General features: G+C 38.6%; 15 protein-coding genes and 2 pseudogenes across 31 annotated transcripts in view; 8 read left to right on the top strand and 9 right to left on the bottom strand.

The window, feature by feature from the left end:
- The window catches only part of LOC127645052 (protein ENL-like), a 13526-nt gene extending 5995 nt beyond the window's left edge, over positions 1-7531 (top strand). The window contains exons 6-12 of one of the 4 annotated variants that reach the window (XM_052128572.1): positions 1494-2102; positions 2609-2690; positions 2782-2890; positions 3645-3744; positions 5030-5095; positions 5200-5271; positions 5391-7531. In XM_052128572.1, coding sequence (XP_051984532.1) covers positions 1494-2102; positions 2609-2690; positions 2782-2890; positions 3645-3744; positions 5030-5095; positions 5200-5271; positions 5391-5519 — 1167 coding nt within the window. In that variant the 3' untranslated portion in view covers positions 5520-7531. Of the gene's footprint in view, positions 1-1493; positions 2103-2605; positions 2691-2781; positions 2891-3644; positions 3745-5029; positions 5105-5199; positions 5272-5390 lie in introns of all 4 variants that reach the window. The other 3 variants (XM_052128570.1, XM_052128571.1, XM_052128569.1) reach the window with 3 other exon arrangements.
- Positions 7532-11698: 4167 nt separating this feature from the next.
- On the top strand, positions 11699-52369 carry LOC127645199 (histone deacetylase complex subunit SAP130-like). 4 transcript variants are annotated; one of them, XM_052128736.1, is made up of 22 exons: positions 11722-11780; positions 29250-29345; positions 31296-31424; positions 31615-31877; positions 33474-33596; positions 41238-41358; positions 41441-41562; positions 41638-41759; positions 41864-42008; positions 42427-42517; positions 42981-43085; positions 43491-43632; positions 44980-45098; positions 45339-45611; positions 46212-46386; positions 47214-47318; positions 47445-47806; positions 48257-48478; positions 49189-49314; positions 49425-49528; positions 50455-50568; positions 51192-52369. In XM_052128736.1, exons 3-22 carry the CDS (start codon positions 31319-31321, stop codon positions 51348-51350), a joined length of 3099 nt encoding a protein of 1032 aa, XP_051984696.1. In that variant the 5' UTR covers positions 11722-11780; positions 29250-29345; positions 31296-31318; the 3' UTR covers positions 51351-52369. The 4 variants fall into 4 exon arrangements, with proteins under 4 accessions (XP_051984697.1, XP_051984696.1, XP_051984698.1 ...); XM_052128738.1 differs by having other exon boundaries at positions 11723-11780; positions 33519-33596; XM_052128737.1 differs by lacking the exon at positions 29250-29345 and having other exon boundaries at positions 11699-11780.
- A 1811-nt stretch (positions 52370-54180) lies between these two features.
- LOC127645694 (unconventional myosin-VIIb-like) lies at positions 54181-84372 on the top strand. The gene is made up of 47 exons (XM_052129369.1): positions 54181-54225; positions 54672-54773; positions 55572-55724; positions 57438-57622; positions 58853-58974; positions 59071-59213; positions 59470-59583; positions 59694-59847; positions 59981-60057; positions 60354-60473; positions 60597-60739; positions 61380-61590; positions 61683-61818; positions 61953-62122; positions 62213-62353; positions 62451-62609; positions 62894-62986; positions 63302-63396; positions 63493-63577; positions 63675-63893; positions 64375-64575; positions 64898-65152; positions 65445-65597; positions 65690-65770; positions 65899-66047; positions 66201-66327; positions 66506-66625; positions 66721-66894; positions 67535-67762; positions 69207-69374; positions 69488-69605; positions 69712-69838; positions 69984-70147; positions 71717-71898; positions 72110-72231; positions 72382-72515; positions 79620-79773; positions 79874-80029; positions 80743-80848; positions 80936-81049; positions 81158-81245; positions 81349-81455; positions 81577-81762; positions 83232-83348; positions 83603-83686; positions 83794-83913; positions 83993-84372. The coding sequence occupies exons 1-47, from the start codon at positions 54181-54183 to the stop codon at positions 84083-84085; spliced, it is 6495 nt and encodes a 2164-aa protein (XP_051985329.1). The 3' UTR covers positions 84086-84372.
- Positions 84373-93804: 9432 nt separating this feature from the next.
- Positions 93805-103628, bottom strand: LOC127645222 (angiomotin-like 2a). The gene is made up of 10 exons (XM_052128769.1): positions 103367-103628; positions 101853-102617; positions 101394-101568; positions 100361-100562; positions 97317-97612; positions 97011-97198; positions 96550-96651; positions 96258-96430; positions 95721-95858; positions 93805-95100 (listed from the first exon to the last, which is right to left on the bottom strand). The coding sequence occupies exons 2-10, from the start codon at positions 102575-102577 to the stop codon at positions 95015-95017; spliced, it is 2085 nt and encodes a 694-aa protein (XP_051984729.1). The 5' UTR covers positions 102578-102617; positions 103367-103628; the 3' UTR covers positions 93805-95014.
- A 12971-nt stretch (positions 103629-116599) lies between these two features.
- Positions 116600-124310, bottom strand: aire (autoimmune regulator). Its single transcript, XM_052129425.1, is given in 13 exon segments — positions 116600-116680; positions 116805-116888; positions 116972-117044; positions 118954-119076; positions 119405-119541; positions 119727-119787; positions 119941-120067; positions 120601-120816; positions 120962-121075; positions 122066-122131; positions 122223-122369; positions 122451-122625; positions 124164-124310. Coding segments are annotated over 13 exon segments (1551 nt in total).
- A 3022-nt stretch (positions 124311-127332) lies between these two features.
- Positions 127333-133958, bottom strand: LOC127645193 (ras-related protein Rab-6B-like). Its single transcript, XM_052128730.1, has 8 exons — positions 133760-133958; positions 131636-131694; positions 131463-131516; positions 131258-131363; positions 130977-131088; positions 130754-130847; positions 130472-130538; positions 127333-129633 (listed from the first exon to the last, which is right to left on the bottom strand). Exons 1-8 carry the CDS (start codon positions 133827-133829, stop codon positions 129569-129571), a joined length of 627 nt encoding a protein of 208 aa, XP_051984690.1. The 5' UTR covers positions 133830-133958; the 3' UTR covers positions 127333-129568.
- Positions 133959-136821: 2863 nt separating this feature from the next.
- Positions 136822-153165, bottom strand: espnlb (espin like b). Its single transcript, XM_052129315.1, has 10 exons — positions 152872-153165; positions 151248-151438; positions 146276-146462; positions 145368-145550; positions 145110-145224; positions 139634-139761; positions 139409-139541; positions 138848-138969; positions 138450-138623; positions 136822-138339 (listed from the first exon to the last, which is right to left on the bottom strand). Exons 1-10 carry the CDS (start codon positions 153163-153165, stop codon positions 136822-136824), a joined length of 3045 nt encoding a protein of 1014 aa, XP_051985275.1.
- A 724-nt stretch (positions 153166-153889) lies between these two features.
- Positions 153890-197665, bottom strand: kif1ab (kinesin family member 1Ab). 10 transcript variants are annotated; one of them, XM_052128528.1, is made up of 49 exons: positions 197386-197665; positions 193555-193730; positions 192125-192198; positions 191762-191941; positions 191598-191663; positions 191270-191448; positions 190953-191064; positions 190622-190699; positions 190442-190507; positions 190307-190324; positions 190143-190221; positions 189925-190003; positions 188516-188658; positions 188253-188291; positions 187452-187585; positions 187287-187366; positions 187117-187192; positions 186960-187039; positions 185933-186123; positions 185654-185834; positions 185449-185521; positions 185263-185356; positions 184666-184814; positions 184363-184541; positions 181311-181448; positions 179665-179952; positions 177404-177522; positions 176590-176675; positions 176275-176410; positions 175717-175891; positions 173579-173669; positions 173366-173484; positions 172456-172511; positions 172252-172360; positions 172058-172124; positions 171488-171572; positions 171217-171322; positions 169113-169136; positions 168871-168985; positions 163520-163653; positions 163207-163268; positions 162921-163066; positions 162609-162794; positions 162056-162127; positions 161614-161732; positions 160676-160789; positions 160206-160398; positions 159845-159963; positions 153890-156425 (listed from the first exon to the last, which is right to left on the bottom strand). In XM_052128528.1, exons 2-49 carry the CDS (start codon positions 193658-193660, stop codon positions 156383-156385), a joined length of 5358 nt encoding a protein of 1785 aa, XP_051984488.1. In that variant the 5' UTR covers positions 193661-193730; positions 197386-197665; the 3' UTR covers positions 153890-156382. The 10 variants fall into 10 exon arrangements, with proteins under 10 accessions (XP_051984488.1, XP_051984487.1, XP_051984490.1 ...); XM_052128527.1 differs by having other exon boundaries at positions 193555-193686; XM_052128530.1 differs by having other exon boundaries at positions 162083-162127; positions 193555-193686.
- Positions 197666-200995: 3330 nt separating this feature from the next.
- On the top strand, positions 200996-204748 carry agxtb (alanine--glyoxylate and serine--pyruvate aminotransferase b). The gene is made up of 11 exons (XM_052127813.1): positions 200996-201298; positions 201445-201637; positions 201726-201790; positions 202340-202440; positions 202835-202905; positions 203026-203110; positions 203218-203316; positions 203407-203476; positions 203820-203915; positions 204010-204138; positions 204227-204748. Exons 1-11 carry the CDS (start codon positions 201047-201049, stop codon positions 204332-204334), a joined length of 1269 nt encoding a protein of 422 aa, XP_051983773.1. The 5' UTR covers positions 200996-201046; the 3' UTR covers positions 204335-204748.
- Positions 204749-205028: 280 nt separating this feature from the next.
- On the bottom strand, positions 205029-214343 carry LOC127645693 (F-box only protein 15-like). The gene is given in 11 exon segments (XM_052129368.1): positions 205029-205180; positions 205183-205330; positions 210524-210645; positions 210759-210892; positions 210992-211074; positions 212185-212311; positions 213063-213260; positions 213418-213651; positions 213754-213858; positions 213963-214067; positions 214213-214343. Coding segments are annotated over 11 exon segments (1527 nt in total). The 3' UTR covers positions 205029-205040.
- Positions 214344-215919: 1576 nt separating this feature from the next.
- LOC127644583 (peroxynitrite isomerase THAP4-like) lies at positions 215920-217483 on the top strand (annotated as a pseudogene).
- Positions 217484-218061: 578 nt separating this feature from the next.
- LOC127645575 (bcl-2-related ovarian killer protein homolog B-like) lies at positions 218062-224560 on the bottom strand. Its single transcript, XM_052129237.1, has 4 exons — positions 223921-224560; positions 223420-223548; positions 219259-219422; positions 218062-218768 (listed from the first exon to the last, which is right to left on the bottom strand). The coding sequence occupies exons 1-4, from the start codon at positions 224117-224119 to the stop codon at positions 218649-218651; spliced, it is 612 nt and encodes a 203-aa protein (XP_051985197.1). The 5' UTR covers positions 224120-224560; the 3' UTR covers positions 218062-218648.
- A 2428-nt stretch (positions 224561-226988) lies between these two features.
- On the top strand, positions 226989-242399 carry LOC127645574 (serine/threonine-protein kinase 25-like). Its single transcript, XM_052129236.1, has 11 exons — positions 226989-227386; positions 227805-228035; positions 231449-231505; positions 231657-231765; positions 231907-232064; positions 232393-232578; positions 237480-237625; positions 237822-237924; positions 239229-239300; positions 241014-241150; positions 241635-242399. The coding sequence occupies exons 1-11, from the start codon at positions 227357-227359 to the stop codon at positions 241672-241674; spliced, it is 1269 nt and encodes a 422-aa protein (XP_051985196.1). The 5' UTR covers positions 226989-227356; the 3' UTR covers positions 241675-242399.
- Positions 242400-246390: 3991 nt separating this feature from the next.
- On the bottom strand, positions 246391-259046 carry LOC127645184 (septin-2). Of its 2 annotated transcripts, none has more exons than XM_052128721.1 (13): positions 258938-259046; positions 256463-256504; positions 255467-255581; positions 253926-254012; positions 253409-253532; positions 251348-251482; positions 251092-251209; positions 250909-251010; positions 250659-250804; positions 250355-250477; positions 248031-248091; positions 247859-247953; positions 246391-247337 (listed from the first exon to the last, which is right to left on the bottom strand). In XM_052128721.1, exons 2-12 carry the CDS (start codon positions 256484-256486, stop codon positions 247867-247869), a joined length of 1122 nt encoding a protein of 373 aa, XP_051984681.1. In that variant the 5' UTR covers positions 256487-256504; positions 258938-259046; the 3' UTR covers positions 246391-247337; positions 247859-247866. The 2 variants fall into 2 exon arrangements, with proteins under 2 accessions (XP_051984681.1, XP_051984682.1); XM_052128722.1 differs by having other exon boundaries at positions 250394-250477.
- Positions 259047-268126: 9080 nt separating this feature from the next.
- LOC127645496 (transcription factor Sox-14-like) lies at positions 268127-268971 on the top strand. Its single transcript, XM_052129136.1, has one exon. The coding sequence runs from the start codon at positions 268127-268129 to the stop codon at positions 268844-268846; it is 720 nt and encodes a 239-aa protein (XP_051985096.1). The 3' UTR covers positions 268847-268971.
- Positions 268972-273987: 5016 nt separating this feature from the next.
- Positions 273988-275937, top strand: LOC127645692 (claudin-18-like). The gene is made up of 4 exons (XM_052129367.1): positions 273988-274207; positions 275095-275259; positions 275476-275623; positions 275835-275937. Exons 1-4 carry the CDS (start codon positions 273988-273990, stop codon positions 275935-275937), a joined length of 636 nt encoding a protein of 211 aa, XP_051985327.1.
- A 3503-nt stretch (positions 275938-279440) lies between these two features.
- Positions 279441-282154, bottom strand: LOC127645691 (probable ATP-dependent DNA helicase HFM1; annotated as a pseudogene).
- Positions 282155-288358: the final 6204 nt, after the last annotated feature.

The raw sequence follows: 288358 nt of genomic DNA, 5'->3' as shown, positions 1-288358 counted from the left end.
GCCTTAAATTTTGTTGTTGTCATGATAGAGCATATATTTCACATTTAAAAGTATAACTACATATTTTCAATAATTTTTCTCTTTTCATAATTTTATATTTAATACATTAATCTCATAACTTAATTTATGCATTTGTAACTGCTGTGTAAATGCATTTATGCCTATTGTTTAGCAGCATTAAACAGTCTGTGTAAATACAGCTAAATGCCACTTCAGATGCGACTTCTGCAACACCTTACTGAAAGGCTTGATACTGCGACGTTCTTCAATTGAAAATACAGAATATAAGCAAAACTGCTATGTTTATGTTTGCCCAGATTGTTTATGAGCTGTAAATGGGTTGTGTATTTTAGCATCTGTGTCATCCTTTGAATTATGTAAGACTGAATGAAGACTCTACAGATGTCTCTTTGGTATGCAGCTAAACAGATCTGGAGACATGCCTGTGGCTTCATTGTGTCATTTAAATATTCAAGATGGATGAAGGCAATTAAATATCTTATTCTTTTAAATGAATCACTCCTTTTCAAATTTATTCAACATGAAGCAGGTTTCCCATGGTCATGATAAGTCTGGAATAGCATTTTCATTTTAAAATTGGGAATTAATTTCATGGAAATTAAAGTCATGACATTTTCTATTGTGAATACATTTAAGTAGATATGCTCTGTAATTTATGCTTATTATTTCAGTCTGTCTGTAACCACCTGTGGGACCCAAAACTAGCTAATAAGCATTTCCTATGTGGTACAAAAATGTGTCTTCTTCAGAGGCTCTGGGTGTTTTTTTGTTTGATTCTTTTTTGACACATTTGTATAATTGAATTCCAAGGATTGGTGCATGACATATTGAAATCTGCCCTGCAATCTCTTTAAAATGATTTAATAAATCCTTATTCAGAAATTACAAATGAATGGAAATTCATTGATATACAGTATAAAGGTGTGGAAACCAGATGAAACCTTTTCAGATGTATTGCAGTGGTGTGAGATATAAATAAAATAAAACAAAATCACATTAACATATACTGTTATTAAAAAGATGACTTTTCAAGGATGTTTTTGTATTAAATGGATGATTTATTGCTTTGATTGTTTTTTTTAGGGGGTAGGGGGCTAGAAATGTAGCCTAAAGCAGGGGTTTTTAACCTGGTGTCTTTGGGTTTATACATTACTCAAGCACAAGAAAGATACACTGTCAACTTAATAAAAAGTAATTATTTTCCATATAATATTTTAACAATTTTATTTTGGCTTAAGTGCAATATAAAAGCCAATTATTTAATTTTGCAAACAAAAACTCTTCACCATATCACGTTTACTAGTTTTAGCACACAGGGGGTCCCTTGCAAGAGCATCATCAAATTTAGATGTTCTTGGCACCAAAAACTTTAGAATTACAGAAACAAAGAAAGATCTTGAATGTTTTGTTGATAGAGGACTGTGCATTGTCAAAAATCATTCTTTTAAAAATCTACCAATATTTGTTTGTAGGAAGCCAGTAAAGATGGAGGAAGTGGAAACAGCAAAGTGCTCAAAGCCCATAAGGCAACCAAAGAGCATCGAGAGCGCACACGAAAGGACTCTGAGAGCAAGGCTACATCCAAAGAGAGCGACCGTGAGGGCAGCAAGTCCAACCGAGACCAAACTCAATCCTCTGTTTCAAAGAAAGCCCCAGAGGGCAGAGGAAAAGATGAGGGGAAAACTGTGCCCAAAGCAGCCTTCAAAGAGCCTAAACTAACAGTAAGAGAGTCCAAGATGGATGGGATGTCTCCAAAAGTTGGAGGAGCAGTAACGGGCGGAGGGAGTCAGATGGACACTAGAACCCCAAGCAAGCGGCCCGCATCCACCACCGACTCTCCGAAGCTAAGCACCAAGAAACAGAAGAGGGTGGGCTCAGAGGGTATGAAGGCGCCTGCCAGTGGGGTCTACAACAGTAATTCCCCCCGTATCACCTCAACAACACCCTCTAATTACCCAGAGAAAAAAACTTCTAAAGATAAAGGCCACTGGCCCAAGATGAAACCAGAGGCGCAAGAAGTGAAAAGGCAGCCAGACTCTGATGAGTCCAACTCTGAGGATGAAGCCTCTTCAAAATCTGAGGTATATGTAGACTGTAGTTCCATCAGCAAAGCATGGCTTTAATTTACAGTATTTGAGTGAATCTCACAAAACAGTGTAAACAGTAAAACTTCCAGGTACATTATGGTAATGACAATTTAATGGGAATATGTGCTTAAATATCTTGAAAATAATGCAAAAAGGCTTCATTGTCTTAATGCAAAATATTTCTTTTGGGATGAAATGTGACCTGGACTTGTTTTCATGAAATTACATAAATGTTTGTGGAATAATGCTGATTCACGCGCTATCAAAATTACTGTAGTTTCATCCATATACATTTATGTAAACAGTGTCAGTAATCATTTGGTGCATATTTGAAATTTTTTACTTAGAGAAATTTGCATGTATTTGATCAAAATACCATTTATTCAAATTACATGTATTACGGTGTCAAAATAAGAGTTCCCCAAGAAATTTAAAGCTCAAGGATGCTGTTTGTTTTTGAGTAATCAATATTTATATCTATATATCTATTTTTGAAGCAGTCGGCTCCATCCAGTCCATCTAGTTCCAGCTCCAGTTCCAGCTCTGACTCTGACTTTGAGCCCTCCCAGAAACAAGGCCAAGGTATTTGAGGAGTTTAAACATAAACTGAATTTTATGCTCAATAGTTTCTTGCATCAATCAATTTGGGGATTACTGTGATAACTGTATCCAGGGACGCTCCGTACTATGGTAGAGGATATGCACTCTGAAGGATCTGATGATGACAGCAGCTCAGAGGTTGAGATGCCCATGAAGACAACTCCAACCAATCAGGACTTTCGGTCTGTGCCATACACTTATAACTCAGTCCAATTTGATTTTGTTTGGGTGATGAAAATGTTTACTAAAATTCTTATTAGATTATATAAAAAAGGACAAATCTTTTGAGAATCGACACTATGTTGTTCAAGAGGTGATCTTTAGATGTTTGGTGATTTCATTGAAATGTTTACAGATTTGTTTGTCCTGTGTACATCATATGGCATCCTCAACTCTGTCTTCCTGGTTGCCTCATTTGATTTTACAAAGGAGAACATTTGCAATGAAACTCAAATGTTAGTGCAGACTGCAGACAAAAAATATTTTATCCATACTGTTTGTAAGTAATACTGTGCACATTAATACACAACATTATAGGGGTAGTTCACCCCCAAATACAAATTCTGTCATCATTCACCCTTGTGTTGTTCGAAACACATATGCCTTTTTTTTCTTCCATGAAACACAAAAGGGTAAATGTTAGGGACTGACAGTCACCTTTGACTTTCATTGCATCTCTTTTCATTCATTGTAAGTAAATGGTGACTAAGGCTGTCAGCCCCTGACATTCTGCTTAACATCTCTTTTTGTGTTCCACTGAAGAAAGAAAGCCATATGGGTTTGGAAAAACATGAGGGTGAGTAAATTAAAACAGAATTTTCATTTTTGGGTAGAATACATTTAATGTTACTCTTTTAATTTTCAAAACTCTTAAATTTTTTTTAGCATCACCACAGTTATTTAGAATCTTACATTTGACTTTTTTTCTGTTTTCAGATTAAGCATGGATAGTGAGAGTGATGGAAATGAGGAGTCTCGTCCTCCCAGCCAAGAAGCCCCTTCACCTCCACCCAAACTCAGCTCAGCAAACCTCAAGGTAAGTGACATGTGACTACAATGTCAAAATGTCAAACTGTTCAATTGAAACCTAGGCACCATGTCAGGGCTCTTCATCTACTTTCTTGTGTTGGCCAGATTATCCAGATGAAAACTTGCCGGGGGCCAATTTGTTTTTCAGTGTTCATCTTAGCTAGCACTTTCATCGCAAGTAATATGTTACTTAAAAAAACACCCTTAATACTGTGCATTTATTCATATGAATATAGTCATAGGGTATACTGTATATTGAATTATATTTGTCTGGCCATAAATTCCTTCATAAAATCTGGCTGAAAAACAAATATGGTCTGCTAAAAGCCCTCTCACTATAGCAACCCACAAATGAAAATAATGTACACTGTATATAACATCATGTTTACTTTAGAATGCATTTAAATTCAATACATTTAATTTATTAAATTAAATAAATAAATGATTAAAAAAAAATAGATATTCTTCAATTTCCTCTATAAAGTATCATATTATTCAGTGAGGAAAAAAAATGTCTTTATATTGTGAATTTGCACAGAATAGCCAGTGCAGGAGCCAGATATTTGTGCAGATAATCACTGGCAAAAGAAGTACAAGCTGTGTTGATTCTGTTGGTGATTGAGATGGCTGACTCACAGCTGTATAAAACCAAATATAATAAGGATATTTGCAGGTTCAGTTTCACGTTATCACTTTTTTTATGAGTCCTACAGACCCTGAACAGATGACGCACGCCAGTATGACACGTCAAGAATATTGAATAAAAGCAATCTTTTCAGTGCATTTTTTTAAATGTTCAGTTTTCATCATCGATTTCTCTTTTGTTGACTAAGATGACAACATTTCTGTCACAACCGCAGTGCTAATTTGTTTTCATATGTAGATTTGACCGCACTCCACACATCTAAGCAATTTATATAAATATGCAATCAAATGCTCACCTAAACGGTGCATTCCATGTTTAGCAAAGCAGTGTAACTAAACTATTGCCAGAAAAGCTTAAACATGCACTCCGGTCTGGACAACTGATAACGGCTGAATGCTGTTGCATGCACCATTGAGCCTTGTTAAACTTACCGCTGAATGCTGAGGCTCAAATCTACGAATACTGAGTTTTGCATAGAAAGTGCTCTGGTATATCAGATGGTGAGGCAATTTTATCAATAATCAGTTGGAGGGCCAGACAAAGATTGTTGGAGTACCGGATTTGGCCCGCCGGCCACCAGTTGACTAGCCCTGTACTATGTTTATTTTATTATACATCTTAAAGATCAGATTGTATCATTTGTCAGATGTTAGGGAAAAAGAGCCCAGACTCTTGCACCCGTGAGAAGATGCTGAAGAGGGGATACGACAAGGTAGGAAGGGTAAATAACTGAATCATTCTCATTAGTAGCAAACAAATTGATTTTATTGTACATCAAGCTGCAATAGAGGTTCTTAATGAATGATCTCATTCCAGGCTTATACAGAGGAGCTTGTTGACCTTCACCGCAGGCTGATGGCTCTGAGAGAGAGAAATATTTTACAGCAGGTATATACAAGAAAATATGTTTTCTGTGTTCATGTGTGGCTCATGACACCTAAGTTGTGACTGCTGTTGGTCACTCACTTTTTGATTGACATATACAGTTGTGTTTGTATGTCTTTTAGATCGTAAACCTTATAGAAAAGACTGGCCATTTCAATATCACCAATACAACCTTTGACTTTGACCTGTTTTCCTTGGATGAGTCAACAGTACGTAAACTTCAGAGCTACCTGGAAGCCACGTCTACGTGACACAAGGATAGGTCTTCGTCAGTCAGTGAGAGAAAGGCTTCCAAACTTACTGGGGGAAGAGGGAAATATATTGAAAGCAACATATAAATGCACAGGAAACAATACAAATAAAAACTTTATACTGTACTGAAAAAAGCAAACAAAAGGACCAGGGACATAAAGGGGCGGTATTCAGGGTTTATTGAATATAAAAACAGCACTGCTTATTGCACTAAACTTAAAGAAACAGACTGTTGGCACAATACTGTCCAAAATGAGAAAGATCTCGCCATTGGCACCATGGATGGGATACCTTATTACACGTAGGTACATTTGAAGACTGGTTTTGCACCGAAGCTATAACACCAGTGTAATGGATCCCTTGCTCGTGCCTGGAAGGGCCTTCTTATGCAATGTCTGAAGGACTGTCCCTTCACTAACCTGTTACTCCTCTGCTCCATGTATGTAAACCACTCAGCACAGTGTGGTTCAGTGGAAGAAGCCCAACAAGATCAAACGTCATTGGTATACTGTTTATATCCACATAGCCTTGTAGCCCCATGTGTTGGAATAAGTACATACTCTCAAGCTTTTGGTGATAGATGCTCCCACAGATCAGCTAATGGGGAAAAACTATATGCCTTTGTAGTGCCTTTTTTTAAATATCATGTTAATTATAGGGATGTCCCGATACCGATACAGGTATCGGAATAGGGACCGATTCCGCACTTGTGTACTTGTACTCATGTTCAAATAAATGCTCTGATACCAGAAACCGATACCGCCTGACGTATGAATGTCATTACATAAACATTCAGCACAAATTATAATCATGCTATGTCCTAGTGAGATTACTTAATCGCAATAGCTGCGATTTAATGATCTAAATATATCGTTTTCATGTGGTGCGTGCTTCAAATGTGAATGCTTGTGAATGTGCCGAGCCGTTGTTGTGCAAACATAAATACACAAAGTGCTTATCACTTCTAGAGCTCCTTAGCTCAGACATAGAAAATGGCATCATGAGCATTGCGCACACTGTTTGTAACAGATGACAGCAAGCAGAGGGCTAATTCACTTTGTAGCATGAGGCACATACAGACTACATATTTATTCAATTAAATAGCTGCCTTTCGCAGATTAATAATCACTTTGAGTCACCTAGTGACCAGCTTTTCTGATTTGAGAAGCTACCATCATAACAACACAAAAATACTTCAAAATAAAAGCTCAATTTAAAGGGGAAAAATATGACAGAAATAGATCACTACTGTATATTTATGTATTATTCACTGTAATACTACTACTCCTCCTCCTCCTACTACTACTACTACTAATAATAATAATAATAAATCAAAAGTAATTGTATTATATTTAATCTGTGATGCAGCACTTCATTTCACAAAAATAAATCCAATGTTGTATTTTGGATTGTGCTGTGAGGTTCTGTAGTAAAGCACTTAATTTAATAAAAATAATACAATATTATGTTGAAAATGAATTGTTATACTTTCATTTGATTACATTTTTAATTGATGAATTTATTTAAACACCATTTTGATGATAAAATTGAAATAAACTGTTGATATGAAATTCAGAAAAAAATGGTATCGGGACATCCCTAGTTAATCATAATTGTTAGTGAGTCTCTCGACTTAGAAATGCCTGAAATTGACATTCGAAGCCCTTTTCAACACCTGTCCAGAGAGAACAGATTACGAGAGATCCGTTTTGCATGTTTGATTTTAGAAAGGTCTTAATTCCCATTTGTTTCTTGATGGTCAGCAACAATTTGTTAAGCATTTAAGGTTCTAGTTTATTTAAGTAACTGCACTTTTTTTCTGGTCACTTCAGTGCTTCGTAATTATCTGATAACTATATTTATGATTATTTTCTCTCTCTTTTTTTACTTGCAAAAATTTACAGATTTTTGTCAATTTTTTAAATGCATCTATTGAAGTCATATTGATGATTCAGTCACTTGAGAGAATATGCACACATAATGAAGGGGGAAGTTTTTGTCTGTTTTCCAATGGTGCAATTGGGGGTAATTATTCTCTGTCAACCTGAAGTATTATATACAAGAGAAAAATGTATTTGTGTCAGATACATATTGTCTGATGGAATTGCTTTTAAAAAAGCATAACTGCTTGACATGTTATTCTTTATTGTCAGTTGCCAGTTTACCTTTTGATTCTAAGTAATGTATGGTTATAAATTAAACAATGTTTTCAGCTAAACATTTGTGGCAGGTAAATGTTATATCATGGGTAAATTGCATTGAACAGGATTTGTGTATCATAAACCCATATAATTAATAAGTCATTTCAAAAATCAGACATTGATGAGCATATAGCTGGCATAGCTGATAATTGACTATTGCAAATACTGAATATCATGCAGCGTGAAGCTCTTGAAATACACACTTCAAGTCTCTTTGCTGTCCTTGACTCTACCATTAGAAGTAGCATATCAATATTGAATGTTAAAAACAGAATGGCTAAATTTACAGTATTTATGTAATTAACATTTTACATTATAGACCATACAGTGTAGGTTTGTATACTAAGAAATTGTGTTACCATTAAAGCTAATTCACAATATAGTTTACATCAGTATGTGTGTATAGATGAGTGACCATGCCTTTTTACATTACCCTGCAGTATAGCCTGCAACCCCTAAAGCTGTGATATCAAGCAGAAGAGTTATGCAGTTGCAAACTTTGGGGTCATCACAAGTTGTTTAATATCAAACAATTTGCTTAGGTTGTTCATCACATCTATAAATGTGTAAATGCCTGAGTTACACATATTCAGGCACGGCTCATTAAAATCCGAGGGCTTTAATTTTGAAGTGTTGTGGACCTGTGTTATGGATCAACGGGATCATTTTTACTTGCATTTTCAGCTTATTCGTTTAATGTGAATTGGCAAGGAGCCAAAAAAATGCGTTCATAAACATCACGTCATAAAAACGTTTGGTATCATTATTAACCCACTTTGTATGATCGGTGTCTGTTCCAATTAATTTTACATCGTTTTTAACGATTTTAACATGGTTCCAAAGGGTAGCATCTGGTTGCCCACGTTAACGCGAGACATTGGTTTGAATGGAAACTGGCGATTACACTTGTCAGAGCAACACATCGCACGTGGAAGTCTTTAATTTGCAACACTAAAGCATCATATGCTTATATCTCAACAATAGGCCTATATTCTTAAATTGTATTTATAGGGAAAAAAACTATCTTGATAAAGTTGATAAAAAATATTGCTGTTTCACATAGAAGGTCTGTTGGTTTAGGGGTAGTGTGTTTGCTAATCATGCATACAGACCTGGGTACAATTCCCTGTGAATATCTATATTTTTATTTAAATTGTTATAATAGCATCTTTTACTTTTCAAAGGTTATGTGCATGTCGATGTCGTATGACTGCCCATGACACTGCCAAAAGATGATCTTTCATTACAGTGGGTAAGAATAAATGGTACAATGAGAAAGTTCTTCAGAAACATAATGATTTTCAAATTTGCCCTAATTGATCGGGATCTGAACCCGGGGTCGCTTTGGTTACTTTGTTTATTTTGTGTGATTTATCATTGGACCAATATCCCAACTATTTACGTATTCACTTTAATTTAATGGAGAAAGTTACTCAAACTATTAGTTCACCAGCATTATAATGAAATAAAAGCAACTGAAAGTGTATTATTGACACATAAGCATATGATGATTTATTGTTGCAGATTAAAGACTTCCGCATGCGATGTATTGCTCTGACAAGTGTAATCGCCAGTTCCCATTTAAATCAATGTTCCACGTGAACATGGGCAAGATGTTACCCTGTGAAACGTTTAAAGGACAGATCAGATATCGATGAGAGTAAAATACTCGGTTTAATAATTATACCAACATTTTATATAATGTGCAAAACGTCTTTGCTCCTTGGCAATTCACATTGAACGAATCTGATGAAAATGAAAGTAAAAATATTCACGCGCACATCCCCAGTTGATGCACCGCAAACGAGGTGAATCACACTGAAGCTGTAGGGAAGGAGTTTTTACCGAACATGTGGAAAGAGGCGATAATATTACCATTCAATAAACCAGGGAAATATCCTGCTAATCCGGGAAATTACAGGCCCATAGCGTTGACCTTATGTAAATTGATGGAAAAAATAATAATAAATAGAATAACATATATGTTCTAGAACAGAGAGGATTATTATGTAAGTTTCTGTTTGGATTTAGAAAAGGAAGATCCACAACTGACGCTCTTGTTCGAGTAAGGAAGTGGAAAAGGCTATGAAAATGAAAGAGTTAATGGCAATAGTCTATTTTGACATTGAAAAGGCATACGATTCCATGTAGAGGGAAGGGTTGCTCATTAAATTAAGTAATATGGGCATGGGAGGGAGATTAATTGGATACTAGACTTTTTATCAGACAGGAAAATTAAAGTCAAGGTTGGGGAGGAAGTGTCTAAGGGCATTGAAATCGATCACAGGGTAGTGTAATCAGTACAAGCTGTCAATGAGTAAATCCTGCTATATGATATTTACAAATAAGCAAAAGATTGATGTTGAGAAGCTGACACTATATGGGAAGCCAATGGAGAGGGTGTCTCAGTCTGAGTTTAAGTACTTAGGACTATGGCTAGATGATAAATTCACATGGAAAGCACATATTAAACATCTAAAATCAAAATGCAAGAAAGTAATACATTTACATTACATTTGGGGGGAGGATAAGCAGTCATTAATTGGTATATACAGATCTATTAAGAGATCAACAATTGAATATGGATGTATATAGTCTATGGAGTAGCAGCTAAGACAATACTACTAAATATAGACAGATTACAGTATAGAGCTCTACGGCTCTGTATTGGAGCCATAAAGTCAACCCCCATTAATGCTGTTCTAATAGAAGCAGGTGAAATACCATTGGAGTTAGAAGAGAAACAATATCACTTATATACTGGATTAGGTTAAAATGATATTGAGAGGAAAACCCCACAAAAATTACAATTCAGAACTGTTGGGGATATGACAAATTAAAGAGAAATTTTGATTTGGATGGACATTAAAAAGAAGAGCTATGGGTTGGAGTCTAGTACACTAGGACTTTCCCAATTAGTAATATTCCACCATGGCTTTATCCAGCAACAGAATATATGAGAAGAAAAAAGAATGTCAAATTAATGAAGTGGGTAAAAAAGAAAGTTTATATGTAAGAAATAAGTATTTAAAATACCTTAAAATTTACAAAGAAGGGTCAAAGTATAAGCAAGGGAGTGTAGGAATCGGTATTCCTGAGTTTTAAAATATCCATAGCTAAAAGACTTTCTGATTATTATCAGTGTACACAGCAGAATTAGTGGCAGTCATAATAGGGTTACAATGGATTGAAGAGGTTAAACCGCACAGGGTGGTAATATGCTCTGATTCAATCGCTGGTTTGGTAAGCATCCAATCGAGGAAAAGTTATAGAGAAGATCTTATCATAGAACTATTTAAAAATTTGTTTAGGATCCATAGAGATGTTATGGATGTGCAGTTTTTTTTGGGTGCCAGGTCATGTACACAAACGAGGTTGCTGAATTGCTTGCAGAAAAAGCCTTACAAAATAAAATTGCAATATCAATTACATTAGGAAAAGGAGAAGGAAAAGGCCTGATTAAGAATAAAAGTAGATTTGGCAGGAAAAGTGGGATGAAGATCTGAAAGGAAGGAGACATTATACAATTAAAAAATCAGTTACAATAAAGATCTATAAAGAAAAGAACAGAAGAGAGGAAATAATAATAACAAGACTCAGATTAGATCACTCAGGATTAAATAGTATGTTGGCTGTTCTAGGGAATAATAAGTGTGCTAACTGTGGAGATAAAGATAATGTAGATCATGTCATCATGCATTGTTCCATATATGAATCTGACAGATTGTAAGAAACTTACATGACAAAGAGAAACAGGACGGGCGTGGGATCTAAAAGAGGTATTGGGAACAGAAGGAGAGGAAGAAGGGTTAAGATAGATCAGGAAGGCACTTTTTTACCTTTTTAAAATTCACAAGATTGAATAATAGAATATAGAATAGGAGTTAAGTGACATGGTGATACACACTCTTGTACAGTAGGAGGCGGTATGCAACTTTAAAAGTTGTTTGCGAGCCACCAAAAACACTAAAAGAAAAAGAAGACCCACTGAAGCCAGAGTCCCGTTGATGCCGATGGTCGTTTTGCCAGGGATACGGAACGGATGGCGTCGTGATTACGGTAAATCTGCGATTTGCATCTGTAAATACAGGGGTGTTATTAAAATCACGTATTCAGTGCACACACTTTTCTTAATCTATATAATGGTCTTAATTCTGCGTCTGAGATTATGTCTTGTGTCATTGTGAGATCCTCAGTGGCTCAAGAGATCTTTAAATTACAAGCTACGGGTGCTGTTTTGGTGTCTAAAAACACGATATTTATTATATCAGATAGCGGCCATATGGTTAAATATAAATCCACTGCGGAAAACGGACTACAGGCGTGATTTTAGCGGATCAGCAGGGTGAGTATTAACCCTCTGAGACCCAGCGTAGCAGACTTGCAACGTTTGTTTAATGCTTTTTGTTTTTAATAAAAACGGTAAAACTACACAAAACATTGCATATTAAATGTCACAACTAGCTAGTCACAATTCTCCCCAAATAAAAATATGCTTGAAGTCAAGATTTGCCCCTTGGACTGCCATGCCAAAGTCACACAAAATGTACCCAAAAGAAAACCTGTTAAAACTTGTATAATCAGTAAATCTGATTGTAAGTGTTTTATAATCAGTGGTTTCCGTAAAACACTTGGAGGAAAAAAATTTATGTATCTTCAATGGCAATGCTTGTGTCGAAAGCTGCTAGCTATAGCGTCCCATTGCCTTGACAACCATTAAAGTATGTAAATCAACAGCGCTCAGAAATAAAAACCACTAGGGCAGATACAATGCATTCACTGTGCTCTGAGATGACATTGACATCATATATGGTTCAAAATGAAAGTTAGTTCGCCTTGGCAGACATGTTTAAATTAGATATCACTGTCGGGAGTGGGCATCGCTGCCACATATTGTGTTTAGCGGAATTATATTGTGGCTGATTATCTTATCATTAGCTGCTGGTTCATAATATAATGCATGCAAGCTATAGGAGGATCCTTGTTGACATCTTTGTACGCATGCGCGAGTGGTTGTGTGGCAACAAAACAAACAGTATGGCGGGCTGTAAAGACGCGACGAGCACTTTCAAGAGAGTTAGCGGGCGAAATCCACAATATATAAGCACTTTAACATCTGAAGACCGGAGGAGGTTTGGAGAGAAGCTCAAAATTTGTATTGGTGACAAAATCGATGTTATTCAAAGCCCATATGAGATCTGGGATGACAAAAAACGTTGGTCCGACTCGCCCGTGTTTTGGCCACCAATCTGCTGGGGAGACATTTATGGAGGAAACCCCTGGACCCTTCACTCATGAAAGATTAAAGGCTTTCAAAAGTCTGGAGGCCTATGATTATTTTGTTTCTCGAAAAGTTGGGCCGATCTTTTCTGCCAAACAGAAAGCAGTGATCGTGCTAAAAGCAGAGGTTCGACCTGGCCAAGCAGAGTCACAGCGTGATTCGCATCTCCCGTGGGTGATCGCCAAAGAGAACGGCGAAATAATCACTGCTCACTGCGACTGCAAAGCCGCAGCAGGGGTTCAATCTTCAGCTGGCTGGCAGGAGCCGCCACTGGCAGGTCACGTGACCTGCCAGTGGCTGGCTGGCAGCTGCCAGTCTGAGCCTGGCATGTCACGTGACCTGCCAGTGGCTGGCTGGCAGCTGCCAGTCTGAGCCTGGCATGTCACGTGACCTGTCAGTGGCTGGCTGGCAGCTGCCAGTCTGAGCCTGGCATGTCACGTGACCTGTCAGTGGCTGGCTAGTTGTCTGGCAGTCTGCCTTTGGCAAGTTTCAGAAACCATTGATTTTTGACAGTTTTTGTGTTTTGTGTTCCTCCCTTTCTAGCTCATTTATTATGCATCTGTTGATATGATTATGTTCTTTAGTATGATTGATGTTTTGGGGACTGTTATCCCAATATAACCAGTCAAATGGCCGTGATCAGACTGGCAGCTTACAGACGCTTGCTGGACGCTCATCCAGTCAGTCGCGGCTGATCAGCGAGTATAACGCGTTGCCTGACACTCTCGCTGCAAGGAAATAAATTGTTTTCTTATTATGAATATAATGTCATGCATCTATTCTTTTGTATAATTGATGTTTTGGGGACTGTAATACCAATATAACCAGTCAAATGGCCGTGATCAGACTGGCAGCTTACAGACGCTTGCTGGACGCTGTATCCATCTATTCACAGAGTAGGCCTAACAGTGAGTGAATCTTTCTCTATTGTTCCCTAATGGTTAAACACTTTCACTAATTATATAATTATATTCAATAACTATATTGTGAACTACATACATATATATATATTTTAATAATGAATTTAACTAAATATTTAGATAAACTTGTTTGTAACGTCACGTGTGTGCTGGGATCTGACTGTTTGAATCGCCTACCCACCCGACCCCACTAAACGGTGGTATCTTATGACGAAAGAAAGAATTGTAAGGTGTATGGCATGTTGCCACTTCAGTAAACGGGATTAAAAGAATTTAGCCTATAATTGACGTATGCTACGTAAACAATTGTAAACTATATCAGAATTTGACAGTTTCGAATAAACTACCCAGGGCAATAAAAATGGGATCTTACGAAGTGGGAGGTAGGCTAAGTTTCGTCTTAATTGTAGCCTTGTATGTTGCCACTTCAAAAATACTGATACTGTGCTAAGTGATTTTACCGTTAAAGTTGGCATTCTTTTATTGAATTATTAAAAAGCTTTCTTTTATTGAATTATTTTAAAGCATCGCTGTATTTTGTCCTGGTGTCAGAAAATGGTCAAAGCAACGACAAATAGTCATGTTAATGGGATTAATTCACGTTTTTATAGGCTACTCTGCATCTACATTATTACACAACTTTTTCACAAGGATTAAACACAACGTCACAACTAATGGCAGTATCCGCAAATTAGGTTTATATCCTTAGAATGAGAGGCAGGCAACAGTAACAGTAAGCAACCAGTCATGATCAGGGCCATTTGATTGCTTTAATTGGGATAAAATTCTCTAAAACATCAATCATACAAATAAATAAATGCATATTATGTTCATAATAAGAAAACAATTTATTTCCTTGCAGCGAGAGTGTCAGGCAACGCGTTATACTCGCTGATCAGCCGCGACTGACTGGATGAGCGTCCAGCAAGCGTCTGTAAACTACCAGTCTGATCACGGCCATTTGACTGGTTTAATTGGTATTACAGTCCCCAAAACATCAATCATACTAAAGAATAGATGCATGACATTATATTCATAATAAGAAAACAATTTATTTCCTTGCAGTGAGAGTGTCAGGCAACGCGTTATACTCGCTGATCAGCCGCGACTGACTGGATGAGCGTCCAGCAAGCGTCTGTAAGCTGCCAGTCTGATCACGGCCATTTGACTGGTTATATTGGGATAACAGTCCCCAAAACATCAATCATACTAAAGAACATAATCATATCAACAGATGCATAATAAATGAGCTAGAAAGGGAGGAACACAAAACACAAACACTGTAAAAAATCAATGGTTTCTGAAACTTGCCAAAGGCAGACTGCCAGACAACTAGCCAGCCACTGACAGGTCACGTGACATGCCAGGCTCAGACTGGCAGCTACCAGCCATCCACTGACAGGTCACGTGACCTGCCAGTGGCGGCTCCTGCCAGCCAGCTGAAGATTGAACCCCCACTCCAAAGCCGGGTAAGTCTTCATTGATCAGTGTTCTTATTTATTTATTGAAAATGTAGTGACTGTTGTACCAATTCAATTGTGTTCAGTGTGAGACTTTCAATGGCGTCTGTACTATGGTGAAAAATTGTATATCACAGCTTACACATTTCTCCTTCTTTCAAATCCAGTCTTGAAGAAACATGCAGTCATGTAGCAGCTTTAATGTTTAAAGTAGAAGCAGCTGTCAGGATAGGACTTACAAAAGCTGCATGTACTAGTGAGGCTTGCAGGTATCAAAGCACAGCTACAGAATGTAATTGCACACAACCATTTCTTTCGTTTTTCGCGATCCTTTTCGGAGGGAATTCGAAAAAACTTTTTATCAGGACCCCAACGAGCCATACAATCGACCACACAGCAAGAGTGAACCATCCTCTTCTCTAAATTCTTCTCCAAACGTGCAAAACAATCAAATTACAGGTATCTAGCGGTGTTTCCTGCCACACGATTCCCATGATGCAGCGCGACAAACATAAACAATGACGTCACAAAAGATCCGCCTATACACCTGCACAAGCTGGAAAATGGCATCTTATGCCAACGAAACGACTGGATTGGATTGTACATAATTTACGAGCATCACCTGATATCAGTGCAGCCTATGTGATTTCCCTTGCGTTTGTGAAAACGCTCTTTTGTTTAACCCTTAAACGCATTCCTCTGGCCTTTAGTGACCACCCCCTGTACCCCATCCAGTTTTTTTGAGTTGTGCCCACACCTAGGACCGGTGTTCAGGCTCGGTTGGTGTGTGGAGATGTAATGATCATAATTACACATTTTTAATAGATTAAATCATGTTTAAATGCTACTAAAACAAGGTAAAGAACAATTTTTCATGTACAAAACATTTATTGCTTCGAGTTTTTTTCTTCACATGATCGGTCGCTGAAAATGACCGCAAAAGGCTGCGCCTCCAGATTAGGACATAAGCCTACATTGATGCAGCATTTTGTGTTCACAAAATGCAAGGATTTTTGTGTGTTTGCTGGGATTCAAGGAAATCTGCTTGCCAATTTACAGTATTAATATTCAACTGATCAGAGGTGTGCAATTGTTTTGGTACAGGGGCCACATTAGGCGTTAAGTATCCTGGAAGAGTGAAGTTAAATCGTTTTACATAGTTGTGTCTTTTAAGAACAGAAGTACTAGTGCACTCAATGAATGATGCACAATTGTCTGAAGTGTACAGACTGATGGGACCATTCTGTGATCGCTTGAAGTTTTGCTGCTACTTTTATGTGTTAGTAAAACTGAATAAAGGCTGAATAAAAGTATTAATTGTTTATTTTACCATACTTCAATGCAGTGGTAATTTAGTATTCAATTTAACACACTACATCAGGCGTCTGTTTTAATAGTAAAATAACATATTCGGAAATTATAGATTTTAAAAGCTTATTTTAATGTTGGCCGCAAAGTGGACACATTTGTTTTATTCTCAGAACATTATCAACCCGTTTACAGGCTCATGTGTCATGACGTGGGTCTTGTCAATGGTTTGTTTGGCATTCAGCACATAACTGAATAAAAAAGGCTGCATGGCACTGATAAATTATTACTGCCAGAATAATATTCACATACAGGTGTGAGGGACTTCAGCATTTTACAAATAACACAAAAGAACAAACATTTTCCTCTCTCACTTGTTTCGCTTGCGTGTCCCCTCCGTGTGTGAAATTGAATGATGCTATTGGGATTTTACTAAAGTTCATCACTGAAAATGTTTTCTCGCAGACTTGACAATAGACATTACACGCAGCCTCACACGCATTGCACTATTGAGCGTTAAGTGTTGTTGTTTTTCGAATTTCCTATTTGTGCATGTCTAAATCTCTGATTGCGTCTATTATCTGGCAACCCTGAGCATATTAAATGCTTGTGGATGTGCGGTAGGTCCCAAAGCCAGATAAATAAAAGATCTAATAATAAACATTCATGATAAATCGACCCGCGGGCAGGAGTTTTTCCTGGTCTGCAATTGATGGTGGTCCAAGGCAGTGTTTCCCAACCACTGTGCCATGAAAGATTGACAGGTGTGCGTGGAAAATTATAAAATTCCACTAAATAAATCAGGGCTCCGGACGACTCGGTTACTAACGTAACCTCGGTTCCCTGAGAGGAGGGAACGAGTAATGCGTAAGTAGCTTACGCTATGGGAAAACTCCGTTTCTCGAGAAATATTGAAGTCTTGATGTAAAACGCATTGCAGCTGCACAGCAGACAGCAATGAGCGAGGCAGCTCGGTCATTGGCTGTGCTGCGGCAACTTGCTCGAACCAATGACGGGGCGACTCTGAACGCGCGACCAATGAGCGCGCGCTCAGAGCCCGCCAAGATTAGCGTGGCTAAGGCTATATATTAGGCGCGCCGTCATGAGAGTTCTTTAGGTTCAGTCGACTGAAGCGAACTGACCAAGCACTAGCACGGCAGCTTACGCAATACTCGTTCCCTCCTCTCACGCAATACTCGTTCCCTCCTCTCAGGGAACCGAGGTTACGTTAGTAACCGAGTCGTTCCCTATCGAGAGGTCTCTCCTATTGCGTAAGTAGCTTACGCTATGGGAATACCATGCAAAACGCCGTGCGTGCTGACTTCGCTCTATAAAGCCAGAGGCAGATGCCTGAGCCTTAAAGCAAAGTGATTATTCCACGAGCCGGCCAACGGCGAGCTACATAATGGGATAGTATAGAGTGCCTTCCAAGGTGGTCCATGGTGGGGTGCTCATAGTACAAACACAAGCACATATCTTATGTACTGAGTTTTTTATGTACTGATATGCATAAAAAATCCTCTAAGTCAGTCAGAGATGGACCTATAAGGGAGGAGATAATGCTCAGCATATACATACTCCAGTCCATTCTATAGTCAGGCTGATAGAATGTTGGAATGCAATGAGGGGACCTGTAGGTTATAAAACCTGATAAATGTCGAAGGTGAGGCCCAGCCTGCCGCTGCACAAATATCTTCAATGGGTATCCCACTCGACCACGCCCACGAGGAGGCCATGCTCCTCGTAGAGTGAGCTCTGACGCCTAAGGGGCATTGAAGGCCCTTGGCTTCATAAGCCAGCACTATAGCATCCACTATCCAGCGCAATATTCTTTGCTTTGAAACTGCGAGACCTTTAGTGCGGCCGCCAAAGCATACGAATAATTGTTCCGTCTGTCTGAACAGGGCAGAACGTTCCAAATATACTCTTAGCGCCCTGACCGGGCAGAGTAAATTAGCGTCGCTTTTGTCTGCTGGGGACGATAGCGCTGCCAGAGATATCACCTGTACTCTGAAGGGTGTGGAGAGCACTTTAGGAATATACCCGTGCTTTGGCCTAAGGACAACTCTGCAGTCGTTAGGTCCAAATTACAGGCAAGCAGCGCTTGATGACAGCGCGTGCAGGTCGCCCACTCTCTTGACTGAGGCGAGCGCCAGCAAGAGCGCAGTTTTGAGCGAGAGCTGTTTAAGGTGCACGGTTCGGAGAGGTTCGAACGGGGCACTCTTGATTGCGTCCAGGACCGTGGCCAGGTCCCAGATTGGCACCGAGAGGGGGCGAGGAGGGTTCATTCTCCTAGCGCCTCTTAGGAAACGAATGATTAGGTCGTTTTTCCCTAATGAACGTCCTTTATCAGGATTGTGTGACGCCGCTATGGCAGCCACATAGACTTTGAGCGTGGAGGGTGTGCGGCCCGCCTCCAGCAGCTCTTGCAAAAAAGGACACTTTGTATCTCGCACGTTTTGGGGTTCAAGCTCTTGGTATCACACCAGTCACTGAACACTTTCCACTTTTGGGCATACAAGCGCCTCGTAGAGGGCGCTCGCGCCTCAGTGATGGTTCTCAAAACTCCACTGGGGAGGTTCTCAGGAACCCGTTGAGGGGCCATGCATGGAGGGCCCACAGATCGGGGCGGGGATGAAGAATCATCCCATTGGCCTGCCTGAGGAGGTCTAGCCTCAACGGAATCGGCCATGGGGCAGATTGCATCATCTGCATCAGTTCTGGAAACCACGTCTGGTTTTTCCAGAGTGGGGCTACCAGGAGCACTGCACATTTCACTTCCCTGATCCGACTGATGACCTGAGGTAGCATCGCGATCGGGGGAAAAGCATACAAGGGGTGGCTCGGCCAGACTTGGGCGAAGCGTCCGTGCTCTTTGAGAAGAAAAGGGGGCAGTCGCATTTTCCCTGGAGGCGAAGAGGTCGACCTCTGCCTCGCCAAAGGTTTGCCATAACCACTGAACCGTCAGGGGTGGAGAGACCATTCTCCTGGGAGAACCTTGTCTCTGGACAGCATGTCCGCTCCCTGTTTCAGGGCGCCTGGCACATGCGCTGCTCTCAGCGAGCGCAGGTGGTGCTGTGACCATAAGATGAGCTCCCTGGCCATAGAGTGCAGGGAGCTCGACCTGAGTCCACCCTGGCGATTTATATATGAAACTACCGTCATGTTGTCCGTTCGGACCAGGACGTGTTCGTTTTTCAGGTACGGAAGCAGGGCTCTGAGAGCCAAGGCGACCGCTTTCATTTCCAGACAGTTTATATGTAGGCGCTTTCCGGGTTTGACCAAAAGCTGTCGTGATAATTTTTCTCCGCGTATTCATGCCTAGACTCACGCCGGTTTGATACCAGTTGACGGCTTTCCAGGGCGTCAGGGCTTTTATACAGCCGTGATTCGCTCTGATCAAAAAGTGGCCCGAGCGCCACATATGAGTGGGGACACGGCTCTTGAGCCAGCGCTGGAGAGGACGCATGTGCAACAATCCTAGCTGGAGTACAGCTGATGCCGAGGCCATGAGACCGAGCATTCTTTGAAATCGTTTGACGGGGGCGCGTGCGCCCGTTCTGAATGATGTTGCAAGGCGTCGAATAGAGAGCGCGCGCTCTGATAAGAGGAGCGCTGTCATCTGCACTGAGTCTAGCACTATTCCCAGAAAAGAGATATTCTGGCTGGGGGATAGCACGCTCTTTGCAAAATTGATTCTCAGACCCAGGCATTCTAGATGGCTGATAATCCAAGATTTGTGCGTCGTTAATTGACCCTCTGATTGTGCTATGATTAGCCAATCGTCGAGGTAATTCAGTATTCGCACTCCCCGCTGTCTCAGGGGGGAAAGTGCCGCGTTCATACATTTCGTAAATGTACGGGGGGCCAATGATTGGCCGAATGGTAGTACTGTGTACTGGTATGACTGTCCCTCGAAAGCGAATCTCAGAAAAGGCCTGTGATGAGGCGCTACCGTAATGTGAAAGTAAGCATCTTTCAAATCCACTGATAGAAACCAATCCCCGGGGCGAACTTGCGCGAGGATATGTTTGGTTGTTAACATTCTGAACGAGCGAATCATTAAAGCTTTGTTCAGATGTCTGAGATCTAGGATGGGGTGGAGGCCACCGTCCTTTTTCGGGACGAGAAAATAGCGGCTGTAAAAACCCGCCTCCGCTCATAGAGGGAGGACCAGATTCTATGCGCCCTTCTCTATCAGTTTGAGCACCTCGGTGCGTAGAACATGTGACACATCTTTCCTCACTTTCGTCTCGACCACCGCTGAAAAGCGGGGTGGTCTGCGAGCGAATTGAAGTGAGTATCCGTGTTTTATTATGTTCAAAACCCATTTCGGCATGTCAGAGATTTTTTCCCAGGCTTCTGCTCGCACAGATATGGGCTGAATGCTGGCTGGGGGCGTGTCGCAGTGACGTATGGGCCCCACCGGCAAATTGACTTGTGCTAACACTGAGTTTACAGCTCTCAGAGGCGCAGGTGCGCGCTGAGCAGCCGTGTTGAGTGCCGAGTGCAGGGGTGCGTGTGAGAGTACAGGCACGCACGCTATCTCCGAAATGCTTGCAGCATGAGTCGGAGAAATGCTTGAAACTGTATGGACAGAGTTTTCAGGTGGGGGTGCATACATTGTAATAGGCACGCGCGCCACATTCATAAAGCTTCCCGCTCTTAGCGGGGAGTCTCTTGTCTCGCGCATCACATCTGTGATGTTTGCAGCATGAGACAGAGAACTGTTTGAAACTGTATGGGCAGCGCTTATGGGTGGGGGTGCATATACTGTAGTAGGCACGCGCGCCACTTTCATAAAGTCTTCTGCTCGCGGCGGGGTTTTTTTGGCTATGCATACAGTGTTTGTGTGTAGGGGTGCATGCATGGCAGCAGGCACGCGCGCTACTTTTATAGTATTTCCCGCTTTTACTGGGGAAGTGTTTATAACTGTGGGAACAGTGCTTGTGTGTAGTGGTGCATACATGACAATAGGCACACGATCTACATTTATGGAGCGTCCAGCTGAGCTGGGGAAGTATTCGGCACTGTTTGGACAGTATTGATATGTGGGAATGCGCACTTTAGTGTGGACACGTGACCCCTTAGTGACACAGGCAGAAAATGTGATTTCTGTGTGTTGCCGTTAAAACGGCATTTGATTGCAGGTGAGCGAGTTCTGTGACTGGCCCATTGACTGCTGTACAGACATTTCCAGCCGCCTGTAAGGGGACTGGGTAATGTTTTACACGTTTTGGAGACGGGAGGCGCCGCCCTGGCTTGCTGCTGCTGCTGAGGCGGTCTCTGGCGGCTCTGTGACGAGCTGGAGCGCTTGGGCAGGAAGTGACGCATAGCCTGCGAATCCTTCCGAGCTTCAGTGAAGCGTTCAGTGAACTCTGAGTCCATGCTGGTGCCCGTGCTCGTGTCCGCTAATGTCGACGCCGCGTGGTCGAAGGCTGAGCCCGGCCAGTCGTCGGATGCAGCGTCAATGGAAAGGCTGTCATCCTTTTCACCGTCGTCCCCTGACGCGCCGAACGAGATGAGACCCACCGCTCTGTAGGAGGGGTGCTGGTCCGCCTGCGTTGAAATGGACTGGCGGCGGGGAGTTCTCGGGTAGTGGTGAAGCACGTGGGGACTGGCCCGGCGTGACGTCACTGAAGTCCACGTGCTCTGGCGAAGGCCGAGCCCGGCCAGTCGTCGGATGCAGCGTCAATGGAAAGGCTGTCATCCTTTTCACCGTCGTCCCCTGACGCGCCGAATGAGACGAGACCCACCGCTCTGTTGGAGGGGTGCTGGTCCGCCTGTGTTGAAATGGACTGGCAACCGAGCTGCCTCGCTCATTGCTGTCTGCTGTGCAGCTGCAATGCGTTTTACATAAAGACTTCAATATTTCTCGAGAAACGGAGTTTTCCCATAGCGTAAGCTACTTACGCAATAGGAGAGACCTCTCGATAGGGAACTGAGACTTATTTGTCAACCATTTTCCTTGTGCGATTTAAACTTTGCAAGAGGTTCATCCTTTACAGGAGTTACATGAGCAGCAACTGACATTATGCACTCAGCAAAATCTGTGGGCGAGGTAAATTTAGTTTGACGTTCGACATTCGTTGGTTTCGCAGATGTAAGGGACCGTCTGAAAACTCCACTCACTACGCTAAATCATAGGAGATGTTCACTCATTCATTCAATTTACGTGCAAGCTATACATGAAAAAACAAACTGTAAAATACATTTTCACATTCCGAATGTTCTTATAACTCCCCAGAGGACAGACAGTCAGACATACTACAGGTGATATTATAAGGCTGTGGTAACTTCCCAGAGGATATATGAACTTACTACAGGTAAAATTATTACAGTATCATACATTATATAAGTACAGTAATCAATTATTTTAGAAAAAAACCCCACTAAAATTCACCAAAATGATATTTTCTCATTCTAAAGGTTGTAGTAACTTCCTATAGGATAGACAAACTTATTACAGTATCATCAATTATATAAGTACAGTAATCAATTATTTTATATAAAAAAAATTACTAAATTCACCAAAATTATATTTCCTAATTTTAAAGACTGTAGGTTTTTTATTTTTATTTTAGTGATTAAGTAGTAAGTCCCTCTATCCTCTAAAATTGATTACTGTATTTATATAATTGATCATATTTTAATAATCTCACCTGTAGTATTTCTGTCTTTCCTCTGGGAAGTTATAAGATTTTTTATTTATTTTTTCATGTATAACTTGCACGAAGGGGGGAGGGGTGTTCACTGTCCTTCTAGAGAATGTTAAGCGAGATATCTAGAATGTTAAATATCTGGACCTGTCTGCGATTCAAAATCGTGCAATGTGAAATATGCTTTGACCGAATACAACTGTAGCGTTGACCTACAGCCAATGAGAGAGATCAAGAAACAGTCACTGGAAGTTTCAGTGGGAGGAGTCATGATGTACCTGCAACAGAACATCCACTAATATGGCTGCGCAATCAAGAAAGTTAGTGGAACATTGGCAGGTGTTCTAGTTTTTTTTCCATTTGATGTTTCCTCTGAACTGTACCACAACTGGGTGGAGAAAGAGAAGACTTGGAGAGAAATTGCCAATTCTCTTGGACAGTCAGATAAACATATAGGTTGATTTTTAAGAAAGTGGTACTTTTTCATATTGTAACCCATAAAATATATGGTTACACACAACTAAAATGGACAGAAAACTATCAACGATGGTACAGTGCATCCGGAAAGTATTCACAGTGTTTCACTTTTTCCACATTTTGTTATGTTACAGCCTTATTCCAAAATTGATTAAATGTATTATTTTCCTACAAATTCTACAAACAATACCCCATTATGACAACGTGAAAGAAGTTTGTTTGAAATCTTTGCAAATTTATTAAAAAAAAAAACACATGTACATAAGTATTCACAGCCTTTGCTCAATACTTTGCTGAAGCACCTTTGGCACCAATTATAGCCTCAAGTCTTATTGTGTATGATGCTACAAGCTTGTCACACATATTTTTGGGCAGTTTCTCCCATTCTTCTTTGCAGGACCTCTCAAGCTCCATCAGGTTGGATGGAGAGCGTTGGTGCACAGCCATTTTCAGATCTCTCCAGAGATGTTCAATCAGGATCATGTCTGGGCTCTGGCTGGGCCACTCTAGGACATTCACAGAGTTGTCCCGTTGCCACTCCGTTGTTATCTTGGCTGTGTGCTTAGGGTCATTGTCCTGTTGGAAGATGAACCTTCACCCCAGTCTGAGGTCCAGAGCGCTCTGGAGCAGGTTTTCATCAAAGATGTCACTGTACATTGCTACATTCATCTTTCCCTCAATCCTGACTAGTCTCCCAGTTCCTGCCACTGAAAAACATCCCCACAGCATGATGCTGCCACCACCATGCTTCACTGTAGGGATGGTATTGGCCAGGTGATGAGCGGTGCCTGGTTTCCTCCAGACATGATGCTTGCCATTCAGGCCAAAGGTTTCATCAGACCAGAGAATTTTGTTTCTCATGGTCTGAGAGTCCTTCAGGTGCCTTTTGGCAAACTCCAGGTGGGCTATCATGTGCCTTTTACTGAGGAGTGGCTTCCCTCTGGCCACTCTACCATAAAGGCCTGATTGGTGGAGTGCTGCAGAGATGGTTGTTCTTCTGGAAGTTTCTCCTCTCTCCACAGAGAAACGCTGGAGCTCTGTCAGAGTAACCATCTGGTTCTTGGTCACCTCCCTGACTAAGGCCCTTCTCCCCCGATCTCTCAGTTTGGCTGGGCGGTCCGCTCTAGGAAGAGTTCTGGTGGTTCCAAACTTCCATTTACGGATGATGGAGGCCACTGTGCTCATTGGGACCTTCAAACATTTTCTGTACCCTTTCCCAGATCTGTGCCTCGATACAATCCTGTCTCGGAGGTCTACAGACAATTCCTTGGACTTCATGGCTTGGTTTGTGCACTGACATGCTCCGTTAACTGTGGGACCTTATATAGACAGGTGTGTTTCTTTCCAAATCATGTCCAATCAACTGAATTTACCACCGGTGGACTCCAATCAAGTTGTAGAAACATCTCAAGTGGAAACAGGATGATCAGTGGAAACAGGATGCACCTGATCTCAATTTTAAGTGTCATGGCAAAGGCTGTGAATACTTATGTACATTTGATTTGATTTGTTTAATTTTTATTTTGAATAAATTTGCAAAGATTTCAAACAAACTTCTTTCACATTGCCATTATGGGGTATTGTTTGTAGAATTGTGAGGAACATAATGAATTTAATCAATTTTGGAATAAGGCTGTAACATAACAAAATGTGGAAAAAGTGAAGCGCTGTGAATACTTTCCAGATACAATGTACACAAACATTTTTTAGCCTATATTTAAGATTTATCCATTTCAATTGAATAAAAAAATTACATCTAATTTAATTGAATAGTCTTGAAGAAAATGTGATTAATAAAACTTGCATTTTGTAAGATTTATCCATTTTGATTCTGCTGATGGTTGACACAGTCAACTATCAGATCCTTCTCTCCACCCTCTCTGCTCTGGGCATCAGAGGAACTGTGCTGCACTGGTTGACCTCCTATCTCTCAGATAGGTCCTTCAAGGTAGCCTGGAGAGGTGAGGTCTCCAAGCCACATCAGTTACTTACTGGGGTACCTCAGGGATCAGTGCTTGGGCCACTTCTCTTCTCCATATACACAACATCACTGGGACCCGTCATTCAGTCACATGGTTTCTCTTACTACTGCTACGCTGACGACACACAACTCTACTTGTCTTTTCAGCCCAACAACACCACAGTGACTACTCGAATCACTGCCTGTCTGGCAGACATCTCGGCATGGATGAAGGAACACCACCTGCAACTCAACCCAGCCAAGACCAAACTCCTTGTGTTGGGTTCAACTACAGTATAGCCTTCCAAAACGGTCAGAAATCTAGGGGTAACCATCGATAACAAGCTAAATTTCACAGACCACATCTCAAAGACTGCAAGATCATGTAGATTTACACTCTACAATATCAGGAAAATAAGACCTTTCCTCTCTGAAAATGCCACACAACTACTTGTTCAGTCACTAGACTGGACTACTGTAACGCTCTCATTGCAGGCCTTCCTGCATGTGCAATTAGACCTCTGCAAATGATCCAGAATGCAGCAGCACGTCTGGTCTTTAATGAACCAAAGAGAGCGCATGTTACACCACTCTTTGTCTCTCTCCACTGGCTGCTGGTTGATGCACGTATTAAATTGAAGGCTCTGATGCTGGCATACAAAGTTACTGGGTCTGCTCCAGCATACCTAATATCATTTATGCAGATCTACACTCCTGCCAGAAGGCTGCGGTCAGCTAAGGAACGTTGCCTTGTTTTACCAACACAAAGAGGCACCAAAACACTTTCCCGGACTCAGTTTCATCATACCACGTTGGTGGAAGACCTTCCCAACTCCATCCATGAAGCTGACTCACTCTCTGTATTCAGAAAACGGAAAAACTTTTCCAAGAGCACTTAACCAGTCACTTAAAAAAAAAAAATAATAATTCTTGTTGCACTTAAATCTGTTTTGAATGCTATTCTGATGCTAGTAAAACTTTTGTAGTATTTCACTTTTTGTACAAATGTCTCCTTAAGATGATTCGCTTATGTTTTCCTCTTTTGTAAGTCGCTTTGGATAAAAGCGTCTGCCAAATGAATAAATGTAAATGTTATACATTGTATTTAGTTAAAGATTAGGCAATTCAATTAGATGGAAGTGATTTATTCAATTGAAATGGATAAATGTGTATGTGGGACGGTGGGATAGAAATGTGCCATGGGATTTGTTTAATTGTAAAAAGTGTGCTGTGGCAGAAAAAAGTTTGGGAAACCCTGCTCTAAGGTGCGTTTGAGGGTGCTTGGCATGTATGTAGACTACATCCTAATCATTGTCGTGGAGTTTTTGGTGAAGTGAAAGCAACCAGCAGCACAACTGAAATTAAAAAACATTTATAGAAGCATGAATATAGTTTATTTGAAAGAAAATACACTGCACTAAACTTAAATAAAACAAGCAAAAAATGTCCCACAGTGTTTGTGCCAGTTAAGAGGTTCTAAATAAGCTATTTCAAAGTAGAAAATAAACATCAGTTGCTGATATGAACAGTCGTTAACTTCTAAATTCTTACCTTTATACTGCTTTCTTTTTTTCTGCTTGTCGTCTTTGTGCTACTTCCTGGCTTTTGCACTTGATAATTTGGTTCTTTTGACAGTCATTTTGTCCAAATATGATAAGGATCCGATTATAATAAAATCGCGTAGCGCTAGTGTTCAAAATATTGGTAGAGTCATAGTCGTCACGAGAGGGCGCACTTTCGAAAAACAAAATAAATAAATAAATAATTAAATAAATAAAATGGCAAATGTGTTTGACATTATCAGAAAATGTACTTAATTTGCTACAAAAACAAAAAAAAAAGGATCTTGGTGTCTCAAAATTATTTACATTAGTTGACAAATTGTGCCCTATAACTATTGGCCTATATCACTATATCAATTTAAACCCCCTTGGGGCCTTTTATCTCAAGTGAAGGAGCCTTTCACCCCATGTGTGGAATAAAAGGCTCCCTCACCACCTTTTTTTAAAACTGATTTAAATCGAAACAACCTTCGGTTATTATTTATTTTCACACAAATGATGTTGCTCCATCAATATTCATACAAATGACTACTATATCATGTTGATATCCTGTGCAACAATGCTGAATAAAAAGTATTCCATATGTGTGTGCACATACATATTATACATGCTATTTGTTACTCAAGGTGACACTGTTGTATCAGTGATTTACTTGATTTACATTTTACATTGCTATTTGATGAAGAAGCAAAGTGGAAATAAATTATAGCAAGTACAACAAATGAACAGTATGCAGTGTTGGGGAGTAACGGAATACATGTAATCGGATTTATGTTTTTTGATTACAATTTAAATCATCGGTAATTAGAATACAGTTACGTTCAAAAAGTATTTTGATTACTTTGCATTTTATTGTCATTTGTTTCATTTAATATTTAGTCCTTTCATATGGAAAACATTTATCCTTATAAATTATGCGATCCAAAGTCCATTTGAAAAGTGGTGAAACACTTTCTTATGATGTGTTACATTCATACGAGCAGACAGAAAAATAGAAATAAGTCTTGTGTAAATTGTCAGCTTTACGCTAGGCTAAAATGCTATTTCTAGCTGTTTTACATGCATGTTACCAGGCACGATCATATTTTTAAGAAAATTCACGTTGGATCATAATTAATTGTTTTATAGTAAGACCTTTGATATTAGGGGAAAAAAATCTTATTTTTGATAATAATTTTTGTATTGTTTTCCTATACAAATATCTAAAAATCTTTAAAAACAAATTCAATTTGATTAATCGTTTTTTAGAAACAACACTGCATAAGATATTTAGGTTTTTCAGAGAATTTATTTTTAACATATGTATTTTGTCTTACTGTACTGTACTTTTTATAGTCAAAACAAGTGAAAAAATCTACCAGTGCTGAAGTAATAATCCAAAGTATTTAGAATAGGTTACTTACCTTGAGTAATCTAATGGAATACATTTTAAATTATATTTTACAGCATGTATTCTGTGGATTACATTTGTAATTAATTTCAAAAGTAACCCTCCCAATCCTGACAGTATGGTATGGCTATTTACATTTGGGTGTACTTCTGAAATGATGCATGTTGTGTGTTTATTTAGACTTAATAAGTGCCTGTATAGAATATACACCCACCAAGCAGTTCATTAGGAACACCTGTACACCTATCACGTCGGGGTCACCACTTTGTAAGCCCGTTTATCGGTCCAATGGAGGTCTCCAATAATACGGGTGAAGGTCTCTGCGCGTTACTGTCTTTCCTTGTACGCAACACAACATGATTAAATGAAATACATTTTCTCTTATGTATTACCTCGTTATTTCATCTGACTCCATAAATGAAAAAGGTTTTAATGATATCTGAGCATCATTAAAAGTGAGCGAATGTTTGATTATTCCTTTAACTCATTTAATTATATTTTATCCATTTAGATTAGGAAACTATGTTGCTTTGAGGTCCTCGCGTGTTTTTCTCTACACTGCGGGTCTCACGATCACAAGCGGCCAGTATTGGATCATCAAACAGAGGTAATTGCTATATACCTGAGATCGGTCACATTCACGTTCACGCAATCAAAGATACTTCAGTATAGCCCCCATGGAATTGCATACACTTGAATTTAACTTAAACGTTTTCTTCAGTAGAGGTCACGGCCATTATTACAGATGTAAGTTGACCAACATAACTTCTCTTGTAATAGCTTTGGATTGGCCATGCGTGGTTTCCCCACGCACACTTATATGGAGAAACATTAAATTAAAACAGAGGTTAGACACCCGAATTTAAATTGGTCAAGCAGCATTTGCTGTTCTAAACGGAAATTCCCTTTTTGTCTTTGCAAACCAAGTACACTTTCAATTGATGCCAAATATTAGTCGTCACTAATCTGACGCAGACTTGCGGTAACATACGAATCGTTTAATCTGTTTGGGAAACACAATGTCAGAGTCAGGATAAAATCAAATGTTGACAATTTATTGACCATAATCAATCCATCAATTCCAATTAGACAGTGATAAGTCAAAGTTAGACATTTTATCAAAACATAAGAAATTCGAATTGCAATCACCTGACATAAATTACACACAGTAAACTGTGTGGGATCGTCTGACTACAGAGAACCATGAACAATGTGTCACATCTCCTTAAATACCCAAACCATGAACAAAGGGAATTTTGGGAGTGGTTAGGTTTGGAAGTCCTGGGGACATACCTCATTAACATACAAGCAGGGATGGGGACAGACCTCCAGAATTATAAAGCATTTGGCAAAGACCTTATAACTTTGTTGTCATTAAGTTTTACAAACCTGGGAATAAGAGCACTATACCAGACGCACGGAGACATTTTAAATGATTCCAAACATGTTACACTAGTTACATTATTTGTATACATCAGATATAGACTTTTGTTACATACAGATCTTAGGTGATTCTGAGCTGAAGGGGAATGGGTGAGGGGGAGAGAGGAGAGAATGGGACAGATGTAGAAGGGCAACAATGAGGTGTTAATTTGCAGTCTTCGCTCAGTGGGGTGTGGTGCCTCAGGAAGTGTTGCTAATTGCTAGAAAGTTAATTTGTTGATTTTTCTCAAAAATCATACATTTGCTCTTTGTCTTTGAATGCAAACACATTGGCACCCTGCCTTACAACCTACTTATTCATGTGATTTATATAATCTGTCAGCTCGAACCATTCTGGCTATTCTCCATTGACCTCTCTCATCAACAAGCCGTTTCCGTCCACAAAACTGCTGCTCACTTAATGTTTTTTATTTTTGGCACCATTCTGAGTAAACTCAATGACTGTTGTGCATGAAAATCCCAGGCGACCTGCAGTTACAGAAATACTCAAAACAGCCCATCTGGCACCAACAATCATGCCACGGTTGAAATCACTGAGATCACATTTTTCCCCATTCTGATGGTTGATATAAACATTAACTGAAGGTTCTGAACCATATCTGCATGATTTCATGCATTGCACTGCTGCCACATGATTGGCTGATTACATAATCACATGAATAAGTATGTGTACTGGTGTTCCTAATAAAGTGCTCGTTGAGCATATAGCTTATGTGATATGTGTAGCTCAATATGTGTTTTACAGCAAGTTGTATCTCATAAAATTTCAGTGTAAGTAATGAATTCAGTTCTAGATTTGTCCTCATTTGTTGCATCATCTCTGATATAAAAAAATTAAAAATAAAACATCAAAATATTTTAGAATTTATTCTATTCCATTATTTTCTAATTGTCTTGAAAATGCTTTGAAAATTTGATACTATCTGGGCATTTTGTAGATCCATTTCTGATAGATATAAATGCCGGGTCTCTAAAGACCCTGGTTTGTAATGATGTTTGGTGAAATACCCATGCATTTACGGGTTAAATTAAATAAAAATGAATTGTCAATAATTGCATGCTGCCTTTTGTCCTGGCAGTTGTCATTCAGTTCTTCACCCTTTTGCTCTTTCAGGAAGAACGTGAGAGGTCCTGAAGATGAGTTCTCATCAATATCCACGTCCACGACTCCCATCTGGACTGGGACATGGACAAACACCAGGCCGTAACACTATAGGACTTCCAGGAAGTCAAAAGAACACTGGTAGGAGTCGTTGCCGTTTCATTAATGTATCACAGATTAAGGCAACTACAAGCTATTAGTTGTTGAAACATTTTTAATTTAGATGCTAGCTCTAGACTCTTGAGTCGTCAATTCATTTTCTAGTATTTACATATCATCGAACGCTTATCATAGAACATTATCCAGCGTGACTTCATAACTTTTCAAATAGGACATGAAGACTCTAATCATGCTCCACGTGACATGTTGTCCAGCGGAACTGTAGCGTTCAAAGATGACAAGCAGGAGACCGTAGTGGTACGACCCTACCCCCAACCCCACAGTCATCCCCTACCCTATGGAAAAGCCCTGACTCTGCCCCCTTCACTCCTTCAGCACCTCCCTGCCCAGCAAAGCACGCCTGTCTCTGTGTCGGCAGCACCGTCCCACATCCATCAGGGTCTTTCCCTAGCCTTCACTGAGGGTCATCTAAAGGTACATTTCATCTTTAGCTAGTGCCTTCAGTATTTTTGTATTTTGTTTGTTTTATTTTTTATCAACTTCTCAATTTTAGTATATATCACAAAGAGAAAAAACAAACAAACAAATATGAGGTCTTCCAAAGGAATCAGCAACCATGTGGTACAGGCAGACTGATACAATAGAGAGAAACATTTAAAGGAGTTCTAGTCAGTGTCAATTTCTTGTGTGTTGCAATCCCATTTCCTCCAGTATTTTTCTCCTTCTGTAACCGAAGGGAGAAAGTAATTTTTTCCATGGAGCAAATTTGATTAACGATACCATAAAAAAGTCCATATCGGTTTCTCTTGAGCCAACATTTAGTGACCACTTTTTTTACAAGCAACCAAAAAGATATTCAGGAGTTAATTGTAACATTTGCATATACCTTCCGGAGTAACCCCAAGAAACATATATAGTGGAAAACGACTCATCTACGTTGACGCCTAAGATCCTGGACATTAATTGTCCCACCATTACACAAAAAGGTTGGCTATGTGGACATAACCAAAAAATGTGGGCTGAGTCAACTTGAAACAAACCACACTCTCTCCAGAAAGGGTGCTGAATCCCAGTGAACTTAGATTTCTGCTTTGGCGTTATAAAAAATCTAATTAAACTCTTCTAACCAAAATCCTTCCAGGTCAGTGAGTGAGTAGTGGAACACAGAGTTTCCCAAGCATGGAACCATAATTCCTCTGGTATTTCCATCCTTATGTCTTTTTCCCATCACTGTTTAACATAGTCAATTGAATTTGTATTCATTGAGGAGATAGCATTGTATAATTTGCCTATTACCCCTTTGATATTTTCACCCATATATACACCTATACAAATCTGAGTCAGTTTTGAAAAAGTTTCAAACTTTTTTGGAACTTCTGATCTCAGTCCAGAAAAAATGGCGTACCTGTAGATACCTATAAAAATCCTGTCTATTGAGATCAAAATTCTGAAAAGGTTCTGAAAGCAATCCAGATCCCCATTTACTGTACTTTTACAAAGGGCAGTAATGCCATGTGAGGTCCAGGCCCTGTATCTGTGATCATGAAGAGCTGGAGCAAAGTGTGGATCATAAGCCAGAATCTACCCACAGTTTAACAGATTGACCCACACATTGATTCTGTAATTGATATATTTCCTTTGCCCAGTCTAAACAACCCAGAACCGACTTAATTTTGCTTCATAGATTGTACAACACCACAGTACTAGTGGTCTTAACTGTGTGGCTAAATATGAATCAATCAAGCACGGTAATGCCATGCCTCCCCTCACTCTCGGTAGATGCAGGGTTGAGTATCTTACTCGAGGTCTGCTGTTATTCCATATAAATCTGGAAATATTTTTGTCCCAATCTCTAAATTGTTTACAAGAGACCTCGACTGGCTGTGCAGTGCTAAGCTAGTGCCTTCAGTTTATACTGCTGAGCCCCTTCAGGGACCCACGTAAGGGAAAACCTGAAAATATCAGGGAGGTCAGTTGTCTTCCCTGTAAATTTGTTTGCAGAAGACAGATTTAGGCAAATGTACAAAGAGAAGTACAGATGTCCTTGCATCTCTCTTCTGTTTAATATAGTCTGCTCTAAAGACAACACCAGGCCATCTCACTTTCCCCCCAAAGGTGCCCGGTCATATCACTGCTACCTTGGAGACTACGCAGGCATCCGGTATACCTGTAGCAACCATCAGTGGTCAGCAGGTTGGTGGTAGTTTTTTTATGAGATAAATTTTAGTCAGGGCTGGGTGATATAGCAAAAAAAATCTCAATACTTGATACGTTTGATATAAAAGTATATCATGATATTTATATATTTCTTCTTAATTGGTGTAAAACCTTTTCAATCAGAGGAACCATAATTTCAACCAAATAGCCATTATTACCAAGTAGATTCAGATATTTAATGTAAGTACTAAACTACAGGAAAATCTAGTGAAAATAATCCAAATGAAATAAGTGAAAAATAATCAAGGTATGTTTTCCACACAGTTTTATACAAAAACAGTAAAAAAAAGTTCACAATATTCATAAATATACAACAATACATGGAATTAAAACTTTTTTATTTTTACCTCAAAACATTGTAATACATGTAATTTTTAACAAAACATTGTAATACATGTAAAATGCCATGTGAATGTGTCATGAAAAATACCACGTGGAGAATTTCATACATTTTCATTTGAGTATTGACATAAACAAATTCTTGTATCAGATTTTTGAATCAAACAGTTTGAGTGATTATTACACAACTCTCTGGAATACTTTATTCTGATTGGTCAGTGGTGCCATCTAGCTGTCTGATATTGCTCAGTATAAACCACACATCCACGTATCAGACCGCACATCCTGTGCGACTCCTCTTTACTCGCGATCACTACAAGTAAGCTGATTAAATAATTTCAACTAATTTATGTTTCATGTCCATTTAGTTATTTTATTTATTTGGCAAGTAGTCTTGTAATAAGCTGGAAATGAGCAATCTGAAAGTCTTTAATTAAAAAATAAACACCAACAGAACTCCGATGCAAACCGCTGGTGGAATTTAGCTCAAGCAATTTCTTTTCTTTCTTACATAATTTCAACCCAAATCAATATTTTATGTCCATTTATTTATTTATTTATTTATGTATTTATGTGGCAAGTAGTCTTGTAATAGGCTGGATAATGAGGAGTCAGGCATTCAGTTTCACAAAACAAACACAAACAGTCGCTGTTGAGCGAGTTCTTTCTTACGTAATTACATAATTTTAACGCAAATCTATATGTTATGTCCATATAGTTTGTATTTATTGAAGTTTAAATGAAAACATCTCTTTCTTAATGCTCATGAATTGTGAAACAAGAAGGGATGTGGAAACTAGTCTAATGATGCATTCTTTAGGTAAATTAGTGGCCAAATAAAAAGTGCATTAAAATCACTGCATTATTCACAATGTTGCTAGCAAAATTATTGTGAAGAGATCTTGAATAATTTATTTAGTTTCTGTTTTATTTTGCTCCTTAGTAACTGGTTATCAACTGCTTTTATTTCAGCAAACTTAACATTGAAATAATTGTATGAACATAAAAAGATTCAACAGCTAAGACATAAACTGAAAAAGTTTCACAGACAAGTGACTAACAGAAATGGAATAATGTGTCCCTGAACAAAAGTAACGGTCAGTATCTGGTGTGGCCACCAGCTGCATTAAGATGTTTCCCCACACTTCCACCAAGGCACTTGCAAGTTCCCAGACATTTCTGGGGGGAATGGCCCTAGCCCTCACCCTCCACCCACTGATCCAACAGGTCCCAGACGTGCTCAATCTGATTGAGATCCGGCTTGAGATCAGGGTGTCTTCCCTGTAACGCACAACATTGAGATTGCCTGCAATGACAACAAGCTCAGTCAGATGATGCTTTGACACAAGTCAAGTCAAGTCAATTTTATTTGTATAGCGCCTTTCACAACATATCAGTATTAACAGACGATAAAACTGTAATGTCTATAAAGTCGATTAATCATCATTGTGTAATTTAGATAAAATACGATTTTTAATAGTGTTTAAAAATAATTAAATGATAATTGTATTAATAACCCCACTGCCCCAGACCATGACAGACCCTCCATCTCCAAATCGATCCCACTCCAGAGTACAGGCCTTGGTGTAACGCTCATTCCTTCAAAGAAAAATGCGAGTCCGACCATCTCCTCTGGTGAGACAAAACCGCGACTCGTCAGTGAAGAACGACTCGGTTACTAACGTAACCTCGGTTCCCTGAGAGGAGGGAACGACTATTGCTTAAGTAGCTTACGCTATGGGAAAACTCAGTTTCTCGAGAAATATTGAAGTCTTTATGTAAAACGCATTGCAGCTGCACAGCAGACAGTGATGAGCGAGGCAGCTCGGTCATTGGCTGTGCTGCGGCAACTGCTCGAACCAGTGACGGGCGACTTAGAACGCTGCGACCAATGAGGGCGCTGGCCCGCGATTCGCAAGCCAGAGCCTGCTGAAATTAGCATATGAGGGCTATATAATGAGCGTCCCGTCACGCCAGTTCTTTTAGGTTCAATCGACTGAAGCTTAACTGACCAAGCACAGACACGGCAGCTTACGCAATAGTCGCTCCTCCTCTCAGGGAACCTAGGTTACGTTAGTAACCGAAGTCGCTCCCTATCGAGAGGTCTCTCCTATTGCGTAAGTAGCTTACGCTTATGGGAACACCATGTAAAATGCCGTGCGTGCTGACTTCGCCTATAAAGCCAGAGGCAGGTGCCTGAGCCTTAAAGCAAAGTGATATTCCACGAGCCGCCAGCGGCGAGCTATATAGTGGGGTATGACAGGGCTCTTGCCTTCAAGGTGGGGCGCTCCTTGTACAAACACAAGCACATATCTCATGTACTGAGCTTTTGTGTACTGGTACACATAATAAACCCTCTAAGTCGGTCAGAGACGGACCTTATAAGGGAGGAGATGATGCCCAGCATATACATACTCCAGTTCATTCCACAGTCAGACTGATAGAATGTTGGAATGCAGTGAGGGGACCTGTAGGTTATAAAACCTGATAAATGTCGGCGCAGGCCCAGCCTGCCACCGCACAAATATCTTCAATGGGTATCCCACTCGACCATGCCCACAAGGAGGCCATGCTCCTCGTAGAGTGAGCTCTGACACCTAAGGGGCATTGAAGGCCCTTGGCTCCATAAGCTAGCGCTATAGCATCCACTATCCAGCCGATATTCGTTGCTTTGAGACAGCTGAAACCCTTAGTTCGGCCGCCAAAGCATACGAATAATTGTTCCGCCTGTCTGAACAGGGCAGAACGTTCCAAATATACTCTTAGCGCCCTGACCGGCAGAGTAAATTTGCATCACCTTCGCCTGCTGAGGACGATAGGCTGCCAGAGATATCACCTGTGCTCTGAAGGGTGTAGAGAGCACCTTAGGAATATACCCGTGCTTTGGCCTAAGGACAACTCTGCAGTCGTTAGGTCCAAATTCCAGGCAAGCAGCGCTTGATGACAGCGCTGCAGGTCGCCCACTCTTTTAACTGAAGCGAAGTGCCAGCAAGAGCGTGGTTTTGAGCGAGAGCTGCTTGAGGTGCACGGTTCGGAGAGGTTCGAACAGGGCACCTTTGAGTGCGCCCAGGACCGTGGGCCAGGTCCCAGATCGGCACTGAAGGTGGGCGAGGAGGGTTCATCCTCCTAGCCTCTTAGGAAACGAACGATCAGATCGTTTTTTCCTAATGAATGTCCTTTATCAGGATTGTGTGACGCCGCTATGGCAGCCACATAGACTTTGAGCGTGGAGGGTGTGCGGCCCGCCTCCAGCAGCTCCTGCAAAAAGGCGAGTACACTTGGTATCTCGCGACGCTTTGGGGTTCAAGATCTTGGTATCACACCAGTCACTGAACACTTTCCACTTTTGGGCATACAAGCCCAGAGGGGGCTCGCTACTCAGTAATGGTTTTCAGAACTCCACTGGGGAGGTTCTCGGAACCCGCTGAGGGGCCATGCATGGAGGGCCCACAGATCGGGGCGGGGATGAAGAATCATCCCGCTGGCCTGTCCGAGGAGGTCTTGCCTCAGCGGAATAGGCCATGGGGCAGATTGCATCATCTGTACCAGCTCTGGAAACCACGTCTGGTTTTTCCAGAGTGGGGCTACCAGGAGCACTGCACATTTCACCTCCCTGATCCGACTGATGACCTGAGGCAGCATCGCGATCGGGGGAAAGCATACAAGGGGCAGCTCGGCCAAACTTGGGCGAGCGCGTCCGTGCTTTTTGAGAAGAAGAGAGGGCAGTGCGTGTTTTCCTTGGAGGTGAAGAGGTCGACCTCTGCCTCGCCAAAGGTTCGCCATAACCACTGAACCGTCAGAGGGTGGAGAGACCATTCTCCTGGGAGAACTTTGTCTCTGGATAGCATGTCCGCTCCTTGGTTCAGGACGCCTGGCACGTGCGCTGCCCTTAGCGAGCGCAGGTGGTGTTGTGACCATAGGATGAGCTCCTGGCCATAGAGTGCAGGAGCTCGACCTGAGTCCACCTTGGTGATTTATATACTAAACTACCGGCCATGTTGTCCTTTCGACCAGGACGTGTTCGTTTTGCAGGTACGGAAGCAGGGCTCTGTGAGCCAAGGCGACTGCTTTCATTTCCAGACAGTTTATGTGTAGGCGCTTTTCCGGTTTGACCAAAAGCCGAAACAGGCCTGCCCTCGTAAAGGGCCCCCCATCCTATTTTGGAGGCATCTGTCGTGATCATTTTCCTCCGCGTATTCACGCCCAGACTCACGCCGGTTTGATACCAGTTTATGGCTTTCCAGGGCGTCAGGGCTTTTATACAGCCGTGATTCGCTCTGATCAAAAAGTGGCCCGAGCGCCACGCGTGAGTGGGGACACGGCTCTTGAGCCAGCGCTGGAGAGGACGCATGTGCAACAATCCTAGCTGGAGTACAGCTGATGCCGAGGCCATGAGACTGAGCATTCTCTGAAATCGTTTGACGGGGGCGTGCTGCCCGTTCTGAACGATGTTGCAAGGCGTCGAATAGAGAGCGCGCGCTCTGATGAGAGGTGCGCTGTCATCTGCACTGAGTCTAGCACTATTCCCAGAAAATAAATATTCTGGCTGGGGGATAGCACGCTCTTTGCAAAATTTATTCTCAGACCCAGGCATTGTAAATGGCTGATAGTCCAAGATCTGTGTGTCATTAACTGAACCTCTGATTGTGCTATGATTAGCCAATCGTCGAGGTAATTCAGTATTCGCACTCCCCGCTGTCTCAGGGGAAAGTGCCTCGTCCATACATTTCGTGAATGTACGGGGGCCAGTGATAGGTCGAATGGTAGTACTGTGTACTGGTATGACTGTCCCTCAAAGCTTAATCTCAGAAAGGGCCTGTGGTGAGGCGCTATCGGGATGTGAAAGTAAGCGCCTTTCAAATCCACTGATAGAAACCAATCCCCGGGCTGAACTTGCGCGAGGATATGTTTGGTTGTTAACATTCTGAACGAGCAAATCATTAAAGCTTTGTTCAGATGTCTGAGATCCAGGATGGGGCGAAGGCCACCGTCCTTTTCCGGGACGAGAAAATAACGGCTGTAAAAACCTGCCTCGCTCAAAGAGGGAGGAACAGTTTCTATAGCGCCCTTCTCTATCAGTTTGAGCACCTCGGTGCGTAGAACATGTGACACATCTTTCCTCACTTTCGTCTCGACCACCGCTGAAAAGCGGGGTGTCTGCGAGCGAATTGAAGTATCCGTGTTTTATTATGTTCAAAACCCATTTCGGCATGTCAGGGATTTTTTCCCAGGCTTCTGCTCGCACAGATATGGGCTGAATGCCGGCTGGGGGCGTGTCGCAGTGACTGGGCCCCGCCGGCAAATCGCTTTGTGCTAACACAGAATCTACGGCTCTCAGAGGCGCAGGTGCGCGCTGAGCAGCCGTATTGAGTGCCGAGTGCAGAGGTGCGTGTGAGAGTACAGGCACATGCGCTATTTCCGAAATGCTCACAGCATGAGTCGGAGAGGTGCTTGAAACTGTATGAACAGTGTTTTGAAGTGGGGGTGCATTCATCATTATGGGCACGCCGCCACATTCATAAAGCTTTCCGCATTTAGCGGGAGTTTCTTAGCTCGCGCATTGCATCTGTGATGTTTGCGGCATAGCTGTTTGAAACTGTGTGGGTAGCTGTGTGTAGGGGTGCGTGCAATACGGCAGGCACACACGCTACACTTATAGCACTTCCCGCTTTTACTGGGGAAGTGTTTATAACTGTGGGAACAGTGCTTGTGTGTAGTGGTGCATACATGACAATAGGCACACAAACTACATTTTTGAGACATCTAGCCTGAGCTGGGGAGGTGTTTGGCACTGTTTGGACAGTATTGATATGTGGGAATGCGACTTTAGTGTGGACATGTGAACCCTTAGTGACACAGGCAGAAAATGACTCTTTTGGTGATTTCTGTGTGTCGCCGTGAAAACGGCGTTTGATTGCAGGTGAGCGAGTTTTATGACTGGCCCATTGACTGCTGTATAGACATTTCCAGCCGCCTGTAAGGGGACTGGGTAATGTTTTAAATGTTTGCAAGGGAGCGGTCCGGCATTTGCGAGAGGCGTACTCCCTCTCTTTCTTCCTGCTGCTAGGAAGACTTACGAGGCTCTGTGTTCAGGGTGATTCTGGGTCGAGGGCCTCGTTGCTCCTGCGGCTTTCTTCGGCCAGCGGAATGCGAGCGGCGTCGAGCATCCTTTTCAGGTCTGCTCTTCGGCTGGGAGACGGGCGGCTCTGCCCTGGCTCGCTGCTGCTGCTGGGGTGGTTTTTGAGATGGAGCGCTTAGGCAGGAAGTGATGCATAGCTTGCGAATCCTTCTGCGCCTCAGTGAAGCGCTCCGTGAAATCTCTCACCGTAGGTCCGAACAGGCCGCTCGGAGTGACAGGTGCGTCAAGGAAGGGTGCCTTATCCGCGTCCTTCATCTCCGTTAGCATTAGCCACAGGTGGCCCTCAAGGACGATCAAATTAGCCATGGCCCGGCCAATGGATTGGGCGGTGGCCTTTGTGGCTCGCAGAGCTACGTCCGTAGCACTGCGCAGGTCCTTAAAAGCGTCGGGTTCAGGTCCAGACTCGTCCACAGAGCGGAGAAGTTTGGCCTGAAACACTTGTAGAACCGCCATCGAATGCAGCGCTGACGCAGCTTGACCAGCGGCGGCGTATGCGTGACCGGTGAGAGCTGATGTGGTTCTGCACGGCTTCGATGGGTGAGAAGCTCTGGCCTTCCATCCAGCGGTGGAGGGTGGGCATAGATGGTTGGCCACAGTCTCCTCTAGGGGCGGAGTTGCCTCGTAGCCTCTTTCTCTCGCGCCGTCCACTGAGGAGAGCGAAGAAGAGAAAGAAGGCTTTAGGAGTCTAACAGAACGGACATTGCAATTTATTGCCCTGGCCACATCTGCAGTCCTCATGCCTCCATGTAGCATGCCTAAGGCATGTCCCCGCAGATGAGCAGGGACCCTGGGTATCTTTCTTTTGAGTCAGTAGAAAGGTCTCTTTAGTGTCCTAAGTTTTTATAACTGTGACCTTAATTGACTACCATCTGTAAGCTGTTGGTGTCTTAATGAATGTTCCACAGGTGCATGTTCATTAATTGATTATGGTTCATTGAACAAGCATGGAAAACCTTGTTTAAACACTTGACAATAAAGATCTGCAAAGTTATTTGGATTTTAACAAAATTATCTTTAATATACAGTGTCCTAAAAAAGGGACAGTTCTTTTTTTGCTGCGTTTATAAGCTGTTCTTATATCAGTAAGACTGTGAATCTTGGTTTGGTTTTAAAAAGGATGTTTTATGTGTCACAAAAAGGGTCAAACTGGTAACCTACATCATCTGACCAATGTTCAGATCATCCGCAGTGGAGCTCCTGCACTGCAGATTGGATCCTCTGCGACACCTCAGCATCCCTTCACCTCTCATTTACCCAGAGGTGAGTTTACCAGAGATCTCTGCCTGGTATGTTTTACAGTAATAGTGACAGCGCACTGAGTGGTTTTGTTATCTTGTCACAGGAGCTGCTGCTGCTGCTGTAATGTCAAGTTCCAAAGGAACTACAGTGCTGAGACCAGCAGCTGGTCTGAGCTCTGCCACAGGCCAGCCTTCTGTCCAGCACATTATTCACCAACCAATTCAGGTACAGCTTATCATATTTAAGGCACACAGCCTGATGAAATGCTTACTTAACTGATAGACATCTCATGTATTACAGTCCCGGCCCATAGTAACTACCTCTACAGCAGTGCTGCCTACAGTAGTGCCAGTGACTGCCACCAGACCTCAGTCTCCGGTTATCACCACAGTGGCTGCCCACTCTGGAGACATGTTACATGGGTAAGACAAATGCACTTTGGATCTACAAAAGCATATGCACTGATTTTATTTGAATTATCCTAAAGTAAGATAAAACTGTCTGATTTAATCTTTCTGGATTCTAGTCACACAGCACTGACAATCCACCCTTCCCAAGGGACACTAAGTATCCAAAGACCTCCACCCACATGGGACACACCCACACGGATCAACCTGCCCCCCCACCCAGCCATTGCTGCTCAGAAAGCCCTGCCTCACTCTGTTGCACAGGTTTAATTTTGATTATCTTAAAGCTGACGTTTTTTTATTTCGAAGCTGATAGCATCACCAAACGGAATTGCAAAAATAACCAATGTTTTTGATTAGATTCTCGAACCCCCCTACCCCAATGGTTGTACTAGCAGATAGTCCTGCTCAACACTCACACCATTAGTTGGCCAATTTTGCTGTGTTAGGCTGGACAAGCAATTCAAACAAACAAAGGAATGTATTGATAGCGCCACGGTGTTACAAATTTAGGTGAAATCAATATACAAATATAGTTGTGTCTGTATATTAATCTTGGATATGAGATAATTTTAAAGTGAAATACATTTTATGCTTCAGCTTTCTTTTGGAAATATTTTAAAATGTAAGTTTAAATGGCATGCAAGGAAAAAACTCCTTTTTTTGATTCTCACTCTTGTAGAAGCCCATTTTCAGCACTGTGACACCTGTTGCTGCAGCAACTGTTGCTCCAATTCAGGCTACTAACACGTCACCATCACCCACTACAACAGGTATGTATATGTGTATATATGTGTGTGTGTGTGTGTGTGTGTGTGTGTGTGTGATAGATAGTATATATATATATATATATATATATATATATATATATATATATATATATATATATATATATATATATTACACCTGTGATTCAGAATGCAGATTATGTTAATTCCCAGGGTGTTTTGCGATGCATCAATATAACAATGAAAACTCAGTTTTTACATTGTGTATGACGTTTACAATCAATTATAATTGTTAGAAGAATATCAAAATGTATTACCCATTCATTTCTCATCCAAAATACAGTTCTTTATGTTATAACTCTTATAAATGTCACCAGAATTGTAGATTAAAACCAAATTTTGACCAAATGTCCAATTTTATGATGCATTGCATCGTTTACTAAAGAATGTAATCAAATTGAAATTTTTGGGCAAATATTTACATGCCTTATTTGAAAATCCTTTTCAGGCTCCATGCCCCACACACAAGTATCCAGTAGCAACATTGTCACTATGACGGTGGCCTCCCACTCCTCCCATGCCACAGCAGTGACCACATCCACCATCCCTGTGGGTAAGGAAGGAGAAATGTAGTACTAATAACCAATCTCTTATTGACCAGATTTGTTAGACATTGCGACATTCAATGTAATGTGAAAAAAAAAAAATACAAATAATAATGTTTATTGGTCTACAAAATGATTTAGTCAATTTACCCATTTTGTTTTAAAGATTACTCATAATTACAACATAAGCAGATTTTAATTAGCAGGTGAATAACCTTCTGGACCTACTAAGCTACAGTATTTATTGGTTTTAAACTATAACATTTTACAAGCAAAATGTGGTCAATAAAATTCCAAAGGTTTGAATGTCTCAGACACAATGTTTAAATAAATGTATTTTTATGAGCAGATTTCCAGGAACACATTTTGCTTGTGAAATGTTAAAGAATGTCTGTTGCTCTTGTCTCTTTTAGCTAAAGTGGTCCCGCAGCCCATCACACACACATCACCACGCATACAGTCTGAATACCCTGGAGAGAGGGGCAACCTCATCCCTATTTCTGGTCATCGCTCCTCTCCCAACCCCATCTCCATGGAGAACCGCACTGACAACAGGTAAATATTAGACTATTGACCCTTTTCACAGGCTTTATACATTTCCGCCATAATTTAGCATTGCAAATGTAACAATCGTTTTATATTTAAACTTTTTTTTTAAACATGTAGAATAATTTTTTTACTCCACTGCATTTATGGGGTTTCAGTGACAGAGTTGACAGTAAATTTGGCTTTTCTCTCTCTTTTGTTTTACATCTTTTAGAAAGTTGTGGAAGCGTAATGGTGGATTTTCTGTTGTTTGATTCCACATTTCAAACCCAGAATTGTTAAAAGGACCTATTGATGAGAACAAGCTTTCTTTACATTCACCCAAAAATGAAACTCAATCCTTTACTCAACCTCATGCCATCCCAAATGTGTATTACATTCTTTCTTTTGCAGAACACAACCAAAGATTTTTAGAAGAATATCTCCTGTTTTTAGATTCATACAATGCAAGTGAATGGTGACCAAAATGTTTAAGCTCCAAAAAGGACATAAAGACAGCCAAAAAGTAATATTTAAGACTCAAGTGGTTTAATCCATGTCTTCAGAAGCGATATGATAAGTGTGAAATGATAAACAGGTCAATATTTAAGTACTTTATTTTTACTATAAATCTCCCATTTTTTGTTTTTTGCCGATTTGCATTTGTGCATATCGCCACCTGGGCAGGGAGGTTAATTTAAATGAAAAAAGGACTTCCATATTAATTTGTTTCTCACTACACCTATCATATCGCTTTTAAAGATATACAGTAGATTTAACCACATATTTTCAGAAGTGATATGATAGGTGTAGTGAGAAACAAAGTACTTTTTTAATATAAATATTCTTCCCTCCCGAGTATGTGGCAATATGCATGAATAATGCAAATTGCCAAGGAGAAAAGAAGAAGAATATGAAAGTGAATATGGAGGTTTATAGTAAAAAAGGGCTTAAATATTGATCTGTTTCTCACCCACACCTATCATATCGCTTCTGAAGACATGAATTTAACCACTGAAGTTGTGTGGATTATTTTAATGCTGACTTTATGTGCTTTTGGACATTCAAAGTTCTGGTCACCATTCACTTGTATGATCCTACAGAGCTGAGAAATTGTTCTTAAAATCTTTGTGTTCTGCAGAAGAAAGAAATTCATACACCTAGAATAGCATGAGGGTGAGTAAATGATGAAATAATTTTTGTTTTAGGTTGAACCATCCCTTTTAATGTGTTTTAAGTGTGTGCAGTAAATTGGCTATTTGTTATAATCCATCGGATCTTTTTAGATTACTTTGTAGATCAGGTGCGTGATTAAATTTGGGTAACTATTAGCCTTTTTGGCCTGCTGTTTATGTGATGTTTTATGGTCCTCCACAGACAATCTGTTCCAGTGCAGTTCCAGTATTTCCTGCCCACCTACCCATCAGCACCGTACCCTCTGACCCACACTTACACCCCCATCACCAGCTCTATGTCGTCAATACGCCCATATCCAGGTAATACTGGTGCTTAATCAATGTCAAATTAATTAATGTTAAATAAAGCTAAACAATTTTCCGGAACAGTGCAGTGCTTGATTTTGAGGTTTCTGTAGTTCTAGGTAACTGTTACAAGTGTGTGTTGTACAAATGTAAAATCAAATTTAAAAGCTATCTGCATAGCTCAGTGCAACTTTATTTACCAGTATATAATAATGGCTTTACATTGCACATTGTATGTTTGTTTTGTGGACACAGGAACACCTCAAGCCCCCAGTGCAGCCATGCCTGCCCAAACTGGTGTAGGAGTTGCATCTACAGTTCATCTGAATTCTATGCAGCTGATGACAGTGGACCGCATCGCCCAGATAAACACCCAAAATATCCAACCAGCTGCCATGGCAGCACAGGGCATCCAGCCCACACCCATCCCGGCACAGGGCCTGCATACGTCTGCCCAGATCACCACCCCGAGCATTCAGCCTATACCAGTCAACCAACAAAAACCCCAGACCGAGTCCAAGGCCTCAGGTGAGGAGCCTAAGATAAGCTCTTTATTTTACTTTAAGGTACACCTCTTCATGCCAAACATTCTCCTTAGAAGTCAATACACATTGTATTTATTGTACGTTTGCTGTGACATCCTTTTGACAACATTTTGTTGTCAGATGCCATTGTAATATCACTTGGTAATGGTAACATGTATTGGTACGAATATAAGTTGTTAATAAGTTTTCATTTCATATTTTTTTCTTACACTTGCTCTTTAAATGAGATGAAAGTGGTATCTCAGAATTATGTATTTGAGATTGTTTAATTATATGAACACTTATAATTCAAGTATTGTGTTAAAAATACATATACTGTATACAATTATAATATAATATAAAATTATATCGTTTTATCCCCAAAGAAATGAATAGTAGTTTTAAAATCAGTGTAGAGCATGTTTCTGTTTTCAATAATGCTTTTGCGTGATGTTGCATCCTTGCTAATTGGTGACAGTACAGCGTATGTCCAAGATGTCTGCTATATTGGACAGCGAATATTAACGAGTTCTCCTTTAACCTCAGTCTTTATTTAAAGTAAAAATGTATTTTTGATGAGTGCCTTTGTGTTCTTTTTGTACAGTTGTGCTGGCCGATGGTTCCACACTAGTGGCTAACACTATCAGCAACCCATTCAACAACAATCAGCCTGCCACCACTGTGACACAGACACACAATCAGAGTGCCAATTCTGGAGCCCCCTCACTTGTAACTTCCCCTCGACCTAGCATTCTGCGCAAGAAACCTGCCAATGAAGGGTAAACATGAAAAACCCTTTGGTTTCATGATCTTGGCTTTATTAGTTGACTGTCAGTGGTTGTCTAATTAAGAAATACACATTTTCACTCTGAAATCAAAAGCAAAAAACCATTAAAGGGATTGTTCTTTTAAATGCCATTCCATACCTGTATGGTATAAAGGTATGCCATGGAAGACTTTCTCCCATGAAACACAAATGGGTATGTTGGGCAGAATGTTAGAGACTGATGGTCTCAGTCACCATTCACTTTACTGCATCTTTTTTCCAAACAATGAAAATGAATGGAGGATTAGTGCCTAACATCTGCTTTCGTGTTCCATGGATAATTAATTACATTTTCCCTCCAACAAAATTCTCATCACTGTATAACTAAATCTTATAATCTGGGTGGAAATTCTTAATGAGCATAGATTTATTCTTGTATCACAAAAAGCATCATCATGTGTACTTACAATTGTACTTTAAAAATCCATGTTACTATTAATGTAATGTATCCTCTTTTTTTTTTTTTTTTTTTTTTTTTTTATTATTGCATCATAGAAGGCAACTATTGACAATTGGATTGGGGGTTGGGCTTTATTGTTGTTCAAAATAGAGTAATATTAATGGTCTTAAATATAAGCTTTTTTCTTTACGTAAAATAAAAAAAATATATTTTGATTTTGGGATAAAAAAATGACCCAGAACTTTCTTGACAGTTTTCATGAGATTCACTTGTAAACTTTTTTTTCTTCCGATAGTGTGCCATTATTTGAACAATTCTTATTACAAAAACGTGTTGACATTCACAAGACTGATTTAATGTGGCTTGTTGTTTTATTAAAGCGTGGCTGTTAGGAAGAACCTGATCCCAGGTCAGCTCAGTGAGTCTACAACCCCCAGAATTGATGGAGCCATCAGGAGTACATCAGCATCACCTCGCCCTGTAGGGTACGAAATAATCTGATATGACAAAATCAACAGGTTTAATTCAGCTATCCTAGAATGTGTAGGATCACTTTGGTCTTTAATTGCAGCTCAACTTTGTAAACACACAATCTCTAAATTCATTGGCAGAGTGAAGCCCAAACCTGACATTCTCATGAGTCTCGCTCCATCGGTTACTGCGGCAGTTGAATCTATTCCTATTCAGGGCGATGAACAGCAACCACAACACCTGGCGCCACCTCCCTCTCAGCTTGCCTCACAACCTCTCCTCTCCCTTTTGGCTTCAGCCACGCCTCCCTCTCAGCCCACCCCTGCTATCTCAGCCCTACCTGCTGCCATGGCAGTCACCTTGCCAGTGCCCTCTATGGCCAATGTAGTGGCCCCACCCACACAGCCAGCAGTCAGTACCACATCAGCATGTGGTATCAGCTGCACCCTCCCCGAGATGAATATTAAGCAAGAGGAGGAGCCTATCGATACTGCAAAACCAGGTAGGAACTTTGTGCAAACGTCAGTCGATAAATCACCCAGACCAACTTAGCTGATTAACATACGTGTTAGTGCCCCCTTGTGTCAGTTGGTGGAACTTACAGCCAAATCTGTTTATTTAGTTGAAAATAATTGTATCAGTTCACTGTGCACAATTTCCCTTTATATGTGTTTTTGAGTAAATAATACAAACATTTTATAAGCCACTGATCAATGTAAAACTGATATTGAAAAACCCGTTATTGGTGACCGCTATTTTAGACACTTTTGCTAATGCTATATTCTGTATAAATCAAACGTGAAAAAGATAAAAATTGCATAGAAAACCATTTCCATTTACAAAATCCCACTCGTTACATACTTATGAGATATGAATATAATGAGCCAAAAGTATCTAGTGGCTCATGCATTTTAACCGATTAATGCATCTATTTCACCTCATTCCCCATCAGTGGCATCAGGGCCCAACAGCGATGCACAGATGTTAGCAGTACATGCTAAAGACATCACCCTAGGAGCCTCGCCCAGGAAGAAGCCCCGGAAGCAGCAACACGTCATCTCCACTGAAGAGAGTGAGATGATGGAGACCAACAGCACAGATGAGGAGAAGTTCCCATCCAAACCCCTCAGCCAGCGTGCAATGAAACGCAAGTCCCCTCCCAAAGAATACATTGGTGGGTTCTGATTCAATACTGTTTAGCCGTTTATTTTTTTTATTCTATGTTTTTTCAGAATCTGAATATTATTTAAGAAGATACCGAAATGTTCTTGATTCTTAAGTCAGATAAGGTCACTAATAGGTCAGCCATTCTCAGAAATTGTTGAATGTATTAAGCTTTTTTGAAACCTTTGTTTTTGTTACTATTTAAAAAGTTGTAACAATTTACAACCAAATTAATTTGGAAGCTTATCCACTGACTTACTAATCATTACCTTTAACTGGTTTTACCCTTAACCTACATTTTATTTGTTTGGGAAAGTTAAAAACACTGCCCTCTGCCTGTGCAAGAAACTCTTTGCTCATTGTGTAATGGCAACAATTGAATGGATGCCAGGTGTAATAACAAAGCCTGTCCATGGCAATCATCTTGGCCTTGGTTCTGGGAATGACGAACAACTGTAGTTACTCTATAGGTAGCAATAGTGGGATTAACTATACAGTTTTAAGTTTCTCTCACAAGTTGTGTAATATGATTTGATATAAATAGATTTTATTGTCTCTATACAACAAAAGGAGTGTTGTAGGTTACACGCAATCTGCACAGCTAATCTCAGCAAACATTGAGTCATCAATCACATAGTTCATAAAATAGTAATGTAAGTAAGATACCCTGACCTCTAATGCCCGGTTTGAGCATCAGTTTATCTGTTCCCACTTGTGCAGATGAGGAGGGAGTTCGGTATGTTCCCATCCGAGTTCGACCTCCGATCACTCTGCTACGACACTACCGCAACCCCTGGAAGGCGGCGTACCACCACTTTCAGAGATACAGCGACATCCGTGTCAAGGGTCTGTATAGGCATATCAGACAGCATCTTATCATTTTCCATTTAGCAATAATACAATAATGTAGTCTGCTGTCAGTCATTCACTAAGACCTGCTTGTGTTATCCAATCAGAGGACAAGAAGGGCACCCTGCAGGATGTGGCTAATCAGAAGGGAGTGGTGTGCAGAGCCCAGGGCTGGAAAATTCACCTCTGTGCTGCTCAGCTCATGCAGCTGGTGAGACATCCTCTGTGTGAGGCCTTATTTGTCATCAAACATAGGGCTTGTTATTGATCCAGATTTCCCAAGCTCTCGATTTGATGTCAATTCAAATGGGTGTATTTTACTTATAATGTAAATTTTGCTTATATTTGAAAGAAATTCTCTTCCAGCTAATGTTTTTAATTTAAGGGGAACTTCTAACTAGGTACATTATGAAAATATAAATTTTACTAGTTATATTTTGTTCGTTTTTCATCATTATGGTCACATTTTAGCTTTTTAAAAATGAACAAACCCTTGTATTCCATCAATAAATATGATGTTATATTGCATATATATAATTCTATTACATGTTTTTGTTTACGTGCATAATTTGTACTATTTACAGGTATTTACATAGATTTGTTGAACACATCCTAAAAACTATACTATCTCTTTAAGAAAACCAGCTCTTTTTTAATGAGCGCATGTTAATGAGAGAGGACTGGATTGGCTATACATCATACATGCTATGCATGGTTAGAATTAAATGTAAAAATCAACAACTGACTGTAAAGAACAGAAAGTGTATTAAAAGAGACCTGATTCAATGACAAATGGTTTGCTTGGATATCGTCTTGGACACACGGAAGGAGTCAAACCCAACTTTTTCTCTCATCAAGTAGTGAAAGGATATCGCTGCTGAACTTCTTTCTTTCTGAGCATTTACCAGCCAATAGCTATTAATAGACATTTTTAGTCACAGCTGGAAATTTGGTTGCAAATGCAAGCGATTTCCTCTCACTGTAGTAGAGGGTTGCACATAGAGTAAAAGATCGTTTTAAGAATCTATATCAAGCTCGTTCAAATGAAGATCGTGATGCATCAGAAAATCTAGATTTCACCTAGTCCTAATCAAAGTTGATAATACAGAATGATTGCAATTTGTCTCCTATCCACAGACAAATCTGGAGCATGATGTACTCAGTCGCCTCACGAGTCTCCAAGAAGGCCTCATTCCGAAGAAGAAGGCCGGAGCTGATGATGATCTTCACCGCATAAATGAGCTCATACAGGTGGGATCCACTGATCACTTTCAACAACTGATTGCTTTCAGTGTCAGTTTGATCCAAATTGCACCCAAAAATGGCAAACACTTTCCAAAATCACAAGCTCCAATCAGGTTGCCTGACTTGGCAATGTAAGTTCTGGTAGTAAGGCTGGACAGGTTTTTACCAGTCTGCCAAGAAGCAAATCTGCTTCTGGAGATCTTCTTTCCGGCAGAGTTTAGCTCCAACTTTAATAAAACACCCCCAAACTATCCAATCAAGGCTATTGAGTTCACTTAAAATAATAGGTGTGTTCAAGCAGGTTGCTACCAAACTCTACAGGAAGATCAATTTCCAGGAGCTTCTTTTTATCTATTCCTGAGGCATCACCACAACATTATCCACTTTCAGGCAGCCGATGAGCAGTGAAAATCCCATTTCTTTAGTAGAATACATGTGCTAGCCATCAAACATCCATGAATCGGGAATTATGACAGAATTTAACTAATTCCCTTACAACTCATTACACTGGGGTCCTCTTGTGAAAATTCAATTTTCGAGGCCCAATTGCATATTGGGGATAAAATCAGTGTAAAATTCTGGTTGTGTAATCCAAGTTGTACTCATAACTCCACTTTTTCTTTGCACAGGGCAACATGCAGCGCTGCAAGCTGGTGATTGACCAGATCACAGAAGCACGTGATACCATGTTGAAGGTTCTGGATCACAAGGAGCATGTCATGAAGCTGCTCAACAAGAATAGCAGCACCAAGAAGCTTAATAAGCTGAAGCGTAAAGACAGGGCATGAGACGGACAGGCTGAGCCACACTGATCTGGTGTAAGGAGAGCTCAGCCTGCAGGGCATGACCACAAAATGTCACAAACCCAAGCCTCCTGCTCCATGATCTTAAGCATGCAGACACACCGCCCTGCCTCACTGCTTGACATCTACCTGGAGAGATTTGGTTTGAGTCTACATCTAATAGCAAGACTGCTTGAATGTCATGTAAACAGAAAACATCTTTAACTGGCAAGCCCCTTCTCTGCCAGCACTCATAGACGCTAGGGAACTACAGTGTTAAGTTATATGATTACTGCAATATAAATCTTTTCCTGTATCTTCTCTGAAATATTAATGTCTGAATGTATCACTTGCAATCCAGAAGTCTTAAAAGGATAGTTCACCCGAAAATGTAAATTCAGTCATTTACTCTTATTTTGTTCCAAACTGTTGAACACAAGCATAGACATTAAGGAAAATCTCAGAGCTACTCTTTTCCATACAGTGATAGTCGATGTAAACCAGGGACAGCCTTGGTCACTTCCATTTTATGGAAAACAGCATGAGGGTGAATATAATATGACTGAATTTTCATTTGCGGTGAACAATCCATTTAACTCTGTAACAAATAGTTTATTTTAGGAAGTTCCATTTCAAAGTGAATAACACCACTGAACCACAGATATCAGTAAAAGCAATGCACATTTTCAAGTCTAATAGAGTATATTCATCAGTTTTTCAATTGGGTGCCTTGAATGGTAACGTGGTATTGACAGTTGTCTGTACTGTATTAAGCACTCAATTGCAATATTCTGTAATGGGTGTTCATCATATAGCAAGGTTCCCACTTTGTATTGTAAGTGCTTAAAACAATAAGAATTGAGAAGCCATAATGATACCATCCGTGGTGTCCTAAGTGAACAAAAAACTAAGAAGTATTTTACCATACATGTATTGAGGGATATGTTAAAGGTGCTTTGGTAAAATGGAGTATTGTGCCTTTCTTTGTGCCTCATATATATATATATATATATATATATATATATATATATATATATATATATATATATATATATATATATACATGGGTTTGGAATGATGTAGGTGGAGGATTGGCTAAATGTTGCCTGACTGTCTGAATCGTATATGTTCTTTAATTCATTCTCATGTTACTGCCTGTAGATTTGTGAGGAATGGTTCATGTATTATCAGTCTGGCAGGTTTATAAGTGCTGCTCCTGCTCTGGTTTCTGGGTTGTTTTTTGGTCTGGGGGATTTCACATATGCATTAAGGTTCGAATCATGTTCAGATCTGATATTTCAATCAAAAACTGAGAATTTGAAGAAATTTGATTGTGCATATGCACACAGTTATGTATCTTAAGTTCAACCGAAGTATAAGCCCTCTTTTTGTTTTTCTTAAAGTACAATATTATTTTTCCAGTTGTGTTGCTTGAAGCAGTGTCATTTGTGGCAAAGATAAAGCATTGTATACTGTTTGATCACTCATTGATTTCATATGAATGACATTGTTGCACTCCGCTTCTGAATTAAAGAGAATTTGTACACGTATTTGTGAATATCTCCCCCTCTATTTTAAAGGTGAAGATTGTAGTTTCTGCATCGCTAGCACAACCAAAAAAAAAAGAGCGACTTATTGAACAGATTTCATAAACATCCCACTGCTTCTAATGGTTGGGGAAAACAGGAAGCCCCGCCCCTAGCTTATACAATTGGTTTAGCCTGATTTTTAGATATCTGCATTTTAAGCTGAAATGCATGACAGAATTTTAACTTTGAAAAAAAGCTTCTACACGTCACCTTTAAGTATTTTGTAGCTTTTCCATTGAAAAACTCAAAGCGTTATTACAAAAAATCTCTGGTGCTGCTTAGTGTGTTTTGCCCCTCTTGATGTTACAAGGGCTTTTTATTAGTAAAATGAAAGCAAAATTATGTCTGTCTGGATGGCTTGGCAGTTGGAATTTAATGCTTTAAAATGAGTAATGGTTATCAGTTTGTAGGGTGTGATGGTATCATTTGTTTTTTCTAGGCACTTAATAATTTATCACCCCTTTCTCAAGTAATTTATTGCTCTCTAGAGTTAGCGAATAAGTTAGTAGTTCTGCTAGATTACTGTCCTATCTCCATGGATACAGGAAACACTGAAATAACAATTTACCTTACCGATTCCACAAACATTAATTAGATTTAGTGGTAGCTGAAAAACGGAAGCTTTGTTTACACTGTTAAAGGAGCTTGCTCCTTTATGGTTTTCAGGGCTCAAAACAAGTCTACCCTTGATGAAAAAAAGTGCTATTGTGTTAACAACTGCTGTGTACCTTGAAATCTGCTGGCTGCTCTCATATGTAATTGATTTGCTACATTATTGCCACTTATGACAACCACTGTTTATATAAAACACCCAGCCAATAGAACATTGCGGTGCTGTATCTGTTAATTAATGCTGACTGATTGTATACACTGTATTTTCTGTTTTACTGCTTAATAGCCACTGACTCAAATATTCAAGCTGGCCTCTGGTATCATCTGCCTCTGACGTGAGAAGTCCAAAAGCCACATTTTGTTCAAAGTCAAAGTTAATGGGTAGGTGATTCCTTTGATAAGGCATACAGCATTTCAGATTTCACATATTTAGTTCCCTTGAGCTACCAAAATCTGCACACTCTTGGTTTTAAAGTCCTTGCCTAAGTAGTGTTTTCTTCCTTTGTTGCAATTCAGCCCATTGGAACTAAAGGTGACAAGTTCCCACACTAACAATGATGTCCCTTCAGAGTGGTTGTTGGTGATTGTGCAAGATATACTTGCACGACGGAGCAAAGTCTGGAGACCATAAAGAGATGAGCAAAAGGTATGCTTCCTTGTTCCCATCATACAAGTGCAAGGTATGCTTCCTTGTTCCCATCATACAAGTGGGTGGAAACCTTACGACTGGACACGCATGTTTTTTAATATCTTGGAACCAGCCAGGGTGGTGTTTTGTCCCCAGGTACAGGAAAGGATTCCTAGGATTAGGCTTATATTGCATGCATTTCATTTTAGATAGATGCTTCTGATCCCAAAGGGATTATCCAAATGGTGATGTTAAAAAAGGTGTGTATCCATTTTATTATTCTTTAAATTCATAAAACATTTATTCAAATTTCTTGTTATCTCTTGTTAACATTTATTTTGAAGCAATGCCTTTCTTAAACTGTTTTGTGAGTAAAATTTTAGGTAGCTTTGAATTGGTAGTGTGATGTGTTTGGTTTTTAAATATAAATGAATGAATGAATTACTTTAGTAATTTAGTAAAAATATAGAAATATAGTTAACGTGAATCTGAATCTAGGGAGATCACATTTGGATTGACTCCAGTATTGGGGTCCCAATTGGAGCTTGCGTGAAGATTTCTGAAAATGGACACTATTATCTGCTCGATGATGATGGGGAGGTAAAAAGATCTGACTCGCAGTTACTGTTTTTATGGTACTTGGTGTATGTTGTACACTTGAAATACACTTGTCTAATTATCTACAGTTATGGAATAATACCGTATGGTCTAAAATTCCTCTAGTGAAAATGGTTTGCATTTTTTTTTTATTTGATATAAATTGTATAATTGCAAATTATATATATATATATATATATATAATATCAGCATAACAAAATTGTGTAAAAATCTGAATTAAAAAAATGTACATGAAGTTCATTATGTCCCCCTTTTGCTTCAATGACAAAACATGATATTACACTTCATTACTTTTATTTATTTTGCGTTATTCAAAGAAAAAATAAAATAAAATAAAATATATACTGGTTTTAAAACCCAGATAGTTAATAATTGATCCCATTTCCCCACTCTGTGGTAATCTATTGCTGTCTAGAATTAAACAAAAGGTCTCTGTACTCCATGAAGACTAATTACATTTATCTTAAATAAATAACACCACTTTCCTTATTGCTTAGACTTAAGTTCTAAGTGGTAGCTGAAATACTGAATTTTTGTTAACACCATTAGCTACGTGTGCCATTTATGGTTTTAAGTGCTCAAACAAGTGTTAATATGCAATCAATCTTCCAGGAAATAGAAGTGCTTTTGTTTTGACAATAAAGTTCTGAATCTCAGATTTTCAAAGTGGACGTTTTCAACCCAACTGTATATACAGTAATAACTTACACATGCTTGTGTTTTTGTGTTGTAAAAATTCTACACTGCTAAATAATCTAATGCATTGGCATGGTTTCCCAGGACCACTGTGTCTCAGAGGGGGAGAGCGCCAGTCTTAGGCCAATGCACCCCACTTCAGTGGAGGGTGTGGATAACATGATTAGACTGGGGGACCTCAGTGAAGCCGGCTTGCTCAGAAATCTGCTGGTGCGCCACAGACAGGGCATTATCTATGTGAGCGACCTTATTTTACACTTTAACAAAAATTATTAGATCTGATTAATGTCTTTGTAGGAGTTCGGTGTATATACAGTGCATCCGGAAAGTATTCAAAGCGCTTCACTTTTTCCACATTTTGTTATGTTACAGCCTTATTCCAAAATGGATTGAATTCATTATTTTCCTCAAAATTCTACAAACAATAACCCATAATGACAATGTGAAAGAAGTTTGTTTGAAATCTTTTGCAAATTTATTAAAAATATAAAACCACATGTACATAAGTATTTACAGCCTTTGCCATGACACTAAAAATTGAGCTCAGCTGCATCCTGTTTCCTCTGAACATCCTTGAGATGTTTCTACAACTTGATTGGTGTCCACCTGTGGTAAATTCAGTTGATTGGACATGATTTGGAAAGGAACACACCTGTCTATATAATGTCCCACAGTTAACAGTGCATGTCAGAGCACAAACCAAGCCATGTAGTCCAAGGAATTGTCTGTAGACCTCCGAGACAGGATTGTATCGAGGCAAAGATCTGGGGAATGGTACAGAAAACTTTCTACAACATTGAAGGTCCCAATGAGTGCAGGGGCCTCCATCATCCATAAATAGAAGAAATTTGGAACCACCAGGACTCTTCCTAGAGCTGGCCGCCCGGCCAAACTGAGCGATCGGGGGTGAAATTAGGGAGGGTGACCTAGAACCCGATGGTCACTCTGACAGAGCTCCAGCATTTCTCTGTGGGGAGAGGAGAACCTTCCAGAAGAACAACCATCTCTGCAGCACTCCACCAATCAGGCCTGTATGCAGAGTGGCCAGACGGAAGCCACTCCTCAGTAATAGGCACATGATAGCCCGCCTGGAGTTTGCCAAAAAGCACCTGAAGGACTCAAAATTATCTGGTCTGATAAAACAAAGATTGAACTATTTGGCCTGAATGGCAAGCGTCATGTCTAGAGGAAACCAGGCACCGCTCATCACCTGACCAATACAATCCCTACCGTGAAACATGTTGGTGGCAGCATCATGTGGGGATGTTTTTCAGCGGCAGGAACTGGCAGACTAGTCAGGATCGAGGGAACGATGAATGCAGCAATGTACAGAGACATCCGTGATGAAAACCTGCTCCAGAGCACTCTGGACCTCAGACTGGGGCAAAGATTCATCTTCCAAAAGGACAAAGACCCTAAGCACACAGCCAAGATAACAAAGGAGTGGCTACGGGACAACTCTGTGAATGTCCTTGAGTGGCTTTGCCAGAGCCCAGACTTGAACCTTATAGAACATCTCTGGAGAGATCTGAAAATGGATGTGCACCAACGCTCTCCATCAACCTGATGGAGCTTGAGAGGTCCTGCAAAGAAGAAAGGCCAAGCTTGTTGAAACATACACAAAAAGTCTTGTGGCTGTAATTGGTGCCAAGAGTGCTATTTTTTATAAATTTGCAAAGATTTCAAACAAAGGTCTTTCACGTTGTCATTATAGGGTATTGTTTGTAGAATTTTGAGGAAAATAATGAATTTAATCCATTTTGAAATAAGGCTGTAACATATCAAAATGTGGAAAAAGTGAAGGGCTGTGAATACTTTCCGGATAGTGTGCGTGTGCGTGTGCGTGTGCGTGTGCGTGTGTGTGTGTGTGTGTGTGTATATAAGCTATGGTTATATGTTGGTTAAATATTTGTATAAATATATTGTGTTTTCCCTGTGTGTGCTGCTCAGACTTATATTGGCTCTGTACTGGTGGCAGTGAATCCGTATCAGATGTTGCCCATCTACACAGCAGACCAGGTTCACCTTTATCATGGGCGTAAACTGGGCGAGATGCCACCGCACATTTTTGCCATTGCTGACAGTTGTTACTTCAACATGTGCCGCAATAAGCGCAACCAGTGCTGCATTATTAGGTGCATAATTATTATTTTCTTCTGACTGAGTATTGATTTCTTCTGACTGAATATTTTAATGCTTTAATTAATTTAAATGAATATTCCTTGTTCAATACAAGTTCAGTTCAATCTACAGCATTTTTAGAATGTTGATTACCAAAAAAAATAAATGTTTTAATAATATTGAGACTTATAATGGAAGTGAATGGGGTCAATCCTTAAACTTTAAAGTACTTGCTGTTTCAAAGGTATAGGCACAAGACATAATATGCATGTTAACATGCTTTTAGTGTGATTGATCGCTTACTAACCTTTTCTGTGTTAAGTTATATCCAATTTTTACAACTTCTTGTAAAATGTTGTCATGATGATGTAATGCTGTTAATCTTAAAATGACAGTAAAAATATTTTAATCAACTTTACAGCTCAAATCAAACACATGTTGAAACAGAAGAATATAAGTGCTTTCATAAAATTATAAGCTTCACATTTCTGCCTGAAACCCTCCAAAACTTGGCCCCTTTCACTTCCATTGTAAGCCTCACTGATGTTTTATTTTATTTTTTTAAATCAAGGGATGATAAATTTTTTTTTTTTTTTTTTTTTTGTGGTAATCAACATTATGCTGCAAATACTGTCCATTGAGCTTAACTTGTATTGAACCTGGAATATTAATTTAAGTAAAGAGTGTTTTTATTTTCCTTTTCCTTTTTGACATGTTGGACTTATTCAGACTTATTCATTATAAGGGGGACTGGGGCTAGCTGTCGAATTAATTATATGAATGACATTGTTTTTTTCAATTTGAAGTTGGACAACATAATTAACAAAAATGATTCTAATATAAGACGGTTTTGAACAAGGTGTTTAAAGCCAACACACAAAACCACTGCTAGAGAAACATATTTGTGTAATTGGACTTTTGACTCTAAACCTTATACTTACTGAGATATAGCCCTTGTGACAACTGTAACAACTACTCCAATCTCCACTGCAGTGTATAAATATTAATTGACTAACCTTTTTGAATACTAGTGATGGTTGTGATGTGAAAGTTGTAGTTTTCATTGCAGATTTCATGAATCATCTGTTGATTTAATAACACTGCTGTTTCTGTGTCAATGAAACAACATTCATATTTACCAAGGGATTTAAATCAAATTGTTTTTCAAATGAGGCACAATAAAATCACAACCAAACTCAAGCTAATAATAATAAATAAATAATAAACGCATCGGTTTGTGCCAGTGGAGAATCAGGTGCAGGAAAGACAGAGAGCACTAAACTCATCCTGCAGTTCTTGGCCGCTGTGAGCGGACAACACTCCTGGATAGAGCAGCAGATTATACAGGCCAACCCTGTCCTGGAGGGTAACTATGTGTTTAGTTTTGATCATCAGATGTTATACACCAAGTATTTTTAGTCTGTTCCATGGAAAGCTGTCTCACTCATGTCTATCCACACAGCCTTTGGGAATGCCAAAACCATACGGAATGATAACTCCAGTCGCTTTGGGAAATATGTGGAGATCTTCTTTAATAAAGATGGTGTTATAGAGGGAGCTCACATGGAGCAGTACCTGCTGGAAAAGTCTCGTGTCTGTCATCAGGTGAGACTACACTTGACCAACTATATCACAAGAGTTCTTGATTGACAGGCTTTTTTCATGTGCTCCAATGATTGATTAGTCTAAAAAGTCTGAAAGTGCCTGTGAGTATATTTGTAAAGTGTGATAAATACTGTAATAAGTCTTAGTAGTAATATTTAGAGTAAAAATCAAATTGATTTTCAGACAACTATTAGCATCAAATAAACAAAAACTCAAGTGGTGCTAACCTTTTTATTATTTTTATTATTATTTCAAGGCACCTCATGAAAGGAACTATCACATTTTCTATTGCCTGTTATCTGGGATGCCAGAAGAACAAAAGAAAATTCTGTCTTTTGCTGATGCATCTCAGTTCAAGTATCTGACAGAGGTGAGCATTTCATTTTAGGCTTAGTCATTCAGAAATCAGATATATCAGACACTGATAATCATTGACTGTACATCAAGTACAATAACAGCCTCCCCTGATGGTTGTCTCAGGGTGATTGTTTGCATTGTGATGGTCGGGAAGATGCTGATGAGTTCCAACGGATCCGTGCTGCTCTAAAGATCCTCGCCTTCTCAGATAAGGACTGCTGGGAAATCTTCAAATTACTCGCTGCCATCCTGCACATGGGCAATACTGACTTTCAAGGTCTGTTACTATATTCTTGTCTACTGTAATGCCATAAACTATAGTTATTGTTGGTAATAGTTAATATAATAATACCATATTATGATAATACCATAAATAAAAGTGATTTGAATTGTTTTGATTCTTTTTTTAGGCACTATAATGAATAATATGGACAGTTGTAACGTCCTGTCATCTGATCATTTTTCCATCACCGCCAATTTGTTGGAGGTACAGACAAATTTCCCTTCAGAACTATATTTTGTTTGTTTATCTATTTTTTAGACTTACTGTTTTCACTTCTGAAAAAAAATAGATAAATTCCAGCCTGGTCAAGCTTGTTAGGCTGGTCTGTTGTGAAGGTTTTAGGGGGGGTCTGAGCACTTGACCTGCTAAACCAATAGTTAAGCACCAGCTTGGGCATGGAGACCATGTAGACTAGCTGGAAACCAGCTAAAACTGGCAAACCAGCCATTTTCTTAATGTAATCAGATATATGGCTGATGCTTTTTCATGTCACTTTGTAGGTGGATAAGGCCGATCTTGATAATAGTCTTACCCATCGCTCCTTTATGACAAACAGAGAGAAAGTCACTAAACCTCTCAGTTCAGAGCAGGCCACAGACTCCAGAGATGCTTTTGCCAAGGTACCCGACAAGATAGGATCAAGTATAAGCTAATATCACCATGTTTATATATTCAGCCTCCTTAATGCTCATTAACTTTATTGTAAATTGCAATTTTTTAATGTTTGTACAATTCCCTGTCAGGCCATGTATGGAAGGTTATTTTTGTGGGTATTTTCGAAAGTGAACAGCGCTATTCACAAGCCCCAGATAGATGATTCCTCTTACATACGCAAGTCCATTGGTCTGCTAGACATTTTTGGCTTTGAGAATTTCAATAAGAACAGGTGAGTGTATAGTATCTGATGACTAAACACATTTATTTTATTCTGTGTATATTTTTAAGTTAAAATACTTTTTCCTATCCCTGCTTAATATGCAAATAGAACTGTAAGTAAGTTGTAGCTTAATTTCCCCTGAAATATGAGTACACTGTGGCTCTATGGGGCTATCAAAATAATGCTCTGATAATATGAGCAGACATACCATCCTAACTTCATAACATTGATTTAAGTTTGTGGCAGGACTATCATTTTAAGTGACTAACTGCACATATGGGGAGAGTATGTTCTATTCAGAAGTTATCATCTCTATGCCCTATTCCCTTTGAAGACTTTACCGTCCATTGTGAGAGCTTTAGTTTAGTTTAGGGCTCAAAAATATGTGTAAATAAGTCATTTGAAGCTTACTTTTTAAGTCATTTCTAATGGAAATTACCTTTTGAAGCCACCTAACTGCATGACTATAATGATTGTTCTCCCTTCAAAGTGCCCTCCGAAGGCCTCATTTATGCCATTTGGAAGACAGTAAATCTTATATTTGAAATTCCTTTTGTTGACAGTAGTGGCACAGATATTACATACTAAGACTTTAAAAGAAAGATTTGTCCTTTAAAAATGTAATGATGAAATTTGTGTGGTGGTTTAGTTTTGAGCAGCTGTGCATTAATTATGCCAACGAGCAGCTGCAGCAGTTCTTTGTGAGGCACATCTTTAAACTGGAGCAGGACGAGTACAGTAAAGAAGGGATTTTGTGGAAGCGCATTGCCTTCGCTGACAACCAGAAAACCCTGGACCTGCTGGCTGTTAAACCTCTCAACATACTGGCTCTGATTGATGAGGAAAGCCACTTCCCTAAGGTTAGCTTAACATGGCAACATGTCTGGTGGTTTCTATGCTTCTGGACATTTTGCCTGTTTTACAAATCTGTGTTATTCTCCTTTCATTGCAGGGTACCGATGCAACTATGTTAAACAAAATGAACCAAGAACACAATGGGAACACCCTTTATATCCCATCCAAGAACAACCACAGCATGAATTTTGGGGTTCAGCACTTTGCTGGAGAGGTTTATTATGATTGCAAAGGTACAAATCCTTATTGAACACCTTAGTCATCATGATATGTATCGTGATGTGAATTGCCCCAACAGTTGTTTGAGAAATCACGTTAGTACTTCAGTCTGTGAATTTCCTGGACTAAAAGAGATTTAATTTGTCAGGTTTTCTGGAGAAGAACAGAGATGCCCTGAGCATGGACATCATGGATCTGATTCGGAAATCTTCTAACAAGTTGCTCAGACAGATCTTTGAGACTGAGCAGAATAAAAACAACACCAAGCCATCTAAAAAGATGAACCAAATCATCATAACACCAAAGAGCTCATTACGGGTATGAGACAGTTATACAGATATACTTACTTGTTGCGTTAAACAATGACAATTATTTTGCAATAAATAGTTTGTCTCTCATGTTGCGCAGCAAGTAAATGATTCAAGGAGGCAGATATCGACCCTGAGTGTTCAGTTCCGTCAATCTCTGGATACTCTGATGAAGTCTCTATCTCTCTGCCAGCCCTTTTTCGTACGCTGTTTCAAACCAAATGACAAAAAAATGTCCAAGGTATTAGCTTCAATCTCCTTTGTTACATATCCTATATTGTGTATCCATCAGAAAACTCTCTATGTCTTGTTTATTCTTCTTTATCTTTCTTTTTCAGGCTTTTGATAGGGAACTCTGCATGCAGCAACTTCGCTATTCTGGGATGATGGAGACCATTAGAATACGCAAGTTAGGATATCCCATCCGCCACAGCTTTAAAGAGTTTCTGCACCGCTATCGTGTGTTGCTGAAGACCGTAGACTGTGACCCAAACACTGTAGGGGACAATATGATTATTCACAGATGTGGTGATCCACAAAATACTTGAATTAGTCTATAAAGTGATAGACACCTTATTCAACTACAAATCAAGAACTAAGTAACCTTAATGTGTTGGCTCCAGGAACAAAATATGATGTTGATCCAGGCTAATGTCCTACTTGGATAAATCATGTTGTACATCTAAGAATTTGTATCTTCTATGTAATATAACTGCACATACATATGTTAAATGTATAAGTGCAATAATTACTACTATAATGAATGCTATGTGTTAATCAGGAATCTGCTGCCAAGTGCTGTGAAGCCATCTGCAGGGCTGTAATCAAAGACGAAGATGACTGGAAGATTGGCAAAACCAAGATCTTTTTAAGGGTACCTCAGGCATAATTTTCTTTAGTGTATTATAGTGTATCATCTGGTATGCCTCCTTTGGTTTGCTTTAGTGACAACAACAGAATTTGTGTAAAACGTGATGATTGAGCATAATTGTTTGCGTTTACATGGTCAATGTCTTAAAATATGTTTATTTGATTAATGACTTAAAAGTAGTGCAGAACATTAAATATTTCTTCTTAATTTGACATTATATTGTTTCTTTGTTTTTTCATGTTTGTTTGTTTGTTTGTTGTTTTCATTTATGTTGTGGTTTAAAGTATGCTCTTGTTTCCCTCTTTCTACCTCTGGCAGGATTTTCACGACTCCTTCCTAGAATTGGAGAGAGAGCAAGAGCTTTACAAAAAGGCACTTATCATTCAGAGAGTGATGCTCGCCCATAAAGACAGGTTCATTCCCCATTGTCTCTTTTCTTTGTCCAAGTCTTAAGTATGTAGTTGACTGGTAAAATGTTGTAAGCTAAGTCATCCTCCATTCACATACAGAGAGAGATTTGTGAAGAAGAAGAGGGCAGCTCTGGTTTTTCAGAAGTGTTGGCGTGGCCACAGAGACCGGACAGAGTTTTTGAAAGTGAGTTATGCAAAAAAATCATTGAATAGCAATAAAAGTTAGTTTGGCATCTTTGAAGATTGCCTTTTGATAATAATACATTTCTCACACTGTTTAGCTCAAGCAAGGATTTGCTCGGCTACAGGCGAAAGTGCGCAGTCGCCAACTTCATATGCAGTATAAAAGCAGATGTGCTGCAGCCATCACTCTGCAGACACAGACACGCGGGTATCTAGCAAGAAAAGACCTGAAATGTAAAAGAGATGCAGTGATACTATTGCAGGCACAGACCAGAGGACTGCTGGCCAGGAAAACTGTCACAAAAATGAAAATGGATGTGAGTTTATGGTGGAGTGGAGTAGTGCAGACACTATTCGGCTTTGTAGTAGGCCTAATTTTATGTGTTTTCATGTCTTATTTTCCCTGCTCAAAAATAAATAAATAAAGAAAATGAAACAAAAACCGATAAAGCCAGGCTTGGGTGGTTTGTAGGGCTAAGCTGGTGATATGCTGATCTAGCTGGTCTCCCAGTTGGTGTTTAGCTGGTTGGCCATGACCAGCTGCAAAGTGCCCAAATCCCCTCTAAAACCATCAAAGCAAACCAGCCTAATCAGCGTTGCCATGCTGCTCTAAACCTTTACTTTCAGTAGGGTTTTTTATTATTTAATTTGCTCAATGTTGTTTTGAAGAACTTGTTGATGTCCTGTGCTGTCCTTGTGATGCTTAATTTGACTACTGACATTTCCACTAGGCTTGTTATTGTTTTATATACTTCATTTTTATACTAGGTTAGCATTCATTCTCTTGTCCTGTTTCAGGCCTTCTTGACTGCCCAGGAAAAAGAGGCTCAGGAATTGGCTGCATTGGAGCTCCAGCAACGCCTAGAGGAAGTGCTCAGGCACAACGAGGAGGCTGCCAAATCTCAGATTGAGGATGATGACGAAATACTGGAGAATATCTTTGGCTTCCTACCCAGTGCCGTTGGAGGACAAGAGGGCCAGGCACCTGAGGGCTTTGAGGTAAGAATCATCATTATATCAGAAAATGGAAATCGGACACCTATTTGACGAGAACAAGCAGCATGCTACAGATAACGTCCAGATAAGATTAGTTGTTAATTGGGTCATTTGATATACTATACAACATTAAATTTTGTGTATTAGAGTCAATTGCATTAGTAGCCATAAAAGTATTCACAATACAAGAAATTAATAATGCATTTGCAACCAGTGAACATACTGTATGCAAGTCGTGTTCAAAGAGATGCTGCTTAAAGGCTACTACTGCTAGGATAATGCTAACTTGGTATGATTTGTTCCCAATATTCCTCTCCATGTGTAGGATCTTGAGACAGAACCAGTGAAATTGGAAGAGGTTGAACTGATAGAAAATCCTGTGAGGGAATCCATTTCAACCATTCCTGTGATACCATTTCAACTGGACACCAGCGAAGAGGATCAAAAGGAGGAGGAAACTGATGAGTTCAAATTCTCTATATTTGCATCTTTGAACTTCCAAGGATCTTCTAACCACTCACACATCGGACAGAGATTACGTCAACCCTTGCTATATCATGAGGATGAGGGAGATGCCCTTGTATGTGTTTTTTTTAACTTAAGTTAAATAATAAGTTCATAAGTTATTATGTAATACTTGGGGTGGGTCAGTTGCAATAAAATGTTACATTCTGCCTTAAGTTCCATGGAAGAAAAAAGTAATATGGGTTTAAAACAAAATTATGACAGAAATTTGTTTTTTGGATTAACAAAACCTTTTAATTTCTCTGTAATTTTTACATCTCTGTCTTGTTTCCATTGAATGTACTTCTTGACTGACAGTTATTTTTTTTTATTACCCATCTCTCCAATCTCTTTTTCCTCTTCTCCAGGCCTGTTTGACAGTGTGGTGGATAATACTAAGATTTATGGGAGATCTTCCGGAGCCGAAGCAAGAACGTATGTCTGCTATATCTGACCCCATCCAGAGGAACCTTGGTCAGAGACAAGCACGAAGACTCAGTAACCTTGTTGGATTAGATCAGGTAAACAACTGAGATGCCATTAGACACTTGCCTTCTTTCACTCTGCAGCTACCAGAAGCTCACCCTCTAACCTCATTGCCTTGTAATTGCAGAAAATTTTGAGAAAAAAAAATAAGCAACAGAAAGGAACTGGGACTAGGAGGAGAAAACACTCAACCATACCAGAAGAAGAGGTTAGATGAGATTTACAACTGCTCTAGAGTAAAACAACAGTCAATATTACTTGCCAAAACTCATAAAACTATTGTTAAGTTGTTCCAAAGATTTAGGTTCCTACTAACCATTCTGCTGAAATTTGCAGGCAGAAGAAGAACCAACACCTAAAATGCAGACTGTTGAGGAAGAAGAGGATGTGCTGTTTGGAGAAGGACCAACTTTTGATCGCCCAATGACACCCTTGGAGAAATTACACATTATTGTGGGATATGCCATTGTTCGACAAGATATAAGGTTAAGATCAATGATCTGTTGATGGGTTTGACCAAGGGTCATTTACATTCTTCACAATGTGTGATATATTGCATTACTCAAAGAGATGAATTTAGAATGTATTATTTTTTTTATTTATTTACTTATAAAATAATAAATTGTTTTGGTTTTCAGAGATGAAATCTACTGTCAGATCTGTAAGCAGTTAACTGACAATAGGAGCCAGAAAAGTATTAACAGAGGCTGGGTCCTTCTGTCCATCTGTCTGGGTATTTTTCCCCCTACTGAGAGACTCACTATGGTAAGACATATCTTAATGGGTTAGTTCCCTCAAAAGTTACATTTCTGCCATTATTTACACACTCTCGTATTTTAATATATATAATAATTATTAATATAATAATAATGCAATTAATCATGCCCCTTGTTAATGTGTTATGCTATGCTACACAATGCTCACCAAAAACGTTTTGTCACAGTATTTGCAGAGTTTTATACGGCACGGGCCAATTGAATATTCCTCCTACTGTGCAGAGAGATTGCGGAGGACTTTAACCAATGGAGAAAGAAATGAACCACCATGCTGGATTGAACTACAGGTAGGCAAATCCCTTTGATTGAAGTGATTGGGAATTCTTCCCTCTCCCTAAAAATTACCTAAACATGACCTGCCTTTCTTTCCTGAAACTGCAAGGCTGTGGAGACCAAGAACCCTGTGGCAGTGGCTGTGGGTCTGATGGATGGCAGAAGCATCAGCCTCTCTGTGGACTCAGCCAGTACTTCTGCAGAGGTGTGCAATACAATCATCCAGAAAATAAACCTGCAGGATACCTACGGCTTTTCACTATATGCTGCAATGAATGAGAAGGTTTGTAACTTGTAGTTCCTATAGGCTTCAATAAGGATCTTCACTTGTAAAAACATGAATGATACCTCATGCAAGCTTGTTGAGGAGAGGTGTTCTGATTCTTTTCTAATCAATTGGACTTAAAATGTGTGCATGGTGGACAATGACATGGATGAAAATTGCAATAGATTTCCAATGTAGGAGGGACCCAAGCCAGATAGAGAAATCACAAAATCACTGAGTCTTGGGGGACCACAATATCAGAATACCCTTGTAACCACCTACCAGCCACCCAGAACACACTAACAACCACTCAAAACACTATGTAGTAAAAGTCTAGTTTCTATTAAAATGCAATACATAGACATTATTTGAATGCCAACATTCATCAGTCAAATAACAAAGGACACTGCATTATTTTCTGTAAAGCTGCTTTGAACTGATGTGTGTTGTGAAAAGGGCTATGCAAATTTGAATGACTTTTATTTCTAAATAGCTGTTTTTATAAACATTTATAATCATTTATAATGTATATAACATTTATAATCAATGTGCTTGGAATCTGAAGCAACTTCAGGGGAGTGGTACCTCTAGTGTCGACACTTCAAAATAACTCTCACGAAATAAAATTTTTCCTCTTGTAACACTGGTCTGGCTGCAGATGTGGTCTCTTGGCAGTGGCAGTCAGCACGTTTTGGATGCTGTGTCTATGTGCGAGCAGGAAGAGAAGAGGCAGGGGAGAGAGGAACAGCATGCTCCTTGGCGCCTCTACTTCCGCAAAGAGATCTTCAGTCCATGGCATAACAGTTCAGATGACCTCATCAGCACAGACCTCATCTACAGACAGATCATCCATGGGCTCAAACATGGAGACTATCAATCTGATAAGGTCAGCCAGCCTCTCCTTGCGCTTGAACCTTTCACACATTTTATAAGTTATAGGCAGGGTGTCTGTCAAAAATTCAAAATTGTCAGTCAATATGGGTTTTTCAAAAGCAAATTGTTCAAAGTTTTCATTCCCCAAAATTAAAACTTGTCATCATTTACTTACTTTCTTCTCTCTAAGTACTTTCTTTTTGAATAAATTCTGACAGAATTTTCATTTTGGGGTGAAAAATCCCTTTAAATATTTACATTTGTTCCCCAATCTTCAACATTCGGTTACATTGTTGGTGAATACAGCTAGACCCATTAGAGACACCAGTATATACAATGAAGACCAGGAGTCAAAGTTGAATTTCAGTCAGTAGAGAGAGAGAGAGTTTTCTGAAGACAAAGTTCTCTACATTTCCAAAGTCAGAAGAAAGAAACAGAAAATGAGTTAAGGATCAAATCCTCGAACAAGCGTAGAAAACAGGAACAACAGTACTTATGCACTAGGTGTATGAAAATAAATTGACATCAACTCTACCCCCAATATTTATAATAGTGATCTACTGATATGTAGTTTTTCTATGGTTGATTATTAAATTATTATATTTGGTCCCCCCAATCCTGAATACAGTATGTGTATTTACTTGGCCATACTTGGGATTAGTTACAACACAATAATTCGAGAAATCTTATAAACATGTTGTTCTGTGCCACTATGTAAATTGCAAGATTCAGAGCTGCGTCATTGATTATCTTTCAACACAAGTAGTGAGCAAGTATCATAAAGGTTGCAAGTTCATCATAAATCTAAGAGGGCTCTTCTCCTTTCAGATTACAGTTGCGTTCAGTTACTTGGTTAAGTCACATGACTCAAAACTCCAAACAATCCCTGCAATGACATCATTAGACAGAACAACAGAGGGGCTATCATTCCCTCAAGGTTGAGTCAGGCCTCACTGTATCACAGGACTATGCCAGTTAGATCAAAACATGACGATCAATTCATTACATTTTTATTTCACCTCTAGTGGCAATTGTTATACTGTAGAACCAATCCATTTGATCTGTAAAATTCCACAGAGGATCTTGGAGGAATGAAAAAAAGAAATAGGAAGAGATTAACATAATGTTTTTTTGAGATAACGATAGCTCCAAAAATAACTATTGGCACAGATTAATCCATAAAATCGATATATCAGTCTACCTCTAGTACATTAGTGACCAAGAACTCAAACACAATGTAACTCTAAGTTTTATAAACTGATATTTGATCATAATATGAAAGCTAAATGAATAAGCACCGTTACTGCATTCCTGACATGGGCCAGACCCTCAGACACCCCTCACTGGTCAAATACATAAATGACCTGTAACATTTATGATTATAAACATAACCTGAATAAGTGTACTTGATTAAGGAGACCGTGATTACCTGTTGTTTACCTATATTCTTGATCTAGGAGGATGATTATGTGCAGCTTGCAGCCAAACATTACTATATACAGCATGGCTCCGACAACAGTTTGGAAACGGCACAGAAAATTGTTTATGAGTGTATGAACTTAAGTCTAATTGAGAACAAGTCTTTGGCGAAACTGGTACAACTGGTCAACTCGGCGCACACACAGGTATATTCAAATGCATTCATAAACAACAGTGTTTGTCATTAGATAAAAGTTGAAATCCCAATACTCAAAAACTTACTTGGAGAACAAAGCAGTAATATTGCATGATTTCTCAGGGTCCTTACATAAACACGACTATGCCTACTGACAATGTGAAGGCTGAGGTTGTCCAATATGCACGCAACAACTGGCCAATCTATTTCTCCAAGTTATTTGAGGCTTCCGTGATTTCAGGTAAAAAGCTCTTTTCCATGCGAAATGCTTTTGATTTAATTTTTCACTGTTGTATTGTATTTCAGTTATTTTAAGTTACTGTGAAGCTCTGAATTATTGTGTTCAGGTCTGCCATTGCCTCAAGACCAGTTTGTGGTAGTCGTGAACTGGAATGGGGTCTCCTTCCAGGATGGGAAAGAACCTGCATTTCTGCACCTTTCATACCCAGAAGTGTCAAAAATCGAAATGCATAGGTTAAAAATCCCATTTTCTGCAAAAACTATATGTAGATACACCTGAGTTTCCATGAAACATGACAGCTTGAGATAGTATTTCTGCAGAGTTAAACCATCTCACTTTTCCTTCTTGTTAATTTCCCTCATTTACTTTCTCCTACAGTGAGGACAAGTCTGTTGGAATTGTGAGTTTGACGACTCCAAGGGGGGAGTATGAGCTGAGGATTGTGAAGGCAAAGGAGTTGGTGGAGCTGGTCAACATGTTCCTCTCAGGGCTTAAGGAGAGATCTGTGTACGCTGTGGCAATGCAGGACCAAGGCAAACAAGGTGCTGCTTTCACAGTGATTATCAACTGACCAACAAACATACATTTTCCATCTAGTATTCTAATTTATATTAAATTTGTATGAATGGTCAATGGGGCCTTTTAAAGATGGTCGCACACCGAATGAGAAGTGTCACGGCACGTCACGGCTAGGACATGGCACAGGTATCAATCAAAGGGCACATTGATGCGGTTCAGGTGGCATACAGTACACACAAATGTCACCAAGGTTTTTCCCTTATTCAAGAATGAACAACGCTACAGTAAATAATCTATGTCCTTTGATAATGATTTGGGTCGAATTTAATGGAGTTGCTCTCTGTGGCTTGGCATATATTTGAGCTGCCTCCGGAGTGTAGCTGGGCGCTACTGACAGATGCTGAGCGGTGGCGCTGTGGATGCCTTCACTGAACATAGTTGTTTTGAATTTTAGAACACTGCATGTCATCTGCCAGACGTGTCTGATGTGTGACCCCCAAAAGATTTAAATGCCCCATAAAAACACATTTTAAGTCCATTTCTATTAGATTTGAGGCCGTCTACACCGATCAGCCACAACATTAAAACCACTTGTCTAATATTGTGTATGTTCTCCTTGTGCCACAAAAAGAGCACCAGCCCACGCTATTCTTCTCACAACAATAGTACAGAACGGTTATCTGAGTTACCATAGACTTTGTCATTTCGAACCAGTCTGGCCATTCTTTGTTGACCTCTCTTATCAACAAGGCATTTCCATCCACAGAACTGCCGCTCACTGGATGTTTTTTGTTTTTGGCACCATTCTGAGTAAATTATAGAGACCGTTGTGTGTGAAAATCCCAGAAGATCAGCAATTATAGAAATACTCAAACCAGCTCATCAGGCACCAACAATCATGCCACAGTCCAAATCACTGAGATACATTTTTTTCCCCATTCTGATTGTTGATGTAAATATTAACTGAATATCCTGACCCATATCTGGATGATTTTATGCACTGTACAGCTGCCACAAGATTGGCTGTTTAGATATGCCTTGTTGATGAGAGAGATCAACAGAGAATGGCCAGACTGGTTTGAACTGACAAAGGCTACGGTAACTCAGATAACCGTTCTGTACAATTGTGGTGAGAAGAATAACATCTCAGAATGCTATTCTGAGATCTGGGTTGGCACTGTTTGTTGGCACAAGGGGGACCTACACAATATTAGGCAAGTGGTTTTGATGTTGTGCCTGCTCTTTGTATATGCTAGTGTTCTAAAAATCAATCCATTTTCCAGTCTTTCTCTTCCTTGAAAACAGACTCAAAATAGTAATACAAAATAATCTTGCACTTATGGCTCTCCAATAAAATGTATAATGAGGATGTCCTTTCCCAGAATATCAAGTTCACGTAGTAGCACTGAAGGCTATTATCTTTTTCTTTTTTTTCTTTTTTAAATGGATGTTCAATTTGTCCAGCCCCAATTTTCTGTTTCAAAAGGAAATATATCAACACAGGAAAGAAAACTACACTCATCAAGCATCTTTGTTTAAAATGGTTGATGAACTGGTGTTCATTTATGGCTATTGCTTACTCTTTTCTGTAGAGGACCCCACATTCCTGAGCTTCAGAAAGCGTGATGTGCTGTATATGATTAAGGATGGAGAATATTCTCCTGAAGGAGGCTGGATCAAAGCAAGGAATGAGAGGACAGTTCAAACCGGTGCTGTTTCCTTAGATGCTATTCAGATTCTTCCAATCCTGACTAAGCCCACTGAAGAAACACTGGTAAACATATGACTCCCCTTATACTACAGTTAGTTCCAAGCTTCTAATCTGATTGGATGAGCAGCATTCTAAGAGTGCTGATGTAATGGCACTGGAATGCTTCACTCTTTGTATTACTCTGCTTGTTTTGTTTGCGGCATTCCAGACAGATTGTCAGTCTGTGCATTGCTCGATAAGTAATCTCTACGCCTGTGATGTCATGTACCTCTAGAATTTGCTTAATCTGAACCCAGCAAGGAGAAAGTCATTGATGCCGGTTTTACCGCAAAAGGAGGACTTCTCGGAGAGAGTAGCAATCATAACACTCAAGGAGTTCTCTTTTGATTATTTCAGGTAATATACATAAACTTTGAAATCCTCTCACCTGATGTAAATGATAACTGCTCCAAAAAGCAGCAACTTGTTCCAGATATTAGTCTCTTTGAGCCTGTCAGAACTTCTGAAATTATAATGTCATCTTGTACCAATTTTTATGGATTACAGGCCGTCAGGTAAAAGCAAAGGAGGGGCCAAAGAGAAACTGTGGGCCATCAGCAAAGAGCCTCTCAAACAGCCACTGCTCAAGGATCTCCAGGGCAACTCAGAGCTTTGCCACCTTGCTTGTGACTCCTTTACAGATATCCTTTTCACTAGCTTGCACATATGAGGAGGAAAAGGGAAACCGGAATAATTTGTTCTCGATTGCAACAAAAACATGTCATGGACTTTTTCCACTTAAAATCAAATCGAATAAAAAAAAAAAAATGTAATTGGGAGTTTTCCGGTTTTTAGTCCATGTGTGTTAGCTTTGAAGCAATCTAAATGCTAGTGTAATCTTTTTTTAATAATTTTCTCCCAATTTGGAATGCCCAATTCCCACTACTTAGTATGTCCTCGTGGTGGTGGGGTTACTCACCTCAATCCGGGTGGTGGAGGACAAGTCTCAGTTGCCTCTTCTTCTGAGACGGTCAATCGGCACATCTTATCACATGGCTCCTTGTGCATGACACCGTGGAGACTTCGCATGTGGAGGCTCATGCTACTCTCCGCGATCCACACACAACTTAACACTTGAGAGTGAGAACCACTAATCGCTTCCACGAGGAGGTTACCCCATGTGACTCTACCCTCCCTAGCAACCGGGCCAATTTGGTTTGTTAAGGAGACCAGGCAGGAGTCATTCAGCACACCCTGTATTCGAACTTGCGACTCCAGGGGTGGTGGTCAGCATCAATACTCACTGAGCTACCCAGGCCCCCAATGCTAGTGTAATCCTAAAGGGGTTGTGTCATGATAAGGACATTTCCATTGATCTTTTAACATATAGGAGTTCATTGTGCTATAAAACATACTGCAAGTTTCAGAAGTCAAAACTTCCTCCTCATTGGAAAAAGGGCATTCGTTGAAACCAAGCTACCAAAATGACTCGTTCTCTACTTTATCCAATTGTGATGTCATACTGTGGTAGATATTTGCATCTGACCGCCTCCACAACAACAAACCAGAGACTACATTACCTTATTACTTCTGTAGACTGTCCTGTAGCAGTGAGATAGTTAGAAGAGAGCAGTTCACTCAAGAACGGAGAGTCTATTTGTGACAAGTCTCTTGCCTTGTTGTGGAGGAGGAAGTAGGAGCCGGGCAAACAATCCTAAGTAAATCTTTTTAATAATAATTTTTAATACTTTTCAGTATCCTCACACACTGTTTCCTTTTCAGCATAACGCAACTGAATGCACACATCAAAACTGCTACGTGCGTCTCTCTCTCTCTCTCTCTCTCTCTCTCTCTCTCTCCCTCCCCCTCCCCTCCGGCAGTTTAGACTGCACTTTAGCTCTCACTGCAACACAAAACAGCTGTTAGAGGTGATTTCCCCACAGGTGTCAATCCTTACCATTTTTCCTCTCCCAGCCTGGCTCTCGACAGACGTTGCTCGGCCATGCCCACATTACCCCATCGCCTCAGGCCAGGGGGCTATCCAACAGATAGTACCGGAGGGTGAGGACTGCCCAAACACTCGTCCTCTATCGTGCTGTACCTAGTCTCCCTCAGTTAGAGTTTACGTTTAATGTACAGCATGGGGCACTCCTCCCCCTCCATCATCTGGGACACTACTTCCCCCAACTCCCTGTCTGATGCGTCCGTCTGCAAGATAAATGGGAGAGAGAAGTTAGGAGAGTGCAATAACGGCCCGCCGCAAAGTGCAGCTTTCACCTACGCGAACGTCTGCTGACATCCGTCCACTGGACCAATTGAATAATTATGCACAAACCTTCAATAATAGCCTGCCAGTCCCAGGAACTGAATCACCTCCTTTTTGGTCTTCAGTCGCAGGCAGGTTGCAATCGCTGTAGTTTTATAAATTTTGGGCTGCACCTTCCCGTGTCCCAAGTAGAAGCCCAGATACTGTATTCCACCTGCCCAATTGTGCACTGTGGCAGGGCGGAGGGCGGGGCCGGGTTGTGATTATACACACCCGGTCCCTTATCAGGCTAATTAAGCCTCTGAGAGGGATAAAAGCCGATGGCAGACGGTGGTGCGACGAGAGAGAGATCGTTTACGGACATGCCCATCGTGTGTGTGTGTGTGTGTTTGTCTTTTGTTTAAAGAGCAACATGCAGGTTGGACACCCCTATATAGCATAGTGTATGTTGATGATAAAACAACTAGATTTTCTGAACTGGAGTAATATATATTTAGCCATTAACGATATTTTGAGATAAATTGTGATAAAATAACTTCCGCGTCTATAAAGCACTAACCGGAAGTGACGATGGCTGAGGGAGTCTGGTCAAGCTCAAGCTCAGGTTACAATGGATGCGAATGAAGAAACCGAGTTCTCCGGTGTGGACGAACATGCCTATGATGGCCCACAGGCCTATAATTATGAGCCTCCTAGGCGAGATTGAAGCCAGGGGGAGATCAGGGGGAGGAACAATGGGCAGAGGAGAGAAGTAGAGTTGTGGTGTCAAGAAAACCAGTGGCGAATAGGGGAAGTGACTTGGTGAGTTAATGTAAGTTAGCACCGTGCCTAACGCTGGTTCATCTACTGTAGGGCTAGTACCTTGGTGTTATGCAATAAATCTGCTTTAGCAAACATACGTTCGACCTTGTTCTTGATTAAACATCCATTTAGATTGTCTTAATTTAAGCCAGCAACGTTTTGTCTTCTCATATTCTACACTGACAGTGATTATGCAGTCCATCCAAGCTGGTTAGCACTATCTACACATTGACCTAATGTTAGCTACATTGACTAATGACCATAGCTATAGCATTGTGCAAACTACTAAATTCATTTCAGAAGGCAGACAATTACGTTACGACAACCTGTCCTAAAGCTCAATCTCTCTCCCTCTCTCTGTATTATTATACTAAATAAATATTAAATATTTAATATTCTAAAAAATATATTATATAAAAATATTATACTATTATTATTACGAAATTACACAAATTAAGAGTTAAAATAATTAAAAGTAAGACTTACTCTGCTAAGTGCTCGTTTTCGTTGCACAGAATGTCTGCTAACGTTAGCACTTGGTCCTCCAGTCCCGCCCGTGCCAAAATCCGGTGTAAACTTTGACGGTGGACTTGATTCCATCGAGTGCACCGAGGGAACAGCATCAGTAATCAGCCTCACGTGGTCCTTACTCCGAAATCCCATCCGAGACTCCAACAAATCTCCAGGTCGATAATTCTCCGGAGTGAAATGTGCGCCACAAACGACCGAGTGTGTGGTAACAGACGCGGCAGTGAAGTCTGCTTTCTTCACCTGCACAAAATGCACCCAAGACCGAAAAGCCTTGTTTTTCCTAGAAGGAAAATGATGGACATGATGTCCTGACAGGCTGGAATTCGTGCAACCAGCACAAACACAATAATTTACCATTATGGCTTCTCTAAAACTCAATCTAAAACTTTCTGTCTCTCACTACTGCTCTAACTACATCAACACCCAACAATGAGAGAGCTGACCGCGAGCTCTTTTATTTGCCTCGCCCTACGTCATATGACGCGTTGCTATAGCGGGAAAGGCGTATTCCAGAGCCTAGCACATTTTCATCAAAATCTCTACATCAAATGAGATTTCATTAGTAATTTCTACATATGTGCTTTTAAAAGACCTCTGCAGACAATATAAAGTATTAATTCAGTTATAAATTCAACCTGCATGTTGCTCTTTAAGTTTATCATTAAAATATTATTTATACTGACAAGCCGGTTCTTGCCTCCTCCTTTCAAATGAACTACGTTACACTGGTGCCAAAACCGGAGGACGAGGAGCCTGGGGACGAGAAGCCCAGCTGCCTGGAAGCGGAAGACGGCCGCCGACCGCGAGGGGAGAAGGGTCTCCTAACCGACTGCCTGGAGCGGTCAGGGCCGCTGCCAGGTGCGGAGGAGTCCCCTACCAGCCGCTGAAACGCGGCGGGGTCTGAGACCACCGACCGCGAGCGGGGAGCACCGCTGACAGGGGCGGGGGAGACCCCTTCTGTTCCCCAAGAAAGCAGCAGGGCGTTCCGTCTGCCAGGGGCTGGAGGACTGCCTCCGATCTGCCCGGAGAGGCGCGGCTGTCATCCGTTAGTGGGTGGAAGAGTGGCCGAGGAACAAGCTATGGCATATTGGAGAACTGGCGAGTAAGTGTGATTGAAATTTTTTTTTCATCTCTCTCTCCTCTCTCTCTCTCACTGCTGCTCCGCGTTGGCCTTTTCCCTCTCGTTTAAATTTTACAGTGTTTTTTTGGGGGTACTACACTGTTACAGGAAGTACCCCCCATTTTTATTATTTCTGTTTCCCTCCCCTTGTCCCCTCCCTCAACCAGGTAGACGGAAAAAAACTAACGAAAACGTCACGAATTGGTGTAATCCGATATATGTGGAAAATGGCATCTTCTCACAAGACATGGATGAGGTGGTAAATCTGACGTGCTCCACCTCTATCCATTCGCTTCACCTCATAATCTATTTTCCCAACTCGCCATGTGACATCAAAGGGCTCTTGCCACTTGGTAAATAACTTCGAGCTCGATGTGGTGAGCAATACAAGGACTTTATCACCCAGTGTAAATTCCTATAGCCAAATACCCCTATTATAAAGCCGCCTTTGATCTTCTTGAGCCTGGAGCAAATTTTCCTGTGTTAATTGCCCCAGTGTGTGGAGTTTTGCTCTCAGGTTAAGAATATATTGAATTTCATTTTTGCTGTTTGAAGGACCCTCACCCCAATTATTAAAATCGGGAGAACCCTGTGGAGGTTTGTGGGACCTCTCATACTGCAAATAATAAGGGCTTGAGTGCAAGAAATTACGAATCATATTCTTCAGGGTCTAATTAAATTGTTCGACCAAGCCGTCCATTTGGTAAACACTGGTCCGAATCTATTTTAATTCCCAATAAATCATACAGTTTGCGTAGTTTACGTGGCATAAACGTAGTGTCCTGATCAGTGAGGATTTCTTTCGGAATCCCCACTCGGGAGATTTTTCAGCCTCCGAACTGCGCAGAAATGTTGTGCAGAAGCACTGCTTATGGATATCGCGAGCCGAGACTTCCCCTACCTTAAGTCCTCCTAACGTGGAGATGGCCCTGGCAGTGCCTCCCCAGCAAGCGAATCAAACACCACACACTGATACGTTTTGTTGCAGGACCCATCCACAAACATTCCCCTTATTAAAGTAGTAAATGCCGTAAAATGCTAGTAAAAGCATAACGCTATGCTTTTGTCCCAAAAATTGAATAATGACTGTCACTACACGGTAATTTTGAATATCTCTGTGCTCACACCTTACCTTCACCCCCCGGCTCGTATCCAAAGGCTCGGATTGAACCAAGCTTTGGTGAATGGAGGTTTGATTACAACCTGAATCCTCCAAGGCTTGGTATGTGCCCCCCTTAATACTCACAGATATCCGGTACACTCCTGCTCGATTGTGGGGGCGGCTAGTAGTGCTTTGGGATCCAGACCAATAATTCCCAGTTTCTGGGGAACAGGAACAGGACGAGGGGAAGGAGAGGGAGGAGATAGAGGCCCCCAAATATGCCGCCATATGGTCCTCAACCAGTTGGACTGCCTCATCCAGTGACACAGGGGATTGGCACTGGACCCACTCTGCCATTCCTTTCAGTAGCCGGGTGATGAAATCTTCCAGTACCACCAGATCAAGCACTTCCTCGGCACTGTGTTCTTCAGCCAGCAGTCACCTTCGACAGGTGTCATGGAGCTGTTGGGAAAATGCGAACGGGCGGCCGTGCTTGAGAGTCCACTAGTGGAAGTGTTACCGATGTTGTTCTGGGCTGTGGCCAACCCGTTGCAGGATGGCCTTCCTCAAGTCCTTGTACACCTGGAGGTTGGCCGCAGGAAGTTTTTGAGTTGGGTTTCCCCGGACAACAGTGGCAGTAGGCGGACCATCGACTGGGTGCTCGGCCACTTCCACACTTTGGCCGTTCGTTCAAAGTGCTTGATAAAAGCCTTCGGGTTTCAGCACCACTGTGACAATTGTCTTGCTCTTTTGTGAAGGAGAAAGCGGGAGCTGGGCAAACAATCCTAAGTAAATCTTTATTATTTTGTATACTTTTCAGTATCCTTGCATTTCAGCATAATGCAACTAAATGCACACATCAAAACTGCTGCATGCCTCTCTCTCCCCCTTCCGATGGTTTGGACTGCCCTTTTATCCCCCTCCAGTTCTCACTGCAACACAAAACAGCTGTTAGAGGTGATTTCCCACAGGTGTCAATCCTTACTGTACTTCCTCTTCCAGCCCCGCTCTCCACAGACATTGCTCGGCCACACCCATATTCACCACACTATTATAACAGTGGGCGTTTACTGTCAAGTCATAGCCCCTTTAAAAGTTGATGAATTGTATCTTTATCAGATTTAAAATGTGCAATCTCTCTCATCCAGGAAAACAGAGCAAAATATTGATGACCAATAAAATGCTCTCTAGAATGAGGCCACCTTTTACCATCCGCAACCTACTAGCAAGTAGCAAATTATGATTCATGGCTGGGATGGAACTGAAGTCTACTAGCTGTTTAAAAAAAAAACACTTTGATATGTCATGCCCAAACTAGTTTATATTTATTTATGGTGAGGCTGTTTGCACGAAGTGCAAATACAGATAGATAATCATAGTAGATCATAGTAATCACAAAATTAAACATGGTTACTTTAGTAACACAATATTACTGTATTAACACTGTGGTTAATCACATTAAAACTACGTTCTCCGCCAAAAACATGGTTACTGCTATATTTCCATAGTAAAACCATGGATAATTTTACCCGGATCAATCCTTTCTCTCATCTCCATGACTTTCACAGTGATCAAATCACTGCAAGGAAATCTTTATTGTAATAAGTTGTATTAAAGGAAATACTTAAAGTGGAGACAGGATACAGGATGGCAAAAAGTGGGACAAAAGGCAGAATTGAACCCAGGTTGTCCACATGAGAAAAGTACATCTACACTGTCGTTTCACCCCATACCGTTGCAGTGACTCTAGTGGTGCAGTTTGTTTTCAGTTTCAGTGTTTCCACCAGACTATTGGCATTGCAAATAGCCACGCTGTGTGGCGGGTGCTATTTACTCCTAGTGCAAAGGATAATTTCAGTATATATATTAACTGTGCTTGCCTAGCAATTTCATGGTGTTTTTAACACATAACTGGTGATACAGATGAAAAATATTGCACAAGTTTAACAGTTGATGCTCACCATTTTCTTTAACATAGTGTCTACCTATCCTTAAATATATGGGAGATTATCCAGTCAAGCATGTGCGTACACCTATAGAGCTAACAGACCATATATTTGGCCCAGCAACAGAGCACTTCCAACTAAGAGATGAGATCTACTGTCAAATAATGAAGCAGTTGACCAACAACAACAATGGGTTAGTCAGCTGGTTTTGACTCATTTTATAAATGTAGTTATGATATAATATTGTTTTATTTGTTTTATTATCTGTTTGCTTCCTTCTCTTTGTCTTTTAGGTTGAGTATGGAGAGGGGTTGGCAGCTGCTGTGGCTGTGCTGTGGTCTCTTCCCTCCAGGTCAATCGTTACTGAGGCATGTTCAGCATTTTCTGGAGTCCCGACCCAGAGAGCCACTGGCATCTGCGTGCCTGCAAAGAATGCAGGCTATGCTCAGGTAGGCCTGTAAATGCCAAGACAGTGTAACAGTTGAGCAAAAAGGGCAATTCCATGCCAATACAATAACAACAAAAAAGTTTGTTAAGACATAGGCCTACTTTGAATGTTTCCTGAAAGTTGGAAATGCCTACAAGTCTGATTGGTACTGAGGCTATAAGTAGTTTGAAACTTGTACAAGTTCAATAGCTTCAGCATTTTGGGTAGTTTGAAGAGATATTTGAAGGTTGAAAGCTACAGTATGTGGTTGCAAAGGTGTTCTGGGTGGTTGCTAAGATGGTTGACAGACAGACAGACAGACGTATAGATAGATAGAAAGAAAGAAAGAAAGAAAGAAAGAAAGAAAGAAAGAAAGAAAGAAGTTAAATCTAAAGGATATAATCAGTTATGGAAAAACTGTTAGGCTGATCAGTTAGAAAAGACGTAGCAACCCTAGTAAGAAGTCTGAAGCTCTATTTTGATTTTGATGGATGTTGCTTGAAAGCTCCATGACCAGATACATTGAGATATTTTTGTCTCGGTTTAGGGATTTTGAAAAATCCCTTACCCATATGTATACAATGAGAGTATATTAGCTTTGTAGGGCCAGCAAAATAATCCACAAAAGACTAATTTACTTAATATTTTATCTGCAGCTTTTTAACTAAACAATGTTGAAGTCGGTCTACAATATTGTGTTTATTATTTCACTTCGTTGCCCATTGTGTCTTACAGTATTGAGAGCCGGAAGTTACCTCCTCACCAGGTGGAAGTAGATGCCATTCAGAACAACAGCTCTCAGATTTTCCACAAGGTTCACTTTCCCAACGATTCAGCTGAAGTAAGAAGCAATATTTCAGCTATTTTAATCTTTAATTTTGTCATCCACATTAAGACCGCTCTCCTTTATGTCTTTTTTTAATTTCAGATATTTGAAGTGACCACCACCACAAGGATCAGAGATTTATGTCGCATGATTGCCAAAGATCTCCTCCTCTCCTCAGCAGATGGATACAGCCTATTTGTGAAAACACCCAACAAGGTTTCAGACATCAGCCATTTCAATCATTTTAATAATGTCTTTGGTGTTTCCTGACTGTTTTGTTTTAGGCCCAGGCTAATCTTTGAGTGTTCATTCTAAAACTTTCAGGTAGTAAGTATGAATTCTGAAGAGTACTTTTTTGACAACCTGAGGCAACTCACAGATGTTGTCAAAAAAGGAAAGAAAGTCAAAGAGGGTGAGCTTTGTAACACATAGTAAATACTTTAATAAAACCAAAAATGTCAGTAGGTGTATTGCACTCAAACTCTAACATAAACTCTTCATATCACTGAATACAGGTACTCCAACTATTGTGCCCTACCTGGCACTCTTCATGCGGAAGCTCTGGTTTAATGTAATCCCTGGGAAAGACCTAACTGCTGACATGACCTTTCACTTTCCCCAGGTCTGTGATCTGTGATCTGAATACCCTTAACTGTCATTCATTTGTGTCTTAGTCTTATAGATGTTTGTATAACTGTTCAAAGTTGTGCTTTGAAATTTTGCTCTCACTTTTGTTTTCCCAGGAGCTACCAAAGTATTTAAGGGGGTACCACATTGTCTCTAAAGATGACATGATCACCCTTGCGGGGCTGCTGTTCCGTACTCGGGTAGACTCGGATAAGTCTCAGTTTATCATGATCCCTAAGATGCTGAAAGATCTGGTACCTTCTGATCAGCATAGGATCATGTCTGCTGAGGACTGGAAAAAGGTAATTCTCAGGCCAAAGATATGGCTCAGAGTCATTTGATAATAACTAAACTTGTAACTGTGCACGTATTTACCCTTACCCCTAACCCTAAAGGCCAAAGTATATTTTGGTTTTGATATGAACACTAGCCTTTCAAACTATACATTTGACTGCTTTCAAAGGCAGTTGGCGCATGTGTGTTGCGACTATTATGAGATACTCTTCAGGAGTTAAGACCCATAAAGATGTCTTTATATTCCTTCAGACACGAGTTTCACAAATGCAGGAGGGTGAGGATACCCTTGACCTTCTCATACGGGCTCTTGGTGTGTACACCCACTGATGTTGTTTTTAGCTTCGTCTCCTGGTCTGTTTCTCAATATGCATTGTTTTGTGTTCTTACATTTTCGTGGACTCATTCTACATCATCATCCACTACTGAAGTTTGATTCCAATCCTCAACGCAAGCACAAAGGATGCAGGAAATTCCTGTCACACCTGAATATGTCCTCTATTTCGAGGATGCGTCGGATGGTGACTTGTGGGCAAGAACTCGGTACTACGGTGGCAGACATTTATCATTTTGTTTTGTATTTTTCCTCAAGAGTTTCCTGCTGTAAGCTCTGGAAAGCCTGATGGCTCTTGAGAGTCGTTAAACTTCGTAAAATGTTTTTGTGTTTTTTTGGGCATCATTTTAATATAGTAATAAACACATGAAGAAAACAAGTGTTTACAGACTTTATTCTTTTAAAGTGCCACTAGTCCTGCAAAACCTCACTGGTGTGATGACATTAATGCTGTCACTGGTGTGATAATGCCAGTATTTCTCTCTGCATTCAAATGTGCTGTGACGGTTAATAGTGCAACAGGAAGATCACAGCACATCTCAAAGCTCGCGATAGATTCATTCTGCATCCTCCTGTCCTTCCGGGTTCATTCTTTTATGGTAGCTTGGCAAGACTTGTTTTATAAGAACACAAGTCTGTTCTTAGCATTCTTATAATTGAGAAACACCCCCGATGCTTAGCAGAAAGTATAGTACATCTTCTTCAAGCGCTTCTTCGTGACAGCAAAGGCTCAATTATGAGTGCTGCCACCTTGTGGACTCCCTAATTAGTGCAAAAATATCCTGATGCATGTGCCTTCTGTGCATTCAGACTTAGAAAAATCAGGCCACAGTGCTCGAGCACTCTGCTGATGACAAAATTAGCATCACGTGCTTAGCGGTTGCACCTGATTAGGCTTAACATACCTTAACCCTTTTGCCCGCACAGAATCTGCCCACATAATTCTGTAGAAAGCTTCACAGATTGCCTCTCAGTAGAGTAGTGATCTCAACACAAATTAATTTTACCATATTTAAAGCCATTCCACAATTTCTTTGGATCCCCTAACTTTACCATTTTTTTTGCAAGACAACAGCTTTATGTGGACAGAAATCTGGTGATGAATAACAGAATTGTCATCAAATTTTTGTCTTTGGTTCATAGCACATCATAAATGCATACAACAAGCAGGCAGGTACAACAGTCGACGAAGCCAAACTCCAGTTCCTGAAGGTGATCTCACAATGGCCCACCTTTGGATGTGCTTTCTTTGAAGTAAAGGTAACCAGTTCCTATTACTTCCTTTAACTTAACTAGTAGACCATGGTGCTAGCAACACCAAAGTAGATTCCCAGGGAACACATACTTATAAATCTATACCTTGAATGCACTTGTAAGTCGCTTTGGATAAAGTTGTATAAAAGCATCTACCAATTAAATAAATGTGTTTAATTTAAATGTAACAAGGGTGATCTAAAAAGTAAACTTAATAAGTAAGGGGGTGTTTTTTTTTCTGACTGTTCTCTTGCTCACAGCAAACATCAGAGAAGCGTTACCCCAGTATTATTCTGATTTCTATCAGCAAGCAAGGAGTTAACCTCATCGACCCCAAAACAAAGGTAAAAAAAAACAATACAACATAATGAAACTATTCTTTTATCATTTCATTTTGTATATTAGGCATTTCTTAAGAAGTTGTAACAAGTTTTGGCTTGCTTGCCTGCAGGAAGTGCTTATCATGCTTCCATTCAGTAAGATCACTTCCTGGTCTAGTGGAAATACATATTTTCACATGTCCATTGGCAACCTAGTGCAGGGAAACACTCTACTCTGTGAAACCTCACTGGTAAGGGTAACACAAACACATACAAATGCAAAAACTAAAGCAGCTGCCATCTCTAACAGTAAATGTTTGTCTCTTGCAGGGTTTTAAAATTAGCGATCTCCTGTCCTCATACAAGGACATGTACCTGAATGAGAGGAAAATGGTACGCCCCAGAAATCAGTTGTTCACTTAAATGTGCCATATCAGCAGCCTGTCATGTAGCGTAAATATTTTTGGTTTATTTCAAGCATTGTTTTTACAGTCTTCTAGTATCTTTGGATAATAATTCTGATATGAATTTTGGCTGAGACTTTAATTTTGGTTAATAGTTTGAGCTTTGTACTGCATAACATAATTAAGAATGAATAATTAATACCTGTTTTTCAATAAAAGTTTGAAAGGCAACACTTTTTAACATAACAACCTCTTGCAGAGTTTCATCAATAAATCAATTATGTTTTTGCTCCTTTCAATTCTTCTATGCAACTTTGACATTTCAAATAACAAAATAAAAATGCTTTATATGCTAAATATTTTTCCTTCTCGCTGAATTTGCATTGAAATTTTACACTAGGTGGCAGTGTTTTCACATCTTTTTTCTAATCAACCTAATATATATTCTCCTTTCTACTGAAAAAAGCAACCATATTTTAACATAAATGTAAAAAGTAATCGATTTCAGTTGATTTTCAACGAAGGATTAAAAATCTAACAGTTTGTAAATCAGATATTGTATAATTAAATTTTATTGTAATATAACTTTATATAATAGAAAATATATTTTACATATATAATTGTATATTTCTAAATATAATTTCATAATTTATCCAAGTGAAAACATTTAATGTAGTAATTAGTGTGATTGCATCAAGAAACGGTTTATAATTTATAATACAGTAAATTTGTGCACATGGGATAAGATCAGACACTGGTTCTGGTTTGAAGCTAACAGATAATTCTTGTATAACAATATTAGTATTATGAGGTTAACTCAACCTTGATTTTTTTTTATTATAGTATTGTGAATTTTTTGTTTACACTGAATTGAAACATTTTAAGTTTGCTAAAATTTTTAAAGCATTTGTTGTTTTATTTACAAAATATATGACTTTGAGGTGGTCCTCGTGGCGGCACGCGCCCTGGGAGCCCCTCAATATCTCTGAAGCGTATGTTTTCTTGTACGCAATGAGTGAGATGAGCTCCGGCCCTCTGAAAGAGCAGGCGGCCTCATCTCGTGCAGCGGTTCTGACGCTAGGGATAATAATGATGGTGTCGTATCTCTCGCTGCATCAGGCCAGTGGTCAGTGTATGATGCTGCCTCCCCTCCACACAGGGCGGGCACGTGCCACTGATAGGGAGATGCTACGTATCCTTACAAGGGCAGTCGAAGAACTTCACTTTGAGTGGTGTCCCCCAGAGGAACCTGAACAGTCTCACCTCGATGAATGTTTCCTGCAGGCCGGACGCCATCAAACGGCAGCATACGGTAAATCTGCCCCATTCTTCCCCGAAGTTCATAACGAACTAGAAGAGAATGGCATGCTTGCGCAGTGACTCCATCCTCTTTAATGTGGATCACTGGGAAGAAAACGGTAATGCCCAATGACCACCTGTGGAGGAGGCGTTAATGACACACCTCTGGCAAGCGAGTAACTGGGTGTAGAAATTATGCCCCATACATCCTTCCAAACTGTGTTGACAAACTTCAACACTGGTGGGAAAAGCTTACTCAGCGGCAGGACAAGCTAAATCAGCACTCCACGCAACGGCAGTGCTCCAGGTATTTCAAGCCAAGCTCCTCAGGCAAATGAATGAGCACGGATTTGATCCAGAGGCATTCAAAGAGCTCCGCACCACAAAATTCACAGCTCAGGCCATCGGCAAGTCCATGGGCAATCTGGCAGTTCTGGATCGACATATATGGCTGACCCTCACAGAAATGAGTGATAAGGAAAAAGCCACTCTTTTGGATGCACCAGTGTCTCCAGCCGGCTTCTCTGTGAATAAGTTTGCTGAGCATTACGTCGCGATTCAGCAGCAGTCACAGGCTATGAGACACTTTATTCCCAAACTGAGTATATTACATCTGGTTTGCCATTGCTCTGCTTCGAGCCAGCGCACGACTAAAGCCCCATACCTGCTGCCTCACAGGCACCTGCATATCAGCACACACAGCAAAAGCGCTTCTGACGGACACAACCCTTTGAAGTGGAAAAGAGGCTCTGGGTCTGCTCAAAAAATAAAAAGAGAAAAATAAAAGGCTCGAATGGAGACACAAAACACTGTTCCCATCTCCCCACTACTGGTTGTCGGGAAAGGAATATTGTTGTTCACAATATTGCTTAAAATTACGTTTCTGTGACTTGCACTCAAATAAATGCAATAAAAAGTGCAAAAAGAATACAGCACCTGTTGCAAATGCATAAGTTGCTCACATATTCTCCAAAAAAGAGCCATTTTTCTCTTCAAAGCACAAACATTATGCGCAACCACTTCCATATAGTGAGCGTCAAGGCTGGACTGGTAATCTGGCATACCAGGCATATTCTGGAGAACTGAGCGGGCCGGTGGGTCGGCCTCAAAACGGCCCTTATGGGCCGCTATAAGCCAAAATGAGCTGCCGCGTTATGCAGAATGGACCGAAAAATGGCACTGCGATATGCAGAAAAGGACCTGAGACATTTAAATCGCACACTTATAATGTGCCCATAAAAGCTTTTCAGTCAGAAATAGTGAGCTGTCAGGTCCTGGGTCGCACAGACAACATGACATTTGTGGCAATTCATTCACCGGCACTTTTGAGACTGTCGTGTCACCTCCTACTATGGAGCGAGCACCATCTCCTCTTCCTGAGAGCAACATGTGTCCCAGGCCACCTGAATTATGGTGCGGACCTACTGTCATACCAAGGGGTGATACTGGGCAAATGGAGGCTTCATCCTCAAACTGTATTAAGGATTTGGGAAATATTCTTCAAAGCAGATATCAATCAATTTGTTTCAGTGGAGAATGCTCACTGTCCCCTCTGGTAATCGAAGTCCTAAGCCCCGCTGGGAGCGGACACAATGGCACTCAAATGGCCGGTGATAAGCAAATATGATTCACTCTGTCATATGCAAAGTCAGAGAGGAACCTGCATGTGTGGCCCATGAACAGGTGCACTAGACTTGCCAGAACTGGCATGTTCAGTCCATTTTACAGGCCAGAGCACAGTCCACGAGAAGCCTATACACGTTAAAATGGAAGGTGTTCACTGATTGGTCATTCTTACATTGGAAAGGCCCAGTAAACTGCCCCATATATAAAATTCTAATATTTCTTCGAACTATTAGAAACATGACTCACCACTTCACCACTTGTTTTTAGCTCAGCTGTTACAAAGATTCAATAGTCTGAACAAGTTCAGGCTGCATTGAGGGGACTGTTGCATTGTTTCATATTATTCCAGATTATTCTGCACCAGGTGAAGTTTCAGCAAATAAATGGTAAGTCTATGCTTTTTTTACATTTTGCTCTAGTGTAGACTACTAAGAGCCTGCTATGCCTTGTTAAAATCTGTGTATGTTTGCGTTTTAGGTACTGTTAAGAATGTTGCCTATATGCTAAAATAAAATACAGCTATACTAGGAGAAACAATTAGATAGAAAGCGGGTTCAGGTCAGGTTCAGGCTTAAAATCGGACGGTATCCTTTGGGCCAGGTTTAAATCCTGCTGGCGCCCATGGGTGGATCAGCAGTATAAATCTGAAATACTACAACACTCCACTGTTTGAGAGGAAATCCATTTTGTTCTTGTCATCCCTAGGGTCATAGCGGAATGTATCCATTCCGCTATGACCCTGAACCTAATTTTGTCTTACTGCTGTTAGCCCTACAATATTAAAAACATTCATGGATCACAATGTCATGGAGCCTCACTCACCCTGTGTGACATTAACAGTCTGGAGCTGAAGCTCTTTTTACTATTTAAACCATATGATTCTGTTGTTTGCTTTATTCAGAAACGTAATTCTTTACATCTCATAACAGCCTTTAAGCTGTGGAGCTCATTACTTTCTATTGTTGGCTAATTAATTACCTATGTCAGGGGCCTTCAACATTTTTTATGCCATGGACCCCTTGGTGGATAGAGAAACAGAGCCGGGACACCCTGTTACATGCTGTATTGTATTAAATAAAGTATTGATTAAGCCTGGCTTGGCCTACGATACCATGTGTGTAGTACCATATTAACATATTTACATACTTTGTTATGATGCTTACATTGCAAAGCCACTATAATAATAATAATAATTACTGATATACAGCTTCATATACGTTTTAACTTTACTTCTAATACATTTCAATGTGGAAGTGACATTGAAACATTTAGCTGAACTTTAGATTGAATTTAAATTTGATAAAAGTTGAATTAAGTTTGTTTGTTTAACACTAATCTTTTCCTAAAAAAATTGGTTTGGGATCAAACAATAACTGGTGGACCCCTGTTGAAGACCACTGACCTACAGTACATTTATTTATATAATGTGTATTGAATCCCTTTATTTCTCAATATCATCAAAAAGTTCAAATGCAGCTTCAAGTGTAGCTTTATCAGAAACTGTGTTGTGCTCCATTGTGTTCCCTAATACTGAATTGGGTCACACTACACCCAAGCCAATTTTATTGATCAGGAATGCACTAATGCATTCTTCTTAATAAAGAGCCCAACTGATTCAATGATGGCCAAGTACTGAAGCAATGGGAAAAAACAGCTCTGAAAAATGCAGCCATACGTGTGATTTGAATTTGTTAGGTAGTCATCCTAAACAGCCAAACAGACATGATGGTAAACAGACATGATGGTAAACAGACATGATGGGGTGTGTAGCTCTTTCAACACTGATTCAATATTTCACTTACACTGCTACAATCATAAGGTATGTTTTGGCTTGCAGTATAATTTTAAAATATGAAGTGAAGTTTGCTTTAATTTATTCCCCTTTTGCAGCCTGTTTCAAATCTATAATTCAGGGAGAGTCCAAGTATTAAAGGTTATTCCATCCATCCATCCAGCCATCAATCAATGATGGAAATGTGTGCAGCTTAGAAAATCAATCTACTCTGATTCTGAAAGCACAATACATCCTAACAGTATGTGCCAGAAAATAAACAGGTCACTTTTTATTGTTGGAGCCCGTTAATAAAATACAAATTTTAATAGATGGTTGTGAGTTAGGATTTTTTTAAGCTGCTCTAATTAATGTTTTGTTGCCTCTGTGATGAATTTTAAAAGTACTCTGATTTACCCACATTGTTTGGTTCATGGCTGGTCATCGGGGTGATCCAAAATTCAAACTATCCTAACTGGATAGTTGTGTAATATTTAATCTTGTTTGTCAACAAACACCAGTGGTGTTTATATATATATATATATATATATATATATATATATATATATATATATATATATATATATATATATATATATATATATAATCAATAGTTACGATTCAAAATTCTGATTGGATGAGCAACATTCGAAGGTGTTGTAAAATGACTATAAACTCACACTGTCACCACACATTCTACCGGCCTAATAATAATACGCCAAATTATGTTGTTACTTGGACACTTCAAATGCTTACAGTTATGATAATGTACTATATTACTTGGGCTTTGGCCAAACTAATATGTTTTTGGTTTTAAACTCTATTTCCTAACTCAATTACATGTGTAGTTATAATCACGCTCTGTAGCAGTTGTTCAGCAAACACTGAACAGTGGCAATAACATCTAATAATCGAAATCACAAAGTTTTTGAAATGATCACTTCCCAAAGGTTGACTATGGATGCAGAAGCTTGAAACATGTCACAGATCAAAGTAGTCAACGATGGAGGTTTTCTTAGTGTATAATATGATAGCCATGTGATTTGATGTCAAGCATCTGTAATTGTCACATCCATATATAATTATTATGGGCATTTGAAGTAAACAAAGAATATCATCATACCTAACATCCGCACAACGCAGAGGCCAGTTGTGGTCCAATTAAGGTGTATATATGCTGGTCGAAGTCATAATCATATTATCTGTTAGTCCAACTATGAAAAATTGGTCTGGTGCAATTTCAGTCAGACTAAAGCATTTACATGACATTTTAAAAAGTTCAAAGCACTGCTTTAGTCTGATTAAAATGTCATTTTTAAAGTGCATTTAAATGAACAATGTCTTTTGAAAGACTGTTTTAGGTGAAGGAAAGTGTTACTACAGTGTTGATGAGAGGCACAAACATAGCAAATATCAATGCATTATCAACAAAAATGTATTAAGAAATATAGGCTATTCTAAACAAGAACATGAAGCAGAGGCTTCTTGCTACGCAAGCCTGATTTAGTGCGCATTTGGATTCAAAAATGTGGTAGACTGTAATTCATAACACAGCACATTGCATTTCCAATGTTGCTGCAAGGGCTGATATAGCGGACATTAGTGTAAACTGTCTGCTTCTATGGTCTGATTTCTCTTTCAAGCTAATTACTGTCATGGCGGAGTAAATTATTTTAATGTTTAAAAATAATATTTTTGAATCAGTAAGTAAAAGTCAATATATATACTTTATAGCAACTCACCAGAATAATAATACAGTTGAATGGCACAGATCTTGAGGGTAAATATATCACCCCCCTTGTGTACTGAGCTTTTTTTAGTAAGGCAAGAATGCACGTTTTTTCATCCAGACCGTGCGTTGGAAAGTTATTGGCCAAATGCATGCATCTACATAAGTATACTTGAATAAAGTATGTTTCTCTTATTGTGGACTTGGTGAAAGAATTATTCATTACGATTATTGATAATAATAAATTAAACAGTTTCTTGAAAGTAGGTATTTTTACAACATTTATCATGTTGTTGCCTTTGTTTTATAACAGCAATAAGCCACTCGAGCTCCAGTTGGAATGTGCTCTATGACCCTTTACATGTTTCACAGCCCTCCATTTTCTTAATGTTGAGGAAGAAACCCAAGGTTAAAAAATGCCAAGTGCTTCTCAAAAGTCAAAAGAATGTTGGCAGCATGTCAAAGCTGTGTCTGTGTAGGAGGAAAAGGTCTGCATTTATAAATAAGATTGATTTGCAGATTTCCCATACAGGCTGTAAAAATGCTAAGCATTTTCATTCCAAACAAGAGGATTTTCTCTGCTTATATAAGTTTACCTGTTTGTGCTTGTTTATGTATTATCATCCAGTGCCTCAGTGCCATTATCCTTTTTGCTTGTTTGGGCCAAAAATGCTTTATAGCAAATATTGAAACCACATATTGTCAAAGTTAGGTCAAGGCTATGAACTCATGATGGAATGGTGTTCCTGCTCTTTGTTATCAGTTTAAAAGCCATCGCTGTTGTGATTTTTAAACTGTAAATTATGCATTCTGATACTGAATTTAATGACATGATAATCCTTCACATAAATATGTAGAAGTATGTCATCATATTTTTAAGGAGCAACCTTATAGTATACCATAATAATTCCAGCATGTCGGTCCTTACTAGCACAGTTCAGTGTTGAATCTGTCTGTTTCAGGAACTACAGTGTAGCAGAATTGCAATGTTTGCTTAAAGCAATAGAATAATGTACTGTATAATATTTGTACAAAAAGGGTAACTACATATAACAATAGCTGACACTCTGAACTGTCTGACAACAACAGTTTTGGAATAAGAATACTGTATGTTAGCTCCCAGGGTCAGAGCTTTCACAACTGCTAATAATTTTGGAAGAAATTTAGCAAAGTTTCCAATTAAGTATTTGACCTGTAATACATTTTCTTAATTCCCAATGATGTACTGATGTTTAAATACCCTGAAAATATCAACTTTCATAAATGTTAATTTTTCTAAGCGTAGCAAAAATTAAACGCTGGGCATTAGTGGGCAAATGTTTTCTAAATTCACACAATGGAGCCATTCATATATAAACTATTCCAAATTATTTTCATCAGTTTCATCTGTCTGTACTGTTTCATTGTTAGAAAAATTTGTGTTTCATGGTATTAATGCTATTTTAAATATACTACATTACACAGAGATTTATATTATTTTGATATTAATAATACAGTATATCAAATCTCAGCAAATAAAGCAAATATCATTAGTCTTTGTCAGTTTTAAATAGTGACATTTCTTAACTGTTCATGAATTTACCTTAACTGCTTAAAATTACACATTTTTCATGTACTTTTGTGATTAGTGGTCCATGTACTGTGTAAAAAAAAAAACATGGGGGTGAAATTTTGCAACCCTAAATGCCCAGCGGTGCAATTTCACAATGTTTTCCCAAAAGTCACCCCAAACAAAATATGCATAAAAATCCCCATTTTACAATCATTCGTTTCCTAACTTTTATTTTGTTTTAATTTTTTTTTCAATATCAATGTTGAGGTATCTGAGGATTAAAAGAAGATGTGTTTAAAATAACTTGGATCTTTTAAAAATAAACTCAGTTCTCTGCTAGTGGCTGGGATGTTTTGTGATTCAAGAGGAATGTTCTGGATAGCAACATGTTTTAAAATTCGCATGCTTGTTGACCATATGACGGCCATCTCTTACAAACTGTATTTACCATGCATGTTTGTGTGTGACAGTAATGCCTCTTATTATGAACTCCATTGTTCCCTATTCAGTGCCCTTCTGAGGCCTGAATTCCTGAGATGCCTTCCTCAGTCAGACTTTCTTACTTCTAGCTTACTATCTGTAAAATACCTACGTACACCAGTAGTAGAATAATACACCGATCTAGCAAGTTCTAGGATACTTTGCTTAGACAATTTCTTACTTCGATAATATTAATACTGCTCGGTTGTACCTTAATGAGTTTGTTATATCACTTATGTCATTTTAGCTTGTGGCTCCTGTATGTTAAAGCTGAAACATGAGCACTCTTTTAAACAGTCACATTCTAATGACAAAAGCTCATTTCTGTCATTTATCTTGTGATGGGACCTCACAGAGAGATCAGCCTGTTCAAAAACAGCTTGTTTACTCTATTAACTCATGAGTCCAACTAAACATGTACACCTAAATGAAGATTTCCTTTGGCTTATGTTGTTTTTAAAAACAGGAAAAAAATTGTAAAAGGTATTATTATATACCTAACATCAACCCAACCCCTTTTAGATACATTGTTTATGTACAATTATACATTTTAATTACCACTTATAATTGACCCATTAATTAAGCTTTTTACTTTTGAGGACCATCCATGTTGGTTTTAAGATATTTTAGCATATATGTAAGGACTTACTTATGCAGATATTTGGCCCTTATAGTTCGAAAAGTACACAAACATACACATCCTTAATGTTTTACTCCCCTTCAGTCTTGTTATATCGCATATTGGTTTACACTTGAGTTGCCTAGTTTTCACACAGTTGAGTGGCAACATGCCTTGCTACTAATTGAACAACAGACTGCTAGTAAGATCACCCACAAACTTCCTCATGTGAGTCTAAGATACCAATGATGACTGTCACAATGATTAGCTATTAAAAAATGCAAAAGCACAACTAATACAGATATCTTTCTCCCATAATTTGTAAGCATAGAGTGTGACATCAATACCATGTCAGAGACTTCATGTGACTACACTAATAGTATAATGTTTACCTTGATAGTGACAATAGAGGCTGGCTACTCTAAAGACGTTAGTCATTTTGTTATTAAGTCAGCTATAAGCAAGTTATCATTGTTCTCCCTCTCAAAAGCAAAATATTTGTCTCTGAATGCCTCAGGATATTTGAGTTGAAAATGCTGTGAAAGGTGAGCCTCAGGGCAATAGTGTGATGTTTTCTCTGGTGAAATATGAGAGCTGGAATGATCATCACTGGCATTCAATAATAAATACTCACCTTTCTCTGACTATGTGTGAGAGCGGAGCAGGAATAACACGATGAAGAATGTGTGAAATGGGATGAAAATTTACTCTCTAAAACCGACAGAAATTTCCCAATGGCTTGACATCAGACATGCATATTTACGCGTAGACTGTTTTATATATATATTAATAGCTTTATTGTAAATTCATGAAATGTTTCAGAACATTCACATATTTCATGGATTAAATAGGAGAGGTAAACCCTTGGCTGTGTGTTTTAAACACACAACTTTACTGAAATGCTCTTTGGCATCCAACCTCGGCATAATATTCCAACAACACAAAATAATGTTACACAATATATTAACAATTTACTTTGAAACAGAGTAAATGTAAACGACAGAATGCAGCTGTTCATAGCATGCTTTTGCTGACACCTTGACCAGCAAAGGTACCATTTAAGGGCATACACATTCAAAAATAAAATATATAATATAGTAACAAATACTCTCTGTGACAGAGTTCTTTTAGTATTCTATAAACCTGTAAAGTGTTTTTGACTCGCACATTAAATTGTCAGTATTTAGACTGCCATTCCTATAAATGCAATAAGGCCTCTCCTACTGTGTACAATGTAAAAGAATTACTTTGTTGAAGGGCGTTGCAGCCATAAATAGACAAACATGAGGAAAATGTTCCCATTTAGAACAATTAATAAAGGAGGGGTGGAAAAAGTACATACGAGAGCCTCAGCCCCAAGGAGAAAGTCAATGGATCTGGAATGTGGTGAAGTAACCACAGGTCTGCTGACAGGAGGGACAATGGATTAGTGAATTCTTTACAGAGGAAAGAGGTAAGCAATTGAACAGTCTTCTGTAGTCCACAAAATGTTGACAATTTGAAAGTATGTGCCCCCCTTCTGTGCAGGATTCTTATAAATGCTGAAAAGGTAGATACCAGCAGCAAAGTGATGTAGTCCGCTGCCTCAATACATGCCACACTGGAGCTGTACCTTTAAGAATGAACACTGACAAACTTTTAACTCAGATGGCACAAATGGTCCATTCAGTTATTTGTGCGAGGAGAGCTCAGCTCCCTCGTTAATTTGAGACTTCTGAGCAGGTTTTTTATTTAGCTGAATTCTTCACTCCAATAGATTAGTGATGTCATTTAGTCCCCATCTCTCTGAGATCTTCTTTTCTTACAGGTAAGATGCAGGTATTTTGCATGGCAGTTCATCTGGCATGCATTTTTCCAAGTGTTTGCTCTTCATCATATGAAGATCTCTACTGCTTCAGCCTCCACATCATCCAGACCCTTGAACATATCCACAGAGTGAGGTGGTAGCGACATGTTATCTGTAGAAAAACAATAACATAAAAAATGAGCCGGTTGTCACAGAATGAGAGAATGCAACAGAGTCAGGGAAGCCCCATTAGTGGTATCTAATGGTGACTGCTTTGCTTAATCAATGACCCATACAATGGCTAACAGCTAACAACACAATAAGACTAAACCAGAGTGCATCTGTAAAACAAACGCAGGTATGTAGCAAAGAGATGGTGTTAAGTAGATCAGAAATGTGGGGTCGGGGCAAAAATTTCACCAAAAGTGACAAAAAAAAAATGCAATACTGTTCTCAATATTCTATTCTAGGCCTAGGTAAAGAAAATAAATATCACATAAAATATGAGTTGATGCTGATTTCATTTTATTGGTAACAACCTAATTATTCTAACTGCTCAATTAGAGAATTTATTTTAAATTGATTGATTCAACTGAAGTTAGAAAAATGGTTAGAAAAATATGCTTTCCAAAAAAAATGAATCTGAAAATCAAATACAGGAGGCAAATATTGTACTTTCAAAATGTACCACATTCTGCTAAATTTAATATATTTCCAGGACTACTCTCCCAACTGTCTGAAAAGAAAACTACACAGTTGTTCATGTGTATGGCTCCATGTTTGTGTACTTACTGAAGCTAGGCTCTGTGCTGGAGACTTGATCTGTCACTTGTTTCTCTGAAAGAACTGGCTCAGACTGTCGAGAAGCAGCAACCAGAGCAAGTGTGGAACGTGACGTACCAGCCGTCTTGTCATCTGAATGACTCTTCCCTGGAAAAGACCAATGAGAGCTGGTTACTACAGCGTTTTTAACAGCGTATTCTACTCAGCTATATCATTATTGAATCCCAATGCTTTACAGACATCCATATTTATATTATTAGTAAAGCAAGTTAACATTCATACACTTCGTACAATTTGCCCTTGTACATCAGACAGGCTCAGACACTTGCTGCTTTTAAATCTAGTCTTAAAACCTATTATTATAGTTTGGCATTTGACACTATGTGACAGTTGTTTTATTGCTTTTGTTTAATTGTTTTTATTTTTTGTGTCATTGATCGTTTGTAGCAGTAATATAGGATTTAAGTGTACAGCACTTTGTCAAACACTTGCTGTTTTTAAAAGTGCTTTATAAATAAACTTTGACTTTGACTTTGATACACTGACCTATGCCCTGGCCAATGTATGTTGCAGTTGGATGTAAGGTGCTGATTGAGGGCACAGAAGTGGCTGGGCAGAGGAGTCCTGATTCACCCTTCTCCTGCTCCTGTTGCAGCCTCTTCTGTAGAATGTCAATCACTTTGTCCTTCTCAAAGATCTGGGCATATAGAGCATGGATCCTGAAAACATTGATTCAAAATGGTTATAAAAACAAAGTGTGCACAATAGCAGTGTGAGCAAACCAAATCTGAATTGAAATCTACTGATTAGTTAGATGGAATTTGGGTGGATCTCCTACCTGTTCTCTACCTCCTGGTTCCTATACTCAGATAATGGGAGCTCTTCGATGACAGTGATGTTGGAGGAATTGCAGGGTGAATGGTTAATGATGGTGGTGTCTCTGTGAAGTTTAGGGAGAAAAACTGATTATTAACTGGCTAAAGCAAGCTATACTCCATCTAAAACTATTTTAGACAGTATTTGGCTGTTTTATCATTATTATTCATACAGCTTTTATGACCTAATATTAATATGGAATATTTGTACTTTTAAAAATTAATTTATCACAGGTCCATTTCAATTGAACTAGTTAAAGCAAGTTATACAATAGGTTTAAAAAAAGAGATATATACTTTCCCTTATACATTCAAATAGATTTTTACTGAAATTCATGAAGTTAATCAAATGAAAGTCCATGGACATGATAAGTGTCAGCTAACTATATGTTCTGAATAGCTTGACACTGATTTAGTATTTTACCTCTGTGCTGCAGCGGTGGCAGCAGCATCCATGGCAAACTCTCTCATAGTCTTCTCCTCCAAGTATTTCTGCTCCCAGCGTGTCTTGTCAGCCTCCAGAGACAGCATGCGCTCTTCTTTCTCCCGCAGAAGCTCCTGCAGTGTGGACACACTCATATGGGATGCTCCACTGACTGGTTGAGGTTGTCTCTGTGGACAAGAAAAACAAAGTAGTTTTGAGATCGTTTGATATACTGCTGGTTTAAGTTGTTTTTCTCTTAAGACAAAGCATCCTTTTTGAGTAGTGTAGTTTGTGTTGTCTTTGTACCAGCTGATTTCTGAGACTACGCAGTTCCTTTTCAAGCCGCATCCGCAGGCACATTTCCAAACTTTCTCTCTTCTCACAAGCTGCTTGGAGTTGAGCCAAAGCCCCCTGTAGACGCTCAACCTTCTCCACATATGCACTCTTCCGTTGCAGCTCGATCCACAGCTGCTGGCTTCGTGTCTGTGTGGACTTCAACATGGTCTCCAGGACCTCACCCCTGTGCTCCTGCTTCTCTGCTTTGCTTTGCAGATGCTGCACCTCCTGCTCCAGCCGTGCACACTGCAGCTGCTGCTCTTCATCTGTCATAGAAAAAACAAGAGGGAATTAAGATTATGCTTGTAAATGAAACCTAAATGAGCAGGCCAGATGCTCAGAGAGCCAAAGAAACCCAGTTTGTGGTGCCTACTGGCCAAATAATGTCACGTCACTTAGTACGTAGAAAAGCTCAGTTTGTAATCGCACAACATTGTATTTTAAGCAGTACCACATGAGTGTTGTCAGATTGATACATACGTTACAGTAGATACTGTATAAGTTACACTGTGTTAAGTTCTTGTAGTAAAAAAACAATGCTGTTGTACTTAATATCAACACAGCTTTGATTTCAGCCTTGTGTCTGTGGCCAAATCACAGCCGTGCTGATATTTAGTTCAACAGCATTCTTGCTCATGTGATAAGTTATTTTGTTTATTTTTAGTCTGCCAATTAAAATAGTCAAAAAAACGTCAAACATAATTAAAAATTGATCGCTGAGCAAAGAAATCTGACAGCCTTGTCTGGACGGTCTGGAATTCCACAAACACAGTCAATCGCAGTGAAACCTTCCAGTGTTTTAATAAGAAATATCAGCACTTTTGGAACGTTGCTTGATGAATCATATTAGAGAACCGGGACTAACTGTTATGTAAAAATATATAATAAGGCATAATGTACAATTATAACACAGATGCATTTGTGAGGACGTGAGAAAGAGGCTGATGGAATGTTTATGCAGGTCTTCTCGAGTACTACTCCCCATTGACTTCCTGCTCATAACAAGAGGAATTCAATGGCAAAGTCCAGAGCGCCTCATTTACGCAAGCAGTTAAGGAATGCAGAAGGAAGGAGAAACAGCAGCCCACTCTCCATTTGACCCACATCTCAGAGCTCCACATTGTTCAGCCTGTTGAAAAACTCAAGATCGTCCACACCTCTATCCACTTTCAACTTATGGGCGGTGAAGCTGAGACGAATACTTCATTAATTGTCAATGGAGAGCAGATGACCAGTGACAATGCTTGGCAGTGGTTAAAAGTACACAGGCATTTTTCTTACAGTATATAGCTAAGGTCACATCTAAGTGTATTTCCCCTATGTTCATTTTGCAGTGGCGCAGCACCACTGCTGAATTATGAGTGCCGCTGTTGGGATTTCACATGGTTTATTTAATATTCTTGACTAACCCCAGTCAGCTGTGTGCTTTCTACACTGCGAAAGGGACCCCACCACACACACACAGGGGGTCGCAACGTTTCACTGAACAATCAGTTAGCGCTTTCCTCGTTAATATAAATGAGCCTTCCCCTGTCATCTGTATGCTTTGGAGCACATTTCGCCGCTTCAAAAGCAGAATGAAACAGCAATACACAGGTCAATTATCAAAACGGCTTAATCAGCACGAGTGCAGAGCAGGAGCGGTAATTCGTGAACTAGTCTACACCGAACAACAGATTTTAATTGCACCTGTGAACCAGTGAGATGCACGGTGGAGATCATGAAACCTGTTTGAATGCGGTAAAAATGGTCTGTTGCAAAACTCTTATCTTACCATGGATTTACAGCAGTAACACCAACTGTACTGTATTACCTATGGTAGTTGTGGCAGAAAAAACTTTCTAAATATATTTAGATTGCTGTGTTTTCATTACAAAAATCCCTTAGTTCTTTATATAGAAACCATAGTTACTAACCATGGTAGTGAGGAGCCATGCATGGTTTTACCTATGGTTACCATGAACAATTACAAATATAATTTTTTTCCTCTCCTTTTCTTCCCAATTTGGAATGCCCAATTGGTGGCATTCACCTTGTGGTGGCGTAGTGACTCGTCTCAATCCGGGTGGTGGAGGACGAATCTCAGATGCCTCCACGTCTGAGACAGTCAATCCACGAATCTTATCACGTGGATTGTTCTTACTGCAGAGACATAGCACATGTGGAGGCTTCACGCTATTCTCCGCGGCATCCAAGCACAACTCAACACGTGCCCCACCGAGAGTGAAAACGACATTTTAGCGACCACGAGGAGGTTGCCCCATGTGACTCTACCTTCCCTAGCAACTGGGTCAATATGGTTGCTTAGGAGACCTAGCTGGAGTCACTCAGCATGCCCTGGATTCGAACACATGACTCCAGGTAGTCAGCGTCTTTACTTGCTGAGCTACCCAGACCCCCTTACAAATATCACTGTTTAAACAATGGATACTATGGAAGAACTATGGAGCATTTTCATAATAATGGACCATAATTGTGTCAAATCTGTACTCTTGTAATATTCTCTGATTATAGGAAAATTAAAGTTGTTTTGTCTTCAGAAATTCCAAGACATGGCTGTAGTTTAATTAGTAGGAGCCTGATGAAAGGAATCTGTAAAGACCCAACTTATTCACACTGTCAGAATATTTCAATTTAGCCATATCAAATAAGACTCATTTTTCCCCACAGATGTTACTGTTGTTGATATCAGAATTTCCATCTGCATCCTAACCTCAAAATCAATGCCGTACTGTCAAATGTGCATTTCAATGCATGTAACATGTAATATTTTTTGCATAGATGCAATCAAATCAGGAGCAAATCAACCAGATTTTCAAAGGGCATTTTGAGGGCACAAATAACCCCTGATGTGTCCCAGGCTGTAATTGACTTTGACACCCCTGATTTAATCTATTCTTTGACCAACATGCTTTAATATGGGTCCGGCATTGCAACACAATCCAGAGCATGTGAAGGTTAACCTTGAGACAGTAATGAGGTTTACAGCCATATGGTTGTGTCTGTGAACTTACTCTGCAGAAGAAGCTTGACAATAACTTGCTGGTTCTGGTCAGCAGCTTCAACTTCCTTTGCCACTTGAATGTTTGAATGTTGCAGCCTCTTGATCTCATTCATCAGCTTGTTTCTCAGCGCTTGCTCCAGGGCTTCTCTTTTAGAACAGCCCTGCATCAGAGTGTCATAGGCCTCTGATATCCTCTGGATCTCTTGTTCCAGCTAGGAGAAGAATAAGAAAGAAATAATTTGTTACTAATATATAACTTCAGTGGTGTCATTCTAACAATGACTGTCTAAACTACTTATTCTAAGGACCTTCAAAAGGGACAATAAAATCATCCAAGAATGTTCCTGGTTATAAGGAGCAGAACAGAGAACAGATATGGTGTTAAGGAGGCAATATGGAAAGCCCGGGAAGATATTAACCATGACTCCATCTTCCCAGGCATGTTTACACAAGGAAGGCAGTGGCCTGATGGGTAAGCGCTCAAACCTGTGTAAATATCATTCTTTCAGAATGAGTGAGTGCTACGCTCCACTAATGTAATCCACTGGAAAAATGTAATTGCCTTTTGGAGCTGGGCCAAAGTGAAATAAAAAGATATGAAATAATCCTGCAAGTAATCCTGGTCTATTTTATTGGTTGCTTTATATCATATCACCTGAAGTCATTTGATGGGTGTCAACAAATATTTGATGAGATTCAGAGAAAAGCTGTGTGTGTGTGTGTGTGTGTGTGTGTGTGTGTGTGTGTGTTTTTGTGTGTGTGTGTGTGTGTGTGTGTGTGTGTGTGTGTGTGTGTGCTTACATTTAAACCTGCTGTAAACAATCTGTCTCCATTCATTACTGTAAACCCTAAATATACAATCTACATATGTGACTACAAAACAATACTGGATGTCCCATATCTCTAAGTGGAGAGATCTGGTGTCACAGTTGGGTCTAGATCAATACCTCCAAAGCACTGAAATGAGTCACTGTGACAGCTTAAAACTTCATTTATGTTTGTTTTTTCTCAAATAGTACATTCTGGTGTCAATGTGTTTATACCTTCTGAATTTTTAGGGATTTCTCAGAGTGTCCCTCCAGCTCTTGTCTCAATCTCTTATTTTCTTTCATGAGCATCTCCAGTTGAATGTGACTGCAAGCTGAAACCTCCCTGCCAGCAGGGGGTGATGTGGAGAGTACATGACAAACTTCTGGTGACTGTGCAGATGGCACATTTCTGAAGTGGTACAAGGTAAAAATCATTATTTTAGATTATAAACTGATTCACTTAAACCTTATAAGCATACTATCAATGTTTCATATAGTCTGATGACTAAGTGCATCAGTATGTCCCATTTAGGATTAACTAATAGACTGTTAGTTATAATGACACATCCTATAAAGTACATAAAAACTGCATTTACAAAATGAGTAAAAGGTTTAACTAAATCAGACTATAATAACGTGTGTAATGTGGTGCTGTGTTTTATTTGTAAAGGTAAATCTTCAAGGCTCCTTTACCTGTTGTGCTGGGAATGGAAAGGGGGTGGTGGTCTGTAGCATTGATCATACTCTGGTGTTTGTCTTAGCATGAATCCTTGTGGCTGTACAGGAAATGGGTACTCCATATGAGGACCCTGCTTATTGTACTCCAAGCCTTGCTGGCTATTTGCAAAGTACTGGTTTGCATGATATTCCTGTAACTGGGGGTAACTGTAGGAGGAGCCAATGGCAGAAGATTTGCCAGTGTTGCGCTCCAAAGATAGCTGCAGAAGCCGCTCACTGAGTGACCGTGCATGGCCTCGCTTTGCGTCCCAGCTTTCCTCTTCATCACAGGGCTTCTGATTGGTTACACTGTCCTGTAGTGAGCAGCCCCTTTGTGGCTGGCACCACTGGGAGGCCAGATACTGGGACTGTGCCTTGGCTTGTTCATAGGTGGGCAGCACCTCACTATGTTGGGGGTATGTTGTGTAATTCTCAGAGTGCTGGTAGTCCACCTGGTGCTCCTGACCCTGGGGCTCTTGACGGGCAGAGAGCTGAGGAGAATAGGGCTCCTCCTGGCTGAGGCTTTCAGATGAGGACTGCGAAGAACTAGCACCTCCAATGCCTCCTCCAACACATCTTCCTTGTCGCAGGGCCTGCTGCTGGATGGCGAGGAGTGTGTGGGCATCAGTGGGGTTTCCATAACGAAGCTGTTCTTGGATCAGTCTGTGCAGGACAGTGCCAGATGCTTCCTCACCTCTCATTTTATTTGATGAATACGAGTGTTTATTATTTGAACTGGACCTGCAGGACAACAGATGGATCACCAAAGGATTAGGATGTTTATATAAACAGTAAATAAAGATATTTGATATACATTTCACATGTTCACTGGTTCATATAGTCCTGGAGTGCATAAAGGTAAACGTATTTGGCATGATGTCTCTATAACAAAAGGGCTCGAGGGACTAGGCTTGAGCTCTGAGACCCCCTTTTAGAGCTCTATGCCACTTTTCCCAACTTAATGAAAACATTTTATATATTTTTATAAAATGAATAAAAATAAATACATACATGTATTTATAAATGAATATAAAACATTCTAAAGTTTTTTCAATGCTGTAATTTTTTTTTCCCATCAAGTAAAATGGCATAGGCACATATAGAGCATCTAGTAGAAATAAGGCACAAAAAAGCATGCTAATCTTGAACAACTAATATGAATAAAATAAAAGCTTCAATAATAAATAATACGAAATAATAAGAAACTAATAATAATAATAATAATAATATATAATCAATTAAAATATAATCAATCAAAATATAATAAGTAGACTAAATTCAACCAAAATGTGACATAGGCATAGATAGATAGATAGATAGATAGATAGATAGATAGATAGATAGATAGATAGATAGATAGATAGATAGATAGATAGATCTGCCTTACATTTAAAGTTTAATTTTCTAGTTTTCTTGAAAAAGCTAATATTATTCGCTCCTATTACCCATAACAATTCACGTCTCGAGAACAAATCTGACAACAATCTTACCAGTCAATAATTTCATTCCACACAGGTTCTGTCAGTGGCAATTATAATCCAATATCTTCTGGTTAAATAACGTGTGCGCGCGTTCAAGTCTCGTTGGGTTGTGAGCTGATCGGCGCTTGCTCTCATAAATAACTGAGCGCGCCTGGAATGATCGGGATGTGTGAACTCAGGGATCAAAAGAGAGAGAGAGAGAGAGAGAGAGAGAGAGAGAGAGAGAGAGAGAGAGAGAGAGAGAGAGAGAGACTGCAGCAGTTCGGCTTGCGTCCACCGGGTTTAACGTGAGTGATGGACACATTAATGTATCACTATAGAATCGCTGATCAGTGATGTCATGTTAATAGAGAAAATAACATGCGTCAGAAGGTGTGACCCAAGCTGAAAGGTATGCAGACGTGTTGACACAAGAAACATAATACAAATAACCCGAGTTAGAAGATCCACCTTTGTGTGTTTAAGAATATACAAGCTATCTTCTGTATCAATTACTTCAGTTTCTTTCACTTTTGGCACCCTTTATTCGATTTAATGGTTTCACAAATAAAAAACACATATGTGCAGATGAGGTGCAATATGACAACCCACAAATTACCTGTGACATCAAAATGTGAATAAAAAATGACAAAATATGAAAATCTAGATTTGCTATCGTTCTGGTCAACCATTTTAAGTTGCAATTTTTTCTCTCTCCATATTTCAATAGTCCAAAACAGGTTGTCAAAGGTAAACGAGGAGGAAACTCCCTGCAATAACCATAGCAGACAGGGTGGTAACCTTTCTCACTTGCCCTGTGGTTATATGAATCTTCAGGTTCCTCCAGACTAAAGCCATTATGAATGGGAAAAGGGTGGAATTCCACCAAGGGAGCTGGCCGGAATGTTTAATCAGTTCAGCTGAACTATATACATTGCGAGTTTCTATGAAGTACAGGGTAACTTGGAATAACAAGGAAAACTTCATTTGCCCCCGTGTTATGATATTAAGCAATCCAGCACTCGCATTCCCCTCTTGAATTGATTGATAGCAGGGTATTTCTGGCTAAGTTTCAGACAGTGACTCAATGGGAAACAGACGTGTGGTAGACATGTGACTACTTGATTGCAGGTGTGTATGAAGGAAGCCGTCACTGGCAAGTCTTTACAAATCTAAGAAAATCTGAACCTTCCTCACATCATACCTGGAAGCAAGTGTAAAACATAACTTCTATGTAACACCTCTCAATCAAAGTACTCTGTCTTTGATTGGGCCCAAACCAGAATATCTCTTTCACTCATAAACTGCCATGTGGGCCTTTTTTTTAGAGGAATCACAAGACATGAGCGCTGAGAAAGGATAACAACTGATTGGAGAAAATATGGACAGAATTAAACTCAGCTCAACAGGGATTAGTTGCGGTTATCTGGAATGTCCAAAGCAGGCACTTGGTATAGGGGACTAGAGAGGATGCTCTGTTCTCATCACAGTTATGCCTTTATTGGTTGCAAATGGCCTGGCATATTTTCATAGCGCATTTGTGGTTTAAGAGGTGATTGAAGAATGGCCTACTGAGACAAGACACAATGAACTAAGTTGTTTATGGACCTCCACTGCTCCAGGCCAATTTCTTTTTATATATAAAGAGCAAAACTGTATCAAAACAATCCTTAATATGAGCAAACATGTTACATTTCTTCAAAGAAAACTCCCTGCAACATTATTTTTTAGAATATGTTGTGAACACATTCTGTTTAAACACATTGACCAAATATAACACAAAGCATTCACAAAGATCAGCTTTACTTTGTGACAAAGCAAAGTGCTTAATTCATCTCAATCATAATTCACTGTACTCACACACTGGGAATTGAGACAAAGAAAAATGAAATATTGTCTGATCAGTGTTGGGAAGTAACTGAACCAAATTTTTCAGTAGCGTGACAGTAGCTCAGATGTTTTCACAGTGCTACATTTGTCACAGTGTATTGCAAATGCAGCAATGGTGGCGAGGGAGTATTCAAACTGCTTTCATATGTAGTGCTGGAAAATTAAAGCAGTGAATGGGTAAAAGAAATGCGCCATAATGCGTAACAAGTGATGAGGGACTGCTGTGCTAAGTTCATAAGGCAGAGGCTGGATTGTGATTGGATGAGATGCCTGATTTTAGTAAAAGTATGACTTATGCTTACTACGAGATCTCTGCCAGAACTATCGCATAGACTTGCAATTCAACTCCATTATATTAAATAGTGTTTTCTAGTGTTTTAACTTTATAGTCAGCATAAATGTATAAGTTTAATTTAATGTCATCCTTATTAAATATTGATTCTGTGATATTATTTAATTCTGCAATCAGAACTTCTGTTATTTATTTAAAGGTAGCAAGACTGTAGTTTAACTACTTTTAGTTACGAGTAGCTTGTGTGACCCCGCGTCCTTCTGCATGGACTATGTGTTTTGACTTCACATTACACTATGTATAATTTTATTTCAACTGACTGATCTCAGTTCAGGACACTCTGGGCTTCCATTAAAAATTTAAACATTTGACGCTCAAAGGCATGTGACAAAACAACATGGCGCCAATCACAGCAGAGTTTGTCTAACTACATCTGGTAAGAAGCCTAATTACTCGCTAGTTTCATCCGACATGCCATTTTAAAATTTGAGCGATCTATCCCGAAGCGGCACTCTGTTAAGCAAAATGTCCACTATTGTGTACTTTAGCACTATTTTTCCCTTTAGAAATCCAATATTTACTGTGCATTTCCACACTAGGAATCAATGGGTTCATCCAAAAGGCTTTATATGGAGTTGAATGAAAAAGAGGTGTATTTCGAATTGTTCTGAGATCAGTGCAGACAGAGAGCAAGTCATTCAATAAGTAGGGAGCAAGGGATCATCCTATAGCTTTCCTATGCAGCTAAGTGCATTCACTTTTAACATCCATCCAAAAGTTCAGTTTCAGGCTGCAGATGATGTTTGGACCATTCAACATGGTTGGCAGACATGGGACAATGGTAAGCAGTACATAGATACAGAATTTATTATATATCATTTTATTTTGACATGATTGGACGATGCTGGCCATTACTTGTAACTTATATTCTAATTTCTGATTGGTAAAATGCTTCAGGACTGGCTACCACTTGTTTGTTTGACAATGCAAAGAGAGAACTTTGAGATTTTGTTGCCGAAGTAGAAAAAAAAACATTGTAACAAAAAGTAATTATTACTATTTATTTGTCACTTTTTTTTGTTTTGTTGTTACGCTTCAGGTAGCAAAAGATGCATTAAAATGCTACTTTAGGAATGATTAGGTAAGGAGAGTGTGAACAGAGTTTCTTTTTCTGTGTCTATGGATGGGTGTTATAAAGAAATTAATAGACCCCTCTCCCTTCATGTCACCCATGCACTTCACTGGTTAAATGAGCTCTAAACCCACCACTATTGATGTTTATACAAGTCACAATTGCTATCAGTGCAGTGTACTCTAATATCCACCTGTTTTAAAAGATCCAGTGTTCCAAGATGATCCAAATACATGAGTAAAATTAGATATATTGTTAATTTTGCCCAAGATTTGTGTAAAAGAAATCACAATACCTTTAATGACAGTTTATTGTGGTTTTATGGTGGAATCATTTGTCATTTGAATGGCATCCTTTGTACTCACATACTTTAAAAATGTTCTTATGACTTGCTATCACTTCCAGCAAATACTTCTGAGTCATAAATGTGAAACAAGCAGCACAACACATGTTCAGACCTCAAACAGGTCAGTATTTTTATTTTTCTGGAAAATTATGAATTACTTCACAAAATCAAACAGGGATCAGATGGGGATTGCAAAAGCAAGGCTCATTAGATCATTATTGTTTGTAGTCAGTACATGGACATAAAAAGTGAGAGGTGATATGACATATTTACAGACGGAGTTGGTGCTGATCCGCTAAATATCTTCCCACTGGATCAGGAGAATGCAGCTTATTCATGTGAGTCACTACTTTAACCGGTCGTGTGTCCCTGAGCAAATAGCTGCCCCTGCTACTACTGATCCAGCACATAATGTAGCTCACTCTCAGTGGTTTTGCCCACCAAGGTGGTGGAGAAAAGAGAAATAGATATAAATGTACAGTCAGCTGTTAAGTCGACTAGTGAAAATGCTTCTGCATGCTATCTTTCTAATAGAATACAAAATGTTTTTACAAATTATATTACCGGCATATTAATTTGAGTGAAAGTTGTTATGAAAGATTTACATACATTTGAGAATCTCTTAATATTTGTTATGTCTCTCTCTTTTTTCAGTGACAGCATGCACTCGAGAGAGAGAGAGTGCATGAGAGAGAGAGAGATGTTTACAGGTGATTGTATTGGTCATAATAGTGTAAGAAACTTAATGAGCCATCTTGTTATCTTTACATAATGGCACTTCACTTGCATGCTGATAAGATAATAGCAAATAGTGTAGGCGTGTATGCCTCTCGTAAGAACAGAAACCAATTTAATAAAAGTCTTTCATAAAACTTTAGCAGTTAACTCCATAGTTTGTTTGTACTTAGACAAAGAACACAAGATACAAGAACACTAAAATGCACATCAGGTGCTTTATTTCTGAGTAACTATGCCATCTGAGTGAACTTAAAAGAGGGTTCTTGTCAAACTGAAAAAAAAGAGTCATTGTGTTGAAGCCTCACAAGATGGCTACTTTTACCACTGTGGGAAAATGTCCTTAAATACAAGTCATTTTAGCTGAAAATAACTCAAGTCAAGCCCTATATAATGATGTCTGGAATCATACCAACATGGACTGAAACAATCTGATCACCCACAACTAAAGTCATAAACTGAGTTTATAAACTTTCTGATTTCTTAAATTCTGAACATGACACTTAATCCAGTCTCATTGTATGAGTGTGTATTATATTGTATATGTGTGTCTGAATTGTTGCCAAAACATTTATTGAGAGTTTTGTTAGCAAAGGCTCTGTTTACATGTAGCCAGCGCAGCAGCGGCTCATTCTCTGTCTGTCCTGTTACACTTCATTAGAGGAGCAACACAAACTTAAGATATTGATGCAGGTTGATATTGACTTCAGTGTGCCATTATATAATAGAGGTTACTTGAAGATTTTTAGAAGAATATTTCAGATCTGTTGGTCCTTACAATGCAAGTAAATGGGGACCAGACTTTTGAAGCTCCAACAGCACAGGTAGTGTAAAAGTAATCCATACTCTAGTGGTTAAATCCATGTCATCAGAAGCGATATGATAAGGGTGGGTGAGAAACAGATACATATTTATGTCATTTTTACTATTAATCTCCATTTTAACTTTCATATTATACTTCTTCTTTACTTTTGGTGATTCACATTCTTTGTGCATATCGCCACCTATAGGGCAAGAAATTTTATTTATAGTAAAAAAGGACTTTTAAATATTTATCTGTTTCTCACGCACACCTATCATATCATTTCAGAAGACACTGATTAAATCACTGGAGTCATATGGATTACTTTTAAGCTGCCTTTATGTGCTTTTTGGAACTTGAATTCTGGTCACCATTCCCTTGAATTGTGAGGACATATAGAGCGGAGATATTATTCTAAAACTCTTTGTGTTCAGCTAAAGCAAGCCATACACATCTGTGATGACATGAGGGTGATTAAATGAGATAATGTTTTTTTGGGGGGGGGGGGTCCCTTTGATCTTCAAATATCAATGTGCTTTGATTTGACATACGGCCCTTCAAAGCCAATTTGTTATGTTTTTTAATTTTTTTTATTGTTCAGCTAAATGTGGGTTCTGTGTTTTCTCTGAATCTTGAGGCAAATTCATCCAGATTTTGGTAATTACTCAAACAAAAATATGTGCACACTTTAAAAATGTGGTTACATCTTAATAAACTATTTAAATTCCTTTCAGATATATTAACATGACTAAATCAATCCGACTACAAAAGGTTAGAAAAAGATCCTTAATGTAATAATTTCAGGTTACCACGTTTAACATTGTATTTACTGCATTTTGGCTTTGCATGGCAGCATAGCTCCCCTGAAAGGGAGCAAGAACATAGTTACATCCTCTGTACAACAATGCAAGCTGTTTAAAACATCGGTACAATCATAAACACATCAGTTCAAGAACAATACAAATGTTTATTGGAGGCTGGCACAAATATGTGTGATGGTATGCATTATGAGCCATAGTGTGGGAATTATGGGTGGAATGTGAAGGGTATGTCCAACAGCAGGAAATGCATGCAGCTCATCCGGCAAGGATGAGAAGGGTAATAAAACACAAACTTTGAAAAAGTATGTGAAGGATGATAAAAACATCTGTGCCTTTCAAAGATTATCACCAATCTCCACTCTCAAATCATTCTTTTGAAGTGAAGAAACAAAAAACAGGCCAAGACACTGACACTGAAAAAGGCCAAAAGTAAATAAGAAAATAAGGGTGCAACAATCTGTTGTTGTACTTTCAGTCGTCCAAGTAATAGCAATTAAAAACAGTCGAACATGGCACTACTCTGGGTTTATCTCAAACAAACTCAGAAATGACAAGTATGTAGTTCTGGATAATACAGTGTTTGTTTTTACATGATTATGATGCAATTCATCTGAAGGAATGCAAAATACTCGCCTCTTAACCTTTCATAGATCTATTCACATTCCTCTGCACAGAGTTGCGCATGATTTGTCAGAGATGAGATAGAAGCCAGCTCAAACTGGGATTATTGCTGTTCGTTGCAATTAATCTTCACTTTCTCAACAGACAGTTCTACCGTGGGTTTCAAACAAATGAAAAACAGTTGATCTACTTTACATTATTTAGAGAGCCATTACAGGAAATAGAGAAGCAGGAGCAGAGGTTCTATACTATTTTGGGGTAGCTTAGGTTTTTCCATGCAGTTATGCTTTGAATGTGCCAAAAATTGTCTTTCCAGCTGGAATGGATGTGCAGAACTGTGCAATGTGCTGTATTGTAGTAGTTCTGAATTGAATGGGCCTGGGTACGAGCCATACTAGGTGAATCAGAAGGTATTGAGCAATGTGCAGGAGTATTTAAAATGGTAACAGAGCTGTGATGAATTATATAGGTATTAATGTCAATACAATGTTTTCTTTGATAGTAATAATGGGCAGTGCTGGGGAGTTACTAACTGAATGTAGCAACGTAACAGTAGCTATTTTTCGATTAACACTTTAATAAGTGTTATATATATATATATATATATATATATATATATATATATATACATGACATTTTTTCGAATGCCGCCACCCTGCCCATCTCTTTGCACCACTCTTGAAATGAGGGTGCCTAAATGAGGGCTGTTGAAGTCTGCCGATCATAACGTTGGCTAGAACCCAATTTCTTTTATGTATTTATCCCCTATATTAATGACCGCCCCATCACCGCAAATACAGAGTCTGGGGCAAAATGGAATTTGAGTGCCCAATACATCACACATAAAACTCTGAACCCTCAACCAAAAATATTGAATTTTAACACACCACCAAAAAACATGGGTTGTGTCCCCATCTTCTGATTGGCATCGCCAGCAGTTGGGTGTATCTTTAAGACGAAGCCTATACAATTTAGAGGGGGTTCAATAGAATCAATGTAAAATCTTAAATTGCATAAGGCACACCCTTGCATCTCTAGATGTATACTTGACATTTTTTTTAATTCTAGCCCACACTCCTCCAATACCAATTTTATATCTTTCTCCCATAATCTCTTGAGAGAATTTGAAGCTCCGTCCCCCAGACTCTGAATTAGCAGGGAGTAATACACTGATGCCTCTTCGCCATTTCCAAAAGCAGTCATCACCACTCCCAGAGTATCTGCTGCTTTAGGGGGACGTATGTTACTCCCAAAAATAGTACAGAGCAGGTGGCACAGTTGTAAATACCTAAAGAATTGAGACCTAGCAATCCCAAAATGTTGAACCATATTTTCAAAGGATCTCAACACTCTACTCTCATATAGGTCACCAAGCATATTAACCTCCTTCACAATCCCCTCTGTCCAACAGAAAGGGAACTTATTAATACATAATTTTGTGTTCAGCCATATGCTTGAAGCAACAATTAAATAGATGTCTGAATTAAACACTCTGGACACTTTTGTCCATACCACATACAAATGTGAGATAACGGGGTGTAACTAAACCTCTCCGGTTAGTTTGATAGAAAGGCTTTGCAATGGTGAAAAAGGGGCAAGAACTTCCTGTTCAATACAAAACCAGGGAGGGGCTCTCTCAGGTGGAAGCGACCAATGAGCCAAATGTCAGACCAAATGCATAATAATAAAACAAAATCTTGGGTTGGCCTATCCCAGCTTTGTCAATCTGCCTATGTAATTTACTGAAGTGTAATCTGGGACGTTTACCATTCCAAATGAAGGATTTCGCTATGCTATCAAATTGCTTGAAATAACAAAAGGGGACATCAATAGGGAGAGGTAGCATGTAGTTGATTTTTGGAATACAATTCATTGTAATAACATTAACCTTCCCAATCATAGATAAATATAATGAACATTGCTCAAAAAACTTCTTAGTAAAGGGTCAAAATTAACTCAATTTACTGAATCAGACAAAGTTGCTGGGAATAAAATACCTAAATACTTAATGCCATGTTTGGGCCACTGGGAGGCGCCCGCCTGAAAAGCTGTTACTGGCAGTACGTTAATTTTGAAACTGAATTAATAATTCTATGGAGGCAATGCATAGATCTAGTGGGGTCGGTGACGAATAATAAAATATCATCTGTGTAATGCAAAAGCTTATGGGCCACACCTCCCACCATCACCCCTGGAAAATCTTCCTCCTTTCTTATAAGAAATAATGGTTCCAGGACAAGACAGAACAATAATGGGGATAGAGGGCAACCCTGCCAGGTGCCCCTATCCAGAGTAAAATAATCAGAAATGAATCAATTTGTTTGTACCGCCCCTATTGGTGTCTATATAGTAACTTAATCCATCCAATAAAAGTATTCCCGAACCCATACATTTCCAGAATCTTAAAAAGATAATCCCATTCTACCAAATGAAACGCCTTTTCGATGCCAATTGAGATGGCAGTGACCAGAGACTGATCATTCACCACTGGCCAGATGATATTGATGAAACGCTCAGAAGAGCTACGGCCCCGAATAAACTCCACCTGATCTATATGTATAAGAGATGTCATAGCCCAGCAATTTTCACAATCGTGTAGCTTTTCTAGTAACAAGCTACTTTTTAGTGTTTCGGAGAAGTGGTGTGGGATAATAAGACATTACATTGTGGTACAATTCAGGCTGTAAATTCCATAATAAAACTTTTTATTTTTCTACCATTGGAGTAATTCAAGCTTTAAGTAAATGTAACTTCTTGTTTTTATGAGCATGTCTGCAGGGGGCAGTCAGCATGCATCATCAAACTTCACAAACAGCCACAGACTTTCGGTCAACATGAGTTGAAGTCTAGATCATGTCATTTCCCAGTCCTATGCTCAGCTATTCTCCTTATCATTTCCTGTCTCCTTTCTAACTTTCCCTATCAATAAAGTGGCACAAGGCCAAAAACATAAAAAAAAAATAAATAATAATAATAATATATACATACATAGAAAGAGAAAGAAAGAAAATAAAATGAGTTGACTAAAGGGTCAGTAGGTCAACAGGCACAGGGCGATTTGGCCATTGCAGCCTAAATACTGTATATGAACTGCTTGTGCAAGTTGGTTTAGCAGTGAAAAAACGTGATGCTAGATTTATGGTGGCAGTGATGAGGAAAAATGAGCATCAGATGCTCCCCATCACTGCAGCCAGCAGCACTCCACTCTCATGGCCTTCTTAGGCCATATTCTCCTGTTGTGTGCCTGGAAGGGGCCTACTGATAAAAGGGCCAGATTGACCATAACTATGTGGAATTTGAGGTTCAGTACAATGAAAAACATGCTTTCACTATAGAGGAACAAACAAACAAAAAATGGTTACAAATTGCAATTAATAAAAATTATAATTTAATGGACAGTTATTCCAAAAATCATGCTGTTTAAACTAGAATTTTTAAAAAGGGGTAAGGGGTGGTCCCCTAAAAATAAATTAAAATTCTGTAATTATTTACTTACCCTCATGATTGGTCCCAAAACCATATGTCTTTCTTCCATGAAACATAAAAGGAGATTTTAGGCAGAATGTAAAAATTAATAGCATGAGTCACTATTCACTTTCATTTTTATGGAAACATGCAATGAAAGTGAGACTAACATTCTGCCTAACATCTTATTTTGAGTTCCATGGAGGAAGGAAATTCATACCTTATTGGAACAACATGAGGGTGAATATATAATGACAGAATTTGAATTTATGGGTTAGCTAACTCTTTAATCTAGAAAAGTGACATTGTTTGTCTGCTACATTTTAAGCTTTCATAATGTCTTTATCCTAGCAGTTAAATCTTACTCCACTCCTTCAGCAAAAATCTAAAGTGTCATAATGGTGGAGTGTGGAAAGAGGTTTACTGTAAATGTCCCAGAATCTTTTTAATTAACTTTTAAACTTTACTATAAACATTTGGATGAGTCTGAATCAAATAGAAAAAAAATCCAATTGCTTTTAATTAGACACTATCATTTCCAGATTTCTCAGAAATATAACATTTGCACTATTTTTTAACTCAAATGATCTTTGCCTTTCTTGTCAATGGCAAGGACGATAAGAAATACCATGAATTAACTTAATTTGTTGAAACATATCAGATCAAACTGGTTGTTCCCTGCTTTCAGGCAGAAGTTCACTACCAGTTTCAGACATTACAAAAAATGACATAAAGGATATAGTACATGGTTTTGCCAGATAAAAGCAAGACTGAATGCCTAAACCAGCACATCATAAACATGAACTGTCTTGGCATGCACGAGTGAAAACAGAACCAGCATTCTGTCTCATTGATACATGCTGCCTGCATTGCCAAATGTCTTTTCATATAAAAACATTTTCTTTCATGCATTACTGAGATTTAGGGTCCACCATAATACATTCTCCACTCTTATTTGTTGGGTCTTAAAGAACAGGTAGCCATAGCAACCCTGCAGCATTCCAAAAATGTCTGGTCCCTGGCCTGTCACAACACCATCTGCCCAAGAGTATTCCACATGCTATAAAAGACTGAGGTAAAAGAAAACATTAATAAATAGAGATTTTTAATAAATTCCTACCGCACTGTTCAATTCTCTGTTTTTTGTACAAAGCCTTGTCAAAGCAAACAAGAAGCTCTGCTCCATGTTGACATACGTTATGCTTTGACATTAGCAACATCATATTTCCAAGAGTCCCACATGGTTGTCATTAACATTCCAAGCGCTCTCTTTCTCTCTCTTTCCCTCCCCTCCCTCTCTTACTTTCTAGCTCACTTTTGTCTCTTGAGGAGGCCTAAGAGGAAAATTGACAATGTTGGCTCTGGACCATACATTCCATTGGATGTGTCAAAACCATTTGCTGAAGAGCACAGAAGGCCTGCATAAGGGCACTTGGTCTCTCTCTCTCTCACACACTCTCACACACACACACACACACACACACACACACACACACACACACACACACACACACACACACACACACACACACACACACACACACACACACACACACACACACACACACACACACACGTTGTGTTTCCATGTTTTATGGGGACTTTCCATAGACATAATGGTTTTTATACTGTACAAACTTTATATTCTATCCCCTAAACCTAACTCTACCCCTAAACCTAACCCTCACAGAAAACTTTCTGCATTTTTACATTTTCAAAAAACATAATTTAGTATGATTTATAAGCTGTTTTCCTCATGGGGACCGACAAAATGTCCCCACAAGGTCAAAAATGTCAGGTTTTACTATCCTTATGGGGATATTTGGTCCCCACAAAGTGATAAATACACGCTCACACACACACACATACACACACACACACACACACACACACACACACACACACAGCCAGCAGAGAGTGAGAGGTTACAAAGTTGAGGATCTTTAATAAGAATGGCAACATGTTTTACATGTTTGCCAGGCAGAAATCCAATAATCTAGGCGTGAACCATTGTCTTATATCTGAAAGTCATCACATGCATGTTGACATTACAGAACACATACATTTTTTTAAAAGAATATTCTGGGATAAATTCAAGATTAGCTCAATCAACAGCATGAATGAAAAATGTATATCGACCTGTCCCTCCTTTTCTTTAAATAAAGAAAAAAATTGAGTTACAGTGATGCACTACAATGAACGTGAATGGTGACAATCCGTAAACATTCAAATGCCACAAGATGTAAGCAATATGCATGTTAACATAATTCAAGTGTGATGAAATTGCATACTAATCTTTTCTCTGTAAACTTCCGATTTCAAGAATTCCCTAAAATGTATCAAAATGTACAACTTTGTGCCATGATGATAACTTTGTAAACGCTAAAAAGACCATAAAAACAAAGATTAAAACAACTTTACAGCTCAAATAATAACAGGAGAAGGAATGTGTGTTTTTTTTCATTAAAAGCTTCACATTTTTGCCTTTAAATCCTCCAAAGGTTGGCCCCATTCACTTCCGTTGTAAGTGCCTCACTGTAACCTCATTTAAAAAATAAAAAAAAGGACAAGTCAAAATAATTTTGTGGTAATCAACATAATGCCACAAATGCTGTTGATTTAAACTTAACTTGCATTGAAGCTGAAATATTTTATGAAAACCTTAAAGGGATAGTTCACCCAATAATTACATTTCTGTCATTTACTCACTTTCATCTCAGTCCAAACCAGTTTGACTTTCCTCTGTGGAAAACAAAAAGGTTATCTAATGTCCGAGATGCCCTTTTTCTTATAATAAAGGTAAATGGCTTTCCCTGGTTCCCGTCCACTTTTATTGTATGGAGCAGCTTGGACATTCTGCTAAACTTCTCATTTTGTGTTCCATGACAGGAATAAAAGATTGAAGGATGAAGGAGAGAGTAAATTATGACAATTTAAATTTTTGTTTGAACAATTCTTTTAACTTGAGAATGAATAAAATATCAAACAAGCACATTAATTTTCCTCAAAACACTGAAATTATGTTGCATTAAAAAAATCTTAGGGGGCTTGATTTGATCAGAGGAATAACACACAGATCAATGTGGACATGCAAAACACATAGGTCAGGACATACTGCCATCCTACTCAGCACAGATGAATGAATGATGGTGGACTGAATCACTGGAAGTAGCCTTGAGACTCAGAAAGAGGACGGGAGATGTTGTGGAAGGCCCACTGCAGGATCCCATCTATAGAGTTCTACATTAATCAGGAGAAATACACTGTTTGGCATCTCAACCAGGGCTGGTGGCATATAGAATTTTCATGGCTCATTTTGCCTCTATTTTATTTATTTGTATACTGTTGAGAAATATGACCTCACCTCTCCCATTATAGAGTCCATCTCATCTTGTTTAAGCAGCTGTTCTGAGGTGGCTGAGCTCTGATCAGTCATGAGTTGAGTCGCCTGTGGGAGTACAAGAAAGACATTTTAGAGCTTTAGGAAGTTCATAAGGGTGTCAGAGTGTTTGGTTTTTGAACATGTTGTACCTGAAGACTCCTAGATGATGTTTCACTTTCTGAGATCCAAGTCCTGGAGCAGTTCCTACATTTAGTCTTTCCGCTGACAAGATAATAAGAAGAGAGTGAAAGAACTTGTGATTAAAATTAGGAAGCACTGAAGAACTCACAGCTGTTCTTTAATAATATACTGTTCAATAACATCAAAAGATATAAACCAACAGAGTTCTAATGTAGTTTTGTAAGTGCCCCGTCACTGTCTTATTTGACACACTCTATTCAGGTCTGATAGGCAGACTGATAGTGAGCTGGTAGTAATCAGGTTTGTTAAATAAGGGAGACATTAAATACAGGTGAAACTCGAAAAATTAGAATATTGTCCAAAAAGTTCATTAATTTCAGTAATTCAACTTAAAAGGTGAAACTAATATATTATATAGACTCATTACAAGCAAGTAAGATATTTCAAGCCTTTATTTGATATAATTTTGATGATTATGGCTTACAGCTTATGAAAACCCCAAATTCAGAATCTCAGAAAATTAGAATATTGTGAAAAGGTTCAGTATTGTAGGCTCAAAGTGTCACGCTCTAATCATCTAAACACCTGCAAAGGGTTCCTGAGCCTTTAAATGGTCTCTCAGTCTGGTTCAGTTGAATTCACAATCATGGGGAAGACTGCTGACCTGACAGTTGTGCAGAAAACCATCACTGACACCCTCCACAAGGAGGGAAAGCCTCAAAAGGTAATTGCAAAAGAAGTTGGATGTTCTCAAAGTGCTGTATCAAAGCACATTAATAGAAAGTTAAGTGGAAGGGAAAAGTGTGGAAGAAAAAGGTGCACAAGCAGCAGGGATGACCGTAGCCTGGAGAGGATTGTCAGGAAAAGGCCATTCAAATGTGTGGGGAGCTTCACAAGGAGTGGACTGAGGCTGGAGTTACTGCATCAAGAGCCACCACACACAGACGGGTCCTGGACATGGGCTTCAAATGTCAAACGTCTTACCTGGGCTAAAGAAAAAAGAACTGGTCTGTTGCTCAGTGGTCCAAAGTCCTCTTTTCTGATGAGAGCAAATTTTGCATCTCATTTGGAAACCAAGGTCCCAGAGTCTGGAGGAAGAATGGAGAGGCACACAATCCAAGATGCTTGAAGTCCAGTGTGAAGTTTCCACAGTCTGTGTTGGTTTGGGGAGCCATGTCATCGGCTGGTGTTGGTCCACTGTGCTTTATTAAGTCCAGAGTCAACGCAGCCGTCTACCGGGACATTTTAGAGCACTTCATGCTTCCTTCAGCAGACAAACTTTATGGAGATGCTGACTTCATTTTCCAGCAGGACTTGGCACCTGCCCACACTGCCAAAAGTACCAAAACCTGGTTCAATGACCATGGTATTACTGTGCTTGATTGGCCAGCAAACTCGCTTGACCTGAACCCCATAGAGAATCTATGGGGCATTGCTAAGAGAAAGATGAGAGACATGAGACCAAACAACGCAGAAGAGCTGAAGGCCGCTATTGAAGCATCTTGGTCTTCCATAACACCTCAGCAGTGCCACAGGCTGATAGCATCCATGCCATGCCGCATTGAGGCAGTAATTAATGCAAAAGGGGCCCAAACCAAGTACTGAGTACATATGCATGATTATACTTTTCAGAGGGCCGACATTTCTGTATTTAAAATCCTTTTTTATTGATTTCATGTAATATTCTAATTTTCTGAGATTCTGAATTTGGGGTTTTCATAAGCTGTAAGCCATAATCATCAAAATTATATCAAATAAAGGCTTGAAATATCTTACTTTGCTTGTAATGAGTCTATATAATATATTAGTTTCACCTTTTAAGTTGAATTACTGAAATTAATGAACTTTTGCACGATATTCTAATTTTTCGAGTTTCACCTGTATGTGTAGTGCTGGAGTACACCAGGACCGGGATTGACAGCCACTGCCCTAACATCTTGATAGTTGATCATGTATCAGACATCTGCATGAGACATCTGAGAGGTCTTACTTTGAGAAATTGCAGTGGGTATGGTAGCTCTGTAGGCACTGAGGACAGGTGATCAGCTCTCCTCTGGTGAGGTGGCAAATTCCACAGGCCATCCTGATCCCAACCATATCCCCATCAGAGCCTCTAGTGTTAATTTCACCAGGAAACTGTGATGAAACGTAGAATTTGTCACGTAAAAGTCAGTTTGCAAACATGAAGTTATAGTAACATTCATTTGATTAGACTAGGTTGACTACTTTTATGGTGCTTCTTTCCCCCCCAAATTCTCCTTTTGTGTTGCATGAAAAAAACAAAAAAGAGCAAACAGGTTTGGAACAATATGAAGATGAGTAATTAATGACAGAAATGTCCTTTTTGGTTGAACTATTCATTCACTCCTTCACTAGACAGCCCTCTTCCTATTTGCTCACTCAGTCACTATGTTTCTCACTGAGTCACATGGGAGAGTTACTGTACCTGGAGGCCTGTGGGCTGAGTGCTTTTGCCTCCTGGGACAGTGGAGAGTGAAGTGGAGGACAGAGAGGAGAAGTAAGAGAAGTCCACAGCAGAGCTAGTGCTTGTCTCCATCAGAGGAGGGTGAACAGCTGGCTAAGAAAGTGCACAGACAGAAACAGAGAAGTTACTCCTGATATTTCACCATCACTGGTGTTAATGTTTTACGGATACATACAGCATGTGACAAATTGTAACGCTCATTTAATTATTAAATTTTTTGGGAAAATGTTGTTTCCAGAAGAATTAATGATCATGTTGCCATCTCCCATATTATTTACCTGCAAAGGGATATATGTCCTCTCTTTGGCTCTGCTGCATAGCTGACACCGCCATGTACCACTGAAAAACAAGCACATTTCTAATACAATGGAAAAAGACAGAATTTACAGAATTTCATATTTTAGATACTTTTCATGCTTGACTTAGACAAAGATTAATGAAGACACTGTCACAGGGTCAGAATCCTGTGTGTCACATGACTGCTCTGTGTACCTGGGTATGGAGGTGAGCGGCGGCACCAGGCAGCTAAGGTGGAAGGCGCGAGGACAGCCGTCACAGCAGATGAGCTCCCCACCATCTTTACATACTGCACATTCATCATCGTTATGCTCCACCTGAGCTCAGGTGGCAGCAACATGATAAATAATTGACCAACCAATGAGTATAAGAGTAAAGAGAGAGGTTTTTTAACTTCTTTGATGTCTTAATTTTCTTTTCATTAAATTGAATGTTAAAGGGTGAAACTCAAGGGTGAAAACATGTCCAGGTCATATTCGACCCAAAAATTAAAAGAAAAAATAATAAGAAATACAATTTTGCATTAGGAAAATTAAGCCTATTTTTAGGATGATATAAATATATACTGGTGGCCAAAAGTTTGGAATAATGTACAGATTTTGCTCTTTCGGAAGGAAATTGTTACTTTAATTCACCAAAGTGGCATTCAACTGATCACAAAGACCCCATTTCCAGCAGCCATCACTCCAACACCTTATCCTTGAGTAATCATCCTAAATTGCTCATTTGGTTCTAGAATATTACTTGTCATTATATCAAACACTGCTGAAAGCTATTGAAAACAATTAAAGGGATAGTTAACACAAAGAAACTAATCTTACAGGAGATCACAAATAAGCTTCATATTATTTAAACAAAATATATTTTATTAGTTCTGTATTGTTATTTTGGGTTGAAATATGACCTGGTTGACATACATCTGGTTACCTACATCCACAGCCCTGGTTCTGGGCTCCCCCAGCTGGTGACTATAGTTGCGTGCAGTCTGTGTCTTGTGTCCACCAGCTGTCTCATCAAGATTGCCAGAAGAATAAAACTCTCCTCCAACCTTGATGCATTTTTTGGCACCTCCTGTGGGAGAAAGCAGCTGAGACATCTGTGCTGCCAGAGTGAACAGCCAAGGCGTTTAAGCGTCTATCAAAACAGACTCTAAGAGCTGAAGCATTAGCAAAGTGAAAACTTTTGTCATAGCCTTTCAATATAGTGCTGAGCTCACCAGATTCAATGACTTGCTGGATTAGAATCCCCTCCACTGTCCCACAGCCAGTGGGATGCTCACTGGCGGACAAAGTCACAGCTCTCTGGACTGATGCAGACACAGCCTGGACACCTACAATTTGAGAGATAGCACATTTATTGATATGCAGCCTTTATTCCTTTTCTGAAATCGTTAGAATACAATACACACCTACTGATTCATTATTGTTGCTCTTTTCCACATTTTAGAATAATATTAAAGTCATCTCTAAAGCAGTGATGAAAACAATGTTAAAAATTGAAACATTTGATATTTGTTCTTTTTCTAAATAGATTACAGATCTGCACCCTGTTGGTATTCTCTCAACCAACTTTATAAGGTCTGGGATGCTGTTAAACAGTATTGTATGATGGGAACTTGTTGGCTTTTTTTTTATCTTTAGTTTTGTAAAGAAATGTAAACATAGGCACAATTATATGTTTCTACAAATCTACTTTCAAGCATTTAAGGATAACATTTTACAACAAGTTTCCATACGTTAAAATACGTAGGTATCATGAAGAGACAATTAACAATATATATTTGACTGCATTTTTTAATCTTTGTAATTGTTTGTTAATAAAAATAAAATTGTTCATTGTTAGTTCATGCTAGTTCATAGTGCATTATCTAATGTTAACAAATACAACTTTAGATTTAAAAAATGTATTAGTAAATTTTGATTAATACATTTTAAAAAAGTATTAATTGTTAGTTCATGTTAACTAATAATGTTGTTAACTAATGTTAACAAATGGAACCTTATTGTAAAGTGTTATCCATTTAAGCATATGCTTTTAGCTCAAAAAGCTTTTGGTTTCTAACCATTTTAAGGTTTTTGTACCTAAAATATATTCTGGCATTAAATGTAATCCCCAATCATTGACCTCGAGGTAAATGTTCCTATCATTTCAATGTTATTTTCATGATTTCTACAAGCTGTAAAACATACATTTTCTGAGGTGCCTTTGTGTTTTTGCCCTCTTTAAGGTCAATGTCATTAGAAAAAAATTAAGCTAAGTATGTCTGACTGATCGTGTACATAGTCATCAAATTACACATTTTACACACACAAGTTATTACCATTTCCCACCATGACCTGAGAAAGTGCTGTCCCTTCTGTTTTCCTCATAGACTTCCCTTTGCTTCCTGGAATAGTTGACCCATATAGATTTTAGACTGAGAATGTTTACACCATTTTGTAATGTAAATTGAATGCTATGTGTGCTGGTGACCATACCTGAGGTGGTGGGTAAAGCTCTTTTAGTGTATTGATGAGAGCGATGGGTCTGATGTCTCTCAGCCGCCCCTCTCTTCTTGCTTGGTTGACTGCGGACCTGCAGCTCATGCCTGGTGTTTCCAGTGTGTCGGACCACCTGCTTTAGTCCTGCCACATCACAGTACTATTAATTAGACTGTGATCATCCACCACCCAACCTTTGACTTTTACCTGAAATGTTTATTGTACCTTTGGGGAGGTTATTAAATAGGGTTTCCAGTTTGGGATAACTCTCTTTGTTGTACTCTTTACAGAGATTGCACCAAAAGGCCTGGAGGACAGCAGCGTCCTGATCCAGTAGCAATGTGAGGAGGGAGTAGACAGCTTTGTGGATGCCATCTTTTTTCTTTCGATCCAATGTTTCCTGTAGTTTGTATCAGTATTGGTTTGATGTTTTAATATTCAAGACATTATGACATGATGACAGCATTACTACCTCCGACATTGTAACAAACTTATACTGTGCTGCACTTCTGTTGATGCTGTCTCACATTTTGCACATCCTCATAATATTTGCATTACCTCAGCATCTGCCTCTAGGACACAATATCGAGACTTGCATTTTGCACAAACATGATGTGCAAAAAACAGGATGGCCTTGTTTATCTCATACCACACACACACCACAACTTCATGCATATTAATTATTTGTTGTACTTATGTATATTTCAATTCATTTTGGATTATTTGTCTACCCTTTGCATATTTCTAATGTCTTGTTAAATATTTAATTAACACTTAACAATAAGGTTCTATTCATTAACATTATTTAATGCATTAAGTGTCATGCACTAACAATGAATAATGTTTTATTACAGCATTTATTAATCTTGGTTAATGTTCATTTTGTTAATTGTAGTTCATAATGCATTTACTAATGTTAACATATGCAACTTTTAATGTAAAAAAATTATTTTATATAATATGTTGAAATTAAAAGTAAGAAAATAGTGTGGTAAAAGTATTGTTCATTGTTAATTCATGTTACCTAATGTAGTAAACTAATGTTAAAGGGATAGTTCACCCAAAATTTCAAATTCTCTCATCATTTACTCACCATCATGCCCTTCCAGATGTGTATGACTTTCTTTCATCTGCAGAACACAAATAAAGATTTCTCAGCACTTTTGGCCCATACAAAGCAAGTGAATGGGTACCAAAATTTTGAAGCTCCAAAAATGGCATAAAGCAGTATAAAAGTAATATCCATACAACTCCAGTAAATATTTTCAGAAGCAATATGATAAGTGTGGGTGAGAAACGGATCACTTTCACATTCTTCTTCTTGTGTTTTTGGTGATTCACATTCCTAATGCATATTGCCCCCTATTGGGCAGGGAGAAGAATTTCAAGCAAAAAAGTTCTTAAATATTGATCTTTTTTATCATATCAATTCCGAAAATATGGATTAAAACACTGGAGTAGTATGGATTACTTTTATGATGCCTTTATGTGCTTTTTGGAGCATCAACATTTTGGCACCCATTCACTTGCCTTGTATGGACCTACAGAGCTGAATTGTTTTTCTAAAAATCATAATTTTTGTTCTGCAGAAAAATATAAATCACATAAGTCATATAAATCTGGGATGAGGGTGAATAAATTATGAGAGAATTTTCATTTTTGGGTGAACTGTCCCTTTAACAAATGCAACCATATTTTTAAGTTACTGATATTTCTCATATACTGTATGCCACACATATCTCTTTAATTTGCAACTTTCTATTTACTTATGTTTATTTTTCTATGCCATATATTTTAATTTAATGCAACAACGTTCTAAAAAATTACAAAAACAAAAAACAAAAAATTATCTCTTTGTACAATACAAAATACAATACTACTTTGTATCAAAATGCAAAAAATAAGTTCATTTGTGCCTCTGTGTGACCTGTTGTTTACCTGTAAGATCTGTTCAGAGATGATGTCATGATCAGCCAGCCCATACAGTAAGGGGAAAGGGTCATGGACTGCCATGGCGATCTCAGTCCTACATGCTCGTAGCTGGGAGCGTAGGTCAGACTTGCCATAACCTTCAACCCTGGACATGCTTTCAGGAGCAGAGTTTTGCACAAGGAGAATTGAAGTTCTGCAGTACATATCACAACTATATTTATAAACATCTTTTGGCCCTGTTGTTCTGATTACAAAATATTTCTTAAAAATATTTATTTAAATTGAGTTATAAATAATAACTATGATAACCTTAAATAATATATTTAGTTTATCCTTAAACCTTTTGAGATAACATTACTTACTCTATAACTGTTTTGAAATAATGGTTTTCTGAGCATAAATGTGAAATATGCTAAATGTAAAGAAGTGTACTTACAATGAATGCTGGTGGTGGTGAGGAATAAAGAGATGCCTGCGACCTCCTATTTGGTTTCCTTTTATTTGGTTTGATGGCTGTCACTAATTAGCACTGCTTGTTGTGCCTGGTGAATAAATTGCCCTTGTGCTACATGGCCTCTATGGGGCCATTTAATCACAAGACCTTTAGTCCCGTGGCAAATGTTGACATGCAGTTCAAACAAAAATCAGTTGAAACACTAATTTCAAACACCTTGCACCTTGGATAAAAATACTTGCTTCTCATTTGTTTGCATCAAGGCTCATTTGTCAGGTATGGCTTGGAAAGTCCACAGTTGGGCAAAAAACGATTTCTCAACCATATGAGCAAACTACTTTTGGTCACCTGTCTCTCCTGAGGACTAAAGTTTCCACACCAAGGGGAAACCCAGTCTCTGCATCACTGTAGATGCTCTGCATGTGATTTAGTCATTAATGCAGCATTTGTAATGTTGTATGGGAAACATGTCTTTGAGATTTTCAAACAAGGCAATGCTATAATTGTTGTTGGTTTTAATGGACCATGCTGAATAGAAAATCTTTTATTTTCATTAAAACAATGATGGTGGATTTAATGTTTGTTTGTTTTTTGCAAGTGTTTTTTGTGTGTTTTTTTTTTTTCTTTTCATCTTGATTAAAAGGAACAGCTTTTATTTTGTTCACCCCAAAAATGAAAATTATGTCATCATTTATTCACCCTCATATTGTTCCAAACCCATATGATTTCTTTTATATATTGAACATAAAAAGACATTTTAACCAGAATGTCAGACTCACTCACCATTCACTTACATTGCACCCTTTTCCATATTATGAAAGTGAATGGAGACTGAGGCTGACATTCATCATGACATCTGTTTTGTTCCACAGAAAAAAGAAAGCCATACAGGTCAGTGCATATAGGATTTTTTTATTCTACCTTTCTCCTTTATCATGTGGTGTCCCTGAAGGGTCGATCTTAGGACCCTTACTATTTTGCCTTTAAATGCTACCCCTGAATTCAATTTTATGGATGTATAACATATCTTGATGACTATTATGCTGACGATTCTCAATGTAATTTTCCAGTGAGTTTACACAAGAAATGTCCATTTGACGATGCTCTGAATTGCCTCGAAGATACCAAACACTAGCTGACAATTGTTTTTACAATTAAATGACAGCAAAACTGAAACGTGGGTGAGTAAATGATGAGAGAATTTTCATTTTTGTGTGAATTATTTCTTTAAGTAGTGCATTGTCCTCCTTTTGAGATACAATGTTCAACATTGATTTAGTTCTTGTATTTTTAAGCTCAGAAATAGTTGTGTTCTCATTCTAATGCATGATGCACAATTTTCTGAAGTTTGTGACTGATGGAATATTCTGCCTGAAGTATTGCTCTACAAATGTTGATACTTTTCTATCAGGCATTAGAAAAATCTTGAAAAGGCTAAGCATAATTATAAAATATTTTATCTTTCCTGGTAATTTATTATACAAATTAACACAAGCTCTACATCAGGGGTCGGTATTATAAAAAAAAACTAACAATATTATTAAAAAACGTCACTGTTTTATTCTATTATATTAATACTTTTAAAGCTACTCAAGTTATTCAGCCAAAAGTAGTGAGTGGTTTTCTTGTTTCCTTGTTATTGTTGTTTGATTAATAGACTTTATATGTCATAGCCTGCTAGGCAGTGCTCAATTCGGTTGCATGTACACTTCTAGTCCAACATTTTGATGCAAATACGATTTTTGTCCCACTGTTTATGCTCACTGTAGACCAAACCGTCTGCGTTTACATTGGGCTTTGGCGGAGTTAACATTAGCTGCCTGTCAATCAAACAGCACGGAGCTACAGACGTCAGGAAATAAAAAGTCAATCTTTTATATTTTATCTAGATCAACCAACCAGTGGTGGTCTTGCTGTCCTGATTGATGTAATGTTCTAGATGTAGAACAGAGGCTAAGTATAGAAAATCACTCAAAAATGTATCATCGATATCGATCTATTTTTTATTTTTCAGATTAATATTACGATTGTTTTATCTCCCAGCCCTATTGAAAACATTGACTTAATCTCTCACATCAACACAATAATCTTACAGGCTACATTATAGACACAAAGAATCTAGGAAGCAGAAATATGAAATTTACCTCGATATGTTTCTTCAAATTAGAGGCAGGATTAATGCTGATATCTGGCTTGAGCAAGTTGAACTCACATGACACAGTCAAGTAATTGCACTTTTTCACTGTGAAAAGCCCTTTCAGGTGTTGAACTGTGCTTGAGGCATCCTCCACAGTTGGTGCCAGATCTACAGCTGCCATTCAAGTGTTTGATTTGATTTGACAGGAGTCACAAGTCTCTCTCTAGACAATCATGTTGATAGATACAAATAAAATCAGGAAGGTGAAGTTGCAACACAGACGGTGGAAGAAAAATGTACTCAAGTAAAAGTATAAAATGTTTAAACTACTTAAAAAAGTGCAACTGCTGGGAAAAACTACTTAATTACAGTAACGTGAGTATTTGTAATTCACTACTTTGCACAGCTGCATTCAGCAAAACAACTTAGCATTTTTTCTCCCACAGAAAAAGGAAAGTCATAGAGGTTTGGAAAAACACAAGGTAAATTAGTAAATGATGACAGAATTATCATGTTACAGGTGACCTATCCCATTAAGAGTGAATAAGAACAAATCTGCATTGTAACAGTAGACAGTGTGGTATTAAGACATGGATTTTATTGATTTCTTTTTTCAGACAGATGTCATGCTCATAAATGTCCTTACAGAGTGAATAATGAGCCAACAACAACACTCTACACAACCCTATGGCAACGATTTTTGACAGATTAAATCCCCTCATGCACTTTCAACAGCAATGTCCAGTTCTTACATACAGTCTTCCCATTTACATGACTGTTCTGCAATTGTTCTCAACCACTGTGAATTGGCTAGATGGTGTGAAATTAATACAAGATTTCACTAAAGGAATTGTTTAATCACAGAACATCATAAATCCATCAGTTGCCATCAGTCTATCACATGTGTATTCAGGTAGCCATACAATGAAAGTTTGCACTACGATGTCGCAATAACAGAAGGCACAACTAGTGTACAAAGTGAAAGATGACAAAACAGCAAAGAGGAAACAGAGGTTTGAGAAATGTGATTTGTGAAATGTAAAAGATGACACTCTGTGCCATGTCAATGCACAATCATCCTCCTCAACCTGGCCCCTTCAATTATCCTCTGCATACATCAAAGAAAAAATAAAGTCAACTCTAAGTACCAACAATTTAATCACAGTAATTCCTCATGTCCAACAAAAAAATTGCCATTTATGTTCGAATTAATAGAATTATTGGCACCAGAAGAAATCTGACTAAAATTAAATACATTATATTTGCCTACTATATCCTAAATTAATTCTACAATCTATATACAGTGAGTGGTGTTAATCAGTGCATTTATGTAAACAATTTAATCTATAAAACAAAACAAATAACGTTAAAGATTAAAGAAACATACTATTTTATACAGACTCGCAAACAACTCACAATCCTTTAACGTACTGTCACAATAATCTGAATGTTGTGAGTTGACAACAGGCACAACTTTGTGGTACATTCTCTCTCAGCGCTTTTTAAAAAATATCTTCACTTTGGAGCTGAAGACATTAGCTAGATACATGTTGTAAGATTCTGGTGAGACAAAATTTTCGAATTTCTATCTAAACATTCATTCGACATGTGCCGGAGAGTAAGAGAGCTTTACTACACAGGTATTTGGGATATGACAATCATTTGCAATCAAACCCACACATTTCCTTGTCAGAACCTCAGAACAAAGTGCATACATTTGAAATGAAAATCATTGTTTCCTAAGGCTCACCTCAAATCTACGTTCCACTACTCAACCAATACATTTTGTTCTAGTTGGCTGCAAAAGAACTCAAATAAAAACAACCTGCATATTCATGAAAAATATCCTTGTTCATTTTTATGCAGAGTAACATGAGTATTAGTAGGCCTTCATAAAAGTTCATCTTAAAATCTAATGATCCTAGTGGATCAGTAAAACTGTATAAGGCAAGAGCAAAAAGCCCAAATCATATGTACTATTTGACTACCAGTGTATGGCTACAGGAGAGAAATTAAAAGTGAAGCCCTTGTCATATTAAAAACAAAAAAACAAAACAACATTTGTACAGGTGAACATAAATCACGTCTAATGGATGGATGTTCACAATAATATAAATACTATATACAATACAGTACCACCTAGCGGATCTAAAGTGTATACATGAAGCGAGCAAAAACTTCCACTGGTTCTTTGCAACAGTGCCACGGCACTTTAAAGGTATGCCAGATAGTGCACACACCTCTTAGTGAGGCATGGTACTGGATTAGCATGTAGGATGTTTCCACAAACCCACACTAAGACTTTTCACAGGATCTTTCTGTTTTATCATTTTTTTTATTTTTTTTATTCTGAGTTCACGTTTTTTTCACTATTGATGTGTATGGACCAAAGACGTGACAGATTCTAAAAGTTGTCTTACTTGCATGCTGTAGATGATTAAGAAGGGCAGTTATTCTGACATTTATATTAACTGTTAAACTAATTTTTGTGAAGGCATCATTTAGTGCTTTTTATAATGTACAAAAATACAAAACATAACAAACGATAATCCATTCTCAAATTTTGTCCCAAGATGGTACACATGCCATTTCCTCTCTTATATGAATATGTTAGATAGTCACTTTTTTAAATAGCTATGATATTTTTTTGGCAATTGAACTGACAGTGTGATGTTTTTATCTGGCAACTGAGTATAGTTTTAGAACAATTCAGATAGATGTAAAAAGCCTAAATCCGATCATAGAGTTCAACCGGACGTGGACTCATCGGAAGCAACAGAACAAGCGTGTGGTGTAAATGGAGGTCCATACTGCATTCTACTAACAGGAACACCCGCTTTCAGTGGCCGGAGGTTCCGGTTGTTTGTCCAGTTTAATGTCGATCACTGGGAGGAATTGTGTGTTAAGGAAATCTACATTTTATAATGACTCTTAAAAAATGTATTACAGTTGAATTGCAGATTTCCAGATATCTGCAAATAACAGAGGCATTAAATAGGAGTAATTGCAGCTACTCAACAGTAAACATAAAATAGATGTGCCTTTGAGTGCACTTGACCTTCAAGTGGTGCTGATTCATCATTTACAGACTTTAATTATCTAAATATTTTAAGTTTTTCACAACCCACTTTACTTATGTAACCTAACATACAGTATGTCAGAGTGAAATTGTATATTACACAAGAACAAATGTAGGGTGGGTCTTGATATTATCCATTGGGAACTTATTGGATTTAGAAAATTGGCAGTTACAAAACATATTGTTCAGGTCTGCCACTGGGTTGGGGGTGAAAAATAAGAGGGCTTACTGAACAGGAAAGTTGCTTCAGAGGCAGAGAAATCTATTCCCCCTTTTTTAAATGAAATTATGATTTAAAATTATTTATTTTTAGATTAATTCATATTATTCTTTAGAATAATGTGCACCGAATCATGCACAATAAGACCAGATATTGAATTTAAAGGTGAAAAGTGTAATCAATGCACACTTAGTGTGACCAAACATAATTGCAAAAGTAATGAGGATATACTGTATGAATGTATACAAAGTTGCTTTGTCAGGCTCGTTGGGATTCTCAAACAAACAGCGCATAAACCTTTCGAGGAAATGGCTCACTTATAGTTGTCTCTGTATATTATGCTGAGATACTGTAAGAGAAAGAAGTTCACCATAAAATTACACATATCACTTTTAATTTTCAGGTACCATGCCCTAAAGGATACTGCCTTCTTTGTTGTTATCATCCAAGCTCTCCATTCCAGGCAAAGCAGCAGCCACTCGCCGAAACAACTGGTATGCGAAACAGAAAGCAAATTAAATCAGACAAAGAACATATTTTCAGTACGAACTGCCTAAAGCCTAAAGGGCACCAACTCCAGTGACTAAATCAAATCTATCTAAGAGCTTTTCATGTGTTATGTTACAGGGCATGAGATCTATTAGATTACTCCATTCGATAAGGGCCACTTGACATTGAACAAAAAATGTTGCGCTGTTTGACTCACCTGTTTAACGTTACTGCCATTCTTTGCACTTGTCTCAATGAACATCACATTCAACTCTTTGGCCCTCTGCTCCCCCTCCTCTATAGTGATTTGCCTAGAGCAAATGCCATCATTATGCATAATAAATGTAATAGAAATTCAGACAAATAAAATCGATAGAGGAAATAAATGACAAATGAAGAGTGCAGCACAAAAAGTTCTAAATGATATTTCAATGATTCACCTCTTTTCCTCTAGGTCTGTTTTATTGCCCACCAGCATGATAATGACATCACTTCCCCTCTCTGTTCTGACATCATCAATCCATTTGGAGGTTAGTTGGAATGAATTGACATCTAGGGGGAAAGAAGAACGAATGTCACACAGTCTGGACCACCGAGGAGGGATTTACATCTTTTACATGCCTTATCAAATCGCTGCAAGACACAAAAGGAGTTGCCACTACATATAGATTGACCTATTGATTTAAGTTATATACAGTGAGAGAGTGTGTGTGTAGCTCACTTGTGATATCATACACAACCACAGCCACTGTGGAGTCCCTTATGTAGCTCGGGATAAGACTCCTAAAGCGTTCCTGCCCCGCAGTATCCCATAGCTGTAACCTCACCTGCAGAACAAGACATAATATATTTTTTTTAAAATAATTATCCTACTGATCACGCTACCAGAAAGTGTTATGACTTATGAACTTGTCAAAGCTTCTTACAGTTCGGTCCTCCAGATACATGGTTTTTGATAAAAAGTCAATTCCAATAGTTGCCTGCAATGATAAAAAAAATGTAAGATGCAAGACAAAATGGCATATCTGAAAAATCAAGAACTCTTTGTAAACTATAAATACATAAAGTAAGTGTCTGCATTAGAGAAATGCTAGTATACCTGATAAGTGTTGTCAAAACTGTCATACATGAACCTTGTTATCAGCGATGTTTTTCCAACTGTTAAATCAACCAAAATAAGAGAAAAATCATTCAGACTGTGATTGAAATCTCGCAAAAACCACCAAACAACAAATCACACAATTTGAGGTGATTAATAGTAACTTGTGATATCATAACACTGCTGGTCACGTTCATTCTACGTATAGTCTTCAGTATATGTTTTCAGTATTTCAATTATGCTGTTTTTCTGCAATGCATATCAAAATATATTGAGTATTCAACTTAAAGCTGAAGTGTGTATTTTATACACCATTAACTTCACAAAACGAAATAATCACTGTTTTCAAGCAGATTTCACAAACTCCCCCATCTTCCATTGGTTGTCCAAACAAATAGTCCTGCCCAATACTCACACTATTGGTCAAGCCAATGCTGTAGTGTTGGGCTGGACAGGCCAACACAAGACTGTTTTGATGGCGCCTTTTAGGTGAAATCAACCTAAAAATTGTTCACTTATCATTGATTCTGCATTTAAGCACTTGGAATATGAAAATCATTTTAACACAAATCATCTTTAACTGCTGTTTTTCAAATTAATTATTGATCTTGAGGAATTACACAGGGAAGTTCTCTATTTGGGCTTCACTGTTGTTAAGAGTTCAAATGACATACAGTACATGCGACTTTAAAAATGGGGCAGTGCATGGAGCCATTGTGACAGCAGAATTCCTGAGTACACATTTCAGACCAGTCAGGTCTGGCCTGTTTGTCAGGTTGAGCCGAGATGCTAAAATCATCATACGACACAATGCTGATAGTTATCCTACAGCTCACAGAATGAGAGGGAATAATGGTTCTATCCGTCCATTCATCTGTTGATGTCTTTAAACAAGAACAACCAAATGTGATGATTTGATGAGCTTCAGGACCACGGACAGCAGAATACAAGTTGTCTTCTGACATTAACTTGCCATAAAATCCTGGAAAAACAAATTATTTTGCTAATATCTTTCAGCAGGGTTTCATTACACCAAGCATTATTCCATCCCTATGAAGATGTAGATGCAGAGAGCTGCCACTGCTTTAGTGCTGTATGTCATTTGGACCTACTTTCTTCTACGAATACTTGTAATTCAAACTTTCAGATCATCAATTAGTGTAGTTTTAAAGCTTTTTATACCATATAGTGGGCCCTCTGTCCTTATGGTGCCGCCTGACTGTTTGTCATGCATGTTCTCAATACAAGCAATGAATGATGAAGAGACCACAGCATCAAGATGTCTAAGTCATTTATTGCCAGAGATTGGATAAGCATACTGAAATCTAAAGATACCTCAAGAACACGTGAATTGACGTGCCAATGCTATTATTTTCAGTGTTTGGATGTCCAGTCATCAAATGTCACGCTCACAAATGCCCGTCTGATTACGTCTTCACAAACAACGACAGTGACACTGCTAACATCAAATCCAAAGATGTCCAAATGAGTAAACTACGATATCTATTCACATTATATACTGCAGGCTGGTCTTATAATTCATGATAGTTCATGAAATCATGCGAGAGGGTTTTATTTTTGCTCTGCTGAAGAATCCACAGACACTGCCAGCCTGGGTGTGTCTCCAGCAGACACACGGGAAATGCAAAGCCTCTGCACCTTTCTGTTTCATGGGAATGTTTTAAAGAGAAAACATGAAATGCACCTATATAAATGTATTTAGCTTTGATTAACTCATATATTGCACTGGTTTGGGCTATTTAGACTGCGCTAGATAAGTGCGATCAATAATATCGCATTGATCTGCCTCCAATAGAAAATGCAACTGACATTAATATATGTTCACAAAGTTTTTAAAATATCGATAGTACGAAGCGTAATATTTCCAGATAAACGTGTAAAGACGTTGCATAGCTACATTTTCATGACTAATCAAAAATTAAACATCTGCGATCGACTTGTATGACAGGAAATCGATGAGAGGCAACATCTTTTGAAATAACACCACGAACAAAAGAAAAAAAAAAACTGAAAAACACCATCAACATACTAATGTACTTCATGCATGTATTGAAAGGTTAATGGGTTCGTCCAAACCCAGTCGTGCCAAACGTAAAGACTCACCGCTTTGCTCCCCTAAAAAAACAAGTTTGAATTTCCGTAAAGGATTCCCAAAGTCACTTCCCATGGACATGGTTGCTTTTATTACACTGTTGAAATGGATTAATATGTACAGGTGGCACCAGTCTTGCGAGAATGCAGATGAACAATCTCCAGTCCCGAATCAATGGATATTGCAGTGCTGCTCGCTCCGCGATGTCAATCCTTCAGCCCAGTGCGCATGCGCAGTGCTGGCAATCCGCCCGTCTGATATCACTGTGTGTTTACGGAAACGCTGCTGGTAAACTCTACTCGCGCATTAAACCGCAGGCCTTGCATCCGTTCAGCATTGTTTTCCAGATACTATATGCATCTCAAAGTGCACACATGATATATCTAAATTATCAATATTATTTATAGTAGTATGTGTATTTATTCCTAACGCATACATTTAGCGGGGACTTCTCTTAGATTTTAAGTAGCCTAAATACATAATGTGAATAATCAAAATAATTGACAAGAAAAAAATGGTCTATATGTTTGCTGGGGCAAATCCAGTAGATTAAATTAAATTGTTATCAAATAAATGTATAGATAACAAAAAACAACATTCTCAAAACGTAAAACTCTAGTGTAGTTGGGTTATTTATATTATAGGCTACTCTACTATACTACACTATACTAAATGATACTCTCTGGACATGGGAATACACTACATATCTGTAGAGATGGCGTCAGTAGAAATCAAGAGGTCCCTAATTCTAAGAATTTGAATAATTATTAAAACAGTCTCTTTTCATCCATCCAATGAGTATGTACTGTAGCTAGTACAACGCAATAAGTACTATAAAGAATGGAAAAATAGCATGTATAGTTGCAATATAGTAAGTATGTGCCTTGAAGCATGTATTGAAATTATGTTTCAATACATTCAATATAACAAAACACTCCTTTTTTTTTAAATATATATATATATATATATATATATATATATATATATATATATATATATATATATATATATATATATATATTTAAAAAAAAGGAGTGTTTTGTTGGGAATGCAATAATTCACAACCTGTTGTTATAATAATAGGCTTTGATAGCATTTGTGCACAACTAAATATTTGTTATATAATAGAACTAATACAACAATATAGATTAAGTACTGTAAATTGCTTCTTTAGTTCAACATTGTTGTTACTTTGAAATCAAGCATAATGTTGTTTGCAGGCTGGAAGATTACCATTGGTTTTTGGTTGAATGTGACCACAAAATGAGCCATTTCATAGCTGGAGTGCACCATATTAAAGTATTTTAAAGTTGTGTTGAGGCTGCACATTTTTGCTCTGGAAAGGAAAGACATTTTTATAGATTTTTCACCTATCAATAAATATTGTTCAAAAGAGTGTAAACATCATTTTATACCATTTAGTCATTTAAATAATTTGTATATTGTTAGGAATTGTGTAAATATGTTTATTGCCAAGCAACAATGGAATGGATATAGCGAACATTGACGTCCATGATTGGAATGCTCTCGGAAGGCTATTTCCAGTCATGATAGTGCAGCTCCTATCTGCTTGAATGGGGAAAGATCAAAATCTCAAAAACAGTTAGTCAAGATTACGATCAAAGAACATGTTTCAAATAATTTTTACCTTTTTTAGTATTTACTAATAGATTAATATATTGTACTGGTTGTCAGATTATTGTGCAAGAAACAGGAATGAGTTAAAAAAGGAAACAGAAGTGTCTCAGTGAAAATAATTGTTTCCGCAACCCAATAAACCCAAGTCAAATAATGCTTTGCAAACAAATTAATTGTTTATTTATAAAAGAGAAAGGGCACACATCAACATTTGTGGAATACGCATGGCTGTAGGACATGTTTTGGACATGTTTTGATCACTATGTAATTGTGCAATTTAAAACATAATTTTGCGGGATTTGATACAACATTATAATGTACCAAACAACATGAAGTTCTATGTTTTATGCAGACTGAGATTAAAATGTACAGAAAGACTGATGCTAAGTGTAGAGCAGAGTAGGGCGGGGTCAGGCTGGAACAAAGCACGCCCGGTCCCCAATCAGCCTGATGGGGACACGCGAGGGATAAAGGCAGCTGGTGAGGACGTTTCTAGAGTGAGAGAATTACAGGCAACTGGAAAGGCTGCTCTGCGTGTTTATGTTTGCGTGTTTTTGGTTCAGTTTATCATTAAACTATTATTTACATTGCCAAGCCGGCTCTCACTGGAGGGATGCCTGTCGCGGAGTCCTAGACACTGCCGTACACCCAGGGGAGTGCCGTTGCCATCCGCCGGGGGACTGAGTATCCCGACTGCCTGGAAGCGCGGAACGGCCGCCATCCGCGAGGCGAGTGGGGACTGGACTCCCAAACCGCCTGGAGCGAAGGAGCCGCTGCCAGGGGCGGAGGAGTGCCCTGCCGTCCCCCAGAAACACGGAGGGGTTGAGAGGACCACCGTCCGTGAGGGGAGGAGGGAAGCGACTCCCCGACTACCTGGAGCAGTAGGGCCGCTGTCAGGTGTGGAGGAGTGTACCCACGGGTCGCCAGGAACGTGGAAGGGCGTTCTGTCCACTGGGGTTCGTTTTGACCCTGGTCTGCCCGGGCAGGAGCGGCTGCCATCTCCCTGAGAGGGTGGAGGAGTGATCGGGGACCTTTTGATGGTGCATCAGAGAACCGGTGAGTGAGAGAGGCGGGTGGGGGGGTGTACGTCATGCCGGGAGCTCCCCGGCCTGAGGGAACGCCAGGAGGAGTGTAGAGTGGAGGAAGGCGGGGCCCCAATCAGCCTGATGGGGGTGCGCAAGGGATAAAGGTTCGAGAGAGAGAGAGAATTACAGGCAGCTGGTCTGTGTGTTTATGTGTGTGTATTTTTGGTTCAGTTTATCATTAAACTATTATTTATATTGCCAAGCTGGTTCTTGCCTACTCCTTTCCCTTATACCCCTTTACACTAATATCAAAAGAACATATTTTTGCTAGTCTTACCCTTTTCTGTCTTCAAAGTTTCTTAGTATTGTGTTCATATCCAGTATCAAGCCCATCATAACCATCACAGCATTCAAAAATCAAACAACTCAGCTTCTTTCTCCTTCCAGAAGGTGAAACTACGATCAATATATTTACAAACTTCATCATTACTGAACAATGAGAAGTCATTGCTTCCATCTTTGCTTGGATGTACCCTATCCTCTGGTATGGGGTTCTCTATTTTAACCTTCGGCACGGCTTTAACCTCAGTATGGGAATCCTTCACAGAAATCCCATTTTCCCTTTTCCCAAAATATTCTATTTTGATGTCCTCAAAACCATCTCTCCACTCACGTCCTCCAGCCTCAATGTCCCGGAGGACAGCCCGGTGAAAGTCTCGGACCATCTCCCAGGCAAAGTTCCCGACATGGTCAAAAACCTCAAAGCATAACAGGTGCCTCATCTTGCGCTCCTCAGCAGAGAGGTCCTGCTCTAGAATGTGAAAATAGCCAAGCATGAAAAGGTCAAGGGTCAGGCTTTCGTAAGCCACAGGAGCACCGTCCACACGAGGCAGGAACTGCTCAGGTGAGTAAGTTACACGCTTCCTCTGTAGGCTGCGGATCTGACGTGAAGGGACCCCTGAGGCAATAAGTTTCCAGTTGCCAATCATTTTGTCTATTGCAGTCCTTTGCCTGTAGAGATGATACAGTGATCTGGTACCTGGCTTGGACACCGGAGCTGTAATTCCTTCACCTGTCAGATAGGTCTCTCCAGACCTCTGAGTGCCAAGCTCTTGTTTAATTTTGGCTCTCATTGATATTGCATATGCAGACCTTTTCCAGTGGCTCAAGAAGAGGACAACAATGCGCTCCTTTCGTAAGGAGTTGGTTTCTATCACTTTAGCAGCTTCATTGCCAGGTGCTTGTTTGCATTTGATGCCATTGTCATTAACATGATTTAAGTCAGTGCTTTGGATCATCTCCATGGACTGCTCCTTTTGATTTGGTGGAGAAGACTCCAGTTTTTGCTGCCTCGTGTCTGGATGCGGTGTGCTGTTTAATAGCCCAGAAAATGGGTAGATGTTACCCATCTGACTCTCAAAGTTTGACCTCAAATTTCTCACAGAAACTCCAGACTGCTGGATCTCCAGTACTACCATTTGTCTTCGTTCTCTGATGGAACTTTGCCTCTCTGGCTGATATGTGAAAACTGATAAAAGGTCTGTGTTTGGTATTTTGCAGTTGCCATCGTCGCCATTCGTTTCTGTGAGGTTTGACAGGAGCAGGGACATGCTCTTCACTATATTTGAGATACGATTGTACCACACGGGAAGAGGCAGAGATTCTTCCATGTTTGGGTGCTGGTGGCACTGGGTGTTGACAGTGTTATTAACAATGGGAGCGGGAAGGATGGCCTTGAGTTCGTCTGCCAGGCGGGCAAGTTCAAGTTCGTAGGCCTGACATTGTTTCTGAAGGGAGATGGTTTCAATCTGTCCCTCCAAGTAGACCAAGTCATCTTCAGTAAGCAACTCTCCAAAGGGGCCCAAGATTACATTGTGGACTTGGGAATACCTCCAACCATCCACCTCCATATTTTTACCAATATTGTCCTGTGTAAGATGGAACAATGATGTATTACACAAAGTATGTACTCAGATTAACATCTTATATTGGCTGACAGTGTAAATGGCATTTGGGAGGGGCTTGAGCAATAACTTACTTTTCTACTCTGGTCGTTCTCATCCTGCAGTCGAGCCTGGAGCTTGCGAACCATAACCTGCCTCTTCCATTCAGCAATGGGCCTCCCTTCCCCATCATGAGTTGGGATCAGAGAATCAATGTCAGCAAGGTTTGCTTCGAGAGCTGAAAGGGGAACAATTCCATTCTCTCCTTTCTGTAAACACATTCATACAAAATTAACCAGCGCTAATGTTACTTCTAATGCTATCACTATCGATCACTAGTTGTGTATAAACAGGTTCACTTAAAGTCAACTTGAAACAGCATTTGTTTTACTTTCGTAATGTGACAGTATTTCTGAGTGTCAATTGGGTCAATTTTGGTTTCAAGTTGACTTTAATGTTATGTCTTAATAAATTGTCTATACATATCATATACATTTACTGTTTGTCCAGTGAAGACCGCTGTGATTCCTGCTTGTCTCAGAGACCTCATGGACTTGTGAGCTAAAATTGCCTCCTCTTCTTCAAGGTGCTTCTTTATGTTGAATGAGGTTACGACTATACAACCAAAAAAAAACTTACAAATTGTTAATTGTAGACCTTTTTGGCAATAAAAGATCTAACAGGCATTTTTGTAATGGTAGCAGCTAGGGATTGGGAAAAATTATTGATGAACAGAAAAATGCTCCCCAAGTTGAGTCTGGTTCCTCTCAAGTTTTTTTTCTTTCCCTGCACTAACTAACATCTCATGGAATGTTTTGGATGGTGAGACGAAGAGAGAACATATTGCCACCCTAAAATTCTAAATGCACCCCCAAAGATTACATTGTTGTACTGGCCATGCATAACTTTCTGTAAAGCTGCTTTGAAAAAAAGGTTTATTATGAAAAGTGCTATTCAAATAAAAATGACTACACTTGAAAGAATGTAATAATCTTGCCGCACCCAAACATATGCAATGTTTTTGTAATTTCCTTATAGTGTCATGCAGCCACACCTGTAGAGGCCACTTGCATGTGTTGAATGGTTCCAGACCCAGCTCTCCTAGCCTGTAAGGAGACAGGTAATGCAGATGAGGCATCCAGGCATGGTGCAGAGACACGAGGCTGTGGAGGTACCTCGTTCACCGGCTGCTAGGAACACCAAAAAAAAAACAAAGCGAATGAGAATATGTGTGTCCTGTCGTGTTTTTTCATAAAATTAGTCTGTAATTAAAAATCACCTTGTTGTTTTCCATCCTGCGTTCACTTGACAGGTCCTTAATGTCCTGGTAAGGGTCAGTTGTGCTAAACAAGGTCCTTTCTTCCTCTATAAGAACAACATCTGGTGGAGGATAACCATCTGCAGACTCTTGCTGTAAAGCAATAAACAATATTTAAAGGTTATCTCAGAACATTGTGTTTTTCTGAATTTAAACAGTAACTTCCTCATAATGGTAAGTGGCTCCAAAACACAGGTCTTGAAACACAATGTACTATGTGATCTGTTAAAAGGCACAGACCCCAGGGAGAGGATAAAGTCATGAGAAAAGTGAAACACGAGCTCAAACTGTTCAGTATAGCAGACCTCCCACTTAGTTAACAAAGGAAAACTGCCTATAGAGTTCAGTCATCTGATAGGATGGGTCAAATGACCCATACCTGCAATTGCAGTGATTGACTTTTCTAATGGCTAGTTGTGAACTATTTTCATGCTTTCACAGCTCAGTGACATCTTTTTCCAGTTTTAATATCCCTAATAATGTGTACCAAAAAGCTCATCAGCAGAAAATTAAAATCTACACTTTAATGTTCAATTTATTATATGCATGTAAAGTATTCATATACCCATGTATTAGAAAGCCATAAGGACATAATTTAACTGTATAATAATTGTAGCAACATTTTTTATTGCAATTACTTGTGACACTAAATCATTTTTCCATAATTAGTAAATAAAGCTTCAAGGGCAAAACTGATGGTCTGTTGTCTTTGTAAGATTTGTTTTAAACTTTTTTCTTTACTTTGAAGAACCATTTTAATGCATTCTTTATATTTTCCCACTGTCAGCCTTATTTGATTATCTTGATATCTTGATTTTATCCAACAGTTTTATGATTAATGGGATCACCCAACAAAACTCCAAAAACATACAGTTCCTCAGGCAAAGAAACAATACATGCAATATTTTTTTTACTAACTATTTCAAATAGCTTTAATAACTATTTCAAAGATAATTTTCCAGGCAGGGTTTTTTTTTTCTTTTTTTTTTTCTTTTTTCTATTGTATTAATGCAGAAGAAATCCAACACATTTAGTAATGTACTTCACATCATATAACAAGCCATTGCTGTGTGGTAGAATTATCATAAAGAGGGAAGGAAAAAATTGCATTACTAAAACTCTTACCTTAAAACATTTTCAGATGTAATTTTGGTTTAGAATTAGAAAAATAAAAGAACAATGATGCCTATCTTTAAAAAGTCATCTGAAATAATTTACAATACAGGACACACCTTCACCAGTCAAGTCTTCACAAGTCTAACAGCTGAGTGTAATGGGAGCAGACCAGCACTCCTCTGACAATCACATCAGTGCTGTGGCCATCCAGTGGCCAAAAGCTTAAGGATCACTACACTATAAACAGTTCACTCAGACAGGAGGTCTTCATAGTAAAGTGTTAATAATTAAAGGGTGGGATTAGGTGAACAGTTCTTCCTTAGACGTGTGGATGTCTAAAAGATGTGTGTCTACCACACTCCTCAATACAAACATAAGTGGTTGATTCACGGAGACACTTACACTCTTACACAGAGTTTAAGGAGAATATGTTTTGTTTTGTTTTGTATTATATCCGACAAGTTCCCACTCCCAAGGTATCAAAACTATAGTCACTGACTACTGACTAACTGCTTGTTTAGCACAACATCAGCCCACATACTGTTGTGCACAACACATTTCTCGCCAGCTTTGTGATAGATTGACATGAGTAACTCTAAAACAGGAGTAAAATGCCCTCTGACAAACCAACTGACTGCATTTATGGGCCTCTGACACCTGAGATGGTGGATCTCATGATGCCTTGTCCCTGCGGCTCTAGATCTTGCACTTAGAAGGGCACGAGTGATAGCCGAGAGGTTCCTCCTGCGCCAACCAGAGAGTCCAAAGTGTCTTGAAAATCAGCCCACATCGTTTTGATAAGCCATCGCTATGCTATCAAAAGAAAGTTATGATGCTTGCATATTTCCACTTCATTTATGCACTAATTACGTATCTGATACTCTTTGGGATTTGAGTAAAAGACTAGGCTGAGCTGAAATATAAGTACTTCATTTAGTGAGTTATCTGGAGATTACTGGTGTTTCACATGTTATGACAACGTTAGAAGTCTCATCTCTAAGCTCTCCTTACTGGACCTGCACAGTGTTGCCTTTAGGTAACCAAGCATTTTCTTCTCTTTGCAATGATAAATGGTGCATCGTGTTGAGGCTGCACATTTTTGTTCTGGAAAACTGCCCTGAGCAAATATAGATTATTAGATTTATTTATAGATTTTTCACCAATCAAATTTGTTAAAGAGGGTAAACTTCATTTGATACCAGTTAATCATTTAAATAACTTTTTTAACATAGCATTTAAATAAACATTTAAATTGTGCAAATAAGATTGTTGTTTAGAAGCAACAATGAATGAAATAGCTCACCTGTGCAGTGACGTCACACATGCAGGTACAATAGAAAACATTGCACTTGTCATAGTTTATGTTTTTATTTTTATTTTATTTAGATAGTTCATAATTAAACTATCTACCTTTTTATTATTATTTTAAGTTAAATTTAGGTAAAAAATTAGCTTGAAGACAATTCAATTAGACTGTATCAAATAGCAAATAAAGTATATTACACAAATTTTATTGTAATAAAATTGTTTAACAGCATTATTCATTGTTGATTTCAACTATTCTGACATCCAAAAAAATGTTACTCATTAATTAAATATTTAATTGAAAAAAGAAAAAATATAATACCTGAAACTATTATATACAATTATAATTTTTCAAAATGTTTTTTATTCCTGGATTTATCCCATGCATGACAACAAGAAGAAACCTAGGAGTAACGAAAACCCTTGTGAACACTTTTATTCTCAGCACTTGTGGCTCAAATTATAATCAGATGATTAATGCCTCTGTTATTAAGGGATTAGGGTATCTGTTCTACCTTATGAATAGAGAGTTACTACTGGTAAAATCCTACCTTATACATCCAATAAATAATAGAGACCCTCTTCATTAGGGATGACTCAGTCCACCATGGTATGGTGTTTCATAAATGTACTTTAATATGTGTTCCTTGTCCACTATTATGTAGCATGACTCAGCCAACTTCTACGTCCTTGGCTCAAATATATTCAAGCTGTAGAAGTGATGGAGTTTTTGCCAGAAGGTGGCAGTGACAAGTTTCCATCACAAGATGGAGAATTAACAAAACGGAGACCATCAACTGTTCCTGCATCTAAATACGCATAGTTCCCTGCTACTCAGTATGCAAAAAGCAGAGCATCAAATGAATAAGATGTCTGAATACTCAGTATTCATGATACAGTAGGTGAACAATATCTGGATAACGTACTGTATCTGCTGAGATCCCTGCGATTGGCTCTTTTCAAGTGTAAGTGCTACCAACAAGTTTTTCCTCGTGGTTAAATTGTAATGTTTAACAACACTGTTCATTTTTAATGGCTGTTTTTAAGGAACACATGGGTCAAAGGACTATGCCAACATGAAGGATATAGTAGCTTATGTCCGGAAATGTATTTATACTAGACACATGCATATACCTACAAAACATGATTCAGCAATGGTCAAGAAATTCGTCGAAGTAAGCACATACTTTGAAAGTGCGGGTTTCGGATGCAGCCCTGGAGTCATCAGCATTCAATGGACCCTTTTCACATTTCCAGGTTTGAAATAAAGAATAACAGTTTAGCAGGCTTAACGTTTATAAGGGTAAAGAGTATACCACAGCAATTTTTATTTTTGCATTCCTATTTGCTCCTATAGCAAAAAAAAAAAAAAGCACTTTTCGTTTCAAAACCTAAAAAAAACCTAAAGGGAAAAAACAGAGAGACGTGGATTACGGAAGTCAGCATAGAGAAACAAAGCACAGTTACATTTTCAGCTGTATTTGAAACCAGATCGTAGTATTGTTGACTAGTTTATTATTATTATTATTATTATTATTATTATTAATGCCAGGGAAAGGTGGGAAAAAAAAAAATTACGGTGAAAAAAAAATTTTGTTTAAAAAAAAAAAAAAAAAAATCTCTCCAAATTTTTTTCTCTCTTCAAATTTTTTTTCTCTAGCTTCAAATCTTTTTTTCTATCTTCAAATAAATACATACGGTACCAACCTTGGCCACCAGGTGCCACTATGTAATTTCAACTTCAATTTAAAAGTACTTCATTGGCATGATTTACGTACAATATTGCCAAAGCATTAATACACAAAACAGATAATGACAAGACAAATAATAATAATAAAATAAGAAACTATCAGTAAACATGTAATCTTATGCTTTTAAGGTTTTCTCTGTTGCTGTATAGTTGAACAATATGTGTATTATTTATTTAAGGGTTTGCAAACCTTAATCAAGACAAAATCAGGTTACGTATGTTTGATATGGCATTCGTTGTGGTGTAAAAACTTGAGTTATTTTTTAGTTTGAAATTGTTGGTCTTTCTAAACACGTTTGCTCAGTGTTACATGGTGGAAGCGAAGGAATTTATCGAGGAAAACGGGAAACATGGGGAAATGATTATTATGTCTGTCCTTTTGAATTACATCTGGTAAAGTTAATATTAAATATAAATAATTTAATATAAAAATATAATATATTTAATATAAAAAAATTATAATATTAAAATATATTATTATAATTAAATTCCACCATGAAAGTCTGCAAATGACATCCCCGTTCAGTCACGAGGATTTAAGTTATAAATTATCTTTTCGTTTAGAAATTAGATTACTAATATTGTTACACGACAACGAATGCCATATCAAACATATGTAACCTGATTTTGTCTTGATTAAGGTTTGCAAACCCTTAAATAAATAATACACATATTGTTCAACTATACAGCAACAGAGAAAGCATTGAAAGCACCTGGTGGCACAAAGTTTTTTTGAAGAGATAAAAAACTACAAATGACTAATTACTTCTCTAAAAATTACAATCAGATTACTTAACTGATTACTTTATGGAAAAGTAATCCCATTACAAATTTCTAAATTTACTTCTAAAACAATATTCACTGATATTTTCTCCTAGTTCAATATTGCTGTCCCTTCAGCTGTGACAGAAACACAAACAGAGGTATATATGAACATATTTCATGTTTATTTCAAGTGTATTCTGCATGAATAATTATTGATTTAGAGTCACTTGACTTGATTTAAAGTCAGTATCTGTAATCTGATTACAAGACTTTAATTGTAATAAGTAGTTATATTACAGTAACTAATTACTTCATAATCAGATTACACCCAACACTGTTTAAAACACAGCTGACCATGTCATATGTAAACTAAGGAATTATCAGCTAAAAAATGTGGATTTGTATAAAAATTGAGGGAAATATGTTAATAAAAATCAGCTTGATGTTTGTTAAATTGTGCTGAAGAGACTACTAATTATCTTACATTAGTATCAGCAGCACGGAGGAAGTTGGCACAGTCATGATAGCCATTGTACTCTGCCAGGTCCACTGCTGTAAAACCATCCAAATCTCTCTCCACTGGACTGATTTGATTATTCAGCAGCACTCGGCAGCACTAAAGGAAGGAGAGATCAGACCTTTCAATCAAAGCCTCTTTGACTGCATTTCAAACACTACTTCAGCTGTACAATCCTCTGAGCATGAATGATAAGGATTTGTGTTTGAAGCATAAGGAACAGTAGCAGTTATGAGGGTTACCTCCAGTTCTCCATTCTCAGCTGCATCGTGCAGGGGGGTCCCACCCCAGTGGTCTTTCAAGACTTTTGCTCCCATTATTAAGAGACGCTCCACAATGCGATGATGGCCCTCGCTAGCGGAAAAGTGCAGTGCTGTGGCCCCATCCTTATCCTGACAGGACAGATCCAGATCTGTGAAGGAAGCCTAAAGATCCATATCAGAGACAGTGTTAGCTATAAGCACTAACACACCATTCTAACACCAATGACTATGTTTACATGCACAAGGAAATTCCAATATTTATCAGAATATGGTCATATTCCAGTTATGTAAACAGCATTTACCTGACTGCCATAACAAATATTCTGGTTTCTATGAATTTTCCAGCATTTGTTTGTATTAATCAGAATTTTGGGTCATGTAAACACCTTACTCAAAATATCCACCGTAACTTAACATTCATCTATATCTTATTGTTGGTGATATTAGATACAGACAGTTGTGAAAGTCAAGCAAATTCTTTGAGCAAGGAGATTCAATACATATTAAAAGAAACGTTATAGCCTACATTTTGCACTTTGTCACATACTTGTTTTAAAAACATGGGTTTACTGTATTTATTGATTCAATTACTGATCAAAATCAAGTGCAGCATAACAAACAGCAAGCGTTTGAATCTCTCCAGAATTTCCTCAAGAGAAAAGAAGAAAAATAAAATGCAAGTCTTACTTTATTCAGAATATAGAGAGTATGTATAATTTCCATTTACTCTATATAGGAATATTACAATAGCTGTGGATCATTTAAATGTCTTTTTTAGAATAAATACTTAACCAGAATATTGACCCACAGTGTTGAATCAACTGCATTGGCAGCAATATATTCAATATAACCTAAAAAACACAATAAATGGATCATGAGTAACTCACCAGCCAGACCACCAGGACATAGTGTCCCATGTGAGCAGCGGCATGTAGGACACTCATGCCATCCTTGGCCTGCAGGTTAACATTTGCTCCACAGTCCTTCACCAGATATTCAACCACATGTAGATGCCCCTCCTGACAAGCCAGATATAGTGGAGTGGCCCCAGTGCATGTCTGCCGGTCCACACACCTAAGCCAATAAAACATATTTTAAGACTTTAAACATATAATGACCTGTAAAGGAAAGCGTTAGTAACAACTCATTTTTGTCAATTATACTGAGGATACTACTGTAGGTCTCTTTTGTGGACGAGGGATTTTCAACCTTTCTTCTGCTTGTCCATTATGAGCTTACTCCTCTTGCTCACACTGTTGACATTCCATTTAAACAACTTGCCATAGACATACGGTACATGAAATATATAGACCATAGCTTCCTGTATTCAGTGTGACAATTGAGCCTGTTTCTGAGAGTACCTCATTCCAGTTTATGGTTCAATACACAGTTGTCATAAACTAACCTTAACTGTCAATAACTGTGTGAGCTTTACATGCTTTTGATGTGACTATGGAAAACATGGCTTGGCACTGTGGTTTGGCTTTAAATGTCAGATGTTTGGTTTGTAAGTGTCCTATACGTTTTACAGCTTTTAAACTGTCATTTGTAAGCACTTCAGTACATACAACACACTGGACGTGGTTCGTTATATAGCATAATGTACATGAATCCATATTTTATGTACTGTTTGTTATGCTGTTTGTTGTTTTGTCTCATCTTTTTCGCTTGAGCTTATGTCTAAAATGCTAGCCTAAAACACTAGCAGTGTTTAGCTACTGGGGTACCTCAGGGTTCAGTGCGTGGACCTCTCTTCTCCATTTTTATGCCATCACTGGAATGACACACAGATCTACTGCTCATTCCAGCCTTACGATCTTACAGTAGCTTGGAGACATTTCGGATTGAATGCGAGGCAGTTCATCACAGTTTCACCATTCAGCTAGACACAGCAACGATTCCAAGTGAAGTCAAATTTATTTGTATAGCACTTTTCAGTACAGGCGTTGTTTCAAAGCAGCTGTACAAGAAATTACGCTATAACAGAAAATGAATTAATATAATGCCAATATTAGTTATTTAGTTATTTATGATTAGAATTATTAGTGGTTAAAATTTGTAAACTAAATAAGAGTTGTGGGTCAATGGTTAAACAAAATGATTTTGTATGAACTATTATTTTTAGTATTAAAGTCCTTGAAGTCCTCCTGAATTAAATGAGGAAATACACACATAGATGTGTTATCCTTTGTTTTTGGCAGATGAAGGCTTATGTTAATGGTTAATTCATATTGCATGTAGTTAATTTTTGTCAGGAGAATGTTGACCCTCATCTGACCAAGTTGATATATGTATCATTCAGTGAGAAGCACCGCAGTCTGGCTTTGGTGAACTACATCCTGAGCCCATGCTTCAGACAGTGGCTCATGAAGAATACCATGTCTGTGAGTTTGCATCAATCATCCTCTGTCAAGTCCATCTTAGTAGACTGGACACTTAGTAGACTGGACACTGTGTCTGGCTGGCACATGCTGCAGTTGGTCATCATCACTCAGCGACACAGTGGGAGTCAGGTATCCGGCAGGACAAGAGATGGATCTGTCAGGCTCTGGTAACCTCAGGATATAATCCAGAGGTTTATAAAATTAGCATAGACGTCATTCACTTTAAACCAGGGTTAAAGAATAGGAGAAGTATTTTGGGTTCCGACAGACCTAACTAAAGCAGCACAACTATGAACTGAGGGATAAATTAGGTGTATGAGTGGCTAAATAGATGAGTCTTTAGCCTATACTTAACCTGAGAGAGTGTGTCTGAGTTCAGAACACTGCTAGGAAGACTATTCCATAGTTTAGGAGGCAAATATGAAAATGATCTCCCTCCTTTTGTGGATTTTATTATTCTCTGTATTGTTAGCAGTCCTGAGTTTGGGATCGTAGTGAGCGTGATAGATTATAGCGTGATAGAAGGCCACTTAAGTACTTTGGAGCTAGACCATTCAAATCTTTGCAAGCAATTAACCGAATTTTAAAATGAATACGAAACTTAATGTAATGCCGATAATATGATCATATTTCTTTGTTCTAGTGAGAGAAAAACAGCTGCTCCATTTTGAACCAACTGAAGTTTATTTATGAAACCTGCAGGACACCCACCTAGTAATGCATTACAATAATCCAGTCTTGAATGAATGAAATGGCATCAGAAACATATGTCGTAACTTAGCAATATTTCTGAGGTGGAAGAATGCATTTCTACAAATATTGGAAATTTGTTTTTCAAATTTTAGATTCCTGTAAAATATAACACCAAAATATTTTGCTGTAGATGTTGACATTACATTACATCCATCAAGAGTCAGATTATCTTTTAGCTTCTTATTTTTTTAGATTTTTTTGTTCCAATAATTAGTATCTCTGTTTTATCATAATTGAGTAGAAGTAAATTTCTAGCCATCCACTTTTGTCTAGTTTCGAAGAAATATAAAGTTTGGTATTGTCGGCGTAACAGTGAAAGCTAATTCCTGGGTCCTGATAATATCTCCCAGGGGGAGAATATATTGGGAGAAAAGAAGAGGCCCTAAAACTGATCCCTGTGGCACTCCATACTTAACTTTCATTTTGTTTCTCATTTACACAGACAAAGTGGTAGCAGTAAGAGAAATAGGACATAAACCAAGCTAATACCTACATGCCAACATAATTCTCAAGCCTGTCCCAGAGTATGTCATGATCTATGGTGTCGAAGTCAGCACTAAGATCTAAGAGCACTGGAAGAGAAATGCAGCCGCAATCAGATGATAAGAGCAAGTAATTTGTAACTCTGATAAGTGCAGTCTCTGTCTTATGATGGGGCCTAAATCCTGACTGAAATATATACTATTTCTCTGTAAAAATTAACATAGTTGGGAGGACACTCCCAAAAATCTTCAACATAAATGGGAGATTTGAAATCTGTCTATAATTAGCCAAATCTCCTGGATCAAGCTATGGTTTCTTGATAAGCGGTTTGAAAACTGCATGTTTAAATTCTTGGGACATACTCTAAGGTTAATGAGTAATGAGTAATATTAAGAAGAGTTTCTGAGTTTATAGGAAACACCTCTTTTAGGAGTTTAGTCAGTAAAGACTTATCAATTGATACATTTTATGTCATCGATACTGCAGTGCACCAGTTGATATTTTATCAGTGCACCAGTTGATACTGCTGCAACAGTGGCATGCTCGAAAGTAAACATTTTCCTAAGCATTTGCTTACCTTACAGGTATGTACAAATGTAATTTTCATGTTTTCCTAAGTAAACTTTTGCTTCCCTTGCAGGTGTGTACATATGTAATTGTTATTTTTTTTCTAACTAACCTTTTGCTTCCATTACAGGCATGTAAACAGTTATTTCTATTTTCACCACAGATGCTCTCAATTTCTAAAGTTCAATACCTTTATCGAAGTTCATCTACAACAATGGAAGCACAGCAGTGCTCCCAAAGGAGCTCCTTTACTCCTCCAGTTTGAGCTTTAATACTGATGCAGCAGTGCCCTCAATCTTTTGTTTCCTTTACAGGTGTGTACAAATTAATTTGTTATGTTATCCTAACTAACCTTCTGCTTCCCTTACAGGTGTGTACAAATGCAATTGTTATGTTTTCCTAACTAACATTTACAGGTGTGTGAACAGAGTTATTTCTATTTCCTCCACAGGAACTCTCAATTTCTAAGTTCAATATCTTTATCGACATGCATCTACAACAATGGAAGCAAAGCAGTGCTCCCACAGGACCTCCTTCACTATGCTCTCAAATACTCAACTCCACTGCCATAGCAGCACCTTAACTCTGCTCCCGCTGGAGGCCCATTTTACTCTACTGCCGCAGCAGTATTTTACCATGCTTCTGCTGAAGCCCTTAGTCTTCACTTTACGTCAGCCGCATGGAGTGCCTTCCCAAAAAGAACATGCTCATGTATGTGATTTTACAAAGTTTGAGTCCACTTGTGAAAATGTTTCTATTTTGCATTCTATTTTAATCATGTATTTTTCATTACAAATTATATTGTTATCATAACAGTTTGAGTGAAAATGGGCAAAACCTGGATGTTGAAATCTATGGTTACTGTAGTAAAACCAAGGTTATTTTTACTACGGTAAGGTTATGTTTAGGTTTAGGGTATGATTCCGTGTGTCTGTGGGACTCTATGGTGCCCATATACTGTATGATAGTATTTAAATAGTATCTGACACTATTTGACTCAGGGTGCAATTATTTGCAGCAGGGTTGGGGTGAAAAAAATATCTGCCACTGTTTGCACTTAGGTGTAAATAGCATATACCATTATTTCCACCAGGATGCAAAAAGCTTCTGCATTTTATATTTGGGAAAACCATTCCAATACAAGTCCATTAAAAATCTGTAAAAAAAAGAAATTTTGTGAAAGTTTTGTCATTTGAGTTTTTGTAATAGTTGTGACAAACTACATATTTACAGAGACTCAAAAGCCTAATTATATCTTGTGAAACAAGTAATTCTACAATATCCATTGCCTAAATTAACAAGCCAATTTTGTTTAAAGCACAATGCATTAATTTCAATGAGGTCTCATATACCTCTGTGGAGTATAGATCTTTTGCATCTTTAAGTAGAAGTTGGTGTCTGTGGTGAGGTAAAGCACTGGTGTGGACATGTGGCAGGTAAGAGGCTCCTCATGTATTATAGAGGACGGAGCCCAGATGGTGGGTTTGACATGTGTCAACTGAGCTTTCCCCAGCCTCCCTGATGAGCAGCTCCTAAGAAATGGCAACATAACTCTAGGCCCATTGTCTGTCCCTGTCTAAGCATGACTCATGCTTTAGCCCAAAACACAGCCGTATGGTGATTGAAAGTGTTTCAGGCAATCGGAGAAGGGGTAACTGTTTGTGGGTCTCACCGTGGGGAGATGGATATGAGCAGTTTGATGATGGTGAGATCTCCACTGGCTGCTGCATAATGGACAGGCAGAGCTCCACAGTCTGTCTCCACCTCAGTGATGCCTCCTTCAGACAGCAGCCACTGTACTGCCTCCACATGGCCAAACCTAGCAGCCAGGTGCAGGGCTGTTGCTCCCTCACCATCACGATCCTGCAAGCAGAAATAGAGGCATAAAATCAGCATCCATTACTTGGTCATAGGCATAGTAATGAATCACAATGACCTTTCAGTACAGTGACATTCCATTATGTTGTACTGTCATTGACATTAAAAAAAGCATAGCTTTCTTTAATCAGATTGATAATCCATCATCAATGACCTGTGTAACTGACAATAAAGGAAACTGACATAGCTCCCCATCCTCAAGAATATCAGCAATCCAGCTGTCAAATGTTATTTTCTCCACTATATATCATTAACATGGCAATTGTTCAATCAAAGTCCCTTTGAGGCCCTCTTAGTAACATTACATTTGTAATGGCATACTATTGTACAAGAACAGCTACTTGAATAGTTAAAGACTATTTGACAAGATTATGTTTTAGTGATGAATTTCAAATCAGCAATTTCTTCAGCCTGAGCAAATGAAAATTACATGACTGGCGAAAATTTTGCAAAATAACATTCTGTGGTTCATGACATGTATTTGCGGCAGTTTCAAGGTGAAATGTCCACTGTGTGGTGCTAAAAGTGAGAGCGTTCTCCAAATCGGATCTATTGAGTTTTAAATAAACAAAACTGACCTCCCTAGCCTAAACCTTAAACCTAATTTAACCAATAGTGTCATAAAAATTAAATGTGAGGGGGGAAACAGATGAGGTTTTGAATGTTAAATTTAAGGTTAATAATGTTTTTCATGGCGATGACACTATTGGCTCACGTATCAGCTCGAGTGAGCTGCCGCTCAATCAGTTGAGCTATTGCACAATTTGGTATGCTTGAAAAATCGTATAAATATTGTTGGGTGTACAATGCAAATTTTATAATTTAACACTTTACAAGTCATGCACTTTAGCTAGAGTGTTTTAATGTCAAAATAAATCATTGTGTGGGAAAAGCAAGAGTTTATGAACTGAAAATCTGTCGTTTAACTTATGGTTTGTTTGAAAGGGAATCAAATTCATTGCTGTTTAATACTTTCACTGGCTATCTGCGATCCATTCAATGAGCCATTTAAAAATACATTTGCAAAAATTGAGGTAGAGTAACATGATTATATGAGACCATGTTTTTTTACTTCTCTAGCTCAAATCACACCAACAACTCTAGTCCAAGCATGCATATTCTAGAGTCAACAAACTAAAGGTGGGACTTCCTTCCCTATAGCCACCATATTGAGAGTTACAAAGTCTCCCATTCATTTTTCTTTGAGTGATTCATCTCCTACCCCTTATAATGTATCTGGTTCAATGTATTGTCTAAGTGGCATATTGAACAAAGGTGCCTCAGTTTCTTCCTGGGAGGCAGCAGATGCCCTAACCCCACCCCCGCCCTAATCCTATCTATGTGGAGCCTGTAAGGCTGAGTAGTCGGCCAGAAGCAACGCATGCCACCTTCCACACATTGCGATCTAAGTTGCTTACCTCAATCCCACAAGTCCCCTGTTTCAACAGCCATTGCAGCTCTCGGACATTCCCAGTGGCAGCAGCATCATGGGCTGGAGTAGCTCCGTTCCTGGTGCGGGTGTGGCAGGAAAAGCAAGCTTCTTTCACCAGAAACTGCAGACAGTACAGTTGCCCACAGCGGGCAGCATGGTGGGTGGGTGAAGCTCCCTGGGCATCTGCGATGGTGGGACTGAGGCATCCAGAGACATGCAGGACCCTTAGGGCCTTCACATCCCCCTCACGAGCTGCTTGGATGGCTTTGTGGAGCACCATGCTATACCTCAGCCAGCCTGGAACAAAAGTGGCAGGGGTCTTTGGGCTGCACCCAACTATGTCTCTTTCTCGCTCCCTCTCTCCCTCTAAAATGATACCTGAGCTTGCTGACAGATGCCCATGGGAGAGATCGCTTGTGTGAAAGATGAAAGGGGTGGACAAGCGGTGAGCCAGAAATGTAATGAGAGCCTGCATGTGAAAAAAAAACATCTGCTTCTAGCTGATATGTTTTGCTTAAACCAGATACAGTACAACAACAAATTAACTAAAAGTTTGAAAGACTTAACTTGTTCAAGATAGCTTGAAGAGCTTGTTTAGCTGCACAGCCAGCTGGTCTCCCAGCCTGACCAGTTTACAAGTGCCCAAAATCCCTCTAAAAGAAGAATTCCATGGAACACAAATGGAGATGTTATGCCAAATGTTAGCCAGTCACCATTCACTTTCATTTTATGGAGAAAAAAAAATCCCTTGAAAGTGAATGGTGACTTGGGCTAATATGTTGCCTAACATCTCCTTTTGTGCTTCGTGGAACAATGTCTATACAGGTTTGAAAAAACATGAGTCGGAGTACATGCTGACAGAATTTTTGTTTTTAGTGGACTGATCTTTTAATAGGGAATTGGTCCTTCCATTGCTACTTTAACAGCATCCACTCTATCGATTATATTGATTTTGAATTGCTACTATCATAAAAAGAAAAGTCCAGACTTGAGCAATGTTGCGCATTTTTCACATTTATTTCACACCCGACAAAGTTTTAAGTGTCCACAGACATTAGAAGACACAGGTCCAACACTCAAATATCTTGAGCACTTGAGTACACTACAGTATAGTATTATACACAGTATTATAGTATAAAGTGGTTACAGCTGTGTGCTAGATCACAGTTGGGTTTATATACAGAGCAAATCAACAGAAATATAGAAGCCATTACAGTAGATACACTTAGTTCATATTGAGATCCATTTTTTTATTATTATTATTTGAAATATTAGGATGGATGAAGGATATTTATTCAAAATGATGCTTGAAAAGACATAATAACATAAGGGATCCATTGAGAGTGAGAGATAAAGACACATTATCAAGTTCAACTATAAACCCAAAAAATTAGATTTATCTGCAATTCATCTTGATGCATGTTGACAAAGTCCTCTTGAATGTCCAAAGCAGGGATGCAAACACATCATGCTCATAGTCAACTGTGATCCTTGATTCCGGTAAAATAATACAACTGAATCTGACGTAACTATTATTTTTATGTAAATGCTACTCATACTGTATGGAGATACATTTTATATATTTCATTTAAATGCAGAATAGATATGTACAGCATGCTATCATATACTGTACATAGCATTATCAAAAGCAGGAATGGATAAAAAAAAAAACTTGATCAGGGCACTGGGAGGTATAACTGTCAACATAATGTCCAGAATCCAAACATCTGTTTCTAACTAGCATTTCAGATCCATATCATTGAACTTGCTAAATCCATCAAGGCATTACCTACATGCATAGCTGCTTATGAAATAATTTTGAGAGGTATAGGCTAGTACTGCTATCTAAACAGGCAATGTTCAGAACTGATATTGCTGTTAAATTTGTGCTCTTTGGGTTGGCTGGCCCATGGCACAAAACATCAGGAGGAGGTCTAAGACAGCAACACATGGCATGAGCAACATACTAAATGGCTGACTGACCAATAGCATATAGAACAGATCTCTGAATTTACAGTATCAACAAACGATATAGTGGCCTCTGGAAATACCTCTTTAAGATGTAACTATCATTTAAATTTCCTCATAGGAAACACAGCTCTTCTATACTTTTACAGTCTCTTTACAGCCGCAAAGCAAAGGGTGGACCAAAAACAAGGAACATGGGTATGCGTAATATAACTGAAACATTTCACATAAAATGAACGAAAAACAAAAACACTTTAATTGAGCTACTGTATATAAAGGTTTCTCTTGAACAAATCTGATGTTGACAACTAAACTTTTGGTAAAATCATTGGACTTAACATACTTTTCGTTATATACCTGTACTGTAACAATAAAACTGGATTTCCTCTTCCAAGAAATCATCTCATTGCCACCTCTCAGGAGAAACACCAAGTACGGGGTACTCTCCAAATGTTCTTGAAAACAAATATTCTGTTTTGACATGTAAGGCTGGAACGACTGGAAGATAGAAGCTATAAAATAGGAACTACAGTTACGTAAGATACAGTTCTCTTGAACACAGACTTCCTGCACAATACAATGTGATAGATGCGGTATGCTGTAATCTAAATAAAATCTCTCTTATCTAAAAGTTAAACGTGCTGTATTTATGTTCAGTGCATCGATAACAGGAAATTTATCTTCACCTCTGTCCAATTTTTGTGTCATTCATCCAAGCAGACAAAAGCTATAAATACAGATACATCAAATGAGTTAAAATGTTCTGTAGCAGCAGAGCTTTTGTGCAAATTAACAAAACTAACCTTAATAATAAAAGCTTATTATCAAGGTGTAAAATACATTTTTGTAACACACTTCAAATAGTGGCCTCTTAATAAATCATGTTTATAAAACATACAATGCTTAATAAACAAGTAAACATAATTATGTAATGTAAAAAAAAAAGACATAACAGATGAAAAAACACAAATAAAAACTTGGTAGAGGGTTAGTACAACTTTTCCCATGTCTAAGCTCCATCCCAATTCTTTCTTCTGCAATCATCCAAAAGGTCAACTTAAAAAAAACCTTAAAAGCTCTGTATCCCTTCAAACAGCACAATGACCATGGCAGCGTTTTCAAAACCAAGAGGCATCTACTGAAGCCCAGATAAAAGCACTTGACATCTATTCTGCAGGAGCACATACACAGAGCATTGTGTCGCATTTACAAATGAACTAATGCTGTTACAGATATGAGTGGGGCCATGTCTAAAATGCCATTCTAGTTTTTAGCAATGTCAGCGAGGAATAATACAATTGCACATTTACATTTGTAACTGACTAAATGGGGCCTATCACACACACATAAACACACACTCTATGTGAAGCTAGGCCCACAGTCTATGGTTGGCATGTTGGTATAGAAAGACCAAGGATTGCTGGGGCAGGCAGGCAAGTTGCAGCTGTGATGAAGTGGGGATTGACCTAATTAAATCACAAGGTTCTGTTAGTTATCTGTTTATGTTTTGAGCTAAGAAAAAAAGTGTTTCACATCCTCATTTGACCTGATTTTCTTCTGGAAAGCTTAGACCTGTGGGGAAAGAGAGAGAGAGAGAGTAGGGATTAATCAATGTGAGCCCTATTTACTGACCATACAATGGGTGCAGCTCTGTTCTGACATAAGGTAAAATAAAAAGAAAACGCAATATATTAACAATAGTGAAATACACAGGATTTAACCATCAAAGGCTGTTCTTGTCACTAAGTAGAAGCTAACTAAATTAGGCAGATGCTAACATATGGTTGGGTTGCGTGACATGCACTTTGGTGTAAGTTACTCAAAAATAGTGATCCTCTACAAATTACTAATTACTTCTCTAAAATTGTAATCAGATCACTTTTATGATTATTTTATTCACTGTCAAATTTATCACATTATAATTACTTTACTAGTTACTTTCTAAAACATTTTTCTGCTCAACAAATTCTAAATAATGGCTTTATTCCCTCCTTGTTTAATGTCCCATAAGAAGTCATACACTTAGCACAACACATTTCTGTACACGCCCTTCAGCTGTCACAGAAATGAAAACAGATGTACATATGAGCATAATATTGTCTACATAAATATAAAAAAATATATGTGTAACCACAAGTAATGTACTTAAAGTTTACTACTTAATTGAAAGTCAGTACTTGTAATCTGATAACAAAAATGTAAAATGCAATGTGTTACACTACTTATTTTTACTACAGTCATTTGATTATAGTAACTAATTACTTTTTAATCAGATTAAACCCAACACTGGTGAAAAGCAACTTCATCTTCAAAACCATGAATAAAGACTTAGCAAGGTAAAAAAAAAAAAAAAACGTTCCAGGCTGCATTAAATATAGGTTTACTTGCAATGAGGATGAAAATAGTTTGGCCAACCATAATGTATTTTGTATGGTGAATTTAAATGTGCCCTTGAGAGGGATAAAAGCTGACTGGAGACAGCAGTGTGAAAGAGAGAGAGAATTACAGACAGCTGCTCTGTGTGTGGTTATGTTTGTGTGTTTTTGATTAAGTTTATCATTAAACATTATTTATATTGTTAAGCCAGTTCTCGTCTCCTCCTTTCCTTTTATCCCCTTTACACTGGTACTGAAATCCGGGAAGGAGGAGGGATGCGCCATAGTGGAGTTCTCGCTGCTACCATCCACCTCAAAGGAGCAACCGCAGCCACCTGGAAGTGGAGGAACAGCCGTCGACCTCGAGAGGAGGAGGGGCTCCTAACCAACCACCTGGTGTGGTCCACCAAAAACACAGCAGGGCATTCTGTCCACCAGTGGCCAGAGGACTGCCTCCGATCTGCCCGAAGAGGCGCGGCTGTCATCCATTAGAGGGTGGAGGAGTGGCCGAGAACCAAGTTACAGCATATCGGAGAACCGGCGAGTAAGTGTTTTCTTTTTCTCTCTCTCTCTCCTCTCTCTCCCACTGCCGCTCCGTGCTGGCCTTTCCCTCTCTTTAAAATGTTACTGTGATTTTTGGGCAGTACTTGAGTTCCCGCTGTTTGCAAATTATTATTGTTGTTTCCCTCCCCGATTCAGGAAGTCGGGGATTACCTGCCGGCAGATGGGGCCGGGGAAAGGGGTTGGGGGGGGGGGGGTGACCTGAGAGAACGAGGGAGGAATGTGGCAGGGTGGCGGGTGGGGCCACATTCCTGAGGGGAAGACGTGCGCTTTTTACCCCCCATCAGTGTCCTCGAGAGTGTGAGACCTGGACGCCCTTCCTCATTAGTCCTGTGGCAGGCGGATTCGCGGAGAAATTCGATGCCGGCCCAGTACGTGTGCTAATGCACTGTACTGGGGTAGGTGCTCCACAAGCGCCGGTTGTCTCTATGTAACCCTGTGTGATGTATCTTCCGTGAGACGATTTCCACGTTGGTAAACCCACGTCTTGCTTGGACAGAGTCCCCCTCTGCCACCAGTTGCCATGTTTGTAGAGCTCCATCTCCTCTAGGTAGGACCTACCAAGGAGACTTCTCCACATGCGACACTGCTAAGACCATGTGATATATTTGCACACAATTGCCTCCCCTTTGGGCAGGCTATGGTCTCCACGGTGTCTTCTCCTTAGGAGGTTACGTGATGGCCAGGTGCGTTGGCTACGAGGCACGCAATGGTTTGCTGGTCTCGCACCACCAGTCGAAGTAACACAGTTCAGCTAGTTGTGGCGTTTTGTATAGGGACCCCTAGTGTCACTCCATCGACACAATGTCGAGTGACAGAAAAGGAAGGTCTTGTTTACTTTCGTAACCTCCATTCCCTGATGGAGGGAACAAGATGATGTTGTATCCCTCCTGCCACAACACTGAACTAACCAATGAAATGGCTGGGACCCTGTCTCGGCTCCTCAGCACAAGACAATGAGAACATGCTTGTAATTATACTTTTAAAAGAATAGTTATTTAGGCAATTAGCAATAGGGATTTGACATTTTATATTATCCAGCTTTGAAATCAATAATAAGAGAATGTCTCTAGATCTGATATAGGGATGTACAATTTGTACCTCATAATTATTCATGAGAAGGTGTGGTCTTAACCTAAGACAAGTGCTTTTTTCTGAAGCATGAGTTGAAGTGCATTTGCATGATGCAAAAGCAAAAAGTTGCATTTGACCGACACTTTGAAATGTTTGTTTGCAATGTGTTTTTTTTACAGAAGGGTGTCTAGAATTATGGACAGGTAGAAGAGGGCCTGTATGAAATATATGAATATGTTTTTTTTGTGTGCATTCATTTAGAAACTAAATTTTAAACTAACTAAATATCCTGTGAATACTGTATTTGTGGATTATATTAAGCACTTTCAATGCAGTTTATCAATTTCGGTGGCTATATTGATGGCTACATATTACATAAAATACTTAAGATACAGACCACACGTGCCGCTCTTTTAAAATTTAGGGACATAAGTTGTAAGTAGCACAATAGTTTTTGCCTTTGTCTGATTGGTGATCAAGAATATAATCATGTAATCCATAAAATTGTAACTATAATCTGATTACACACATTATAAAATATAATGTTATCCAATTACAAATTCTAATTTTTCTCATCATCGGTTACTACCCAGAACTGGTTGGAAATCATGAGATTAACTGTGATTATTTTATTCTATTGACTGTATTGAGGCATAGTTTTTAACTGGGCTATATGGCACTTTTTTCCCTAAGATGCTTGGGAGCGATATTTATTGTAAAAAGCAGTATACTGTATACTGTAAATACATCTGAATTTAATTAAAATGCTAGACTCTTAGTATGTTAAAATATATAGCTGCTTTTATGTTTTAGGAAGGGGGTCCCTCACAAGGGGATCATCATATGTGGGATTCCTTGGCATCAAAAAGTTTGAAAGCCCCTGACCTAAAACAATTAATAAATCTAAAGGGAGACTGTGATGTTTTAAATTTTGCTAAATGAATTGAAATTCTGATTGAACTCTAGGGGCTGTATTTGTACCTGATGGTTCCAGCCAGCAGTGGGTTGAAAGCATACAGCCAGTCATGCATCTCTTTGTCATTGCTGGCTTGGAGGAGAATGTTGCGGTGCTCAGTACACACAGCAAATGTGTTAGAAGCCTAAAAACAAAACAACAACCAAACCAAACAAAATCAGGTAAGATCTGGTAAGTCTTATCACAAAGCAAGCCACCTATCATTAGCTAACAGAAGCTAATTACATCCCTGCTGACAAGACCACCTTAAACTAAATTAAGGTGGTTATCTGGCCTTCCAGCCAGGCTAAGATGATTTGGTTGGTCTGTTTTTGCAGAAGGGTTTACTCAACGTATAACTTATACGTAGTAAGAAGTGACTCTCACCCTCAACATGGTCTGCTGATCTTCACTGTAATCCACCTGGGCAGATGAGAGGTTGATGATGGCTCTCTCTACACAGTCTCTCTCACTGCGGTACAAGTAGACGTATGGCCGCCGCACCACAATATAACGTCTGACCCAGCCACTGGTGTGTGGCTCCAGAAAGTTGAGATAGCCTTTCTTTGACACAATCGGGCTGCAATCAAGGACAAAATTATAATAAATACTGTACTGTATTCTGTTAATTTAAAGGGCAAGTAATAACAGGATACAATTAATGTGTCATTATATTCTATAATTGCATTTAAATGTAGTGCAAATCATTCTATAAAGGGTGCACTGTGTAATCTTTTTTTATGATGTGTTCTACAATATGAGAGCACTCTTGAACTTTATTACTATAACAGTGTAAATGCAACATAATTTTCAGATACTGATGTAATTATAGAAATATCCTATTCTTAGGAGGTTACCTGACACGAATCTCTTGGATATTGGGGATGAAGGTGCAGCTCCTGGGTTTTCTCTCGACAGGGCTGAAGGGGTCGAGATCAGGGCTCGAGGCACCAGAGTTTGTCTCAGCACCTCTGTAAAAATTACACAGAACAAATACTTTATTTTAGAAATGATAGGGATAGTTCACCCACAAATTCTCATGATTTACTCACCCTCCTGGCATCCCAGATGTGTATGACTTTCTTTCTTCTGCAGAACATAAATTAAGATTTTTTAAAGAATATATCAGCTCTGTAGCTCCTCACAATGGAAGCTCCAAAATCCATATAAAGGGAGCGTAACAGTAATCCATAAGACTCTAGTGGTTAAATCCATGTGTTCAGACATGATATGATAGGTGTGGGTGAGAAACAGATCAATATTTACATAATTTTTATAATAAATTGTCCTCTCTTCCCAGTAGGGGGTGATATGCATTAAGACTGTAAATCACCAAAAACAGGAGACGAAGAATGGTAAAGTGAAACTGAAGTGAAGATTGACTAAGCAGGGAGGAGAATTTGTGATAAAAAAAGGACTTAAATATTGATCTGTTTCTCACCCACACCTATCATATCACTTCCGAAGACTTGGATTTAACCACTGTGAGTCATCTGGAGTACTTTTATGTTGTCCTTATGTGGATTTTGGAGCTTCAAAATGTTGGAACCCATTCACTTGCATTGAATGGAACTACAGAGCTGACATTTCTTCTAAAAATCTTCATATGAGTTCAGCAGAGGAAAGAAAGTCACACACATCTGGGATGGCACATGGGTGAACTATCCGTTTAAGTCTGATCTATGAGTTCGAAGACTGAGCATCAGTGCTACTCTGAAAGTAGACCAAAACTCAGAGGCTGCAGTGGTATGAGTAATACTGTGATTAAATTAGAGAATATTAAAAATACACTGACCTGAAGTCTGGATTGCCAAAGTGACCATCCACCAATGACGGGCAGGTGGAGGAGGGGGTCAGAGTGCTCAGAGCTGAGGAAGATCTGTCTCTTAAGAATGATGCAGACATCTCTGACAGCTAAAAAACATGAACACCAACAGATAAAAAAGCTGGCAACACTTTAAAAATGTCTCAAATTCCAGAAAATGCCATGCTTACCCTTAACGCATCTACTAGCCTACACTAATCATGCTGCTCTAGTCTAAGTGAGTGAATGAGAGAAGAATGTAAATCCTTCAATGCTTTGTAAATGGAATAGAAATAAGACATTACTGAGTGAATCTGAGCAGCGGAGAGAGATACAGAGGAAAAGAGAGGAGGAAAGAGAGAGTGATATCTGGTCTGCATGGGTGAGAGAATGAGGCAAGGTCTAGATGGACACTAGGGGGGTAAAGGCTCACCTTGCTCTCACTGAGACTGCTGCTCACCTGGCTGTACTGCCTGTTGAAGGTGTGCATGAGCAGTCGCACACACTGGAGAAAGAGGACCGAAATTTCAGATGCGAGAGTGGCAGGTCTCTTTAAATCTAATAGCAGTCTTTTAATTTAATAGAACACACACAACATGACTTTAAAATAGAATATTGCATCCTTAAGAAAGTCTTCAAACCAAATCCAAAATATTGTTTTGCTAATTTTTTGTATTTTTCTATTCAGTACCTCGGTCAAAAAAAATTATAAATTGTATTCCAATTGCAATTTCTGTTATAATTTGGAATAAAGGCTCCACGCCCCAGCCTCCTATTCCCGGCAGGATCTGACGGTTCAAATAGCATTCTCATCGGACCGCAATATGGGGCTTGTGCCATAAATGGCATGCTACTTTACATTAAGTCTTTCTGATAGAAATAATTTAAAAAACATTACATCCTTTTGTGTTCTTTTGCATAAGGCTTGGTATGAGTAGGCCATTATTCTGTCATTGTATGAATATGTAGCAGCAGGTGATAATTACCTTGGCAGCAAGCTCCCTCTGCCTATTGTTGGGGCTGTCCAGACCCAGGCTGGCTACTGGACTGATCAAGGGGCTTGAGGCTTTAGGTGAGTCCATGAGGTCTTTACCACAAAAAGTGTCCTGTTCCAGCAGCAAAGAAGCTTCTAGCTTCTCTCTCAGCAGAAGGTAATGCCTGGTCTTCTCCACCTGTAATAGAAACACACCTCACAGTCATTTACTTGTGAAAACAAAACTGTGAATAAGTGAATTTACAGACAAATTACAAGCCCAGTTACATTCAGAGCCTTTTGATTCATGGAGCATACACTGCACCTCTTGTAATAGGCTGAGTTTCTCCAGTTCCCATTGGTGGTCCAGGATGAGACTGTCACTGCGGGGCCTCCAGCCTGCAAGATTCTCCTCTCCACGTACGTATGCCACTGAGGTGTCCAGCACCCGTCTGCGCCTCCTCTGCATACCTGAACAGCACAACCGCCACCATTAAAGCAGCACAAGAAAAGGGATCATTTAGATTCAAACATGCAAATTCAATGTAAAAGCTGTTTTTACAGGACAAAACTACTGTGTACTATTTGTGTACACAGAAACAGATTCTTACCAGGACTTCCGATATCCGCCAGGTGGCAGAGGCTTAATTCATACACTCCTGTCACACGGTTACTAAGACACAAAAGTGAATCATACAAAATAAATTATTCAATTTGACAATATTGACTGAAATCTGATTTCCTTTCTGAGCAAAAGCTGAAAATTACGTGACCAACTTTGAAAAGTACAATTGCAGTGAAATTTTGTGAGAGAAACCATTTTCAGATGTCAAGTCTTGAGTGGTAAAGCTTTCAAATGGTTTGTTGGTTGTCAAGATTAATTCATAATTTGACTGTAAAAACAGGCCAGCACACTCTCCTCACCTCTCAGAGGGCCTGAAAGCACCAGTGCTAAAAAGGTTTCGAATAGAGCGTGATGCAGGAAGTTTGGCATCTCTGGAGTAGAACACCATGCAGAAGTCCTTAGTGATGACGGTGGGCTGAGTGCAGTTCTCCATCTAAAAACAATGGCAAAAAAGTTTTATCCCTAAAACTTTAAAGTCCCCCAAATGCACAAGTCAAGCATATGAAAGCTTAGATTCTGAGGTTTTCATAGAACACAATTACTTTTGCATTTGTATTACATATCATAGCAAAATAAGGCCTGAAATCATCCATGTCACCAATAAGCGCCACCAAGAGGTAATGGGGTAGAACTATTAATATGAATATAAATGTCTTTCACATAGCACTTAAATAGACAAGTCATACATGAAAGCACTAATTCTCAGGAATGCAATTATACAGTTTATTTTATAAGCGCACTAAAAGATGCAAGCGAGGGAAGTGAGCCGGTGTGCTGGTCAGACTGCATCAACTCCACTCTCTTCCTAACGAAACGGACAAACTACTTCTCCTAACCTGTACAAATAAGGACTTTGCTAACTCTGCTGCTCTAGCTGAGTGAAACCATTCCGGACAGTGCGTTACATCTACCAGGCTTTCAGCTGTTCAGAGCATATCGCAGAGTTAACAGGGACAATGAGAGGTGGTGGAACATACATTTACATGAAGAAGATGTCCTAATTTAGAAGCGCTCTTCCTCTGGGCCTGGGTAGCTCAGCGAGTTTTGACGCTGACTACCACCCCTGGAGTCGCAAGTTAAAATCCAGGGTGTGCTGAGTGACTCCAGCAAGGTCTCCAAGGAATCAACAACTGGCTGATGTCCTGAATGTGTTATACTGTAGATTTGAAAAGCCCAGTCTCGCACACCATACCTGCTCTTCACTTCACACCTTCGCTACTCGACCTGCACTTAAGGTCTGTGAAGAGGATGTGTGCCGGGTCTTCTGGAAACCAAAGAGAAGAAAAGCACAGGGCCCAGATGGTGTTTCACCCACTTGTCTAAAAGCCTCTGCTGACCAGCTGGCCCCCATCTTCACACAGATCTTCACTACATCACTGGAGCACTGTGAATTTCCCAGCTGTTTGAAACGCTCCACCATCATCCCTGTCCCAAAGAATCCATAGATTGCAGGACTTAATGACTACATACTTGTCACCCTGATGTCTGTGGTCATGAAGTAATTTGAGAGACTGGTGATGGCCCACCTGAAGGACATCACTGGACCCTTTCTGGATCCTCTCTCCATCTTGAGCTAACAGGTCGGTTGATGATGCAGTCAATATGGGAGTGCATTACGTACTGCAACATTTAGACAGACCAGGGACTTATGCAAGGATTCTATTTGTGAACTTCAGTTCAGCTTTCAACACATCATCCCTGCCCTGCTATGGAATAAATTAACCAAGCTCTCGGTTCCCACCTCTATCTGCCAGTGGATCACCAGCTCTCTGATAGACTGGCAGAAGTTAGTGAGACAGGGGAAATTCACTTCCAACACATGTACAATCAGCACTGGTGCCCCCCAGGAATGTGTGCTTTCCCCACTACTCTTCTCCCTGTAAACAAACAACTGCCCTGTCAAGAACCCCTCTGTCAAGCTCCTGAAGTTTGTAGACGAAACAACACGTCATCGGCCTCATCCAAGATGACGACTAGTTTTCTTACAGAAGGGAGGTTGAATGGCTAGCTCACTGGTGCAGTCTAAACAGATGCCCAAAACAGTGGATATGATAGTGAACTTTAGGAGAAACACCCTAGCATCGACCCAACTCACCATTCTAAACAGCACTGTGGCAGCAGTGGAGTCATTCAGGTTACTAGGCACTACCATCTCACAGGACCTGAAGTGGGAAACCCACATTGACTCCATTGCGAAAAAGGCCCAGCAGTGGTTGTACTTCCTTTGACAGCTGAGGAAGTTCAACCTGCCACAGGTGCTGCTGATCCAGTTCTACTCAGCAGTCATTGAGTCTGTCCTCTGCACTTCTATATCTATGTGGTTTGGTTCAGCTGCCAAGTCAGACATCAGAAGACTTCAAATGATAGTCCGGACTGCTTAACAAATTACTGGTTCTCACCTTCCCACCCTCCAAGAACTGTACACCTTCAGAGTGAGGAAAAGGGCAGGAAAAATTGCTTTGGACCCAATTCACCCAGCACACTACCTTTTTGAACTGTTACCCTCTATCAGGGCACTGAGCACCAGAACAGTCAGGCACAAAAACAGTTTCTTCCCTAAGAGCATTCACATTATAAACAGTAAAAACTGCCCCCAATACTCTCCATTGTGGCAATACAATCATGTGCATATTCAACTATTCATTCATATGTACACTCACCTAAAGGATTATTAGGAACACCATACTAATACTGTGTTTGACCCCCTTTCGCCTTCAGAACTGCCTTAATTCTATGTGGCATTGATTCAACAAGGTGCTGAAAGCATTCTTTAGAAATGTTGGCCCATATTGATAGGATAGCATCTTGCAGTTGATGGAGATTTGTGGGATGCACATCCAGGGCACGAAGCTCCCGTTCCACCACATCCCAAAGATGCTCTATTGGGTTGAGATCTGGTGACTGTGGGGGCCATTTTAGTACAGTGAACTCATTGTCATGTTCAAGAAACCAATTTGAAATGATTCGAGCTTTGTGACATGGTGCATTATCCTGATGGAAGTAGCCATCAGAGGATGGGTACATGGTGGCCATAAAGGGATGGACATGGTCAGAAACAATGCTCAGGTAGGCCGTGGCATTTAAACGATGCCCAATTGGCACTAAGGGGCCTAAAGTGTGCCAAGAAAACATCCCCCACACCATTACACCACCACCACCAGCCTGCACAGTGGTAACAAGGCATGATGGATCCATGTTCTCATTCTGTTTACGCCAAATTCTGACTCGACCATCTGAATGTCTCAACAGAAATCGAGACTCATCAGACCAGGCAACAGTTTTCCAGTCTTCAACTGTCCAATTTTGGTGAGCTCTTGCAAATTGTAGCCTCTTTTTCCTATTTGTAGTGGAGATGAGTGGTACCCGGTGGGGTCTTCTGCTGTTGTAGCCCATCCGCCTCAAGGTTGTGCGTGTTGTGGCTTCACAAATGCTTTGCTGCATCCCTCGGTTGTAACGAGTGGTTATTTCAGGCAAAGTTGCTCTTCTATCAGCTTGAATCAGTCGGCCCATTCTCCTCTGACCTCTAGCATCAACAAGGAATTTTCAACCCACAGGACTGCCGCATACTGGATGTTTTTCCCTTTTCACACCATTCTTTGTAAACCCTAGAAATGGTTGTGCGTGAAAATCCCAGTAACTGAGCAGATTGTGAAATACTCAGACCGGCCCGTCTGGCACCAACAACCATGCCACGCTCAAAATTGCTTAAATCACCTTTCTTTCCCATTCTGACATTCAGTTTGGAGTTCAGGAGATTGTCTTGACCAGGACCACACCCCTAAATGCATTGAAGCAACTGCCATGTGATTGGTTGATTAGATCATTGCATTAATGAGAAATTGAACAGGTGTTCCTAATAATCCTTTAGGTGAGTGTATATCACATTTATATTTATTTGACATATCCACCCACTTCTGAGCAATACTTTAAATAAACTTTCTCATAACAGTATATCTGTAATTAACATATTTGAACAACATTATTATTGCCCTACTGTAGTTTCCTCTATATATTTATCTGTTGTATCTTATTTTTATTCTTATTTCACTGTTTATGTATTTATGTTTATATGTATATTTCAAACGTTTATATGTTTATTTCATGTATTCTCTTTGCACTGGAAGCTTCTGTCACCTTGACAAATTCCTTGGGTGTGTAAGAATAATTGAGTAATAAAGCTCATTTTGATTCTGATTTTGATTCTGATATCTTATATCCAGAACAAAATATGCAGTCCAGCAGGAAAAACATGTTAAACTAATCATCCAAGAATTATGTTATTGACTATTGACTACTGATTACTGATATATCATTGCAAAGGGGGTGGTGCTTAAACTGAAAATGAGAATGAATATCTCTGGATGAGCACATATGTGTGGGCTAATACGTGTTAGAGCTTCGCCTACATTTCAGATCTGCATTTTGTGATGGAAGGTGATAGTGGAAAAAAAATACTAGTTCTTGCTGCCATCTAGTGGAATGAAATAAACATTTTGCAGGGAGATAGAGTTAACAGAACCAGATGCATAAAACTTTACGAAAAAAAAAAAATACATGAACAATATTATTTATGAATAATTGTATTATTTTTTGTGAAGGAGTTCAAGTACCTCGGGGTCTTGTTCACGAGTGAGGGGACAATGGAGCGGGAGGTTGGCCGGAGAATCGGGGCAGCAGGGGCGGTATTGCACTCGCTCTATCGCACCGTTGTCACGAAAAGAGAGCTGAGCCGAAAGGCAAAGCTCTCGATCTACCGGTCAATTTTCGTTCCTACCCTCACCTATGGTCATGAAGGTTGGGTCATGACCGAAAGAACTAGGTCGCGAGTACAAGCGGCCGAAATGGGCTTCCTCAGAAGGGTGGCGGGCTTCTCCCTTAGAGATAGGGTGAGGAGCTCAGTCATCCGTGAGGAGCTCGGAGTAGAGCCGCTGCTCCTTTGCGTTGAAAGGAGTCAGTTGAGGTGGTTTGGGCATCTGGTAAGGATGCCCCTGGCCGCCTCCCTAGGGAGGTGTTTCAGGCACGTCCAGCTGGGAGGAGGCCTCGGGAAGACCCAGGACTAGGTGGAGAGATTACATCTCCACACTGGCCTGGGAACGCCTCGGGGTCGCCCAGTCAGAGCTGGTTAATGTGGCTCGGGATAGGGAAGTTTGGGGCCCCCTGCTGGAGCAGCTGCCCCCGCGACCTGACTTCGGATAAGCGGTTGAAGATGGATGGATGGATGGATGGATGGATGTATTCTTTTTTTTTTTATCTGGGGGGGGGTTGTCAGAAAAATTACACTAATTGATTTTTTGGATTTGAAGTAGTTGTTGCGCTGAAACTAATCAAACTAATCAGGCTTCAGGTGCATAGAGCTCAAAAATCAAAAGAAATAAATTGTACACTGAATTGCAAAACAGATTAAAAGGGTCTAGCAAAAAGATATAACTTTATAAAATTTGCATCCTTAACAAAATGTGCAAAGTGAGTTGGTCTGGCTTTTAACTCACTTTGCACAATTTGTTTTAGGATGCAAATTTAATAAAGTAATTGCAAATAGTCCACAGTATGTGTGAATCCAAAAATGCACCAGACATTAAAGGCTTATAATGTCTTCCAAATTGCTCCTAAAAAGTCATGAACTAATAACTAGTACAGGAGTTGTCCTCACCTCAAGGTAAGCAGTGAGAGTGATGTAAATTTTCTCTCCATATGGAGTGACACGGTTCAGAAGGAGGGAGTTGTGCATGGAGCTATCCCATGCTGCCTCAAAGTGGTAAAATGTCCTGAAAAGACAACATATTTTAGATTTATTATAAAACAGTCTACGTTTCATCTTTATTTGTAGAAAACTGAAGATTTACCAAGTGGGTTATAATATCAAAACAAAATATACAGAGAAAGAAAAGATACCTATGGTCAAATCCCAGTGACACACTGACAGGAAACAATAAAGAGATTAGTTAATTAATTAGAATTTGTTAACAGGAAGGCTGCATTGAAAACCTTTTTGGCTAACTTTAATAAGAATTAATATTAATTTAACATAATTAGTAACGCTTTAGATTCACGAAAACTATTTTCAACATTCTCATCTCTTCTCTATCCTCCTCCATCTCATCCTACTACTTTTCTGACTGCTGATGACTTTGCCACATTTTATTCTGACAAAGTAATAAGCATCAGCAGTTTTCTACACCTAACACCCACAGCCACTCTCTTCCAACACCCCATCCCCTGTTCTCCTCTATCTTCCCTCTCTCTGAGATTGAGGTCTCCAAAGTGCTTCTTTCTAACTGTCCTACCACCTGTCCACTTGACCCTATCCCCTCACTTCTTATGCAAGCTGCCTCTCCATCAGTCTTACCCGCTCTCACACATATTAACAACACATCTCTCACAACAGGATACTTTCCCAATACATTAAAGCAGGCTTGAATAACCCCACTGCTCAAAAAACAAACACATAACCTGACAGTATTCGACAACTACAGACCGGTTTCTCTCCTACCCTTCCTGTCAAAAATTATTGAGAGGGATGTTTTCAACCAGTTGTCTTCTTTTCTCTCACAGAACAACCTACACAACAGATATCAGTCTGGCTTCAAAAACAGAGAATGCCCTCTTGTCTGTAGCTGAAACCCTTCTACTGGCAAGAGCTAACTCCCAATCATCCTCCTTGACTTGTCTGCTGCTTTCGACACAGTGAACTACAAGATTCTCCTGTCTACACTCTCTGACCTGGGCATCACAGGAACTGCATTTGGATAGGTTGAATAATATCTCATTGGCTGATCTTTCAAGGTCTCCTGGAGAGGAGAGGTGTCCAAGTCACACCAGATGACCACTGGTGTTCCTTAAGGATCACTGCTTGGACCCCTCCTCTTCTCGATATACACAACATCACTCAGACCGATCATTGAGGCACATGGATTTTCCTACCACCGCTACGCAGATGACATGCAGCTCTACCTGTCGTTCCAGCCTGATGACCCTACAATCGCAGCTCACATCTCTGCCTGTATCTCAGACATTTCGGCCTGAATGAATAAACACCACCTTCAACTCAACCTTGCTAAGACAGAACACCTTGTGATCCCAGCCAACCCATCTGTTGACAACAACCTCACTATTCATATTGGTCCAACTACACTAACACCAACCAGAACAGTCTGGAACCTGGGAGTGGTGATAGATGACCAGCTTAATTGTACTGCCCACATCTCATCAACCACCCGGGTCTTGCAGATTCACACTCTACAACATCAGGAAAATCAGACCTTTTCTGTATGAATATGCTGCACAGCTCCTGGTCCAAGCTCTGGTCATTTAAAGACCGGACTACTGTAATGCTTTGTTGGCTGGCCTCCCAGCTAACACAATTAAGCCACTGCAGATGGTCCAGAATGCAGCACCGTGTCTGGTCTTCAGTCAGCCAAAAAGAGCTCATGTCACCCCAATCTTGATTTCACTTCACTGACTATCTGTAGCTGTCCACATCAAACTCAATGCTTTGACTCTGGCCTTCAGGACAGCCAATGGAACTGCACCCTCTTACTGCAATTCAATTTTCAGATCTATGCTCCAACTCACTCTCTGCGATCTATAAATGAGCGGCACCTGGTGGTCCCATCACAAAGAGGCTCAAAATCTATTTCACAATCTTTCACTTTCTCTGTTCTACAATGGTGGAATGAACTTCCAACCTCCGTACGATTCTCTTTCTTCTCTTTCTAGCACTTATAATACTCCAGCCACCTTGAGAGCTTGGCAGTACAACACTGTAGATGTTCTTGAACTGTGTATGACAAATTGCTTGTTATGTTCCTCATTAGTAAGTCACATTGGAAAAAAGCATATGCTAAATGACTAAATGTAAATGTAATTATTTTGGCACAGGTGAAAAAGCACTAGTAATGGTTAATCATAAAATGTATATTGAGGAAAACCCATAAATTCTATTATTTTGAAGTACTGGAGGCTGTATATTTATTTAAATGTCAGTGGTGTACTGTACCTGTCATCATAAGATGGCCGTATGTATCCTGAAGAGAGGATGTTGAGGGACAGGATGTTGGGATCTATGATCGTCTCATCTGCCTCGGGTGTGTTACGGATGCGGCCTGAAAGCGAACAGCAGCAGTGCTGAGTCATCTAAACTCTGTCTGAACATTCACTATAACCATCAACATTTGTCCTCTATAAAGTCTATATTAGCTTGTAATATGATGAAAGCTGGAGATTCTGATTAACTACTTTTGTGAGAAAACACAATAACATTTACTAACCTATGACCAGCTCCTTGACGTCCTTCCACACAATGTCATTGCCAGTTTCATGGGCTATAGTGACCGTAATTCTCCTTTGGATGCCCTATAGAATATATGTCAATGGTGAAAATCACTAATTACCAGTTAAAATCTGAATAAAAAAGATAAAGATAATTACACTGTTATCATTTGTATGACCATTAAAGACCCCCAAAGAAATCGCTTGGTGGGTGCTGTTTTCTTTCCTGTGTTGAGGAAGTTTAGGTGGGGCACATTAAAGGGCTTGGTGCTTTTTTAAATCACAGCCATGAACTACTATTTGGTTATTTAAAGTGGATGGGGGGAGGGACACTGTCATTCTCGAGAGCATTTGATTGGACAAAATTCAGTGTAATGCAAATTGAGTCATCAATAGTGAAAGACTGTGAATTTTTAATACATAAATTGGCTAATAGTGAACTTTGTAAATGTTTAGGGATACCCTAGCATGTAGATGGACTAAAAACAAGAAAACATGGACCAAAGGCTACAAAACTGTCATTTTAATTTAACTGAGTTCATAGGGACAGTCAATTGATTCTGGTTTACCTGGTGTAATAGGAATGTACCATGGCAGGGCATTCCACCTCTGTGATCAACAACAGATGGGATGTAGCTAAGAAGGTACACAGACAGGTACAAGGGTTACATTACATATAAAAATCCCACCATACACACAGACTTCAGTGCATAACTTACTAGGCACTGAAATACTACAGGTCAAGAGTTCATGGGATACTCACTCCCCATTGGCCTCCAGTTCACAGATCTCAAAGAAAGCCATGAGGTCATATTTGCAGTGACAGGGGCCAGCGGTGGAGCGTGTCAGGGTGCTCAGTTTGGTGGCGGGCACTTGGGGGAGACAAAGGCAGAGTTCAGACACAGACCGACTTCTACAAAACGGAAGGCATCCAGCTCAGCAAATGAAAGAATAATGTGAGTTTTACCTGGCTTTGACAAGGGCATAACCCTAGGGAACTGCCGTCTTGTTGGACGTAATGAACTATAGGTAAAGTAGACATTGGTTAGACTGATAAAATAGGTGACTTGCACACTAAATATTCCAGCTACAGGAAAAGTATGTGAAACAGTTGTATTTCCCTGAAATTTAGAATAAATTGGGCATCAAATTTGATATGAGCTATGAACTATATCATAAAAATAGACAAACACAGTTTGCTTAAAGGGCTGTTTACCCAAAAATGAAAATTCTTTCATCATTTACTCACCCTCATACCATCCCAGATGTGCATGACTTTCTTTCTTCTACTGAACACACATTAAGATTTTTTGAAAATATCTCTGTAGGTCTAGTCAATGCATGTGAATTGTGGAAATAACTTTGAAGGTATATAAAGGCGTATAAAAGCATATAAAGGCAGCACAAATGAATCCATATGATTCCAGTGGTTTAATCTATATCTTCCAAATCGATATGATAGGTGTGGTCAAGAAACAGATCAACATTTAAGTTTTTTTTATATAAATTGTACTTCCTGCCCAGTAGGTGGTGAAATGCATGAAGAATGTGAATTGCCAAAAACTAAATAAGAATGTGAAAGTGAAAGTGAAAAAAAAAAAAAAAAAAGCACTCAAATATTGATCTGTTTCTCTCCCACCCCACTGAAATCGTATGGATTACTTTTATGCTGCCTTAAAATGCATTTTGGTTCTTCAAAGTTCTGGCCACAATTCACTTGATTTGAATGAACCTACAGAGCTGAATATTCTTCAACAAATCTTAATTTGTGTTCAGCAGGAAAAAGAAAGTCATACACATCTGGGATGGCATGAGGGTGAGTAAATGATGAGAGAATGAGTGCAGAGTGGAAAAAGTATTGGAAACATTTTCCTCACCTAATTAGGTCCTTACAGAGAGGAGCAAAGGGCTGTTTCTGGTAGTGCCCAAATACCTCAAAAACGATCGGCTGACTTTTGATGTATTCCACAAAAGACTTGGTGACCTCCACAGTTATCTAGAACAGAACCCAACCACACATAAAACATTTAGTTTGATTAATTAGTGACATCTCAAACATTTGTTGTAAATGCCACCAATGCTGTGCTTACATTTTGCACATGGTAGAATCCCAGAGGAGGGCCTCTGCCGGTGTTTTTCAAGGGCTCAGTGGAAAATGCCTCGTCATGCCTGTGGATGAAGCTGGACAAGGACATAGGACAGCTGAGACTACATCAGATGCTTTTAAGTGCTGATCTGAGATGTTTGCCTTTCAAACTCTTTTTTTGTGTGGATTTTCTCCCCTTTTTCTCCAATTTGGATTGCCCAATTCCCAAGGTGCTCTAAGTCCTCATGGTGGCATAGTGACTCACCTCAATCCGGGTGGTAGAGGACGAATCTCAGCTGTCTACGCATCTGAGACCGTCAACCCGCATCTTATCACGTGGCTTGTTGAGCGCGTTCCACACACAACTCACCACGCGCCCCACCGAGAGCGAACCACATTATAGAGATCACGAGGAGGTTACCCCATGTGAATCTACCCTCCCTAGCAACTGGGCCAATTTGGTTGCTTAGGTGACCCGGCTGGAGTCACTCAGCATGCCCTTGGATTCTAAATAGCGAAGGTCTTAGGTCTTAGCTTTTTGAAAGTCAGTAAAGTGTTTTTTTTACCAGACATCACTTTGTGGGCATTGTCATGCCTGAACAGAAAAAGGGCCCTTCCCAAGCTATTGCCACAAAGTTGCAAGCATAATTCTCTTGAATGTCATTGTTTAAGTTACATGGTAGACCCCTGGACTTTTGGGCCCCTAGATTCATTACCACCTTTCACCCCACTAGCTATGGCCAGAAAATATCAGTACAGTCTCCAACTAACTAACTAACTATCTATATATATACAGTACTTGTGAATCTATCTGGTGAATATATAAATCGTGATCACACTTTATATTAGGTGTCTTTACTATGTACTAACATTAAAATACATACAGTACAATGTATTTATTGTGTAACTCCATGATGTTCTGACAAATTCTCCCAAGATTCACATTTGCTGCTACTGAGTTTGAGGTACGGGTAGGTTTAGGAATATGATAAGGGTTGGGGTTAGGGTTAGTGTTTAGGTTAAGGGTTGGGGTAGTTGTAGGTTTAGGTTTATTGGTAAGGATAACAGTGTAACTAAAGATGTAATTAAATACAGATACATCGAATGTAGGTTGGATAAAATGGGGCTAAAGTCACACCTTAAGGAAAATTAGCTTTTTCTGGTCACAAAATTAATCAAAATTAGAAAATACATTTCTTTTTATTGAATATTGATAGAGCAACATATTTTGTGTGAAAAGAAATAACAACAGAAGGTTGTTTTGCATACAATTATTATTATTATTGTTATTGTTATTATTATTATTATTATTATTATTATTATTATTATTAAAAAGGTGGCTCCCTCACTTGAGGTAAAAGGCCCCCAGGGGTGTTAAAGTGATATAGCATAGATATCGGAGTAATAGTTATAGGGCACAATTAGTCAACTTGTGCAAATACTTTTGAGACAGCAAGATGCATTTTTGAGTAACAAATTAAGACACTGCTTATTCAAAATAACCACTTCAGAAAAGGGTACATCATTTCTAGATCAATTCAATCACATTTGATATTTCATAACATCCTAAGTATTCTATAAACAAATTAATCTCTGTTGTTATTAGATCAGTCAATGTGAGCCTTTAGCCCTGTTTTACCCTACAATGCAACAACACGTATGTACATAATAAGTACATTGTATCAAGTATTTAAGAACATAGTAGTTAAAGACACCTAATATAAAGTGTGTTCTAAAATGCTTAATTAGGTATATACTTAATATATGGCATTGTAACGGAACCAAGTTTCCACCATTTCAAAATAAGAGCCCCTTGTGCTTTTTGATCTTGTTTACAGTTAGAAGTCCCACATTCTGTAGCATCTATGTCTGTGACTGTCAGAGTAAGGAAATACAAAGAACATATTTTAACATTTCATAAACTTTTTTTATTTTTTATTATTATTTACAGAACACCACCTATCGGCAAAATCCACTATTGGTCGACCTCTATAAATGTGTCTTCACTGAGGGGGTATCCACATACTTTTGACCATGTTGATTGCAAAGATGGGCATCACAACTGATAAATCTGTAGTTCTGTATAGGAAACTATGCCAGAGATATCCTTAGATAAATGTTACATGGTATAAGTCTACTCACTTGAACTGGCAGAAGATGTCTGCATATTCAGCAGAGATGCTGGAGGCTTGAAGTACTGTGACCCTGAAGGTAAAGTTGCTGCCTATTTTCAGGTGCTGGAAAGATTTTTCCTGAGTCGCTTCAAGAGGACATTCCAGAATGCCCTTAAGAGGACTGTTAAGAATATCAGGAGATGCTATAGGGAGGAAGACAAAAGAAAACCAATAAGAATACAAATACCAGCTGACTCTTTTGTGTGTGTGTGTGTGTGTGTGTGTGTGTGTGTGTGTGTGTGCGTGCGTGCGTGTGTGTGTGTGTCCCTTACATCACTTTTTACACTTAATCCACAATTTTAATTATTGTTTACGATCTTTCATGTTTTGGCATGCATAATGTGGACTTTTTTGCATTTTAAGTTCAACACTTTCCCCATCACTTGCTTGTTTATGAATTAAATATTTTTGTGTTTAACACATTGTATTTCGTTATAAAATCCACAGAATTCTGAATATTTGTATTCAAATCAGACAATTTAAAATTTAAAAAAGTCTGAAGGTTCTATTTGGGCCAGGTCATTACCTGTACAAGTGTTGTTGTTGACCTCATCAGCACTGAGCCCCATTTCAGAGTTCTGTCCTTCTCCTTCTACGATGCGCAGCTCCTCTTGAGATGTGTTTGTGTGAGACATCCCACCAGTGCATGACTCTGTCTGGAACTGAACAGAGACAAAGTTATTTGTTCTTGTGGGTGTCTCACTTTCTGTGAAGACAATTAAACACCTAAAAATCTAAAGTTGGGCCCAACTCTACATATGAGATAATAATGAACTTTCATTAGCATGAACTTGACAGGTGAAAATAGCATCAGTTACAAAGAATGAGGGACACAACCAACCTTCTCAAATTGTTGATCTTCAAATGAAATCTTGGCGGTTCCTGATTGTCGTACACCTGAGCCATAATCAGGAGCCTCTTCATCAGCTGTGAGAAGAAATGAAAGCTTATTACATATTTATAGAACATGATATTTGAGCAAGTGCATTTAAAATGTAAGCAGTAAAGTTGATTGTGTCATCTATAATCTGCTGGAAAATTATCTTATCATTTACTCACCCTCATGCCATCCCAGTACTTTTTTTACTCTAAATCTCCACTTGAACTTTCACTTTCAGTCTGAAAAATTCTTCTAAAAATCTCAGTTTGTGTTCTGCTGTCTAACACATCTGGGATGGCATGAGGGTGTGTAAATTATAGAGAATTTTCATTTTTGGGAACAATCCCTTTAAGCTGGTGGCTGTGTTTTGGAACATACTCTACTAATGTAGCTGGTTTCTAGTTGATAAAAGTTGGTCATTAGCTGATTGACCAAGTAACATGTTCCCAAAAACCAGCTTGACCACCTTGGTAGCTGTTTTATTGCTGGTCCATGAGGGTTTACCAGCCTAGACCAGTCAATGACCAGCTTGGACCAGCTACTGACCAGCTAGATATCAGCGATCATGTTCCAAAACGGATATTCCAGCAGGGAATTATTAGATGTATAATGAAATGAAATTACAGGGAATTTACCAGTGGTGTATTACAAAACAATTGGTCTAAAGTCTGAGATATGAGCTCACTATTAAAAGAATGTTTAATTATGAGTGGCTTTATTAAGAATGTACAGTATGTGGGACAAACAGAGCATGACGTCATGAAGACGATCTTACCCGAGATGGCTTGTACTGCCACCCGGAGGAACCCCTTGACCTCTCCTTTCTCACTAACAATGGCCACACGGTGTACCAATGGCACAGGGTACAGCAGGTTACTTAGATACACAAATGCCCTATAGAGGAATAACAAGAGAATGGTGGGAAAAAAGAAGAGAGGGATTTGAGACAGTTGATAGGGTAGAGGATGAGGAGAAATAAAGAAGAAAAAAGAGGGTTAATATTCATGGAGAAAAAAAAAGTTTAAATGGGGAAAGAAATCAGTGGTGTCAGCGGTGAATATCAAATCAGTCACACTGCCACTAGACAACACAACATCGGACACACAAAAAAAGCAACCAAAAGAGAAGCTGCTCCAGTGAAAGCCAAACAATGCCCTGTTGTTCTGCTGTTCATCCGTGAATAAGAGACCCTATTCTCAAACAATTATAGAGGAAGTGGAAATAGTAGGGACTTTTACTAGGGTCTCTGTGGGGGTTGGTGAAGGGTTTCAAGATACATGCATAATGAGGAGAACTACACCACAACCTTTGATCAACTGATTGAACTATAGAAGGGTATTTGCAAAAGGTTACGTTTTGGCACACATCATGATTTTTATTGACGTTTCAGTAACCAATTAAAGGATTTATTTCATTCAGTTTATTTCAATGGCACAATTGTGTCTATGAAATACCTGAACAAGACAAGATGTCAAATGCAGTCAGGTTTGGTGACAGACTGACCTTCCTATTTTCTACATTTATGCATTTGGCAGATGCTTTTATCCATAAATACTTACAGCACATTTATGCTTTACATTTTCACTTCATGAGTATGTGCATTTTCTTGGAATGAAACCAATGAACTTGGCTTTATTAGTGCCATGCTCTACCAGTTGAGCAACAGGAACACTACATTGAAACAACTTCATTCAATTACTAGAGATCTGCCCTCTTGATCCCAATGTACTCTTCTGTCACCCCCTCAATGCTCAAAGAGGACTATGCTTGACAGGTGGGGGAAAGAGCATCAGGAGGTGTGGCCAGAGGGGAGGAGCTTACGACAAGATTGGTGAGGCGCAAATAAAGCATGCTCAGAAAAACAAAATATTTTGTGTGACAATAAATTCCAAATGTGGCTTTTTGGGCCAGATACAAACTGGAAAGCAAAAATTAAATACATGAATTTTACCCCATCAACCCCATTTCTTCAAAGAAAAATTAAAGTCAACACACGTCACAAATCTTGTATGTTGTATGTGCGCAGCGGAAGTGAGAGTGTGAGAGCCAATCCAAAAAAAACGAGATACAATTTGAACTATGGCATGCCTGATTGAGTCTGCTGTAGTCGAAACCAGCTCTTTCATCTTGAGCTCTGAAGCTTTTCAGAATATACAAATCAGCTGACTTTCAACATCAATCACAGAAATAACAGAATTATTTTCAGAAATGTAACACTGCCATGGCCATTCTATATCCTACAAAACAGTGCAGAAAACCATTTCGATTTTCAGACATTCAGAACACTGTCATATTGATTTTAATATGACTTTTTGGCTCTGCAACCTAGTGACCATAAAACATGTTCTGACACTTAAGCCACATTTAAAAATATATGAATGTCTTTGCATTATACAAAAAATATCAAACAAAGTGGCATTTAATTTGAATAAAAAACATATGGCTCTGAAAAGGGTTTAGAAAATAAATTGTTTATAGATGTCGCTTGGTTTGACATTTTGTATGTAATGCAATAAAATTCATACATTTTTAAGTGTGACTTAAGTGTCCAAAAGTGTCCAAATTAATTTTCGGGCATAAATACTGTATGTCTTTGTTTAATGGTCAGTATTCAATTGCCTTGCACAAAGCTAGCAATAGGCCCATGTGTGGAGAATTGCTTGCCTATTTCATAAGAAACCTGCTTTGGAGATCTGACACCATTGGTCTAAAGTGATTTTCACAGACAATTTCTTGATGAAAATGTTTCCTTTTTGGTAAATTTACCCTCATTCAGTTACTGAACACCTCAAAGCCTATGTCATTGAAATGTAATGTACTAGACAGAAAATGTCAAATGGGCAGCTGAGCCTGAACATGATGAGCAAAAAAAAAAAAAAAAAAAAAAAACTTGGACTTGACCGGTCTTTATCTCAGAAATAAAAAATATTAATTGTTCTGACAGATGACTGCAAAGTTCTCATGCCAGACCCTGTGTGTGTCTCAGTGTGAAAGAGCTAGTTTCCTCTGCCAGCATGCTCTTGAAACCTCACCAACCTTCCCACAAAACTGAACAGAGGCCAGCGGTCGTAAAAGGGGTCCTGGCCATCGCTGGCACCAGGGCAGTGCTCCTCCACACCATCCTCCTCTCTCTCAAGCTCTGAGTCCTCCATAAAGATCTCATCATCCAAGTCCTCCAACTCTTCATCATCCACCTCGACTTTCCCATAATGCCGCTCATCGGCAAGCTCGGTTATGTCAGAGTCGGGGTCGGGGTCGGAGAGGGTGGGGGAGAGGGTAAGGTCACTCATGCGCTTGCTCATGCACGTGTTCAGAATGGGAGTGCTGGTGTAGCCGGAGACACGGGAACTGGGTTAGTACAACACCAAAAACACACTCTTTCTTACACATGTGCACTCACTCGTTCACATGTGCATGGCATGGTGCATATCTCAGCAGAAACCCCGTCATGAGCCTCCCGAATTTTGTTCAGCAAATAATCTGGTGTGTTTGGTGAGGAGAGTGTTCAGGCTTATCTTTAGCGTTTGGAGTGTTTGTTTTCAATGGATCAATGATGCACAGAAGGAACAACAATAAATCAATGCAAAACTGCACTGAAATGTTGATCAGAGGCTGCACATTGCTCACCATTCCACTCAAAAGTGAAGGAGCCCTCATTAAAAGCACAATGCAAATCATAAGCAGTTCCCTGCTAAAAAACAAACAACCAAAAAAACATCTTAATCTGGATTTAGCTGGTTTAAAGAAATAGTTTCTCATCATTTATTCACCCTGATGCCTTTCCAGATGTGTATGACTTTCTTTCTTCAGTAAAACACAAATAAAGCTCTTTTAGAAGAATATCTCAGCTCTGTGTGCCCACAAAATGCAAGTGAACGGTGACCACAACCTTTAAGCTCCAAAAAGCACATGAAGGCAGCATAAAAGTAATCCATAAAACTCCAGTTGTTATATCCATGTCTTCTGAAGTGATCCAGTTGGTTTTGGTTGAGAACCGACCAAAGTGTTTTTCTTTTTCACTATAAATCTTGACATATGTTGTCTCTTTGGTGATCAAGTTTCCAAGCTCGATTACATTTCCTAGCACCATCTAGCACTCTGCACATATGTCAAGCACTAGGAAGTGTAATCGAGCTTGAAATCATGATTGGCCAAGAGACTGCCATTACAAAATAGACAGTGTCTGTTATCACCCAAAATCGATTGGATTGCTTCACGAGACATTGATTAAATCACTGGAGTCTTATGGATTAATTTTTTGATGCCTTTTTGTGCTTTCCGGTGCTTCAATGCTTTGTTCACCATTCACTAGCATTGTATGGACCTACAGAGCTTTGTTTGTTTGTGTTCTGCAGAAGAAAGAAAGTCATGCACATCTGTGATGGCATGAGTGTGAGTAAATGAAAAGAGAATTTTCCTTTTTGGGTGAATTATTCCCTTAAGTTGGTCTCCCAGCCTGACCAGCTGAAAAGTGCCCAAAACCACTTGAAGATCAGCCAGATGGCTGAGAGACTTGATTAGACCAACAAAACCGTTTGGGCTGGTTTGAGGTGTTTTATTTTTTCAGCAGAGTTTCTGGCCATGTTTGGTGGGAATACCAGCAACTACTCAACCAGTATCTCATGGCACTTCAGAGTTACATACCACACAAGCTTAACTTATTATGGGATTTTTTTACTCACCGGCCAACCAGACGAAACCAAGGAAAGCGGTCATAGAAGGGATCACCACCAGACATCATATGGTCACAATCTTCAATTGCAGAACTGGGCACCTCTGCTGCTCGGTCATACATTTCTCTCATCAGATCCAGTCGTTGTCTGCAGAAATAACAGTAACACATAAGAAAAATTAACACTGCATACAAGGTAATGTTTAGCTACAATATTCCATAGCTTCCATAGAATATTCCATCTTTTTATACAGTATGCTTTTTTCAAGCTTAAACTGAGGGGGAAAGAAAAGATAGAGCAGTTAAAATATGCATTTAAAGACATAAATAAATCATAATTAAAGTTGTGTGGCTTTTAGACCATGTCTATTAGCTTTGAAGCATTTTACTCTATAAGCTACTGTACTTGTAAATATTGACTAAATGAACTTTTAGCAGTTATATGCATTTAAAATCGACAGTCTGTCTCTTTAGGGAAAACAGACAAAACAAATTGATGACTCATCTTATGCTGTTTGGCGCATCCAATTAATTTGTCCAATCAAATATTCTCTAGAATGAGAATGTCCCTCCCCCTAATACGGGAGTTTGAGCAGGGCCCAGTTGAAAACTCGCAAGTCCAAGATCGGTCGAAAGCCACCGCCTTTCTTGGGTGTGAAGAAGTAAGGGCTGTCGAAACCCTTCTTCATCTCGGCTGGAGCGACAGGGTCTATCACGTCTTTGAGTAGAAGGGTCGCGATCGCCACATGCAGGGTGTTGGCGTTTTCACTGTGCACCAAGGTAAAGGTGCTTCACAGCAGGGCGGAGCAAGCAATGTGGCGTCGGGATGCAAAAACGTGTCCCGAGGCTCTGAAAAAAAAGACTCGAAACACTTACTTTGCTCCGCACACCCGGTAGGGGGCGGGTTAGTGACTGAGGAGGAGGTTCCATGTAGGCATCCTCTAGACTCGTCAGAACTGGCTGGCGGGGGGGCTACAGTCGTTGGTCCGGAGGTGGGGGGGTCCGCGTCTGGCGTGCCAGGACTGTTGAGTTGTGGCACCATGATGCTGTGAGAAGGGCATTTGCGGGCCAGGTGACCCAGAGAAAGAGGAAATTGCTCTTTTATTGAGAATGTGGACACCCTAACCCGAAGGGGGTGCAGCAAATATAAACTGAACTGAGGATTCTCCTCCAGGCCCTCCACTGGGGATGGAGTGGTCTGCTTACCAGCTCTGGAGCAAACGTCTCGATCTCTGGGTCGTCTGTCTCAGGAATATTTGGGAGCTTTCCGGGTCCTGGAGGATGTTCGAGAGACAGGGGTGTGCTCTTCCTGCGGGGCACTCGACGCTGGGGCTGAGAGCTGGGCCCAGGTTGAGGCGGAGCATCGCGTTTTCTGGAAGCCACAGGAGGATGCCCTCGGCGAGCAGACGGAGCACAGCCTGTGCTAGTGGCGAGGCGGGGCATGATGTGAGAAATGGCCTCCGTCTGTTTCTTCACCACTGAGAACTACTGGGTGAAGTCCTCGCCGAAGAGGCCGAACTGGGAGACGGGGGTGTTGAGGAAGTGTGCCTTGTCCATGTCCCGCATTTCGACCAGGTTCAGACACAGGTGTCTTTCCTGAACCATGAGGGTGGCCATTGCCTGGCCGAGTGTTTGCGCTGTGACCTTCGTGGCCCTGAGGGCGAGGGCGGTCGCTGAGCACAGTTCCTGCAACACGTCGGGGTCAGGACTACCCAAGTGCAGATCTTTGAGTACCTTGGCCTGGTGAACTTGCAGGAGGGCCATGGTATGCAAGACGGAAGCGGCCTGTCCAGCGTCGCTGTAGGCTTTGGTGGTCAGTGATGACGTCATCCCACAGGCCTTGGAGGGGAGCACCGGGCGTTCCCACCAGCTGGCGGCGTTCTCGGGACACATGTGGATCGCAACTGCTCTGTCCACATGGGGGACCGTCGAGTACCCGTGGGCCGCTCCACCGTCGAGGGTAGTGAGAGCGGCTGAGCGAGGGGGTCAGATGCGGGCAGGAAAAGGTGCCCTACATTGCCTCGTCAGGGGGGCGTGGCTGTGAGTGGTGCCCAGACCCCAGGAACCAATCATCCAGCTGGGAAGGCTGTGGGGAGGACTGAGGGTTCCAGTCCAGCCCCACACTGATGGCAGCCCGGGCAAGCATGCCAGCCATCTGGGCAACAGACTCAGACTGGGCGTGCCAACCCGAGGGGGGCAGCCCAATCGAGTCTTCCATGTCAGACGGTGGAACACTCTCCGATGCAGCGGTGTGCTCATCATCCAGCTCGGGGGGCTCAAGGGGATAAGCAGAATTGCCATGAGGCAAGCTGCTGTCACCCCGAGCCAGGGAGGAAGTCAACGAGCGTGTCAGGGGCGGGTAGTTCGTGGGGATCTACCTGGTGAAACCGAGCCTGCTGCCATACCCAAATCGCCTCCATCGCCAGCTGGGTCCTCCTCAATCCCGTGGGAAGAAGGAGCGACCCGGGGGGCGGCTGGCGTTCCTTTTTAAGAAGGAAAGCCATGACCGCAGCATTGCCATGGTAAGGTTCTCGCAGTGAGAACACGAACCATCCACAAACGCTGCCTCGGTGTGATCGCGGCCCAGACACACGAGGCAGCACCTGTGACCGTCAGGAGCGGAGAGAACTCGACCGCATCCAGGAACTACACAGGGGTGGAAGGGCATTTTTATAAAGACACGTCCTGAAAAGGACGTTCAAGGCCGCAGTGTAATGCTCTTTTAGAGAAATAAACTCTTTTAATGAAAATATTATTTTATTTTAAAAAAATATATTTTTCAGAGATGTGTGAGGCTCTCAAGAGAGACCCCTAGTGTCGCTTCTTCAACACAATGTCGAAATGAGTGACAGACGGGGAACAGTGATTTTTGCAATTCTGTTCAGTGGTGCTAGTGCCACAGAAATTACACATTTCAGCTTTATATAAAGGCGGTTGTCACCAAAGGTTTTCTTAACTAAAGTGGTTTCTTGCAACCAGCTGCACAGCCTTAACTAATCTAACTGGGCTAGAACCCCTCTTGTGGGCATTTTATGCATATTGTGTGTTTAAACTCACAGTACCTGAGTTTCTCTAAAGTCCAGTAGTGTGTGGCACCATTCTTCTGGTCCTGAACTTCAACTGCTACTATGGTGCGTGGGAACAGCCTTTTCTCTCTGTCTTTGGCTACGCTGGGGGGCAGTAGGTCAGGGGGCAGCGGTGAGTACAGTGTGTCTGTTAGCAATACAAACTGAAACTGAACCTATGGAGAAAAAAAGGAACAATTTATCATATTAAATGTTTAATAGTGTGATTGCAATGTATCTACAATACAAAAAAAAAGTTTTATACTGTCATTAGGCTGACCTAAAATAATTACAACATACCTTTTTCTTGAGCTCCACACTAATGGCATTAGCTTCCTTGAGGAAAATTGCATTTCCCCAGAGCAGGTCTCTGAGAGAGGTGAACTGGTAGAATCGCCATTTACGGAAAGCCCAGAGGGCCAGTTCTGTCTCTTGCTTTGTCCACGACACTAAAGAACCAAAAATATTAACCCATTTCAAAGTAATCTCTTGACATCTAAAACTTCAGATGAACACTTTCTTCATGATTGAAAATTGTACACAGATTGTTTGTGAACATTCAAAACATAAGAGGGATATTTACACCAAAATATGCATATTTCTTTATTTTGTGGAATACGAAAAGAGATCTTAGGTAGAATGTTTGCCTCAGTCACCATTCACTTTCATTGTATGGAAAAATTATGCAATGCAAGTTAATGGTTATCGAGGCTAACATTCTGCCAAACATCTCTTTGTTTTCCATGAAAGAAAGAAAGTACGATATGGTGAGTAAATTATGACAGCACATCAGTTTTTTTGGAGAACTTTTTTTTTAAATTTTGTGCTTACTTTATTATGTATTTGATATATGGGTCAGTGTATACTAATGTGGTCAAAAACTGTGTTACAACTCACCTTCCTCTTCTGGTTCCTCCTCTTCCTCCGTGATTTCTGGGTAATATCGTGAGTCAACCTGCTTCTGAAGAGCTTCCAGTTTACTCTCGTAGTCCTAATCAACATGAAATTTTATATTTGGTTTAATTGCCAGTTTCATCTTTTTTGAACCTCTGAAAGATAGATTGCAAAAAAATCCATGCTTACCAGTCTCTGCTGTTCCAGAAGGTTGCTTGCGTCTTCCCTTTCCTTACGGTACTGGTCCTCCAGTTCCTGTAATCTAAAAATGGCATAACCATCAGAGTAACACTGCAAAAACTAGCTCTATTCTTAGTAATCAGAGGCCTATTTGAGCATGTTGATATATATATTTTGGATGCTAAAAACTGCTAATATTGTACTGCAGTGCTACCTCTGCTCCATCTCTTGCTTCATATCAATGCCTTGTTTCTCCAGCAGTTCTCTCTGGGCAAAAGCCCAGTCCACAGGCTCCACAGGTGTTTCTGCACATGGTGTCCTTTCTCGTTCTTGCCGGGCTTGCTCTGGGTCATTAAATCGGAACACATGGCTCTTGCCCATAACGATACGGTTACCTAAGATGGACAACGGATAGAGTGAAAACATCATACAGAGTAGTTAATCAAATTGTGCTTTTGCTCAGCCACAGCTGTCCTAGAATTGAAAGACGTACCTGATCTGAGAATAGTGGGCTCTGTAACTCTCTTCCCATTAACGTAAGTCTCGGCTCCCTCACAGGGCTCTAGGACCACTGTTCCCTCTCCTGAGGCATTAGTGCTACTTGTGAAGATACAGTGTTCGTCTTCAATGAAATGACCACTTAGGACAATGTCCTGCCGACTGCTGGCATCCTCACGGCCAACCCTACAGAGGAAAATATGCGGCCCATATTTCAGGGAAAATAGCCTTTTCTCAGAAGTCCATTAAGCAAAAATACAAGCAAATCAAAAACATCAACTGATATTGAGAATCCATTATAACTATTATTCAGCATCCTAAATATCAAGCGTTACTTAAAGGTAAAAAGTGTACATTTTTCAAAGTTAAAATATGTTTTCTAGCTTAAATGTGCACTCAGTAATTTTTCCCACATTAAAATTTGTTTTAATTTTAACTAAAGAAATCAATAGTAATTTTGAAACAAATGTAAAATATCATGACCACTTAAATGAGATGAAGACACAGGTCACATCAATAACACTATTAAAGCTGTTTTATTCTACATGCAGAGAGTCCCCTCATGGGGGCAGCCATGTTTGGATCACATGACCATATGTTTGGAACATATGATCATATGTTGGAGCCAAATACTTCTTGCTTATCTATCTGTGAATAGTATGTATGCTAATGATGCTAATGGCATCAGTAACTGAAAACTATTGTTTGTGAATGATGCTACATATATGCCCCTAGGTGTAAGTATAAGAAAACACATTGAAAAACTATTGAGTCCCAACCCCTCCATTCATTTTTAAATGTAAATATTGTAGCTCTGTGATGCTATCAAACATTGCTTTGTATGTTTGAGCATCCTGACCAGTCCTATATAGCGACATTGGCTCAACCAATGGAGAGTGTTTAGGGCAGGATTAACCTATGGCAGACAGGGGGAGTATTCATTATTCTTGCAATTCCGGGTGTACTTGGTGCACAGAAATAACACACTTTACTTTTAAGTTGTGAATACACTAAATTCTTACTTGGTGATTCCGTCTTTAATGTAGTACAATAGGCACTCAGACATCAGTGGATCTTCATTCAGATTGACCAGGTGAGGTGTCTGAAATAAACCTTAATCATAAACAGAAGCATTTGACCTAATTGGCTTCCTTTAAGTACTCTTAAATATCTCCAAACCTTCTTAGGAGAAAAGACTCCAACTGTTCCTCCATCTTCCCTCATTGCCACACCCATTTCAGCCAAAAGTGCCTCCCTAATGGGAACAGAGCATGCTTAACAATATTTTTTGCTAAAAAAGTATAAAACTTAAACAATTTAAGATAAAAGCTCTCCCAGGGGTCTCCAACCTTTCCATCCTAATGGCCTCTGTGCGGCGAAGTTTCTCTTCCCAAGTTTCATTGAGTTCTGCAATTATCTTCTCAGTTTCCTAGTTGGACAAGAAGTCAGCATTAACAAGATCAGCAAAGGCCCTTATTAATTTATCAAACACATCCAATCATCATCCCTCTCACCTTCAGCCTCTCAATAGCTTCCTCACTTCCCGGACTGAACATGATTCGATCATGCAGGCTGCTGATGGAGCCAGCTCGGCTTGACAGGGCAGAGAGAGAAGGGGAGGGACTCATCCCTGTCATGGCATTGGTCACTGTGGAGAAATCACCTCTTTGATTGACAGCCTGGACCCTATTGATATTAGTCTTGAAATTGGACAAGTCTGACCAAGAATTGGGAACAACAGGTTGGAAAGTAAAAGGAGAAAGTTGTGGTGAGAGAAAAGGATAACCATGGAAACAGAGAAGAAGGGAAATGAGGAAGAGTAGAAAGTGTCAAAAATAAGGGTTAAAAGGCTAATTAAATTATAAAGCTGCAGGGTGGACTGCATAAACTGAGGACTTCAAATGCTGCTCAGTTAGTATTATCAATCAAGTCAACCAGGATATTAACCAGCCTCTTCTGCATGCCTCAAATTCTTTTGAGCATCTCAACCATGCTTGAGATAATGAGCATGGAGATGAATTGAACACTCAATGTAATACTGATCTGTAAATGCACAGACAGCATGGATGGCCAAGCCAGCTACAGATGACCATATGCGCCTGCTTCACTTAAACCCCAAGCAAAATGCTATAGCACCTTTGGACCATCAGAGCAATAGTAGTGCGAACAATAACTGTATTGTTCCTTAATTAGTTTCATTTAAACTGATTAGTGAAAACTATATGACATTTAAAAAGCAAAGAGACTTTGGTGGTCCAGAGATTCCTGCTTTGGCTATTGAAAGCTGCAAAGCATTAGGTTGACAAAATACACACATTTGAGAGCAGGTATCCCAGGACCTTGCGCCCGAAATGCTAAAAGAAACAGAGAGAAAAGACAAATCCTTAAGACACATTCCCAGAGCTGTGTCTGACTCTCAGGTTTCTGATAACACCGGTGTCATAAAATGTTTGTGGTACTCATAGGGTCATTCTCCTGAGAAGGTTTACATTATAGTGTAAATCAATAATTATACGGAGAGTCAAAAATATCTAGATTTTTACTTTGAAGCGTATTAGTGTAAGTGGTGGTGCCTCACTCTCAATGATGTCTCCAAGACCTTGAGCGTAGAGCAGATCCTTCAGACGTGCCACTTCGTCTTTCAGCTCACGCACCAGGCGGTTGTTGGGGTCTTCGTTGATGACGGCGTTGCATCGGATCTGCTTGGCACGATCAGCATACCTGTGGAAGGTGATATTGCAATTAAAACCATCAAAAGTAGTTTTTGAACATCCCAAATAAGACCTGTATCCACCAGTATTCAGACCTGCTAAAAAAGACTAACACTGTTGTTCACCAGCATAAGTTGGATTTAGGATGTTCGTGCCCAGCATGGGTTAACACTGTTGGTCACTAGCATAAGTTGGGTTTAGGATGTTTGTGCCCAGCATGTGATGCTGGTGTGCCGAAGTTCCCATCAGGCTTCTTCACTGGCTTAACCGGCAAGATTTCACTGGTCAATCAGCTCCACCAGAAAAGCCATCCTGGTCAACAAGCTTTATCAACACCCAAAACCAGCTTAAACCAGCATGGGAATGCATGCTGATCTAAGCTGGTCTTTTCTGCAGGGGAGTGCCATCATTTGCTCCTAAGGTTCCTTAAGTAAAAGAGCGCAACAGTGCCCGCTAGAGGTTGCATAGTCTACTAGACTACAACTAAAATAGTCTACGCGTGACGCTCTGCTAAACAACACAACACATCAACAACAATTGTAGACATTCTCTGTATCTGTATTGCACAAGTGCATAGCATTGTATCAACATGGATAATGTTGATAACATTCCATAGAATCCACAGATAAAGATGACACAAATTCAACTCGACTAATGGGCTCGACTAGTCGACTATTAAAAATCAGTAGTTGTGCAACCCCAAGTGCCCACCCACTTTTCAGCTGTCATAGTTCCAGAAGTGTTTTTCCCATTCATTTTATCCCAAAGTGATTTCATAAAAGTCTTAATAAAAGTGTTCTAAGCCATGAACCAGCTCTGAGGTGAATCACAATATTACTCTATACTGAAGCTTTGATTTGTAGCAAAAGAATTTAGAAAATTGGACAAACAGACCAAGGTACAAGACTGTGCACTCAACATTGTGAGGGAATGAACTAAAATCCCATTAAGCACTGTAATGATGTAATCCAATTAAAAACAATGGAAATATATAAAACTTTTGTTTTTAAGTTATTAATTCTAAGTATAGAAACAATATATTATAAGTATATTGCAAAATATTCATACATATAAATGTATAAGTAGTTTGAGAGTGTAAGGAGACAGATTCGCTTGTGTCATTCACAGTGCGTAATTGGAGTGGGTGGTCACTGCAGAGCTTGTTTTCTGCAATTCTGATGGTTCGATCTTTCACTTTAGAATTCACTGATGAAATTCCTCTATTAAACACTTTTTTAATCAAGTTAAAATATAAACATTATGTGGTGGTCCTTACCTGAGTGTGCTGAGTGTCTCATCATAGTTAATGTCAGCAGGGCTCAGAGCTGCTACCATGGCAGTACGAGAGTTTCCTCCTAATTAATTAAACAAAAGGTAATCTTCAGGAACTTAACACAGCAAAAATGACTCTAGACCCATTATGGCATGAATTAACATGTAGAGTTCAATGTTTATTGGAACAACAGTGTATGAAAGATGCACAATGGTTCATACCGAGGTTTTCCCTCAGCAGCCAGGTCAGAACTGAGTCTCTGTAAGGAATAAAGCTCTCCACTTTCTTCTTCTTTTTGTTCTGTATGGAAAATACAGCAGTGTCAGTTGTCATTCTATAGTTGTAGTGCTGACAATTAGCAGAGAAAGATTAAGATGATCCTCACCTTGTTTGGTGCAAAGTCCTACAACACAACAAAATAAATGTTTAAGTTTCAAATGTTTCCAACTTTTATATGTGAAAATTAATGTTTCCAGTCAATTGCTGTTAGTTAAGGTCATTATTTGCATATAGTTCTTACCATCTCAGCCAAAGCAGAGATAACTTTACCCAGTGTTGTTAAAGATTTGTTGATATTGGCTCCTTCCTATAGAAGGGGCAAGGGGGACAGAGTTTATCATGTCATTAGCCATTCATGAGAGCTGAGGGACAAATTGAAATGACAAACTGAAACTTAGTTATGCACTTAAAAAAGACCTACCTTCAGTCTAGTGCCTTTAGCTCCAGTAGAATCGGCCCTCTCACTTCCTGCCAAGTCGACTAGGCTGATTTTGCTGACCTGGTTCCAAATGGAAATGATGTCTCAGAACAGTAATGTACTCTAATGCTCATGCAAGCAAATTCATCCTCTGTCAAACTACCAGCATCCATCTAAAATGCTCTTACTACATACAATTCGTTCACCTACATTTGCATTCTAGTCTAGTCTGTTTCTGAAAAGGCACTAACAATTTCTCACACAGAGCAATGCAAGTGCTAAACACTGTTCCACACATGTAGGCCTACTCAGTAAGACAGAGAGGATGCTGTACCTTTTCAGAGGTGTTGTCTGTTTCACCATCATGTCGTTTCTGGGTGAAGATGATGTTGAAAACGGCATGAGAGCGGCTGCTGGTCTCATTCATATTTGTGGCCGCCACAGTCCTGAGGAAAGATAGTATGCTAAGCAAAATACAGCGGCAGAATTCAAGCTCATTTTCTTCATGTGTCAAAAAAAGTTGGTTGTTTTTTAATAGTTGTTATGGTTTTGATTCCAACCATCACAAGCTCTCAAAAGACATTTATGAAAATAAACTCCTCATAGAGCTTATTTTTTGACCATTTTGTCACTAGAGACAGTAGAAAGTACCTGGCTTTGTTGCCAGAGTCCATTAAGTCCTGGATGTCATTGTAGGAGGTTACGGCTAGTTTTGACAGGTCCTCCACATATGGCCCCATCAGGGGATGCTCTCGCACACGCAGGTTCCCTTTGTTCTTTGGGTTCAGCAGATCCCTAACACGTTCACAGTAAATCTCCATATAACTCACCTGAAATAATAATAAGAAAATAATAATAATAAATAAAAAAAACAGATTACTGTAAGTCTTCACTTGCTGTACTGTCTATGGTGTCCTTTAAATAAATTCACTTTAATATTTTTCTGAAGTGAAGCATTCATGAAGGTTGATGCTCTTACCTCAACTGAGTATGACATGCTATTGACATTATTGTCACTGATCTTGGTAAACAGGTCCTCACATAGCTGTTAGAGAGAGATAGAGCATAAGCAGTATGTCTCCACAAAATATCAGCTATATTATAGGGAGTAATAGTCTCACAGACAGTATCAGAGTACAATACCAATGGAATGATGCCCTCTTGGTCTTTCTCTTGTTTGCCCATCATGGTGTAAGACTTTCCTGCCCCAGTCTGGCCATAGGCAAATATACACACATTGTATCCCTCAAAAGCATGCAGAAGCATTTCCTCCCCAATGTCTTTATACACCTGCTTTTGGCATGCATAGTTAACATCTTCTGGCTGTTGAAGACAGAAAGACAGAGAGAGAGAGAGAGAGAGAGAGAGAGAGAGAGAGAGAGAGAGAGAGAGAGAGAGAGCAGAGAGAGAGAGAACATCTGTCTTGATCAAAATTGATAATAAACAAATAACAATGTTGAGATGCATAAAAGGCACATTCACTGGGTGATATACCAAGAACCTCACCGTTGTATGTGACCAATAAGAATAGTCAAAGTTGAAGCTCTTGTTTTCCTTTGGTTGTTTAGGGTTTATGATTGCTAGAAAGCAAAGAGAACATGTCTATAAGAATCATTAAGGAATATACCAAACAAATGTATGAAACTGTTTTTCTCCTTGAAAATTAATTTGGGCATTGAAGGATTGTATAGAACCCATGATTTCTCAAATGGCAAAAGATGGTACTACAAACCACAGAAACATCATGAAGAGGAACTTAACTATTGCTGCAAAAATATTTATCTTTGTATACTCACATTCGACAATAAATAAAGATTGGAATATCTTTACCCACATAATCCAGGGGTTTTCAATGTGTGTCACGCTGCCCTTGCTCTTAAGTATCGTTACTTTCATTCAAAATCGACGCAGTCAGTGAAAATACACATCTCAAAACGTAAGGAACATGAAGTTTGTGCAATTTCTTCACCTCTGCCTTCTTGTTCTTATATGGTAGCAAGTGTGTTCACTGCACTACACTTACGAAAACAAAGACATTCTCCTGCATGCGCCATATTCAAATGGTTAAAGGGAAAGATTTGCATGGGTCTGTTCCTCACACAAAGCTATCGAATGGCTTCAGATGACTTGAAATATAGCGTAAAAGTGATACAATTTGGACTACATTTACAGTGCCTATATGTGCTTTTATAACATGGCTCTATCACAAGACTAACACAATCCTGAATTTTGCCATCCCTTGGGTTCTGGGAATGAGGTCAAGAACCACTCTGCATCCTCTTACCAGCACAAAGCAGTGCAGTGTGTCTGACCTCACACTCTGCATCAGCTGACTCTGTTTTCCCACTCACAGTGAAGGGAGTACAACAGGGCAGTTTACAGTTTTGTGGAGCTGCTCTAGAAATGTGGGCTGCAAGATGTCAGGTGCTGACAACAGAACACCAAACAGTTTAAAGAGCCCATACTTGACAAGTGCAGTTTTCTTTATGTGTTGATGTATTTCCTATTAAACAAAAAGCTTTAGTGGGACATAAGGCTTGTCCCTTAAAAAAAGGCAATAGGTCTGGGGGGGACAATTTTATTCTAGCGTGCATTTGTTTGAACAAAAAATTGTGAAGTGCATGAGTCATTAATATTTTTGTTCCATTTTCCTGAAAGAGAAAGACCATTTTTAATGTCTATATCGGTTCAAATCTGTTACTAATAGTCATGGAATAACAACCAAACCTAGAGATGCACTTATATTCTCTCTCATTGAGGTGCTGATGAGAGACTGTAGGAATAAATATTTAATTATAATCATAAATTATTATTAGAGTACACTAATTGCACACTGGCAAGCATCTCTCACTCAAAACGATTTCACAAACTGAGGTAAAAGAGTTTAAATGATCAGTGAAAATAACCGAAAAGAGATATTTTGAAAGAGCACTCACTGGTTGTGTTGCCTGACATCTGGATGATACACTTGCTATCTTTTCCAATCTCTCGTGAATTGAAGGGACGAACCCTCACGGCTACTTTCACCGAGGCTCCTGCCATGGTGTCTGAGTGATACAGCACAGGATCTGATGAGACAAAACCCAGCCAGGAATCAGAGGCCACCTACCACCTATAGAAATAAACACTGGCATGTATGTTTTGGAATTTCAAATGAATGAGAAAAACAGCAGAGTTTAGATTTTTCCTTGAATGTATTTTGTACCACAAGCACAATTAAATTATCCATGGTCTGGCAAGAAGGGACAGCGGCACAGAATTGGAAGTACAGTACAGATATAAAAAGGCAACGAGCAAAACTCAAAAAAATTCTGTGATCCTAAAACCAACTCTTCTTTAGATAAATTTAGCTTGAAATGTGTTAAGGCCTACACTTTAGATTTAGCAGCTCAGCAATTCACTTAAAGAGATCATTAAGAAAAATCCCAATAAATCTGATCATGTGATTGAACTGGCTAAGGCATAGATAATCTAATTAATTAATGGGGCTCTCTGAGATCCAGACCATGACTCATCGGGACTTAATCCCATTCTATAGATTACCGTCCAGTGGATATGGCCATGTGAACTCATAACCTCTTTGTGTGAATAGTGTGTCAAACTAGCTGGATAGGAATTCAGACTACAGATTCATTAAAAGAATCAAGGAGCCTGTTCAAATTAGACTTCAATATAGGCAAAATTCAGATATATTAGGCAGACAAATCAAGGCAAGACAAATACAAAACAGTAATCTTAAGAAATCACTGAAACAAAACCAGGCAGAAGATCAATGGCCATGACCATCCCTGGTAAAAATGTATCAAGATGAATGACCATCCTGTTCCAGGCGGTTTTACACTTGTTAGTACTGGTTTAGTGTTGGTCTAACTGGTGGATCTGAATAGAACAAGATGTTCACCAGCAAAACATACTGATCACCCAGCAAGGTTTATCTGATGATGCTGGTTGACCATGCATTCTCACTGGTAAAGCAAGTTAAGAAGCCTGGCTGGGACCCCACCCATGGTGGGGACAAACAATAAAATCACAACATAGCCTGGTGACCAATAGTGCTCTTTTTTTTTTTTTTTAACAGGGATGACCATGAGAATTAATGTCAAAATTACACTGGCAAGACTTTACAAAGAGAAAATGAAATATAATTTATCATACAGGACAATATACTAGACAAACAGGATAGTTCTGAGTGTTTTCACTTCACTAGTTTTAGAGTTCAGTCGAGGGTTGCCTTTGGTGGTATGGAGACCTTGGAGTTTTGTATATTATTTTCTCTTGTGTAACCCACTTCCACTGCAGAAATTAAAATAAAAAATGAACAGAGTGTTTAGTGAATTTCATTGGGCTTGTCTGACAGCTGGAATAAATGGAGTTAGAAGTATAAGCCTATTGCAGATCAGTCAACGATACCACTCCTTTGTCGTAACAATAAGATATTTTGAATAGCCAATTAGATCTGCAAGATATAAGCTTAAGTTTTCAAAAACTGTGATCATCAATAAGAATAATGTAGCCTACTGTTCACTGGAGCCCATTTTGACGTGTATACAATATCTTTGGATAGTGTATCTTAGCACAGAATTATATGTGGACCATACACACTTTATGACAAAAACACGATGAAAGGAGTGATGCTCTAATGTGCTTCTGTGAACACGCTCCTCATAAAGCAAATTAATGCATAGATCATAGTAGGCCTACTCCTTTTCACTCAAAGCGTTCTGATAACAAATCGAGAACTAGAGATTATATTAGAAAATTGATGCAACCACAACATCGTCTTAAACCCAATCACTGTTTTTACTGTAATACACAGAAAAAGAAAAAAGAAATCTATATCACACACTGGAGCAAAGCAGTATAAAGAGCATGGTCTTTTTTTATATATATGAATGAATGAATGTTCTAGTTGAAATGACTCTCCTGCCACACTTAGAGCTGAATAAATAATGATTAATTGTAATATGGGCTACTAAACAATACTGTATATATGTGCGTGCGTGCGTGCGTGCGTGCATCCATGTGTGTACGTATGTATACTGTATATAAACTGTATATAGCATATTAAAAATGATGTTCGTGTCAGTGACGTCACATAGCCCATAATAAAACTGCCCTACTGTGGATCTAGTTAGGCCATTAATTTGAAAGGCTGTAAAAAAAAAAAAAAAAAATCTGCTTCCTCTGAATTGGATTTAAGCTATATGTAAAATATTGAATAGGCCTATAGCATGGTTTCGATTATAGTGTTAAATGGTGTTAAGAATTGTCCAAGTCCCCAGTCTGTTTACATACGAATTTCATATAGATATGAACTTATAATGGACAGTTATTAATAGTACAGTTAATGAAATACATTTTAAGCTACTTCAGGTTCCCAACATGATGGGGAAAACATGACATCTATGTAACCCAAAGCCAAAAATAATGAAAGTGTAAAAAGAAAATGAATGTCCATGACATGATTTAAAATGGGATAAGGATACATTTGGGCAAATTGAGTCTTGTTGGTAGACGGTTTTATAATTCAAATGAAAAATCATATATTAGTACGCATTACAGCGCATTGAGTAGCAGAATGTTGTTTACCACAGCCATGATAGCCTACTGTATTGTCTATACGGGAAATGGCTGCCCTGTCAGCCTCTACAATCATGAATCAGCTGTGATGGACGAGCATTTGCGTCACCTTAAGCCTACCCGTCAAAACAAACGCAATTGAGGCCATTTGAACTGTCACTATATCCGCGGATGACAAGCAGCTATCCTAAAGCATGGCTATCCTATATAAATATACAGTATATATATCTAGATAGATTTAGGACTACCACTGCGTACTATAGACGCTGAGATGCAGCAGTACTAGCAACCAATGCGCACAAGAAAGCGCCGCGACAAACTATTACACTACAATCAACGAAAGGTTCTACACTGCTGCATTATAAACGACATCGCTCGCTTATGTGCTGTAAATAACAGCATCGTTGATTACAATTGGGTGCGGTTAAGTTTTAGTCGCGTCGCTGCCAATGTACATGGGCTGTAGAGGAACACTGACTCGTCTGTTAGGCTATTATGGGAATATTTTCTCTGTATCATCCAGAGAATAGTACCCAAACAGCATGCAGCATTTCATATTGCATTTGTAATATTATGGGTAAAGTGTCTCCTGGTCTACACTGAGAAACATTAGTGTAGATATGCCCTCCCTATGTTCCATTAAATATATGCTATATTATATTCATAGACAATAATTGGTGCCATTTGTACCTTAATAATAATATATTTTGGACTGAGTGAATGTTCTGTTCTATATAAAAATGAATACTTCTGAATGGAAAATAAGGCCCACTTCATCACATGGCCTCACCCTGATAATGTAAACAGGCATATATGCATCATTCAGCACTGTAGCCATCCTTAGGACTGTAAGTACATGTAATTAAGACTGAAAAATAATACATTAAATGTCCATATAGCCTATATAAAATGATATTTATAATATATAAATGTCACAGCATAAGACTATTATTACTGTACACAAAGATGTCACGTCATCTTTTTTATGACAGTTTTTCTTTTAAAGTAATTTCTCTAAGATTTTTGTTGATTTTAGCTCACTGTTTTGTATTTCAAAAGCCTTGGTGCAGCTTGCCAGACTAGACAACAGCGGGATAGTGCACCACCCTCCCTGTTCTCACAACAGACATGAAATCCCCTGTTATAAAAACATAAATCAAACAAGCAGAAATCAAGCCCTCACCTACCTGATTCCTGATAACAATATCCTTTTGAGATTGTGGACAGCAGTGGGTTATTCCATCAAGCTTACTTCTTTTATCCGCAGTCCTCTGTTATTTGTTTTTGCTGTAGGCTCTCAGCCTCTCCCTAGTTCAGCAACATCAATGCAGGTGGAGCCTCCACTGGCAAGACCATCAGACTGAGGGAGTCTGGCTTTGCCTGGCCTGGTACGCAGTGGTGCGTCAGGGAGGGGGTGTGCAGGATGAGAGGAGGGAAGGGATAATGTGTTGAGAGAGGAAGGGAGAGTGTTTCTTCAGCCTAACACAAAATGGCTCTTATGGTGGAGCCAAGGATGCTGATCAGCCGTGAGATGCTGATGACATCACTGTGGGAGTTAGCAGCACTGATGCAGCACAAGGAGTGGGAGGGTGAGAGAGAGGAGGGGAGGGAGGAAAAGAGTCGTAAGAAGGGTGTCATAACAGCATCATCATAGAACATTGTGTAAAACATCCATGGTCATGGATTTCCTTGCATGTCTGTAATAATAAACCACAGTATTAAAAACACCAAGAGCTCAATTTCTGATCTAAGCTCAGTCAGTCGGCCCAGAAACTCATACATAACACGATAAGAAGGACTCGGTCATTAAGAACAAATGAGGCTTCCAGCTGTGCTTATGCAAGGACTAGAAACAACTTAGACAGCTGCACAAATATAGACTTAAACAGGGCCATTATGAGGAAATATTGTCCCAGGCCCAGCAACAAGGATGCCCCAGTAAGGTCCTCTATGTCAGGGGTTCAGACTGGGGTCCGGCGATTCAGGGTTGTCTGTGGGTAATTTTAGATAAATATATACTGTAAGTATTCATCACTCCTTCCTTGCAATATATATATATATGTATATATATATATATATATATATATATATATATATATATATATATATATATATATATATATATATATGCTCATAAAATGCGTATGAACATGTTTGTATTGTATTTTTCTAAAGTTTTTCATCGCCACTGTTCTTGGCTTGCTCATGGGTTGCTATTTCCTGTAACTGAACATAATTATTGCAAAAGGTGCCATACAAATAAAGTACATTTTAGTATTGGATAAAGAAATCTGTTTAAAAAAGGGTATGCTGTTAATTTAAAGAAAATATTTTTTAGATAACATTATAATATTTTTTGTTTTGTTTTGGCTTTAGTACAATGACAAATAAAAACCTTTTTTTTTTTTTTTTTTTGGAAACAACTTGTATTTATAATATCATATGTAATAAATAAATGGGTCGGAATATATGAAAATATGCCTTTATAGTTTAGAAAAGTGTCTCTGGCAAGAGGAAAATATTTAGGAACCCTCGAATTGAAAAGATTGAAAAAAAAACCTGAAATAACTTATTCATAGAGCCTGGGCATGGAGGTGTCTGGTCCACCCATTACAATGTTTAATCACATGTGCTGTTTAAGCACATTTAATTACATTGTTTTTATATTTTATATAGCATCTTAGAAATGTATTCAATGTCTATATTACTCTAAATTAACTGTATCTGTATTGGTCATTCTAAATATATATTGTAATCAAGTCAAATTAGTTAATGTAATAACTTCCATGGACTGCAATGGTCTTGGTAGAACAGCCCCACCTGCTGGACATCTGACATCATTCTGTCCACTTGAATGACTTAAGTGGATGTCGATTAGACATCTCCTGTCCTGACAAACAAATACTTTTGTGTAATTAGTTTTTAAATTGTAGTAGTGTAATAGGGTCAAGGCCAATTAAGTTATAATGACACATGATGTCTGTCTAGACCTCTCATTAGTCAATAATGTTACATCAAAGTGCATGTCCTCTTACACAAAAGCAAGGCAAGATTTAAGTTCCATCTGCAACCAGTTCTGTCCCGTCCTGTGCACAAGGTCCACTGTGTGTGTGAAGTGGGTGTTGAGCCCCTCCACAGTGCAAAGGGCACATGAGGGTAAACATTGTGCTTACACTTATTTACCGTTTAGACTAATTATTTACTGCAGTTTAAGTGGTAGAGGCTGGTGCTCTGGTCAAAGTCCCTGCTCTGACATAAGCATCTGCTTCCTCTGACACACAACTAGTGTGTTTTAGGAGAATCACTGTGTTCTGGTCAGGAACGTTTGTACAAAGTAGACATTTTATTACTAGGAACATGCATGACAATGGGAACAGCATGATCTTGCCATGTTCAAGACTTATTACGGTCATAGTCAAGTTTATTAAATCATCAATTAAACTTATTTAAAATGTCTTTAAATTCATAAAGTAGCAACCTAATCATGTTAATAAAAAAAACATTGCATAGAGCAATACATGTAGCTACAGCTAGACAGGTTTTGATTGTATTCTGCTGAGTCAGATGTCTAAATAGTGCATCTCAAGCAGTAATTCAGTTGAGCTTTAAAGTGGCTTTTAAGCCATTTTAAGCATTACTTAGATATTTGTTAAAAATATAAATAAATTAACCAGACAACGAAAAGATTATAAACTACCCTTTTGAACTCATCATCCACCATAATAACAAAAATAATCAAATTGAAGTCCTTTAAAAAACTAATAAATTAAATACATGTAAAAATCATCCTAAGATAGTGTATCAACATTAAAATGAGCTCCAGTGATTTTGTGTGTACATTAACATGCACAATAGATTCATGTGCAGTTCTGAGCGTGTGGGGAACATATGAAGCATGAGTTGAATGTACAAGTACGTCTATGTGTGTTTTGACTGACCAATCGGCTCTATTGAGAAGGTACACTCCTCCTTGGAGCTGGTAAACAAGTAGAGAATGAATGAATCAATAGAGCACATTGTAGAAAAAGAACGCATAACAAAACTCGGATGGATATTCATTTTTTTTATTTTTTATTTTTCTTTTATAAAACTGCAGTTTAGTTTTTAAGTACATAGTAAGTCATAGTGTTTTTCCTAGTTTTGAGCCTATCAAAACTGTGCATAAGATATGATGTCCTGAACTTTATATATAACATGGTTACTTTAAATTGATATTTATCCTAAAGGACTCTTCCAAACAAATAGATATTTGTTCAAAAGCAGGCAATATACACTAATACACTAATTCCATTTTTCTTTCTATCTGTAGTGAGCCAGATATAACTACAGGTTGTCAGCTTTTTCAAGCACTAACTGTATTAAACTTTAACAGTATTAGAATAATTTATCCCCATGCTGCAATCCATTTCAACCTCTAGTCTGCAACATATTCTTGTCTGGCAGCACATGGCATCTCAGCTCTGTGAAAAACGTTAAGATAAACACATGTCCCATGTGTAAGTGTGTTTTTGTGTTAGGTGAGAGGAAACAGAAATGATTGACTCTTAAGACTCAATCGACATAAGGACAAAAACATGCAGTCTTACATAATAACACTGAACAGATTATCCCTTCATCATTACAATCTCTGTCTATTTTGTTCTCTTGGTCATAACAGCCCTCCTATCTATCTGTAGACCGTTATACCTTGTTTGGAAGATGAAGGGCGGGGGCTTTTTTTTTGTGCCAAAAATGACGCATGTTGCTCTATGTTCCAGGGGTCGAAGACCCGTTTGTTTAAAATGTTGGACAAACGCAACGTTGTGTACACTTTCGCAGTCCCTCTGACGAACTGAAGCCTGAGGAAAGATGATTCCGAGGTCTGCTCTCTCCAGGTGCGCCCTCTTGGCGCACCAGTGGCCTTTGGAATGCGCGCTGTCCACCAAACACATCCACCGCGGGATGTCTTCAGTGACCATTCCTCCTCCAGCGTGCATGCTCCGGCCGCTCGAGGTCCCTTTCCGATACCTTTTTGGGCCAGGACCCTCTAATGTGCCGCCTCGTATTTTAGCGGCAGGAGGAAGACCTATAATAGGCCATATGCACACAGAAATGTTTGGGGTAAATTTTACGCTCCACTTTTACGCACACTAGCATTTTACAACCCTGATACATTGAAGTGTTGTTCTTAGCCTCTTTTATGTAACTTGGATACGTTAATGTAAGATTTTAACAGCAAATGTTCTTCTTTTTTTTTTTTTTGGTAGATTATGAATGATATCAAGAAGGGTATCCAGTACGCTTTTCAGACCAATAACAACATGACACTGGCCATGAGTGGTTCTGGCCACACCGCGATGGAGTGCGCAGTGTTCAACGTTGTGGAACCCGGTGAGAGTGTTCTCGTAGCCATCAATGGAGTTTGGGGAGAACGAGTCGCAGAAATTGCTGAACGGATGGGTACGGATCTAGTCTCAGTCCGTTATTATATAGAAATTCACCAACATCTATTGTACAGTGGATGACATATATTTTGTTTTTTCAACAGGTGCAAAGGTTCACACCTTGGTCAAAACACCTGGAGGACATTTTACAAATGAAGAAATTGAACAGGTAAAATCGTGCTTTGATGTGGCACTTACAAGACAGACTTCCATTGGAAATTGTCTGTAATAGCCTCCCCACATAGGAAGTAATATAAATACAAGGACATTACTGTTTTCTAATTACTTTTCAGTACAAAAACTAGTGTAGTGAATTACATTTCAAATTCTTGTAATCAGATTACAGTTACTGACTTTCAATTAATCACTTTTAGTTACTTTACATATCTAAAAAAATATATACTATATGTAGTCAATTTAAAACAGAATGATGTGCAAACAGGGAAAAAATATAGAAAAAAATTGTTGCTGTGAAGTGTTTTAGAAAGTAGCTTAAAAGTAATTAGCAATGTGATTGTGATTATTGTTTATATAAGTAATAAAAGTAATCAGTAAATTCAGTAATCTGATCAAATTTTTAGAGTAGTAATGAGGAATTTGTAGGGAATTCCTTTTTTTAAGTAACTTGCCCAACACTGCCTCCCCCATTGTAAATTATATGACTTTGTTAATAATAGAAAGGAAAATCCATACTCAATCAATGTCTATTATTCTACAGGCTCTGTCTAAACATAAGCCGGTTCTCTTCTTTCTCACACATGGAGAGTCGTCATCTGGTCTGGTGCACCCTGTTGACGGCATTGGCGATATGTGTCAGAAGTAAGAATATTCCGGAATCACTTTGTTTGTGAGGCTCAAGATTAGTGTGTGACTTGGACAAAAAAACAGCCTATGCTGAATGGCTGGTTTTAGATGGTCGGTTTAAAGGAGTTTTGAACTCAGTTTTTTAGATGGCCAGATTGATCGCAGATGGTAAAGCTAGTCTTAGTTGATCAGGCTGGTCTGGTTTCAGCTAGGAGGCAAGTCTGACCAGCTAAAAAGTGTTTAAAACACCTCTAAAACCAGCCAATTGAAGCGAAGGCTTTTTTTTTTTTTGGAGTGGGAAGGGGGTGTAAATCTACATTTATGAATGTTAATGTCTATAATGTCCATCACGTTTGTTAATGTGTGTAAGATATACATTACATAGTTTGAATTGGTTTCCTTTTTACAGATACAACTGTTTGTTCTTAGTGGATTCGGTGGCATCATTGGGAGCTGCACCACTTTTAATGGACCAACAAAGTGAGTGGAGGACAACTTAATGTAGATTAAATGTATCCAAGTGCATATTAAAATCTCTGTGTAAATGCCTGTGGCTTGGATTCAGTTACTTTACACAATTAATCCTGTTTTTCTTTGTAGATATTGATATCCTGTATACTGGGTCCCAGAAAGCCTTGAATGCACCTCCCGGGACAGCGCCACTTTCATTCAGTGAAAGAGCATGGTGAGGAGTGCATGAGTTTGTTTCACACAATATTATTCTAACACAAAGGGAATTTACCCTTTATATAGTCATATAACGTTATATATTTTCCCTCAAATGTGATATAGCCACAAGATGTTTAACAGGAAAACTAAGCCAGTATCCTACCTCCTTGACATGACACACTTGTCTAATTACTGGGGCAATGATGGCAAGCAAGATAGAATGTAAGTACTATATTACAAACACAAATTGATGCTCTTGCGAGATCTCAGTAAAAGATTGAGCTTGGATTTTCTAACTAAACTGTGTTCCAGATACCATCACACAGGACCTGTGTCTGGGTTCTTTTCCCTGAGAGAAAGTCTGTCCATTCTTGCAGAAACGGTAAAAATAGTGGCTAGATATGTAGATTTCGTCTTGTTTGACTCAAAGTAAACATTTACAGCATAGCCAGACATATTAATTCACTGTTACATGTTGGTTAACCTTTTAATCCTAAAGTCTTTAAATGATATGTGTGCCTACTGCTTTTTCCACAACTATGCATTTAGTTAAAACAAGAACTGTGTGGGTGCTTAAGATATATGAAATTATGTTAATGCATTTATCCGCTACTTTTCTAGGTTAATAATTGTTTATAATTATTAGATTTATGTATTGAATAAAGAATGAATTAACTGAGATATCCGATGTAATGGGGTTAATGACTCTATAATATTTGCTTAAGGGGCTTGAGAACTCATGGAGACATCATAAGGAAGTTGCCAAATATCTTTGGAAGGGCTTGGAAGACCTGGGCTTGAAGCTGTTTATCAAAGACAGGGTACAGTTATTATTGACTTCATGTGTTCTCTTTCAGGGTATACTGCTATTCTCAAAATAAATAAAGTGGTTAAATATTATTCTCCTTTCCAAAGGACTTGAGATTACCCTCGGTCACCACAATTGCCATCCCTGAGGGATATAACTGGAGGGAATTGCTAGCGTACATCATGAAGCATCACCAAATGGAGTTTACAGGAGGTTTGGGGCCCTCTGTTGGCATGGTAAGAAAAAGCTTGTCAACTAGCTTGTAGTTCATGACAATGCATTCAACTATGAGGCTGAATAATGATCCACTGAACTGATTTCTAGGTATTGCGGATCGGTCTTATGGGATACAACTGTAACAAGGCGAATGCTGCAATGGTTCTTGCAGCTCTTGAAGATGCTTTAAAGCACTGTCAAAAGACCAAAGCCTAAAGAGAGATAACACTGTAGAAGGCAATTATAGATGACTCATTAAAATAAATCTTTGTGTAAAGGCCTTCCACCATGATTCTAATGTTCAACAACAGAGGGCAAAAGACACAAGAAATGTAAAGGACCGGTTATTATGAACTGTATATGGTGCTTTAATCTAATGGTTGGTAAAATGTGAATTTGGAGTGAATTGTGTGAATTTTAAAATCACTTTTAAGCTTTTCCAGAAGAATTTGTAAAATGTTTTACAGAACAGTGTAAATCATGTCTCTATATCAGTCGAAACTAGTCAACACAGAACAGGCACATGTTGACACAAAAAGGGTTCCTCAGTGTCCTTTTTATATTTCAACAAGTATCACTCCAGTACTTGAATGACCCTCAAATAAACATAACTGAGAAATAAATCATTCATATAAATACAAAACTTGAGTTAACTATGGGAGTTTAATTACTGAGTAAACTACATGGTTTTATTGATGGCCATAACTCGACTTATTGACTAGCTTTGAATAACAAGATGCTTAATTAAATCAGTTAACAAAAACAACATCAAATTGGTAATAAATAGTGTTTTTTAGGACTTCATTTAACAATTCGTTTTACTGACAAAATTGTAGGACTTTGAACAATCTACATAAAGCCCCAAAAACTCAGCAGCAACTGTAGACCACATGGGGGGAGGGGTTGTCTACAGATGAGGTTTCTAAACCTCATCTGTATCTGTTGAACATTTTCCCCCAAAGTGCTTCTTCACTTTGGCTGTTGGGAACATAACGATTAGTTGCACCAAAAAGTATTGCTGAAGCTCCTCCATCCACTCGAAGACCATTTTGACCTTCCCTCCACATCCTCATAAAAGATGTAGAACTGTTCACCTTCGCAGTCCAAGGCCAACACTCTTTGGTATTTAATGGCCATCTTAACAGGAGAACTCACACACCAGAAGGGACGCTCTCCCTCATCCAGAACAGTCAGTGTCATCATACAGCAGCGCTAGGACGTAAGAAGTAAACACTGTTTCTTTTCCAGCCTATTCTCTCAATACAGACATGTAAATACACAAATCACCACATGTTAAACAAACAGGTTGTGGTTTGATATAAAGCACAAGTATCACATAAAGACATAAAGCACAAGTATCACATAAAGACTGCATCAGTGCAGTGCATAGAGGTGGCAGTCCAAAGAGTGAATCTATTCACTATACAGACAAAAGACACTTTCTTAACTGCATTTCTTCAAGAATGTACAAAAGTGACATTGCAGATTTTTGTATGAAAAAAAAAAAAGAGAAATTGAAATGTTTATTAAAAGGAATGTTCCGAGGTCAATACAAGTCAAGTTCAATCGACAGCATTTCTGGCAAAATGTTGATTACCCCAAAACATCTGGGTTACAGTGAGGCACTTACATTGGAAGTGAATGGGGAATGATTTTTGAACATTAAAATACTTACGTTTCAAAAGTATGATTCTAGTGTGATAAAATCACTTACTAACCTTATACAACAAATCCTAAACTGACTGAAAAAAAGTTGTAAAACTGGCAACACAGAAAAGGTTAGTAAGCAATTTTGTTTAAACACATAACCTTTGTGTCTATACTTCTGAAAAAGTAAGTATTTTAATGTTTAAAAATTGGCCCCCATTCACTTCCATTGTAAGTGCCTCACTGGAACCCAGACATTTTTTTAAAGAAAAGTCTGGGTTCCAGACTTCCAGACAAAAAAAAAGAGAAAATATTTTTTGTGGTAAATCAACATTATGCCATAAATGCTGTCCATTGAGCTTAACTTGTATTGAACACAGAAAATTTATATAAGGCATTTTGCTATATTGTATGTAGCCTAAGGTTTATTCAAGCTGTCAGACCACAAATAAACAAATTGCTACGAAAAAATGTAGGTTGAATTTAAATGAAAAACCATGTAAGTGACATTAGTGATTTGGTAGCATTATGAGCAGCCCCCGAAGACAAAGCTGGGCATTGTCGATGGACACAGAGCACCAGCAGCGGTGTACTTACATTAATTGATAACAATGTTTTAAAATGTTTAGAAGCTGCACGTCGTGGGGGAGTCACGTGACGTTATGTGAGGGTTGATCGCTTGAAGGCGAGCTCTGCTTAAACATTTATACAATTATACTATTAAGCAATAATAACAACCGGTGAGAACGTAATAGTTTTGTTTGTTAAACTGTGCTGGGAGTGCAGGATGTCGAAAAAAAAAATTAAATCGTCGGCCTGTGGGGACATTAAAAAGCACTTGTTCTCACACAGTGGATGCCTCGCAGAATCAAGATAGCAGGGATTCAGTCGAAAGTGACAGCAGCCAGCTTCATGACGTAGGTTGGGATCTCAAACATTTCTGCAGCACAAACGAAAATCACGACCAACATGGCCTCACGTCACCTTTTTTCTCTCCCTTTGTTTACGTTGGATTTCCGAGCGATGGACACCAGTTGGGACTGTTTTGCACAAGGTTGAAGTGCATTTTATTTTTCTGTGGGCTATTAAGGATGTTATGGTTACATCAATGTTGGATAGTGGTCTATAGAATTTAGCCTTGGGTACACCATTTTCTTTGCATGTCACTGTGTCACTTAAATATTGGTAAAATGTTTGTCTCCACATGGAAGGTTAATGGGCTGGGGCACACTATAAAAAGAAGGGAGGTTGTTTCTTTTCTTAAGCGTAAAAAATGTATATAGTGTTCCTTCAAGAAAAGCACCTTTCTTCACAGGAAGCTAAAACATTTGGCAGGGCATGGGATGGACACATTTTGTAGTGCTGGTTCGAGTAAGAGCAGGGGAGTTATCACATTGATATGTAAGCATTAATATTTAAATGTCTTAAACAGAAATATTATTTAGGAAGAATAATTTTTGTTTTGGCTGAAATGGATGGGCAAAATCTGCAGCTAGGATCCTTCATAATTTGGTTTTGAATGGAGACTTCAATCTTTTAATGGATCAGGTCCTTGACCACAATGACGTAAAGGTGTGTGGACTACTGGGGATGCGTAAAATATTGGTCTTACAGACATTTGGAGACTTCTGAATCCATCTGGGAACACCTTTTATTATCAGTTAATAAGATTTATTCTAGAATAATTCTTTTTTACATTCAAGTCACTTATTCCATCTACCACTGACTGCTCAATTGGGAACATTTTAGATTCAGATCATGCTTTGGTGTGTTTAGAGATGTTGCCACATATAGAGAAAAAAAATCATATAGATGACGCTTTAATACATCCCTTCTACAGGACCCAGCATTTAAAAATGTTCAAGATGGAAGTTAATGCTTAAGTACATAGAAACCAATAGGTCTTCTGTGTCCTCTGTGGGTGTGGAATGGCAGGCTCTTAAGGCAGTTCTTAGGGGGCGTATCATACAATATGCCTCATTCATTAAAAAGATCAAAGCACAGGAATTCATAGCATTGAAAGAGTACTTAAAGTTCTGAAACAGAGCTGAAGCGCAAAATATCACCCAATGGCCTTTGAGAGTTGACTTAGCTAATGTATAGATACAATACTATTTTGTCACAGAAGGTAGAGTTTTGGTTATTCAGCGCAAAACAGACATATTTTGTGTCAGGAGACAAGGCAGGGAGACTTCTTGCCGGATACATAAAAACGAGAGGGTTTTTTTCCACCATTACTTCAGTGAAGTGTTCTGGAGGCAATATATTTATTCTGCTACAGATATTAAAAAAGCCTTTAAAGAATTATATTTTGATCTTTACAGTTCCACATCCACATCTACCAATAAGGATATTAGAACTTCCTAAATTTACAAATGATCAAACATAATTTCTTTTCGTCAACCCGAGCATCTCATCACGTGGCATGTTGAGCGCATTACAGTGGAGACATAGCATGTGTGGAGGCTTTAAGCTATTCTCCGCTGCATCCACGCACAACTCACCACATGCCCCACCGAGAGGGAACCACATTATAGCAACCACAAGGTGGTTATCCCATGTGACTCTACCCTCCCTAGCAACTGGGCCAATTTGGTTGTTTAGGAGACCTGGCTGGAGTCACTCAGCACGCCCTGAATTCGAACTCTCGACTCCAGGGGTGGTAGTCAGCGTCTTTCCTTGCTGAGCTACCCAGGCCCTGATCAGTGTCATTCTTAAAAAAGATGTAAAAAGTTATGTAAAAGTTGAATGTAAAAGTAAAAGTCCAATTTCCCTGAATCCATTTAGATGTAAAAAATATTGTCTAAAATTCTGGCTAATCGATTAAGCAGAGTAATTACATCTATTACATATAGATGAAGTGGGGTTTATACGTGGTCATAGTTCTTCTGATAATTTGATGGTTTATAAATACTATGTGGTCAGTAGCGAATGATCAGACCCTGATCGCTGCCATTATTGTATATTTTCATTAATTATTCAGTTAGTCCATTTTGATAATTGAATTAACATGTATGCAATATGCAATGATCTAAAAATGTTAATGTGTAATCAATGTACTACAAATAACTGCATAATTAATGTCATTCAATATGTTAGATATTTAATAATTCATTTATTGATTTAATTATCATTTACTCAAGTTTAATAATCAAGGTGCAAATTAATGGAAAAAACCAGCTTGAGGGCGAATTACAGCCTCTTTTGTCAAATTTTGTTTGATCCAAAGGGAGATGTGTGTGGGGATACTAAAAGGATAATTTAATGTTTTAATAAGAGCAAAGCTGGTGTACAAAAAAAGGCAGATGATATAAGTGCGTTAATTAGTGCTAGAAATTACATGAAAAACATGTATGTGGACAGCCTTCATTTGTTAAACTTTATATGACTTTAAGGGCGGTGTTCGTGTGGATATTAAAAGGATTAAGGTCAGAGATAGGAACTGCCTGGGGTCCAAAAAAGGCAGATGATATATGTGCACTAATTAATGCTAGAAATTAGATGAAACATGTATGTGTGCAAACATACAACTCTCCATTTTTAGGAATGTGTAACCAACAACTGTAATAAGGGAAAACATATAATATACTAATCGAATTATTCCAGGAAGTAATGATATTAAGTCAATATAAAATATGTAACCATATGAAGTGATTACGGTGTGTTTTATACACAGAAAATGAAATAGTCATGCTTTTGCCATCATTGAAGCACGTTGAGCTCAAGGGTGACCAGCTAGAGGGGAGATGGCGAAAATGAAACTAGCGAGGCATAAGGCGATTTCATCGGAAATCGGACTTATGGGAACAGAAACTAGGGAAAGTGGTGATTCAGCGGTTAAGGCTCTGGGTTACTGACCGAAAGGTTGGGGGTTCAAGCCCCAGCACCGCCAAGATACCACTGTTGGGCCCTATCTGCTCCAAGGGCGCAGTTTCATGGCTGTAGTGTACAGAGCCAACAATAAAGTTGAATCTTATCTTATAAAAAAAATGCATGATTCTGAAGTGTCATTTTAGATGCTCCATGGACCACCTAGGCTTTGTTACTCTGTAATAAAAGTCTATTTTTTGTCACCTTCCAATAGCCCAAGTAAGGAATTAGGTATTTAGGCATTTCATTTCTAGAAAATTTGAGAGATTTAGTTAGAGTTGATTGTAACCCATTAATAAAAAGATTCTCGTGTTATGTGAAAAGGTCAGGTGGGCTTCACTGCATGCGTCTATGGCAGGGAAGGTCAATGTTATAAAAATTAATTGCATCCCCGAATTCAATTATCTACTACAGTCCCTCCATTCCCTCCATCTTGTTTTTAACAATTTGATACAATATGCAAGTCTTTTATTTGTTAAGTTGATTCAGTGTGTATTATTTGTTTTTTGTTCTTTATTCCATATTTCACATAAGAATCAATACAAATTTTAAAAGCAAAAGACCACCTTTAGCTTTTGATGTGAAACCCCCTTTAGGTCTTTGGACAAAAATAGAAAACTAGACGTGACCTTTTTTTGGGGAAAAACAATGTTTCATCAACTGAAAAAGTGACACCAAGGTACATAACAGTACAACCCAGTACTTCAACATTTTGGACCAGTTTTCACATTCAGACTCAATGACAAACAATCAGTGATACAATCCACATTTTTAAAAGACTATCCTATACAAAGCATACACCACCGACTAACCAGTCAGTTTAATGAATAAATAAAGTCTAAATAAAGTGGCTAGTCTGTCTATGGATTAGGAGTGAATCACATGTACCTCAGCAGCTCCCTCCAGTCCCATTGCTTGCCATGGAAGACTGACCTTCCCTACAGGTATGTGCTTTGACACATCAGTGGAATTAATGGCACTCACCAGCAAATATTCCCCTTGAGATGTCACTGGTAAACATAAAATTAAAAGCAAACTATTCAACTCCAAATAGGTTTTTTCCATTGTCTTCACAGCTGTTAGAAGATCAGGCTTTAAAAGGAGCTAAAATGTTGTAATTTACCTCTGCTGGTGAACAATCTGGGGAAATGGCCGCACATGATTTGCCGAACTGGATTGTGAAGAACAATGTGCAGAGTGTATCCATGGTGACCAGAGTCTGGGTCCACAGCATTGTCCTCAGTAGGTATGTAGGGACTATTGATGTGAAAGAAGATACTGTACATGTAAAGGGACTATGTGGAATGTTGCCAACTTCAGTGACAAAATAATTGACAATAATGACCATTCATATACCAAAATCTTGACCCAAGGAGACTTCTTTCAATCAGTTTGTGGAAGTGCAGGTTCACCATGATAAAGGCAATTTTCCAACTGCCCTGCAAACACCATTGATTAACATAAAACACAACATTTGTTCGCAGTCCACATAGACATAATGTTAAATAGTATTTACAAAAATGCTTATTCTATAGAAAGTGACTTGTATTGAAATTATTTAAAGGAGTGGTTCACCCAAAAATAAAAATTCTCTAATTTACTCCCCCTCATGCCATGGCATGACTTTCTTCTGCAGAATACAAATGAAGATTTTTAGAAAAATATTTCAGCTATGTAGGTCCATTCAGTGCAGGTGAATGGTAGCCAGAACTCTGAAGCTCCAAAAATTCAGCTCAATTTGTTTACAAGAGAATGCTGTACAGAAGGTTCATTGGTTTTGCTTTCATTTGAACATGCCAGCATACGTAACACGAGAGGCAACTTGAACTGATTCCGCTCATGGGCACGCATTGGAGAGCGAACCAAAGTGAGCAATTATAGGGAAAAGGGCCTAAATATTGATCGGTTTCTTACTTAAAGCAATAGTATCTCTTTAGAAGACATTCATTTAACCACTGGAGTCAAATTGATTACTTTTACTATGATTGTCTGTGCTTTTTGGAGCTTTAAAATGCTGATCGCCATTCACTTGCATTGTATGGACCTATAGAGCCGAGCTATTCTTCTAAATGTTTCTCTCCATGATTGGGTGAACTATCCCTTTAAGTCCTTTTTTTACTATAAAGGTCTACTTTCACCAGCCTCCCTAAGTGCTCTTTTCTCCAAAGAGACCTTCTTCCTTTGTTTTTTGCGATTTGTTTTCTTCATGCATATTGCCAACTAATGGGCAGCGAGGAGAATTTATCGGAAATCTACCTACTATCGGATTTCTTACCTACACCCATCATTAAATTTCAGAAGTCATAGAATAAACCAATGGAGTCATATGGATTACTTTTATGCTGCCTTTATGTGCTTTTTGGAGCCTTAAAGTTCTGGTCACCATCCATTTGCATTGCATGGACCTACAGAGCTGAAATCTTTTTCTAAAAATCTCTGTTTGCTTTCATTAGAATAAAGAAAGTCATACACATCTGGAATGGCATGAGGGTGAGTAAATAAGAGGATTTTCATTTTTGGGTGAACTATCCCTGCTTGTCTGAACATACCCGCCAGACTCCAACAGTGATGCATTTATCAAACTGCAACAACTTCACAAGTGAGTCAGATCCAAGAAATGACCATTGTACTGCCCTACTAAACTTTGTTTTGTGAATCAGAGAACGCCACCTTGGCCTAAAGACGAGACGCATCAATTAGGTGAGCATTTTTATTTTTAAAAGGAATTGTTCAATCAAACTGAAAAGTTCTGCCATTATTTACTCACCTTCTTAACACCTTCTTTATTCTTCTAGGGAACACAAAAGGTGAATTTTTGAGTAAATGTCCAATTGACTCTTTTCCATTTAATGACAGTAAATTAGAAATTAAGCCATATGATAGCTTATGTGAGGAACAGAATTTGTTATTGTTCAGTCTTAGCTCTCCTTAGTGCGTTCATGAGAGAAGTATCAATGTTACAAATGAATCGTTCTTTTGAGACGGTTGATCTAGCTCACTACCTGAATGATTCACACACGAATCTGACTCAATTATCACTTCCAGCATTTACTAGCAGTCTAGATTTGAAGATTATCAGTGAATAATGACATTGTTTCAGTCTGTTCCTAAAATAAAGCTATGGTATGTCTTCAGAAGCCTTGGAATATAGTGCATGAGTCATATCTACTCCTTTATTAATACTTTTATGGTGCTTTTGCATCCTTTATGAAGCTTGAAAGCCTCAGTCCACATTGCAAGTACAATTCTTTAAAAAGTTATTTAAAAAATATATATTTTTTTTAAACGTATTTTGTTTTCCCATGTTTTGTTTTCCCATTGATTTGTACTGCTTCAGGATGACATGAGGGTGAGTAAATGGTGGCAGAATTGTAATTTTTGTGAGAAATGTTCCTTTCAGCATTGAATTTTCAGCTTTGTTCTTTACCTGTCTCCTGTAGCATGCGGTGTTGGACACATTATTCCATGAAGCTGTAGTGAAGCAACACGGAACATGTGTAGCCAGATGCCATGGATCCAGCACACTGTAACGGATGAATCTTCAAAAAAGGTGTGTGTTTGCTCAAAGACAGTCGTGTGTCCATTGTTTTGGGTGAGTGTGATCTCCCACTGAATACGCAACCTACTGTCAAACACCAGTTGTTAAATTTTTACATTGTTATTATGGGTAATATAAGTCACAGGTAAAGCAGGTAATGAGCATGCCATAAGTATAACTTGACCTTAAAGATCTGCCATTCTGTCTGACGTTCAATGAGAACATGCAAGTTGGAATGTCTTACCTGAGAACTTGCTCTGTTAAAACTGGCATGCCTGTGTGGGGGTTCATGTGTCTTAGCTCCTTTTTCCACATGGTGTCCCTGTAGCCAGCCATCTCCTTGAGCAGCAGCTTCTTAAAATATCCCCCAGGTTTCCCTTGCACACTTGCAGTGGTCAGGGCTTCGGTCACCATACTTGCTCGGGGCCTCCACTTTTTCTTCTCAATCTCACCGGCATAAAATGCATACCAGAGAGCACTGGACGGATAATATAAGACCTTAATATATATAGTATTCTATATATAATTAGTATTCTTCATTCTATTTTACATACAGTTGTCCTTTATTTTATGCACTCACTTGTTGTTAGCCAGATCATGAAACCGCTTGTTGACAAAGCTGACGTTAAAGAGGGAGGAAGCATCCAAAAAAGAAAGTATCTTCTGGATGATCTCAGAGGGCAATCTATGTAAAATGGAATGACAATAATCAGATATGTCTATTATTTATAAGTTGAGTGAGACCACAATAGCATACAATGAAATAAATGTTTAAATGTTAAAACTTGCCTTTCCAAATAATTGTGACTGGTCTGATTATGCTGTCTAAGCACAAGAGGTTTGCGTGGTTTTGGAGACTGCAAAAGCGTCTGTACGGTGGCGTCCTCTTTCCGCCTGTGCCAGATGGAAAAATAAACGTCCAGTCTTAATTATGTGAAATATATCAAGTGTACCAGTAGTTTTAAGCGAATAAGTAGCCCAAAGCAACATCCTTTAACGTCTTTGCCACACAAGGTTTGAGAATGCCTAGACTGCTTACCCTCTTCCACCTTCAAACTTTGTAATTTCTTCTTCTGTGACTTCATCCTGAAATGTTCCACTTGTTTTTAGTTGGTCGTTCTTGTCGCGGCCTTGCACCAAACTCTGGGGAAACTCAACACGGGCAGCCATGATGACTTCAGTTAAGTCTCGAACAGTCCTCTTTATCGGTAACCCGACTGCATATAGTCTAACAAGACGGTAATTTTCAAGAGACCAACATGTTGATTATCAGCAAATAATATTTTTTTAATTTATTTATCAGAATTTGATACAATTTGTATCAGGAATATGGTGCTTCTCAAATATACGACACTCGTCTGAGTTATCTTTGTGTGCGTCGAAAATAGGTATGACTTACCTGGTCTGAAATACAAGTCCGTTTATTTACCGCTTAATTAAAAGTCATGTTCTCCTAGTAAAACAAATAAATAAATAAATACACAATTTCTTTGGGTTATTAATTTTTCTAGACAAATATTTATCAATCGGGTCTATTCACTCATAAAATAATTAATTGTTTCAATCGTCTGCCTATATTTAGTGTATTTATGGTGAATATGAGCAAAGTTGGACACAAAGCAAAAATTAAGATAGTATTTCCCCCAGTATTTCGTCTATCTTTGATGTAGAGGTCCACTGATCATGGATTTTCCCGATACTGATGATGGTTGAGAAGGCCGATATAACCTATTAATATTAATAAAGTATTTAATTACTGTAATTGGTACAAACACGAGGCCACAAGGGTCAAAAATGTATAAAATACCAGGTGCCGTTTTTAAACTCACCAAAATTCCCAAAGATTACCAGAAAAAAATTCACTTTGGTGTGTATATAGCGCGTGACTTTTAACTATAAACACTGAAACACACCGGGAACTCTTATTTTGCAATGTATCTACTCCTAGTAGGCCTATTTACCCAATTAAGCCTTTATTGTATGCCCTCTCTTCAGTTTAGAACAGTTTATATATTTCATCAAAATAACTAAATATGCACTGAAGTTAGGATAAAAATATGGATGAATCAATGATGAAGGATACAGCAAATGCCAACGTTATTGTTTTTATTTCACCTGTAGAGCTGTTATACTGTTGAATTAAGCTGTAAAAGTTACATGTTGGTTTACCTCTGTTTTTTGTACCAAATCCCAGATTTTTTAAAACAATACTGTTGGACAATTGTATTGTCAAAGTGGGACGCTTAATATTTGTCACTCTTTAAAGAGAATGTTAACCCAAAAAGGAAGATTCTCTCATCATTTACTCACCCTCTTGCCATCCCAGATGCAGGGCCTCTAGTGTGGTGAAAGATGGGAACGATTCTAGGGTCTCACAGGTCCAAGGGGGCCCCACAACACATTTTAAACTCTATTTTGTTTAATAGGAAAGGGGCCTTGACCAATATACAGACCCTGCCCAGATGTGTATGACTTTCTTCTGCAGAACACAAACTAAATATATTATATTTATTAATTAATTAATATTATTGATATTATATACATACACTATAGTGAATAATTATTGTCTCAAATCTAAAGATTTCACGTCAAATTGGTTGTTAGTCTCTGATTACTATCTCCCAGAATCATGACGTAAATACGCACTGTGATGGCAAGATGTAGTTCAGCTACAGCACATCCTAAATACGATTACTATAATTTACACTGCTAATAAATTCCTGGTTATCTGAAAATATCAAGCGGAATGTCATGCCCATTTAACCAGTCTGGTAGGATCAAATTAAAATTCGTAGACACTTGATTTTCTTTTTCTAATGCCTTGTGTATTGTCTGTCATCCATTCATTAATAAGCACAACAAACGTCAAAGGTATTATTAACAGTCGTTCAATAAAATGCTCGGTGACAGTGGCTGCACCAAAAGGTAACCGCTTGCATATTTAATCATTGTGGTTTACGGTGTGGCAGTGGTTTGCGTGTGTCCTCAGCGGAGCTGAACCCCGCAGTCCTGCTGGACTGACTTCTGGGAACCTGGCAGTCTGATGAACCAGGAGTGGGCTCTTTCTCCTCCATCGCACCTTTTCGTTACTCTTTGCATTGGGACATGTGGGACAGCCCGTGATCAATTTTATGTAAGGAAAAAATATGCATTGCACTTTTTTTGTAGGGGGTAGGCTATTATTGATATTGTTCACTCTGACCCACACTCTGAAAGCCAGGCTTTGCCATTTGAATAAGTAGGAATGGCAGTTAACATTTAGTTACTTTTAATACAGGTTAAATGCATTCCAAAAAGCAAAAAGCCTCTTCACGGAGAATGTGGATTTATTAGGCTTCAGCCAGGTACCAACATTGTGGCCTTCATCTTCGGACAAAACTAAACGGTATTACATTTATGTTGAGTCAGGTACGTTAATCAAAATATTGCAATATATAGTGTATTGTCTATCAAAACCAAATGTCACTTCCTGGTCTGGTGGAGATTGAGAAGCGGGAAATCACTGGACATCAAGCCGACTCTGCAAAGCACTGTTCTTGGCTAGAACATCTTTTACCAAGGAGTCAGCAGGTTTCAAAAAGTATACAGAGTTGTACTTATGCTTTATCGGCAACAGTGAAACAATGATAAACTCTAATATAGCACATTTCATACATACCTGTGCATTTTGTGATAATTAGCATTCCACCAAATAACATACCTTGCATATCTTGCACAGAAAAATATTAACACTTGAACAGTTCTTAACCGGTGAACATACCAGATAATATTAAATAAAAATATGACCAAAACTGTAGGGACAACATGGCACTGTCATAGGATTCCTCCAGTAAAAATGCTAACTCCCAAGTCTAATGTGGAAGAACTTGACTGGTCTGGACAAAACTCTTGACCTGAACCCTATTGGAACACCTTTGTGGTGAATCGGAATACTGCAAGACATGCCGAATCGGCCAACATCAGTACCTGGTGCTGTTCTGAATGGAATCAGCCATTGTTTGTTTCAATATCTAGTGGAAAGCCGTACCAAAAGAGCGGATGCTGGTATAGCTACAAAGGGAGGGGCAACTCTCCTAATGCCCATGGTTTTGAAATGCACATATGGATGTGGTGTTGGGGTGTCCAAATACTTTTGGCTATGTAGTATAGGCTTAAAAATGTATGTTTCACTACTAATTTCTATTTTGATCAGATCTCAAGGCACTGGATAGCTGAAGCCAGATGGAAGGCTGGAACAGACTGTCTCTATAGTGTTGGAAGGACAGCCTCTGATGCAGCATTTGCACATCACCTACAGCAGGACTGATTGACCAGCTGAAATGTGGGAGGAAATTGTGATACCATAAATCACTTGTACTAATGTACGTCTTGTTTTATGCACAATTCTTATGGTTCATATATAGCAACCTGCTGGTGATGGGAATGCTATAGGCAATATACTGTGCGTTAATAGGAATGTTAACATTGCAACTTTGCTAATACTGTTACATTATATAGAGGGGTCTGGTGTAATGTAGAACAACTAAATCAGAGTATGAAAGCCTTTTTGCATATTACATTATTTAAATGTTATTAATGGAGAAATCTGTCTCTGAAGAAACTGGTGAAAAAAAATTGTTTTAATACAAAATTGTAAGTAAATGTTTAAAACACTAACCAATATTACTAAAAGGTGTTACTGGTCATTGCTATTCATGTCAACATATGAACCTCATTGTAAAGTGTTACCAGTTAACCTCTAAAATATGTGATCAGTGAATAAATTATTTCCAGTAATAGTTACTTCAATACAACAAAGTTTTGAATGTCTGTAAATTGTAATTAGAAGGGAATATGGGGTGATTAATTCACAAAGAAATTGAATAGCACTGACAGAAAGCTTCCTGGTTATTTATTTATTTTTTTTCATCTTTTCTATACCCTCTCAGTTAAATTATTTTCAGTTGCTCTATATGGTTAAAATCTTTATTTCAAGATGTATAGCTGGTGACAACTCAGGTGGTATACATACCACTCAAACTGTATAATAAAGCAAAGTGACATTCCAAACATCATTTTAGCGATTTTGTAGAAATATAAATCTGACAATTGATTGTCAGAGTCAAACATTACAATATTTCACTCATCACAATCATTCAGTTAAAAATCTCAGAAGAATGCATCAGCATAAAATGGACTCCATTACTTTCAGAGTCAAACTGAGGAGGAAAGACATTGTTGCTCCAACAATGAATATAGCACTTTTCTCTTTCAGTGCCATCTGTTCCCAGAATTTCGGGTCATAGTATTTGTTGGAGCATAGTATTATAATAAAGGTTCAATGAGATTAAAGTGCAAATGAACCTGGATAACGTGCTATGAACTTTGTGAGGGACTGTTTGCTCCCCAGGACTCCACAAACAGTACAGTCAGTCATTCAAGTAGTTCTGGGAGGGAAGGATTCAGTTCTCAGTCATCACAATTACTTGCACAAGGCTACTTCATCAGGTAGATGTACATGGTCTTAAAGAAATGCCTCCACGTTAATACAGCTGTTGACAACCAATGATCATGTGCACTAGAGTCCATGTTCACCACACATTTTGAAATGTCCCCCTGGAAAGAGAGTTTTAAAGGAATAAGCTGTTATTTGACATGTTTATACCACTTTAACATGAATTTTAATAGTTGTTTTACCAAAACCAAAATTGTATGTCTGTCTATGTAATAAGCTCTTGAAAGAATCCTCAAAACTACAGGATAAAGAAAACAATTAGTTTAACTATTCAGCCTGTGATGTTAATACATTTGAATATTATTCTGTTGGGCATATGCAGTTCATTGTAATAAAAATAAACTTTGTGTTTGATTTTTTGAAAAGTTGTTACTTTCATATGATAAAGCGTTTTGGTATGGGTCAAATTTGATGGCCAATGAAAATATGTGTCCTAAAGCAAAACAAGTTGAGATTTCCTGCATAAATGCGCCTTAATGCTGTGTAGCCACAGAACAAATGGACAACAATGAAGTATTTCACCATATGGCCTCTAGAGGTCAGGAGTACGCTTGGTTCATAGAGAAGGAATTACAGAGAATGGTCACTTACCCATCCTCCTCTATTTTTTAGCCATGGCACCAGGCTCCTATGCACAAACTCTCCCAGACTATCCACGATGGTATGCACCATGACTGGATGGCCCTGGCGCACACAGTCCACAGCCAGGCCAGCAGCTACGGCGAAGATGGCCACCACTTTCCCCCATGTGATCCCTTAAAAGTAAGTCAGACTCAGCAGATCTAAAACCCTACTGAGCCATTCCTTTTGAGCACCTCAAACTCGCTTCTTCTCACATAAGTCACTTTTTAAATGTGAAAGGCACATGCAATAGCCAAAACAGTGAACAAAAGATTGCTAATAAGACAGAATTCTGTACTGCTGCCTAAAACGGACTATTACCGATTTAGGAAACTCTTTAAAGTGTTAGTTCAACCAAATTTTATGGATTTGGGAGGTTAAAACCCATTAACTTGCACTGTATGGACCTAGAGAGCTGAAATATTCTTCTAAAAATCTTCATTTGTGCTCTGCAGAAGAAAGAATGTCGTACACATCTGGGATGTCAGGAGAGTGAGTAAATCATAAGAGAATTTTCATTTTTGGGTTAACCATCCCTTTGAGGGTTGTGCCTTTTGCTCATTAAAGGGAACCATATCTCAAAAGAATTGAAACCATTGCTTTATGATCTTTTAATCAATATTTGTGTTCACAGATATTTTGAAATGCACCTGCAATGCAAGATTAAAGTACAGTTTAACACTATTAATAGCTGCATGCGTTTACTTTTAACCCTACAGCAAATTAAGTATTTTAGAATAACCTTCTCTGAAAACAGAAGGCCTTTCCAATGAGGAACATTCCAAGGATAAAACAGTGCATGCAACTGCTAATCCAGATCTGAGACAGTTTAGATTAATTTCCTCGAAACCCTCTTCTAATACAGCTGAAGTCAGTTGTTTACATACACTTAGGATGAAGTCATTAAAATAAATTTTTTTACTCCACAGATTTCATATTAGCAAACTATACTTTTAGTCGTTTAGGACATCTATTTAGTAATTTTTTCCAAAAATGGTTTACAGATGGATTGTATCACTTTTAATTGACTAGATCACAATTCATGTGGGTCAGAAGATAACTTTGCCTTTAAGAGTAATGGGCTAATTAGCCAGTTAGATTCAGATACGAGGTGTATTGAATTGGAAGAGTACCTGTGGATGTAGTGTCTGGCCTACCTTCAAACTCAGTGCCTCTTTGCTTGACATCATGGAAAAATCCAAAGTAATCAGCCAAGACCTCAGAAAAAAATTGTGGACCTCCACAATATTTTCCAGACAATTTTCTTCAAACTTTTGCACTTATCTGACACAGGTTCACTGAGATGTAAAGAGCCAATAAGGGAAAATCCATCGTCAATTGATCAGCACATTAAATTCCCCTGCTGGACAATTGCTTTGCACTGATCAATTGTTACGTTCCACAGCTGTTCGAGTCCATTTTAATGTACAGTGATCTGTCACAGGGAAATTGAAAATGTTGAAATGGCTGTCATATTCCCACACTGTCCGCTTTTTCTAGCGAAAAGGATTGAGGTCATTGTTTATCAACGGGAACAAGCAGCCATCATACCGCTCAGGAAGGAGACACATTTCGTCTCAAAGGACCTTGTGAAGATGCTGGAGGAAACAGGTAGGCAAGTATCTATATCCAAAGTAAAACGAGTCCAATATCAACATAACCTGAAAGGATGCTCAGCAAGGAAGAAGCCACTGCTCCAAAACCACCATAAAAAAAGGCAGACTACAGTTTGCAAGTGCACATGGGGACAAATGGAGAAATGTCCTTTGGTCTAATTAAACCAAAATTAAACTGTTTGGCCATAATGACCATCGTTATGTTTTGAGAGAAAAAGGTGAGGCTTACAAGCCGAAGAACACCATCCCAACCATAAAGCATGGTGGTGGCAGCATCATATTGTGGGGGAGCTTTGCTGCAGGAGGGACTGGAGCATTTCACAAAATAGATGGCATCATGAGGAAATAAAATTATGTTGATATAGTTGAAGCAACATCTCAAGACATCAGCCAGGAAGTTAAAGCCTGGTCACAAATGGGTCTTCCAAATGGACAATTACCCCAAGCATACCTCCAAATTTGTGGCAAAATGGCGTAAGGACAACAAAGTCAAGGTATTGGAGTGTCCATCACAAAGCCCTGACCTCAATCTGATCTCAATCAGAACTGAAAAAGTGTGTGAGCAAGGAGGACTACAAACCTGACTCAGTTACGCCAGTTCTGTCTGGAGGAATGATCCATAATTCCAGCAACTTATTGTGAGAAGCTTGTGGAAGGCTACCCGAAAAGTTTGACAGATGTTAAACAATTTAACGGCAATGCTTTCAAATACTAACAAAGTGTATGTGAACAACTGTCCCACTAGGAATGTGATGAAAGTAATAAAAGATGAAATAAATATCTCTCTCTATTTTTATTCTGGCATTTCACATACTTATAATAAAGTAGCGATCCTAACTGATATAAGACAGGGAATATTTTCTATGAATAAATCTCAGAAATAGTGAAAAACTGAGTTTAAATGTATTTGGCTAAGGTGTATGTAAACTTCTGACTTATATTTTAAGTACAGCAGCAGCTCTGCTGTGGCTATGATATAACAGGTAGGCTAACCCCATTAAGTCTCAGTCATAACACTCTGTCAGGCTTCACTGATGAGGAGCCAAGCATCATGGACTATGCCAACTTTTTACATTTCTATATCTTCAATGTTCAGTTATTATCCCTGTCTGACTAGTTTACTAAAGAGGATAAAAAGGGTTGAAAGGTTGTGAGAATATCATCGGGTAGCGGAATGATGTTGTCATGGTTCTAGACTAAATTACAAGCCCCATGTACTTCAATAGCTGCAGATAAAATATGTTACCAAATATGTACAAAAAGTGGAGAATGCAAGTATATCCTTTTTAGGGTTTTTCCATGGAAAAAAAAAAAAAAGCTAATTATGAACACAAAAAAAAAATTAAATCTTGTCTCTAAACTATGAGAGAATCTGACCTCTATACTCCAATAAGTAATAGCCAATCATTTTTGGGTGAAGGACATATTATTGTCTTTACAAGTAAAGGCAATTTTACCCAAATTGAATGATTTTAAATTACTGTACATGTATAAATCAATGAAATGAATGTCCAGAACAGAAACTGACATAAATATCCAAACCCTGCGTAGACATCATTGCTTCATTTACATTCTGAAGATATCCCACAGTCCCAAAATTTGTTCCATTTATAGTAAGCCTATTTATGATGCCCTGTAGTACAATGCTGCAGTAGACCCCATTATTATTCCCAAACAACCTTAATTCCCAACCGGGCAAGGAATTAGTAGAAATGTAATTTAACTCTTAGATTGCCTTAAATGCAAGCCTGTTCTTTAACAGATGAATCCTATTAACTGTACCCAGTTGCAAGAAACCCTTTTAGTTAAGAAATTCCTTTTCTTTTTCTTTTTTTTTTACTTGAAGGGATAGTTCACCCAAAAATGAAAATTACCTCATTACCCTCATGCCATCCCAGATTTATATGACTTTCTTTCTTCTGCTGAACACAAACAAGAAATTTTAGAAGAATATCTCAGCTCTGTAGGTCCATTCAATGCAAATGAATGGTGACCAGAACTTTGAAACTCCAAAAATCCCAAAGGAAACATAAGTAATCCATAATACTCCAGTGGTTAAATCCAGGTCTAAAGAAGTGATATGATGGGTGTGGGGGGGAAAAAAAACAGATCAATGTCCTTTTTTACTATAAATCTCCACTTTCACTTCCACATACTACTTCTTTTGTTTTTTGGCAATTCACATTCTTCATGCATATTGCCACCTACTGGTCGTGGAGATTTATTGTAAAAAAAAAAAAAAAAAAAGACTTATTTTGTCATGAAATATTGATCCGTTTCTCACCCACACCTACTTGCATTGTATGAACCAACAGAGCTGAAATATTCAAATATCAAATCTTTGTGTTCTGCAGAAGAAAGTAAGTCAAACACATCTGGAATTGCACGAGGGTGTGAAAATTATGAGATAATTTTCATTTTTGGGGGAACTATTACTTTAAGGGGTTTGCCACTAAGGGGCTCAGACGAACACTGTCTATGTAACACCTGTTGCATTTTCTTCCTGCTCAATTACCCATGGAGAGGATCTCTGTTGCTACCGACAGAAATGCTTCCGACACCACTGCCTCCACTGCTACACCAATGTTCAGCTGCTTCGCAATATTACGATATACACAGGGCCGCATGCACTCCAGCTCATCACCTGTAAAACATAAAGCCTGTAAGACTGCTTAAACACACATACACACACACACACACACACACACACACACAACTTGGATCTGACAGTATCACATTAGGGTATTTATGAAGCGGAAAGCTTTAACCCCTTATAAGAAAAAGAAAAATTAACGAAAGAAAAAGAAACACTACCGTTACGACCCAATAATTTGTAGTGATAAATGTTGTGATCTGAACACTTGACTTCTTTAATCACTGATGTTCTGAAATGCTATTATATGTCTAGAATGACTTCTTAAACTATACAACGAAAACAACAGAGGCTACTGATGTCATCACCACTGTTTTAGAGCACTTATCAATGAATTCACATTCACAGGTCTGGTTCTCTTACCCAATTTAAGAAGCACCGTAGATATATCTACAAGAGCTCCATGTGTCGCGGGGAGATCAGGTTCAACTTTTGACCAGATGAATCCTTCCCTTATAATCCTGGAGTGAATGAAGTCTCTGCAAAGCTGCTTTGACTGGGAGACGAGCTCTTTTTCCGCGGCGATCGCTGAGGAACAACGAAACATGTTGATATCCCGCATGGTGCACGATCAATAATTACATAAGTAGCCTACTGCTACAACATCAATCTACATAGCCTCGACAATAAATACAAAGTGCGTTGTCCACGACAGTATCCAAACAATTTTCTTCAAACCTTTGCGCCTGTCTGACAGGTTCACTGAGATGTAAAGAGCCAATCAAGGAAACCCCATCGTCAATTGATCAGCCCACATTAAATTCCCCTCCGGGCCAATTGCTTTGCACTGATCGATCGTTACGTTCCGCCGCTGCTCGAGTCCATTTTAATTTACAGTGATGTGTCATATCATCCCTTCCATTAGTCCTTTTCACAGAGAAATTGAATATGTTGAAATGGCTGTCATAATTCCCACACCGTCCGCTTGCTCTAGCGAAAAGGATTGAGGTCGCTGTTTAACTGTCCCCGAATCATTGGAAGCGATTTTTCTCGCTACCTGGAACACTTAGGTAACCAAGTCCGAAGTGAACGGCTTAGTCCAAATATAAACACTGCCCAATGCTTCCTTTAGTAGCACAGATCACCATGAACCTATGAGTCTATATGTGTTGTTTTTTGTCAATAAAACTATATTTCATATTAAATAAATTGAAAAATATAAGCTCAATCAAATCAATTCATTCAGTTCATTCAAATCCATGAATCAAATTTACACAATAGGCTATAACAGTAGGACCTAATTGTAATTTCCTAAAAACACTGATAAGAGTGGAGGCTTTTGATAAAACAGCACCAAGCATAAATGCATTTTTGATTAGGCTGCATATAAAACTATGATTTCTTTTTTTGTTTTTTTTTTAATGATCCTTCCCTAAGGATCAGTTAGAAGTTAATTCATGCCTTGCTCTAGTGGATTACCAGGTAAGTTATTATCTGTCTATGTTTAGCGAACTAATCCTCTCATTACAAGCCAACACAACAGTTTAAATGTCTGTGTTTGAGTCAAGCCTCTACATCACCCCATGCATGCAGCACAAATCTTTTTGTGATAATCTTATTTATATGATAGTAGCAGGGGTATTTTGGATGACCAGAAAAAGTTTAAAAGGTGAGATTTCATATGCAAGTCAGACTGTCTTATTGGATAATTGTAAAAAAGTAGTAACCTTTAATTGTTACCTCCAGGAGCTTGATCTAACCTTGATGTAGTCAGGTTGATTCAGTGACGGTAAATAATACTTTTGACTTGAATCAAAGGAGTTAATTTATTTATGAAGCACATTTTTTAGATTCTCATTTTTTGATCAGTTGGACACTGATTCTAAATGGGATGCCACATTCATTAACTGCAACCATTGTAGAGGAATTCTTGGACACTGATTCTAAATCGGATGCCACGTTCATTAACTGCAACCATTGTAGAGGAATTCTAAGTAAAATATGTGGAGGTGGGTGGCTGATTGGGATAGGTGCATCCAGAATAGTATGTCCATGAAATCCAATTTATGCCTTTGCCCCAGTTTTATTTTCTTAAAAGTGCAAGAAAAGCTTGGAATCATTATTGATGCCATAGTTGACCATGGTGCTGAGGATACTGGCCATAAAAGGCAGTACAAATCACTGGGGATTTTCTACAGAATTCATTGCATGCCTTTCCCATCATTGTCTGTCACTAAAAGAAATGTAAAAACGACCTCACCAAAACAGTAACCAAAACAAAGCTGGCACATATAGCCTATGTATAAGCCTTTTTGCATGGAAATTTTGAACACAAACCACACATTTTCAAATGCTACGATTTTCTGATTTGTGTGCACTGTATTTTCTACAATGTTTTTTTTTTTTTTTTTCTAGTTTAAATGTCAACTGCATAACAATCACCTTTCTGAAAAAGTGAACACCTACTTTGTTACACCAAAGGGTTAAATCTTCAATAATATCTACCTTAGATCAGAAGATCACAATTTGAAAGAAATATAAAAGGAAAAACAATAGGATAATATACTATTTTTATTTAATGGTACAGCAGTGAGGTCTCTGGGATCCTTTAGCTTCCTGAATATTTAATTTTTCCAGAAATTATACACATGTGGCAATATTTGCAACATTCATAAGCTTATTGGGGTTATTTTTATGTGTGCCATTGATTTGTTTGAAATACTTTAATTGAATCAAGTAATTGAATTAAACAATCTAGAGCCATCTTACGCTACAAAGGATTTGTATTCTTTGTGTATATTGCCACCTACTGGTCTTGGAGATTTATAGTAGAAAAGGACTTAATTATTGATCTGTTTCTCACCCACACCTATCATATCATTTCTGAAGACATGGATTTAACCACTGGAGTCTTATGGATTACATTTATGCTGCCTTTATTTTGTTTTTGAAGTTTCAAACTTCTGGTCACCTTTCACTTGCATTATGTGGACCTACAAAGCGGAGATATTCTTCTAAAAAATCTTCGTTTGTGTTCACCAGAAGAAAGAAAGACATACAAATCTGGGATGGCATGAGGTTGTGTAAATGATGAGAGAATTTAAATTTTGGGGTAAACTATCTCTTTAAAGATAAAGATATGACTTTCTATAAAGCTTATTCCAGAGGGCTTTAAGATATAAGACATTAGGCTACTTTATAAGTTTCAGTAAAGATGCTTTGAAAGGATGTGTATTGTGAAAAGCACTATAAAATATAAAACAATTACCTGACTGGTTACTGTTTCATGAGGTGGTGGTTTATGTGTTTGTTTTTAGTATTACATTTGGAACAAATCTGAATTTTATATAAAAAACGAATATAAAACGAATGACCAGATAGAAGACAAGTTAATTTTACCCATCTGCTAGCTAGTTAATTTCTTACCTTTCTAAACCGCCAATAACAAGTGGAACTCCACCTCCCACAATTCCGCATTCGTTGAATCAAAACACGCGCATGCTCCTCTGCACCTATTATTTTGTTCTCCTGGAAGCAATAAATGAAGAACCGCCCGAACGTGCTCTGGTCAATGATAAATATTTACACGCTGAAATATATTTGCTCGTAAGCAAGCGTTTTCATACATGGAGTTACACGACACCTAGTTCTTATTCTGGCCAGGCTGCGGGGTTTGCCATCAAGGGTCTGGAGGCCAAAAACACGGCTGACCGACAGGACATGCAGAGGTGTTTTTCTATGTAAAAGCTAGCGAGCTGAGCTGGGAACCGGAGGAGCAAAACGCTGAAGAGTTTTCCAGCACCCCTCCTTTGGCAGAAAAGGCTACAGCTGCTCTCATCCACGCCGACAAGCCGTTAGGATGGCGCACCTCCGCGACATGCAGAATCAGGTAAATCCGAAGCCCAGCTGAGTCTGTTCATTCAAGATACAGGGGAATTAATCTCATTATCATTCATTGACAGGAAGGTGTAGTGCCAGCCTGTCATGTCATGCTTGTCACTTCTTTATTTGTAATAATTTAGCTGTAAACCCAGGTACTGCTATTGTTGTCTAACGGTACATTATGTTTGGGAAATTGTTTTAATGTAGATCCTCAAAGCTTGACATTTTCTTCTCAACTTCTTTTCTTCACTTTTATGTCATGTCTGTCATTTTAATTGCAATTTTACATATGCTTAAACTTGTGCAGACATGCATGCAAGAGCATTCCACTGTATCTAACGTAGGATATTGTCATTTTTAATCTAAACCTGTGATTGACAGTGTATCCTACATGACAGCTGCACTGTCTCTTACATACTCACTAGAATTCCCGGCTTGACCCGGAGCAGTATTTCACAAAGCAGGAGCGCATTGGGAAAGGGTCTTTTGGTGAGGTCTACAAGGGCATCAACAATCGTACCAAAGAGGTGGTGGCCATCAAGATCATTGACCTGGAGGAGGCAGAAGATGAGATCGAGGACATTCAGCAGGAGATCACGGTGCTCAGCCAGTGTGACAGCCCTTATGTCACCAAATACTATGGCTCATTTCTGAAGGTAAACTCTCCCATTGGTATAGATCTTGGGCGTGTACAAAATACTAAGATTGCTTTTACATCATACGTTTACTTTACATCATCTTTTAAAGGAAGTTCGCCCAAAAATGAAAATTATTTCATCATTTACTCACCCTCTTTCTTTCACCTCACTTTCTTTTTTCTTTTTAACACAAATTAATATTTTTATTTAATCAATAAATCGATCAACCAAATTATTGGCCAAGTACGATACACTTAAAAGGATTTTTTCTTGGTACATTGTTCCACAACATAAATACATAAAGTTTCCAGTATACAATGCAACCATTGTCCAGTACACAATAAAGATGCAGTGCTGTGATAAAGAACAGATTTTTGCATATTTTTAATTCTGAATTGTTTTTGATCTTCAAACGAGATGTAAAATAAAACAAAGGTAACCTGAGTAAACACAAAATACAGTTTTCAAATATACACTGGCAGCCAAAAGTTTGGACTAATGTACAGATTTTGCTGTTTCGGAAGAAAATGTGTACTTTTTTTATTTCTTTCTCCCCAATATGGAATGCCCAATTCCCAATGCGCTCAAAGTCCTCATGGTGGTGTAGTGACTCTCCTCAATCCGGATGGTGGAGGAGGAATCTCAGTTGCCTCTGCGTCTTTGACCATCAATCGGCGTATCTTATCATGTGGCTGGTTGAGCGTGTTACCGCGGAGACGTAGTGCGTGTGGAGACTCATACTATTCTCTGTGGCATCCACGCACAACTCCCCACTGATGTAAAAATCAGCACCATCACTATTTGGAAAAAAGGCATTTTTGATTCAATCTAGACGGGCCCCATTTCCAGCAGCCATCACTCAAACACCTTATCCTTTTGTAATCATGCTAAATTGCTAATTTGGTTCTAGAAAATCACTTGCCATTATATCAAGCACAGCTGAAAGCTATTTGGATCGTTAAATGAAGCTTAACGTTGTCTTTGTTTTTGAGTTGCCACAGTATGCAAAAGACTGGCATGTATTAAGGTAAATATTAGGTCAAAAAATGGCTAAAAATAAACCGCTTTCTCTAGAAACTCGTCACTCAATCATTGTTTTGAGGAATGAAGGAATACAATGCTTGAAATTGCCAAAAAACTGAAGATTTCACACAAAGGTGTACACTACAGTCTTCAAAGCCAAAGGACAACTGGCTCTAACAAGGACCGAATGAGACGTGGAAGGCCAGATGTACAACTAAACAAGAGGATAAGTACATCAGAATCTCTAGTTTGAGAAATAGACTTCACACATGTCCTCAGCTGACAGCTTCAATGAATTCTACCCTCTCAACACAAGTTTCATGTACAACAGTAAAGAGAAGACAGAGGGGTGTAGGCCTTATGGGGAGAATTGAAAAGAAAAAGCCAATTTTGAAACAGAAAAACAAAAAGTAAAGCATAGAGTGGGCAAAGAATCTCCGGCATTGGAAAAGAGTGTTATGGATCTTAACCCCATTTGAGCTTTTGTGGGATCATCTAGACTGTAAAGTGTGTGAGAAGTGCCCAACAAAACAGCCAAATCTATGTGCAAGTGCTACAGGAAGTGTGGGGTGAAATGTCACCTGAGTATCTGGACAAACTGACAGCTAGAGGATCTGCAAAGCTGTCATTGCTGCATGTGGAGGGCTGTTTTGATGAGAACTATTTGAAGTAGTTTAAGAAGTTCTGAACATTTGTTTTTCAAATTGTAATAGTAATTTTTCTTTCCATAAGAGCAAAATCTGTACATTATTCCAAACTTTTGGCCACCTATATATATATATATATATATATATATATATATATATATATATATATAATAAATTTTTTTGAAGCAAAATAGTAACTCTTATATCACCCATGTGAAAAATAAACTTCCCCCTTAAACTTAATAGCTGGTTGTGCCACCTTTAGCAGCAACAACTGCAACCAAACCCTTCAGATAATTGGAGATCAGTCTTTCAGAATGCTGTGGTGAAATTTTGGCCCACTCTTCTTTGCAGAACTGCAAAGTTTTGCCAACTTCATGCTGCTGAAAAAGTTCTATTTAGGTGTTTATTTGAATGAACAGGACTGGCAGTAATCAGCCCTGGGTGTGTCTAGTCCAGCTGAACCCCATTATAAGTGCAGTTTCATAGATTTGGGGATTTAGTAACTAAGGGGGCAAATTATTTTCACACAGGCCCTGTTGGTATTGGATAACTTTTTTGCTTCAATAAATTACATTATCATTTAAAAACTGTATTTTGTATTTACTCAGATTGCCTTTGTTTTATGTTAGATTTGGTTTGAATTTTTGAACAATGTAGTATGAGATACACATACAAACAGAAGAAATCAGGATGGGGGCAAATGCTTTTTCACAGCACTGTACAATACAATGCAAGGCAGTGTAAAATGGAACAGTGCACATTCAAGGTGTGCTGGGGAAAAGTGCAATTTAAATGTATTGGATCAAAATTTAATAAATCAAGTGATAATAAATAGGAGTTGAAAATATGTCCAGTGTGTAGTGTCTGTTGTCCTACTTTTGTGTCTGGTAGTTTGTTTTTATGATTCAGCCCACTTCCTGGATCTTGACTCCTACTAATCCTGAAGTAGAATATGAACATATTTTCGAAACATATCTCAGTTCTGTTGGTCCATTCAATGCAAGTTTAACACAAATTAAGATTTTTATTTAATCAATAAATCGATCAACCAATTTATTGGCCTATAACTTTTTAGCTCTAAAAAGCTCAAAACGGCAGCATAAAAGTTATCCATAAGACTCCAGTGGTTTAATTCAGGTCTTCAGAAGCGATATTATAAGTGTAGTTGAGAAACAGATCAATATTTAAGTCCTTTTTTACTATAAATGTCCCCTTTCACTTCCACATTCTTCTTTTTTGGTTTTTGGTGATTCACATTCTTCATGCATATCACCACCTAGTGGGCAGGCAGGAGAATTTATAGTAAAAAGGACTAAAATACTGATCTGTTTTGTCACCTACACCTATAAAATAATTTGTATTACTTTTATGCTGCCTTTTTATAATTTATTGGAACTTCAAAGTTCTGGCCACCATTGAATGGGCCAACAGAGCTGAGATATTCTTCTTAAAATCTTTGTGTGTAGCATATGTTCATTTTTGGGTGAACTATCCGTTTAAGCATGACATGCCCATTAGATATCAGTCAGAAACTTGTGCGTACACTCAATCTTCAAGACAAACAACTCAGCAAAAAAGTTTATCCAAAGTCACTTCAATCACAATGTGCATTTCCTGGAAATCAAACCAGGCATTGCTAATGGCATGTACTTAAGTATTTATTATTAAAATATGAAAATATTTAACATTTTCATGTCATTTGTTTTATTATTTTTATGATTCACATAGAAATTATGTTATTTTTGTCATCGTCTGAAGGGAACAAAGCTGTGGATCATCATGGAGTATTTAGGAGGCGGCTCTGCTTTAGATCTTGTAAGTACAACAACAGTGGCTCCCCAATTACTTTCATGATAATAATTTCATGTGTTATCTTAAAAACTACAAGCTTTAGACTTGTATCTTGATCTTGACATGGTGAAAACAGAAATTAAATTTGTCTCTTATTTTCCTCCCCACTTCTCAGCTGAAACCAGGGCCACTAGAGGAGACATACATTGCCACAATACTGCGGGAGATTCTGAAGGGACTGGAATACTTGCATTCAGAGAGGAAGATTCACCGCGATATCAAAGGTGTGATAACATGCACGTCTGCCTACTCAATCAGGCTAGCTTGGAATATGTTCATATTTAATCACTTGGTTTCTGTTTGTCAAAATGTATTTGAGAAATCTGAGGGCTGTGCTGATGATTCATGCTTTTTTCTTGTGGCAGCTGCCAACGTGCTGTTGTCTGAGCAGGGGGATGTGAAGCTAGCAGACTTTGGTGTGGCGGGACAGCTCACAGACACCCAGATCAAGAGAAACACTTTTGTGGGAACTCCTTTCTGGATGGCTCCAGAGGTCATCAAACAGTCTGCTTATGACTTTAAGGTGCGGAAATTCTGCAGAGACAGGACTGGCGGTCTTAGCATGCAAGAGAACAATCTGGTTATTTACGATTTCCATGCACTGGCAAAATATTAATGTGCAAAGGTGCTTGCAGAGCTTTGAAAACACACGTTCAGCACTCTGGCGGAAATGCTTCGGTGGTAAAACTTTTCCAAAGTCTTTTTTTAAAGTGGTGAGCATGGAGTTTTTATTTTAGCATTGTAGCAGCTAATTATATTATTTCCCCAGACATTTATATTATGTCATGATGGAATCATTAATCACCTATCGAGATGAAACTTAAACTTTTTGGTTTTCTTCTTGACTGCAGGCAGACATTTGGTCCTTGGGAATCACAGCTATCGAACTAGCAAAGGGGGAACCCCCAAACTCAGACCTCCACCCAATGCGAGTGCTGTTTCTCATTCCCAAGAACTCTCCCCCGACACTGGAAGGGTCCTACAGCAAACCCTTCAAAGAGTTTGTGGAGGCCTGTCTCAATAAAGATCCTCGCTTTGTGAGTATTTGGCATTGGGTTATATAACAGAATTTTCCATGTAAGCCCAACAAATAAAAGACTGGGAAATTTCTATAGTGAATATAAATTGTTCTAGTTATGCTTTCCTGTAAAATATTTAATCAGCTAAATATTGTTTTTATAGCCTGTGTAGAGGAAAACTTATGCCCTGTTCAGTGTTCACACATACAACAAAATTGTTTAATGCCGCTAGTCCCTTTAAAGTACCTCTGCGTATCTGAAATTGTGTACTGTAACTGTATGGACTGTATTTGATTGACATGATTCTTGACCGGTAAAACAGTACGTTCTTTAGGTATACATGCAAGTAGTATGAAAAGATTACAGACAGTATTCATCCGGGGACATGGGTAATGACCCTTGAACCAAATAAATTATATATAAACAACAAGCTTGAATAATAATCTACTCTGGTTTTGTTAAACAAGCAACAAAACAACTTTTTTGTTATTTACAAAAATCAGCCATAACATTAAAACCACCTGCCTAATATTGTGTAGGTCCCCCTCGTGCCACCAAAACAGCAAGAACCCATGTCTCAGAATAGATAATAATCTTCTCACCACAACTGTACAGAGTTGTTATCTGAGTTACCGTAGACTTTGTCAGTTCAAACTAATCTGGCCATTCTCTGTTGACCTCTCTCATCAACAAGGCACTTCCGTCCACAGAACTGCCGCTCACTGGATGTTTTTTGTTTTTGGCATCATTTAGGCTTAATTCTAGACTGTTGTGGGTGAAAAAAGGAGCTCAGCAGTTACAGAAATACTCAAACCAGCAAGTCTGGCACCAAAAATCATCCATGCGATTATGTAATCAGCCAATCATGTGGCTGCAGTGCATAAAATCTTGCAGATACAGGTCAGGAGCTTCAGTTAAATTTCACATCAACCATCAGAATGGGGAAAAATGATCTCAGTGATTTGGACTGTGGCATGATTGTTGGTGCCAGATGAGCTGGTTTGAGTATTTCTATAACTGCTGATCTCTTGGGATTTTAACAAACAACAGTCTCTAGAATTTACACAGAATGGTGCCAAAAACTAAAAAAACATCAGTGAGCGGCAGTTCTGTGGACGGAAATGCCTTGTTGAGAGAGGTCAACAGAGAATGGCCAGACTTGTTCGAACTGACAAAGTCTACGGTAACTCCAAGTCATTTAGGATATCTACTTTGTGCATGACACAAGTAATTTTTCAAACAATTGTTTACAGAGAGATTTTTTTCACTTTTCATTGACTATATGTGGAGTGGTGGTGGCGTAGTGGCTAAAACACAGGGCTGTTATTCAGAAGGTCGCTGGTTCGAACCCAACAGCCACCACCATTGTGCCCTTGAGCAAGGCACTTAACTCCAGGTTGTTCCGGGGGATTGTCCCTGTAATAAGTGCACTGTAAGTCGCTTTGGATAAAAGCGTCTGCCAAATGCATAAATGTAAATGTAAATATCACTGTTCCAATGGGTCAGAAGTTTGCATACACCAAATTAAATGTGCCTTTAAGCAGCTTCGAAAATTCCAGAAAATTATGTTAATCCTTTAGGCAATTAGCCAATTAGCTTCTGATAGGCTGATTGTAGTCAGTTGGAGGTGTACCTGTGGATGTATTTTAAGGCCTACCTTCAAACCCTGTGCCTCTGCTCGACATCATAGGAAAATCAAAAGAAATGAGACAAGACCTCATACAAAAATTGTGGACCTCCACAAGTCTGGTTCATCCTTGGGACCAATTTCCAAATGCTTGAATGTACCACGTGCATCTGTAAGAACAATATTACGCAATTATAAACACCATGGGACCATGCAGCCATCATTCCGCTCAGGAAAGTGTCGCATTCTGTCTCCTAGAGATGAACGTAATTTGGTGCGAAAAGTGCAAATCAATTCCAGAACAACAGCAAAGGACCTTGTGAGGATGCGGGAGGAAACAGGTAGACAATTATCTATATCCACAGTAAAACTAGTCCTATATTGACATAAACTGAAAAGCTGCTCAGCAAGGAAGAAGCCACTGCTCCAAAACCACTATACAAAAGCCAGACTACAGTTTACAAGTGCGCATAGGGATAAAGATCTTACATTTTGGAGAAATATCCTCTGGTCTGATTAAACAAAAATGTTACTGTTTGGCAAAAATGACCATCGTTATGTTTGGAGAAGAAAGTGTGAGGCATGCAAGCCGAAGAACACCATCCCAACCGTGACGCATGGGGGTGCTTTTCTGCAGGAGGGACTGGTGCACTTCACAAAATAGATGGCATCATGAAGTAAATGATGTGAACATTTTGAAACGACATCAGCCAGGAAGTTAAAGCTATGTCACAAATGGGTCTTCCAAATGGACAATAACCCCAAGCATACCTCCAAAGTTGTGGCAAAATGGCTCTAGGACATTGGAGTGGCCATCACAGACTTCAATCCGATAGAAAATTTGCAGGCAAACCAGAAAAAGCGTGTGCAAGCATATTACACCAGTTCTGTTTGGAGGAATGGGCAGAAATTCCAGCAACTTATTGTGAGAAAGTGGAAGGCTACCCAAAACATTTGACAGAAGTTAAACAATTTAACTGCAAATACTAACAAAGTGTATGTAAACTTCTGTCCCATTGGTAATGTGATGAAAGAAATAAAAGCTGAAATTAATATCTCTCTCTATTATTATTCTGACATTTCGCATTCTTAAAATAAAGTAGTGATCCTAACTGACCTAAGACTGGGAATGTTTTCTACGATTAAATGTTAGGAATTGTAAAAAACTGAGTTTAAATGTATTTGGCTAAGGTGTATGTAAACTTCTGACTTCAGCTGTATATCACATACAGTAAAAGCAAGCTGTCCAAATCATGGTTCAGCATCTTTCTTTTCAATCCAGCGTTTTGAACATGACTCATTAGCTCCCAAGGTATTATGGGATTGTCAAGTATCCAGTCGATCCACACTTCAGAATCCCGCAGGAAATAGCAGGTCATCTGGGTATTTCTTGCTTAATGTTTTATGAAAACTGCCTATTCCTGACATACTGTTTTTGGCATACTATAAAGGAAGGAGGTATGGATATTCGGACACAGCGTATGTCGCTAGTGGCCATTCATACTGCTGTCGCTCTAAATTTATATGTGGACCGTACATCTGGCCATTTAGTTTTTTGAAAATCTGATCACCGATGAGACCTTGTTGGTAAAACAAAGATATAATTCTAATTTTGCAAGGAATTATTGACACTAAAAATGTATGTGAGAGTGTTTTATATACTGTAAATTGCTGCAGCGGTGCTCAATGCATCATATCAATAACAAGATGAATGTTCTATCAATGTAGCTATCAAACTCCCTCAGACTTCTTTTCCACGTCTAATTTTTTTTATTTCTGTATATCCATGCACATTCCTGGAAATTCAAGAAAAATTGGTCAAGCACAAAATTGCAAAACATTAATCTTTTAATGGTCTCTAAAACATATCATTGGTCAGAAAATTTGCAATAATTAAGCAAATGCACACGTGGTGCACTTCTCGTTAACTTTTGCTTCAGTGAACTGTTTGGGGGAATAGCTGGAAACAGGGAAATTCACTTATATAGTCTTCATTTATGCAAAGGACAAATCATGATAAAGATCAAAATAACACGTCTGGGTGTACAAATGTTTCCAAAACTATCTTCTGGTATATTTTTCTTTTTTTCTTAAATGATTAGTCATTAGTTGTTGATCTGATGCACCCCATTAAAGGCCTGATAACAAGCTCAGAAATGAGTGATTGAGCAATCTACAATATGCAGTGTTGTGAGTCCCAAGATAAAGGAGTGAGAAAATCTGCAATTTTAGGAACACTGTTTAGTATCTCCTCTGAAGGATGGGTGGCTTTTTTACAGTATAGTGTTCCCATCATTATACTAGGGCATTCAGATCCACACAGAACGCTGGGTGAGCACCTTCTGCTGGCTTCCCTAATACCTCTTCTAGCAGCAACCTTAGTTTTCCCTTATTTGGTCTCCCATCCAGGTACTGACCAGGCTCAACCCTGCTTGGCTTTAGTGAGCAACCGTTCTTGAGCTACAGGGTGATATGGCTGCTGGCCGTATGAATGCATCTCCATGAAGAATGGAGGAAGAGGTGTCATGGTGTGGGGAGCCTTTTCTGCTGCTTCACTGTGAAAAGTCAATTAATGCTTTGGAGTACAGGAGAAAATGGCAGAAAGGCTTGCTTCCCACAATTGAAAAGTTGTTTTCTAAAGCGGAATGATCAGATGTTATTTTTCTAAAGACAATGCCCCTGCCCACACCGCAAAGACCACCAAGAAGTGGCTCGAGAACAAGTCCATCAGGATCATGTTTTGGCCTGGTCAGAGTTCAGATTTGAATGGGAAACTTTTTTTAACTATTCATCAACATGAGTGAAACAACATTGACTCTTATTTCTGTAAAAACATGTCTGCAGGTTTACCCACAAGGCTTTAACATTTAAAGAAACCAAAGCTGTCTCTCATGTCGCCGGAAGTCACCAGCTCTCATTGAAAATGAATGAAATCATGTCGCTCAGAGTTGCATGTGTGAACTGAGTTTGAAAGGAGTTATTTTCGATTTGTGAGTGATGGAATCATTAAAGTCATTTATTTTCAATTAATTGGATGAACTGGTTCATAAATTGTTCTAAGTGATTCATTAACAAATCAGTCTTAATCGAAACTTATCTTTATCCATTAATCACAAATAATAAAAAATAAAAAAAAACATGGAACATTCATGGAAAATTATTGGTAAAAAAGAAAAAACGTGTGAGAACCCTAACTAATACATTTAAATCATGCAGACATCTCTAGCTGTTTAAAAGCCTAATTAAAAGAATTTAGTATATTGACCAAGACTTCACTGGTCTGTTTGTACAGCGGCCCACCGCCAAGGAGTTACTGAAGCACAAATTCATCACACGCTACACCAAGAAAACGTCCTATCTGACAGAGCTCATTGACCGATACCGTCGCTGGAAGTCTGAGGGCCACGGGGACGAGTCTAGCTCAGATGATTCTGACATGTACGTCAGCCATCCATTATGATGTACATGCAATCAATAATTCTTGCCCTCTCATTCATAATGATATATTATTAATTTCTGTCTTCTCTCATTACTTGGAGCACCATCCTTTTAAGTGGATTACTGATGAGTTGATCCTGATTATTTCAATTTTTTAAATGAGGCATATTCTCCATTTCTCCACATACATTAACAGGGATGGAGACAGTGATGACCGAGACCAGTGTCCCATATGGACGTTCCCCACTGTCCGGCACAGCTCTATGAATAAGCTCCAGAAGGGCTACACAAACACAGAGGTGAGCACTCGATCAACATGTTTGAAGTTTTTGTTTTAGCAAAATGGCAAGTACTGGTGTAATCTTATTACTGCAGTTGCTTTAAGCCATAAAGACCTGACAAATTTTTTGATTTAGAAAGATTTAGAGTTGAAGTTTGAGTCGTAGCCTTGTGGGCAGTGTTCGGTTGCATCATTGGTGACCTGAGTTCGAGTACCGGCTTGAAGTTCTTTCCCTTTTTATATATATATATATATATATATATCTCCATTACTGTTTTAGGCAGTTGTGAAAAATTTTGCTTAGTGAGGATGTCTTCAAAATAATGCTGTAAATAGTTTTCATTTATCAATTAACAACATACAAAGTCCAGTAAACATACAAACGCTAAATCAATATTTGATGTGGTCACCTTTGACTTTAAAACAGCACCAATTCTCCTAGGTACACCTGGACACAGTTTTTATTGGTTGATGGCAGATAGGATATTACAAGCTTCTTGGAGAATTCGCCACAGTTCTTCTATCTTTTAGGCTGTCTCAATTGCTTCTGTCTCTTTATATAATCCCAGAGTGCCCTGTTCTTGGATGGTCTGGTTTGAGTATTTCTATAACTGCTGATCTCCTGGGATTTTCACGCACAACAGTCTCTACAATTTACTCAGAATGGTGCCAAAAACAAAAAACATCCAGTGAGCGGCAGTTCTGCAGACAGAAATGCCTTGTTGATGAAAGAAGTCAACAGAGACTAGCCAGATTGGTTTGAACTGACAAAGTCTACGATAAATCAGATAACCGCTCTGTACAATTGTGGTGAGAAGAATAGCATGTATGTATATATTTATTATTATTTTATTTGTAAATATAGTATTGCCATTTAGGTTTCAAACCCAACTTTGTGTCATGTTGTGAAGCATGACATGATTTGTGACATTGCAGAGAATCGTGTTTGCAAATGTACATGGATGCAAATACGGAGAGCATTTTCACATGGATTGCCACATTTCTAAGGTTGCAAACTGTGCTGTGTATGTATCATTTCCATTGCTTGAACATTTGTAAATTCATCCTCAAGTAAGTGGTGGCAATGTTGCTGCCTTGAAAACTGTGCATGTCTCAAAACGTGATCACCAGAAATGGGTTTATGTGATGTTATGTGATGGCCATTTACGTTATGGCTTTTTATTTGAGGTAAAACTGAATGTTTTGGTGAGAAAAGGTAAATGGCATGAGGTGGGCCACAGGTTAAGAACCACTGTTGTAGATTAAAAGAAAAAACATATGGGTCTCTTAGTGTTTATTATTATTATTATTTTTACCTTACAGGTAGCTGAGATGGTAAAGAGACAGCCTAAGTCACAATGTCTGTCAGCGCTGGTCTCTCCTATCTTCAGAGAGGTAACACACAATCTCTGACTCTCAGGAGCGCCATAATAGGGGGATGGGGTGGGGGTTGTTTAGGATAATTCTAAGGGCCCTAACCATACATAAGCAGAACCCCCAACTCTTTACCTGTATGATTTTGGGATAAATGGCCACTTTGCACAATGCAGGTAAGCAGCAATGAAGACTGCCCTTAGTTGTTATTAAAAGATCTAGTTTGTGGGCTCCCATTGGAGATGTTCAGTAGTTTATCGCAAAAGCGCTTTTAATTTTAAGTGCGAAATTTGCTTCCCATTTGCACGTTGCGCGGTTCGACGGGCTTCTGTGGACACGCCATACATCATGCTTGAATGATTGTGCGACGCAGCCAAACAGCGTGACACAGATTAATTGGAATGATTCTCACAGGTTTTGTATTCTGAGAATTTTCAACTTTTAAGCACTATGGTGAGTGTCCAAACATCTTATAAGGATGGACAGCTCCAGCATTCTAAACAGCATAAGGAAAACAAATTTTACAAAGGAAGAAAATGGAAAACTTGGTCCATAATTTGTTGAGATCCCGACTTTAAAGCCCTTGATTTAACTTTTTTAATTTGTACATTTGTAACACCGTATCCTAAACACATTTAGAATCTATAGCTAAAATTGCCATTATTATAATACAAAGGGAGCCGACTTCTCCTTCCTATTATATAGTTTAAATATGAATCTACAGTATAACATTTCTGTCAAAATGCAGGCTACTACAGTTGTTATTACTGTAAAGGCACACATTATGTTCTTTTTTATGCTCTCTGATTGTTGGGGGGGGGGGGGGTCTGGTTATGTTTACCATTAGATATGACTTGAAGGTGCTATTACAAGATTGACCGCAAGAATTTGAAATGGGTACTGCAGTCCAAATTCAAAATATTAGAGAGTTGTCTACCCCGCCCCAGACTCGAAGCACACGCAGGTTGCCAGAATGAGGCCACGCAACAGGAAAATTAGCCAACTCGGCATCCGTTTTAGAGGATTCGTGGGCTTTAAGCTGTCAGCATCTTCCAAAGGCATCTCCAATATTTATCCTTGTTTCACTACGCCTCTGGTCATGGTGGTTTTTAGATGGATGGCGAGGCTTTTTATGTCTGGTGGAATCTGTTGTCTCTGATCCAGTTTGTTTGCTTGTTTCCATGGCTGTAGCATGCAGTGATGTTTGCCTGCGAACTTGTTCAAATCTGGCAACCTGGCAGTGTTAAATTACTATTGGTGAGTGGGCAGTATCTGGAATGGAAACTTCAAAGTAGAATATACTGACTGTAGCACTGTTATTGGAGAAGCCAGTATTTCAGCTTAGCGTGTTTCCTAATTCTCTAATGACATATTATGGTCATTTTATGATTTAGTACAGTAAAAATATTACAAAGCAATTTTAAGTAAAGACTTAAAACATACTTGACTTGTATGACTTTAAAACATTTTTTTTTTTAAAAAGCTCCGGGTTGCGATATGATAGGGGGCCAAAGCATAAAATTGTCAGGGGGCCCAAAAAACCTAATAGTGCCCCTGATGACTCTCACCTCCAATGCATACAATCAAACACCCTAATTAGAGTTTTCAGTGTTAAACGCAGCACTCTCTTTTAATCTTTATGCTTGTGAACATGGCAGCAACAGATAAGCCGACAATGAAGTGTAATAAACGATGTGTTATATGGAGTTAAGCGTAAATCTGTCTGCTCTCCAGATGAAAGAGAAGAGGAGGGCATGCGGAGGCGGAATGGGTGCCATAGAGGAGCTGGAAAACGCCTTTAACCTGGCAGAGGAATCCTGCCCGGGCATCTCTGACCTCTTGGTCACACACATGATGGAGAGAGTTTGCAGGTGAGCAGACCCTTATAAATAAAGTACTGTGGAGGTAACGTGGTACAGTGATTGTATCAGATGGTACTAAATGATCACAAAATTCATGTAGTATCGTATTTACGTAGTGCTACCATGGTACCATGTCCAAACAAATTTTTTGTTAATGGAGCCCTCACTTGTAATAGAAATGAACTGAATTAAAATACACTTTGACTAGAATGTAATAAACTCTAAATACTGTATAATACATCTAAAAAAGTATAAATATACATGTTATTATAAATACTTTATGAACAGCAGCCTAAAGAACAAAGCAGAGGAAATTCACAACACTTCACCACACCCGTTGATGTTAAATTAAATGATTGTTTAATGACTGATGCCTGAAGTATAAAGGTGTTCAAAACATTTTATTGATTTAAATGTGATGTTTTCTACTGTAATTAATGTGCCACCATGGAACAATTTTTGGAACCATTTACACTCTCTTCTCTTGTGCCAGGTTTGCTCTGAATGGCAACACCACACCATCATCCCGGTGAAGCCCCGCCCCTGCTGTTGCCCCCCCCTCCTCCTCCTCCTCCTTTTTTAATTAGTTATGATTCAATATTTTTTACAATTTTCTTTATAGAATGGAAAGTATTTAAGAGAGAGAAAAATAAACCTATGTGATTGAGTGAACTGTTTACCTGTTAGATCAAAATGTCCTATTATAAAATGTATGGAAACATTGTGTTGTGGGGTTTACTGGTGTGTGTGTGTATATATGTTTTTAGATTTTTTTTATTTTTTTTTTAACAAAAGAAAATGTAAAATTTGATTAAAAATCATGGTCAAGGACAGCTTCTTAAACAAATGTAAAATTATATTTCATATTCTAAAAACATTGTGCATCGTGGTTTGCCCATCCTGGCTAATCTGCTCTGCAAAGAATCTGCCTTATTTTCTGGGAAAAATATCTATACATTTATTAAAATTAAAATTTACCTGTGAAGCGAAACCTGGATAATATATTTAAGGGAAGATTCACCCAAAAATACACCTGAGATGGCATTAGGGTGAGTAAATGAGAGAATTTTTGGATGAATCAGTACTCTTAAAACCTGTTTTCAGAAAATGTAGTGTGTATGTACACTTGAAGTCAGAAGTTTACACACACTTAGGTTGAAATCATTAAAACACATTTTTTTAACCACTCCACAGATTTAATATTAGCAAACCATAGATCTAATTTGTGCATGAGTTATTTTTCCAATTGTTTATCATAATTCCACACACTAACTGTGCCTTAAAGCAGCTTGAAAATTCCAGAAAATGATGTCAAGCCTAATTTAGCTTCTGATTGGATTCAATTGGAGGTGAATGGTGGATGTAGAAGGCCTACCTTCAAACTCAGTTCTTCTTTGCTTGACATCATGGGAAAATCAAAAGAAATCAGCCAAGACCTCAGAAAAAAAAAAATTTGTGGACCTCCACAAGTCTGGTTCAACCTTGGGACCAATGTCCAAATGCCTGAAGGTACCACGTGCATCTGTACGAACAATAGCACGCAAGTATAAACACCATGGGACCACGCAGCCATCATTCCGCTCAAGAAGGAGATGCATTTGGTCTCCTAGAGATGAACGTAATTTGGTGTGATAAGTGCAAATGAATCCCAGAACAACAGCAAAGGGCTTTGTGAAGATGCTGGAGGAACAGGTAGACAATATCTATAGTATCTAAAACAAATCCTATATCAATATTACCTGAAAAGCTGCTCCAAAATCACCACAAAAAAAGCCAGACTACAGTTTACAAGTGCACATGGAGACAAAGATCTTTTTGGAGAAATGTCCTCTGGTCTGATGACACTAAAATTGAACTCTTTGGCCTTAACGACCATCGTTATGTTTGGAGAGAAAAAGGTGAGGCTTGCAAGCTGAAGAACAACATCCCAACCATGAAGCATGGTGGTGGCAGCATCATGTTGTGGGGGTGCTTTGCTGCAGGAGGAACTGGTGCACTTCACAAAATAGATGGTATCATGAGGAAGGAAAATTATGTGGATATATTGAAGCAACATCTCAAGACATCCGCCAGGAAGTTAAAGCCCAGTCACAAATGGCTCTTCCAAATGGACAATGACCCCAAGCATACCTCCAAAGTTGTGCAAAATGGTTAAAGGACAACAAAGTCAAGTTATTGGAGTGTCCATCACAAAGCCCTGACCTCAATCCGATAGAAAATGTGCGAGCAAGGAGGTCTACAAACCTGACTCAGTTACGCCAGTTCTGCCTGGAGGAATGATCCAAAATTCCAGCAACTTATTGTGAGAAGCTTGTGGAAGGCTACCCAAATGTTTGACCCAAGTTAAACAATGTAACGGCAATGCTTTCAAATACTAACAAAGTGTATGTTAACTTCTGTCCCACTGGGAATGTGATGAAAGAAATGTAAAAAGGCAGGGAAAACTGCTAAAAATACATAGATTTGCCCCTTGAAGGTCTCTGCATTGTTCTGTCTTTTCTGAGCACTGAAGTAAAGCAATTATTGTTAATAATTTGCACTTTACGAATTCATCCCGTTATTAATTTTATCTGACTTTTATATTAATCTGACTCCAATTTTAAGTTGACCTCTAATTTAGATTAAGGCTCTAATTACTTACTGATCATTCTTTTATTTTAATATTTTAAGTTATTGATTACTCTGTATCCTCTTCTGTTCTAGTGAGATTCAAACTGATAGTCTTTAAGTGGCTTCCTCCTACATTAAAGCTTCAGTCATGATATAAATGATTCTTAAAATGGTATTCTCCTGCTCGGTTCTTCCAGAGCGGTTTCTCCTATTTTAAAGACCCAGTATTGATATAAATGATTTCAGAGGAATACAGAATAAATAAAAAAGTAACAATTTATTTTCCAGGTAGGATTTAAAACATAAGTTTCAGAAACAAGTCAAAGAACATACCTGGTAGCAGTTGAGAAAAGTACATGTAATTGCAAAGCATGGGAAATCTGAATGCAGATACCTATTATTACAGTTACACACATCGAGGTGTGGGATCATCTGACTACAGAGAACCCTGAGCTCTGGGCCAGCTTTCCTTAAATATCCAGAGAGAATACACATTGTGTACCAAATGGTATTATCACACAATGAGAATTTGGAGGTGAATGGGTTCTTGACGTCCTGGTGTTAAACTTTCAAGGAAGGGGATAGACCTCCATAATTATTCAGTATTTGGCAAAGATCTTATAACTTTGGTGTCATTAAGTTTTACAAACCTGGGGACAAAACACTATACCATACACACTTGAGACATTTTAAATGATACCAAACATGTTACACCTACCAAACATGTTACACTAGTTACATTATTTGTATACATCAGATATTGTCTTTTGTTACATACAGATTTTAGGTGAGGTTGAGGGGATTCTGAGCTGAAGGGGAATGGATGAGGAGGAGAGGGGAGAGAATGGGACAGATGTGGAAGGACAACAATGAGGTGTTAATTTGCAATCTTCGCTCAGTGGGGTGTGGTGCCTTAGGAAGAGTTGTTGATTTTCTCAAAGATCATACATTTGCTCTTTGCCTTTGAATGCAAACACATTGGCACCCAGCCTTATAAATAATTCTTTCTATTATTATTCTGACAGTTCACATTCTTAAAATAATGATCCTAAGACTGGGAATGTTTTCTGCAATTTAATGTCAAGAATTGTGAAAAACTGAGTTGAAATGTTTTTGGCTAAGGTGTATGTAAACCTCTGATTTCAACTGTATGAATTTTGTCTTGATTCATGGGCCAATATATTTATTTTTTCACTTATTGCTGAGAAACCTCACTAAATGCATTGCTTCATTTCTTATTTGTAACAATCTGTGTAGTTGTGTGCCTACTGCTACCAAATTTCAGCTTTTCAATCATATCCCTGGCCTGATTTCTGTTGACATCTGTCATGATGGTGTATAAGAATGCTGTCAATCACAACTTCAATGAGCCCTTTTCATACTAGCGCCATCTTTGCTTGTTAATGGGGAAGACAACGAGGCTTAAAATACAAATTTACGCTAGAGTGAATAATGTCTCTTTGAAGTTGTGCTCATGTCACAAACTCCTCAGACAGGAAGAACTCAGTGGGCTCAAGCATGTTAAGCCATGTACAGCCAACATGTCAAGACACTTAACTCATTCACATTGCATAGTACCTGCTACGCTTTTGACTTAAGATATTTTTAGATATGTAAATTAATTTGGATCCAGAGTAATGTGAGAAAATGCATTTCCTTAAATTGTTTGAAAGGATTTTTATTCTTGGGTCGATTTCCTCCACGTGCGAAGACCTCTAGTGGCAATGTTTGTGGTTATAAAAACTGGCAACCACTTTGATAAGTCCTAAAAAGGAATACATCACCATTTCTAAAACTGTTTCAATATAAAACTTTATTAAAAGAAGATAAACTATTATTGTCTAGCAAAGTTTTCAGGTGAAACCTTAAAACTGGAATGTTGATAAACATTTACAGGAACAGCTGTGGTGTATTGCAGTCTTGAAGTGATATTGGCCTTTGTGTAACAGATAAAATCCCACATTTCAGATATTCCTTCATTTAAACATTTTCATCAAAAATTATTTATGAAACAGAAATAAATCTGCTTCAAGCACATGAGTGAGCTAAAATAAAGAATTGTAACCACAGAACCTGGAAGGACCTCTTTCCAGGTTCCGTGGTTACAATTTTTATTCTGGGTATGCGTCAAGGTCAATGAGCACGACATATATTCAGTACATATTTCAATGTATGCAACAGAAAACCACCACACAGCACTCAGACCCAAACAAAGTATGATAATAAATACATTACAGTATCACTAAAATTAGGATTTAATGTACTTCAGTGAACAGCCTGTTCTCCTTCATTTGACAGTAGACAAAATGGATCATGGGTAACAGTATGTCTGTTTTTGCTTTCTAAAGGCCATTCAACAGAATTGCACATGTATTTAAAGACATCTTCATGCAGGGAAGAGAGAAGCACTTCAGAAAACTCCTAAACGGGAGAGCAGCAATCTCTCTAGCAACACTTAAAAAAACATGATATAATAACTGCTACCATGACACTCAAATTGAGCTGCTTTTCAGTGTTTTTTTTAGCTAGATGGAATAATATAAAAGACCGTCCTTTCCCAGCAGCATTTGGCTTTTGTAACAGAAAATGTAAATTGCTCTGTGTGGTCCACTGAGTTAAAGGGATAGCTAACACCCCCAAAAAAAATTTTTTTTCATTATGTACTGACCCTTATGCCATCCCAGATGTGTATGACTTTCTTCAGCAGAACACAAATTAAGATTTTGCAATTTTGGCCCATACAATGTATGCCAAAAATGAATGCCAAAATTTTTAAGCTCCAAAAAAAATCCCACAAGTCAACATAAAATTAATCCATACGACTTTGATGGTTAAATCAATGTCTTCTGAAGCAATATGATAGGTGTGTTTCCATTTTTACTATAAATTCACCCTGCCTGATCAGTCAATCTCCACTTTAACCTTCACTTTCTTCCTGTGTTTTTGGTGATTCACATTCTTCATGCATACGCCCCTTACTGCGCAAAGAGAAGAATTTCTAAAGAACAAAATGGATTTAAATATTAATCTGATTCTCACCCACACATCATATTACACATGGATTAAAAAATTGGAATAATATGGATTACTTTTATGCTGCTTATATGTACTTTTTGGAATGTCAATATTTTGGAACCCATTCACTTTATGGACCTACAGAGCTGAGATATTATTCTAAAAATCTTAATGTGTGTTCTGCAGAAGAAAGAGATTCATACACGTCTGGAATGGCACAAGGATGAGTAAATGATAAGCAAATTTTCATTTTTGGGTGAACTATCCCTTTAACTTCAGCTGATGGGTGTTCTTCATTTTGGTTACTGGCATCACAATGTATTGGGAAACATAAATGGAAATTAGAAACAGCATCTAATTTTATATATATATATATATATATATATATATATATATAAAACATTAATACTGCTTACAAAAAACATTAATTCATATAAGAGTGAAAGAAACTAAGAAAATGGCAAGCATGGTGAGTTAAGGACGCGTCTCTACTCCTCCTCAAAATTTAGCATCACTTCCTCTTTTACCGTTCTGTTTCTGACTGGTCCACGGCCAAATAACAGGTCAGCATCTAAAAGAAACACACATATAAGCCCCCTAGTGCCTCAAATATATCTTTTAACACAGAATATATAATGTCATTATATTACGGCTACAATGAAAAGTAGGCATTACCAATAAGAATAAAAAAGGTTTAAAAGTCTTTATGTTTAGGGCAGCTGCAATGCTAGCAAGACAGAACTGCACTAATATTCCTCAAACATTCTGGTTAGGGTCTGGTCTATATCACAAACAAGAAGATTAAACTTCTGCTATTAATTCAGACACAAGAGCATCAGTGAGGTTGGGTAAATTCCATACGTTTTCAAAGGGGTTCAGCTCTTGAGTTCTTCCAAACCATGTCTTGAAGGACCTCACTTCGTGCATAGGGACTTGGTCATGCTAGGATAGAAGTCGTGCCTCATTCTGCTTAAAAGTTTTGTCTAAGGAAAGTGCATGCTTAATGCTTACTTCTATGCACCTGTTAGTATAAGGGAGTGACCACAAGCTTTTGGCCATGTAGTGTACTTAATAAGCCTTAAAGTCTCTTACCATGTTCCTCACTGGTGTGGGCCATCTCCATCGCCATCTCCATGCTTCTGCATCTGTGCCTGCATCTTAGCAATCATCTCTTGCATCCGCCTCAGCTGATACATACAAACACAGTCACACACTGATGTTCACACATGCGTCAATTATGTTATTAGTGTATGAGAGATTGTACCTCAGCCTCCTTCTCCAGCAAGATCATGTCTTTGTCCATTTCCTCTGGCTCTGGAGCCTTCCTGCACAAGAGCAGGTGAGGAGGTGTAAAACGCCTCATCCACAGCTTTACTATATTAATACTACATTAACAGTTAACTTAAAGGTACACCAAGTCATTTTTTTGTGAATGCTGCGCTGGCCAATGTAGTCTTCTTGGACTTATACCAAAGACTCTAAGCCAAGTCAGTCCACTCGGTGGTCATCTTGGGAACGCTCCCTGTCAGCTATTTTCTATAAATTGTAAAACCTGCATAAAAGGTCCATTCCCATCTACCTGAATAGGAAAGACTGAAATCTTCAAAACGGTTGGTCAAGATTACAATCAAAAAAATTTTTTCAAATCAGCAGTAAAATGTGACTGCAAATGCGCATCATGCTCGCTCTCAAGTTGTCTGAATCTAAAAGGTGATTGGCTCTTTAACCTTTAAGGTGGGACTTCCTTTTCTACATCCGCCATACTGGCCGATCCAATTTCTCCCATTCATTCTAATACAAGCGTACTATCTCAGTCTAGATACAGTTGTCTCTGCTTATATCCTGACACCTAGAGGCGAGGATGCAGCATCACACAAAAGCTGTCCATGATTAATTTATTCCAAAATAAGTAGTATTTGACTGCTCATGTGATCTCAACATGATTGCATCTATGAGCCAGCCCAGATCCACTTAGAATAAAAATGCTTTTTTGAGGCTGCTGACGTGACTGGGGTCTTCATCTCATGTGGGAGTACATGATTTTAAAAAATTTCAAAAGTATTATCCTGTTCATTAATTATAATTAATGAGTGCACCTTTAATAGTAATTTATTTTACACACAGCTATCTGCTTTAGATTACTCAAAACTCTTTCTCCTCTTATGCCAAAACAAAAATTTGACAGACTTACATTCAGTAAATTCATATCAGAAGCAAAATTATAGAAAGAGGCACTGTAGATTAGAAACACAATAGAAGAGGGTTTTGCGATGCACAGTTTAAACAAGGCAAGAGTGACAAACCTGAGTAATTAGTTCAAGTTTATGCTGAGCAGATTAGAAAGTTGGAGACGACAACAATACAGAGAGACAGAGGCTGCATGCATTGAGAGGTGCGGAAACAGTGCCAGTATCAGGTTGACATATAGGTGGAGCTGTGACTGAGCTCCCAGCAGTACCTCCCCCTCCTATCCTCTAATGAACAACATAGATCTGACCGCAAGCTGCAGATCTACGAGAATCAGATTTAAAAGGCCTGAGTCAAGACTGTAGAATGAACAAATCAGCTACGTCACAATATACAGTATGTCTCATACACAAACAGTATATATGCACGCATTTGTACAAAAAAAACCTGTGTACAAACTAAAACATCACATACAAAGAAAATGCCTTATAAACAGAATATGAGCTGAAATGTTTTTACGCATGTTATTATTGTTATAAATTTAAATTCTAACCTTATTCCAGAATAACAAATATGATGGCTCGATCTAGTTTAGGCCTATATTAAAAAGGTGTTTATTATGTTTTTAAAGGTTTTAAGAATTACACACTCAGCTTTCCTCGAAGATCTAGCTGTATGAGTTTTCAGGTTAGAGTGTGTCTCTAGGAAGCACAAAGTTAGGTTTGAAGAAAGTGACAAAATACTGTGGAATGCCTTATGTGGATATGGTTTGGGCATGTATTACTCTAATAATAGCAGGCATACTCTACCTCATTTAGAGTAATCCAGATTCAATAACAATAGAACAAGGATAAGCACACATTTGTGCATACAGACCTGTTGTGAATCAGTAATCAATATTTCAGTTCTGTTGGTCCTCACAATACAAGTGAATGGTGACAAGAACTTTGAAGGCCCAAAAGGCAGTATAAAAGTAATCCATAAGACTCCAGTTAAAACAATATCTTCAGAAGCTATATGATAGCTGTGGGTGAGAAACAGATCAATGTTTAAGTCCTTTCTTACACTCACTTTCACTTCCACATTCTAAAAGCGTCTGCCAAATGCATAAATGTAAATGTAAATGTAAATGCAAGACTAACTGGGGCAAATCAATGCTTCTCCATTCCTTTTGTGATTGATATTGAATTTCTTTTTATGTGTCTCTTTGGTAAAAATAAGAATTGACTATGTATAGATGTGCTATTTCCACAAATTTCCCAATTGACATTTTGCCACGTCTCTAGATCACGACAACGCAGATAGCTTTGGGATGTTTAAATAATCTATGAGTACACCCAAAATACTTTTTTCTGGAGGTTGGGGGAGGAGGTGGAGAAAGACAGGCAAAGCAGTACGTACGCAGGCGACAGAGGCAGAATGTAACCATGGGAGGACAACCTGCCGCCCCGTTTGAGGCGTTCTGAGCGGAAGTTCTCATAATGAAGGTCCTGAGTCACCTCCTGCAGGTCCTGCATATGGGTGCTGCATGGTGAAAACAGGACACATAATACTTTGACAACATCATAGATAGGACTGTATAAAGTGAGGACCTAATACAGCCACAGGATAATAAAATAAATCCCCAATTGGAAATATATCCCCAATCCTCAATTATTTCCTTACAGAAAAATTCAGCTTTTCCGTATGGCAGAGTCAAACTCACATTAGCATGGTGCGAAGTTTCAGGAAGTCGTTGTGTTCAGGGTTTTCCACCTCCACCACACCCCACGGGTACAAACGCCCTCTCACCTTCTTCCCTTTAGCCTCAATCTGCTGGTTGGATCCCACCACTGCAAATGGTATGCTGGCCTAAAACACAAAAACAATGAGAATATATTACAGAATTTGGCCTTGCTTGGGTGACTAATCTTGATGAGTGCTGATCATTTTAAAAGAATATGGTAAGACAGTACCTTGAGAATCCTGGTCTGCTCTTTGAAATCTTCATCCTCATCTGACTCAGCATCAGGGAGGTGATAGATTTTAATGCCATGCTCATCGATTTCATCCAAAATCTAGAGCCACAGAAAGAGATTTGATAAAACAGCAATCATTCAATGTCAGGCTGTTTTTGGAAAGAGAAGTGAATGCAATACCCTGCGCTTGAGTCTCTCTCTCTCCCTCAAGGTCAGTGTATCTGCTTTAGCAATAACAGGAACAACATTCACTTTATTGTGAATGGCCTTCATGAACTGGACATCAAGAGGCTTCAGCCTACAAAATTGGAGCATGAGTTCTGAAACTTTAAATCATGACTTAGAACGTCAGGGACATCCAAAGTGATACAACTGTGGAGTGCAACATCCATGATCTATAAAAATTGTCCCAGATGAGTGGACCACAACAACTCACCCATGACCCAGAGGGGAAATGAAATAGAAGCAGCAGTGCACCCGGTTGTCCACGATGTGCCTGCGGTTCAGTCCGCTCTCATCATGCAGGTACCGCTCAAACTGGTCATCAATGTATGAGATAATGGTGTTGAAACTGGCCAATGAAAGAAAAGAGAGAAACTCTTAGGGCTTTTTCACACCTACCATTTGTTTTGGAACCTTGGCCTTTTTCTCCCTTGGTTCGATTCATTTAGGCATATATGAACTCTGCAAGTGCACCGCGCCGAAACAATCGGTTCGATACCACCTAGACGAGATGGTCTTAGTCCGATGGCAAAGAATCTCTGGAGCGGTTTGCTTGTGGTGAGAAATGCAATCCGACCCAATGGACCAACCATTAACCCTATAATAACCATGAACATACCTGTTGGATCTGTGAAGAAATCTGTATGTCAGCTCATCACTGTATGTAATTCATCATCAAAAAGCAAATATACAGTAGCCTTTTGGGGAATATATTAGATATAGTTGTATGTTAAAAAAAGGGAGTTGTTTAATAATTCCTGTGGTAATTTTAGCACAATCATTCCTGGATAGCTGCAGAACAGACACAGGTAGGGTGGTATCAGCAACATTATGACAGAAATAAATGTGGCTCTTTCTGTGTGTGTGTGTGTGTTTGTTTGCGGGGGCGAGACGGAGAGAGAGAGCTCTGTGATCATGCAAATTTGCACTTTTCAATACAGAAACAATTAGAAACCATAAATGCAAATTTTACAGTTCATATCCAATTCCATTTTCAAAATATTTGTACCACTTGACACAATTTTACAGGTATATAATTTTAACCAGTATATCGATGTATGAGCTAAATACTGGAACAGCACATAAACATTATGACCAATGAGGAGACAGCTTGCTCACATGTGACTAACACAGTTTTGGCCTGTTTTGAAATAATCCCCCGGTGAAAGCAAACTGAACCATTAATAAACTGCAGCATTGTTAAACTGAAACCGTTTTGGAACAAATCAAGCAAGCTACAGGTCTGAAAATGTCCTTAAACTTCTTTGAAGATTCTAGTCCTTTACAGTCTAAAAACTTCGGACATCAGTAATGTTTTCTAGTTCATTGATGTTTACTCCGAATCATCCTAGACTGTTAGATGTCAAAAGTTTGGACACACATGCTCATTCTTTATTGTTACTTTTTTCACATTTAAAGATAATAGTAGTCATAAACACAATGACAACACAAATGGAAGTATTCATTCATTCAAGTATTCATATATATAATTATATAATTTTATTAATACAAAAACTTCTCAACTTAGCTTATTCAAAAGTAGTTTGCCTCGAAAACAGCTTCGTAGTCAGTGCATTTTGTCTACCAACTTCATGAGGTGCCACCAGCGATACTCTGATGTCTGTTTTGGCAGCTGTTTTTCTTTACTAACCGATCCAACTCATCAATTTAAAAAACAAAACGTTTTTACATTTAAATTTAGTAAAGAAATGTATATATTTATATTTGTCTACAAAACAAATTCTTCACATTTAAGCATCAGATAAAAAAAATGAAGAAATGAAAAACGCATTAGCCATCCATCAGTGAAATGTCTGAAATGATTATAAAACATGCTGGAAATGTTTTCAGCTAAATGTAGTCAGTTATAAGAGTTTTGTGACCAAATACATTTCTTTTTTTCAGACATTAGCACTTTAATATCCTGCCTTTTCTTTTTTCCTTCTAAAGCGGGTCAGGGAGCGTTCAGGAAGAGGTCACACATGTTTCCTGTCTCTCCACTTCCAAAAAAATTCCTACATATAGTTACAGCCCACACTTCTCCTCCTCTTTCATTTCACAAGATCAAATCTTTCTCTTTATTCAGAATTTTCTTTTTTATGAAAAGCTCCCTTAAAATAATAATATCAAACCAGTAAGACTCACAGTAAACAACTGAAGATTCATAATATTCAACTCTCAGAGCATTCATAACAGAATAAATGATCACATTGACTTAAATGCATGCAACCTGAGCCTGAATTAATATTCTCACGGCCATCAAAGCAAAGCTCACCAGTCCTGGCTGTTGATGGCATCTCCATATCCAGGCGTGTCGACAACAGTAAGACGAAGTTTCACTCCACGCTCCTCAATCTCCACAGTAGAGGCCTCGATCTGCACGGTGCGCTCAATTTTCTCTGAATAACAAGAACACATGTAAAATACTTGTCTAAAAACCTTCTGAGCAGCAAAAATGTGCATAATCCCCTCATAATTACCAGGCCACTACTTATGCACATTCTGTCCTTGTTTACTCACCCTTATATTGTTTTAAATCTGTCAGACATTCTGTCTTCCAAGGAACACAAAAGGAGATGTTAGGCAGAATGTTAGCCTCAGTCACCATTTACTTTCATTGCATATTTTTCTCCTTACAATGAAAGTGAATGGTGACTGGGGATAACATTTGCTTTCCACAGAGGCAATAAAGTCACATGGGTTTGTAACAATATGAGGGTCAGTAAATGATGCCTAAATTTCAATTTTTAGGTGAACTACGACTTTAATTAGTTCTGCATTGAATTTCTCACCTGCAGCACCAGGAATAACTCTCTCAGGGTAGAGATCAGTGAGGAACAAGCTGTTGATCAGAGTGGACTTCCCCAAACCTGACTCGCCTGAAAATAGCACAAGTTCCAGTAAGAACACATAGTCAAATAAATCCCAAAAACACTTAACTGAAATAGACACGCATATTCCGCATGCTATATTCTTTTGATTTTACTTTGAAAAGTACAACCATTGCTCTTTGTGCACAAAAGAATAAAATATTCTAACCAGTGGGCTGATACTAAACCAGTGTTTTGTGCAATCTAACTCATTCTCTAACCAGTGTCATTGCTCCCTGCCTTGAGAGATAGAGATATATATATATATATATACACACATACACACACACACTGATCAGCCACAACATTAAAACCTCCATCCTAATATTGTGTAGGTCCCCCTCGTGCCGCCAAAATAGTGTAGCATTCTGAGATGTTATTCTTCTCAACCCAACTGTACAGAGCGATTATCTGAGTTATCGTAGACTTTGTCAGTTCGAACCAGTCTGGCCATTCTCTGTTGACCTCTCATCAACAAGGCACTTCCGCCCATAGAACTGCCACACACTAGATGTTTTTTTTTATTTTTGGCACCATTCAGAGTAAATACTAGAGACTGTTGTGTGTGTTGTGCTATTCTGAGATGCGGATTGGTGCTGTTTTGGCAGCATGAGGGGGACCTACACAATATTAGGCAGGTGGTTTTAATGTTGTGGCTGATCGGTGTGTGTGTGTATATATATATATATATATATATAAAATATATATATATATTTTTTTTTTCAGTTCTCAGTCAAGACATCTTCCATCATGTGCAGAGCTAAAACTACACAGCCATTGAAAGGACTCACAGATGAAGTTCTGCATTCCTCTGTGATTTATTTTAAGGCTATTGGATGTACAATGGGGTCTGCAGAGCCGGCAGCTACCAACCCCCCTTCCCCATAGCAGATCTCATGTGTCAACAGCTGTAAACACACACAGAGCAGAGGGGAGAGTCCCCAATCTCCTAAAAAAAAAATTGTTTCATTGCTCTGAGCTGCCAAAGACTCTTGTTCCCACATACTTCCTAAGTAGAACTACTCAAAAAAATAAAAGTGAGAGAGAAAGTATCCTCCCATTAAAATGTAATGTTATCCCTCTCATTGTGAAGCTTCTCCCACGGACATTTCCGGAATGTGGCATTTTCCTGTATGTTCAACTCCTACAGAGTACACTGCACGTTTTATGAACACTCCAGTCTCAAGCTCTGGTTTCACATGATTATGTTATACTCTTTTAATAATATATACTAAAATAATAAATGTATTAATACTCTTACAATATGTAACAGAAACAGCACATCTAATGTAGAAATCATAACAACACAAGGTTGCCATGGTACACATTATGCAAAGTATTTCTAACATGTAGCTGAGAAGACGTGTTTTTTCAAATCATCATAGTGTTTCTTGGTAATGATTCTAAGCTTCTTTCCATGCAAATAAAATTAAAGACCATTTCACAATCCAAGAGATACTTACCCACCACCATGAGAGTGAACTCAAAGCCCTTTTTTACTGATTTCCGGTGCACCTGATTTGGTAAATTTGCAAATCCCACATAGCCAGGAGTCTCTGGGTTTGTAAACTGTCCCTGCTGTTCACGGGAGTACAGAACAAAACAAAACAAAAAATCACTGAACAAGATCATTTAAGACTAAAAACATTGATTAAAACTTGATGTTTCACTCTCAAATACAAACTGCTTGAAGAAACACAGAATCACCTTTAAACATGAATCTCTCTTTAACAGAACTAGAGTATTGTGCAGTCTGTGACTGATGTGTATAATTGATCCAAGATTAGTCTGTTCTTAACAAATCTTTATAAACAAATATATGACACTCTCCTTGTCTTCCTTTAACAAAGGTTCGGCATGTTTCAATTAAGAATCCACAGATATAATCAGATTTTATTTGGTGTTTTTTAACTTCTCTTCCCTACACATCAGTCTAAACTTGTTCGGCTGACTTTGTACTAGGGCTGCACGCTTATGACAAAAATCGCTATTGTTGAATATTTCTCTTGATATTTCAATCATGATTATGAATTTAGATAAATACGAATGAATGTTACATATCACTTTTCTGACATGACACTCAACTCGCTTCACATAGTGAACGGTGTAGATGGAATTCCTTTTTTGTGGGGTGCAAATTACAATGCAAGTTACACCTCCAAAAACAAGCTTAAACTTTGTTCCTTAATTGTTATATTGCTATACTATAAAGGGAGCATTTTAGTTGTTATAATGCCAGTTTTATTTGTAAATACTAAATTTGAAATCAACAGGAGATCAAAATGTAATGCTGTACTTGACACTTTTCACGATTAGTGTGATTGCAGCAGCCGTAATTGTAATCTCGATTAATTTTTCGATGAATTGTGCAGCCCTACTCTTTACGTCACATCAATGGGATGTACCAAATAAAACTAAAACCCTGAGCAGCATCCACCGACCAGTTCTCATTTCTTTACCTTCAGTTTCTCTGCTTGAGACATTTTGAACTCGAACTAAACCTGCAAAAATGATGAAAACAAAACAAGCAATTATTTTTTTTATGTAGCTTAGTTACAATAAGTAAATTACATGTACCACATTACATACAGTACTGTGCAAAAATGCTTCACAAAAACATTTGTCTTAAGATGGCCATTTATATTTTCAGCTTTAGTGTCAATAGAAAATATACATTTTAGACTCCCAAACTTTTCTTTTGCAAATAAAATAGAATAGAAGAACAGGGAGCCCTGCAACAGATGGCATGGCCTCCACAGAGCCCCCCACTGAACAGCATGTCAGTCTGGTATTACATGAAGAAACAGAAGCAACTGAGATATACTGAAACTGAAATATATGAATAGGAACATATAGAAGAATAGGAACAAAGGAAGAAGCTTGGAACAACCTATCTGGCAACAACCAATAAAAACTGTGTCCGGGTGCAAGTAGGAGAATTGGTGCTGTTTTAGAGGCTTTTGCACAGTACGGTTTGTAATAAAATTACCCTCTTGATGTTGCAAAACCGGTTACATTGAGTTGAGTGCACAGTTCAGCTGTAGTTAAAGTGAAAGGTTTCAGAGCTCTACTGGAACAGGAAGTTCATGTCTGTGAGCATCAGTCTCAACACAAACCAACATCAGCCATTTGACATCAACCGACATGAATACTAAAACCTAGCATAAGTACTTAAAGTCTTTAAGTGGGCTGGGCAGCTTTTTAAAACATTTATTATGCCTGTATGTGCATTTGAACGTAAACAATGGAGTGGTGGTGGCGCACATAACTGGTAATCAGAAGGTTGCTGGTTCGATCCCCACAGCCACCACCATTGTGTACTTGAGCAAGGCACTTAACTCCAGGTTGCTCTGGAGGAATTGTCCCTGTAATAAGTGCACTGTAAGTCGCTTTGGATAAAAGCGTCTGCCAAATGCGTAAATGCAAACTAAAATCGGTCTTTGCAGCAATCTTTATTTAATGAGGGTTGGAGAATCCAAAAATGTAAGCAGCTGACTTACTGTCTAATCAGTTAATGGTTTAACCGACAGCGGTTTGGAATGGATGGAACTATTAAATAAAAATTCAAAAATGAAAATGATCTCTTTACCATAGACTATTTAGCAGAGATGGCAACTTCCATTTAAATGAATGGGAGAAATTGGAATGCCCAATCAACGAGTGCCCAACGGTCAACAGGTGTAGAAAAGAAGTCCCACCAACCACCTTTTAGATACAGACATTCCTGCCAATCAACTCTATAACACACATGTGCATTAGCTATATAATATTTTTAGCTTAATCTGGGGTAAAGAAGCTAAATGTGTAATACCAACGTTGTCCGATTTTACTGCTGATTTGAAATATGTTCATTCATATGACTCCAGTGGTTAAATCCATATCTTCCGAAACTATATGATAGGTATGGGTGAGAAACAGATCAATATTTAAATCCTTTTTTATTATCAATCTCCACTTTCACATTGTTCTTTTGTTTTTGGCGATTCGCATTCTTCATGCATATCACCACCTACTGGGCAGGAAGGAGAATTTATAGTAAATAGGACTTAAATACACACCTATTATATTGTTCTAAAGATATAGATTAACCAGTGGATTTGTATTGATAACTTTATGCTGCATTTATGTGCTTTTTGGAAATTCAAGATTCTGGTCACCATTCACTTGGACCTACTAGAGTTACTCTTCTAAAAATCTTCATTTGTGTTCCGCAGAAGAAAGTCACGCACATCTGAGATGGCTTGACGGACGGCAAGTAAATGATGAGAGAATTTTCACTTTTGGGTAAACTATCCCTTTAAGGACACTGGTCTCAAAACAATTTAAAAAGCACCTTATTTTCATCCTAAATCCGTATACCGCTTATAAAGGCAGCCAAAGTCTGTTTTCAAACCTAGTGAGCTGCCTATATAGACAGCATTTTACAGTAGGTTCAGAACAAGCACAAAAACTCACTAGGTCTTGAGACGCAGAAAAAGTAATGAAACAAAAGTTTGATGAGGAAATGCTCTCCGCACAATGACAAGAACTACAGGACAGACAGAAGCATATCAAACAATGTAATAAAATGTGCGGTCACTGAAATGTTCAGGAACTGAGGTCAGGCAATACAGCTATATAATATTTAAAATAATAATTATAATAAATAATATTATTATTATATAGATCCAATTATATTATATTTATACATAAATAACCCCCTTAATAATAAGTTATTAAGTGATAAAAACATATGAATTATACTGGTTTATTACTATAAATGAATGTATAATTCAGGCAAATTGTCTTTAGTGCACTAAAATGACACACCTCTGTTAACAGAGTTACTTCATTGAGGTTACAGCTGAGAGACGCGATAATCATGAAAGAGCAAGAAATCACGCATCTTACGTTTTAAGACACAAACATTAATTGTATAAATTGAGTATTTGTACCTTTTAGTCTCTGTAAACCTTGAGTTCAGCACAGCAGTGAGTTTGATTAGACGAACAACCCAAATTCCTGAGATTCCGGAACTGCACAAATGTGAAGAATGAAGCGTTTAGAGACTGTTTGTGTTTCAAAATTAAAGTCCTGTCACAGTAGCGTTGAAAAATTCAAATCTTCCACACTCAAGTGGGGTTACTACACAGAGCGGACTGACGTGTCTGGGTTATTAAAACATTTCTTCTTGCATTATTACGCATTTCAAAGCGAATATCTTTACAGTTTCATTAGGCCGGCGGCTGTTTTCATCCTCCGAGTATCTGGCAATGGAATGCATTTATGATCGGAGATATGAAGTAAGAATATCCCACATCCGACTTGAGTGGAACGCAGTATAGCCTAACTACTGCGCATACTGTCCTCTCCCCAGGTTGACTGACAGGCAACGCAAAGAGCTGTCTGTGATTAGCTCTTGAACCTGTTAAGACTTTACTACATCCACCATATTGGGTGTTCCAATTTTCTCCCAATCATTTTAATACAAGTGTTCCGGCAGTGGTGGTTCTGGCTTACTTGGTGCCCTAGGCGAGATCGGACGTCATACACATATAGCTCATCATCACACACACACACACACACACACACACACACACACACACACACACACACATATATATATATACACACACACAATTGTTTTGACTATAAAAACTTTCCCAGTACAGTAAAAAATAAATAAATAAATACACGTGTTAAAAATACATTCTCTGAAAAACCTAAATATCATATGCAGTGTTTCTAAAACAAGATTAATCAAATTGATCTTGTTTTAAGGATTTTTATATATATTTACAGGAAAACAATTAAAAAAATATATTTTCAAGAATATGGTTTTTGCCCTAATTTCAAAGGTCTTACTATAAAAAAAAAAAGAAATTATGATCCAACTTGAATTTTCTTGATAAAAAAATATGATCGTGCCTGGTAACATGTGCATGTAAAATAGCATTTTAGCTTAGCGCAAAGCTGACAATTTGACAATAAATAAAATATATGGCCGAATTATTTAAAATGGTGCTTCTCTGTGCTATTACACTTAATCCCTAATTTAAAAATGTTTCCCTCCCCTCCTAGTTTTCATTGGTGCAAAATCATCAATGACTTTGTCATATCTGCCCAGCAATCACATGGTTGATGTGAATTATTGCAAGACCATTAAGAAGATCCTGTGTCATGGTGTAACCAACCTATAGGCCTACTGTTTATCATGGTTATCTTGTGTTTGTTCATAATGTAAGAATACATTATGAACATCCATAATCCTAACCAGAGACTTTAAGGATGAGTAGCCTGTCGTGGCACCTTTATCCCATCGTGATCTTGCAAGCTGTGTGGGGGCAGGGTGGCACAATTTGGCGTACCTATCTCTGTCCCATCGTGATCTTGCAAGCTCTGTGTCGGGGCAGGGCGGCACGATTTGGGGCACCTTTCTCCTATAACAATTTTGTGAGCTCTGTGAGGGGGCGGCCTGACAGATACCCTGTTGTCCCACCCCATAGAGCGTTGCTGCCCTAGGATGCCAGGATCCGCTATTGGTGCACCATCTCAGTCTAAATAGTCTCTGGTTTCAGTACTACTGTTTAGGCTTTTGAAAATCAATAATTTCAGCTAAGCTAAGCATTCCTCCATCAGGTGTAATTTTGATGCTCAGAGTTCCTGTTTGTTTGTAACAAAATGCGATATGGGATAAAATTCAAAGACAATCCTGATTAATTTAGGAGAACAGATTACAATTACAGCATATGACAGATTAACTGTAGCAAGAAAAACAGGACTATTTTCTAAATTTGTCCTCAATTGTATTTGCAATTGTGTTTTCTGTGGTTGCATAAATTGTAACAATCCAAATGCAATTGCAAACTTGCATATTACGTTTGCATTTTAATTTACACAAACATACAAAGTCTGCTAAATTTCTATTGGAAAAGCAAAATCCATTTGCAATTGCATTTCTTATGTCTTACGAGTTATGACCATGTCATATTGAAAAAGCAATATTAATTACCCCGTTTGCTATTCCACTTCCTCGGCGTCCCATATGGAGCCTGACAAAATTCAAATGGCATTGCACTTGTATTTCCGATGCCTTAAACAGACACCTGTCAATTAGTTTTGGGGTGGGAGTTTATACTGTGGGGCGTGTTTGTAATTGGAAGTGACGTCAGTCACAATCCACTGCATTTTAGAGACTGTGCACTGTGAGGGCATGAGTCTCAAGACGCTTTGCTCACAAATCGCCCTCAAGGGACGATTCAGCCTCACACACCCTCCCACCCGCCTCTTCTGTGACACCCCAGAAATCACATGAGTAGGCACGGGGGAGCCGTGAGGTCAAGCAGGATGAATTTGAGGTGGACCTCGTTCCAACATACGCCCCGTGAGCCTCTCAATCTCCATACACTGCCTCTGTGCTGATACAGTATGTGCATGATGAGCTTCGTCCCTCTGCAGGAGTGCGCGGCCTCCTCACATTCGGCGGTTCTGATGCTGGGGATGATGTTATGTCTCTTGGTGCATCTGGTGAGTGGTCAATGGAGGGAAAGGAGCATGCACACCACTGACAAGGAGATGCTTCATGTCCTTTCAAGGGCGGTTGTAGAGCTTGGTTTCGATTGGTCTCAAGAGAAACCTGAAAAATCTCGCCTTGATGGATGGTTTGTGCAGTCCGGATGCATCAAGCGACTGCATTCTGCAGATCTGCCCCGCTCTTCCCAGAAGTTCATAAAGAACTGACAAAATCCTGGTGCATGCCCTATTCAGATCGCTCACACAGCGATCCCACTCTTCTCAATCAAGTGAACCACGGGGAACACAAAAGTTATTCCCAACTACCCCCACTGAAAGAGGTGGTAGTGGCACATCCCTGCCTGGGTAGTAGCAGGAAATCACACCCGTTCATCTTTCTAAGCTGTGTCGTCCACACTGGCTGGAAAAGCATACTCAGCGACGGGCCAAACTGGTTCAACACTCCATGTGATGATGGTGCTCCAAGTTTTCAAAACTAAGATTCTCATACAAATGGGCGAGCAAGGCTACGATCCAGAGACGTTCAAAGAGCTCCCCACCGCTACGGACTTGCGAGCCACAAATGTCACTGCACAGGCCAATGGGAAGTCAATGAGCAACCTGGTGTTTTTGGAAAAGGTCATGAGGCATCAGTGTATTACTCCCTGCTAATTCAGAGTCTGGGGGACGGAGCTTCAACTTCTCTCAAGATATCATGGGAGAAAGATTTAAACTTGGTATTGGAGGAGGGAGTGTGGGCTAGGATTCTAAAAAACATCCAGTGTACATCTTGAGTTGTAAGGGTATAATCTTGGTCTTAAAGACACACCCACCTGCTGATGATGCCAATCAGAAGATGGGGACACAAAGATTCAAGATTTTTGGTTGAGGGTTCAGAGTTTTATGTGTGATGTATTGGACACTCAGATTTCATTTTGCCCCAGACTCTGTATTTTAGGTGATGGGGCAGTCATTAATATAGGGGACAAACACAAAATATTGGGTCATAGCCAGTGTTATGATTGGCAGACAGATCATTCTTAGGGGATGGAAGTCGGCTGGAGCGCCCTCATTTCAGGAGTGGTGCACAGAGATAGGCAGGGTGGCGGCATTCAAGGAGATGGCATGTAGAACGCTAGGCAACTTAGATTTGTTCAATAAAAAAGGGGGCTGCTATTTGTTTTTTTGGAGGACTCTTGGGGAAGGGTAGTGGAGAGAGAAGTAAATTTTAAATGTGTGTGATTATTATTCCGTTGGTCGCAAAAAAAGCTCCACATAAAAACGATGAACTGTATTTATATTAGCGCTGGTTGGACACTAGATGGTACAATGAGGTAATTTTCGTTGTTAAACTTTTTGACACCTTTCCATTTACTGGCAAGATTGGCAGAAAACCGGGACGTGCACAGACATTTTGGGGGGCAGGGGCTCAAGTAAAAAAAAGGGGACTTCTCATAATTACATATTTTAATTTTTTTTTTAAACAAAACGTTTAATATATTAACATAACTCTGACTTCCTTACCAATATAATTTAATTCCCTCACACTCATGCAGTTGTTTCATTACTCAACAGATTTCTACAAAATATTGAGATTTTGGTCTATTTTGCTTCCATGTCTTCTTTTACTCTAATGGAAAGTAAACTTCTAAAATACACATTTAGATGGTGTTTGTTTTAAGCCAACAACCATCTGTCTGTTTGCATCATGTATATTTCTTCTAAATTAACCAAAACAAGCTAATCTGCATATTTAAACATAAAATTTCAGGGGACAAGACTCTTGTTGTAAGTCATTAACTGAGGAAGTTCTGTGGTGATATACTTTAGTAATTTTGTTTATCAAAATTATTACCTGCAGTGCCTTGTCAACTGTATGCAAATTAAAGTACAATGTATGTCTCCATATATTGAATTAGCCTTTATGGCCATGATATATTTCCTTAGCTAAATTTTAGCTAACTTATTACAGAACATTTCAGATCATGCTGTGATCAAATGAATCTGGTTTTGCACTTGTGAATTTTGAGTCAGCTCGAGAGGATGCTATCATTAAAGCACAAGGAGTGCATACCAAATATTTAGAATGGAAATAAAAGAGTAAAAACTGTGATATATGATACTATTGACACACATTCTGATTTCCGTCCTGTTGCACAGTACATGTCATTTTCTGGTTAGTTTTCAAACATACTTGACCCTGAAAATGTCCCTTCTCAGAATGCATGATATTAGACACCATGTTTTCCAGCAACCATATGTTTAAGGAGGATTAGCCAGAACTACTAAAACAACCACAAACACTTGAACATGCTGGGCAGAATTACATGCTCCAACTTCTGTTTTGCACATTTTTAAAAAACATTTTCATTGTTTTCTTTTTTCAAACTCTTGTGCATCACTACATCTGTGCTTTTGTAAAAGCAACATGAATGTACAATACACATTTTTACAGTTTTTCTGGATTAATGCAGAGGATGTAGAGGCATTCTGTTTATCCCCATCAACTTATATTGAGTAAGTACTGTCATGCTTACATGCCACTTTTCACTTGAAAGCTCCGTTTATTTTGCTGTGGCACATTTGAAATCTGTAGCTTGCATTTAGTGATTTTCTCAGAAATGCCTTATTGCAAATGTCTGCTGACTGATGTGATTTTGGGCTTGCAGATAGGCAGGCAATAATGTCCCCCTGCTTTATCTCTAGTGCATGTATTAATCCTCTCAGGATTTGAGCTGTCTCCTCCATTCCTCCAACACTTTTTACTAGCAATATTTCCATGAAAGACTATTAAGACCTCTCACAAATATTATTAAAGTAAGCACAAGCTTCAAGCTTTATCCCCTAAAGCAAAGAAAATCTGTAGGATTGCTCTAAGAGATGTTTTCAAAAGGTGCCACAGCTATCTTTCAGGTCCAGTATTCAGAGGTCTTATAGCATGCTTAACGTTCTCTGTATTTATAGATAGTTGCAATGTGAATAGAACTCACTGAAATAGTCAAAGAATGTTTTGTGTATTCTTAAACATATTTCATTGCATACAGTGTATTATGTTTAGACCTAAGATAATACATTTTAAGTGAATAGCATTTATTCCCCTTTTATACTAAATGTAACTGTTCCAGATCCTTATAATTAGGTTGACATTATTAAATATTATTAGTATTTCTTTAAACATTTGCCTAAGTGCCTTTGTACTTTTAATTTATATAAATTGAATCAATGTGATGTTAGGCATATTGTAGCAAACAAATTACTTGAAAACACACCTGTTTTATTTACATATTCATGCAATTGGTCTGATATTGTCATTCACTCTTCACTGATAAGCATCTTAATATTTTGTACAATTAACACTGTAAATCAGTATTGCACTTCTTCCCTCCAATGATTCTCTGAACAATGTATTTCCTAATATGCATGAATGCATTTTTATATCAATGTCTTTTAGCTTACAGTCTGAAAACAAAAGATAAATTTAAAATTTAGATTTAGAATCATCTGTCTGTCTCCCAATTCCCAATTGCTGCTCTGTGTTCCATTAAGCTTGATGCAGCAAGTGTGGCAAAAGTTATATATTTCTTAAAGATATTAAGATGTTCTGGATAAAGTATGCAACTTTTTCTATCCTACTTGTCATCTGAGGCAATGGTAGAAGGCGTATATGATCACTCTTTCAATGTCCATCTCTCCATAAAACATTTTTCAAAATGTAAATTAGTGTAATTCTAAATCTTCTAAATTAATTCTAAATCTTCTAAATGTTACTAGCTACATTTTCAAATGTGTTGCTTTTATGAATTCACAGGTGTCAATATCACATTCTCTAAAAATGTATGATGTTAAAAGTTGGACAAAAGCGCATAAAAACAGTTTCAACAGTGTGAGCACCATGACACAGCTCGCACGTAAAATGTAAACCTCCAGAACTTGCAAATCACAAACTAGAGCACAAAAAAATATGATTGTGTGCACACAAATTAACAAGTCCCACACAAGCGCGAGTTATTTTCTGCACATGCGCGCGCAGATCTGTACACACGCGCGAGTTATTTTCTGCACACTAGTAAGTCGGTTTTGACACTCAGGGGCGGGGCCCAATCCTTTCTGTTAACAAATGCTATTGGCTGCTGACCAAATACTGTATTGATTGGCTGCATCTCTTCGAATCTCTTGTGAAAAAAGTCTCGAGATCAAAAGGCTTGAGAAAAAGACTTTAGACGTAGCATACACGTGCATATTTATCGAAACAATTGTCTGGATATATCATTACACATCTTTCTTGCAATTTTACAAGACATTACTTTTTCAGTGAGGAAAATACAATTTATAATCGTTCATAAACCATGAAAAAGAAGGCTTCGAATATCTCCACTTACTATAATGAATGATATTTACCCATGTGGACAATCAACCAAATCAGATAGGGATGAATCTACATTATCCATATAAAATAGAATTTGTGATAAGTCAAACATCAGGATGTCATCAATCTTAAATGACAACCAATTATGTAAATCAGACCAGAAGCTTTTGGCCATAGGACATACAAAGAACAAGTGTTCCAGAGTCTCATCAGCTGCCTTACAACATACACAGGGATCTACTTCCAGTTTAAACATCTTTCTAAGAAAGTCAGCAACTGGGTATATTTTATCAATAATTTTAAAGTGAGTCTCTTTGACTTTAGGGGAAATGGGTCATTTGATTAATTTGAAATGTGGTTTATGGACAAGGCTTTCATATTTGGAATTTACACACAATCCTCTATTATAATCCAAAATAATTGTGTTATATAAATAGTCTACATTTGTTATAACATTTTCTGTGATGTAAATTACATTCATTAATTACTGGATTTGGTAAGGTTGGTGAAAGTCTTATTCTCATATACATCAGTGTGTTTTGGATTAACTGTAATATTGATAACAGTAGGCTATTACTTTACATCTTATTATATTCTATAAGTGCGGTTAAGATTATACTTGAGCAAAAATGCTATATATTCCAAAAAGTTACCATTATCATCTAATTTATCATTCACAAACACAATACCCGTCTCATACCAATCACATTTAAACAATGATTTCCTATTAATAATAATGACCCTGTTATTCCATAGGAGAAAAGTTGTGGGTAAATATAATTTTACAGTATTGGAGAAGTTGTTTGTGGAAGTTTGATAATTTAATAGGAATCTTAGATACCTCAGTCACATTTTAAAATATATTCAGGCCCACCTATTTTATTAAATAGAGATCTAGAGATCTATCACAAAGAGTATGTATGATTTCAACCATTTACACGTAAATGCCCCAAAAATGTATTCAAAGTCCAAGGCATTGATACCACCCTTATCATTCTATTTCACTAACTGTGATTTCCTAATATAATGGGTTTTATTTTTCCAAAGGAGGGAACTGGGAAGATTGGGAATGGGATGATCGCAGACAGTAAATAGGTTATGGTTTCTTTCTAAATTCCTCCTTAATTTCTTGTAAGATGTTTTGTGCACATATATATATTCATATATGTGTGTGTGTGTGTTTTCTGTTTTTGATAATAACTGAAAATAGGTGGAAATATAGAACGCAGCAAAGCGTTTAGTGAACCTGTTGAGAGGTACCCTATCTATATCTATCCATCTAATGCAGGTTTAAATTTCACGTGCGAGCTGTGTCATGTGCTCGCACTGTTGAAATTCACTTGCGCGCTGTGTTTGTGCGCTTGCGCTGTTTTGTCCAACTTTTAACGAAATAAAATGTGCCAGATAATATTAAATAGGCCTACCTACGCCAGCGTTTTTTTTGTAAATAATCCACAAGGACAGGTAGGCTAAACTTCGACAGCGGTGCATGGGAGTGAATGGGAGACACAGCGAATATCATTTTCTTTTACCCATTTGCGCTAAGACCTAAATAAAAATCCACTAATACGAATGACTTTCCAGAAGAGGAAATAAATAGAGAGCGGTGGATGAAGCAAGTCAGCTGGGAGAAGATGGCATATTTACTGTCACTCTCATCTGTTCTAGAAATTCCTTCACTGCTGTAGTAATTCGTTTTTAAAACTAATTCCATGGTAATATAACACAAAGCATAATGTTATAAATTTACACTCAATATTTGTGCAATTTGCGCGCGCACGCGTGTGCGTGCTGGGGAGGGGGTAAGTGGAAGGATGGGTTTTCTAAACTTTTATAGACTCATTTATTAAGTTCAAATGTGATCTTTTTGCAGAAATCGCTGATTTTGTGGTATCTTTGTAACTGTATTATGTCGCTAACTCGCGCTGATTGGGCGCACGAGATGATGTGTCAGTGCGCGCGCGTCCCAGAGCAAAGCTTTCTTTGAAACTCGCCCGCACTCGACAGGTTTGAAACAAACATCTCACAAACCAAGTAGTCTTTCTCGCATAGTCCTGTTCTGGAGGCAAATAAATAACCCTGCCTTTTCGATCATTAGTATTGGCGCTTGGGCATCTCCATGATCCGAGGAACAGACTTGCATAAACATTGACCGTATTTCAACTCATCAGAGCGAGAATCTCCTCTTTCCGCAGATGATTTGAATATAGGCTACTTTCAGGTGTTACAGGAACTTTTATCTATCTTCACTGACGCAAAGCAGCAAATGCAATTCATGAACATGGTTAAGCAGCCCATGGATCACATCAAGAGACCAATGAATGCCTTCATGGTCTGGTCGCGAGGTCAGAGAAGACAGATGGCTTTGGAGAATCCAAAGATGCACAACTCTGAGATCAGCAAGAGACTCGGTGCCGTGTGGAAGCTGCTCTCTGAGTCTGAGAAAAGACCATACATCGACGAGGCCAAAAGATTACGCGCCCAACATCTGAGAGAGCATCCAGATTACAAATATAAACCAAGACGCAAACCCAAGTGTTTTTTGAGGAAGGAAAGCCTATTCGCTTTGCCATATCTCGGAGACCAAGACTTTCGAGGGATCTCACCCGATGCTCTCTTGGTCCCTACAGACAAACCACGAGATCTCTGTTCAGTTGCGCACACTGAACATCCTTTCGTGGAAATGAGCCGGACTAATACCATTGCTTTTGGAAATGAAAAACTGTTTCCACACAATGCTTTAACGTCTGGACCTGTGTCTTTCGCTCCAGCTTTGGGATATCACAGTGTACAGAGGCCCGTTGCGAGTCTGCCATGTCCCGGTCAGTATGCGCACACTCACCTGTCAGGTGCAAACCCCGGATACCTGCTGCCATGTAACTGTCCGCCATGGTCTTCTGCCAGCTTGACACCTCCAGTTGCCTACATCGTTTTTCCAGGTATGGCCAAGACTGAAACAAATTCTGCAGCGCTGGTGAGTCCGTGAATAAGATTGGATTCCAAGATTGGAGTCTTCTTCTTTTTTTCTTTCTCAGTTCGGCTTATTTCAAATGCAGCTTTAATAAAGCTTGTTAAAAGAAACGTGCAACTCTTTTCTATGTGACTGATGTTATGAGAAAGTATAATCTTCCAACAAGTCCATTTGAATGAAGTTCAATCTCAAAAACAGTGACATTTATGTGACTGTAAAATTATGTTATTTGCTTTCCATTCTCGTTATTGGACTAAACAGGCTATAGAGTATCTACATTTGTTGTCACATTTATTTAGTCTATTACTTATTGCTTAGAGCCAAAGATCAATTTTAACTCTGTCAAAGGCCAAACATCAATTAATTTAAGTGTACCGACATGTTATATTCAACTTCATGCATTCTCAATATGCAACAATTATTCACAAATGACTAAAACATTTGCACAGTATTGTATATAAATGAAAATACAGTTAAAGATACTTCAAAGACTTGTGTTGGCCAAAACCAACAAAACTTCCAATAAAAACAAATTAAATGATATAGATGATAAATCATCAACTTGTAAGAATGTACAGTATGTGTAAGTTTTTTTCTTCATGTACATCTTAATTAAAACCCCTCTAAACATCCTTTGTTGTTGTTGTTTCTATTTTTGAGTGTTCTTATTATTACTATATATTGTATATATTGAGTCAATACATGCAGTTATTCTGCACTCATTTTAAGACACGTTGTATTACAAAATAACTTCTTAGGTTTACTTAAAAAAAAAATTTAAAGAATAAAAATTCTGTTATTAGACATGAAAAACCTCTAATGTTCTCTCTTATGTCAGAATGTGTTCTGGGTATCTTGAGTCTTGAGCTTTGAGCTGATGCAGTTTCCACTTCCAAAAGGGGAGACATGACCATAATATCTAAATTTGGTAGATACAGTTCATGAAAGTTTAGGTTAAGTTTACATTTGGATACAGAAATGTTTGAAACAATGTTGATGCTGTTGCATGTGGCTCTTTGTAAAGCATTGTTCAACCTCTGCATTTTTGTCAGGAGTGCCTCCACATAAGATAAATAAACTTGCAATATCCAACAGTATCCATACTAAAAATTTCATGAAAATTGGAAACCCAGCCCATAAGTTTGCAATAGTAGGTTTTTGAAAATGTTCGCTGATGGGAATAAGTATGTGCATTAGATTTATGAGCACTCAAGTAGAGTTAAAAGCATATATACATTCACTTGTTATAGTGCCATGTAGTTTCACTCAGATGTCTTGCCTAAATAATATATTTGGGATCACTCTATACATTATATACTGTATACCATTCTATATAAGTTTAGTGAAATCTTGCACAACATAAAAATATAAAGTAAAAACAAACTTAGAAAAAATAATAAAAAGTCAATAAATAAAAAGAATAGAAAGTTTCTCTACAGCCCATGCAGCCCTAGCGATGTTGATGCATTGAGAAGGAATACCATGCTACACTAGTTTTTCTCTATGAGATAATAAAGGGATAGTGAATTTTCATTATTTGGGTGAACTCATTTACTCACCATCATGCCATCCAAGATGTGTATGACTTTCTTTTTTCTGCTGAACACAAAGTGTTTTAGAAGAATATTTCAGCTCTGTAGGTCCTCACAAGTGAATGGTGACCAAAATTTTGAAGCTCCAGAAGCACATAAAGGCACAATAAAGGTAATCAGACAGAGAAAGTTATTTTCACGCATAAAACATGTTCAAGACAATGCAAAAAACACACAAAATGCAGTCACATGTCATGTAATGTCCCGCACAATAGAGGAGGTAGAGCAGGTGTGGGAAAAGTTGTTATGGTAATCCATAAGACTCCAGTGGTTAAATCTATTCAGAATCTTCAGAAGTGATAGGTGTGGGTGAGAAACAGATCAATATTTATGTCATTTTTATACAATAAAATATCTACTTTAACTTTTTTCTTTTCTTTTCTTTTATTCTTCATGCATTTCGCCACCTACTGGGCAGGGAGGAGAATTTAAAATGAAAAAGGACTTAAATATTCATCTGCTTCTCACCCACACTTATAGCCTTCTATCGCTGGAGATACGATTCCAGTAGTTAAAGCTATATCTTCAGAAGCGATATTAATTTGATGATGATTATGATTACTTTTATACTCCCTTTATGTGCTTTTGGGAGCTTCAAAATTTTTATATCCATTCACTTGCATTGTATGGACCTACAGAGCTGAAATATTCAAAAATTATTTGTGTTCAACAGAATAAAGAATTAATTAAGGTTATGAACAACAGGAATGTGAATAAATTTGAATTTTCAGTTTTTGGTGAACCATCCCTCTAAGCTGTATTTAAAGGGATAGCTCATTTAAATAAAACTATAATCATTTACTCACCCTCATGTTGATCATAAACTTATACATTTCTTTTGTGAAACACAAAAGGAGATGTTTAGCAGAATGACAGTCTTGGTCACCATTTGCCTTCTTTGTGTGGAATGACGTAAGAAAGGTCACATGGGTTTGGAACAACATGAAGTAAATTACATTTTTAGTTGAAATATTCCTTAAAAAAAAAAAAAAGGTACCCTTGTCATAAATTAACAGGCAAACGGGGGTGTAAAATAACAAATTACAAATTCTGACATTAATGTAATCAAGTAGTTTTCCCCAGGAATTGTACTTTAAGTAGTTTAAAGATTTTATACTTCTACTTGAGTACATTTTAAGTGCTCTAATTGTACTTTTACTGTAATAGCTTTACTGCTATTTCCCCTCCATCTGTGTTCACTACTTCCCTGTTGTAATGTATGCAAAGATGAGAGAGGATCAATTTGCAGCATTTAATAGAAACCCAAAAGCGCCAAGAAACCAGTACACAACAAACACTACAGCCAACAAAAGGATAAGAACTGACAAAGAAACAGCTAACATGAGGGCATTATATACACAAGAATTTTAAAAATATTACTAAGGTTAACAAGATTAATTAACAAGACACACCTGGGAGCAATAAATGGGAGCACAAAAAACAGAGACACAACAAAACCTAAAATCCAAACCTCTTAAACCTCCTAGCGACCTCTGGTGGCCGCTTCAGAGCAGTTCAGGACTAATGCGCTCCTAAAGGGGCGGGGCTCACACACCATTGCCAATCAGAGGATTGGCGTGATCAGGGGCGAAAATTTCATACAAAGGGAGGAGAATTTATAGTAAAATTGACTTAAATATTGATCTGTTTCTCACCACATCTATCATATAGTTTCTGAAGACATGGATTTAACCAATGGAGTCACATGGATTAGGCTACTTTTATGCTCAATTATGTGATTTTGGAGCTTCAAAATGTTGGCACCCATTCACTTGCATTGTATGGACCAAAAGAGCTGAGATATTCTTCTAAAAATCTTCATTTGTGTTCTGCTGGAGATAAAAAGTCATACACACGGGATGCGTATAATGGTGAGTAAATAATGAGAGAACTTTCATTTTTGGGTGAATTATTCCTTTAAATCCCGATGTGGCCCCTGTACCAAACAACTTTTCTCACCACTGCTCTACCTCCTCTATTGTGCGGAACATTACATGCCATGTGACTGCTTATTTTGTGCTTTTTGCATTGTCTTGACCATGTTTTATGCGTGACAATGATTCGCTCTGTCCGCATTAGGGCATTTTTAGACCCAACACATAAGTTAATTTTCATGTAAATGTTTCATACATTGCTATTTAAAATGGTGATGAGTGTACAGAAAATAACTTTCCATCTTTTCATTTGTCATCATGTTGCGCTTTTATTTATTTTTTTGGAATCAGATTTATGTAGTGTTTATTGGAAGTGATGTTTTTTTAAAGTTGGCAGTCAAAAATACCTATAAAATATCTATATTTTTTATTCTTTCTGGAAAACAGCCATACAAGGGAGAGCAAATTATGGTATCTGTTTGCTACATTTTTAAACTGCAGCATAGTGTTTATTATAAGGGGTTATCACATTCACAACCCTATACTCAATACTCATGAGTACTTTTAAATGAGCTACTCTTTTAGTCTTACTTGAGTAGTTTTTAGGACAGGGAAGTAACAGTACTTTTACTTGAGTATAATTTTTCAGTACTCTTTGCACCCTTAATATATATATACTATCATGGATCCTGAATAGAAAGGTATATTGCAGTTGAATATATTCTTTACCTGAAATGTGCAAGAAATATATGTAGTGATAAATTAACATACAAGATTCATGGAAGATCCTTTAAAGATTCTGACTTACATGTTTGGTCAACCAGAATCTGAATTTAAATGTTGTCTATATAATGGCTTGTTACATTATTACAAGTCTGTCTCTCATATATATATCAGAAGCATATGTATCTTCTATGAAAAGTTTGGACACATCAGTTTCAGCAGAAGCTATATTGTTAGCTATTTCTTAGATGATCAGACTATTCTAGAGATCACACCTTAAAATGATTAGCTGTAAGAACAAATGCAAATTATGTGTTTTAAGCTACAGCATAACAATATCGAGCACTAATAATCATGCAGGTATTTGTTGGTTTTTCATAATGTTCATTAAAATATTTTTATTGGATGATGATGGCATGCATCTAAATGCCTTAAACATATAGTTTTTATGAGATGTCATCTATTGTGTCATGTCTGAAAATGTTTTGATAATTAAATGAATTGCTCATCATGTCAGTCAGACTCTATTTATTGTCTGTTAATTCTCTATGCATGAGTAAAATCAGTATTTGAATGCATCAGCAATGTATTCAGCAAAGGAACCATCTCTTTTGTGAGTGAGCAGGAACCAATCCCGACTTAAACGTTTACCTACTGAGTCAAATTAATCAACAATTAGGTGTGCCGTTTTGAAGCCTGTCTGAGCTGTTTGATATTACACATAAATTGACCTCATGTATAATTTGTGTTGATAAATGCTCAGACCATTTGTGGTAGTAGGTGGAACTATGGCCATTCAAAGTTTATCATGTGCATCACCCTTGGAGTGTGCATGTGAGCCCTTCTGTACACGCTCACACACGTGATATAAAAAAGCCACCTCACTCTGTCAAGCCTCAGTTAAACTTAAGACCTTTCATCACCAACTTAACCAAATGATCAATTGAGAAAGGGAAACAGAAGAAGAATGATTGTCCCTGTACTGCAGAATGGAGGTTTTGTGTCAGGCCTCATTGGTATGGCTGGAGTTTTTGCTGCCACGTTTATGGAAAACTGGTGTGCCAAAGATTGGCAAGGAGACATGGTAAATTCTGTGTACACTTATAGGGGGCTGTGGCATAACTGTGAGGTGTCCACCACTGGATTCACCGAGTGCCGACCGCTCTCTGACCTTCTAGGCTACTCAGGTAGGTTGAGGTTGATTATTTTCTGTACAAACTGTAAAATTAACACAGCAGTTTATTTCTGAGGATCACATTGAATGTGAGTTGGTGTGACATTGTTGGTGTGATTTTGTACTAAAAGTGTTTTTCAGTTTGTAACACTGTTCAGTGGCAGCTAGCATAAAAATGAAGGAAGACATCTAAGCAATGTGATATTTTGATGAAGTTATAGGAGCTCAAACCACTGTAAATAACAATTATCTTAGAAATATGACCCATAAACCAAAGTGTGGCGTGGGGGCGTGGTCGTGTGTCGGTCTGCGGGAGAGGGAGGGAGCGATAAGGATTGTCACCTGTGTCTTGTTATAGTGATGCGGAGAGAGACATAAAAGGAACGCAGAGTACCCAGAGAGTGGTGCGTGCGTGCGGCAGCTTTTCAACATAAATAATATTTTAATAATAAACTGAAACAAAAGACAAACACGCATGACGGACATGTCCGTTAAGGTTCTCTCGCTCTCCCCCTCTGGGTACTCTGCGTTCCTTTTATGTCTCTCTCCGCATCACTATAACAAGACACAGGTGTTGTTGATTATAAACCAGGTGACAAGCCTTATCGCTCCCTCCCTCTCCCGCAGACCGACACACGACCACACCCCACAAAGTTATGGAAATAAGACAAGACAACAATAAGAAGTCCTATACAGATCATTTTGCTTAACACTTCAAAAGACTAAAATCGAAGCCTAATATGAAGAATTGGACGATTTATGCAGAGCAAAAATGCTCGAGTCCACACTCAGTCAACAGAATTGAAAAAAAAAAAAAAGGCATTAAATTAAAGGTGCAAATATTGTCTGAGGACTCTAATATTCTGTTAATTTCTGTTGTCTTGTTTGATTTGTTTTCAGGATTGTTAAAAGCTGTAAGAGCACTCATGATAGCGACTATTATCATGAGTGTTATTGCAGTTTTGATCGGACTGTTCTCTCTTAAGTTCCTTAAAATGAGATGTATGGTGGAATCGACCAAAGCCAAAATGACGCTAAGTGCAGGAATTATATTTATCATTGCTGGTACACAATAGCTCATTCATTTCATAACTAAACCTCCTATGATGTTTCAATTTCTATTAAGTCTTTAAGACTATAATTATAATGCACCTTTCTAGCAGATTAAATCTTGTCCATCAAGAGCTCATTCTGTTACAACAATTCATTGTAGGCCTATCATGGTACATTGTTTTGTTGAAGAAAACTCTAAAAGGTCCACATCATGTTTGTTCTTTTCAGCCCTTTGTGGCATATCTGGAGCATCGGTGTATGCTAATCAAATAGAGGCTAGTTTCACTTACAATCAAAATCAAGGAAAAATGGGATGCACGTGCCAGTGTGGGTACGGAATGGCCATGCAGGGCGGAAAGGATATGCTTGTTCCCAGGTAAGATGAACAACAATCTCTGAGAAAGACACATTGTATTGTTGAAAATTATTATTGCCTACAAGTGTACAAAACTTTTCCATAACTGGCCACTTATTTGTACAGGTGTTTATTTTTATGTGTAAAAATGAACTGATAAAGTCCCTTTGCTTTGGTGTGAAATGCACTACTTACTGTCTTTTCTATCTTGTTTTTGTTTCTCAATGGTCAGGTACACATTTGGGCCTGCCCTCTTTGTAGCCTGGGTAGGAGGAGCTTTGTTACTTCTGGGAGGAATTTTAAAGTGCATTGCAGTCAAGGGAATCCAAATGTAAGTCATTGCATTGTGCTTGACACAAAGACCATATTTATCTTTTTACCTTCATTTCTTTATGTATATAATAATATAAATTACCTATTATCTATTACACATATTTAGTTGACAAGTACTGTATATATGTTTACACTAAATAACGTTCTATTTTAGCAACAACGATATAGGGCAGGGACATGTTTATGAAGCCCCAGCCCACTGCAGGGAAGCTGATGAAGAATGCCATCTTGAGAAAATTGATAGAGACCAAAAATGTTAATCAAGGAAGACTGATGTTTTGTGTCAGCTGTTTAAGAAACCATAATGCCTTGCACAGCTCCTTGGGTGCTGAAAAAATTGAAAACTGTGTGACACTACAGGACTTCAATGTTTCTTCGTGTTCACTGATTCCTTACCCTTGAACGAGTATGCAACCTTACACCCTGAATGCATATGTGGGTGGGAAAAGACCCAGGTGAAATCTAGATGTTTATTATTTATAAAACTACTTATTTTTTACAAACTGTAATGGCAATTTTATTTATAAGTTACATTTTAAATGGTAGATTTAAATTGTATTAAATTCTGAACAGTTTCATAAACATTCAAAATGAAGTTAGACTTTTGGGGTACAGTGTAAATAAAAGCTGTATAAAAGACATATGGGCAATGTCCATGTTTGGTGGCAAAATGTGAAATGACTCAATAACTCTACCCACACAAACACTATCTTTGCATATTCATGCATGCATATATATATATATTATACTATACAGTATATATATATTTAAGCAATATCACACGAGCAAGAGTGCGATATCGCCCTACATCATCACTGCTGTGATTCGGCCTCTGCCTCGTTACTGATGTCCTCTTCACCAACATTGCAATATTTAAGCATTTCATGGAAATCATTTTAACATTCCATAAATTGGTTAAAGCGTAATTAAATTACATATTTTTCTTTAAATACCTTTTAACAAAACTGTTTCCCCCTTCAGCTGTATATGACCTTGAGAAAAAATAAAATCTTCCATGGGTAGACGCTTTTTTGGCCTCACTCTTGACAGTGTGTTCATGCTTATTTCTGAGCACACACTCTGTGAAATTAATAAGAAAAGTAGCTGACTGAGACTCCATATGTATTTTTTTAAACATTTAAATAAATATAAATATATAATTATATATAAATTATAAATTAAATATAATTATTGTATTTGAGTAATTTGAGACCCATGTTAAAGTAACAATTGATACCTACAGTTTGAGGTGCAATAGTCAGAGGTTGGATCATGAAAAGTATAGTCCAAAAGCAAAAAGAGTGTTCACTTTTGTATAGTTCTATAGTATACTCCTGTTTTTTAGAGTGGAAAAGACTAAACATCTTAGTGCCCTATGCGTAACTGCTCTTGAAACGTGCTTTTAGTCAGTGGGAAGTGGTCAATTTTGGGAATCCTGCCCTAACAAACAAAATTTGACAATGCTCCAGTGAGACAATAATTCAGTTGGGTTTCATGGATACGCATGTATGTCACACACATCTTTCTTTCTAAGATCAATTTACATACAGAAAATTCACTTTTGGAGCTGATCTGATCAGAAGTCTATGGAAGTGATTTATTAATTGCCCAACAACTTCTATGCAAATTTAACTGAAACACTGAAAGACAAATGTCTGAATAAAAAGGGCAAAATCTCCTTTGATTTACCTTTGTGAGATGATAGGACTTGCGGCTCCCTGATTGGTTTTGGCTTGGGTTCGTGAGACTGAATTAAAACAACCAAACACGGAGAAATACTGTATAGCTCAATCAACTGTTAACATTTTTACATTTCAATATTTACAATGCAACAACTCTATCAAGTTCTGTAACATCTGGGAATCTTGAAACATACAATAAAAAATAAAAGATTACAAAATGACTCCAACAAACCAGCATTTGTTGGTTGACCATGGTCCTTGTTTAGATTATTTACTATGGATTCACAGCACCACTCACTAGCATGGACCAAGTTACCATCATCAAAACCTTCCCAATTATTCACTTCCAGGTCAAAGTTCAAATCAAAAGGTTTAGACTACAGTCAGTTCTGTGGTCTGGACTTGCATGTGTAGAATAAACATGGGCTTTGTTTGGAGTGATTCCATCCATCTGAACATATTTGAGGGTCTTCAGCTGACTATGCATCAACACCTCTGATAAGAATAACAAATTATTTCAGACTAGTGAGGAAAAAATATATATCAATAATAATATGACCAATTAATATTAATTATGTGTGGTAAACACTATAGAGCTGTTCAGGTTGTAGTCCAAAATCCTAGAAGAGAATTAGCATTCGCCAAGCCATGGGTTCCCTCTATATTTTCCTTTGTTTGTTTTTTTTTTTAAGTAAAATGAGATCTGTGCTGTTGTAAACATAACTTGAAGATATTTAGATGTTTTGTTCTGCAACATAAATTACACACAGTCATACCCAACACCTGAATTTTGAAGCTGCAATGCTTTTTTAAAAAGTATGTTGCTAAATAAAAACTATAATGGTTTTTCGTTTGTCAGGCACATTCACTCACATTCACTCAAAACACTGTCTACGAAAAGGTGAGATGACTTCCACAATAAAACAGGGACTTATTTCTCTGATCCCCAAACCTGATGAAGATCCCCAGTTGATTGAGAATTGGAGACAAATATCAATGTTAAATACTAACTATAAATTACCTGATTTAATATTTGCATTTATAATCAGGCCTTGATTGTACAATTGGTGAAACACAAAATGGATTTATGAAAATAATATATTAGTTGCAACATAAGATATGTGCTTGATTTCATTGACTATTCAGAAGCTATTGATTCAGACACAATTTTGTGGTTTTTAGATTTTTATAAAGTTTTCGATTAATTAGAAAAACAGTTTTTATTACAGTTTCTTTGCATTTTTGGTTCTGGTGACACATTTAACATTGTGAGAGCGCTTTACAAGGACTTTAATAATTCATTAACAGTTATGTTAAGTATAGTAAGTCTTTCTAGTAAAGTTTCTAATTTAAATATTCCATATTATAAAATCTCAAAACTCATAAATATAAAAACAAGAATCACATATTTCTAAAATGATATGAGCTTCTTTTTCTTTCTGGTTGAGTTCATTTAAATGTGTATACATTTATAACTTATTTATTTGTAATGTATTATAAATTATATTTGTATCATTATGTATTTTTTTACTTTCTCTTTTTGTTTCTCCAATGCAGTTCTTACTGTTTTTGTTTGTTTGTTTGTTTGTATTCTATGCAATAAATAAATATAAAAAAGAAAGTACTGTACTGCAGTAGTTTTCATTTTACAGTATATTCCAATGCTGGGTCTCCAATTTCTGAATAAATGTCTTTGATTTGTTATATTTAAAGCTTTTTTTTTTTTTTAAGAGTTTAAGCTTAAAGATGTGATATTAATAAAGAAATTTAGAATGTTTTACCAAACAATTTGAAGATCATACTCTAGACTTTGTCATCAGTACCTATGATCTGCCTGCTCTCCCAATCATCTGCAACAGGTCAGCTTTACTGTACTCTTCACAAGCACCACCACCGTTGTGCAATGTGGATTTGATGACAAGGTGGGCTGGAAGATTCACACCCATGGCTAAGGTGTTCGTTGTAACTGAATAAGGAGAAAAGAGTTTTCCAGTTCAAGTGTTTGTTGCATTAAATGAGAAATGATTAACAATCAAAAGTATATTGGTGCAGATATATAGTACATTCTTGCAGAACTTACACAGCACTGGCAAGTCACCCCCTGTAAATCTTCAACAGCTTTTCTGTCTGACACCTCCATGCCAGCATGATGAAATCCAATGCCACAAATAATTAGATCTGGATAAGGTAGAAGAAACCCATACATATAATAGCAACTAAAGTATTCATGAATCTCAAACAGCAGATTAAATCACATAACTAACCTCTGAGTTTTTAATCAAGCAAAGATTTTGCATATTTCACCAGCCTATGGTTATGATTTGTTATTAAGAGTAAAAAAAAAAGAGTTAATCCACATTAAGAGTAAAAAAAAAGTACAATTAAAAGGACAATTTGTTTCTGGAAAAACTTTTTATCCCCATGGTGACAAACTTTCTCTCTGTTTTAAATGGCAAGGGTTCATTCATTTCAAATCGTAAATGCATTTTAACTGGCTATGTAGTATGATTATAGATACTGTTATTTGTGGTGAATGCTCATAATGAACCTGCTGTCCTTAGCAAGCACACACTATAAAATAAAATCCTGTTGTTTTTACCAAAGAAAAAATAACTGGCAGCTGTGGTTGCCAGAATAATTATGTAGAAAATACAGTAAAAATGTCAACAACTTTACAAAACAACCTGTACATTTTACAGTTTAAAACTGTTGTAATTTACATGATCACGATGGCACACTAAAAAAACAATTCTGTTAAATATTCAGTAAAAAATGTCATAAACTTGATATTAAACTTCTGAAACTGTAAAAAAATTATTTTTACTTCTTAAGGTATTGTTAATCACCGTAAAAATTACAGAAGAGCACTTAATGACATGAAGTTCATCAATAGTGGCTCTGGAGCAATGAGCAATAAATATGTAGAGACAGTGCTCAGTGTCACTCACACAAACACTAAACACCATCAGTGTAACACATGTGAAATTTAAGCACTAAACATTAAACTACATCAAATATAAAACAGAACACCCCAATGTACAACTGATATAAAAAATAAGAAGAAACAACTATACCTATAAAATATAATGAAATATGATGGGTCATGCAGGGAATTGTGGGAATACCCGATTATAGTTTTTTACTGTAATTTTAAAAATAATTTACTGTAAAAAGTACACATACTCTCTTGTTAAAGATAATGTACATTTTTACCATTAATTTTACAGAAAAATCACTTTTTAAAGTTGTAATTTTACAATAATTTATAGTAAAAACTACTGTATTGTCTTTTAAAATATTTTAAAAAATGTTACTGTATATTTTACAATTAATATTCATTAATCAATTTATGTTTTATTTCTGTAGCATTTCTACAGCCTTTTTTTTTTACATTGCAGTAGCCATTTTTTACAGTGTGCAGTAGCAGACTGTTGAACTCTTTTTCTTGTGGAGCAAACTATTACCATGTCCAAAAAAACAACAACAAATTTAAATTTATTTTAATAAGACAACAAAACACATTTGTATTCACAACCATTCACATACCACAAGTGTTGCTTTTTGATCAGAGTAGGTCTGAATGATGTTGGTCATTTTATAGTTGAGAGAAAGATCAAACTTCCACAGGGGAACCCAAGCACTACTTTCTTCAGTTTCACTGGCCTGTGACTCTCATCCATCTCCAGAAAAGTTGCAAGCCCTAATTCATCCAAGAGGCAATCAGATATCTTCACAACGGCACATAACAGCACATTTAGTAATAAAAATTAACCTGAACACACATAAAAAGCTTTGATCTGTTTAATTGAGATATGTCCTGAAAATGCTTACATCTTGGATGTTTGGGATGGAAGCCGAGACAGCCACATATCTCATGGAACCTTTTCATTCAGGATTTACAGCCAGGCAATAGGAGTACATGGATTTCATTTTGCTGACCACAACCTCAAGAGTAGCTCCGTGGGTTTTGTCTTTCACTACCTGTACCTTATGCACATTTAATGTTTTTTATTTACGCAACACTGCCATCTGTTTGCAAAGTATGTTTTGAACATCATATTAAAGACTGGGAGAGAGTCAACAAAAGAGGCCTCATCGATGAGGAAAAGGTGAATAGATGGCAACAAACAATTATCCCTCCACCTCCTGGTCATGCTGTCCCATTTTTCCTTTGAAGGGGAAAAAATATTTCAGGTTTATTGGAAAGGGTGTTTCATCCAAATCTTATTATCATCTCGTTACAATATTATTTACTGGAGTAATGAAAATGAGATGAGCATCAGGATTTCAAAAATGTCATCAATCTCTGTGTCTCCTCTCAACTCCTTGCAGTTCAGTCCAAGAGGTTCATATTTCTGTTTCCAGTTCTCATTTTGTTGACTGCAAAGAGCCTTAATTGGTGCCACTGAAACATAAACAGGTAAAACAAAATGTCAAACTGTACCTGCAATACTAGGTTATTAGATATTAAAAGTCAAATAATTGCCAACTCAAAGAGCACAGTCTTCCAAGAGCCCGTGGGGGCATTAACAACAAAGTTTTACTGGTGTACAGAACCTGAAAAGGAGCGACACTTTGCAACAAACTACAGTTTGTGTTTTATAATTTACAATTTTGTATTATATAGACATAAATAGCACAAACTTACATCATCCATGCTCAGGGTTGGGGAGTAATGAAATACATGTAACAGAAATATGTGTTTAAAATAACAAATATAAGTAACTGTATTCCACTACAATACTAGTAATTAGAATACAGTTACATTCAAAAAGTATTTTGATTACTGAAGAGATTACTTTGCATTTTATTGTCATTTGTTTCATTTCATATTTAGTGACTGAGTGTTCCTTTCCAGATGTCCCTTGAAAAACCATATCAGTGTTAATGAAGATGGCCTAAAGCCTTTATAATTTTTTATAGATTTTATGCATACCCTCAAAGACTTCATCTTTCACTCTATTAAACTGCACAAAGATGCAACTTTACGACAGAAATGACAATAGATGATGAATACAGCAAATTCTCATGTAACCAAATAACCAACTACGTTGTACAATAGAATGGACTCAGAACTTCAAACTGCTCTAAATTAGCCAAACGTAATGGTTAATTAACTATTAGTGCAGTTGTATTTTACATTACCTTCAAATTCAAGAGGCTTGGGAGTAAGATGGAGATTATGGGCTGTTTTTGCAGGAAATTCACATTTTTGTTCTGCAGAATGGTTTTGCTCAGCTTGACCCAACCCTATTAAGGGACTACAGGTAGCAACATCGTGTGTTGTCTGTGGACCCCTGGTTGTCATAGCTACTTAACTAAGGAAAAGTATGTCATTTGTAGATGGTATCATTGGATTTGAGGCACTGTCTGCACCATTGCCTAAATTATTTCTCATTAGAGTTGTGATCAACCTAAAGCAAGATTTAAAAGATTGAGAATTTAGTCTGTTAACACACTTATTGTTATGTTGTCAATATCCATTTCAAACACAAAGAACTGTTTGTTACATCTGAAAGTTTTGTTAACTCAATCAAAGAAAACAAAGAGTACCAAGTCTTCCAGGCAGGAGCACTGGCAGGAGTTAACGGCCTTGTTTCCAAAGGCAATCCATATCCTGTACTGCACTCATTGAGACTGTGCTACATCTGACAGCCTGTCTGTTTTTCAAAAGGCTTCATAGGACCACAGAAAAGAGCCTCCAGCTCCTGTGATCTGACAGTCTGCACTTGGACACTTTCAGTGAGGTTGTGAATGGGTTTTTAGGGTGGAGGTAGACATTTATTTGATTGCTGTAACTTTTATGAATGAAGAGGATTTGGATTTTTATATTCCAAGTTCAATACAAGTTAAGCTAAATCAACAAAATGTGGCATATTGTTGAGTACCACAAAAATTTATTTTTACTTGTCCCTCCTTTTCTTTAAAAAAGCAAAAATCTGTGTTCCAATGAGGCACTTACAATAGAAGTCAATGGGTCCAATCTGTAAACTTTACAAATATTCACTGTTTCAGAGACTTAAACAACAAGCTAGTTAATATGATTTTAGTGTGATAAAATTGCTTATCACATGGATCTCTGGAATACTCTATTCTAATTGGTCAATGGGGTGGTAACACCTGGTCAGTGGTGGTATGTACTTCTTTAGTATTGTCTCTAGAAGCCTAACAGAGTACCTCCTGAAACCATTACATCGACATCTCTGTGCAGAAGGGCAGGATTGCGGCAGTGCCTGGGTGACTGGAGCACACAGGAGTGATAATCTTGCTGATCAGGGAAGCACATGAAGAGAATAGTGATATAGCTATTCTGTGGCTTGACCAGACCAATGCATGTGGATCCATACCACACAAGCTGGTAGAGACAGATCTAAGGAGACAATACATTCCAGATGAGATCTGGGACCTCATTCTGGATTATTACTATATGCATATTGCCAGTCATACTTTTTGCCCTGGCCATGATCATGCTTGCCAAATCTGCGGAGGTGGAATGCAGGGGCCCATTGTCCAGCTCTAGGGTGTGGCAGCCATCCATTCAAACATTTATGGATGATTTGACAATCACAACTATGTCAGTGCCAGGATGCAGATGGATCTTCCAGGGCTTGGAGAGCCTTACTGGTTGGGCTTGGATGACTTTTAACCCTGAGAAGTCCAGGTTCTTGGTGCTCAAGTTAGGGAAGGTTGTGGACAAGATCCGCTTTACTGTGGGAGGAGGCCAAATCCCAAAACTCTCAGAGAAGCAGGTCAAGAGTTTCGGTAAGATCTTCAGCACTGCTTTCAGAGATAAAGCATCCATCAAACAGGTGGGTGAGGAGCTGCAGTTCTGGCTGACATCAGTAGACAAGTCAGTGTTGCTCTCTTAATATACCAGCATGGCATTTTCCCATTGATACTGTGGCCTCTCCTGGTGTACAATGTCCCACTGTGAGTCATGAAGGACCTTGAGAGGAAAATCAGGTGGCATCTGCACAGGTAGCTGGGTCTTCTCGGGATTCTGACCGGCATCGCACTATATAGGAAGAAAAACCAGCTGAAACGTCTTTTTAATAGCCTGAGCAAGGAGTTTATAGTCACTTGTTCCAGAGAAGTGCTCCAAAACAGAGAGTCCAGTGACCCCAAGTTCATAAGGGCAGGTATTGAGGTGAGGACGGGACGGAAGTGGAGAGCCCTGACTGCAGTTGAGCAAGCGGAATCCCAACTACCCCACAGTATTCTGGTGGGCACAGTGCCCAATGGACAAGCAGGCCTCGGTATCTTCCAGTGACTCATTACAATAGGGCCACAGTCAGGGAAAGACACTGGATTGTTCAGCAGGAGGTAAGGGCAGGAATGGAAGAGATGCATGCCATTAAGTTTGTGGGCATGTGACAGCAAGGTGCATAGACTAAGTGGAACCAGGTAGACTCTCGTAACATCTCTTAGGGAGAGGCTGAGCCCCATAGCCTGAAGTTCCTATTTCAGTCTGTGTATGATGTCCTCCCAAGTCCAGCTAACCTTTTCTGCTAGGAAAATCTGAAACACCAGGCTGCCCCCTGTGCTAGAGAAGAGGATCCTTGGAACAGATCCTTAGCTGCTGTGTAAAGGCCTTGCGAGAGGCGCGTTACCACTGGCGCCATGACCAGGTGCTGAGAACAGTAACTAATCTGCAGAGAAATTAGCCAAGAACAAGAAATCCCCTCCGGCTTTGACAGACATGGCTTTCATAAGGAGAGAAACCTCAGAAACACCATTGCACTGTGACAGGCACCTTGGGAACAGCGAAGGACTGGCAGCGTAAAACAGCTGAAATTCCTGGTAATCATCTACCGCTTAGGCCAGACCTAATTCTGCTGTCATAGGCATCAAGGTAGGTGATCATGCTTGAGCTGACTCTTCCCTGAGAAGGCCGCATGGAGGAGGTGCATGAAAGAAAGAGAGCCAAGTATTAAGGCTTAGTTGGAGAGTTCCTCAGTAAGGGGTGGCAGGTGCAGTGTTTACCCACAGAGGAAAGCTGCAGAGGGTTTTCTGGGCAGTCTCTCTGTAAGGACTTCAGTCAATTGGGCATATCAGTCACCCACAAGAGAAGTGCCATCAAAAACATCACGGAAACTAATGAGAAGGATTTTGGTGGCTGTGGATCAAGCAGAGTGATCCGTGGCAGAATGCTGCTCAGAAACAAGTTGAGGCTTGATCTACCCTGGCTGGGTCGCCCAGGCAAGGCAATGTCCGAAAGACCCAAAACACCCTATGACACCGCCCTGTGATGTATCTGAGTGCATCATAAGATTTATCTTTTACTTCAATTTTTTTTATCAATGTGCTTTTTTGAGTGGGCACAACTAAACTTACCAGTCAAATAAGCATATTCATTGTGACTCTATCAACTTGTACTTTAGATGATTTAACAGCAACATTGCACGGGACAGCGAACCATCCTATTAATTTTCAATGAGATCAGCGACACGAGCTGTCGTGACCGTTGAGAAAATTTCAACTTTATGCAAATGAAGAGCGACATTCTTGAGCGACTATCAATGAGAGTGAAGACAGAGGAGCTTGTGAAACACTGACACTACAGAAAAATAAGGGCCAGAAATTCATTTCTGAAGGGGAATTTGCCCCCTTAGATGCCTCAAATTGTTGGGGATTTTTTTTCTCTTTGTAGTCATGACACAAAGATATTCAATTTTGTATAATTGTTAATATTACTATTATTATTACAGTATTACACCTAACTCTTTCTATCAGTTATCTCATATGGACCCGTTTTTCTTAATTATACCTTTTATTTTTATTTAACTCTTATGCATTATGATGCTTCTTTTCGGTCACTTGTTTCCCAGCAAAGCACAATGTAATCAATGCTGAATGTGATGACTTCAATTTATTGTTGTTCTTACTTTTTGATACATTTCATTTATTTTTCCATGTTATTAATGTTGTATTCTTATATAAAATGCATTCATTTTATATAATACATAACAATATAACTTCTTTATAACACAACTATTATGTGCCTCACCTCGAAGCTGTTAAAGATGATGTTTCTTTTTTAATAGACCATTTTTTTTAATAGAGTGTGATGACATATTTCCACCTTTATATCAGCATAAATCTCTTGATTTTTTTTTTATTATACATTTTTTAAATATTGACTGTAAATTTATAACATTATGCCTTGTGTTATATTACCCTGGAATTAGCTTTAAAAAATGAATTACCACAGCTGTGAGGGGGTTTCAATTACAACCGCTGAGAGAGTGGCAGTAAATTTGGCATCTTCTCCATCTTAATCCGACACTTTCTATTTTTTAACTCTTCTAGAATGTCATTAAAATGTAATCCATCCATCCATCCATCCATCCATCTTCAACCGCTTATCCGAAGTCGGCAGCTGCTCCAGCAGGGGGCCCCAAACTTCCCTATCCCGAGCCACATTAACCAGCTCTGACTGGGGGACCCCGAGGCGTTCCCAGGCCAGTGTGGAGATGTAATCTCTCCACCTAATCCTGGGTCTTCCCCGAGGCCTCCTCCCAGCTGGACATGCCTGAAACACCTCCCTATTTTGGAATGTAATATTGGATTTTTTTATTTGGTCTTGGAGTAAATGGGTAAATTAAAATGATATGTGCTGTGATCTCCTATTCACTGCTGTCGAAGTTTACCCTGCAAACAGTGGCGGATTTAGGCATGGGCGACATGGGCAGTTGCCCAGTGCGGCATCTTCCTGGGGGCGACACGAAGCGGTGGACTCTTCTTTTATCCAGAGGTATTCATTTTTAGCTATGTGGCTAATAATTCCTGAGGTAAAATAATAAGCAGTAAAGCAAGAGTATAAAGTAAACTATTAAACGTCTAAAACTCAATCCATATATGTGAATTTATGGATTTGTTGTAGTAAAATACACAGCATTTTGTGAGAAATACTTCATTAATGGCACTACCTTATGAAGCCCCTCTATCTACTCTTTCCAGATTTAAACTTCCAACTACTGATGAAATATCTAGTATTAGTGGAAAATCCAAATCTATAATTGTCAGCTTGATCCCTTTCCCACACCTGCCTAGTTAAAGGCTGCCTACCTTCTTTGATCTCTTAAATAACTGATATTATACACTCACCTAAAGGATTATTAGGAACACCTGTTCAATTTCTCATTAATGCAATTATCTAATCAACCAATCACATGGCAGTTGCTTCAATGCATTTAGGGGTGTGGTCCTGGTCAAGACAATCTCCTGAACTCCAAACTGAATGTCAGAATGGGAAAAAAAGGTGATTTAAGCAATTTTGAGCGTGGCATGGTTGTAGGTGCCAGACGGGCCGGTCTGAGTATTTCACAATCTGTTCAGTTACTGGAATTTTCACGCACAACCATTTCTAGGGTTTACAAAGAATGGTGTGAAAAGGGAAAAACATCCAGTATGCGGCAGTCCTGTGGGCGAAAATGCCTTGTTGATGCTAGAGGTCAGAGGAGAATGGGCAGACTGATTCAAGCTGATAGAAGAGCAACTTTGCCTGAAATAACCACTCGTTACAACCGAGGTATGCAGCAAAGCATTTGTGAAGCCACAACACGCACAACCTTGAGGCGGATGGGCTACAACAGCAGAAAACCCCACCGGGTACCACTCATCTCCACTACAAATAGGAAAAAGAGGCTACAGTTTGCAAGAGCTCACCAAAATTGGACAGTTGAAGACTGGAAAAATGTTGCCTGGTCTGATGAGTCTCGATTTCTGTTGAGACATTCAG

Source organism: Xyrauchen texanus, chromosome 6 (genome assembly GCF_025860055.1).
Source record: "Xyrauchen texanus isolate HMW12.3.18 chromosome 6, RBS_HiC_50CHRs, whole genome shotgun sequence".
Classification (NCBI taxonomy): Eukaryota; Metazoa; Chordata; class Actinopteri; order Cypriniformes; family Catostomidae; genus Xyrauchen; species Xyrauchen texanus.
This window is presented reverse-complemented; position numbering and strand designations above follow the sequence as displayed.

Excerpts from the sequence above, each read along its gene's own strand:
- LOC127645692 (XM_052129367.1), top strand. The coding sequence starts at position 273,988 with ATGATTGTCCCTGTACTGCAGAATGGAGGTTTTGTGTCAGGCCTCATT. Across the intron at positions 274,208-275,094 it reads TGACCTTCTAGGCTACTCAG|GATTGTTAAAAGCTGTAAGA; the intron begins GTAGGTTGAGGT and ends ATTTGTTTTCAG. Across the intron at positions 275,624-275,834 it reads AAGGATATGCTTGTTCCCAG|GTACACATTTGGGCCTGCCC; the intron begins GTAAGATGAACA and ends CTCAATGGTCAG.
- LOC127645184 (XM_052128721.1), bottom strand. The coding sequence starts at position 256,486 with ATGTCTCAAGCAGAGAAACTGAAG. Across the intron at positions 254,013-255,466 it reads GTTCACTCTCATGGTGGTGG|GCGAGTCAGGTTTGGGGAAG; the intron begins GTAAGTATCTCT and ends TGCTATTTTCAG. Across the intron at positions 251,011-251,091 it reads GAGAGAGACTCAAGCGCAGG|ATTTTGGATGAAATCGATGA; the intron begins GTATTGCATTCA and ends CTGTGGCTCTAG.
- espnlb (XM_052129315.1), bottom strand. The coding sequence starts at position 153,165 with ATGGTGCTCCACAAAGCCATCCAAGCAGCTCGTGAGGGGGATGTGAAG. Across the intron at positions 151,439-152,871 it reads AGGGGACTTGTGGGATTGAG|GATCGTGATGGTGAGGGAGC; the intron begins GTAAGCAACTTA and ends TTCTGCTTGCAG. Across the intron at positions 146,463-151,247 it reads CTCATATCCATCTCCCCACG|GTGTGTGGACCGGCAGACAT; the intron begins GTGAGACCCACA and ends TTATTGGCTTAG.
- LOC127645193 (XM_052128730.1), bottom strand. The coding sequence starts at position 133,829 with ATGTCCATGGGAAGTGACTTTGGGAATCCTTTACGGAAATTCAAACTT. Across the intron at positions 131,517-131,635 it reads GTTTTGACAACACTTATCAG|GCAACTATTGGAATTGACTT; the intron begins GTATACTAGCAT and ends TTATCATTGCAG. Across the intron at positions 129,634-130,471 it reads TGATAACAACAAAGAAGGCA|TGATCGACATTAAACTGGAC; the intron begins GTATCCTTTAGG and ends AATTCCTCCCAG.
- LOC127645222 (XM_052128769.1), bottom strand. The coding sequence starts at position 102,577 with ATGAGAGGTGAGGAAGCATCTGGCACTGTCCTGCACAGACTGATCCAA. Across the intron at positions 97,199-97,316 it reads GTAGTCTCAGAAATCAGCTG|AGACAACCTCAACCAGTCAG; the intron begins GTACAAAGACAA and ends TCTTGTCCACAG. Across the intron at positions 96,652-97,010 it reads GCCACCGCTGCAGCACAGAG|AGACACCACCATCATTAACC; the intron begins GTAAAATACTAA and ends TAAACTTCACAG.
- LOC127645694 (XM_052129369.1), top strand. The coding sequence starts at position 54,181 with ATGAGCAAAAGGTATGCTTCCTTGTTCCCATCATACAAGTGCAAG. Across the intron at positions 63,397-63,492 it reads ATGCTCGCCCATAAAGACAG|AGAGAGATTTGTGAAGAAGA; the intron begins GTTCATTCCCCA and ends ATTCACATACAG. Across the intron at positions 64,576-64,897 it reads AGGCACCTGAGGGCTTTGAG|GATCTTGAGACAGAACCAGT; the intron begins GTAAGAATCATC and ends CTCCATGTGTAG.
- LOC127645496 (XM_052129136.1), top strand. The coding sequence starts at position 268,127 with ATGCAATTCATGAACATGGTTAAGCAGCCCATGGATCACATCAAGAGA.
- LOC127645575 (XM_052129237.1), bottom strand. The coding sequence starts at position 224,119 with ATGCGGGATATCAACATGTTTCGTTGTTCCTCAGCGATCGCCGCGGAA. Across the intron at positions 219,423-223,419 it reads AACAGAGATCCTCTCCATGG|GGATCACATGGGGGAAAGTG; the intron begins GTAATTGAGCAG and ends CTTACTTTTAAG. Across the intron at positions 218,769-219,258 it reads TAAAAAATAGAGGAGGATGG|GGGGACATTTCAAAATGTGT; the intron begins GTAAGTGACCAT and ends CTCTCTTTCCAG.
- LOC127645199 (XM_052128737.1), top strand. The coding sequence starts at position 31,319 with ATGAGTTCTCATCAATATCCACGTCCACGACTCCCATCTGGACTGGGA. Across the intron at positions 33,597-41,237 it reads CAACCATCAGTGGTCAGCAG|GGTCAAACTGGTAACCTACA; the intron begins GTTGGTGGTAGT and ends TGTCACAAAAAG. Across the intron at positions 42,518-42,980 it reads ACCATCACCCACTACAACAG|GCTCCATGCCCCACACACAA; the intron begins GTATGTATATGT and ends AATCCTTTTCAG.
- LOC127645574 (XM_052129236.1), top strand. The coding sequence starts at position 227,357 with ATGGCGCACCTCCGCGACATGCAGAATCAG. Across the intron at positions 232,065-232,392 it reads AGTCTGCTTATGACTTTAAG|GCAGACATTTGGTCCTTGGG; the intron begins GTGCGGAAATTC and ends TCTTGACTGCAG. Across the intron at positions 237,626-237,821 it reads AGCTCAGATGATTCTGACAT|GGATGGAGACAGTGATGACC; the intron begins GTACGTCAGCCA and ends ATACATTAACAG.
- agxtb (XM_052127813.1), top strand. The coding sequence starts at position 201,047 with ATGATTCCGAGGTCTGCTCTCTCCAGGTGCGCCCTCTTGGCGCACCAG. Across the intron at positions 203,317-203,406 it reads GATGGCAAGCAAGATAGAAT|ATACCATCACACAGGACCTG; the intron begins GTAAGTACTATA and ends ACTGTGTTCCAG. Across the intron at positions 204,139-204,226 it reads TGGGGCCCTCTGTTGGCATG|GTATTGCGGATCGGTCTTAT; the intron begins GTAAGAAAAAGC and ends ACTGATTTCTAG.
- kif1ab (XM_052128528.1), bottom strand. The coding sequence starts at position 193,660 with ATGGCAGGAGCCTCGGTGAAAGTAGCCGTGAGGGTTCGTCCCTTCAAT. Across the intron at positions 190,700-190,952 it reads CAGACAACACCTCTGAAAAG|GTCAGCAAAATCAGCCTAGT; the intron begins GTACAGCATCCT and ends ATTTGGAACCAG. Across the intron at positions 160,790-161,613 it reads TTTGGCAATCCAGACTTCAG|AGGTGCTGAGACAAACTCTG; the intron begins GTCAGTGTATTT and ends TAATTTTTACAG.